The following is a 242,321-nucleotide window of genomic DNA, read 5'->3' on the forward strand; positions in this document are numbered from 1 at the left end:
CATTCTCTCTCTCCTCCAAAACCACATCTAACAAAAGTCCTGCTCCTCCGCCACCCGAAGATATCGTCAAATACCACCCTTTCGATTCTCCCCGCGGATGCAGTTTGGTCTTGGTCATAGTGACTTTAGTTGATGATGGCTTCTTCTATGGCAATGAGGAGATTGGCCGTCGGCCCTGCTGTGAGTAGTCCCTGGTCTGGCCTCTGCGATGGCATCATGAAACCGATTGTCCACCGCAGGAGCTTCGTCAGCTCATCAATGCGCTTTGCTAACCTCTTGATAGTTCACGCGTGCTGCTAGGTTCCCTTCTCGAGCTTTCTCCACCACTCGACCTGTTGGTACGCTTTTCTCCGAATGCTATGCGCAGCTTTAAAATACTGACGAGCTGTCCACAGCCCGAGTTATCACAGGCAATGGTCCTTTGCGAGCCAAGGAGGCCTCTCCTTTCGTGAGCAACAAATACGCCGTCATCGTACGTCTACCCGATCATCCGCGAATCACAGATCTCGTCAATTGACACTTTTCAGGACCACGAGTATGATGCTCTCGTCGTTGGTGCTGGTGGTGCCGGTCTGCGAGCTGCTTTCGGTCTCGCTGAGGCTGGCTTCAACACTGCCTGTATCTCCAAGCTTTTCCCTACTCGATCTCACACCGTCGCCGCCCAGGGTGGTATCAACGCTGCCCTAGGTAACATGCACGAGGATGACTGGCGATGGCACATGTACGATACCGTCAAGGGTTCCGACTGGCTGGGTGACCAGGATGCTATTCACTACATGACCCGAGAGGCCCCCGCTTCCATTATCGAGCTTGAGAACTACGGCTGCCCCTTCTCGCGAACTGACGATGGCAAGATGTGAGTCTGGACTTTGAAATCCGCCCACACAACGGCTACTGACAATTTTATCAGTTACCAGCGAGCTTTCGGTGGTCAATCCAAGGAGTACGGAAAGGGTGGACAGGCTTACCGATGCTGCGCTGCTGCTGACCGAACCGGCCACGCCCTTCTTCACACGCTCTACGGACAGTCCCTCCGACACAAGACTAACTACTTCATCGAGTACTTCGCCCTCGACCTGATTATGCAGGATGGTGAGTGCCGCGGTGTCCTCGCCTACAACCAGGAGGACGGTACCCTGCACCGATTCCTTGCCAATCACACCGTTCTCGCTACTGGTGGTTACGGACGAGCCTACTTCTCTTGCACATCTGCCCACACCTGCACTGGTGACGGCATGGCCATGGTTGCCCGTGCCGGTCTCCCCAACCAGGATCTCGAGTTCGTCCAGTTCCACCCTACCGGTATCTACGGAGCTGGTTGCCTGATCACTGAGGGTTCTCGTGGTGAGGGTGGTTACCTCCTCAACTCTGAGGGTGAGCGATTCATGGAACGATATGCTCCTACCGCTAAGGATCTTGCTTCTCGTGATGTCGTTTCTCGATCTATGACCCTGGAGATCCGTGAGGGACGTGGTGTTGGTGCTGAGAAGGATCACATCTACCTCCAGCTCAGCCATCTCCCCGCTGAAATCCTTGCTGAGCGTCTGCCCGGTATCTCTGAGACCGCCGGTATCTTCGCTGGTGTTGATGTCCGCAAGCAGCCCATTCCCGTTCTTCCTACCGTCCACTACAACATGGGTGGTATTCCTACACGATACACTGGTGAGGTTCTTACCGTGGACGAGAAGGGTGAGGACAAGGTTGTCCCTGGTCTGTACGCTTGTGGTGAGGCCGCTTGTGTGTCTGTCCACGGTGCTAACCGCCTGGGTGCCAACTCTCTTCTCGATCTTGTTGTCTTCGGCCGTGCCGTTTCGCACACCATTCGTGACAAGTTCAACCCCGGTGACGCCCTGAAGCCTGTTGCCGCTGATGCCGCTTCCGACCACATCGAGGTCCTCGACAAGGTCCGAACTGCTGATGGTCCCAAGAGCACCGCTGAGATCCGACTTGCCATGCAGAAGGCTATGCAGACTGATGTCAGCGTTTTCCGAACCCAGGAGAGTTTGGATGAGGGTGTTCGCAAGATGAAGGAGATCGATGCCATGTACAGCCAGGTTGGCATGAAGGATCGCAGCATGATCTGGAACTCTGATCTCGTTGAGACCCTTGAGCTCCGCAACTTGCTCACCTGCGCGTAAGTTTTGACTCTTTCATGACACACTGAAGTAATACTGACACTTTATACAGCATCCAAACTGCCACCTCTGCCGCCAACCGAAAGGAGTCTCGTGGTGCTCACGCCCGCGAGGATTTCCCTGAGCGAGATGACGAGAACTGGATGAAGCACACTCTTTCTTTCCAGAAGGAGCCCCACGGCAAGGTCGACCTGGCATACCGAAAGGTCATCGCCAACACCCTGGACGAGGCCGAGTGCAAGCCCGTGCCACCCTTCAAGCGTGTGTACTAAGCGATTGTGAAGGAAGTACTTGGGAAGGAGTTTTTGTTAGCTTGTTGGGAAACTTGGCATGCATGATTCTACGCAGGGCAGCGTCTCCTTTGTGACAAGATGTGCGGTATATATATCCTTTGGGAAGAGGAGGCGGACATGATAAGCAGCGAGAGAATGGTCTCTGTTGGGTCTTAGGATGAAGACTTGGCAAGGGGCGTGTATTTGTCGACATTTTGTAGTTCAAAAGAAGTTAAGAGACTTAAAAAAGAAGATTTTCTATGTACCTTGTGTGACTGTGTCTACAGCCCATCGTTTTGCTTGGTAAGATATCATGATACATTCGTTCAAGAGCCTAGGTAATTTTGGCTCTCCTGTAACCCATGTTCATCATTAGACCCGTCAAATGTTGGTATAATTCTTGGAGGCTACAAGTTCGACCCAATTTTGAATATCTTAGGGGCACCACACCCAGTTCAATGATCGATAGGCAGAATAGTGCGTTCACATATTTGATGGAGTTGTGTCTGCGGTGACTAGGCCTATGCCATTGTTCTCTCCGTCCAACGTTGAGGTGTTTCTGTTGTTCACGAGGAGTGTAGTCCAGAACAAAGAATCTCAATACAATCATTACATACAAGAGGCAACGTTCATTGAATTTAGTAATTACAGTGAAATTTTGCAATGATCATCTCTATTATAAAATGGCACATTCTTTCGTCGTCGTAGTCTCAAACCTACAGCCCATCTCAACTTCCTAAGCACTAGACTTTGCATCTGAGCAGCCAAACCCAACTCTCGTCCTAAGCTCGTCACCACTGCTCTTCAGGTACGCAGTAGAATCTCATAAAAGTTACGTGACTACAAATATCACCTATCACCGGGCCCGCCCCATCCAACATGTGTCGTCAAGTCATCCGCGTTGCCTCGTGCTGGCTCTGTAACTCTAGACTCGAACCCTTTGGTCGATTCTTCCCTTGCGGCAATGTGATCACTGCAGGGAAAAAGGGCTGCGACATTTTGGATCTGGAGGAAAACGTCGGCCCTGGGGATTTGCTATGTCGTATGTGCCTTAGGATCACTGATGGGGAAAACAAGCTCAACGAGAACCAGAAACTACCTGGATCCCCCAAGATGGCTGGAAGACGTGAGTTGGAAGTGATGGGGTAGAGACTGGACATTGAAAGCTACTGAGACCGAAAACTAGGAACAGGATAAAAAGGATGTAGTGGTGGTAGGGGTATATGCTATGCTTGTGTCTTATGGTGGGTGCTATATGTCTAAATGGTAAAATGCGTGGGAAACGAAACGCAACATGCTAGCTGTCAACCAGCACAACTATCTGTTCGAGACAGAATCTTCGCTAAATAACAATCCTTCTTCCTCATCTCTGGGTATATCCCCCTCATTCCTCGCATGGTTGCTTCGTGATGTGGATGGCTTTGCTTGTGCTCTCTCGTAGTAAGCCACGAAAACTAGGATCAATTGAACGAGACTAAGGGGATAATTGTAAGTCAGAAAGGTGAAACTATGATGTTTTCTTGCTCCCCGAGGTCATAGGAGTAGTACTAGACTTACGCTTTGGTGATGCCGAAACATCCAAGGGCTCGTCTCCCAAGATGTGACTCGTCTGTGGTTGGGGCCGAGCCGGAAACTGGGTGATCCGCAGGACCGAAATAGCCGCTGAGGAGTGACAGGATTGCAAACAGAACGGCTAATGGAAGGTCGATGCAGATTCGTATGGAGGGGCTAAAGCTGTGGTATCTTCTGGTCCAGAGGTGGATAGAGTCCGCAAAGTTCCATATCAGAGCAAGGGTAGCCTAAGTTGTTTCTTCGTTAATAGGTGGCATAGTCATGAGAACAGACAGGTACGTACGACAACCCCGAAGAATATGATAGAGATTGTTCCATCACTAGAACTAGATGCCAATAAAGAGATAATTATAAGAAGAAGAGCGTCAACACAGATGGAGAAGAGGCGAAGGTTGAGTCTGGCATTCTGTATATGATCTTTGGCTGGAAGAGATGATGTATCGTGAGCTGACAACGGTTGTACCTGTTCTCCAGGCCGGTCTAAAGGTTGATCTTGTGATGGTGTTGGGCTTTGTTTAGGAGCAGAATCGAAGTCGTCATACTGTGGTCCAGCCATTGTAAGTGGAATAGCCATCCTGCAGCTACGACTTCACTCGCTCAACAGAGATCCAGTGCCAAGATATGGAAAGAAGAAGATTGATGGGATCAGGCGAGATTACATAAGAGTAGAGCCGTCATCTTTTAATGCTTACCGCCCACAGCATAGTTAATGTTTCGAACGAATCCTGAAGGAAGATGGATATATGTCTAGAGCCAGAGGACCCCTGTTTAGCTACCCGCGTACCCATGCTACGCCGAATGAGGGGCTCATGGAGGCTCAGCTTCCGAGAGTCTCTTTTGGTAGCCAAACTGAACTGACAAGGCAATCCCCTGTCAAGGTTTATAACTATGCCTATTGTCTCTTGACGATGTTGCATTTTGAGGCTGATCCCAAGTAATTGACGGATAATGCGGCGGTAACTAGTGGAATTGTCGGCCCGTTGTCCGTCTACCTATAGAACAAACATCTCTATTTTTAAGTCGTATCCTGTTTATTTTACTTTTCCTCCTTCCTATTCTGCTCTTCGCCTTGTTCTTCATCTTCTGTCTGTGTTTGTGTTATCACGGGCTTTTCTCGTCGAGGATGCCAACCTCCTGTCCAGCCGATCCATCCCTTTTCCCTGGGTCCTCTCGCGACGGCAATCAAGATGGACAACCCAACGAATGCAACTGTTGATGATCACATTAGCAGTTTGCTTGCGAAAGAAGAGACCGCTGAGTTAACTTACTGCTGCATCCGCCGCTTCTCCTCCAGCCTCCACTAGCATATAGTCTGTTTCCCACTGCCGTGCCAGTCAATTGTCCAGCAAACACCAGGGCCATGTAAGCCGTGTTAACTCTATTACGTGCCTTGGGGTTGATGCTGAAGATGGCTGCGCGGTTCGACACTGCTGCTGTCTGCATACCGACATCGATACCGATAGCCTGAATCACAAGGCCGGCAACGGTAAAGTTTCCAGTGAAAGTTCCGACGATAGCTCCAGTCAACGCCAGGACCTGGCCGCCTATCGTCGGGAGTAGAGGTATATAACGATCAATCAACCTCCCAATCAAGGGGATCGACAAGATAGTCGCAAGCGCAGTCAGAGAAAAGAGACCAATCTGTAGGGATGTATAGTCATAGGGTGGAGAAGCGAGTAGAAACGTCAATGTTGTCCAGAACGACGTGAACACAGCTGACAGCGAAAAGGCAATGAGACAAGCCTGTATCAGAACAGGCTCTGTGACCATCATACGAGGAATCGACCAGAGAGCATAGAGATAGTTCAGCCCATCCGGATTGGTAGATGGATAGTCAGGCATGAAGCAGAAGAGCACAACCCCCATGAGGTACTGCAGACCGCAGGCCAACCAGTAAATGTTGCGCCAGCTTGTGAAATTCGCTACAACTCCGGAGAGCAACCTCGCCATCAACAGACCCAGCATGAGTCCTGATGTGACAATAGCGAGAAGAGATGCCTTTCGATGCGCTGGCGCAAAGTCTCCCACTAGGGGAACCATCAGCTGTGGTGTCACTGTGGTAGCACCGCATACAAAAGATAAGGCACGGAAGACGGTAAAGTCATTTGTTACACAGAGTCCTATCCACTACATGATGTCAGCTGCTGAATATGGTAACATGTTGCACAGGGCTTACCATTGTTGCAGTGGCCAGAACAAGAGCGATGATGAACGGGCGTCTTTCGAGAATATCCCCGAGTGGTAGAACAAAAATGAGACCAGCTGCGTAGCCTGACTGCAACAGCGTTGCAACCTGGGACGATTCTTCGTATGAGACATTGAAAGTGGCGGCTATCTTGTTGAGAATTGGCTGGTTGTAGTAGAGGTTTGCAACTGTGATACCCGATGCCTATTTCTGTTAGTTGGCATGAGCTTCAGTAGTTGAGGTGATTTACTTGCCAAGGCGTAGAGACAGCAATGTCTCATAGACAAAGCTGGTGGCGACTCATCGTTCCATCGACAATTCTTTGGTGTCAATACCCTACGAAGTAAACTCGTTTCATACTTTGAAGACTGCAACACGATGTTGCTGGAGCCCGTTACTTCAGTTGACTCGATTGAATTGCGAACCTTGGTGTCCTCGGCTGAATCTTGACTCGGAAATGTTTCCGTGATGCTATCACCAGCGACATTTGGTCTCTCAGGTTGATTCGAGGATGTCATCGTTGTTCAACAGACACGTTAATGAGAGGTGAACAGAAACAAACGGCGATCAACAAATAGTCAACATGCTAAGAAACCCGAAAAAGGCGTCTCTTTGTGGGAGTTATATAAGAGATGATCAACAATGGCAAAAAATTAGCATGATCAATAGTCGTCAAAGTGGATTATTGTCTAACTACATATCCCCAATGGAGTTGCGGAATCGCAAGCACGGAGTTGGCTAGCTATCTAATCAGAAAGCACGCAAGACAACGGACGGGGGGCTACGACATTCTGCTTCTTTTCCTCCTTTTGCCCATGGAAATGGGGGTCAACTAATGTTGTGCTGCTTGGAGAGGTTGACCGGATATAAATGTCCGTAATATCCGCCTCTAAGAGTGTCAGCAGCTTCATTGCAACCCTAGACGTGTAATACAGTTCGGGTTCCGTATGCAGCCATTGAAGACTACAACTCAAATTTAGTTAAGCTCAGATGAGTTGTGACGAAGGGTCTTATCATCATAGACTTTGAAGCCAAAGAATGAAAGAAGTACCCATATATAAGCTATTGTGACGAACTATGGCCAGGTCATTAGAAGTCTGGGATCGTTGTAAAGGCCGAAGGACAGCCTAGAGCTGGAATTGGTATTATTATATTCGAGGTTTGTCTACGAATCGTCTTCGCTCTCATCCCAGATATCACTGATAGTCGGCACATGAAGGCCCAAAGCAGAGAGTCTTTACACAAGGCATATCCCAAATCTAGTCCTTTTCATGAATGGCATCTACTATAACATGGCAAGAATTTAAGATTTAATCGTCCTTTTGACAAAATACATCCTCCCCGTTTCACACCAACTCCATCCACTCCCAGCACCAGTCAACTTTTGTTAGAAAGCATTCCCAAAGTTTACCTCTTCTTGCCCTTGCGCTTGTTAGCCTTGCCCTGCGAAGCGCCAGATGCCTTGGCCTTGGTGAGAGAATCAGTGCTCTTGTCAAGGAGCTCAAAGTCCTCGCCGGCGGAGTCGGTGCTGGGGGTGGGCTGGGGGACATCAGAGTCATCATCCTCAGCGGGGATCTCGATCTCAAGGTCGGTGGGCTTCTTGGAAAGGAAGCGGCCGGCAGTGACGTTGAACAGGAAGATGGGTGCGCGGAAGACTGCGGTGTCCTTGATGGTGGGCTTGGCAAGCTCGTTGGGCTGTCGCATGTTAGTTTAGTCATTTCGATGAGATTGTGATAACTTACATCAAGGAGGAACTCGTGGACCTCGCCCTCCTCATCCTCTCCCTCGAGGTAAACATCACCAAGGGAGTCAACAACAAGGATCTTGCCATTCTCAGCAACGACTCGCTTGCGAGCACCAGTAGGTCCAGCAGCAGGGGTAGGAGTAGCAGTTCCAGAGGAAGCCTGAGCAGCACGGCGCGTCTTCTTAGCAGGACGAGCTCCATCGCGCTTAGCCGCCTTCTCCTGCATACGGCGCTCTCGTCGGTTCTGGGGCAGAGGGGGGGCCTCTTCCTCGTCGCTAGCGGGCGCTGGAGATGCAGCAGGGGCTGGAGCGGGAGCTGCGTCGACGCCAGGGATGTTAAGACCTCCACCCCAAGCGGTGTCGCGGGCGAACTTGATGTAGCGCTCGACAAACTCCTTCTGTCGCTTCCAGCTCATGTACAGAGTGAGGTAGTGAAAACCACCACCTACAACGAGGAAAAGGCCAACGATGACCGTGCCCAGGCCGGGGCGGTATCGGTTGTAGTAGTAATCGGTGCCCTTCCAAAGAGGGAAGCCATTGGAGAGGAAATGGTCGTATCGGTCGCGCTCGGGGCCACGGAGGATGTTGGCGATGAGGGAGAGACGAGCCTGAGCTTCGCCGGCCTTCTTCACAGCAGCCTTGATCTCAGCATTGGTAGGGGGCTTAGTCTTTGTGCCAGCCTTCTTGTCCTTTGCAGCCTTGGATCGCATTGCCTGTCTGACCTTGTCCGGGTGCAGATTTCGGGTCTGCTTGCGATAGGCCTTGGTAATATCATCGAGCGAGGCAGAGGGAGGGACGCCGAGGATGTCGTAGAAGTTGGCAGCAGGATCGGTCTCATACTTTGAGATCTCATCTCGAATGCGAAAGATTTCGCGATCTGGGAGGATGGGAATTAGTGTTAAGACATGAATCAGAGGGGAGCCCAGAGTAAAACAAACATACCTTCTTTGCTCCAGGCGGCTGCCAAGGGGCTGAAGAGGGCGAGAAGCCCAACGGACAAGTACGAGATCTTCATCTTCAACCGTCGATGCGATGAAGAAGAGAGGAAGAAGCGGTACAGCAAAAGGGAAAAGAAAAAAACAAGACAGAGAGGAAGAGATGAGATGAGAGAGGGCAGGGGGCTGTAACGGTTCCTGGGCTAGAGCGTAGCTTAGATCTTCATCCCTACCTACCTCTAGGTACAGTACTTTTTTTTAGTGGAGGGGGGAACCTATTGCAGAAGGCCAGCTGTCCTATACTGACTGCACTGGTCAAACTCACCCAATACAAACGCGAAGGAAAGCGCCTCAATTGAGGAGTGTGGCCAAACACAGGTGATTAGACGAGCTGTGATAACGTATTGCAAATAAATCAATTGTTGCTGCAACCACTGTTTGTGGCTTTTTGGAGGCAACAAGACCCTTTATGTTGCACTATTTGGGGTTGTATAACAGGGGTTCAAGCATGTCTACCCCTTCGGATACATACAATGGGCCTTTTTCAGTTATTGATCCCTATTCAAAGCCACAATATCAACTGCCGGTGTCATACATGTCGACTCGATACTCGGACTTTTGCTGCAAATGACGCTTGAAGAAGTCCCTTTGACGAGCAAGACCATACTTCCCTCCTCCACAGCCATGTCCACCACCAGGAATAAATAGAAACTCATAATTCTTGCCCGCCTTGTTCAAGGCATTTGCCATCTGAAACGTTGAAGATGGATCGACATTATCGTCCAAATCTCCAACAATCAGCATCAAGGGCCCCTTGAGTTTCTTGGCGTGAGTTATGTTAGACGCCTTCTCATACGCCTCATCAACTGGGTATCCCATCCACAGCTCGTTCCACCACAACTTATCCATGCGGTTATCATGACAGCCTGAATCTGCGATGCCGGCCTTGAAGAAATCACTGTGGTGAAGCATCCCTGCTACAGCATTCTGTCCTCCTGCTGAAACGCCCATGATTCCCACTCGAGAGAGGTCCATCCATGGTCGTGAAGATGCCGCAGCTTTCAACCAAGCGATATGGTCTGGAAGTCCAGAATCATCAAGATTCTTATAGCAGATTTCATGGAAGCCTTTGTTGCGCCAGTTTGTGCCCATTCCGTCAATTATCACGACGATGTACCCTTCATCTGCCCATCGCCGTCGATCCGAGAGAGTTGAAAATGCTTTGGGGACCCGAAAGTTATGAGGCCCGGCATAGATCTCATCAAACACGGGATATTTCTTGGTGCTGTCAAAGTCCACGGGTCGAATGATGATTCCGTATACAAGTGTCTTGCCATCACGGCCAGGGGAAGCAAACCTCTCGGGAGAAGACCATCCCTTATCTTCCAGTTCTTTCGACTCAACCTTCTCGAGTGTCATTATCTCTTGTCCAGACTCGCTGTCACGGAGGACCGTTGTAGGTGGACAGTCGACCCTCGACCAAGTGTCTATCAAGTAACGTTTGTCTGGAGAGAGAGACCAAGAGTGAGTTCCATCTCCATCTGTGAGAGTCTTGAAATCTGATCCATCGAAATTGACGCTTACTAGATGTGCGTGATAGGGGTCTTCACTGTCCTTGAGTCCATAGCCTCGCATCCAAATTCGACGACAGTCCTTGTCCACAAACTCTACAAAGTTGACCATCCATGACCCCTCTGTGATCTGGTTCTTGACCGAGCCAGTGACGAGGTCGATCAGATACAGATGATTATATCCGTCACGCTCACTAGCCCAGATGAGTTCGTCAGAATCTCTAAGGAGCTTGAAGTATGACTTCGTATAGTCTACAAACGTGCGGCTCTCCTCTTCTACAAGCGTCCTGACACTTCCGCCGACTTTGATACCAATGACTCTGGTATGTTGATGTCCACGCTCGTTGACATAAAAGAGATATTCCTGAGTGTTACGGTTCCATTCCAGATTGCTTACTTGGTAAGGATTCTTGAACAGCGAATCGTCAGTCGCAACTTCGCTGTGACTCTTGAGGTCAAAGAGCCGAGGTCTGTCGATCCTAACACGGTCGCCGGGCTTGAGGTATGACTTTGTGTGAAGTTTTGGCTCAATCTGGTCTTCTGGAGATGATTCCACCAGACTGATCTTGTGGTCTTGCCCGGAGGTATACTGCCATGCGACTGCATGCTGCTTGTCTGGCGATATGTACAAGTGTCTTTTGTCGTAAGGACTCTTTTCGTTTCCATTCTCAGATAGCTGAAAGGCTTCATCGTTCTCGCTTTTGAACCATACATTGAACTCTTTGATGTAGAGACATGGTCCGTTTTCGGGTTCCGTTGGTTCTTCATCAGTTTCAGAATCTTCGTCGTCGCTGGGCGGGGACGCCTCAAGGATAGAGTCACTGAGATGCTCGATGACAGCGACATGATTCCCCTCGTCAGGTGCTGAATAGACTGCCCTGTATTTTTCGTTCGACACATCTACCAGTCGCCAAACATGGCCCACGTATGTAATCTGTCGTTTGGTTTCGCCGTTCTTGATCGACATATACGGAACAGCTTTTGCTTTCCAATCTATCCAATACATCCTGAGGGTTTTGCCTGTGCGATTCACAAAGTCGACGGTGACTTGAGTGTCACTGTGTGCAGAAATCACTTCTTTTTGGAGCAGGTGATCTGGTTCAGTGGTGAATTGTCCCTCCCATTCTTGAAGCAGATTGTTTGGCCCAAACTGCCACTTTCGATTGCCAAAGCGAAACCGAATACATGATTCGTCTGGGACTGGTTCAAACCAGTTGAAAGAAAGAGAGTATTGGTCAACTTCTTCGTTTGTCTTCTCGCGCAGAGCCTCAGCGAGTTGCTTATGGTCAAACGCTAACTCGCGACTCTTTCCACGGAAATCGACAAAGAGAAACTGGTATTTGCTTGGTGAGATATTCTGCTTATACCAAAATGCGTCGCCGCCCGGTAACCAGCGAGGCGTCACGTTCGTCGCGTCGATGTATTGCTGTGCTAGTTGCTCCATGACTTGATTGATAAGGCTAAAGAACAGAGGTGAAAGTGAGGTTCAAGAGGAGCAAGCAAGAGATGCTGTTGCCTAGACATGGTCATGGTCATCTTTTAGCTGAGGCATGCATGCGTCTGCGGGTAGTCCAGTCCTATTGGGTATCACGCGGCCATGAGCGGAATTCTATACATTTACTAATTATAGGACGACTCTAATCTTGGGCCTCCTTAATATAGGACATCAAGATTTGAGAGAATCCGTACTTGTATGCAGTAACGCCTAGTCAATACTGTCTTCTCCGTGTTACCAAGTCAGTACAAGTTGGTGAGCTAATGGATACTGTTAATCAACAAACTTAGACCTGATCAAGCACGTACATATAACTGAACTTGAACCAGAAGTCATTTTCGGCTTATCTACTCCTTCTATTTATTGTCCATTATATATAAAGAAAGAGGCTTTCCATGTGTTGCAGTAATGAATAATTAGAGATCGTATGTAAGTTATCAGTCACGTGCTAATACCAACAGCGCCCACCAGAAACTAGTGTAAAACCACCACCAAAAAGAAACCATGAAGCGAGAACAACTCAAAATACCAAAACTAAAATGAGAAAAATCACGAAAAAAATAGAAACCTAGCAATTGCACGTTTCGATCGTGCGACCTCCGGGTTATGAGCCCGGCTGGGTCTGTTAGTACAAGTTGTGTGATACAGATTGTGATATAGACATACCGCGCTTCCACTGCGCCAAATTGCTTTCTTGGTGAAAGAGTGTGGGCTTATTTGAACAAATACCTCCACCCAAGTGTGACTCACTGAGCCCCCCCACTGATGTGCTCTTAGAGTCGCCAGTGAGACCACAGTGTTGAAAGATCGAGAATACATAGAATTGCTAATGAGCTGAAGCGAAGGCCAAAGAGCTCATTCGCATCTCATTAAAATGCCATAGTATGGAATGCTAATCCCCATTGCGCAGAGTTGGTTGGATGCCAGTTTCGCCTGGAATATATATCCAACGTTCTCCTCAGCCTCCCACAATGAGCCTCGGCCGACATCAGGATATTCCTCATCTCATACAATTCGGATCGTATCATGCAATAGTGCTATCGAAACATTCGCAACCCAAAATGCGAGTCACCTGAACGAGAGCTTTAGGATGCTGGACCACAAGTATAGAATGCTCTCAGGTGCAGCTTTGCTCTTGAACAAGGAGTCATCAACACAACCGTCAAACCTCAGGTCTATACATGTGAACCAGTCTTTTCCCAGGTCCAGAAACGTTCCCAAAGTTGTTGAGCCCTTTTAAAACACTCGCACTGAACAATGACAGTACACAGACTCACGAGCTCAGTCAGATATCCGGAAGGACTCGTTTCACTGACGACGCGAATAGCGACCTCGGCCATTAGAATTCGAGTTGTATCGTCTAGCCAGGAACGCACGCAATGTGATAAAAGAGCCACTTCAATTGAATAAAGACGTAACTAGCATGCCGTCTTACCGATGCAGCACCGGCATATATTAGACATATATGCCCCAATATGATACAAAGCAACTATACGCTTGATCCCTTAGCAATGCCATTGAGCTTTCGCAATGCCCCCAACCAAGAATTTCACTCTGCAAAGAGATTCGCTTTGAGCCCTTCTTGAGCCCTTATTGAGCCCCTTTGACTCTCTTTGACCACCTTGGAGCCACTTTGAGCTCTTTGGGTCACATTCACACAGCAAACATGGCCCCATCCCCTATTTATTCCTCAGCCTCAACGTAGTCGCTGTCGCTATCGGTGTCGGTCATATCAATGATGTTGTTACCATGGTTGTTGTTGTTGTTATTGTTGTTCAATGGTTGAGGAGAGCCCATCTGTACGTCGTCCTCATCATCAGTATCGTTCTGACTGGCAGAGTCGAAAGCGACACTTCCAGAGGCAATGCTCTTGTTCTTGTAGAAGACCTGGAAGTCCAAGGAGGACCCATCGCTGATGATGCGCAGTTCGTAAGTGATTCGGTGGAATACCTGGCCGGCTTCGTTGGTCCACACTGGTATGGTATCCCATCTGGGAAGTTCGGACGCCTTGATGATACACATAGGTTTGACTGAATCGTCCTTGCGGGTCGGGGGAGCCGAAGCGTCTGAGGTAACGATGTCGATTTGGAGATCATCGTCGGGGCTCGTAAGATCCTGCCAGAAGGATGCACAAACGGGGTCATATGAAGATACAGAGGAACCCTAGAGAAGTTAGAGGTTAACATAAACGGGCCCATTTGACTTACGATCTCAACAAACCACCGTGTCTGCTCGACAGCAAGAAATTCCCGCTGGCCTTCATCCCAAACCTGGTCCTTGGTGTCATGCTCTTTGGCGTCAAAGGGCAAGATGTTCACGAGGGTCCCGTAACTGTGACGAGACACACGTGAGGCGACCGTAACTTTGATTGAACTGGTATGGTTGGTTCTCGCCAGTCCATGAAGGACAGCTCCTCGAAGCACAGCAGTCCAGCTACACATAATTGTCAATCAACGGAATTTCAAGAAGCGCCGAGAAGACCTACGGCTTTTCACCGTCCTGTTGAAGAACGTCTATTCTGTTGCCGACGGCATCCTGAAGGCGTTGATGCAAATAAAGAGATCTTCCAAAGCCACCAACTAGGATGACGAACTAAAAGGTGTTAGGCAGTCTGTCATTGAACGAGATGACGAGCAGACTTACCTTTGGCTTCTTCTTGTATTTGTGCTTGACTGCATCAACCTGCTTCTGAACGAGTTGTTTAACCTGTTGGACCACAGGGTCAAACACTTTCTCGCGGATTTTGGAACTAGCACTAAGTTAGATAGGACGAGGTAGATACAATGAAGACGCCCATGAAAGTCTTGGCGGAAAATTCCAAACATTCCCAGGGTAACATTATGGGGTCATTTTGAGGCACTTACACATCGATGTTGAACTTGGAGGGGAAGAAGTCGGCGTCCACGGGGTTGTCGTACGAGAGTTGTAGGGGCAAGTTTCCGCTGGACTTGCAGAAGGAGGCCTTCAAGCCGCCCTCCCAATCAGACTCCATGATCCTGTGGAATGTCTGCTTGTCAAGACTCTTCTGAGCCTCAAAAGGGATCGTTTCCTTTAGTAGCTTTAGAAATCTCTCGTCGAGAAACATGGCACCACATAGGCCACCTTGTTCGAGGTCAGTCAAACGTGCATCGTACAGCGGCCCAGATGACTTACCATCGCCTTTGACACTCTCACTAATAATGAGAGGATCAAGCTTCTCGATTTTGTAGGTGATGAGGTCCTATTTTGTAAGAAACGTTTCGCAAGGAGAGGAAAGCTAAAACTTACAACAGTCCCTCCTCCTGCATCACAGATGGCGAAATGGTCACCGACCTAAACATGGTTAACTACAGACCAGTGATAAAAGGTCATTTTCAGCTCACTCTGACATTGAAGCGATCGGCGTTCTCCTTGAGACAGGTCAAAGCAGCCGCCTCGGGCTCAGAGATAAAATCCAAAGCTGTATGTCCAGCTTTGGTGATGTTGAGAAGACCGGCGTGTCCCAGAGCCTCGGTCATTCTGGAGCGAACGTAGTATGGCCAGATAGCCGGGAGAGTGACAACAAGGTGAACTGTCGAGACCCTCATCATTCGGCGACCCTCAGCCCTGATAATGTTCTCACGGCAATGACGCCAAAGCTGTCGCAGGTAGTCGCCCAAGATCTGGACTGGAGTCTTGTTAGCCTTCAACATCAGAGCCCGAGCTGTCTTTAGCTGAACAGAGTGTCGGATATGATCTGGGAGATCTTTCTCGTCGACGAGGAGGAGCTTGAACCAGCGAAGGACAGTATCATCCTGTGGAGTTGTCGCGCCCCATTCGGGGTCTTCATCATTCAGGTGATGATAGAAGATCGCCGAGGGGACCTTCTGCTTGTCTCCCTGGGCGAACCTTCGCTTTTTCCAGTTGGTGGTGAACTTGATTTCGTTATTTTCGCCGACTCGACACCACGCAATGCCTGAGTATCTGTATGGAAGACGTTAGAGAGTGTAGATCAGGAGGGGATGGGAGCTTACGTGGTGCCAAAATCGATGCCCAGAACCAAGACTGGGCTCGCTTTTTCGGCAGACATGTTGAAACACTGTAAAGCTATCTACTCGACTTGACTACAGCGCGATGGGATGCCAAGAAGTATCTTCTTGGGGAAGAAAGAAGCCGGGATAGCTGTATGTGCTTCAAAGGGTGGCAGGTCGTAATGTGGTGTTTTGTGGTGAAGAGGGGGATGAGAAAGTGGTTCGGAAAAGAAGCGAGAAAGGCTGAGGGAGGAGTTTTAAAAATCCGTAGCAACAATGACTTCTGAATAACCAGTACAATGAACAATAGCTTGACTTGACCACCCCCCACTGCAGCCCATTGCCAGGGGTTTAAGCTGTAGCCGCAATCCAATGTAACTGTCCTTAATTTGACTTTCTTTAGCATATGTAATAATCAATAGAGTGACAATAGAGACCGTGTTTCCTTTCAGGAATCTTGGAAACTACCCCAATGGTAAGGCATGATGGTAATGTTCCATGGCTCGAGACAGTCATTGTTGGCAAGATCCATATTGGTAAAGCCTCTCGGAAGATCATGAATGTTAAGATGATCATCAGCATTCGAATAAAATGGCCCCGTATCTCAACACTTGTAGGATTGCTCAATATTCGGAGCTGGAGGAGACTGGAGGAGCAGGTTGAATGAGACAAGCTTGGAAGAACCTAGTCTCTTCCATATTGCTGCCAGTCTGCGCATTGTAACTTGAAGAAATATGCAATACAAACATAGTGGGCAAGATTCTTGTCATGGCTCCGTGTGCGCACTTGATTGAGTGATATGAAGTTGGACGTCGTCCAAGCTGATGCTCGGAAGATATATCCACCGGCCACTCTTTAAGTTAAGGAAGCGGCATTTGGCAGCTGAATTGCGGGTCTGATCCGTGCGCAACGCAGCTTCAGCTTTCTCGTTACCCCCACCCCCTCTTAAGAACCTCAACATATCATCAAGTCATTCTCTCAGACTCCAACATCGCGTCTACAAACACAAATCTACAAATGGATCTTCCCATAATAGTCGCGATCGGACCTATCAATCATTTTCGCGCACCTTAAGACTTGAGTCCCGCATGGGCATTTCCCTTCTCGTTTCTCGAGACTGATGTTATTTATGCACACACACACACCCTCACTTTGTCCCACCTCATCTTCCTCACTCATTGTTCTCCACCGCGACCATCTGATGATCACGACCGCTCTCGCTCACGCTGCCAATAGCTTCATGTCTCAAATGTGTCATATTTCTATTTCAAATCATGGTTCTTCGCGTCCGGACCTGCAGAGCGCTGTGCCCATCAGCATCTCAGTTTCGCAAATGATCACGAAGTAAACGACTCCGATTCCGTTCTCATCAATATTCTCAACTTTTCTATCTCTGCACTGGCTTTCTCTGCCATTTCTCTCGTGTTACATCCTCACTTTATTATATACGGCAGACCCAAGGGCGGCTGTGCCAATAAGAGACAATGGGTAAGTACACCGCCAATCTGTCAGATTGCTGGGATAGTCTCAACCAGCAATGCAACCATTTCGCATTTATGGGGTGAGGGCATAACTTGAAAAAAGAATTTATTTGTATTGCTTTCTTTAACGCCTGAAAAAAAATCCCTAAAGAATAACAAGCAAAAAGAGTAACGCTTATAGCAATCCATCAGCCGAAAAACCAAAACACAATCTGCGATATAAAATCATAGAGCTTCTAGGAAAAGAATTAGAGTTTTCTGGTTATATATTTTGAATAATTTACTAGAAGACCACCAGAAATGCCGCCCAGTTGAGCGATGTACTTTATCCCTATCTATCGTGGATTATCGAACCATCAGATGAAAAAAGGTCGGTGTTGTTCTATCCAGTTAGCTTAAACTTTTTATCACATTGACCATACTTACCTAGTCTCTCGTTGTCTCTCTCATTGCTCGATATAACGTGTGAGATTATAGAGCTCCTCCAAGCGTTGTTCATGGAGGTGACAGGTGGTCGGAGCAACTGTTGTGGTTTATTTTGAGTGAACTGAGGCTTTCTAAGCCTTGATGGTAATCTTTGCCACGGGAGTCTCGAGATCGAACGGAAAAGAATTCTTGATAGCATGTTTGTAGTGCCGATAATAGAGAATTAAAGGGGGTGTGATAGATGGATTTCTCTAATAGAGAATGATGTTATTGATGAGGATAAACTGGGAATAGCGTGAAACGCAGGGTCCTATAGTATTAACTTTCTCTTTAATCTATACTGAGGTTTATAGCAGCTACATTTTAACTAAAACAATTAGCAATTATAGTACCTAGAGGGGGGGAAGTCTCGTTGTAAGGTCAATGCCCTTTGCAAGTTTATCCTGCTTTTCATCCATGAGGCGCATTCGATACGCCGGTCTCAATCATGTATCAATCAGTGTTCCTGATTTTCGTAAATGCTCGTGATTTTGAAGCAGAATACCTCATTGATGAAGAGTAGGGTCATTGATCGGACGAGCTCTGTCACACTAAGCGAGGTTCCAAGATTAGCCACCTTCATGCCCATACCCTCCAGCCAGGCAGTCTAAGCAATTGAAACACACAGTGTTTGCCTAGCATGGGGTTGCTGAGATGGCCAGCTGGACCGGGGTCTCTTTTATCACCATGAACAGCCAGGAAGAAGGGTGGTACGAGGGTACCCATTTGCAGACACTGTGCACTTTTCAATGTGATATGCGAGTGCAGGCACCCCAACGGGTCAAGGTGGCATATCCTGTGAAAAGAAGTAGTGAATTCAGATATCCTGAAGTTCAGATAGATGTTGGGGAGTCCGTAAGTATGGATGATCCAAATGATAGAAACTTCAAGAGTCTCAATATAGGCCGACGGGTAATGCTGCGATACTGCAACTGCATGACAACACTCGCATAAGTAACCCTAGAGCACCAGTTAGTTTTTCTGTAGCAAGGACTCAAACTCGGATCCCAGAACCCCCAGAACAGAAGGAATGGGTGGTCAGGCTGGTATCTGGTGCCTTGGACAAGAACTTGTTGTTTGCGAAGTGGTCTGTCGGCTCACAAGTTTGGTCATCCTCACCGTCGCCACATCGAGACATCATATCTATGCGTTAGCAGAGGGAAAACGAGGAGTAAGTCTGTACTTCTCTAGACCCATTGTGGCAGTAGATATCTAACCGATGTCAGTCATCCTATACTGGTATAATTGAGTTAATACTTAGTAAGTAGTTAACTGTAAAGGAGAAAGCATGGCCTTTAGTGCCAGGTCGCCCTGGTTTAATTGACTGTAATGCGTAGGAGGTTCTGGAAGGCATGGTTGCTGATCGTTTTGGTTGAAATGTGGCTGTCATAAACCTCAATACAGGTCGACGAGGGAGTCGGTACTGGCCACAAATAATCTCAGAGTGGATACAGAGCGGCGATATGCTTTTGAGGCTTAATCAAAGCGAGAGACTTCATTTTACAGATGGCGATAGTATAACACGTAATCAACGTTGGGTTCAGCCACAGTTCACTATTATTTCATGCCTTTATGAGTAAAGGGCATAAATTTTGTTAGCTCAGTTGCGGTAGAACATAATCCAGGTGCTGTTTGCACCTTGATAGGAATAGGGTTCCTTTAGACTTCCAACTTGGAGAGAGAAAGTATCGTGAGATTATCGAGTTATGCACTTCCAGTATCATTAGGGAAGAATTCATCACGGTGTGCTGTACTTGGTCCAGATACCTTTACCATCATCAGATTAATACTAAAAAGAAGAGCCTCGCCGCAAGAGACAGCCAGGTATCGCATTGACACAGACACATAGCGTTCTAAGATTCAAAGCAAATGGTGATAGTACTGAGCTCTGGTGTCTACGAGTGCGTTGAAGTCATGGCCTGTTCCTTGAGTGCTTAGTAGTTGGGCTGTCATGATGTTTCTCTGATCAAAAGCACGTGGCATAAAATGATAGCAAATGTAGCTGAATTCAATGTTGATTGTATATTACTATTATTCCATAGATCCATAGGATGCAGTCGCTCGCTTTGACCAAGCCCTAAAGCATATGTGTAGTTGCCCTTCTTATAAAGACAATAAACGACCATTACGTGTAACAGCCTGTTTCATTCTCGAATGCGCCTTAGCGCTGGCTGGCTGGCTGGTTGGCATACCTGAAGCGATGGGGGCTCAGTCAACGGTTGACACCTATCAGTCCAATCTTCACTTGTCGATGCGCTGAGGATTCTTCAGCTCCGTTGATTCGTGTTCCTTGCCTCTTCTAGAAAAGCCAGAGCTTCCATCAGGTAAACGCACCTGAAACCCCAACTCAACGTGGCAAATCCACCAATTCGGCATCGTCAAAGCTATTTCTAGCACTAAGCTTTTAAACTCCAACACCGATCTGTCCAAGCTTCTGTTTCACTTCCAATTCCGCTCAGACCTTACACCCAGATCCGAATCATGAAAACCTCGTTCAAGTCGGGATATCGTAGTGACAATGGTCTTGTACTCATTCTTCATCTGTACTGTGCCGCTGTCCACCATCTTGGGACTCGAGCACGTACCAGGATAGGGACTCGAGATAGCTTCACTATTGAGTCAGGTCTTGTGGAGCATCTCAGATAGACACAGCTGCTCAAAATAAGACGCTGAAGAACCCCAGATCCTAGTGCCCATCATTCTACTCGTTGTAGGTCTTCATATACTCGAGTATCTGCTTCTCCACACTGTCATCAGAAAGCCACCGCAGATGCCAGCTCTCAGATCGGTCCGTCGAAGTTTTAGTACAGACTAGATGTCTACAGAGAAGTTTTGATCGCCGATCGCTATTCAGCAAAGGTCCAATCTCCCCCAGACGAGGATCACCAGTATTTCACAGTGCAGTGTAGTGCATGATCGTCCACCACATGTTTCAGGGTCCTCCAGATACGTCAAGTGACTCGTGACGCCAATACGCTAGATCTGCGAGCACTCATGCCCATCTCTATTCCAGAGTGCAACTCTCTTAAAGTCTCAGTAACATCGTTCAAATCCAAGCTCCATCGTCAACCCTGACCGCCCTTCTCTGGTGTTTATTTGCGCTTCTGGAGCCACAATTCGAACAAAGTCAAGCGCCGTAACGGTTTCCCCTGATGGTGACCCAGCCACATTCTGAGCAGCACCGCGTTCTCATGCAAGACACAGCGCAACATCCTTCAAGTGGTCCAAGCATCAAAAGGAAATGAACGAGCGCCTCTTTTAGTGCTAGAGGCCCCCACGGAGCACGCAAGAGGTTCTTCGTGTTGAAGCCGCTACGATCGCTTGACGGCTGAGGAAAGTCTTGTCTGAGACACTGACGCTGTTTGATACAGCTCGGTCTGTCGCAGAGTTGAAGGGAAGAAGCTTGGAGTCGTGAGAGAGACAATGACAGTGACAAAGAGAGAGACAAAGAGAGAGACAAAGTGGAGGCGACTAACAATTGAAGCTCTTGAATTGAGATGATTCATGAAGAACCCACCATAAAATACGACCAATTGAGCAATTCAATTGGCTCATTGAAACACGGTCAAAAAGACATGGAGAAACATACGAGACGAATCACACCACGCCCATGCATGTCTCCCGCCTCATTGCTTTTCCCACGTGGGCCAACGTCTCATGAAAAGAAAGCAAAGACATCATACAGTAGCATGAGAAACGGGCAAATACAACGTGAACCCCAATTGAGCAAAGATATTCTCGCATTTCCATACCCACAAGTAATTCAAAGTCACCATCCCCACTGCAATTCGAGCTTCCCCTGACTGGCTAAGTAGCTAGCTCTAAGGATTTGCTGACTGTGCTCGAGCATAGACCTTGACTCAAGAACGGTGAAATATAATTAGCGATGAACTAGTCGGATTGACAGGGCAGATTCGCATGTACATACAGTACAGTAAGCTTGAGTGTGAGTGACCTCTCCTCCCGTGCCATCTTCTTACTTTTTACTGCTGGGGATGGGATTGGATTCAAGGGGTAGATCTCAATCAAAGATGATTGCAGCGATGAGGATGAGCTAACAGGGGTTGACCGCTCAGGGGAGATCTGCAGGTACCTGCTCTGCCTAACTCTACTTCACCAAGACATTCACTGTTCAATCCTGAGAAAGGCATCAAGTATTTCGAGGTAGACGGACAATAACTACATCATCAGTCATGCCTTCTCTTCATCTTCTAGAATTTAATTTCATATCTGGTGACATCCCGAGATTAACAGTAAATCATAACGCTACGGCATATTAAATTGCCTTGACGTGCCTCACCGAGTCGATTCATTTCCCACCTACCGAATGCGGAAAGTACTTCTATGTACTTCACCCACCGCCATTTGTGCGCGTTTCTTCAAGTACCCCACAGTATCTCTCACTTACACCCTGTCTTTGATCTGATGTTCCTCATCACCGCAACAACAGAAGCAAAAAGTAACAGGGGACATGATCAACAGTTCGTGACGAGATACAGACGATAGAGTCATTGATGCATTGCATATGGTACTCCATTTCCGGAATCAGTATCAGAGCGAGGCAGCACCAACCAACCAACACAACACTTTTGAATTACGAAGGCGGACAAAACAGTTCTAGAATCATTCTTATTAATGCCCTATCAAGAGTAGCCAGCCATTCCCGGTCTGTCGACAAGACGATGCTGTCGGTGGCTGTTGAGTTTAACCCCAGGCTCAGGCACTTGTAGCGGCCGCGCCGAACCAAGGTAACCACTTCACCACAATCAATAGTCTCAGCCTCAAAAGTACTAACGTTAACATATCACAAGACATCAGCGGGTCAGAATGTGTAGCAGCAATCGTGATATTGTTATTCATCAGAACAAAGCTAAAACTCCATTCATGATATGCCTGACCGTCTTTTTGCGGTTCTTCATTAACAATTTAGCTGACAAAATTCCATCCAAGAGACCTGTCCAAGGTCGTGATGCTTGCAAAGCATGTTTGATATATCCCAAAACGCCATTCTCAGTTCGAGTGGTGAGTTAATACAATACAACGCCGGTTTTTCTTGTCCAGCAGAATATGTCCATAGAACGCCTGTTTCCTTTGCCCTAGGACCTTTTTTCGGTCGATACAGAAGATAGTAACAAAGGAGAAATATTAGAGGCGTCTAGCACCCGTATCCGTTTTGCCCAGTCATAATTCGTAAAAGTACAGGTCAGGTCTTTAAACCTTGACACTTCGCCTTCTCGCGGCTGCTGCCAATCCTTGCCTCAAACGGCTACGTGTGCCATTAGGTGTCATTGGAGATCCGGGTTCAGACATAGGTGACATGGGAGACATTGGTGCTGAAGACATCCTCCTTTGGGCGAACTCGTGATAAGTTGGCGCCTTTTGAAGGATGGGTTTGGGGGCCCTCTCCTCGGAGTCTGTGCCCGGTTCTTCTCGAACCTGCTCCATGGGGAAAGTGGGTGTGAAAAGTGAAAGGTTATCCTTGGATTGACTGGCGAAATGGGTGTTGAGCGAAGGTCGGCTTCGCTTCTTGACCAAGCTTAGTGTACGCTTGAAAACACCGGGCGACTTTGGTGTCTTGGGCCTCTCGGTGGCCTCTTCCTTGACCTCGGGCTCAACTTTGGCGAAGGGGTCAATGCTGAGAAAATCGGGTCGTTGCTTCTCGAGACGAGTTCCCATACTGCTTGTTCGGGGTGGGTGCATGACTGGTCCGGAAGAAGTAGTGCAGAAAGACATTCGTCGGTCGAGAACGGGAAGGGTAACTGGGAGGGTGGTGGTTCTGCGGAGGCGGCTAGGGGGTCGAGATGAAATTGACATTCTTGATGAGGGTCGGGAAGAAGCTTCACTGATGATGCTGGGAGAGACTGATCGGCGAGGGAGATCAATCACTGAAGGCTTTCCAGAAAAGACAACTGAGACGACCTTGGCAGTGTCCTCATGACTTCCCCTTCGAGTTGACTGGGATTCATCGCTGCCAGAGTCGAATTCGGAATCGGAAAAGTCATCGGCGGAAGAAGACGCATCTTCTTCTGAAGAGAGGTAGACATCATGGGGAGTAGAGAAAGGAGCTTGACCCTCGGGGGTAAGCTTGTGTGTCAAGAGGCCATCGAGGCATCTTGAAGCTCGGAGTGAGCTCTTGGCTGGCAGCGCAGGAGCTGCAGAAAGTTGTCGTTGTGAAGGAATCATTGTTGTAGGTGTGTTTTCGGGAGACGAGTCGGCGTCGGCGGAAGGAGAATAAATAGGAGGCTCGACGGATAAAGACTGTATTTGAGATCGGGGCTGTGACTGTGTTTGTACCCGTTGGGCGAGAGCAGTATCAAGTTTTGGTGCATCAAGCTCCCTTTGCGATTGTTGCGTCACTGCTAGAGACATTGTCGATATAGATTACAATTATTGAATTCCCCTTAACAGGCCCTTTGTAAAGAGGGCGGGGTGTAGAGGAAAGGGAGCGGAAGCAAGTTCGTGAACAATGTCGTCAGGTCTTTCGTAGTCAGGTGGTGTTCGACGACGGTCTTGAGAGTGGCTGGTAGCGAAAGTGAGACAATGGTTCCAAGACAGAACAAGACAAAACCAGACAAAAGAGACGAAAACAGAAAGAATTTCTTTGTCTTGTATTGGTATATTGGAGGGGTTCCTTGGAAATCGATAGTTGAGTTGAATGGATATTACAGAGGGAGAATAGTTCCATGAGTTTGGGGAGTAGCATCCATTAATATGAAGACAAGTCCCTGAGAGACTCTTGCAGGTCAAATGGGCAGCAGCACAAGGTTCAGCCCAAGCCAAGGTCCCAGGTCCCTTCCTGATCCACTTGAGCCACATTCTGGTACGAGAATAGCCGTGTGAAAAGGCCCATCTTGTCACACTGTATACATGGGAGAGGCAGGGGCGCTTATGGTGGCAGGGGTATGGGGCATTGGAGCGCAGAGCATGGCAGGGCATGTGGCAGGGTCTCCATCAAAGGATGGATTATTTTCTATGGGGCCTCCTCAGACTTAGGTCCGCCCAGAAAAGTCGTTGAAAAAGAGGCGATAGAATTTGGGAGTTAGGTAGCCAGCCTCATCACCAGCCTGGCTATAGAGTTGACAAAACATCGAGAGTCTTTAATTCAGTAAAACTGAACCCCTTTGAAGACCACGAGACTCTACAGCCACTGTAACCTCCACCACGACTCTCGAGATGAGTCTGGAGCCACCTGAGTGAGCCTTGGCACTGACCTCTGTCTGGTATTGAGTGAGTCTTGTGCCGTCCACGAGCCGTTTCAAATCCCCACGCTACACCAAAAAGGATGAGCAGTGATTGTGATATCGAGGCATTAAACGCCAGGGCTTTTGGGAGACCTGTTCGTTCGCTACGAATCTTTATCAGAGACATCGGCAGCTTCAGATCCCGATTAACATGTTTAAAGTCTCTTGCGTTTGCTGTATGAATGTGACCTACCAGATGACAAACTCCGAATGTTAGAGATCTCAATATTGACGTAAATACGTTCAAGTACAAACATTTCATGTTTCCAGTATGCAGTCACTGTGTTGATGTGTTATGCATGCGATCTTCACCAACCTCGTGGGTTCACTCGTGGTCTTCACCTCTGACTGGTTTATCAGTATGGCGTCGTCACCAGACAACGTGGACATGAATGACCAGCCTCTTCTAGTTCGTCATTTTGGGTCAATCACTCACATAAATCATACTGACTAACTTGAACTCGAGTCACTGTATGTCGAGCTTCTACAGTGAGCCATAGCATTCTGACTTCATGCCCTTTTCATCCCTGCTGCAAGGCTTGCAGTTCTAGTTAAAGACGGACTTGCAAACGTGCATCTGCACCCAAATGCATGATTGGGCATCTTTTGGTCGCTGTAGATGCTACTGTAGGCGAGGCACAGAATGATTGATTAAAAAAAATCCCGAAAAATCCTCGACACCGCTTTCTTTGGACAGAGTGAGAGTCAGAGCCATTCATGATCTGCACAGGTAAAAACCTTGAATGCATTCCCTGTCGAGGCTCTGACTGCAACCTGTTGCCAAAAGAGACTCAAATCTCGGGTGAAAAGAGAGGCCCTGGACTATCAAGAGATGACAGTCCAGGGCCCTTGAATATTTTGTATCAGATTTGTTACCGCCCGTATTTTAGAGACTGGTTGCATTTAGGTCGCCAGGCCATAACCGTGGGTGGTGATGATAACTGATTAAAAATCCGTGGTGTTGCTCAGCTGGTCTTGTCTCTGCGACCTCGTTTTCGCGTATCACCAACTCAGCGTCAAACCACATCCGAAAGCTCCACACCCACAGAGGAATACATCTCGAGACAACTCACTTACAACTCACACAAAGTAGCAGACACTGTAGTTGACATATTGGTCTTGATCTGGTCGATCTTGAGTAATCACGCCTGAATGGGTCTCTACCGCGCCAGCCTGCTCAAGGCATTGTCTAGTGTGATCTCAACCCATTCACGGGATGGCTGTATCCATCAGACTGCATTAGAAGGCATGATGCTGCATACCAAGACGAGGCGATGTCTTTGAGTGTATCCGTACCTATTCTGCCAACTCACCAAGCGGAGACGATGCAACAACATGCAACAATGGAGTGTGTAGTGTGCAGTGTTAACGCAGGCACTGAGGAATTTGAGGCATAGACTACCAAAAGGTATTTCTTGAGTGGCACACTGTTTGTCGTGCCGCGCATTAGTTGTGATGCAGGAACTTGACAACACACGATCAAGATTGGGCAACCTTGTTCCTTCATGAAGCGCCCATTCTCCAGCTCACAACGAGTCTCTTGCTCCAACTGGTCCCGCTAACATCGGTGATCCGCCATGGTATCGTACCAGGAGGACGCATTCTGACCAATCATATCATACAGTTCCGAATACTTCCATACACCCACTTTGATCACTTTTCTTGTATCGCCAGACCGACATTTGCGTCGGGTTCGAGAGCGAGATACGATGAACCACTACCGTTTTTTTTTTCTGCGGCAGAAGAAAAAGTCTTGACTCAAAAATCAATCTAATTAATTAGTGGTCACCTTGTTCTCGGACGTATTCCCATTAAACTTGTCCCTGCTGGGTAAAGTCTCAACTCGCACGATAAATGTGCTCATCTTGTTGAGACCTCATTAGAAGATGATTCACTCTATCAACCTTAAAGCTCCCTTGTCCATCCCTTGACATGGGAATCTATAAGATACAGCCGTCATTCTATTCCCTTTGCGCTTCGCCCTTTGTAGCTTTCAACCGTTAGGTCTCGAACCCCTCGATTCGGAGAACCCCTTGACATCTGAGTCTCAGGTTAGTCGGCAAAGCGCCAAGAGAACAAGGGTCCGATCCAAGGGTTCAGATACTCAACGCTGATACGCTAGAACCGCTGTCGCAGGTTGGTCTGATGCTAGATGATGATGGACACGGAGAATCTTGTTCCAGTATCAAATTCTGCACCTGAGCATTCGACCATGTCGATTTGATAAGGCTAAAGGACATTCTAGCCCGCGAGGATGAACACAGTGAAAGATATTCTGAGCTACATTGACGAAATCGTACTGGTACGGCCGGAAGCGATGTGTATGTAAAACAATGACATTTCCGTCCGAGATGAGGTCAATTTGCTCCGCTCTTGATAGCCTCATATCATTGTATGAGCGCGGTCCTCAGTCGCCAAGGGTCGGCTTTACGAGTCTACTGTCTAAAGTACAGAGGACGACTATCTTTGCTGGCTATGGATGGATGTTGGGTGTACAGCAGGTAGGTAGTCACTGAAAGCGTCCATTCTCGGTCGAGGCGGCTCGTTGGAATGTATTTGTTGGAGTAGTAGTCAAAACCCAGACCGATTGAGAGGTTGTTCCTGTGATCAGCTCCAGCGTTCATAATAATAATAATTGTCTTTGTTATTGACAATGATCTACCCGTGAACCCTTATTTCATTGTTGAAGATTTCCGTTATCAACATGGATTGGCTCAGACTGGATGACGCCATGGGTTGAACTTGCAGAAGCGAAGAGAGCTTTCCCCAGTTCCACATAACTAAGTACGCCACAAACCAGCAGCCACAGTCACTTTCTGTAACGTCACAGTGGAGAGTCACCAGCCACTTCCCGTGAGATCTGGCTAAGTCGGATCAGGTTAGTCTCATCTAGCTACCCGTCCAGAGTCTAAATTTGGGTCTGCTCTAAGCAGCCATGACCTTTTTTAGATCCAAAGCGCGAACTTTATGTGTCTGTCGAGACTTTTGGGTGTAAACTATTTAGAGTGCAAAATTAGTCTGTACTGTGAGTACAAGTCGGCGCAGCCGCGAAAAGGATGCAACTATGGATCTCATGATGATAGTCTCCGCTCCCTTGAGGAGCTGACAAGCAACCAGCCAACTCACGTTACTATGTAAAGCTTAAACATGATGGCTGAGCTGTCGTGTTGCTTCACCCTTGAAAGTCCACGTACTGGGTTCTGGCAAACAGTGTCAACAGGCGAGTGATCTACAGCAATCGAAACATCTTTCATCCACGTTCCAGCTTGCCCGGGCCGAAGGCGAGAATGCCTGTGAAACGGGACGGACGTGCCAAATAAATTCCTCCCTCCGCAACACTAATGAAATACCAAGTGTTTCTGTCGCTCCCTTGCCACGGCCCAGCTATTACGGTCTATCGGCAACATGTCTCAAGTTCACCCACACTATAGACTATATCTGTTTCTCGGATAGTTTCACCCTTGCCTCGTGCATTCTTGACTTGGTTTCATGGGGCGGGCCCCACGTCGATAGCATCCCTCACATATTGCTTTCTTTTCCTACCCCACGATTTCGGCACAGAAGCAATGCTCTCTGGAGCAGAAACATTCCACTGTGTAGGTACGGAAGGATGAGGCATTGACTGACACGCATCTTGTCAAGGATCTAAAGGATGTTCGCGTTTCCGAGTATTTTACTGTACCCGTTGGAGGACGGAGACCCGGATGGTGACCGCCGAGAACCGGGGCTGCCTCTATCCGTGAAGTATATGTCAAAATCGATGCAATGTTGTTTTTTTTAACATCGCGTCATTTATTAATAGACATGAGTTGATGTAAGCCTGGATGACTTTTGAATGAGTAAAAAAAGAATTTGTGGCTGTTGAAGGAATCATACATATGAACAAGGGCATTCTTGGGGGCGGAGAATGATTGTTACTGAGACTACTACATAGTATGATGGGTACCAGGGATCGCGTTCTGCACCTGTTTTCTATTATGCTTTCTGATTCCCCAATAATCGTAATTAATTTAGAGGATCTTGACAGGTTCTTCATAATACCAGGAGGAAGGAAACCCTGTATCATTTCCTCCTCTAAGTCAGGCGGAAATCTAAAGACATAAGCGATAAACTGTTAAACAGTACCTTGCATAGCTTATTGTATTTTCTATGATATGATACGAGAGAAAGAGGGCTTCAAGTAACTATCTCAGGAATATCATCACTTTCTGCCAATAATTGTTGCATCCACAGCCAATTCCTGCAAACTGGGTATGTGGTAGGTACATGCCCCGATACCATTGGCCTGAAGGTTATCTTCCCCTCGATCTTTTATCATTTTGCTTTGAAGATACGATGTATCATTGATAATTGATGTACTCCATAATGTTCATACTCGCTAACCCACCTGTGCATGATTTGTATTATCTGGTGTGAGCGACCTGTTATCTGTAGTCTCAATTTAATAAGTTCAGCATAGTATCCTCCTTTTTTAAGTTCTACCTGGCAATGAGAGAGTCCCTTAACTCTTGTTGCAGGCAAGGTTGGAAATGATAGGGCTGAGATCACCCACACTCTTATTCGTGTCATGATAAGCTCGCCGGTATTTGCAGAACTGTGTTGGTGAGGACGCGAAACAATTCGAGACGATCATGTATAGCTGGCTCTTGCCCATCTCAGTAACAGATTTTAATTGCCATCCCTAGTACTTCTCCGATCAACAACTTTCTTGATTAGCATCTATGCGTCCTCTCCCTCAGCCTCCTTGGATGCGCAACTATCGCAGGAAAGTTCCCAGTATCATCGCCAGTATCCGAAATCTCCCTGAAGGAGAGACACCAACTCTTGAGAGCATCCCGCAAATCGATGAATCCTTGAAGGCAACCGAGCCGTTTTCTCCCTTTTCTTCCCTTATTCGCGACATGCAAGAAACTGAGTTCGAGCGTTGGGGGGTTGTCATATTTCACTCAGTTTGTACAGAAAAATCTCAGACTCGGTGGGAGAGCTCCATCGAGTTCTTCAAGGCAACAGTTGAGGATACACTCAATCATTTGGAACTTGGGCACTCCTCGAGCCGCACCTTGAATGGATTATCAAGGAAGATTGCGAAACTCTCAGTAATGCGTCGAAGGAGCAGGTACGCGATCGGTTTTCTCAGTGGGCTTCCAAGCGGTCTATTGAAAGAGATGGTACTGGATCAGAGTATCTATTAGCAGAACTTCTCCCAAGATACCGATATTGTATCTATGTTGACGAGAAATGTCTCGACACCGTGGACCAATACGCCGCCTGGTCGAGGCGGGCGCTGAAGGTCATGAAAGGGTTGTAGTCTGTGTCGTGCTGGATGGGAAATGCGAACCCGGAGGCCGAGGTAGGAATGGATATCTCTCTATCGAGAGATACACCAAGGAACACACAGGTTGGATTTACACCGGCGTAGAAGGCATTCCCGAGCTCTACAACAGGCTTTTTTATGAAGAGCTGGAGGCACAAGACTTCCCAAGACCGCCTGGGGTAATGCTCAGCAGAGACTTTATTTCCATCGATTAGAAGTTACTGAATTCATCGGTGTTATCGCTAAAGATATCATATACAAGCAAATCTCTCCCAACTGGTACGAGCAATACAGATTTTTGTAAGAGTCAGCGAGAGCTAACATGACAGCTTCAGTGGCAACATCAATAATATGCGTGGAAACACATTACCTCTATAGCACACATTTCCTTTTGAGGCCTCCTCGTTGTATCTCAAGAAGCCAACATCCCCTGGGGATACTCTTACTTATAAGTGCTGGGCGAGGCATTAGGACCAGGCCAAGCTGTCAAGCAAGGGGTGAAATTTAGCACTCACACTACGTAAATAAGACAAATACTCAATTATCTCAATATAAGCTTCTAGTTGATCCAGGATAACAAGCTACATACATCGTGGCCCATGGATTCGGAAGGAATTTCGCATGGATGGTGTGTGCTGAATGGCAAGGGTGGGAAGATAATTTGGGACCTCTGTCCTTGGTAACAAAAAGACTCATATAAACATACTCTAATCTAACCTATATTTATTCAAACTTGGATTAGAGACATCTGGCTCTTCGCTTAACGCCAGCGGTCTTTATGCCTCTGGAGAGTGGATAGGGAACTATTTACATCAGATCGAGGTCTAGAAAAGACGCCATCTTAACAAACTCGATAAGAAACTGAATCTTGCCATATCCCAATATTTCCACAAGCTGATGGTATGTCGAGTTTTGTGGGTTAATAATAAACCCACACTCATTCTCACTTGTTCTGTAATTTCTACGACCGTCAAGCTGTGGCATTATCCAAACACGATGAGACATCACTTTGCCTTCTGGCTCACTGCAGCAGCGGTGTATCTGGCCCCAATCGCATTGGGTCAACAGCTGGGTTTCAGATACCCGTATGAGACTATGACTTTAAGTGAAAGCTGCCTGCGCATATTGAACACAAACGTCACAGAATGTTCGCCCCTATTCCGTAAGTTCCAACTCTCACAAATGCAACCACGTGGCTTACTTTCCTTGCATTGATTTGATATTTGAATTACTTGTTGAAGAAGAACTGGTCGAGAGATTTGTCACCAAAATTGTTACAACAGCTTGATGGAGCTTCGACCAAAGAGCTAAACCGCATGCAACACGGATGTCGATGCTGTGGCGTTCCTCTACAAGGACAAAATTTTCCCACGTAAGTAACCCGTCCAACGTAAGGATACAGCACCGCTAACATACTACTTAGCAACATGCAGAGTAGATTTACTGCTCCTTTCATTCAATATATATTGCTACCGAGATAGGTAAGTAACCCGACGTATCCAACGCTTCTCGTCACTAAGGCCAGGCAAAGCTACAGGGAAATCGTGCGATCTTCAAATCGCGGAATGACGAGTTTATCGCGAATCAGACAAACCACTCGATTGTGAAGACTGCTTGTTGGCGCCTTCGAGAATAGAGCTGGAGGCAGGTATAAGCTACAACGGCGTAGAAGCATCCGAGTTTGAGGACATCACGTCAAGTTAGTGCTACAGGGTAGGGGTACACAACACTATCGACTGAGTGGTGGGTCACAATGGCGAAGAGTGCTTCGGTAACACCTACACCTTGATACAGTATCTAGAAAAGACAACTATCTTGACCAATGTTGAGAGAAGTTTTGTATATCTCAGGTAGATAATAGCCAAGTGCCTTCAAATGGTGTGTTGACTTCGACCTGAGAGTCAGTGAATCCCTAGTGCCAGAATGACAGGGATGTTTAAGCACACATCACCATGCACAATAACGTCATAAATCTGCATGCAGTTTATGAAACCTGTGTATTGAAGCACGATTGACGTACCCGGTAACAAATAAATCGACCAAAGCGTCACAAATCTTGCTTCTATCCTTGGATCTTCATAGCATGTGCTGTAAGTGATGCAACCGCAGAAGGGGAGTACTTTGCACAGTATTCCTCAATCCCCAAGTTGACTTCCATGTACAACGGAGAATGATGTAAGTCCCTTTTTAGCAAGGACGTGGCGATATGTTACTTCTGAAAACATTATGAACCCAGATAAAGATATGGTAATTAAGACATTGAACTTTAATTCTGGAATGAATTGCCGTCGATCACTAGATCCCTAGCCTAAAGCTGAAACACACTGGAATGTCAAACACACATTCTCTGTAAAAGTCTATTCTTCTGGATCTACAGAAACATAGATCTTTCAGTCAACCTAGGACTGCCTCAATCTACCAGCGATTACAAGCAACTTCTCCTTTACAACTGCTAGGGTATTTTGCATAACAACCAATCCCAAGAATTAATCAATCTCAGCTTCCCTTCATCCGCCATAACCTCGTGATGCTCCGTCATCCGTCACTTCAATCCTCTGCCAAGAGCCCAGGTGACAAAGGAAACATTAATAGTATAAGCTTACGGAATAGACCTCTAGGGCCCACAGGGATTAACCGTAACCTGTTGAAGGGCATTCCACTACCACAGTTCTCGACTGCGTCGAGGGGTTCCTCCACTGCTCTGAGGTCGCCATGGATCAGAGCTTCCATTGAACGCACCACCGTCGCCCTCTTGGCCAGGCACGGCCAAAAACACGCCAGCTCCATTACCAACCATGACACTACGTCGAGCATCCCCTCGGTCCCACCCAGACCCTGTGACATCGGCCGCCAGCCCGTAGCTGCTAACCGGTCGGCGAGACGGTGCTGCAGCAGATCTGATCATTGGATCAACTGATACAAAGTTCCATTTTCCAAACTCGTCGCTCTTGGTAAAAACTTCGAGTGTGTGCGTGGGAGCTGCCGAAGAGGGATTGCGAGGAGCGAATGGATTATTAGAGCTGAAGCGTTTGCTGGGTGGTTGGATATTTGACATGGGCCTTCTAGGCATAGGAAGATTCGCTGACTTTGGTGATAGGTTGGATGATGGGAAGGCAAACCCTGGAGTGGATTTCGCAGATGAATTAGACCCAGTGCGTACATGCCCTCCAGCGAATGCAGCATTGGGAGGTGGAAGTCCCTGTAACTGGTCAGGGAAGCTTTCATCATGAACGTAGAGTCGCCTTAGTCTAGGGAACCCGCCGCCAAGGATGGAGCTCGCAAGATATGAGTAATAGCCCATCGTTACACTGGAGAAGGCACCCGCTGAACATGAAGAAACTTCAAACCGCAAAGTCTCGAGCGTTCTTGAAGCCAGTGGACGTGAATTGACCGATGTTGGGAATTGTTCAGAAACGTTGGCCTGAATGGCAAACGTCTTGAGAGACGAGGCCATTGTGAAGATTTCTTGCAAGCTGGCAGGGTGGACGCCTGTATTATTAAGCGTCAGGACCGTCAGAGCTTGCTGTGTCTCTTGCCAGGCAAGATACTCGATAAGGCCCTTTAATGTCACTCCCGGTGTATCCTTCAGCACTAATTCCTTCATAGGTGGTAGCGTAGGAAGACCATCTGATGAGGACAGGACCTCATCCGAGAGACCTGGCGTGTTTGATACCTTGAGCGCTTGCAAGTTGGTGAGACTACCAAGAACAGCCCGAAGTGTCATGGCATCAATAGCGAGGTCGTTTAATTCTAGCACCTCAAGATTCGGCCAGACTTGACCCGAGGCGAGCATGGCCAGGCTTCGCTCGGAACCTCCCATATATGTCATCTTTCGGAGATTAGGACATCGAGCTTGGACTTCGAGGCGGAGGGTCGCGTAATGAGGGTCATCGCAAAACATGCCCTCGGGCAGGTCGACATATCGTAGGTTTGGAAGAACCGCGATGGTCTGGGCAAGCTCAACCTGGGAGGATTCGCGCAACATGTATGGAAGCTTCAAATATTGTACAGACTTTCCAATACGTGTAGGATCATCACGGACAGTACGTCGGAGGAGACGGAGACGAGCTTGAGCAGGATCCTCAGGGACACCATTGCGATCGAAGCGGGAGGTCTTTTTACGTTTCTCGGCAAGCCATTCTTCTAAACGGCAGTAGTGGACTGGATCGATACGAACGCTATGGTATCTAGGAAACAGTTAGCTGCTGAACATCATCGAACCACTATGACACGACCTACAAGATCTTGACCGCGCTGGGCCGCCATGCGCGACAAACTTGAACACAATGAGCTAAATCACGAAGGTCGCATAGCATGCACCTGCTGTCACTCGTGCTTGCGCTACCCTCACAAGTATCATAAGTCTCGTCAAGGGCGTGCGGGCAAACAAAAGTAAAGATGCGCTCGAGCACCTTTGATGGCAGATGAGCAAATAGATATGCTGAGTGCCGAGTTGGGGGGTATAACGGTGGGCGTCCAGCACCAGGAGGACGGAACTCTATAGGAACAATAAAGTCTGAGCTCTGGCCGCCACTACCGGCCTTGTCCTTCTTGTTCCGACGTCGGAAGGGGTTTCGCATCTTGGCGTGCGGTTGTCTGGCTGTAGGGACAGATCGCGAGTGGATAGAGACAGGGAAGATTGGAGGGCCTCACAAAAAAGAAAGAGAGAAAAGTGGTGATATAGAAGAGAAAGAATGAAAGGAAGAAGGAGCAACAACACGCAACAGAAATCGAAGAACAATAGAGGCTCAGGCTCTTTTGAGAGGCTGAACTGAATGGAGACCAGGTCAGCGAGAGGCGAGAGGAAGAGGAGAAAGTGACCGAGGGGACTTTATTAAGATCGAACCCCAACTCCAATTGAATTCTGGGGAACTGAATAATTGCAGGGGGGCACCACCAGGGTACCTGCCTTTTCGGATGCGGATGGAAGCACGTGCGTGCCAATGAATGAGACTCTATATCCGGCATTGAAAATGGGAAAGAACAAAGACCAAGCGATAGCTTAAGCTAGGTAGGTACCTAAGCTTGCAACCCAACCAAAAGGGCAAGAATCAAATATTCTTATTATGCATCTTTCTTCAAGGCTGATGTTTCAGGGGATAAACGCTGTATCCAAACGGCCTGCAGCCTTACCCCGCCAGCCCGCATTCCTCTGCACTTTCAGAGGGTGGCGTTTGTCTCTAAGCGCGTGGCCTCTGCGCTTTGATGCTCTAATGCTGTAGCTGATCAGCACCTCCTTGCTCACTGGCAGATCATCGATCAGCAGGGGGCAGAGAGAGGGACAGAAACAGAAACAGAAACGACCCTGAGCACAGAAAAAAGTCTTGGCTGCCAGGAATGGAATAAAGAGACCTCGTCAATATCAAACTTGTCCTGCGTATCACAGGCCGGCAAACATTACATTGCAACGCAGTGGATGGCTTAAACTTTACCCCCTTTTGCTATGATATGCAGTCAGCGGAAAAGGGGTTGGATCTACAAGTGCCACGGGCGTAAGCGCCTCTGTTTCTAGGTGAGAAACTAAATGAGGACAGGATCCTTCAGTCCGAATCAATTGCCTGACTGCGTTGTATTGTGTTGCCTTGCATGTGTCTCTTTTCTCTGTCTGTGATAGCTGTAGGACTTCTCGCATGTGCAGCCAATGGGTTCCTCTTATAGCAAACATGGGCTCACAACCCATGTCTTTAACTGGGCAAACCAACGCATTCCTTCGGCAGTCATGAATTAAATTGGATCGCTGACTGTTCGTGTTGGCCTTTGCTTTGCTTTTGCTCAATTTAGACCCTGGACATGACGTCAATTGGTCGCGTTTCAACTGGTGATGGTGCGTTGAAGAACTGATGATGCTGGCAGGTCTTGGCTAATGATTGACACAACTCTCCTAGACTGAATAGACACGTTCACTGTTAGACTGTTAAAGACCTGGCTTATTCGGAACTTTTCTGCAATTCGTGTTTTGATACAGATCACCAAATTGAGAATGTGTATCTTCTGGCCAGCATCGATATCCTCAAGCACCTTAGGCTCCCTCCACTAGGGGGCTGTGTCGAGGTAGGTAGCCTTGAGCAAGGCATTGAATCAATCAAAGGTTATAATCTCACCCAAAGTCTCGTGGAATTATTCATAATTCGACCATGAGATCGTTTCATTGCCCGTTTTTTAAACCATGAAGCGCTTTTCACAAATCCCCGCCCGCTCTCTCACTCGTCGATTATTCTCACAATCCATAAGCCAAGCATCTTCACGCTTATACAAACCTCTTAACCCTAGGACATCAGAGATTAGACTCCTCAAAATACCACCAGACCCCTCCTTAGAATTCGAACTTGTCACTGTATCTCTCGACGATGAACCCAAGTATGCGGCACTGTCCTATCTCTGGGGCGACCCCGAAAAATATGGCCAGGTCACTATCAAAGGAAACACTGTCAAAATCCCGGACAACTTAGCTTCAGCCTTTCTCTGCGTCTTAAGCGATGACTCTTTCCGATCACAGTCACACGTCAGATACCTTTGGGCTGATGCGATTTGTATCAACCAGAACGATCTTGATGAGAGATCTCAACAAGTTCAACTCATGCGTCGTATCTTCCAACGCGCACATGTCACGTTTGCCTGGGTCGGCCCAAAAGACTATTCTCTTGCTTTTGAAACTATCAAAACAATCACGAATGAGATATATGAGAATACGCCCAGGGGAAATGCTCCATATAAGACAAACTTCGATCTCGCATGGTTGCGGCGCCATCCTATGCTTTGTGTCGACAGAGGATCCGATTTACCAAACAACCACCTGAATGATCCTTGGTCTGCTGTAGCCGACTTCTTGCAACATCAGTATTGGCAACGAGTTTGGATATTCCAAGAAATTGTTCTCGCAAAACAACTCGTCTTCATCAGTCCAGGAGAAGATAGTCTTTCTTGGTCTATGCTCCGGGATACTCCCCAAAGTATAATTTCTGTTGCCAAAGAAAAGAAGCCCGATTTCCTACCAGACACAGCATGGAAACTTCTCAAAAACCCAATGTCCTGGGGAATGCTCTCATGGTTATTCCTTGCGCAAGCACGCACCAAGATCCCGGATCCAGATGGCTTCAAAGGGTGGGCTGTGTCAACTTTTGCAGCCAATTTACAGGCCACCGATGATCGAGATTATATCTATGGTCTTCTAGGAGTTTCTGGGATACCGATTACTCCTGACTATGGCCCCAAGAACACGACCTCACAAGTCTATACCAAATACATTGCTGGCTGGCTGAAAGCTGCACGCACACAACAAACGGCGCATATCCACAGCCCCCTTGCGTTTTTGTCCCTCGCAGGCACTGGGAAACAGGGTAACTCAGATCTACCAAGCTGGGTTCCTAACTACAAAAAGAGGAGGGAAGCTTCATCACCCTGGTGTTATAGTGCCAGCAATTTTCGCTCAGCCGATGAAGTTGGCCTGACTTCATCTCCCGCTCATCGTGCATGCTACCCCTATGTTACCGAAGAAACACAAAGTCTGTTCAGTTGGGGTAAAGATATGGGACATATTACTTTGCCCACTAACTGCCATTACGATTCTGATCCAGAGATCTTGGCATCGTTCATATCTTTCGCGAGCTCTTTCACCACGCGCAATTTGCAGTATGTTACAGGGATTGCGGCTGCCCAGGCTATTATCAGGCTGATATCCATGGACAAAACCAAAAAGGTCTCTCAGGACCTTGTCGACAATGCTATGAATCTGGCCATGCTGATCACCTATTTCAATATGTCCGAGTCCCAAATTGTCACAAAAACCTGGAGCTCAAATTGGGATCATGACCTTCTCAACATGGCCTTTTCTCCATCAGAACTGGCTCCCTTGAAAGTCAGACTTAATGTTCTTGAAGAACTCAGCTCCTGGAGTCTCGAAAGACGAAGAGAAGCTGTGTCAGGAATCATGCCAATGCTCTATAACTACAGATTCTTCGAGACAAATCAGGGATACTTGGGCGCAGTTGATTTTGATGTTCTTGAAGGAGATAGGCTTGGCGTTCTATGGGGATATAAAGAGCCAGTCGTGCTGAGGCCAGATGCCACGGATCGCTACACATTTGTAGGGCCAGCATATGCAGTGGATGTCGACACTGAGAACACAATTCCAAGCTCACGATCTCAAGGACAATGGTTTGAGTTACGATAAGGTCACAAGGGAGAACGGCACTAAAAGGAACGGACTAAACATTATGCTTATTTGTTCTCGAAGTGTTCATGTCTTATGTACTGTGCCTTCGAAGTACGTCCGTGACCTAATGGAAGCCAATAGCTTGCCTCTTGACCTTGCCAGATGGAATGCATGACAAGCTACCAATGACTTGCTAATATTCATATTGAACACCGCTCGCTACCCGCTTCATCCCGTAGCATGTTTAACGAATCACACCTTAGCGTAAGATTCCCCAGGTGGTACAATATTGAAGTGAGTGATCCATCAATTGGCTCATTCATCTCTCAGGCTCAAGAACTGAGACAATTAATAATTCTATCATACATAACTCAGAAATTGATTACAAGGGTTCTAGATAGATCGTCGTAGCCTGGGGCCGCTCAAAGTCGGCCGAGACTTGTGTCCCAATAACCATGCCCGTCCTTTCAAATGCCCCGTGTTCGCCCTGTAAACTCAAAACCGTGAGAAGCATCGTCAACACCCTCCATCATTACCGCTACCCGTATAAAGACTATTATTCATAGCAGATCTCAGCTTCGAAACCAACCGAGCCGCCCATTTTTCAGAAAAGAGCGAATCTCCAAATTGTTTATATACGTAATGAAGTCGCTGAGGTCAATCCAGATCGAACTCCAACGCGAGAATGGCTCGAATGCTCGCGTAGCATTATGCAGTCGTTACCAAATGAGAATATATCAATATAGGCCGATGTACTCATCCGAATACCTTTGTGCCGATTCGACATAGTCTTAGTATGACATTTAGGCCTTGCGGGATCGAACTGAGCCGTTGGTCTTGGAGCCAGTGGCGGTGGCACCGTTGGACTTCTTGACAGGAGTAGTCTGGACCAGATGAGGGTCGGGGAGAGGAGCCTGAGACATGCGTCGAAGGCTCTGTCGGCCTGTAGGAGCCTTGCCTTGCTTCTTGTATGTGGCGAAGTAGAAGGAGATGAACAGAACGAGGTAAGAGCTGATGGTAATGATACCAGAGAAAGCAGCAAACTCCTCGCCAGAGCACTTTCCAGCGTTAGGCATCCAGGGGAAGTAGGTCGAGGTGAAGTAGGTGTAAGAGGCGAAGTAGATGAAGCCGAGATCAATGACAAACTGGATGATCTGGAGACGGGTAACCCACTCCTTCCACCAAACACGGACACCACGAGCGCTCTGAAAGTAGTACCAGTACATAACGACGTGAACGAGGAGGTTCAGGACGATGGGAACCCAAGAGACGGAGGTGGAACCGATGAGCTGAGTGTAGCAAAGGAAGGCGGTGGCACCATGGTGATAGCAGTGGAGGAAGGCTGGTAAATGTTAGCTTGTCAATGTCGCACTGGGAACAAATACATACTCAGAGGCTTCTTCTTGAGGAAAAGGAAGACGGTATCAAGAAGCTCAAGGTACTTGGTGAGGTAGTTGAGCTGTCGCAATTGTTAGCTGGTAGTGCGTGTAAATCTTTGATGGAAACTTACGTAGTACAGGACCACGAGGGGCTGAGTCCAGCCACCCTCGGAATCGCAGATAGCATGGAAGATGCCACCGCGGACAACGGTTGGAAGAAGCTGCTCAACGAAGAGAGCCAAGAGAGTACCGCTGATCAGAGTCAAGTAGAGGTTGTGGATGAGGAAGAGACCCTTAAGCTTGAAGGGCTCACGGTTGCGCATCCATTCGCGACCACCGAAGATGATGGCATAGTAGATAACGATGAAGATCGATGTCGACTTGAGAGTGGACATGGGAGTCTCGAAAGGCACAAACTTGAAGTCATTGGCGGAGTAGCCGACAACAGCAGTGAACGCCTTGTCAAAGATGGGCCACAAGTGAACGCCAAAGGGCCGGTCGATGGTGGGCAGCGGAAGCTGCTCGTAGAAAGTAGCGGGAGACGCAGACATGATGGGCGAATTGTACGTTGAAACCGACACAATTGTTGACCGCGGGACCGTTTATTAAGTAGGGGATTTGGAGTAGTCGAGTTACGTATTCAACGTGGCTTTTTTCTCTCTCGAACCTAAGACGCGACACGTGAAAGACGAATAAGTAAAGACTGACAAGGAATGACAAGAAGAAGAAGGTTCTCCGGAGAGATGAAAAGGTTTAAAGAAGAAGCCAGGTAAACGGCGATTGTGGGAATGCGTAGAATTAAAAAGGAGATAAAAGGGGAGAAGTAGAGTAGAGTTTTAATTGAGGGAGAGCCAGAGGAGGACGGCGCATCAAAAAGGGGAAATTTCAATCCGCACCGCTACCTTCCCTCAATCGCACTTTTACCGGGCAGATTGGATCTCCGGCTGCCGCGGACGCTGTGGCAGTAAAGTGAAAGTGGCACCTGGCACCGCACTTTCCTTCCATCGAGGTGCCACTAGTACATCTTGTAGGGGGCATCTCGAGAATTCGCCCAATTGCCATGCGTATATCTTATTTCACCAACAGGCCCGCCCCGGGTACCAAGAATTGACCAGGCTCGTGCGCTTTTGGCTACCATTTTCTAATTCCTTTCGAAAAACCATGGCTAGGGGAGGAAAGAAAACACAGGACCTCGATCCTAAATGACAAAAATACTTAGGTAATTTAGTATAAATTTATTAAGTTTAGGGTATATTTACTAAGCCTAGGATGACTTTTGCTAAATTTATTTTGACACCGTACAGTGAGGTTCGCTGTTTCTTACCCCCGAGGGCATGGCACGCCCTCACAAGGAGGATGGAAGCACTCGCACTGCACGCACATGCATGCTACATATGCCCGAGATGAGGCTTCACTCCACACTGCAATTACATGTGAATATGCCGGGTTCTCCGGATGCACCAATGAAACGAGGATGTTTAGAGACTACACGTGATTTATGAAATGCCATAACGACACAATATGCTAACGATGTCCCCTGAGGCTTGTGCCCAACCGTTGCTTATTACACTTGTCTGACTCTGCTGTGCCTGTGCCTGTGAGATCGTGTCCCGAGGCTTACTGGATGCCAAGACTGCGGTGATGACCGAATGGTGTAGCCCGGTTGAAACTCATTGGCCATGTCAAACTCCGGGATAAAAGCCCGTTAGACAATGGGCATTATTAATATCCGTACATCGTATCACGACGACATAATGCCAGGTTGTCAGATGCCATTTGCAAGCTTGATTCGCTCATGGTGAGGCCGGAAAATAATAACAGCTACTCGAAAGCACAAGGCTGGAGGGATTGCGCAACTTGATCTTCACAATGGTCACTTCGGTACCCGACGTAAAATAGTTAGGTTGCTGCGAATCCTTGGTCATTGTAATTTCGAACAAAGGTTATATACAAATATCGGAGATTCCCCCATGTCTGGATCGATCAATACTTCAACGAATCTCAGCACGGCTCATCTGAGCTAAAGTAAAAGCCTATGAGATTCTTGATCAAGGTTTCGCTTAACTGATAGTGATTGCTCAATTCACTTCATCTTCATCTCAAACTCAGAAGTTCGTGTCACTTGTGGCTATGGGTGTGGCGGTGCTGGTGTCTCAAGATGTGGCTACATTGCAGCTGTCAATCAAATGGTGGGTGCCGTAATAATTTCAATGCCAGTCCGACTATTGGCGGTCTTCACGTTCCAATTCCCTGTCACAGAAGACAGCCTTGCCGATAGAGCGCAGGACGTTGTAGTTGACTGAATTGAGCCGAGTTTGAGTTATTTCGGAAGAGTTTTGCTCCAGAATACCAAGCTCTATAGTCCCAGCACGTTTGGCATGAAGCTATCGTCAGTCTCTACTTTATTCAGCTACCATGATCAATTGAACTCCCTTGCGAGGTCCCTGTGGCAATGACGAATGGAAGCTAACTGGAAGTAAGCTCGTTAAAGTACAGTGCATACACTGTCGCTTCCATCGAAAGTCTCACACTACTGTGAACCTGCAGCACAATTCGCACTATAACCCACAACTACGCAATCTGGTCTAGCCTCGCCTTAGTCATCAATCCTCAGCCCATCCTCTCGCCCAAACAACTCTGCAGTCATCACCCGAGCCGGAAAAAGCCAGCCCACTACCTCTACCAATACACGACTTGTCTTCCGACAACAGACATCTCCAGTCTCTGACAATAGACGCCTCTCCTCTCCAACATGTCCGCCTTCATTCGTGTCGCCCGTAGCGTTCGCGCTGCTCCCATTCGACCTGCTGTCCAACCCCTGGTTGCCCGCTCGGCCGTTGCCCACTTCACCACCTCGATTCCCCGACGAAGCGAGCACGCCGAGGAGACCTTTGAGGAGTTCTCTGCCAGGTAGGATCACTCCTAATACCCAATGGCCTGCCGGCTGCTCGGAACATCGGTTTTCTGTGCTGTGGAAAGGTGTCGCAAATCGACTGGGAGGATTGGGGCCTTTTGCGTGGTTGTCTTGCGGTTGTGGGAAAAAGATGCCGCAAAGCCCGCCTAGAGCTCTGTCCCCACGCGATTTCGCCCGAATACTCTCCAATGCAGCCGCACAGGTTTCTTGCGGAACTCAATTGCTAAACTACCACTCTCTGCAGGTTCGAGAAGGAGTTTGATGGTGTTCAAGACGTTTTCGAGCTTCAGGTATGTTTGCCCCACGGGGTAGAGCTCGCTGCTCTCCGGCTGGCTCCCGAAAATGTCGTATGACTTTGGCTTATCACCAAACCACAGCGCAACCTCAACAACGCCTTCGCTTACGATCTCGTCCCTGCCCCCTCGGTGATTGCAGCCGCCCTTAAAGCCGCACGAAGGGTCAACGACTTCGGCACTGCCGTTCGCATCTTCGAAGGTACGAAATCTTGTCAATCAATTTCACCTTTTTGTCGTCCACTCGACCGATGGATCGGCGGCGTCTAAGCTACCCTGCTTGAGTTATGTCAGCGCAAAGACCCCAACTCGATACGGACCGTGCTTGCTGAAAACCATCGACGACTCACAAGGGAATCCCCTAGTCTAGCCACATTGCTAACTGTTGTTCTTTAGGTATCAAGACCAAGGTTGAGAACAAGGGCCAGTACGAGCAGTACCTTGAGGAACTCAAGCCCCTTCGGGAAGAGCTTGGTGTGTTGCTCAAGGAGGAGCTGTACCCTGAGGAAAAGTAGATTGTCCCTTGGTCTCAATATTGTGAGCCCTGTGTATACTGGATGTTGGCCGAAACGGAAGAGAATTTCAGACCCAAGAGGTAGACGGGGGAGTTTGGTTGTGGCAGCCCCAAATCGATTGTGTTATAGCCTTAAGTGCGATTCGGCGACGCTTGCTCTTTGCTAATCTCCTCCAATGTTGGGAGTTTTTTTGTATACCTGAAGTTCGTTGTTCATCCATTTGAGTGACTTATCTTTCCACCTTGACTGAAGCTACGCTACTGGTGGTTTTACGTCAAAGAAGGCTTGATGTACAAATCTCTGCTATAACAAAATTTCGCATGTCAGTACAGTCTTCGGCATTCACAAGAAGCGCAGGTCAAACTTCTATGCATCTCAAATAGATGCTCATTGTATACTGGGATAGAGGCTCTGCATTCCCAACTGCCAGTCCTATACGCCAAATTCCATAATAGCCTTAACATATAAAGGATTGGTATCATCATACTCTCACACATTTGCCTTCTGTAGCTCTTATTGTAAGTGATTCCATCTTCCATTTCCTGCCTGTTGTCCCACGAATGGTTGACCAGAGCCGATAGGGCTCGTCCCTCGACTAGCAGAGAATGCTGCCCGGGGTCGTGGGCTCATTCCACTTGGGACACGAGGGCTGCGAGGCATGCTACCTCCCCGAGTGTTTCGGCCATTTGAAACACTTGCCAGCCTCTGGTTGGCATTATATAGCTCAGCGTCTCGTTGCTGGAGCTGTGCTTGGAGGCCGGCAATTTGTCCCAAGAGTTCTTGGCGTTCCATAGCAACATTCTGTGCGTGAATGGCACGCAAGTTCTCTGATGCCTTTTGCTCCAACTCTTCGTTTTGGATCTTCAATGCTTTGTTCTCATTTGCCAATCTCAAAGCTTGAGCATCGACATCCTGGTACCGACTCTTCATGAAATCCACGTCGTTCAAGGCGCTCGTTCGCCTACTTTCCGAGAGCTGCAGTTGCCCTTTGACCTCGCTCAATGCTTCTTCCCTCTTGGCTGTCTCGGGATTTTGGTTGAGACGCGCAATGACTGATTCGAGTTCGTCAATTCGCTGTTGTTGCTTCTCTTTCTCCTTTTGAGCAACCTTTGCGGCAGCTGCCGCAACACCCTCGGTTCGGAGCCTTTCCCTTTCAGCCACGGTTCGATCTTGAAGAGCAGCACGATTAGAAGACTCAATCTTACTCAAGGTCTTCCGGTGGTCCTTCAATTCTTTGTCGAGTCTGCTGATGTGGCTTTTGAGTTCTACTTCGACTTCGCCTGCCTGCGCAGTTTGTCGCTTGTATTCGTCGATCTAGAACAAATTTAGATACTGCCACATCTCTCGTTTCCATGGTGCTTACCTGCTCCTGGATTGTCTCCAGAGTTCCCAAAGGCACTGAAATCATTGCTTTTCTGTCCCTGCTTTCGCTTCGAGGGGTAGCACTTTCGAGCATCTGGCGGACTGCAATGGGCATAGGAGGATTGTTGGTGTCAGTCGGCGGATCGCGAAGTGGAAGAGTGCGCATTCGTTTAGCATCACCATCGCCTTCATCATTAATCTGAGGGTGATCAGCAATGTGAGCTTCAAGATACAAGTCGATACTTACATGCTTCCGCTTCAAGTCATTTCCATATAAGGCGTCCCCTGTGAAAGGTAGCTGGGTCTGTGTCCCCGGATTCTCGAAGATATCAAGAACGTCATCTGGGATACCTTGAGGCTCCCAATTCAATGTGTCGGTATTTCCATTGAAATAATTTGCAAAAATCTCTGCGACTTCGTGGGGTTCACAGTAACCTCGTTCTGGTTCTTCGAGATACCGGCTTGCACTTACAGTAGATGCGAGAATTGCGTTCTGGGTCTCGAGTAACGTTGCGCCCTGCAAAGTATTATATACATGCTCAATCGAATACGTTGTCACGAGCCGTAGTACTAGCGGCGGCTTCCGAGCAGGATTGTCGCATAACTGCCTGGCGATCAACGAACTTGGATAACGATAGTCATAGCCGATAATGACGTCGAAGCTAAATGGGTCGAAGTCTTCGCTGGTCAAAGCAATACTGATTCTTGCAAACGAAGCAAATTTGGTATGCCGGTTAATGCTTTCTGCCGAGCATTCAACCTTTGCTGCTTCAGCAAGTTTAAAGAGTAGTCGCACCAGTTCCTTGGTCCCAACCACAATCAAAATTTCCTTTTCCTTCCTGTCTAGTGCATCCATCAGTTCAAATAAGAAACTGAATTTGGGATTGGCATCACAACAGTATCTGGCGAGCTCAGAGCTGGGTAGCGTCTCAAGAACACTACCAATGACATCCTGGGGGTAGTCGCAAATCTCGAAGAGCCTTTCGAAAAGATTCTTGATCTTTTTACTGAGCTCTTCACTGGGCTCTTCTTGAGTCTCGCCAGTGAAGCAGCGGCTAAAGGCTTGAATTTCGTCTTTGTGGTCCTCTATTACCTCTCCATAGTAAGAACGCCTGCTCGCCTGCATTGGAAGAGTGACTTTCGTTTGCACGTAAAAGTCGTTCTGCTCTGAAGATTCTGACAGAACATCAGAAACTTGGTCGACGGGAACTTGAGCCATAGTAATAGAGTGCCCTGAACTTTCAGCCTCAGTGGGCACTGAACCATGGTTGGGAAAGTTCAAGGTATGAGTTGACGCAACTGGCTCATTTACTATACTGATGACGGTGGGGGAAATCGTTGCAGGGAGCAGGTTATCTTCCTCATCTTGGCTAATGATAGAATGGGTGAGGGATATGTCTGATTCAGCAAATCTCCTACTGAGCTCTTCTCGCATCCTGGCAACTGCAGAGGTGGAAGGGTCCGCCATAATGGCTGCCGGCGCTATTGAAGACACGGGGGTGTCGGAGTTGGTTCCTATAGCTTGTGCTTTCCAGGGATCCATAGAGTAAACTGGCTGAGACTGAAGTACAGCAGCCTGGCTACTTGCGCTGGCAACAGGAATTGGTTCTTCATCGGCGATTGCTTCATAAGGTGTCCCATCCAGGTTCTCTTCGAGAGAATCGCCAACATGTGTCAACGCCGAGTCCCTGTCGAAATTGATATAGCTTTTTAGCTCATCGACAGCTGAATCCCGTGTTTGTGAACCCGGGCGCTCCATTTTTTGTTTTGAAGTCAATTGAGACTTTTCAAGCCCTTCAGAGTCTCGAATCATCTGTGTAGTGGTTGTGGGAGAAGGTGGTCTCTGGCTGGAGCCTATTCTTTGATCGGAAACAATATTTTTCTCGGGTTCGGGTTTAGAAAGCTGCGACGCCTCAAAACCTTTCTCCTGACTCGCTTGAGTTTTGATTGTGGCTCTTGGGCGAGCAGTCTTGTTGAGAGTCCCAGCTGCGGAAGAGAGAGAGCTCGATATGTCTAAAGAGCCGTACGACCCTTGGGGTTGAGAATAGTATGTTTGGGGCTTCTGTGTCCTTTGTGAACCCGGAGAACTTCGTGGAGATGCAGCTGTCTCCCCTACGACGTGCCGGATGCTTTGGTCACTGGGCAAAGAACTATCAAGATGGATCCCTCCCTCGGATGTTGCAGGGTGAGAGTGGCCTGGTTGACGAGATGGTATGATTTCTGAGCCAGTCGCAGCCGAATCCAGAACAATTTGGGTTGGTGAAGCAAGAGGGGTAACCTCGGCCTTTGATACAAGCGTTGAAGTCCTGCCCGTGATGATGTTCAGGTCGGTGGATAGACTCGAGTCGCCCTGTGAATCTGGAACGATGATATCAATCCACTTGCTTGAGGAGGATAGTGCCTGTGACTGGGAGAGATCTTCTACGCCACTCACGCTATTTGGTTTATCAGGGCGCTGGGGGTTAACGTCGCCCTTTTCGGATTGCAGTCCACGTCTTTCGTTTCGATCACTTTGGGGGTGGTGATGAGTTGGCGCACTCCGCTCCACACCCGGTTCCCGACTACCTAGAGTCTCTTCCTCGAATGGAAGGCGGCTCGAAGAATCAAGGACGTGATCTTGGACCACTCGCTGCCCGTCCCCAGAACCTTGGTTAACCGAGACGCTATCTTGGCCGTATGGGTCCTGATTCACAGGCAAGTCTCGGCTGTTCGAGGAATGGCTAGCTTGAGAGTTGGCAGTTTCAAAACTCTCGTTTTCCGGCGATAAGGTATCTCGAATACCCCCGGTCGAGCCGAGATTATCTCCGTCGAATATCTGATTGTTGGTATCGGCACGGTTCTCAGTATTTTCACCTTCTAAATCGTGGGTCTCTTCGAGATTATGAATGTCCTCAGTCTGGTCGTCCTGGTAAACCGCACCAGTGAACCCTCCAAAATCAGTGGGTGATAGGTTGTCTTCAGGATTTTCGGAATCAGGATACTCCGTCTTCAGATCCACAGGAGCGTTGGCAGACTGAAAAGCCTCCCTCTCTGGTGACCTGACGATGGATTCGCGATTGTGTACCTCTTTCTGGCATACAACCTCTCGAACTTGGCGGTTGCTTCCAGGATTGTCTTCGACCAAAGATGATGATGGATTTTCGGATATTTCAGGACTTCTTGGAACAAAGTCAGGTCTAGCAGCAGGTTGGCTCTCGCGATCTTGATAATCCCAATTTCCGGATAAATCTTGGGAATCTGGGATGGTGTCTTGACTTAGTTGTGATGCAAATGTGACTCGCTGATCATCATCCTCAAGATCCGTAATCCTTTGAGAGCTGTTTTGAGTAGTGACACTTTGATACTCAGCCGGGTCGAAGTTGTCAGGCTTACTCAACAGAACAACAACTCCTTGAGTAGGTGCCCTCGAGAGTTCGAAGGAGCTCACAGATTCGGCGTCAACAGATGAAGCAGAGATGAATGAAGGTACAGGCTCTTCGGACTTGATCCTGAAACTGCGGTTTGGCTGTACGTCTTGCTCGTGAGAATCGAATCGAGATATGTTAGGAGTCGATGCATCAAGTTTTGGCTGTTGTTGTTTGTTGCAATCCACAGGCGTCTCGGATTTACCCTGACGAGGTGTGAGATCTCGAAGCCCTCGTCGATTTCTTGTCTCACGACGTTGAGCTTCACGCTCTGTGCTTTCAAGTTCTCTCTTCTCTTTCTCTTTCTCCCAATCCTCTAGTGCTTCAGCATTGAGGTCCTCGTACTAAGGCATATGTTAGCGTATGTGATCTCGTCTTATTAACTTGACAGGGCGTCAAACCGGAATCCACTCGTTCTCATAAGTCTCACCGTCAGAGTCAGTTTCCCACTCTACAAAACACCGGTGATTAATCTCACCACTTTTGGGGTCTGCTAAGTACTCTTCATCAATGACCCGGCGAATGTTCCACCACTCTTTCTTCTTGCCCAACTTCCTGCGCTTTCTGGCAGGCGACGGTTGGACAAGCTCAGGTTCACTGTTTTGGGCTTGTCCTTTTCTTTTTCTTTTAGATTTGCGCACTGATGAGGTTCTGGGTGTGTTGGTTGTGGGCTGATTCTCTTCTTTGCGCGTTCTCACCATGGGTACGCTGGTATAACGTACGTGGGATGATAGCTATGGAGCCGAACCCGAAAAGCCACAGGAGTGCAGCACACGGGCGTGGCAAATAGATGCAGCACAATAACGAAGCCGCGATAAGATCTATCCAGCGACGATTCCCTGCGGCGACCAGCTTCAGCGGTCAACGCTTGAAATAAGTCGAGGGTTGCGCGCCGCGATATGAGCGAGGCTGCTAAACAGAAGCAGCTTGGGGAGTGCTTTGGGGAACGTCGTCGATCAATTCCCGCTAGAATGCACGTGATGGTCAGGCCAAGGATAGTGTGCTTTCAGGGTGAGAGATCAGGGTCCTAAGGCGAGCTAGTGGATCTTGGGGGCGTGAGGCGCAAGAACAGTGAAAGAAGGCACAGGGGACACAGGTGAAAGACAGGGCGCTTCAGTGGATGGGTGTAGTTACACGAGGTGCAGGTGTTGAGTTGAGGCAAGAAATAGAAACCGAAGAGATTTCAGAGTTCAGAGTTAACTAAAATCAAGTTGTGGCAGAGAAAATGGAGTAAGATAGGTAGATGAATGTGTAAAGTGAGAGTGGCAGGTGCCTTCCTTCTTGCAATTTTTGGTCGTGAAGCTTCTTCAAGGCTTAGAATCCCTTCGGCCGATTCAGTCAAGGTACCTCTAGTACGTAGCCCAAACAATAGGCGCATCTTCTACACCCTGCACAGACAGGCAGGCAAATATCATTCAATTTTGATGAGCGTCGTGTAACGCACACTCCAAAGTGATTCCTCACTTGTGATTCTCCTGTCCTACTAGGGCAGCAAACGAGACAATATTAGACTGGGCATGAGGCGCCACAACTCAAGCATGAAGCCATCAAACTCAACGAGACGTCCGAGACACGGTCCGAACGATTGTGCAGCTTTTCTACGTCAATTACAAGATACAATGAGCTCGGTTTTTGGTATTCCTCACATTTGCTCTACATTAGTTGACCCCAAACAACGCAGCTTTCCTCGGTGTCATGTCGTTGGGACTGAACATAAGCAAGCAGGCATCTATCTTAGGCCTTCAACCGAGGCATCCAAAGATTGTGTGATCTAGGATTCTAGTATACTGGATAACTCTCTTGTTTGCAGCCTTGATGCTTCGAAGCAAATTGAAGTTGGTAAGTTAGGTACGGAGTAGTAGGTTGTTATTTATGATGCACTTGTATTAGTGGTCGAGTTGCGGCTCCTGAACCTGGGGCTTGTGTAAGCGCTAAAGCAAGGCACAGCAAGGTCGCTGCAAGCCTCCACTAAAACCCCCAATCCCCATGAACTTGATCGGGACACCTGAGCAGTAGCGTCACACCTTGTCCAGACTTCCATCAACATACATAGGACAAAAGTGCTACAGTAAAGACTGCTTTTCACGCGAATTCTGGCCCTCGTCTTATCTAGAGACGCTACACGCACTATTCAGACGTATACTATTGTCGTCGAATGAGACAGGTGTCTTCTCTGTTGAGAATCATGTCGGCGCGGTTTTCAGTTCAACCCATAGGCCGCTTTGCTGGTGCAAGTCAGCCTGTCAAAAGACCAAAGGTGCAATCCAATACAGCGAGCCATTCCGTAGCTATCTATCTGGCTTATACTAAACCTTTCACAGGAGTTTGCCTGCTTCTCATACGACGACAACCATGAGTTTCACCTAGACGACTCATCTCTCAAGTACTATTACACACCACAGCTTGGGGCTGACCTTTCCAAAGGATTTGATACATTTCAGAAGTTGGACGATACCGGAGATGATCACCTTGACAGCCTCCTCAAGACTATCGCTGCACACGAGCAAGAAACAGGCAAGAAGATTGATGCCAACGTTGTCACATGGAGAGGCATGATGACAAAGGTTCGACTTTTTTTGCCCATGGATGATCTGACCTCAGTAGGTAGCTAATCTACAAGCATAGATTATGGCAGCACCTTTCGACCAGATGGATGGGTAGGTCTTCACCGGCGGTCTGCTCTCTTTCCCCCGTTGACTTATCGACGAATAGCTTTGAGATGAATGCCACTTTGTATCAAGTAGGTCAAAGATGATATACGCGTCCTTAGGAGCAAAATCACTGACAAGTTGTTTACGCAGGATTGCATGTAAGTCCAAGGAATCCCAGAGATGTTGATGTTGGAAATTGATTTGAAAAGCTTCATCGAAGAGAACAACGCCTACAAGATCGCTTCCAGATCAAATGAGGGAAACAACAAACGAAGAAGAGGGCCGCCATTAGAAGTAATGCAGTTTTGGGGTGTGTTTCTCTATTTCAGATGTACGTTACGGTTGCTCACATCGTAATCTAGGATACAAGTTTGAAACGTTGTCGACTCTGCCAGCACCGTGGGCAGAAATGTCCCGCGACTTCATCGAAAATCGAGAGAACGAAGTCGTCAATAATAAAGCTCAATATTGTTCTGTCGTCCGCACGGGTATCGGTAAATCTGTTCTATGTCTTGGTGGCGAAGTTGATGCCAGTGAGTAAGTCCTTCAGTTCTCCTTTTCTCAACTTACATTTCCACAGTCTGGGATTCCAAGCCTGAAGAAAAGGGCAGCCCCATCAACTGGGTTGAACTCAAGACATCAGCCGAGATTCGCAATCCGGGCGGCATGGAGAACTTCAAACGCAAACTCATGAAGTACTGGATACAGTCATTTCTTCTCGGTGTGCCGCGCATTGTTGTCGGTTTTCGCACACAGGATGGTATTCTGGTCGAGGCAAGGGAGATGGAAACGCATCGTATTCCCGACATGGTCAATGCCGATCCGAATCCCAAATGGAACGCCGATATGTGTGTCAACTTTGCCGCCACTTTCTTAGAGTGTAAGTACTATTAACAGGTATGAATGGGGCCCATTGCTAATCTGCTCCATCAAAAGGGCTAACAGAGAACATAAACGATGAGGGCGTTTGGAGAATAAGACGCGAGCCTCAGTCACCAACGATCGAGCTATTCAAGGTGGAGGAGACAGGTCACGGCGATATCTTGTCTGATGAGTTCAAGAATTGGAGAATCAAGTTGGCTCTTGGGCCTAGCGATGCTTCCTGATAAATCTTGAGCTGGCTTGCGCATGATACAGTCGTTAAGGAAAGATCGTCATTGTCACTTAGATTATTGGATACAGATGCACTATAATCAGATTCTTACTGTGCTCAATTAACAAGTCTAGGCTGTGCCTGCATCTAGTTGTCTACCTGCCAATATCGAAACAGCTGCAATGCAATGAAAGATTAAAACAAGAGTTGCCTCCCTACCATCCATGTTCTTAAATGCAATCCTTACAACGCCTCACGCACCTCGCAGAAAAACAGGAAAACCAAACTAATAGACCAGGTCAATGAGATCATCCGCGACATATCGTTATATCGTGAGCGTCATGCTTGACCGGGGTCGTCAAATGCTGATGAAAAAACCGCTGCCAATAAGTTCCTCAAAGACTCGCTTTTATCTTCCATCTAGAAGGCAGACAATGCAAAATGAGTAGCAAAAGAAACTGCATACGAATCGTACAGCATATAAGGCGCAGTGCCGCCATGTTCTATCGTTCATCTCTGCCAATCACGCATGAGAATCAGACAGCGGGCCAACGGATTCGAAGACCGTCTACCCAACGTGAGTAGAGCACGTCGGATAACTGCTTGCAATGCTCCATGCCGGACCGGGCCTCCTGACCAGGATATTTGCTCTCGGTAGCCAACTTCTCAGGGTCAAAGTTCTTCTCATACATGGTAGGAGTATCAGCATGACGGCGTCGATGACTGCGCAAATGAGGATTGTTTGAGGCCATGACGAGCTTGGTTGGACTCGACGCAGGGGTGGTGTTCTTGACAATCACAGTACCTTGCGGGGTGCCGTCCCCAGGAGTCTTCTGAGCAGGCTGTCGAAGGATCGTTGCGCTAAGCTTGTTGTCTTGAGAGATTGATGATACCATGCTCGTCATAAGGTGATAGGCCCCCTCAGGATCGACTGCGTCCAAGGCTGCGAAAGCATCAGATAACTTGGCCAGCGCTTCTCGCTTCTGCATCGCAGAGGTTTGAGCATGTAGCTCGGCCAGAGAAGGCTCCACAGCTTTGTTGTACAAGCGTCTCCCCAGTACAGCCTCCTTGCCATACGGTTCAACAGGGGATGTGGTAGGACGAGGCAGGTTCTCGTCACGGAAGACATCGTCGGGGGAGACTGGTCGGTTCCCTTGACTCCCGTTTGAACCATCTGAAGGGACTCTTCTGAAAAGACGCATAGTCGATCCTGAATTGCCAAACGACATATCTGGTTGGAGAGGTCTCTTAGGAGCGATAGAACCCCGGGGAGAACCAGGCCGCGTTGATGTTTCTTGAGCTACAGACGGTGCTCGTCGGACCGTTGACTTTCTGACAGTACCCGGGGCGGGAGAAGTTCCTCCAAGAGGGCCATCCTTGACATCCAGCTTCTTCATCGCCTCTTCGGCGTTCCAGATGGATGAGGGTTTCCGGTGCTGCTTGATGGTTGGCCTCTTGGGAGGCGGTGCGACAGACTTTACTGTGTCAAAGACCCATTCCTGCTGCTCATCCTTAGGGGTCATGCTTTGAAGGGTCTCTTGATAGTAAATAGGATGCTTCTGTCTGTTCTGGTTGGCGTCCCACATCTGTCGACGAGCAATAAGTTCCTGTAGAGCCTCCACCTTGCCCGCGTTACGGATGAAACGGTGCCGTAGTAGGTCTTTTGCAGATGGTCGACGGTCATAGTCCTTGGTGAGGCACTGGGCAATGAAGTCCTTGAAATCTTTGCTAAAGTTGCCCTCAAGACGAGGAGCCGGATTTTTCGGGATGTGAAAGAGGACCTTCATGGGGTGGATGTGACACAGTGGGGGTTCGCCGTTGGCCAGCTCCATAGCTGTGATACCCAGAGACCAGATATCGGCCTTGAAGCTGTAGCCGTCTTGCTGAATCACCTCTGGGGCCATCCAGAAAGGTGTTCCGACAAAAGTGTTTCGTTGCGATTTGATGTTGGTCAATTGGGCCGCAACTCCAAAATCGGCGAGCTTGACTTTGCCGGTCTCGGATAAGAGTACATTGGCGGCCTTGATATCTCTGTGAATCTTGCCCTCATTGTGAAGGTATTGGATGCCGAGCAGCAGTTCGCGACAAACAATAGCAATGTGCGTTTCGCTGAAGTTGGCGGGTTTCAGCTATTCCCGGTTAGCAGTTGAGACTTCGTGTCGGAGTATTTTATGGAGAGACATACCAGGTCCAAACAGGATCCGCCGCCAAGATATTCCATGACAATCCATAACTTATGGCCTCGCAAAAAAGAGCCTTTGTATTGAGTAACGTACGAGCTGGCGCAAGTGCTCAGAACAGCGATTTCGGCCTGGATATCTTGGATATCATCATCGTTGGATTCAAGGTCGATCTGTTGACGTTGTGTGTTAACTCGTGTACCAGGCAACCGAAAGGATCAGACTCGGACTTACATGTTTGATAGCGACAGTTTCGCCAGTTGCTTTCTCAATGCCTTTGTATACGACGCCAAAACTGCCACCTAGGATACCATCAGCTAATGCGGAGAGATACTGCCAATATTGATACTTACGGCCAAGTTCCTCGAGGACCTGGTAATGCTCAGCAACGCCTTCGTCAGCCATTGTGAGTTGACGTCATGCACTGTCTCGACGTTACTTAGATTCACGCTGCTCGGGCAGAAGAGACAACGGAATAAACAAAGCTAATGCTGAGATCTGTGATTAACGCAATGCGCAAAGGCCGTCTGCTGAGTGAATCGAACAATATTAACAAGATACAAAAGCGTGTGCGATGAGTTGGAGTCGTCGTTTATTAAAAGTCATGCGGATGAATGTCAAGGTAGACGGATGGTTGTCTGGGAAGCAGACCCTGTCGAAAGCTATAGCCAGATGGAACCCCCGGGCCCTTTGTTTACCTACTTTGAGACGGGAGCTTAGAGGGCAGCTAATCGAGTGGATGGTCCGACACTGGTGTAAGCAATAGATCGAGAATTAAATATTGTTGAAAGCCTGTAAAATCGAATACTGAAAAAAGGCTGGACTCCGTGATTTTCTGGCTCAAAAATATTCCCTCCGCGCTTATATAGCAAATGCAGGTTCGTGGAGTCTCTGCCAAAGAGTCACATACCAGCTGCTTTGTCTCTCATGACTTCTCACTGAGGCACATTGCAGCAGGCCGTGCCACACTCGGTGGGGAGCTATCCTATCCCCCGGTCACTTTTAGCTTGTCATGCCCTGTACGGCTTCCCTGGCACATTGCTTAGCGCCCAGATTGCTTGTTTCTATGGCTGGGTTTTTAGTTAGGACAGAAAAAGGTTACATGACAGAAATTCACGGTGCAGTTGATGACTCCTATAGGTGTGACAGATGCTCATATGTTTATGTCTGCTCGTATCATGTCTGTTGTTTTCTTGCACAGTCTCCAACGCACTAAGGTAAGGTACCAGTTGTGGAGGTTGCAACACAACGGCTCATCCGTCTCAAGGCACAAGAGACTCTGGAACTTAGGACAAGAGGTTGGTAGGCATCCTAGTGCATGTTGCTCTTAACGACTGAGACTGCTGATGTCAATGAATTCTGGATGAGGAAACTGGTCTCAGAAGAAGTATGGGGTAGAGAGACATGGTCACGAGAGTAAAATCCATTATCAATTAGAAGACCTGTCGCATCATTTCATGAATTCTTTTTATATTCATTGATTGCCCCATGTATATGGAGAGCTCTGTATCTGCGGTGATGGGATTCCGTGAGATGGGAAATATCTAAATGTCAAATGCAAATTGTCAATGCCATAAGCGAAGAAAGTGTGTTGACTTTATGGGAGGTTCCTTATCTTCATGCTATATCCCCGTCTCTCATCATAGTCTTGTTTGTTATAAGCTCCCAGGATCTTCATGATATGGATGCAACACGGCGCAACCAGAACAGGGCCCCAGTTAAAGCGAGATGGGGAAATGCACCCACAGCCTCACACCCAGCTCCAAATTTGGAGGATGGCCAATGCACGTTTGCGATCCCCAGCAACGTTGACTTTAGCATCTAGACCGCAGGGTGGAAATGGACCACCCTCTAATGTTTGCCTTGGTACTTGGATCTAAATGCTGCCTACCTATGCGAAAAATGAGGCCACCCTCATGCAGGGCAGCTTGAACCATGGACAGAAGAGTGACACGACAGCTGCACATTGCCTATTTTTCCGACCGACAATAATGTTCAGATGAAAATACGATCCAAAAGAAATATGCATGAGTTCTGTGTGTACCAGGTGGGTATCACAGATCAGCCTTATCGTCCCTAAGTAGGTAGTAGGGAACATGTAACATGAAAAGAACTTTAAGAACAAGACCACAAAAGCCAGGATCCAGCCTTTCTCAAGACAGAAGTGAATATTCCGAAGAAAAGTTTTCTGACTGTCTGATGATTTTCCTCTCTGGTATGCTAACTTCTTTGTGACTCGCCTAGGCAGGTCGATTTCTTCAATCCAACATTGTTTCTGTTGTCTCAGTTGAGTCCAAGGCTCCCCTTGCATTCAAATGGCCAAAGCTTCCGTGGGACAACTGAACCGCCAACCCCCGCCGATCTCGGGTTGCCCTAGCAACGTGGACCTCTCTCAGCTGTGACGCCAGACGCTCGAGCACCGCGGCTGTCCTACCGCTTTTTTGACAGGCGTAGCTTCAAACCGTCGTTACTTTTCAACACGCTTCTTGCGCTCTTTTAATTTTACAAGAGCCTTACTCTCGAGGCCTCTGTATTGCCTTATTGTACATCCCACGATCTGTGGCACTTTATTTCTTATTACTCATTCATTGCCTTACCTTTGCACAACCATATCCGCCATCCTGAGACTTGTTCGTTTTGGGGCCTCGCATATCGTGTTTTTGGTCGTTAAGCCTTGTCCGACAAAATCGTGTTTGATATGCCTGTATCTACAGTCCGATAGATCCTCATTTCGCTTCGTCTCGAATTGTTCGAGTCCAAACCTCCAACTTTGGGCTTTGTCTAGTCTCTGCTTGAAACCATTCGTCAACAATATGGCACCCGCTGCACCACCTCTGCCGACGAGGTTCCCATGTTGGTGTAGAGCTGTATACTCATGGGGAGGAGAGGTTTGTTACCATGCCTCTAAAGCCGCAAACTACGCTAACTTGAGAACAGTCGAAACGAGATCTGGGATTCATTGAGGGAGATCTAATAGAATGTTTGAATGCTGGTGATGGTTCGTGGTGGGTAGGCAGACTATACCGAGATCGACGGACCGTGGGATCGTTCCCTTCCAACTTTGTTGAGCTTCTCCCCTCTCAATTCCGACCAACAACCAAATCTGTTCCGGCTCCTGTACCAAACGCACCACCAAGTACTGCACCGACAAAATCCAGAACGTTTCGAAAGCCATTCGAAGCATACGCCAAGGCTCCTCACTACACCAGTGCGAAACAACCCGAGATCTTCAAAGAGACCCCGAAACCTAAGGAGCGGCAAAACTCTGGTGCTTCATTCGCACCTAGTATTCATGAAACGGAACGAGGTCCATCGCCTGCACCTCCTCAGTCGTATAACCACCGAGGTCCTTCACCTGCGCCACCTCAAGCCCAGGATCACCGAGCTCCTTCGCCCGCACCCTCACCGGCACCTTCTCACCACTATGGCTCACGGGCTCCATCTCCAGCTCCTATGCACAGTTACCACTCGAGGGCTCCTTCACCTGCGCCAATGCAAAGCTACCACCATTCGAGGGCTCCATCACCAGCTCCTCCTCATGGTTACGATGCAAGGGGGCCTTCTCCTGCTCCTCCGATGCACCAAAGTTATGGCTATGCTTCAAGAGGTCCATCTCCCGCGCCATCTTTCCATCGTCAAATAGTCCCTTATCGAGGAGGACAGGATAGAGGTAACTCACCGCCTCCCCCACCACCGCCTCCTCACCGGCAGATGACGAGAGGAGGATCCAACGATCTGCATAGGAGATCTATTGATATCTCCCGTCATGGATCCAATGCCTCTTTCCAGCCCTTCTCGCCCTCTAGGCAAAATTCTAATAATTCCTACCGACCGCCACAGCCACCACAACCAACAATTAGGCATGGATCTAGAGGATCTTTCGATGATAGGTCATATATGCCATATACCCCTGGCAGGAACTCCCCTGTTCCGCCGTCGCCCGCTGGAGGTATGACGCCTTCTCCATTGAGAGAGGCCATGGATGGTGTCATGGAGCAATTGGACGTACTAGGTGGTGGTCTTGGACGGCCTGGCCAAGCTCCTTCACCCGAGCCACCTGCCGATCCTTGGTCTCCAGAATCCTTTGATATGCTATCCCATCGTTCAACTAGGAGGGACCAGGAGCGAAGCAGGCCTAAAACTTCGATGGGAATCGCGCAAGATGAGGGGTATGAAACATATAGCGGCGAATCGTCTCAAGAGGTGTCTTATCAAAGTGGAGGAAGAGAAGACAAACTCAGCAGTTATGTTGATCGCATGGAAAAGCGGTTTCAGCAAATGCATCGTCAGAACTCAAGGACTAGCGAGCCTGATGATGACCAGCCACCTCCTCCGCCCCCTAAAAATATGCCGTACGAGCGGCCGAAATCGTCTATGGGCCGGTCTATTGAGCCTGAGCGAAAGCTACGAGCTCGCAAGTCGGCATATGAGATCGGAAGAGGAGTTGCCCGCACATTAACAACAAAAACCAACTCGACCAATTCGTCGTCAGGCAATCAGAGCAACACCAGCTCATCAACACAAAGCACTTCAAGGACCTTATGGAGCGGGACATCAGCTGGCGCTTTCAGCACTACTAGTGCGGGAAGCCTTGCACGCTCAGGCAAGCGTCAACGTGCACAAAGTGCCCTGGGAGCACGAGACCTTGAGATTGACAGACCGGACTCTCCTTTCACAGGAGTCACCTATCACAGCAGTCATGCAAGTGATTCTCCAGCGCAACAGCGTCCCCAGACCCAAGTCGGCTTCCATGATGATCCTTCGTTGGAATTGGGAGGCTTGGTGCAACCAAAACCACCCAAGAGGAACATCTTCCGCAAAATATTTGACACCGCCAAAACAGGTGTTGCGAGCAGCCGTGGCGGTCTCGTTGCTGGTGGTCTCGGTATGGACTCGCCAAAATCACCCTTTGCTCGTTCAATGCCAGCTGGAGCTTCGCCTATGCCAGGTATGGGTAGCACGTCTACCAATAGAGACGTTGCGACAGAAATGGGACTGAGTCTTGGCGGTGTTGATTGGGTTCAGGTCCGACGTGATGTGAATCGTTCCAATTCGCTCAGTACAATAGAGTTGACTGAGCGCCGCGAGCGATGTCAAATGATGGATCACCCTGCCCTTAATCCTGTCGATGAGCTCTACGAGGGCGTCGAAGGAGATGAAGGGGCTGACGGAGAGCCAGTCCAGGATCCCACCAACTACCAAGGGATTAACTTGTCTCAAGTAGACAAGAACTCCCGATTCATCAGCGGTCTTCCTCCCGCCATAACAGCCATCCAACTTGCCACTACATACGTATGCCGACCCTACAGGAGCGAGGTCCAGCGGCTGCGAGCGATCTTTACGTGGGTCTCCGAGAAGATCTGCTGGGAAGAGGACTTTGAGGGTGAAATCGACACATCACGGGTTATCCAGGCCAAAAGGGCGTGTGCTGAGGAGTATGCTGTCCTAGTGATGGAGATGTGTTCTGCTATCGGTATCCACTGTGAGATCGTTCGAGGCTATCTCAAGTCTCCAGGGGAGGTTTCCGAAATCAACATCATGCCACGACCCAACCATTGGTGGAATGCCGTTCTCGTTGAAAATGAGTGGCGCATGATTGACTGCTGTCTTGCCAGCCCCTCGTATCCTCGGCGGGGTTTATACTCCAATGCCAATAACATGGCCGATCCGTGGTGGTTCTTGACCAGGCCACTGGAGATTTGCTGGACACATATCCCAGAACATCACAGTCAGCAGCACATCGTACCACCTGTCGCACACGAAACATTGCTCAATCTGCCATGTGCTTGTGCGCCCTTCTTCCGCAATGGTTTTGAGATGGTGGACTACAATACTGCATTGACTCGAATCGAAGATCTAGAGATGGTTCATATCAAATTCAGCGTTCCATGCGACGTGGAGATCGCCGCCGAGGTCGAAGTTCGAGGCTATTCGAGAGATTCAGACGGAGATGTTTTTGAAAGCGGCGATATCGTCAAGAAGAGGGCACTGGCTCAAGCTGAATGGTTCAATGGCATCAAGCGATACACTGTCAAAGCTCTACTGCCTGGAGATGAAGGGCAAGGTACCTTGAAGATTTATGCTGGCAAGCGAGGCCTTATGCACAGCATCAAGGATATTCCACACCCCCTTGCCTTTGCATTGCCTATTGTCCACACAGGTGAAAACCCGCCCTATGAGTTTGTCACAAGACATCCAACTCCTCACGCACAGCGGCATGATATCTATGTGGTTCAGCCGCAGTGTCAAAGGCTTGCTCTTAACAATACTTTTGTCTTCGCCATCAGACAGCACCCAAGTTCGCTGGGTGGATCGGCACTTACACCGTCATCTAATCCAGGCGGCACCAGCCCCATACCGTTCGCCCGCCCCAGTTCAGCGCTGAGCATGAATGCGTCCAGTGTTAGCGGCTCGACCCCAAGCTCAGCTACGGGCACTGTGGCTGGGAAGAAGCCTGCCAAGTTGGCGATTCAAACTCCGGGAGGCAAGATCCTCCGTCTTATGAGGAAGGAGGATCGTAAGGGTATTCACGTTGGAGGTCGAAGTCTCTCAGGTAGCGAAACTGCTAGTGATGGTGGAACCTGGGAGACAATAATCAAGTGTTCAGAGAAGGGTGTATGGCGAGGTCTTGTACTCGCAGATCGCACAGCTCGATGGTGTGTCTTTGCTGAATGGGTTTGCATGGGTTGATCATTACATATGTAACGGAGGATTAGCAGTGGGCAGACTTCGTTGGAGTTTCTTCTTATGTTTGGTTGTTTCGTCTTCTAATACCCAAGGAGGAGGATCTTGCATGCCCTGACGCACAGCGGTATGGTTATAGAAGTGCGCATGGGCCTTGGATTTTCTCTGTTTTGGTAGGGATGATCTATTGCATTTGGGTTTGTTCAAAAGTAGCAGACATGTCGGAAACTTATCGCAAGGTGTAAGATAATAGCATGTCACGAGCAACGATTGCAGCACATGATGAATAATTTAACTTATGAGTCTCTATTAATGTCTTCAATAACAAGTGCAAGTAAAGATAACAATAGTCACACTAATAAGATAAAGCTCACAAAAGGAAGTTTTGTTGGTTCCATCGAATAATCGTTAGTTTAACTTGTAGTTCCGCAATTTCCATACCGCCTCGGCCAATCACATTGCTCTGCGACACGACGATAGGATCCTGTCGCACTCGTGCCTTTCCATTGTTTTATGGTTTAAACCTAACACGATCGAATCCGCAGACGCAGCAAACAAGATAATAACGAGCAGGACGAACGAGCCTCGCTAGATTGCGCTATAGATTGTTGTGTTTGACAAGCGAGCCGATACAACCCCGTCCGTGAATGGCAAACGCACCGACAGACCAGGACGGACCATGAAGCGCAATCGCGTTGGTCTGCGCACCGCGACGAAACGACAGATCGAATGCTGAAATCAATACCGAGAAAGCGGAATACAGTGACCTAGGAGAGGCCATGAACTACAGGCCTTTTCATGGCCAGGGCCAGGGCCAGAGCCAACAAGGCTCACAGCAACCGCTGCCAGTGCCCGACATGAATCCGCCTTCATCTTATATGCCCGGCGGTTACCAGCAGTATACGAACCCTCAACATCAGCACCAGCAGCAGTTCTATTCGATGCCTCAACAGCAGGGTCAGCAGCAGCAACAACAGACGTACCTTCAGCAGCAGCAGATAGCGCAGTTCGGCGGCATGCAAACGACTTTTCAGGGATACGATACAACGGGACAAGCGTATGGGGGACACCAGATGCAACCAGCTGCCACGCAATATACACCTCCAGCGAATGTTTGGCAGCAGCAGCAGCAATCCCCGGGGGGGCAGAACATGATGTATCAGCAACAGTATCAACAATCGCATCATCATCAACAGCAACAGCAGCATATGTACCAGCAGCACGTCGCGTCGCCTCAACAACACGTTCAACCGAGAAGGCAGTCTGGTCACGTCCCTTCACCGCAGCAGAGACCTTCTTCGATACCCCAAAATCAAGGATATTCACTCCCCCAGGCGCAGCCACAACGGTCTCAACACCAACAGTATTCGCAGCAGCATACGTCACAGCAACAATACCAGCAGCACGCGCACTATCAGCAGCAACCTCAGGTGACGGCTCCTCAGCCATCACCGCAAACTGCACCAAAGCAGGTAGCCTCGCCGGCTCAGCCACAGGCTCGACAAATAAAACAGAGCCAGAAACCACGCCAGGACCCTTCCAAACAGCAGCAAGAGATAATTCGACAACCTGCGCAGGAACCTATAATAATAGATGTAGATGAGCCCGCATCGGAGATAGTTGCACAGCCAGTCCCGGAACCAACCACGCAACAGCCAGTTGCACAGCAAGAACCGGAGCAGATGGTCTATGTGAATCTGCAAGACATCCAAAAACTGCCATCGCTCCCACCAGTATCCATGGATCAGACACAAGGCGGTCCTACATCTCACACAGGGAAGACAGCGAACTGGGACACGCAGTACGAATCAGGCACTGTCAAGCCTATGGATATTATGCTGAGCAGCCCACAAACTCAGCCTCTTCCGCCTCCTCAGCCAAAAGTCCAGGCATCTCATCACCAACCTATGCAGACACAACCTCAAATGGCCACTCCCCGGGCAAAACCGAGCCCTCTCTCATCCGTGGTAAACTCACCAGCGATTAATGCTCGCTCTCCGAGTATTACCAAGAAATCACCCGCAAGCACGCCAAAAAGTAGGCCCCTTGACACTGTCCATCTTATGGTGGCAGTGGCCGAAGAGTGCTTTGATAAGGCCCGTGGTTCCGTACATGATGTCGCGATGTCACTAAATGCCACGCGGATAGACGAGTACCAGAAACTGATCTCGACAGGCCTGGCGTGTCTAGAGGCGTGTTTGCAAAGTAATAGACTATCTCCGCGTCAAGAAGCAAAGATGCGGTTGAGGTACGCCACGATAGTATTAGAAGAGACAGAGAACCCAATGGAAGCTGAGACGGCTGTCACAAAAGGCATTTCTCTTTGCGAAAAGGTAAGCGACGACCAACTTACCTCCGTACTGCACAGCTGACCGACTCCCACAGAATGGCTTGGCCGATCTCAAATATTGCATGGATTATATCAGGTTGAAGCTCCTGTTTCAGCGAAATCACAAGGCTGCTTTGAATGCAGCTGATCGTCAAATCGCTGACTGTGAAACGTAAGTTCCGTAGCAACTGAAGTCCGGCATCTATTGACTTACTTCACAGCTACAAACACATCCAATGGGTTTATGCTTTCAGACTATTGAAGGCTTCATTTTACATGGAGCTTGGTCAGACAGCTGACGCCAGTGCATTGGAGAACATTCGCTCTATCCAAATTACAGCTAGCTCCCGTGGCGACGATGCCCTGAGTGTGTTTGCATTCATTCTTGAAGGTCTGGCACTTCTCAAGGCTTCCAAAGATGGTAACTTTGAAAAAGTCCAAGCTTGTATTGCTCAAGTAGCGAAGTACCAGTGTGAACCGTCTATTCATATCATGCAACTTGATATACTGACGCTACTCCTGGATCTTGTCTGCACTATCAACCACTCTGGCATGGATTTGATGCATGATAAGCTTAAAATGCTTCAAGATCGCATGGATGCGTGCACCGACTGGCATAACGTCAAGTCTGACTTTCTCATTCCGGTCAAGAAGCAACCTTCTACCGGCCAGACTATTAGTAGTGATACAGCGGGCATCATTCAAAGCGGTGAGGGTGTTCCACAGGATTTTCTTGTCATGTCATTCATGACCAAAGTCGAGTTGAACTCCCTTGTGTGAGCTACCACCCTTAACACATTTTCCCCAACTTAGCTAACATGTCTAGCCTCACTTTGACAGGACTCGTGAATATGCACAAGCCCAACACAAATGGTCCACAAGGTCGACAAAGTCGACAGACAGTCGATTTCTTGAAGGAAGGCGTGCAAGTCCTGGATACTTGTAAGTGGCATTTGCTTAATTGCCCGGGTATTTTATTGATATGTACTAGGGGATAAAGTGACAGCCGGCTTTAGATATGGGCCGTCCATTTCATTACAAGATGCCATTGCGCAGCGTGAGTGGCGGCTGGAAGCTCACTGCTACCTTACCATCTTACTTGGCCTATACGCAGCTAGTCAATGTCGATGGGACCTGGTAAAGCAATACATCGTGAAGCTTCAGGATATTATGATACCGTCCACGCAGGGCATCCTGCGTTTGCTGGCTATCTACCTATCGGGAGTGTTTGACCAGGGCACAGGGGAACTGGATGCTGCTATGAACACCTTCCAAAAGCCTGACTTTGATCTAAACCAGCGTGGAACTGGTGTCAAAGCCGCACATCGCGAGTTAGCCATGCTAGCTGGTTTGAACAGGCTTTGGATTATGCAGCATCCATCACACCGAAACGATCGAGCGACACTTGATCTGATCGAAGAACTAAGGCCGTTGTGCCTGAGCCACCACAATGTCGACCTACGGACTGCTTGGCATAACGTTATGGCTGCTATTAGCACCGATCCACCCCAGCAGCTCAATCAACAAAAGCAGCACATACAGTCTGCCATGGCCGGGTCCAAATCCACTAAAAATTTACTAGGCGCAGCCGTCACACTCGCTATCATGCGCAGCCGCTTATTCGAGAACGTCGTTGGCGATCAAGCTCTGAAAAGTGCCCTAGCAGCAGCCAAGCAGGCTCATCGCAGTGGCAATGTCTTGTGGCAGAGCGTTGCAGACGGTATGCTTGCTCACTCTTATGAAGTACAGGGCAAGGAAGAGGAAGCAGCGCAAGAATGGGCGAGGGCGACAAGAGAAGCCCAAGATGCATTTGCAGGAAGTTTCTGAATGAGAGCATAACCTGGTTAAGTAGAGCTCACAGGACTGGCGTTTATGGCAAGGAGTTCTCCCGCATGTTTTAAAAAGAGAAATTATTTCATGATTGTATATCAGACTCGGGGGGTTCGTGGAGATCTGTACGATACCTGACCATACATGTCTTTGGTCTTAGCTGTTTGTGGGCAGAAAGTGGTAATTAGATACGACACAAAGTCGTGCTTTTTAGCCGTGATAACGGCATCAATCAAGTTCCTGGACTCGATTAAGTCCTGAGCTTATTAGAGGCATCTCCATTCAGCAGACGCATTGTGACTTTTGCAAAGATAGTAGATCACCGACGGAATCCGGGGGGTGGTTGGAAGCCTGGAGGGGGCATAAAACCAGGGGGAGGAGCACCAGCAGCACCGGGGGCTCCTTGAGGAGCAGGGAACCCGGGCGGAGGAGCAACTGGGAAGCCCTGCGCCGGAGACCCAGAGGGTGGCCTGAAACTGCCCGGGTGGAAATCAGCTGGGTTGGTGTATCCAGCCTGTGATTGTGGGGGTCGTGCAGGCAAACCTGAGGGAGCTGGTGGTAAAGGAACGGAGCCTCTTGGAGGGGCTCCGGGGGGCGGAACTCCGGCATTGTATGGCGACGGACCTCGGCCGGGAGGTGCAAACCCACCGGGGATGCCCTGTGGAGGCGCGCCGATGGGGGGCATTCTTCCCATAGCTGAAGGATCGAAACCTGCTGGAGGCGCAGCTGCAACAGGTGGTGGTTGTAGAAACGCCTGGGGCACAGGCTGTGCTTCTGGGACGATGTTCCGTTTCTTCGCTTGGGCAGCGAGCTCACGCTCAGCCTCGTCACCATGTCTCTCTCCCTTTCCGTCCTTCTTGAAAGCATACTGGACCGAAACCTCCTTACTCAAGATGTACTGTCCGTGCAAGTTCGCGATCGCAGCATCACTGCTCTCAAAGTCGGCAAAGCTGATAAAACCAAAACCCTTGCTCGCGCCAGACTCCTCCCTTGCGACCTTTGGCGGGCTGAGTAGTGGACCGAAGCGACTGAAAGTGTCGTAGAGGATCTTCTCGTCAACCATGGGATCGAGGTTTCCGATAAACAGCTCGGCGCCAACCTCTGCGGCACGCTGCTTGTCTGCGCTAGCCTTGTTGACGCGCAAGCTCTTTCCATAAAGTTTGATGCCGTTCATAACATTGGCGGCGTACTCAGCGTCTGTGGGTGTGCGAAACTCAACGAAGCCGAAGCCCTGATGCGTCTGGGTAACACGATCGCGAGGCATGTGGATGTTGTGGATGGGGCCCATCTGAAGCATGATCTCGTATACCATTGCAGATGTTGCGCGCTCGTCGATGTTTCCGATGTAGACCGTCGCCTCCTTGTCTTGTTCCCTAAGAAGTGAGTTAGCTTTGCTGTCGCGTTGCCATGAGATGGGAGAGCTATACCAATGCCTATTTTGCGCCATGATGACAGATTTTGAAGAGACCTTTGTCTCTTACAGTACGAGTGCCTCGACAAATAAAGAGGGCGAGGAATTGGCCAGAAATTGTGCTATCGTGATGGTGGGATGAACAACTACCTAAGCTATCACCTTCACATGGAGCTTTTAGAAATTTTGGCTGATGGTTGGGATGTATGAGGTAGCCTTGTCACGTAAGCCACACAAGGTGCCCAGTGAAAATGTGGCGTCGACCGAGGTTCTTCCGCCCACCACGTCCGCAATTCGGAGGTGGAATTTCCAGCTCCCGAGAGCTCTCCGAAATTTTTGGGAAGACGTCAACGCCAACGCCAGAAGCGACTGCGGTCTATAGATTCTCAGTCTTGAGCTTTGAAACATCCGGTTGAGCCGCATCGTTTTGTTGTGTAACTTTCTCAAAGTCCCTCAACTACACGTTTTCGAATTCAGTCAAGATGTTTGCCCTTTCCGAGGAGTCCAAGGTATGATATAGCTTGGAGAGGTATCTATCTATCACAGCTTAGCTAACGATTAGCACAGGAGCGCATTGCCAAGCTCATTGACGTTTCGCGCGTCGCCATCCACTAGTATGTCGTCGATATTTGGTTTCATTGCTGGGTGGTAACTGATTTGTGCTGCAGTGGCTATCTTCCTCTGATCCTCTATCTGGGTACGAACAAGCTCGACTAACGATGTGCGATCGCAACGGCAGTACTGATTATGTATTCCAGGCTACACCCGAAGCGAGCCCCGACCTTCAGTCATCCGGTATGCATCGATCCATACGAACCGCATACGTAAGCAATGCTAATTGACTCCATTTAGCCTTCTCTCTCCCCTCTCCTAAGCGGGGAGCAGCTCTACAGCTATACAAAACATAATAGTGTACATTATCATGTGGAGATGTTTTTTCAAGGGAGAAAGGGACAACTACCACCAGCATTCATGGCGTTGGGACACGGTGTGGTAGAATTTGACGACGACCGCAGATATGCTTGGTAGGAGGGGTTGACTGACTGTACGAATGAGTGTGAAAGATCACCATGTATCATCTTGCAATGCTATGACGCCCAGAATAAGGGTATACCACTCATAATTGAATCTTGTCACAAAAATACTCTTTCCATGAAATTTGATCGTGTGAGTGAGTTTCGGTTTGATACGGCAGAAGATGCAACAATTGTTCTGGTGACGTCGAAGCCTCGGCCGAGCTTCCGTAGCTTTGAGATCCGCAGAAATATTGCATTGAATAACTATTTCAGCGGCATTCAACTTTTTCCAACCACCACTCTACCTCATGGCGCTCTTCTATGCTCTCTACCCTCGTGAAACGTGACATTCGGCTTATAGAATTATCCAATCTTCCTATATGCCCGACTCAGACCATGCGGGACTCTCTCCCGCGACCATCGAGTCCATCGCCGGTCTCAGCGCTGGTACAGTCGCGACATTGACTGTTCATCCTCTCGACGTCGTCAAGACTCGCATGCAGAGTATGGCTGATTGACTTTTACCCTCCTACCGTAAAATCTCAGTGTCTGACAATTCTATCTAGTCTATCGTAGTGCAGCCCCCGATGCTGTGCGTCCCACAACAGTGTCTATTCTCCGTGCCTTAACATCTACTCCTCACCCTGTCGCCTCTCTCTACCGCGGTCTAACGCCTAATCTTGTCGGAAATGCTTCTAGCTGGGCCTCTTTCTTCTTTTTCAAGTCACGCTTCGAGCGCGCTCTCGCTACGTGGCAGGGTCGGCTTGGAGGACGTCCCTCTGGAGGCGATTACTTCATCGCCAGCGCTTTGGCCGGCGCAGCAACGACTACATTGACCAACCCTATATGGGTCCTCAAAGTACGCATGGTATCCTCTGATCGAGGCTCTCATGGTGCATATCCTTCCATGTTGGCCGGTGCCCGCTCCATTCTTCAGACTGAAGGCATTCGGGGCTTCTACCGTGGCCTAGGCATCTCTCTGATAGGAGTATCACACGGCGCTGTGCAATTTGCAGTATACGAGCCCGCAAAGAAGTGGTACCACGCGCGGCGTCGAGAGAGGCACGGAATCGAAAGGGAGCATATGACCACTGAGGCTACAGTTGGGTTATCGAGTCTGTCCAAATTCGTCGCTGGTGCTGTCACATATCCGTACCAAGTACTCCGGAGTAGACTCCAGAACTACCAAGCTGACGAGCGATTTGGTCGGGGTATCAGAGGCGTCGTTGTAAGAATATGGACCGAGGATGGACTCAGAGGGTTCTATCGTGGTATGGTACCGGGTGTGGTTAGGGTGATGCCCGCAACATGGGTGACGTTCTTGGTGTATGAAAATGTCAAGTACTATCTTCCTCAATGGGCTTGAGGTGTAATCTGACTAGCATGGCGTTGGAGGTTTACGTTATCACGGTTACAATCTAGATACAGATGGCATCTAGAAAAATATAGGAAGTAGAGAGCACAGTTCAAGAGACATACAGCCCAGGGCACTCGTCGCTCTATTGCATAATATGGCAGAGCCCCGTTGATTTAACCCATCCACATTATTGTCGCTGCCTAAGTCGCATTTGCCTTCTTCGCCTCCTCCTCTGCCGCAGCAGCCGCTTCGGCCTCAATCCTACGCATCTCACACACTTCGCACTGATCAGCTGAGACATACTCGGTGAAATACTCATTAGTGGTCTCGCATTTGATACCCTGGTTATACTCTGGACATTCCTGGAGTTGCTCGGAGCCACTTATAGCTCGCTGGCATTGCGTACAGTCGTACTTGGTGCACTTCAGGACACACATTATTATAAGAGGTTGGCAGCTTGAAGATGTGAATTTGCAGCTGATTCCGGACAGTAGCTGTAAGTTTTGTTTTACTTTCTTTCCAAGTTAAGTTCCTATCGTCTGTGGGAGCAATTGCTCTTATACTAAATGCTGGCCGTGATTCAGACATCTTGCTCCCATACACTGACTGTGGTTGTTTCTTTCAATTTGCCTCGCAGGCATGAGATATGACGCAGCGAAACACTACCAAGAATCAGTTTGTCATATTCGGTAGCTTCAACGCCTGGTAAACATGTTTCATCATTCGACCATCTTCTTGTTTTGGATTCGTATAAACTCCTAGTTGTTACCAAAGGCAATAGTTGGTGGTGTTGGCGAACATGGGACACCATCCCCTCACATATATTAGTACTGCCAATCAATTTTACTGTTAACTGAAACTCATTCTTGCTTCTAATTGTCTTGGGTTATGTTGTATATAATAATTACCGAACGGCATCTGTAATGAATTGGGAGAGTGAGATACCTGATGTGCCGTAAGACTCCCCTAAATGCGTATGCGAATGTGATTCATCCTGATCGAACATCACAGCTATGGTGTAAGTCAACCACCCAGAAAACGAGAAATACCACGAATAACCTTACACCTACCATATTATACGTACTACAACCACTACTGTCGCAATCTAGTGTTACAATGCCGCCTCCGGCACCAGTTGAGTTCAAGCATACCCTACATCACGAACTGACGAACTTTGAGTGCCGATGATACAAAACTTATGAGCCATGATAAAATATGACTGAAACACGAAAAAGGCAACGGACTAGCCCACTGTATACAAGTAATTCCGTCTGGAATTCTTCTTAGCTACCTTACCTCTATGTCATGTCCTGATCATCAGCCCATGGACTGATACATCCCAAGTGTAGTCACCAACCATACACACATCACGAACACTTCCTGAAAGCTCATTTCAGATACCCCGGATATCACATCCAATCAAACAGACTCTGTTCCGGTCCCTGAAACTTGCCTATATAGACTCAATGTCAAGATCTCGCCGAAAGTCAATCGAACCCTCGAAATCCCGACATCCAGTCACAGTCACACCACAGATTGCCTGAGCCTTTCCGAGCTTCTCCGCAGCCGAAGACGGCTGCGAAGACATCACGCCAACCGTGGAAACGAGATTCTCTGAGCCAAAGAAACGGGACGAATTTCCATTTCAAACCCCCCCTTCATGGTTTGTTGGAAACCTTTGGCACGGGGAAGCGCATCCTTTCAAACCTGGCCCCAGAGGCCGCAAAATCAGTCGATTCGTACAGGGGCACAGACGAGATACAACGCCTACATCCCCCATCCATTCACTGCTGAGAATACATGGCCGCAAGTGAGAGTACAACGTCGACCTTACTATCTAACCACCGCGAGTCATCAGTCGCAAATCAATGATGCAGACATGACAAAGTGGTATGAGAGGTTATCAAAATCGTTGCTTCGATGCCTGGCCATCCTCGTAAGCCGTGCCCGCTCCAGTAGCCCATTCAATATTGTTTTTGGTAAAGCAGAAGCGTGATTATCATGTTCTGCAGCCAGGGTGACTCTCGTGGGCGTGAGACGCCTGCGTTTAAACAGGCATAGCTCTGATATGACAAGTGAGTGATCGGGTGGCAGTCGAATTCACATGACAAGAACTTTCTTGCGATCTTCCATACAGACAGCACGCGAGTCTCAGGATCTGATGCAGCCCCATATCGCGACAGTATTTTTGGTCAAAACATGGACGATACGGTGTGCGTAAAAAACGCGCAAATCGGAGTTCACTGCGCCGTTCGAGGTGAACGAACAACCATGCAATTCACTGTCGATTTATCTTGACTCTGTCAGTTTTCTGTTACGAATAACCCGCGGCAAATACGACGATAGATGCTGAAACGATCAAGAAGGACCTCTTTTCGCATGGTAGTTTCGCGGTTCTTACCCCAAGAGGCATAAAAGCAGGCATATACTGGCCGCGTGATGCCATGGCCGATTATGACAGGTAATGAATCGAGGGGTCCTCCGTTATCGAGACACTCCATATAGTAAGATTTTCAGGATTGCGTCGTATCGTCTCCTCGTTTATTAGAAGAGAAGGGTGAAGTTGCATCTCGAGAATTCTCCATGTCCGAGAATAACTGTCAAATCCCAGAACACAACTGTCATCGGAGCCTGGGACTAGAACAGGAAGTGATACCGTTCCATAAACGGCAGAGCTTGCGAATTCAGTACGGGACGAGCCGAAGTGCTCGTCGACAGGCCCTTCTCGGTTGATCGCTTGACCCCCCAGATCCCGAATGCTTGGGTTGACAGAACGCTTGCTCTTGTCCCTTGTTATTTCCCGGTCTGTCCGAGATCTGACGCGGCCTTATTTGCTTATGCGTTTTGAAGTGTTCCAAGATATCATCAGCTGGCGACCATCAGTCCCCCGAGGTAGTAGATCAGCCTGTTGGTTGAAGGCATCATGCCAAGACTAGGATCTCTGATTCAACAAGATGGGGGATCGCGACCAGGGCACTTGGAGATCGGGTCCCGGGACCATGTGAATAATGACACATGCATATCGAGTCGTGAGCTTTGCGAAGGCTTGTCCACCTGAGAAAGTGTTGTAGAGGCGAAGGCTGGAACTCAAGTTTCGTGGGGAGGACCCTCTTCTTGGTAAACGCGATGTCACCTCGACACCTGTTCAGACCCTGGTTGGCTCCGCACGACGTCTCCCACAAGCTCCAACCAGAGCCTCCAAGATCGAATCTTGCATGCATGCTAATTACAGCCAGCTGAAAATGTTTACTCATGAAACGTCACGATAGGAGACATGGCATCCCTATCTTTTGGGCGTTTAGCCACGAATGTCGACCACGCACCCTCGGACGGAGAAAAAAAAAGTAATCACAGGCGAGTTTGCAATGACCTTGGCACAAAATGATGACCACGAGGAAAGATCGTACATGCGTGGTCACCCCGAGAAGGGGGAAACAACGACGTTTCCTGTATGGCCTTCTTTGTTGTCTCTGAAAGCAAGTTATAGAGCCTGCACAAAGCCATTTTCGGACCCATTGGCGTTCTGTCCCTTGCGTCGGGGAGTTCTAGCCACAACAAATCAGTATTGAAACCTCCTATCTTGCATCATTTCGATGCAGATTAAGTTGAACCCCGAAACAGATGGAAACAGGAGTAGAAGGTCGGACTCAAACAAGAGGGCACCGATAGATTTCGGGCACTCCCTTCGGAGATTCATACGCGAATAACGGCTCGAGGTGCCTTCGCTGGGGCTTTTCTCGTCGTATATCACAAATCATAGCGACACCCGCCCTGGATGATTCTTGGAGGGATCTAGGGCTCTGGCAAACGGTGGCCTTGTGTTCTGGTTCGCCCGGATAGCGCATGATCCGTGGAAGTAGAAAATGAGTACTCATCAGGGGGCAAGACATGCTGCACATCGCTGTCGTACATACTCGATGTTGTGTTCAGAACATCTTGCTCCTGGCTGTATCCCAGACCACTGGGTCATGTAAGAATATCGCCACTGTATGTGAGGCTAAACTTTCGCCTCGTCGCCTTGCTTTTAGCATTCGCCCTGCTGAACATCATGAAGTTTACAATGGCGAAGTGAGGCTTGAGACTACTTTACGATGTTGTCTTGAACAATTGGCTCTGGTGTTATCGATACCGAGGCGCTGGAGAGACCATCGGGATCGGGAAAGGGCAAAGAGGCGCATAAGCCACGATCTCAGCATATTGGAACTCAGATGCTTTTTTCTCCACTCACCTGTGGCGTCAGTTGAAGTCCCTGACCTCGTTGATCTTGATCGGGCCTTGACACCCCCTCCCAAGAACCCAAAAGAATGCATCGCTGAAATGTGATAAATGATCGACCTCAGCAGGTCGAAGTAGGGTTGAGTAATCTAATAATCTACCAGCGGCTTTAGTCGCGAAGAGGGGTTGGGTTGACTAACCGGGTCCACTCCCCTAGTTGGAGTTGGGCTTCCTCTAACAGGATTGGAGAGTAGAAGAGAAAAGAGACGAGAAGAGAATGCATTGATGCTATTGGTCTCTGGAAATCCTTAGGGGCACTTTAACCAGCACTAGGGGGTATGAGCTCGCTGCATCACGATTCGACTCAGAAGCTTGCATTTGTATGGTGGTGTAGGTTAGGGGGAAAACGCAAAGTTAGGGATTCTTCCGTTTGACGGGATATGCTGTGCGTCAATCGAAGGACATGTCTGGCGTTGACTGCCGTTGAATTGATCGATTGATTGATCGATAGATAGATTGCTTGCGTGATGAGCACGTGTAGTGGCTACACCTCACCACCATCACAAGCGTTTGGTTGGGGGTTTCTTTTTGCGATTCAATTACAGTGGCTGTATATTGAAATGTCGACTCGTCATCTCGTCATGATTGTTTGTGGTATTGCTTGCGATTCTGAGGTGGTAAGCGGCCTATGATCGTCGCTGATCTCCTGCGGGGCATGGGTGATGTTGCTTTGTATGCTGCTCAAACAGGGGAAGAGATGAGATCTCGCAGCAAAAATGACGGGGGCCTGAAGAGATCCATGGCATCGATCCTTGGGTGGTTACCCTAGCTTCCAAGAATGTCTATTAAATTCAGACGCGCTCAGTTCAAACTGAGGCTGCGGCACGACGAGAGCATGAGATGACCAGGATCGTTCACGAATCCGACTCCTCTCAGCTCGTTAAGGAACACCCTAGATGATTTAGCAAGGTACCCGATGGAGTCGTCATCTGCAACTGTGCCCTTAACAAAATCAGATATATCATCTCTCACCTACAGTGAGTGGCGCCCTCTCTGTTGCGCTGCGCCTGACTCGGATTCTCCGCTCAAAGGGTGGGAGGGGGGGGCTCGATGGCCAGCTGATGAGATGAGGAGATGAAGAGATAATGCAGACGTAATACTTTGCGCATCAGGGGAAGTGTGAGTTCCGGCAGATGCAATTTATCATATCTCGCGCATTTTAATCTTTGTGGTGCGTGACAACCAAATGGACGGGCCGCGATGTGCCTGCTGTTGGTTGTTCCAGTCTTACCCAACTTAGCTTGGCAGTCTGAGCTTCTGATGCGATCGATCTTGCTTCTTCTCCCGACAGTCTGGTTTGTGGCAACTGCCTTACAGTAAAGCACCGACCTGTTTTTTCGTCCTCACCTCAGATCATGTTGGAGCAGAGACAAAACATCAGGTGGGGATCACTGACTCTTTCTCTATGTATGTGCGCCGTGCACACTCTGGAAGGGACGAACCGTTGTCCGTAGCTCAAGGCACAGTGCTCATTACTCCGTACTGAGACGCTTTCAGACTCCTCTTAATGGGTCCCCTCTACAGGGGCAGGGGAAGATATCCCATAGGCCCTCCAGAGAATTCGTATAAGACCCATGCATGCCCTTCTGTCAAACAATGTCTGTGTGTCAAAATATCGCCCAAAAGAGAGTTAAAAAAAAAACGTAAATCCCGTCCCGGCCCGGAAGGCGCGGGTTTGACTTAAGTTGTTGCGCGCTCAGACTTAGAGAGTCCATCTGGCTGGAAAGACATCTGCCGAACAATCATGATTTTGCTTGCTTTTTTGTCGCCATACATTCCATATCTTCGATAGTTCCATGTCTTATATCTGCAACACAATTTGATCGCGCGATTCGAACCAGAATAATTGGTACTAAGTCCGTTTAGCTCTCAAGGCTCATGCAAGTGATACATGAGGGGTCTGATTCCGCGAACGATGAAGAACCATATCTCGAGGAGCTAATCACTAGGAATGAGTCTCTCCTGAGACAAGAGGCCCGTTGCAAGAACCAAGGCCGCGGATCACGATCCGAGTAATAGATGCGAATCATCTGTCCCTATGATCCAATCGATAGCTTACACTTTTACTGTGCCGCAGGATAGAGTTCAAGCCTATTCAAGGAATGGTCTAAGTATTGAAAAATTATCCAGTCGGAATATCTAATCAAAAATGACGTTGGTGTTTTGGGGAATCTCCTTCTACCAAGGGCTTGGGACAGGTGTGCAACACCAAGAGGCAGCCTATCCAATCTACCGAGGCGCCCTGGGATGTCATTGTCAGCTACAGACGACACTTCAGCCAGTCCATTGCAGCAGGCCTTGTCCTTGTCTTTGTTTCTACTGCACAGGCAACTTGTTGACCATGTGTACTCCGTATGGACGAGGCGCAAAACCGTGCGCGCCCGCCACAGCCCAATTGAATTCATCCCACGCTGTGCCGTTTCAGTACATATTCTGTGACAAGCATAGTTGGCAGTAATCCATTCGTGCTGAAAACGTTGACCGACAAATTTCAGCTCATCCTATCTGGTCACCGTGTAGGTGAGCAACCATTTCACGCATCATATTCCCTCATTCAACGGTAGGTTAGTAGTCAGTTGTTCTCGCTACTTTGGCCATTTCTGATTCATGCCTAAAAAGCAAAAGCACGCGCGGGAACGGCCTCAACGGCCCCAGATTTAGCCGCCCGTTTCCCTAATCAAGGCTCTTCCCGCGGGCGCCCCAAAAAGGGTCGGTTTCGAGCTTCATCTCTTACAAAATTATGGGTTTAAGTGCCAGATCGAGCCGGCTTCACCGACGGCGTGATGCTGATTAGGGGTGATGCTTGCGAATTTTGGCGATCAAACATGACAACCTAAACTCCAGGCTCCAGGGCCAGGTAGGGAAACAAAGATCTGCCAGATGTGAAGACAGGATCAGATAATGCAGGGCCCAGAGGATATCGCTGCTACTGTTACAACGCGCGGGTGTCCAGCTCGCAAGCTGATACTCTTCGAGGAACCAGCGTTACAACGCGTCTCTTTGGGCAGATACGACGTGGTATTGATTTACTTCGCCCGAGGATCTCATCAAGGCTAATCTCTGGACCCAGTCCTGTGGGTCGCTGGAGTCTCTTTACGGTGAGGACAGCTCGTATCAGGAGCAGGCGGTGTCTATGAAAGACTAAGACCATTTCGAGGGCTGTAAGGGATTGTTGTTAAATGAGGCGGGTACGTAGTCAGTCTCTCAATCATCTGTGGATAACAAGTGATAAATCAACCAAGGCTGATTCCAGCCACAGCATGGATTGCGGTGTCGGTCTGGGTGTACTCCGTAAACCCTGACTTAAGACCAGGAATAAGGAGTCAGAGCTTGCTCTCCGGTAAGGCGATGATAGGGGTTCATGGAGATCACAATGCAATGCCTATGGCGTATATGATGGGCCAGCAGGGGGGAACAATCAACACCTCTTTGCCCAAGTGTCGCAAATAAGGTTCATGACCGATTATAGCGCTTTCATTATGACTATCAAATACACTCTCGCCTAGCATGCGCTACTGACTACGGGCCAAGCGGTAATCAAGCCGGTTCCCTTGGTCTGAAACTCCCACGTAAATCTCCCTTGCAGAATCTCTCGAAACCAGATCCTGCGCCGTTACAAAGATCGCAACCCTCAGTTACCACCTCCCTTACCTGATTGCGATGATACAGACTGTGGCATTCATACCCTACAACAGGTTTTCATGGTCAGCGTCATGGTGGGGATGCCCAGCATTTCTGCTACATCCTGCAAGGTACCGCTGCGACCTTGGCCCTTGGGAAGCTGGGTGAGCGACCCGATTGCCATCCCAGCCCAAGCTCGAATCGATCACCTGGGAGCCCGCTCCATCGCCAACCTGGCCAATTGCCGCGGGGTTACATTGGCGCGGTGCCTATCTTGGAATTGCTGACCGAGGATCTGAGATTCGCCAGAAATGACAGGTCGCAAGAATCCAGCTGCTTGGACTGAAGCAAGCAGGGGCTGTTGCAGGATCATTGCATAACTCTTGTTGTAGGGTCGCAACAGGGCGAAAGAGTAAGGCAATTTGCATTTTTGTTAGCTAGGTAATGACGAAAATGAGGGGGATTGCGTAGTTTAGGATAGTCACTGGGGGTTTGACTGATTTTCTAAGAATACTCGGTTCCTACTCTCCTAGTGTAGCCGATGAGCCCTATTATTGTGGTTTCCCAACTCACAATACGCACTGACGTTGGTGTGCCAAACCAACAGCTGCAACGTCCAGGATGTTGGACAGCCTCTGCAGCCTTAGCAAGTGCCCTAATTAATTGAGCTCCCCTTAGGCTGAGTCCGTGTGACTCTCCCGTTTCCCCCGCGCTTCTTTGGCACGCCGTTTCCTAATTTTGCCCTTCTCGGTAATCCGTAGCTTCAGTCTATCAATCATACTAAAACCCGATTTTTTATTAGCTCGAGGAACAGTAACGTAACAGGAACTGGGTAGTAACTATTACTCGCCAGTGCCAGATCCTGAACTTCAGAGTCCTAATATCTGCTGGCAGTGCCTACTCTTCTCCGCAGCTCGATAAATATGCCAGTGACAGGCTTTCAGCACCTGACTGTCTTTGACTGGTGATCCCGGTGACGCACTCAAGCATTGGTTTGAGTCTGAAGTTGCTCAGAGCCATGTTAAAGATCGCCATGGCTAGACGCCGCTTGGCCAGGGACCCCTGTTAGCGGGACCCGACACCACGGTGGGATGTGTTGCGCAATGACCTCCTTGAGTCTCCAATTGAGAGATCTTACTAAATATACCCCTATCGTGGAAACAACTGGCAAGCCAGCGGCAGTCCCCGACAGCTGGTAGCAACTAAAGGCCGAGCCGCCGTCCCGCTGTCAAGGCTCGCGAGCAAAGAGAGCTAAGAACAACGCTGTGGGCAAATAATGCACCCTGCTCTTACACAGAGAGGACCACCACAACAGTCTCGCAGCGACCAAAACAGCAATACAATCGTAGCGCACTGCGCACCAAGCGCATAAAGCCCTGTGAGGAATAAGCTACGGCTCCCTCTGTTCCGGGAGCAACCGCAAGCTGTGATGCACCAATTGTGAGCCTCGAATATCTCCCGATCTGCCGTATCAAGCTTCCGCCTGTGCTCCGATCTTCCGGTCTCCCAGTACCGAACAATCGGGGCCACAGGATCCCGAAGCCGAAAACTTCCCGGGCTTACCCTCTCCATCATCAACTTCAGGCCAAGCTTCTGCTATCAGTTGTTCATCTCTTACTCTTGAATGATCACGCAGGATTTGCGGTAATGTAGTATTCTGCTTACCCAGAAATAAACATCAAGGTCAGGGAATAAAGCACGGAGCATCTGCAGGCTGGTTCTTCGGCGTTTGTGCGTGCTCATACAAACATTTTCGGCGCTGTTTGAAGTCTACATTGTAGAGCATTGCCCTGAGCTGTTAACTGATTTGATTACGGAAATGAAAGCGTCAGCTACAGAAGTTTCCACGCTGTCATTTTTTGAACAATCCACACCAACCTTTGTTGACACAGAGCTAGAAGAGCTATGCGATAAAAGAGAAGATGGGAGAAGAGGGGGAACGAAACAGAAACAGTGAACAAGGATTATGGTATAACGCAATCCCCAATTAACCCACTCCTGTCTTTGTTAGCTCGCAAAAGTTACTGGAGTCATCCTTGGTAACCTTAGCCGTGTTTCTGGCCTGACACTTGCTGTTCAAGTCAGACACACGAGTTATGGGCTTGACTGCACCCTCAAACGTTCCGATGTGGTGGGTCGCTCCCTTGTCAAGACTTTGGTTTACTTCCACACCATGGCCAGCGCAGGCCGTCAAATCATAAACATCAACATTTCAGCCTGGTGGCTTCTGAGGCTATTCTCGATCTTTGACATGTCAGTTTTCTCATCACTGCCTACGTGCGATTACACTGGCAAGCCTGATACAATCGCTCGAATCAAAGTATCGAACAGCCTGTGGAACGACTTAAAGCCTTGAGCAGAGCGTTTTGACATGAGCGGCTTGCCACTCGGTGAAGTTTCTGCAGTAGTATCAATTCATGCTCTGTATGTGTTACGTTCCTGCATTCAAGTAGATGGCTGAACATTAGTGCCAGATCTCGAGAACCGCAGGGCCAAGGCTTCAAAGGTATCGGATTAGCATCACTCCTGCATGCATAGGCACACCATGACTCGAAGAGAAAACAGGGCTTGGGGGTTGTAAGAGGAAGAAAGGGGATAGAAGATTCTAAACTGGGCTGAGATGAGCGTTTGCGAAAAGTTGGAACCTGATAACTGATGAAGCTCAACGAAAGGATCCTGTTCATTATGCACATCCCAAATGTGCATTGTACATACTTGAAGGGCTTGGTGAGGCTCGGTCGTTGGAAAGAGCAAGGGTCCAAACGCTGCAAGAATTGCATGCAGACTTTACCTGTTTCTCGCAGCCAGCTGCAGGTGTATTTATTGCATGCTATTGAGTTTCATGCAAACATGGTGGGTGTGGTTGTCCCTAGATCTTGGCAGCAAGGGTCTTTTCATGGGGCGTGATCCCGCAACGAAACGTTGAGTTGCGGGTGAAGGGTTTCTATTGGTCAGACCGTCCTCTTCTCAATCCCAGGCGTCTTCGATGATGATTTCGCAGAGGATTGGAGCGTATCGTGGATGAAGTATGGATAGGACTTCGTCAATCTGTTCGCTGAACCGCCTGTCCTTGAACAAGATGGATACCCGCATTCTGGACTGTGCTGGCCCGTCTTGTCATCTGAGATGAAATTCATGGTCCCGCTTCGTCAGTCCTGGATTGTCAGGGCTGAAATATTTTCGGTCTTTTCCTTATCCCTCCTTTATGCTCACATGAGCCATGACCGGTCATTTCCATCATGGTTAAGTGGATGACAGCCCTCATTGCTTCATCAAAGACCAAACATCTTCACAAAAAACAGGAAGCTGGGCCATATACCAGTAAGAATTAGGAAGTAAAAGCTCCCCAGTTGTTTACAGTAATGGCTATAGTTCCAAAATAAAAATAAAAATAATCATTGTGGCTTCGCCAAATTTCGTCAAATTCACACCTCTCTTGACAAGGATTTACTCCTTGAAGCCAACAAGAGTATGGCATTAAGAGAGCCCGATGACTTGTCTAGAACTTGTAGATCGAATGATTGTAGATTTCGATATCCACTGTAACGATAACGGGGATAACGCGGCGTCTGCAGAGTGAGAATTGAGAAAAGTCGGTTCGGGGTGGGTTCGCCGGCCGGTCTCTGGTGCGGAGGACGGCCCCCGCCGTGTATTGCCGGCCCCATGGTCCCCAGAACTGCCCTGAACTGGAGTCCATAGAGACCCCTGGCAGAGATGACCCCTGTCTGGCACCCAGCGTGTCCTCTGTCGTTCTCTCGCTGTCTGCCTTGTGGGCTTTCAAATGCAATTCCGCACTTGAACAGTCTTTAGCGAGAGTAAGAAATCTCGAAAGACGCGCTTTGTTTTTATGTTTTGACCCGGCTCAGTCTTGATCATGAAAGTTGAGAGAGAGCCATCATGGTCAGAGTTGAGTCTAAGACGATCTGCCGTGTTCAGTCCACATAAAACAACCAATCAGCAAAAGGATCTCCGATGTTCCCAAAGCTCTGGGAGCACCTCGAAGCCATTGGCCAGGATCATGATGCGCCCAAAGGCAAGCCTCAATAAGCATGAACCTGGGCGGTGCGGCTTGTCGCCGGACAGCCGCGCTCTTGTTTGAGCAAACGTCTATTCTAATGATAGAACCTCGAGGGCCAGGATAAGAAGGTCAGAATTTGCAGGTTGTGCAAGGACCGGGTATCGGGAATTGCCAGCGAATATTGGTCTCGAATTGCGTTGCAACATATGCCTGGGCAGCAATCAGTCCTAGGTAGTTAGCGCATCGGAGGCAATATTGACGCTGCCGATGTGATATGTCAATCGACTATTAGAACTTGTTGAAGGGCTCGCGGTAGTCAGAGAGGGACGGCGCCTGTGTAGCGCAGTGTTATTGCCCCTGCTGTGTTGTAACTGTTCCTGACTCCTGACCATCCCCTCGTAAAACATCCTTGCCTGAACCCTAGTTGGTTTCAACTTTCAAAGGCTCTTCCTCTCAAGCTTCCCCAGATATGGCAATTGTAACTATCTGGATATCGTCACCACTTTACTCCCTTATGGCAGTGATCAAACAAGCAGCCAACTAGCAAAGGTTGAACGTATTACTAGAAGTTAAGTACAAAGGAACCGTGTCTATTGCACTTCATTGCCTATCGCCTATTCAAAAACCACAAACTAGATTGGATTCATCTACAACAAGGCTACCAAGTCGTCGAAATAGCGACTACACATGACCTGTTGTGCTGCCCCGCCGTCATGGCAGACTGAATGGCTCACGATGTTGGAGCCTACCAACTTTTGTCTTGTTGCGAAAGCAACGATCCCTAGTCAAGGTGAAGGTAACAACCCCCCACGATTGGCCTGTGGTGCCGTGCCTCACTCAAGCGCAGCTTACTGGGGTTTGAGCGTCCATATTGGGAGACCATGATAACCCGATGGCTCAGTTCTGCGCTACTTTTTCCCCTTCTACAGTTGCTTTGCGAGATTCTTCAGCCCTTTGAGAGTCCAAGGCCGGAAAATCGAGATTTTGATGCAGCGAGATCCAAGTCCATCAATGGTCCATTCAGGAGTCGTGGTGAAATGATGTATCATATTCCATTCCGTGACCTCAGAGGGTGGCTTTATCTCGAAATAGATACTGGCCATAACACCCCCCCTCCAATGGTCTTGCGAGAAGGACAGGGGTGTCCACTTAGACTTGATGTGTTTTCTCATCGGCCGAGAAAACAACACCGTTCCGTTAAGGGACACCGTTATGAGCTAATAAGGATGACCATTCATAACTGTCATGTCATGATTGTGTCCCGTGATTTGGTTAATGCTGAGAGGCTGAGAAGCTTTGACCAGGCATTACCAGCATGTCGGGGTTCAGCAGTAATGGATGTTAAAAGCTGTTTCGTGCCTCCGAGATTCTCGTTTGGCTACCTTACAGTACCGAAGGCCAGGAGGGGGAGAATTAAGGCTGGTGTACCTCCCCGATCGCTGCTGTGAAACTCAGATTATCGTGATCAAGCAGAACTGTAGTACAGCATGTGGGGTCCTTGGTTTGTCCTAGGCCTGTGATTGTTGGTGATACTTGTGTTTTCTTTACCAACAAGATGAGATGGACAACGGGGCCGGTGCCAACCCAAACTTGGGCTACGCGATGGCATTTCAAAACCGTCTAGGGTGAAGGTCAATGCGAAAGGGTACAATCTTTCCGTCTGCACGTGCTCGTTGATAATGGAAAACCCCCGCGACTGAGGCATTACGTAGCGCATTAATAAGTGAACTGGCGGGCACATGTTGAATGTTTCGAGGTGCTTTTTCGATTGGCTCGCATCATGGTGAGTGAGAAACGACCTTCCGCAGTTGTGATTGAACAAAAGAAAGAAGCATTATCCCGGCTTGTACACAATGAATGCGTGCAAACGCAACACAACAACCCTGGACGCACGGCCTTTCAGCTCCAGATTCGCTACTGGTCCTGAAATCACAGGAATCAAGCGAGCATCTGCACCCTGGTAAACTTGAGAGAAGCATTCACACAATTGTCTGCCCCTTGGGTTAGAAATCTCCTGTACTGAGTATTTTGTAGACGTCGAATAAGATACCAAAGTGTGGATGCATATGTAATCATCCAGATTACAGTTGGCCTGTGCTGCTCCCTGTATTTTATGGAAAAGAGTGTGCACTGCTGCCGGGTATTGCCCGGACATGAAATAGGAGAATAACTGCCGTGCATGCAGTTTCCTAGAGGGCTTTTTATAAATAAAGCATACCTCGAACGGGGGCTCGTAGACTACGGAAGACGGGACTCAACACCCCCAGAGTGAAGGATTAGCGGGGGAAAAGGGTATTCTGTCTTGTAACATAGGTATCGGCCTTTTTTTTGGCATACGTTTATGATGCTGAACTGGGTCATGAGTCCCCATGAAGGGGTTAACAGCGGCTGTCCCGGGATTTGGGGCCTCCGTTTGATTGCCGGCGCCTGACCTGGCTTAGGTAGGTCAGAGAACGAGTGATGAGAACAGACGTTAGTAACAACAACCGTCAGCTTCCTCTAACCATGGCAGTTAACAACTCCCTACACCTCCTCATATCCATAGGTAGCAAACCGTAGGGTAGTGGAGTATCGCGTAAGAAGTGACAACCACGTAGCCTTCACCACAAGATTAATAATGAACTAAAGCGTCGCCGTAGAACTTATTAGAGTAAGGAAAGAGAGGACATTACCGCTGATAACGAGCCAGTTGTGTGTATCCAGGTCCCACAACTCAAGCTCATCTCAACAGTCAACAATCATGTCCTGTTTGGACCCAATTGTCTTACAACGGCTTACCCTAGCCCCAAGCCGATGAAGTGCTAACATTAGTCTGGCGGAGCCAAAGCTGCTACGAACGTTTGACCGTTGTTGTGTTCGCATTTGTCTCCAGGAACCATCTATGCCAACTGATCCAGCGCCACTACTGTACGTGCCCAGAAGAGGCGCTTCACATGCCGTCCTGCCTTGATACTCTCTAAAGAGTAGAGGAGGCGACGCCTGATGACGATGATGGAATCGACCGAATGGCAATTCATCATCATCATCATCATCGAGAGGTGGTTTTGCGGCGTAGGCATGTATGATATACGCAAGGGACTCGATGTTGGCCAGCCTTACCATAACCAGCTGCAGCAGTACGTGTTGATGTCTCTTTCCACGCCCGGAACAACTCCGCATAGCACAAAATTGCACACCTCACCTGACTGGAGTTTCTGGGATGTAGGACAGAGCTCAACGGCTGAGAGATTGCAAAACGGTCCCGAGTAAACCCTCAATTTACCGCTTCACGATGAGCAACGGGATTAATGGGCCCGCAGTGCCAGTTCAAATCAGCAGGCCCTGTTGGCAGCGGAAGCCGCCGTCACATTGTGCACCTGAAAGAAGAACACAGCTCGAAGACACGGAGCCGCCTTGCGGATCCTGTAATATGAACCTGGAGTGGATGCAACTCGAAAACCATGACCGTTTCCTGAACGTTGTACTCGACGGTTGATCAGATTTGACTGCATCATAGCTCAACTATGGAGTAGCGAGCAAACCATCACAGCTGCTAACCGTCAGAGTCAACATCACCAGAATAGTTGGACTGAAGAATCTCACAAGCTCTGTCACTGCTCTAAGCAGATCCCAAAATCCATCAGCAAAAGTAACTGATGTCTGCCGATGCCAGCAACCGGCTCCAGCAGCCGGGTATCGCGCTGAAGCTCAAACACTACACCGGCGGCGTCCGGCTGGGCGAGGCCTTGATGGAGAGGATGAAAAATTCGAGATTATGTCCCGGGGCTCAGGGATATCCCTTGGAGTAATTCAGTCATGGTTGTTCCTGAACACACGCCCGTGGACACCCCTCCACCCCTTGTCCCAACTTCAAGCCCTCCCCCAGGAGCGGCGTCCTTTTTAGCGCAAAAAGACCCTTGTCAAGATCCCGCATCCCAATGCCACACCCACGTCTTTAAACTTGACCTCAAGTCTTGAAGATGAAGAAGACGACTTTGTTATACAGACTTTGGAGCTGGGAGAGTTGAACATCAATTGCGACATCTGACTTGGAGCATGACTTGAGATCGTTCTCAAGTAAAGACTCTAAGGGGAGAACATCAAACGCTCAGGACCAATCCCTATTTTACTTCCATCAAACTGGCGGCCGCCCAAATCGATGGAGCCAAGTGAGATCGATTAGCATTGAGAAAAGAGAGAGATCAACTCAGCTCTCCCATAGAAATTCCCGGGGGTCTGTCTCCCCTTGCTGTTGCTCACACTAATGTCTCAACTGTGGCTTTGAACCTGGCTGGTTCAGATATCAAAGTGATAGAGACAACTGCTTGGGGTCCAGTCTAGATAGAGGAGCTAGACATGGATTAGTTTTGTCCATCTCCCAAAAGCAAGCTCTTGTTCCTCACCCCTCCGTTTGATCATCTTTTTGACCCAGAAACCCCATCCTCACTCTGGTTTTACGGCGCCCTGACTAGATCGACCACCCACCCCCAGCCCTTGCCCATGCCTGGTACCCGCGCGTGGGGAGGGGTTTGAAGTTCTCACTCTACGACGCAGGCCAGCTTATGACGAGACCCGGTCTACCTTCTGTTACAATCCCAGGGCCTGGCCACATAGAGTGCTAGACTTGGTAGACCCGCCTTGGAGAGGATCTCCGACCTTTACCGTTCTATTGGCTCTAAGATTCTTTGACCCTTGTCGCACATCAACTTATCTTCTGAAGCCAGAGGATATATACTTGGGCCTTTCCTCTGAATTTCTCTACCATCTAGTCAAGTCTGCCTCACAAAGAACCATACCTAGCACCTGACATCTTTATACAATCGCTTCTTTCTACATCATATTCATCCTTCTATTATAGTTCAGGTCCCTCTTGTTGCCTTCATACACTCTGCTCCGGCCCTTCTTGATCATCTCAACCAACACCAAGTCTTTCTTGACTTGCTTCGTTTGAATCAGTCCAAGCAACAGAAACTATCAGTCTTGCTTTGAGAGCAGGGCTGATCTGAACTGGCAAATGGCCCTTACAGCTCAATCCTCAGACGCTCCCAACTGGGGGCGCTGGTCGCAACAACTTCCTGGCGACTATACCATGATGGAATCTCCACACATGATTCCTTTTGACTCTCGAGCCACCACTACTGGCCCTCTCCAACGACCTGTCATGACACCTTACATGGTTCAGCCACCTTACAGTTCAGGTCCGGTGAACAGCCTCACGGCACCTCACTACCAGGTTCCCAATCCCTACCAATTTGGAGGATACCAAGGCCCGCCTACGCCTCCCCACCACTCAACGCCTTTCAAAATAGAATACAATGATCGCCGGCCTATGGGACATGATAACGACCACGGTCGAATTCCCTCTTATTCTCGGGAGATGAAGTACACGTATGCCGAACAAGCACCTTCCCCGGCACGGAGCGACTCGCAAGCCTCGACTGTCAGATCCTCGTGCACCAACCCATCTATGGGCTCAAAGACTATCACCTCCAACGAAACTCTCAACCCTGGTGATCAGATCAACTTCGAAACAGAAGTGGATGAGCTGATGAAAGCCATCCAACGCAAGGCAGACCTACAAGCCGATACAGTGCAGCAGCCACTCACTCCTGGAATGTCTCCTGTCTCTGAGGCAAGCTTTGAAAGTCAAGGAACACCAGGCCCTATGGACAGCAAGACATCTCGAAAGAGATATCGCTGTGATGGCCCCAATTGCCAGAAGAGTTTCACCCAAAAGACCCATCTCGACATTCATCGCAGGACACACACTGGCATCAAGCCATACGTGAGTGAAAACATCCACGGCTGATTGCGCTCAACTAACACCTTTAGAACTGTGACTTTCCTGGCTGCGACCTGACCTTCTCTCAACTTGGCAACCTCAAGACTCACAGACGTCGTCACACTGGCGAACGCCCCTTTGCTTGCGACAAGTGTGATCGCCACTTTGCTCAACGCGGCAACCTTCGAGCCCACCTACAGACTCACCAAGGCCTTAAGCCCTTTGTTTGCATTCTCGACGATTGTAACAAGACATTCTCACAACTTGGAAACATGAAGGTATGTGTAAAGAGCCCCCAAAATAGACGATATTCTAATCCGTTGGCAGACGCACCAAAACAACTTCCACAAGAAGACACTCAAGAAGCTTACAATGAAGTTCGCCAAAATCATCGCCTCGGGTGAGGAGGTCACCGAAGCCGATCGCGAGCTTTTTGAGTACTTCGCCACGCACTACAAGAACAGCAACAAAGGGATCAAGGGTCGAGGAAAAGCCCGCACGGTTGCTGACCGTAAGACCAAGTCGTCCCAGTCTCCTCCTGCCAACACCATGACAGCTGTACCCCAATATCCCCTTCCTCAAATTGCCTCAACACCAGTGACTCCTCACGGACTCCCTGTATCGGGCAGCCTCGCTTCCTACAGTGTGACTCGAGGCCACCCCGCTCCCATCAACCACATGTCTCGCCAGACTCACAATGGTGGCTATGAGGTTTATGACATGCATGGTCATCACCACATCCAGCCACCGAACAACAACAGCATGCTTTATGAGACCGGTAGCACGCGCGAGATGGGCTACCATGGACGCATGTACTGAGAGCTCATGGTTGGTATCATGAGACAGAGATACCGCACAACTTGGATATGACTCGGGAGCGTCACGCATTTCATTTCACCAAATTTACAACAGTACTACCATACGGGAGGCATACCAGCGGTTCAATTTTCGATTAAAAAAAGCAGAATTTACAGAAGCGCGTGTTTCAAAAGGAGTTGAAAAATTGGACTCTTCTGGAGGCCATAACGAAGCGGTTGATTTTCTTTGGGTGGTTGTCTCAACACAATGATGCAGGGGATTCACCCTTACCTTTCTCTTTTTGCTATTTTGATACCAATTGCATCAAGCCTTGCGCAAGCCTCTCCGGTTTCCTTCATTTAAGGACAGCTTAGCTCATCATTCTATTAATTGGCGGTCTTTGTAAGAGGATGTAAGGGAGCGGGTGGCTTGGTTCATGATTTACGGCGGTCTAGGAAAAGGCGGTTTCATCTGCCAGAGAGGTCTAGTCTTTTTTTCTTGTTTCTTTCGCCTCATCAGTTCTTCGTTTTTGCTTTATGGTTGTCGATACGCGAGTGTACGCACTGGCTTCAATTGCTTTTTGGAGTTGTATGAAAGGACATACCCTTGGTTATTAGACCATTTTACGAGGGTTGTTAAACTGAATTTCGAGTTATTAGACTCAAGATTAGATGGCAGCATCTGAAATAATGAAATGGGAGCAAAAAAAGGTCGAAAGTAGCCACAGGGGGGCGAAATCGAGACATCGGCGCCAAGATAGTAGATAATTTGAATTTAACAGACATATTCTCAGAAGAACTTTCGGGAGCCTTTCACTATGATCAAAGACACAACTATTGATAGGGAAAACAAACAAAAAAACCAGTGCAGGACATCACTGCTGAGATAGAGATGCCTGCTGGCATCTAGCATCGTAGGCTCAAATGATTACCGCGTCTTTCTGGACCTTTCCAGCCCGAAACAAAATAACCTTCTAACCATAACCATCTCAATGCCAGCCATGAAATTAGCAAGGAAAACAATGCATGGCAAAGACGATTGCTTTGGAAATCTGCCACCCAAGCATTGTAGGGGCACATGATAGCATAATTCTCCAAAGGACTCTCTAGTCTAAGTCACTGGCTACTGATCAAGAAGGCGGGGGATTACAAGTAAAGCCAAGACACGGATGACCCAGATTAGGAACCTTGGGGGCTGTAATGCTGCCCAAGTCATCAGAGAGAAATTGACAAAGCTGAGCCGAGCTGTAAGGCCTCGATGGAGGATGATGATCCTGGTGCCGAGATCGAGTTGTCAGGGGGTCAGATGGAGATGAGTGATGAGAGCCCAGGTACAGTATGGATAATGATGCTCGCTTACAGTTGAGGGTTGTCCATATGAGAAGAGGCACTGCTCACTGTTGGGGGGGCGGGGGGGAGATGTCCATCAGGAACAGAACATCCGTACCTAAGTGAGGCGACGTATGACTACGCATATTGGCAGCATGCAAGAGATATTGTAGGGGCTGATATGAAAGGTGAAGATGCCATGTGAATTCATGTGATGATGATACATATGCCGTTTGCTATTGAAACGAGTTGCAAGTCATACCTGAAGTTTCTCGGTTTCTTCGGACTACTGCCTACGTCCAAAAGACTTCGAACTTCTGCAGAAAACAACAAATGGTTTATCCATAGCTCACAATTACAGTAACGCTCGCTCTACATAGCATGCGTACAAAATGCAGACTGATGTAGATTAGGGCTGCATACCTCTCTTTCTGGCTTTGATCGACAAGGCCCCCTCCCCTAAAATTCACCGCCCCGCCTCTACTCTCTTCTCTCCCTCTCCCCTGGATGGCCAGCTTCTTCCAAAGAGCCTAGCAAACGCACATGAAAATGGATCAACTCTCGTGCATACGCACATGAAGCCTCATTTCGTACCTCTGCATCTCAACCATGTGGCAGAGCACTTTGGGTGGGATCTTCCCTTCACCGCCGTAGATAACGTTGCAATGGCACGGCCCGTCGTGTCACTGTCCGCCATTCCATTTTCCCTCCCAGTTTTAAAGAAATGAGGCTTTTGCTGGTCTCAACTCTCAAGGGCTGTAGATGCAAGGCATGCAAGCCAAAGTGGGTTTTCCTTTTTCGCCTCCACAAAGCCGTTGATGCTGCTTGTGCACACAATGCATGTTCCTTGTAATGTGTATGTGGTTTAAGATGCAAGATGGGTTTCTGCTGGGACTAAGATCGATGCGCCTAGACCAGAGACTGGAGTCGTTGGTTCTAAAGGCCGTTGCAGGGCTGGCTGAGACGGGGAGTGCAGGCGCAGATACACGCGCAAGCGACGAGTGTGATCCATTCATTGTCCACATAAGACGGTCGTTTCATCGGAGTGGCAAGATATACAGGTAAGACGAGGCGGGAGACAACAAAGGCAAGACAGTGAGACCAAAAGGAGCAAGTAACCAACATTCGCGTATCAGTCCCGCCATGTCGAAACGTGAAGTCAGCCCGAGACTCGCCTGTTGTGGACTTGGCTGCGCATGCGCTCGATGCATACCATGTCCATGCCCTTGCCTGTTTCTCAACAATTCGATATGCAAGGGAGTTGTGTTTTCTGTACGCATACGTAGGAATGCGTGGATTTGTATGTTTATATGTGCATGCATGTAGAAATTCTTCAATAAAAGCCGTACCGGTACTGCACTGACCGACTTGCGGTGATATTTTGAGGCCTAAAGCGGACGAAGAGTGCAGCGATCTAACCTCCATGTAGCGTTGAGACAAACAAGATATTGTCACCGGTCTGGATCTCATAGGCCTCCTCACCTTCGAGCTCCCAGTCGGCATCATTGATCAGAACCAGGATGCCTGGTCGACTGATTGCCACCCCTATTAGCGACAAAGACACGCAAATGAGGTAGGAGATGAATTGAAGTGTTGTTCAAACCAACACGGCCGTGGCCATGGTCGAGGGGAGTGTGTATAGCGATACGAAGACATGAACGGAGATAGAGAGCATTGTAGCCAAGACGTACAGGTGGTTGTCTAGAACAAAAAGATCTTTGCGAGAATCATCCATGACGTTCTGACATAGATGGCCGATCAGATACGCAATATCAACGGGTTTCCCGTCCGGGTCTGCCGCGGGAATGGCCAGAGCATGCTGCCTCTTGTTGGAGAAGAGCATCTCCAGGCCGCCACTGCAGTGCCACAATGTTAGCCCAGCGAACAGAATGGCCAGGAAAAAGCAAAGGGATCGAAGAAAGTGCAGAGAAGAGACTCGCTGGAAGCGAGGATCCAGGCACAAGCGTGGTTCAGGTGGACACTCCCGCCAGGAGAAAATTTGATGGCGCAGAAGGGGGTGGGCTCGAGTCTGAGTCTGATTCTGAGTCAAGACCGTGCAAGCGGGAGCTGATAGATCATATAATACATGCAAGATGAAAATCTGGGAGCAGCGACTTACGAGAACTCGACGTCGATGTTGAGCTTGGGGCCCGATGTCGACTCGGCCATTGTGACAGAGATGTACAAGTTGAAGTCAAGTGACGATCTGGGAGCGTGATCCTGATGCTACTGCTGTCAACTGATCGTGACTTTGCTTTTGCAGTAGTGGGTAAAAGGTGGTCCCGAGGTAGTGGTTGGCAGTAGTGAAACTGTGTCTAAGGTATCCAAGAGGCGTGGTGTAAGAGGCTGACGATATATTAGCCTTCTACAATGATAACGCTAGATACTCAATTCGGCAGAGAAAACAAGATGAGTGAACTTACGGAGATAATCGTGTCGCGACGAAGAATGCTGCCACCGGTGTCTCTGTAACAATAAGCCCGTGACTTTTGGTAGAAGCATTTGACATTAATTTGCTTTTCTTGTGTTGGTGTTTGAAGCCACCTGCAAGCGTAAATCGGATGACATAAGCAACACCGTCCAAAAATCTCAGAAGGACGTCTCTACAGCCAATCAGAAGTCAAGAAGCACACACTTTTCAGACTCATCCTTACAACCTCTAAAAATAACGACTTCAGTCAGAGACGACGAAAGGCGAGATAGGGACAACAATGGGCTCAAGACCCGTCTCCATCGAATATCTCTCCTCGGGCGCCAACCGGCAGACCGCTGTTGCAGACTGGAGTCAATGTGGGATTTTGGCTTTTGGAGCCGATATTAACATTGCGTTATGGCGACCTTTGGTTAGTATTCGAGCCACCTTGCTGCTTTAATGTCAATATACCCTGATTTGCGCTTCTTTCTGGCAGACCATCTAGGTGTCTTGATACTAACATATGTGAAGTCGGAATCTCCCCAGGGAGTCACAAAGCTGCTCAATGGGCACAAGAGCACTGTCAAGGCCTTGACGTTTCTCTCCGAAGGAGACCAGGACGAAAACTCGTTTCTCGTTTCTGGCTCAGACGACAAGACCGTGATCATCTGGAAAGCATCTCGCAACAGGGATGAATTCAAGCCCATCCATACCTCAACGGAGCACACTGCTGCCATCAACTGTATCGCTGCCTTGAGGATTAAGGGGGCCCAGAAATGGATTATCGCAACTGGAAGTGCAGATGCCTCCATAAAAATATGGAACCTCGAGAATGATCAGTTCACTCTACTCCAAAGCGTCAAGACAACACCCAAATACTTCCCCATGTGCCTATCACTCAGCTACGCTGGAGATGAAGACGATGTTTTGGTGCTGGCATCCGCTGGTACAAGAGATATAGTGCAGATTTTCACAGCTGAAGTTAAGTCAGAAAACGTTCAGTTCAATGTGCAAGCCACTTTGACAGGACATGAGGGTTGGATACGGAGCTTGAGCTTCGCCAAAGAGACATGTGCCCCTGACAGTGATCTGTTACTCGCCTCAGCGAGCCAGGATAAATACATCCGTATCTGGAGATTCCACCAGGGGAGGGAGCTGCCCGCTGCTGCTGCCAGTGGTTCAGACACTTCCAGTGACGCATACCTCCCCGGAAAGTCACCCTCCAACAAGGCACATCGTCTTCAGTCCGCCGGCAAGGACTTCTCTGTTACTTTCGAAGCACTTCTTTTGGGCCACGAGGACTGGATATACAGTGCACGCTGGCAACGACAGGACAACGAAAAGCTACAGCTGCTCTCGACATCGGCCGATAACTCGCTCGCCATCTGGGAAGCTGACTCTGGCTCTGGAATCTGGGTCAGCATGGCAAGACTTGGTGAGATTAGCAGAGAGAAGGGTGCAACAACAGCAACTGGAAGCACAGGCGGATTTTGGACTGGCTTGTGGTCTCCTGATGGTAAATCAGTAGCCTGCCTCGGCCGTACTGGTAGCTGGAGACGATGGGAATATGTCCCCGCGGAAGACTTTTGGCAGCCATGTGTTGCTATTTCTGGGCATACCAGAGCTGTCACAGGTATAACGTGGGCCAAGAATGGTGAGTATCTCTTGTCAACAAGCTCTGACCAAACCACACGACTGCATACACGCTGGGACAGACCAGGAAATGAGACATGGCATGAAATGTCCCGGCCTCAGATTCACGGCTATGATCTCAACTGTATTGACTCTGTGGGAACTTCTCAATTCGTCTCAGGGGCAGATGAGAAACTCATGCGTGTCTTTAGCGAACCCAAAGCTGTTGCCTCGATGCTCAACCGTCTTGCAGGCATCGGTGGTGGTATGGATGTTCAGAACATGCCAGATGCCGCCAACATGCCAGTCCTGGGACTATCTAACAAGGCAATTGATGCCGTGGAAGACGACCAAGAAATTCAGCCCATCGACGACCGGGATCGTGAGGCCATGGATCCAGCCTCGATAGTCAAAAAGTCGCATTTGGAGATCGATCACCCTCCTTTTGAGGAGACACTCTCAAGACATACCCTGTGGCCGGAAACCGAGAAGCTGTATGGACACGGCTACGAAATTTCTTGTCTCGCAGCTAGCCACGATGGCACTCTCGTCGCCAGTGCATGCAAAGCCAGCTCAACCAACCACGCCGTAATTCGACTATTCGAAACAAATCGTTGGACTGAGCTCAGGCCGCCTCTGGCCGCACACTCTCTAACAGCCACCCGCCTTCGATTCTCCTCTGACGACCAGTTCCTCCTGAGTGTAGGACGCGATCGCCAATGGGCGGTCTTTGAACGCGCGCCTGAGGATGAAGCTGCGTACAAGCTGCTGCAGATCAATCCCAAGGGTCACACACGTATGGTACTTGACGCAGCGTGGGCGCCTGCGTCGTCTGAGGCGTCAGTATTCGCAACTGCTGGCCGTGACAAGCAAGTGCGCATTTGGGCCGCCAAGCCAAACGAAGATGGAAAGCTTCAGTTCTCTCAGACAGCCTCCATCCCGACTGCATCCCCTGTGACATCGGTCGATTTTGTCCCTCAGGTTATTGACGGTAGATTTATCTTGGCAGTTGGCACAGAGCTTGGCCGACTAAGTCTGTGCCTGATCAAGGAGGATGGAACTGATGTCATTGAGAAGCCCGCATGTGAGGAGTGAGTGCTTGTAAACCACCGATATAAAAGAACCAACTGCTAACATCACCTCTAGTTACTGTTTGCCCAAGGCTATTCACCAGCTTGCTTGGCGTCCTGTCGTACGAGAGGGGGCTGAGAGGCCATTTGAAGTGGCAGTTGCAGGAGAGGATAGTTCACTCAGAGTATATGCCTTCAGCCAGGCGTATCTTCAGGTGTCTGCAGACCCATAGAACCAAAAGTTATGATTACGAGTTACTAGAAATTTCCTTCACACCGAGGGCAGAGGTTTGCTCATCTTTGTACAGACCGAGCAGTGGGATCAACAGTAGGATTGTTGAGTAAAAGTGTATTATCATTACAGCCATCTATTGGCTAAAGTTTTGTAGATCCATATCCATTATATCGTATAGCAGATGAAACTCGAGCCATCTCTCACGGACCTTGGCCAAAGACCGACTCTTACGACTCATTCATGCAGAGCCTCCTCATGACGAAGCCATTTATGTGCCAATGTCCAGCATGTATGCATTTCCAGAATTTTCGCGTGAGCAATCCAGTGCTGGATTTTATAGTTCTCTCACAACCGTTTCGACAGTCTCCTTGGTAACATCTACGACGCTTGCAGTTGTCCCGGACAGCGCGCTCGCAGACATATCTTTAACAGCTTCCTGCACCACCTCGGCAACATCAATGTGCTCTCCGTTGATATAGTACCAGGCGCGACCGACGAGGAAAGAAATGTGATGCGGGAGGTAAAGACAGGCGGCGATGAAGGTCAAGCTGAAGAGCAGAAAAACAATAGAGCCTAGGGCGGTGAATTAGTCTTCAGAAGACGACAACTTGAAACGTATGGGATTGCGGATAACATACTGAAGAAGAACTTCTCCCAGGGCGTGAACATGTACACACTGAAAGTGACCTCCAGCTGGTATTGCTTGAGGCTCAACCACTTGCGAAATGATCCAAGAACGGCCATTGTGTCGAGTTGAAGGGTCAAAATACGTGTTTGAATCGCAGATATCGGTAGCCGTCGTCGTAGAATTGCCGTGTGCTGAAATGAATGACTTGAAGTGATAGGTTCAGGGGAAAAGGTTGAAGCAATGGAGAATACAGGATCAGGATAAGGATAAGGATCAGGGAAAGGCCGGCCCTCCTTTATCTGGGCTCCTTGTGCCTTTATCGTACCGACGCTCCCGAAAATTGGGTACCGGAGGCACCGCAGGGAAGTGCTAAGGCTTCGATGTATTGAAACTTACAGGGGGTGCGGGTCTTCTAATTTACTGAATCACCATCTCGCTGTGGCTGCTGATGCGCACGCGACTGGCTCGTGGCTGTGGCTGTGACTGTGGCTCCCTCGTGGCACAGGAAGCCCAAATCAGCATCGACCACAGTGCTTAATCTTCATCTTATAACCTGAATTACGACTCTAGTTCACGGCCTTGCCACAAAGCATCTCATGTTCTTGTTGAATGTCTGCATTCAATGGCATCGTAATGACGCCGCTCAAACTCCTCCGAACCATCCGCTACAGCACTCCCCCAGCACTTCCAATACGGACCTTTCACAATACATCTATCTTCCTGGCGAAAGCTCTCCCTCCTCGGCCGAAGCCCCCGCCTGAATCTGAGATCGAAGAGTCCTATGTCAAAGGCAGCGGTCCTGGTGGACAAAAGATTGTACGCATACTCTTTTTCTAGCTCCCCAGCTATTGATCACGGTCCTCGGAAGTTCTTTCAGCTTACACAGTTGTTACACTAGAATAAAACCAATTCCGCAGTTCAGCTGAAACACATACCCACTGGCATCGTCGTCAAGTCTCAGGCAACCCGTTCGAGAGACCAGAACCGGAAGCATGCCCGTGAATTACTCGCGCAACGTGTTGATGAACTTCGCAACGGGGATCAGAGTCGATCGGCTATTGTCGGCAAGGTAAAGCAAAAGAAAGCTGCAAGTGCTTCGAAAAAGAGTCGTAGGAAGTACAAGAAACTCGAGGAAGAGAGGGCCGCTACGGCTGCTGAAGTTGAAGCGCAGTCAGACACAACTCCCGCTTCTGCAGAGGGACGTGATCCAACCACAGACGACGCAAACAATTACCAGACTTCTCAACCCCTAGACACCACAAGTAAAGCGCCGTAATGAATGCTCTCCGGAAGCACTTGTGAGAATTAATTACGATACCATGTATGTGGACATACTTAATGTACGTAAGGGACCAGACATCATGTCATCACCTCGTTTCATTTCAAAAAATTCTAAGCGGAAAGTAAAAAAGTATTTGTATGTCAACCTCGGCTTCTACCCCTAGGCACGCATTACACGCGCAACTACAACAAAGGGGCCATCACATCTCTTCGTAAGCGCAACGCCCACCCTTCTGACCATGTCAAAAACTTTTCGTAAATATGAGAGTCGACTTTGACGTTTGCCAACCACCCAAAGCTTAGCGTCTGTCGCCACCTCCATGATCTTGTCGTCGTTGCGCGAGTGGGAGGATTTGGTGTTGTCGGTCGGGTAGCTTAGTAAGTTAGCAAGAAGCCTCTCAGTCACCAGGATCTTGACATACCTTAGAAGCACTTGCGGTGAACGATTGAGGGACCGCTCTCGTCGTACTCCTGCTTGGAGATCCACATTTGCTGGAAAGTGGACAGGGAAGCAAGAATGGAACCACCGATCCAGACGGAGTACTTTCGCTCGGGAGGAGCAATGATCTTGACCTTCATCGAAGAAGGAGCAAGAGCAGTGATCTCCTTCTGCATACGGTCGGAGAGACCAGGGTACATGGTGGTACCACCAGACTGAATCAAGGTTAGAACAATTCGGACAGCTCATTCTCACGAAACTTACCATGACAATGTTACCGTAGAGATCCTTTCGGACATCGACATCACACTTCATGATCGAGTTGAAGGTGGTGACGTGGATACCACCGCTCTCAAGACCAAGGACAGAAGGCTGGAAGAGAGCCTCAGGAGCACGGAATCGCTCGTTACCAATAGTAATGACCTGACCATCGGGAAGCTCGTAGGACTTCTCCAGGCTGGAGCTCTGGGCGGCAGTCTGGATCTCCTGCTCGAAGTCGAGAGCGACGTAGCAAAGCTTCTCCTTGATGTCACGGACGATTTCTCGCTCGGCGGTGGTGGAGAAAGTGTAACCGCGCTCAGCAAGAATCTTCATGAGGTAGTCGGTAAGATCACGACCAGCCATGTCGACACGGGCAATGGCGTGGGGGAGGGCGAAACCCTCATAAATGGGGACAACGTGAGTAACACCATCACCAGAGTCCAGAACGATACCAGTGGTACGACCGGAGGCGTACAGAGACAGAACGGCCTGGATAGAGACGTAGAAAGCTGGGGCGTTAAATGTCTCGAAGACAATCTGGGTCATCTTCTCACGGTTGGACTTGGGGTTGATGGGAGCCTCGGTGAGCAGGACGGGGTGCTCCTCGGGGGCGACACGCAGTTCGTTGTAGAAGGTGTGATGCCAAATCTTCTCCATGTCGTCCCAGTTGGTGACAACACCGTGCTCAATGGGGTATCGCAGAGTGAGGATACCACGCTTGGACTGAGCCTCATCACCAACATAAGAGTCCTTCTGACCCATACCAATCATGATACTGAGAACTTGTCAGTGGCCGGCCCCAGGAAGGCAGCAGAATTGCCGCTGTAGCTACAACTTACCCATGATGACGGGGGCGACCGACAATGGAAGCTGTTTACAACGTTAGATTTGGGTTTCTGATTAACTTGCGCCCAGGACATGCGATATCAATTCTTTGGGCGCAGAGGCTAGAAAGTGGGGTACTCACGGAAAACAGCTCGGGGAGCATCATCACCGGCGAAACCGGCCTTGCACATACCCGAACTGATATCAAGTTAGCTATCATGGACATGCTGAGATCGCTCAGCACCAATTCAAAGACCAAGCACTCCCAAGCATCAATGTCGAGGCCGGTGTCGGGCATCGGACGATGCGGTGGCAGATCTGGTCCAGGAGCAGAGAGGCGGGGAGAGATTGTCCAGAGGTCGGTGAGACAGGCGGGGGAGCTTACCCATTGTCGATGACGAGAGCAGCAACTTCTTCTATAAAGCGAAATGCAAGTCAGCATGAGTCTGGAGATGATCTTCGCGATGCTCAAAACGGATTGTTTGGATCCGACGATGCAGCGACGCGGTATGATGCGACGTACCCTCCATGGCTGTGGATTACGGTGTGTGTATGGAAAGCTGTCCAGAAACGGGATTAGCGGCCAAGAATCAAAGAAGAAAAGACGAAGAGCTATTAAAGAAGAGAGGCGAAAGACGTAGTAATCAGTAGGTGGAAGAGCAAGCTTACAGGAAAAGAAACGTTGAATGGAGAAGGAGACGGAGGTCGGGGGTTAGAAGAGTTGAAGAGAAGTAGTTTGGAATGGAATGGGAGAGGGAAAGAGACGGAGGCGGGAGAATGGGGGAGGGGGAAAGGAGACAAGTATCGCCGGGCGACGCTGTCACAAGAAAGTTGTGGGCGGGCCCCGAATTGCTGAGGTGGACACTTTGGGGACAAGGGGGGGGGGGGGCGACCTGAAGAGACCACCTACCAGAATTGGGTAGGGAAACTGAGCAGACGAGGCACAGTCTAGAGCAGGAGCGAGAGCTGCACTCTTGCTAGGGGGGAAATAGAGGCGGGGCAACCAGAAAAACAGGTCTTTCCAAGCTGCTTGCCGCTTTACTGATTGGTTCGTGGTGGTCGTAGTGCAGAGAAGGATGCCCTGAGAGCAACTTTGTCCCAGTGGTTGCAGAGCAGCGGTCGCAGTGGAATGGTTATAGCGGTGGCTGAGGTGGAGAGCTTACCTACAACAGTAAAAGAGGTTCGTGATCGCCAATTCCTTGGAGAATTGATATCGAGGCAAGTGATCGTGATTCAAGCTCAGAATATCTAGTGATTCCTTCGGATCAGGTTGTGATTTTCTGTCAAGTTCTAGAACATTTGCAAGCAGCTCCCGACTGAGTAAAACGGGCCGCTTCACCGTCCTGACTTTATCCTTTCTATACAAGGTGACGTCGTAAGCAGAACTTCATCCACCGCCACGCGAGCTGGCGAAGACGTCAGCTAGGGAACTTTCTAATGCTGCAGCCTCTGAGGCTTCCTTTTATTTCTCTTGGCGAAGTATGTGAACGTTTCAGCTGAGGACTCGTTCTTCAGAGTGGCATTCTACTAGACATCATTGACTTGCAAATAACATGCCAGCCTAGTAGGTATCCTAGGCATCTTTGTATCATCAAGAAGGTCTACGCAAATAGCTCCTGTTCAAGTCAGCCCCAGCCACACATAGCTCAGAGATGCTGTCCAATCTTCATTCCAGGGTGAGGCCCATCCATAAAAGGAATGTCTACGGATCTCATCATCCAGAACGACCAACAACCATCCCAAGACTTCCAAAGACTTGGGTTTTGTAACTGAAAAGGGGCTGTTATCTCCATGCCAAATCTCCAGATGCTCCGCAGATTGGAACCGGTACCCAGCTTCCAGGTCCCGAGTTCCACTCCATAATTAGCACAAGTGGCTAATCGAGCAATGTACATCCTCGTTCAGGGCAGAGTTACTCGGAGAGCTTTTGTATCGAAGAAGTTTCTTGCTGACCAACCATACCAAATACGCGTTGGGGCCTGTTTCGTTTACTGAAGAGACAGCACTCACCCGTTCATTCCGACTGGTCTGCCCTGGGTGGGTAGGGATTTGTGGTTGGCAGCGAGAACCTCCTCGATATCACGCAGCTGTATCATCTGCTTCACTATAGAGACTTCTTCGACAAATCAGGATGTGCTGCTGAACGTTACTATGTATTGAGAGACAAGTTTATGTTCCATCGAGTCCCATATCTTGTTCGCCATCGTGAGTGTGGTTCATATTAGCAGCCTAATTTCAACACCGCTTCATGAGCACCCCTGAACCACGAGGCTGTCAAATATTGGCTTCACAATCAACAGATCTCCTAAACTCTGAATTAGACCCCTGTATCTCGCCCCTGCCCAGCCCAGCCGGGGAAACCCACCAGCGGGAGCAGTCGGCCAGTAGCCAGGCTGTGAGAATGAATGCCTTCGCTTACTTACCTACGAACAGCGGGATCTCCGGCGCCTCTCGAAGATGCGAAATGCGTCCACTGACTAGGCTCCATTAGTTCGAACATGGGAATTTAGACTTCAGTATTATGGTAGCCTTGCGGCCAGGCTCCTGCAAGTGTCATGCAACGCAATACACGCGCGTTCAACCAGCCACAGTGCCTTCTGGTCAATCATGCTGTTTGGTGTGGTATCTTACACAGAATCCTTCCTTAGCCTTTTTCGCTCTCGCTTTAAGCTCATTCTCCCGTCTCGGCCACAAAAGCAGCGATGAGGGGCAACCTTGCAAGGTGGGGCAGCTTTGCTGAGCTGGAGGGGAGCTATGATGAAATATATCTCTGCCACGTAGAACTGCTGTCAGTTGAATTGCGGTGTCTATCCCCAGCAGAAGCTTGGTACTACTATGCTCTTTGACTCAAACGCTTGTACAAGTCATCATAAGGCACTGATTGGGCTGCAATGTATCCTTATCGAACTGCCAGAAAACAATTGGTCGGTTGATGGAGAATTGGTGTTCTTTGTATCTGTCTTGAGCTAGACCGTTTCTGGACTAGAGTCTTCTTGAAGATTCCAGAAATGGGCAAATTCTAATCGATATGCTTGGTAAAGTTGAAATTTGAAAGCAAATATCAAAAGATTGATGTTTTTTGTTCTTACTCCTTCAACAAACTCAGCTCAAGCAACATATCAAGAAACACACTAAAAAATAAGGAGACATGGATGACAAGCGGCTTAACGAACTCCTCAAATGGAGTATTGAGCAATCAGATGCCACCAGAAATGACCCTGAAGCCCCAGCTCCCACCACACAACTCACACCAGAACTCATGGCATCGCTCATGGGCGGTCCCTCTGACGCCGACCTTATGAGGGCCTCTATGGACATAATCACATCGGACGATGCTGAGCAGGTCTCCCTTGACGACAAACTCATTGCCTTTGACAACTTTGAGCAACTTATTGAGGGGCTCGACAATGCAAACAATATCGCAAATCTCAGCCTGTGGACCCCACTACTCGACCAGCTCAAGCATGACGAGCGAGAGATGCGCAAGATGGCAGCCTGGTGTGTGGGAACCGCTGTACAGAACAACGAGCGCACCCAGGAGCGTTTGCTCGCTATGGGAGGGCTTCCGCTACTTGTAAACCTAGCGACCCAGGAGGATGAGCATAACGATGTTCGTCGCAAGGCTGTATATGCGCTGAGCTCAGCGGTGCGCAATTACCAACCAGCGATGGACCTCTTTGCCGATGAGTTGACCAAGAGGGGTCACAAGACTGACAAGGTCGATGCCACAAGCATGGAGGCTGTCGACGAGGTGGTCAACGGATTACGCGAGAAGATCGGCAAGGCTTGAGAAACTTTGGTGGGATCAACCATCAAAACATAACGAACGGTTGCATTGGGACGGAGTTGGGGCGTTGGACTGAAGCACAGGGCGTGGGCAAGAGAGATGAAGATCCCGGAGGGTACTAAAATAGAATGGTATAGGCAATCTGCCCTGAATTTTAAATATTCATTTATGATACATTCGTCTTAGTACATGAATCTATGCTACATGTCAGCTACTTAGAGTTGACATTTGTTTCCAACGCCTTGCAACGACACCTTCCGTAATTTAGTGCCTAGCCTTGCCATAGAAGGGAAGGCCGAGTGCCTCCAAAAGAAGACGGCCTTGCCTATCTGATGTACCAGTTGTCTTGATGAATATATCACATCCAGGCATCAGTCGTGCAGGATACATCTACTCATGATTAGCTCACCCTTGTCTTGATTAGTGTATAAGCACTCACGTCGTAGTTGAACTCGATTTCAGGAAAGTATGCCATCCAGTCGGGCTTCATACCGAACGCCAGGTTGCCTGCACTATCGCCAGTAGTAGCATCAATACCAGGCCAGTCCTTGATCTTAGGCAAGACCAGAGTAATGAGCTTATCAAGGAAGTCGTAAGCTTGAGCACCTTTCAGCGTCACTTTGCAGCCAGTCTTGTCGCCCTTCCTGACACCCCACTGAACAACGCCATGCTTGACTCTTGTGACCTCAGGGAAGGCACCAGAGATGGCTTGGATAACAGCACGGCACACGTGCAGGTACTCCTTGTTCTGGGCACCCATGGGAGCGAATGAGTTGATAGTGATAGCCTCGATATCAGGTACGTTGTGCCATTCAATTGGGCGCTCCACTAAGCCTAGCCTTGAAGAGCCACCACCTCGAGGTCCTCGGCGAGGTCGATTCTTGTGGTAAGGCGAAGACTCGTCCCATTCCCTCAAGTTACCCTTGTTGGAAACAGGAACTTCTGAACCTGGCGGGGTATGCTGATATGTCATGGCGATCAGATCTGGCGCAATCGTGCTTTCGTATGTGTGCTTTAATCGAGGGAAGCTGAAAGGACCGGGAACGAAGTCTCGAGCAGTCGGATCGGAGGACTTGGGCACCTGGACGGGGTGTAGAGGACCACGGTAGTATTTGGGAGGATGGTATTGGTATCTATAGCAAGTCAATCAACTCGAGCTCAGTCAAAGGGAGCAATTGGGCTACGGACCTATTGCCGGGAAGTTTTTTGCCCGTCTCTGCAGCTTTCTCTCTAGAATTGAAGGCCTGGATAGCCGCTTCGTCGGGAGAACCTGTCGCAAAAGACGAAGCATTGTCAAGATCTGCGAGAGCGGAGGACTTCTTTGTCTCGGTCGAGACAAAGCGCTGCACACAAACGGAACCTGTCCTCAGAGGCAGATGCCTCCGTCCCAATGAGCTCGCCATGCGAGCTCCTTCTCGTAACGTGGTCATCATGGGCTCGTAGATTGGAATTCCTCGTCGTCGAAAAGATGTGTGGTCGTCGCGTGGATTTGGAAATTTCCATCTAAGCGGCTAGCGGCTGGCTGCGCCACATGAGGTATCTATCTGAAATTGTGGCTGTGCTCTTACACCGTACATCGTTTGAGGAATGCCTGGGTAAACTAAGTAAATTCATGTTTATTTAAGACTTGTGATAAATCTCATTACTGAATCCAAACCTGCTCCTTTTGATTCCCCTTCTCCTGTTACCGAAAGCGTCATATCAATACTTATTTCAAGATCTGTGGCCAGAGTTGCAACCTTACGGATTTCATTGTCAACATATTCTCTATTAATTCTCATTTTCCTACATACCTAAGTATGTTTTGAAGTAAAAGAAGATCGTCCTATACAAATTACCTTACTCTGAATACGTAAGCTTGGTAATTGAGCCTGCCCTCTTTGAGCTAGCTTTTATTATCTGATCGCTCAATCCTGAGCATCTCACCACTTCCGAAGCACTCCGATCACCCCTCCAATTACCCAGATCTAAAAACCAGGTCTAGTATTAGTAGTCCAAGAGAGCATAATTACGATGCCACCAATAGTCTTGTTCATGAGTAAATGGACGATATCGCTTTGCCCGAGTCCTTTTCCTTTTTCCACCAACGTTTATCGGTCTCGGACTATGCAACAGTCCGACAACGTACTTCAGTATTTCAGGTAGATGCCTCAAAATATGGAGCGGAGTCAGCGGACCCGAAAAGCTGGACGCGGGATGTCCGTGGTCCCGTCGACCCGGTTTATCTCCGTCCTTCTCGAGAGCAAGGACCGATCTGGCGACCGAGTTCAGATACAGGTAGGAGGCTTTCCCAACGAACCAGGTTTTCAACGGGCGGCCCGAAAACATCAACAACCATACGTTGTCGGACAAACATGGGGTACTTAACATCCGACACAGTGGTCGATCTAACTGCTGGAGTAGATGTTCAGAGGAGCGGTCTGATAATCTTTAAGACCTATACGTCACGATCAAAGATTTACAGGCATTGTCAGGCAATGCCTAGATCAGGCTCCCCGGGCTACCATGAACTCGTCTGGTTGTGGTTAATAATACGCAGCACCAGACCGAAGAGCCTTCAGTTTCCTAGGGGGACCTTCAGTTCATTTGGCGCAGGGACTAATTGCATACGTATTCAGATACGAATGAGAGATCCAATTTCGATTGAATGCGTCTACCTAGGTATTTAGCTGTGCCTGACATACTCACACGCCTGCATAATCCGCTTTTTCTTAGGTCACCAGTTCTGTTGTGCCTATAGCCCTGATGTGAGTGCATCATCTCAGCCTAAAGTCTATAGAGCCAGACGGACGATTATAGAAGGGCTGACGGTGTGACGAAGTGCAGTAAGATGACGATCATGGTGACGATGGCAATGCAAAGCCACCGAATGATACAGAGTATCTCCTTTTTGGAGCTGTTACAAAATGTGTTTTGGTGGAACTGTTGTGTTACAAGAGTTCTGGCTGAGTTTAGCTGAGGTAGAATCGAGTGGGTTAGGTGATTAGAGAATAAGATTATAGAACCTACTACACATGTACAATGATGCTGCGGCCAAAATACCTAGGGTCTATCAGGAGAAGGGAAGCTGATGCACAGACGAGTGTTCCATCACACATGATAACACGTGTGTATGTTAGAGCTGAGTTGGCCAGGCTTCAGTAATTTGTAAATCACTTGACTTTTTCATAACCTATTTGCCAACTTCCTCGTTGGCTTAGCTCGCCCTGCAAGGCCGCCGTTTTTGTCCTTGTTATTGCGCGGAAATTGGCTAGGATCGGCTCCATGGATTACCGGCCTGGAATGGAAAAACAGAAAGGATATCAGCGCCGTTGAACCGGTCACACTAGCCAATGAAGTGTAATGTTGAACTGTACCTAGTTGTTCGAGGCAATTGAATAATAGCTACAAACCCTTTTGCCCACTTTTTGGTTCCATAGACAAAAGGCAAGGAAGAAAAAGTAAACCTCCTTACTAAGTACCTTACCGACGGGAGTGACAGGATTGACAGGGCACAGGGGTCCTACAACTGTTACCTTAACCCTTACCTCAGAGGCTGTCCCACCCCCGCCACTATCAACCTAGGTGCCTATCCTTCTATTTTAGTACGATAACCTTCAGGTCACCCCCTCTAGCCCCTCAACAAGCGCTCCCGTGGGCTGTTTGGCCATTGAGACTTGCGCTCCGATGCCCGACTTACCTTGCTGATCACTCAGTCTCGGCCTTTTTTTTTCAAGTACACAGGTCCCTCCAACTGAAGGATGTATTTCAGCTTCCTCGCTTTTTCTCTTGCTCCTACTAGCTGAAAACTCCTCTCTCTTCTTGAAGCTTGAAACACTTGCTTTGAGTTTTCTTCCTCCATCAATTTCTTCTCTTGTCGAACACTTGAAAGCCGTAAACCGAACAATTCCATCTCACCCATCGCGCGTCGCACTCGAGCCACTTCCCGACCCTTCCCAAACAACGGATGCGCCCCCGATGATGAAGACTTGTGGCTTGTTTCTCCCTCGTTGAACCTGACGAGTCCCTCTCTTACTTTTGATCGACATATCCGTCTCTCCCTTGCTATTCAAACACCATGAAGGAGTTTCCAAGAAAGTTTCTCAGCAAGCGCGAAAAGAATGGCCGGCGATCCAAGTCGGCTACACCAGCGCCAGTTGTCCCAACGGTTCCTGACAGCACTAGCAACAAAAACAAGGTACGTTATTGCCTGGATGGGAATTCTTTGATGGGTGATCTATGGAACTGCATCCAGCAACGAGCTTGTTATAGTCCAAGATGAAGTATTCTGACACACAACTATCCAGCCTCGACCACTCTCCGCTGGGGCTTTCATGGCCTTGTTCAAAAACGACAGCACAAAACAAGGAGCAAAAGCAGAAGCAGAGAAAGAGAAGGATACCGCACAAGTACGACTCGAATCACAGCATGAAGGATCGTGTCATTAACTTTGCCTCCTATTAGATCGAGGACATTTTACGCCGACTAGACGAGCTCAACATAACCAATGTCACCGCCGACCATGTCACCGACATCATGGCAACCAAGTTTGCAGACCACGACCCCAATAAGACAGTTGAGTTTATCGATATGGAGCAAAAGGCTGCAGCGGGTATCATTATTCCATATGATCCCAGCGTGGATATGGTGGGTGCCGAAAACCGTGGCAATGTGACTTGCTATCTTGATGCACTTCTGTTCTCAATGTTCGCCAAAATCGATGCTTTCGAGTGTATGCTCAAGAATGATTTTCCAGAAGAAGACAATCGCAACAAACTTGTCAATCTTTTGCGGATGTGGGTTAATATGTTGAGGACGGGGAAATTAGTGCATACGGATATGGTGAGTGGCATAGGCACGATCTCAGTGATGTTCAAACTAACATTGAACAGACCAAGTTAATACAGGACGCTCTGGCTGACTGTGGATGGTCGGATGCACGGATGCTTGAACAACAAGACACTTCGGAGGCCTTTGCTTTCATAACAGAAACTTTACAGCTGCCTCTACTTTCACTGCAAGTCGATCTCTTCCACCAAGGCAAGAAGGACAAGGACGACCACAAGGTTGTTTACGAGCGTCTCCTGAATCTGGCTGTACCGCCAGATCCTGAGGAGAAGGGTCTGAAATTAGAAGACTGCCTCGAAGAATACTTCAACGCCCAGGTAGACGTTAAGCGAGATAGCGAAGACGGGAAGAAGCTCGGGGTAGAAGAGAAGAGTCGAAGTGAGACACCAACACTCAAGCATAGGGATACAATTCGCATCATCACTGAAGAACGTGGCGAAGCATCAACACCAACATCCCCTTTGGTAAATACACCGTTGGAGATAACGCCAACTTCGGAAAAGGGGGTTCCTCTTCTGCTAGCAGATCCCAATGTCAAGGACGGGAGCACTCCTGATGATGAAGCAGAGGGAGAGGTCACGACTGTGGAAATAGTGAAGAACAAGCCAAGCATGCGAACGAGGTCTACCAGCGTTATCCAGCGCGTAGTGTTGGATGAAGACGGTCGCCCCTCTACCCCAGACAATGTCACAATGCTTCAAAAGGCTATGAGGAAAGGCTCGACAGTTGTGAAAGCAGTTACTATTCCAGCCTGGCAGTTTTTTCGTCTAATTCGTAAGTTTGCGCCACCTCGTTGAGCCCAGTATGAATATTAACATATAGTTCAGCTTGGCATGCGCTTTCAAGCAGTGAGCCCAGAAATAATACGGAGGTCGCATTGAACTTTGAGCAAAGGCCTGTTGTTGGCATCTGTCTCAAGCGTTACGCCATGACTGAGTCCGGCCAGCCGAAACGTCACAATACCTTTATCGACATTCCCGATAGTCTGAGACTACCCCATTTCATGCTAGCCGATGAACCCAAGGCCGAGGAAGATATGAACGTTCTAAACACGGACTATAAGCTCGTCCTACAGTCCGTCATCTGCCACCGGGGCGACTCGCTACAAAGTGGCCATTATGTTTCGTTCGCCCGGGTGGCCCCTAAGTTATTGAAAGACAATAGACGGCATAATTTCGACCCACCACCGGATTACGAGGAAGCACAATGGGTTAAATTCGATGACCTCCAGATCGAAAACCGAGTCAGTTATGTGGAAGATATCAGGTCAGCATTGAAGGAGGAAATGCCTTATCTTCTGTTCTATCAGGTTATGCCGATGGTCGAAGTCTCGCCTCCATCTGTGGACGAGACAGAGACAGAACCGCCCTCCTACAATGATTCGAAAATCAGCATTGAATTGCCTCCTACTCCTTCACGAAGCAACCGATTGGGTAGTCTGGAGGAAGGCTATTTTGATAGTACACCGACCTTGGAAAACTCACAACTTTTGTCTAGTAAACCACCAAGTATTCGCCTCTCTATGGAGGGCGAAAGACCACGGAGAAGCGAAGATATCGATCGCAACCCGGGATCTTTAGCTGGAGACTCGCGGCGTCCCAGCGCTATTTGGACCGATTCGACCATACATACCCCCAACTCCCACTCTCCAGCTGTCACGCCCAACGAAGAATCGACAGCATCTAGATTATCACGCGCGGCATCTAGATTCACATTGGTTAACAGAAGTCGGCCCAGTAGCCAGAATGGAGAAAATCGCATTAGTTTCTCGATGAGTAGATTGGGCGGTCTCATGCGGCCTAGCAAAGAGCCTTTGACGGAGCCCAAAGATGAAGCCAATGGCATTGGCATGTCTTCTGCCAACTCCACGGGTGTCTTGACGGCAGAGATATCTAAAGAGTCGAAGGAATCAAAGGATGCCGTGGATGGAACAGAGCAACTCGCCGAACCAGAGCCCGAACATCACCATCGTCACCATGGTCATAAACATGGACATAAGAGGGTCAAGTCCAAAGACAAAGTAAAGAATAAGAGCGGCGACCAACCTGAACGAGAATGTACAGTGATGTAGCAGTCATCCTGTTATGTCATCCCGATAACCACGTTACGAGAGAGAGAATGCAATCAGATTATACTTCACATACTTACGACCGTTCTGATGTTTGGACATGCATAGCTATAGGAGTCTCGATTTACAAGGAGGAACTGGCACGGGATTAAACAGATGAACAGGGATGGGGTGACGCAGCGACTTTGTTGTTAGTATGACGTTGGACAGCAGGTTACGCAGAGATGGTTTTGTGATGTTGGTGCCCTATGAAGACCTCCTTTTTTTTCCCGTATTGGTTTTGCGAAAGAAAAAAGTGAACAGAACTTTGGTAATTAGCAAGGCGTTTTTGGGCGGTTGTGACAATTTGTTGTCGCAAGGCTAATTTTCGAAGTTTGGGGGGTACTTCGAACATGATACACGCATATGAGATAATGAGCACAAGAATCGGAGGTGATACCGCACGCTAATGGCAAGAAAAGACTTCATCATTTAATTTCAGAGCCTCAAAATGCTTTCAGGTGACAAATATCCCGTGATAACGTCTACCATTTGTGCTGAAGGACATTGTGCGAAAAGCAGTCAAACAAATCCATGACCATTCCTTGCATATAACCCATGAGAAGGCGAAAGACGTAGCTTCAAGTTTGTCTATTTCCTTGTACACATATACATGAGCAGGGAGGCCATCTCTTCGTAGCTTGCCCTGATATTCACCAGCTCATCCAGACCCATCAACACGTCGAACTAAAACAACCGCAGCCGCCATGAGCGCCGAGATGAGGAGTTCGTTCAAAACTATTTAAAAACAAGAACAGTGCGATGACTGACTGTTCGTCCCTCCGTAATGTGCGTTGCAGGAAATTCATACGCATGACCAGGACGATGCAAGTCCACGACAATAATATACACAGATACTCAACTTCCAAGCACATAGGGGTTGGATCGGGGCCTAGTGCTGGCCAGGCCACCTCCCTCGGGCTGGGAAGTCATGATATCACCAGAGACGAAAAGGACGACTAATAAGACATCGAGTGTGGTGAGAAGGGTTTGGGGTGAGGTCGAAACTTCGTCCTGGCCTGCTCACAGCTGAGCGATCATTAAGATATATCACTCATTTGAGCGGGGAGTGCCGCGTCGTCGCGGATTTTAGAGGAGTTTAAGCTCGGAGCTTAAAAGGGAATGTTAGGGGGAGGCTGGGAGCCAAGAGACTCCTGTTGTTCTTGGAGCTCCTCAGGGGCTGCCTCAATTGAGACACCCAACCCAATCTTGGCTTGATGCTAGAGTGATTGTCAGTACATGGTCGAATGGATGGGAATTAGGGCACAAACCGTGAAGTGATCAATGTCAGCAGCAAATGTCATCATAACGGGTGGTGCAACACGCTTTTCCAGAACGCAGCTAAGCTTGCCCTTGGAGTCCACCTGAGCCCGGAAAGTAGACATGCGGAAATCGTACTTGGCACCAATAGTGGTGACGCCCTCCTTCTGAAGGCCACCACCCATGAGACCACCTGCAGACGGAACGAGGCCGAGGCTCAAATCAACACCGGCCTGAACCTTGTCCGAGAGTCGTCGCCAGTAGGAGGTGTTGAGGGTGCCCATAGCAGCCTGGAGCTGAGCTGTAGCGATCCAGTCTGCGGACTTGTAACGGGCAGCATAAGAGACAGCGCACTCGGGGCCTTGGGTAAGGGCAGGTCGCTGCCAGAGAGTTTCAAGACCTAGGGCGAGTTTAGGAGTAACAGACTGGAGGTAGCTTCCGATATAGATGCCAGTCACACCACCCTCAAGGTAAGAAGGGTTCAGCATCTTGAGGGATGCGCTGAAATCGTTGCCAGTATACTCGTGTTCGAACTGCGCCATATCCTGACCACCGGGAGAAATGGAGATCTGAGACTTGGATACAAACTTGTCGGACCATCTCCAGTTGAATCGACCAGAGAGAGAACCCTCGTTATCCAGATTACCTTGGCAGAAGACCTGTTGATGAATCAGCGACCTACTATGCAGAAATACCGTGGCTCATGGTATTTACCTTGCCTGTTCCGTACATCGCAGCAAATGTGTAGGGGTTAATGCGCTCTCCCATGGCGAATTGGTGGGAAACCTGGAAGAGAGGAGCCATGCTAAAGATCTTTGTGAGATCGGCACGCATTCCGGTGAACATGTAATTGTTGAGGAAGACATCGCGCTGAACTTCCTTGGCAAGACTCTCGATAGTTCCTGGGTTGGAAAGGCCTAATTTGGCCCTTCGCTCGTTAAACGAGTTGAGGGCATCTCCTAAAACGCTAGCGATGGGATTGGAAAGCAGGGCCGTCTTGACGGGATCCAATGCGGCTGCGGAGGCCATTGTGACTGAGGTGCGCCGAAGCGAGGACGGGAAGAGGTCGGAAGAGGTGCGAACAAAGAGATAGTGGACAGCGACGGTGGACGATCAGCCAGCCGGAGCGAAATTCGGTGATGCGAAATTAGTGAAGTAGAAGGAGTTGTTAAAATACCCTCGAAAGCGATTGAATGCCGAGGCCTCTGAACGCCAGGATCGTGATGACGAGCGCAGTTGGATGGAGATGGAGAATAATTTTCATCTGGCTTGGACAGCTCTTGGGTGGGGAGCACGAGCCACCTATGATGCCGAGTCGGCTGTGGCGTCTCCAACTGTCCATCCCGAGAGATTGTGGCTAGTACAACCTAACGCCCAAGGATAAGGTACCCTACAGCTGGAGGGGGATAAATCAAAGTAAAGTACCTACAGAAGCATCCCAGTTGTTCACTGTGTATCAGGTAGGCTTCGCCAGAAGCGGAGTTATCGTTATTCTGGTAGTGCAATGTACTGTATACTTTCCGGCGGGTTTATATCTCAGGGATTTAGGGTTCGCCTTGCATTCTTTACAACGCATATCTGAGATATGACGTCCCCTCCTTGTGGGTATAGATACTTCGGAGAGTACCTGCACCTGATCTCCAGCTCCCTCCCTGTGGCATAACTACTATTCTTCAACACCAACCGATTGCTACTTTCTGCTCCTCGTTCCCAATGTTCACTTAGGTGTTCTCTATCGTGTTCACTTCAAACGCGAAATTTCCTTCTGATCAACCCAAGGCTCCATCGTAGTAGCATCAGACGACCGGCCTGTTCGCTTTTAAATATTGACCCCGCCGGCAAAGACCGGCTTCTGCCACTAATTGTTTCTTGAGGCTCACCCTTGTTGAAGATCCATCACACTCAACGATCGAGGCTCTTGAGGGCTTCGCCAAAAACAAGGCGCGGCAGTCCTCCTTTTGTCGCTCTACCGCGAATAGAACTGTGTTTATTTGAACCCAACGAAAGCCTGAACTGTCTCTATACTCCCAAATTACCGCCAACTGTCCGTTTTGGCTGAGCCTCAGAGTCTTCGGTTTCTCGAATTCGTCTTTTCTCTCAAAAATCTTGCCACACAAGCATCGTGTATAGGCATCGCCGACGAGAGACAAGATGGATACTCTTTTGTATGTTGCTATCCTTTCTCATCTCTTCTCTTCACCTCGTTCCTCCCCGTGTCTAGATACCTAGGTAATTTCGTCGTCTTTCAACTGCAAGTCGGTACCCTCTTCATTCCTAGTTCACGGAACCCTGTGATTTGGAGTGTCGCTTTATGTCGATCCCCGTCTTTCTTCGAACCTTGGCCAAAGACAGATGTCTTTTTCGTTATTTATTAAGCGATGAAGCTGATGTTGACAGAACCGCCGAGATTGCGGCCAATGCCCCTCGGTACCGTCGCAAGAGCTCTACATTTATTGATGCCATTCATGATATTCCTCATGGTCAAGACTTGGCCCCGGCTCAACTATACAGCACCATGTCTGGCCGATTGTTTCACTCTGGCCGCATCGCAATTGTCATGGTTGGACCACCTGCACGTGGGAAAACGTAGGTTTAATGATTCTGTGCCTGGTCCAAGTTAACAACCTTCCAGACATATATGCGTTTCCATGGCACGTTATTTGGGGTGGCTTGGTGTGAAGTCTCGTATCTTTCATCTCGGCGACTACCGTCGAGCAACTGTTGGCCCCGATGGATCTATTCCCGATGATTATTTCTTCCCGAACGCATCGCCTGCATCTGTCATTCTGCGCCAGAAAATCCTGAAGAAATGTCGTGAAGACATATACTCCTGGCTGAATCACGACAACGGCCAGGTCGCCATTTACGATGCCGTAAACCCTACTGCTAATGGACGGCGTTCGCTAGCCAAGGAATTTGCGAAGCACGATGTTCAAGTAAGTCACCACCCATCTTGTCGGGTCTCAGCAATCGCTGACGCAGCAGACTCTTTTCATCGAGTCCTTTGTCGATGATGAACGCATCCTTCGTGAGAATGCAAGAAATGTCAAGATCTCGTCCCCAGACGTGAGTACATACCATCTGCCTGATCCAATTATGACCAATGCTGAATGTTGACTGCAGTTCGCTGGTATGGAACCTGATGAAGCCGCTAAGCTATACCTTCAGAGAATTGAGATGAAGATTCCCGTATTTGAAACCATGAATGAGAAGGAATTGAACTACATCAAGATGATAAATGCCGGGGAAAAGTTCTTCTACAACAACGTCAGCTTCAATTATCTTGCTCACCGAATCGTCTTCTACCTCACCAACCTGCACATCAAATCACGGAAAACCTTCTTTGCCCGGGCTGGTACTACGGCAGAAGAAGACTCGTACAAGGCCGATGCCCCTCTGTCTCAAGAAGGGAGAGATTATGCCCAAAAAATGTCCGAGGCTCTTTTGAAGCATCGAGAGCAGGAACGTCTGACAAACATCGAAGAAGGGGGTCCAGATGTGCCTCTACCGCCACTCACCGTTTGGACATCGACTCGTATGCGTACGGTGCAAACTTCTGACGTCCTAAAGGAGAAAGGCTACAAGGTCCGTCAGCGAACACAACTCAGTCAAATCAACCCAGGCGTTTGCGAGAAGATGTCGGAGCGTATGATTCGCCAGATCTACCCCGATGAGGTCGAAAAGCACGAATTAGACCCTTACCACCACCGATATCCGCGTGCAGAGGTATGCTTCAACTACGGGTGGGTGAAATAAGCCATCTTCTCAATGCTAATTATCGATAGTCATACCATGATCTGGCTGTTCGCCTGGAGCCCATCATTCTCGAACTCGAGCGAGAACAGCACGACCTTCTTATTATTGCCCACGAATCGGTGCTTCGAGTTCTCTACGCTTATTTAATGCACTGCTCTACCACTGACATCCCAGTCATCAATTTTCCACGCGACGAGATCATCGAGATCATCCCAGCAGCATACCAGAATGAGGCTAAACGTATACATATTCCTGGCCTGGATCCCCAGATCGTACCTGGATCACCTCAAGATATCAAAATTCCGGTTCCTAGCAGCGGAGTTGTGAGCGCTCAACTGTCCCCTATCCCGAGTGGCATTGGGACTCCTGCTGAGCATGTCGAACGACCTCCTGAGAAGGTTATCAACACTGCCAAGGATATGGTTGCTGACAAAGTCAACGATGAAGACTAGTCTTTTAAATCTTGCCGCCTGGACGAGTTCACATGTTTGGCTAAGAGATACCGACTGCTTCTTGCCTGTTGTCTTCTCAGCAAGTAACACTCCCACGTCACCATCAGTGTGGCGCCTCGGGGCCCAACATACTGATCACGATGTGTTTAATGATCAGGCACTTGGTGTTGACAAGTTATGTTTGATAGGCATGTTTGCTTGCTTCTTTCAACATGCAGCTCGGTTTATCAGCTCAAGTCGATGAAAGAGGCCCTAACTTCACAATTCTTTCATTTCTCGGCTCAAAGGGAGGCTAAGAAATCTATGTAGCATTGATCGGCACCATGAGTCCTTTGCTTCGTCGCGGTTATGGGTTGTTGCTATAGAATGCTATGTCGCTAGCTATACGTAACGTGAGACGAGCTCATCATAAGAGACGGATATTCATATCCTAGCATGTAGGGTAGCCTCAACTACACCAATGTGACATGGCAAGCCTCGGGACTTTATTTGTCAGATCGGACATATTCTCGTCGGAAGTTTACCTCACTACCTAAGCACGTCGACAGTATTACCAGCCTGTAGCAGCCAAAGTCTGTCCTGATACCCGCACAGCCGTGGGCTAGGGCCAAATGAACCAATTTAAGAAAAAGCTCTAATTCTATTGCTTGCAACGGTTGCATCGTGTTAATACCTCAGACACTCCTGAATAGCTAAAAACTAATAGAGGTCTTCGTACGCCAGCTGAACATGACCAAAACACTGCGTCAATTCAGGCGTGGTTCGATATCCCAGGCTTGATACTTCATCCAAACATGTTGCGTTGGCAGGACTCACCTCAGAGCAGTCCAGGTTAGGGCACATGCTCATGCTATGTTACATACATACACATTCAAGTCAAATAAGGATAAAATCTCAAGGATTACGGTCGTGCAAATACAACGCTGTGGTCTCCCGATGCCTTGTACCTGGAGAATGGCCAGGGTTTGGATCAAGAAGATGCACGTCGCTGGATAGGGAAGCGTGTGCACAGGGGTCTGGGGGGCCGTGAGCTGTTACCGTAGGACTGATGAGATGAGTGTGCCCTTTGGCTGGTTGAGTTATCTTTCTTGGGGGGTACATATGCTTACGGACGGCCATGTGATGAGTATTGCTTCATGACTGGTAATCAATCAATAGACCATTTATTACAGCAGCAGATATGCACATTGATCTCCAACCAGAGTCATCATATCCTCATCATTCGTCTATGTAGTATAGAATAAAGAAGCCCTGGCAGATATAAAAATGCGAGAGACTTCTCCTTTATATTTGTCAGATCATGGGTACATACTCTATAAGAAAACTTTAGAACCGGGGAACCTGGGTAAAGCCCCGGTTTGCAGTCACATATGACAAGCAGCATCACTGCCTGCATTCGAACATATACTAGGGCCATACTGCACACCATGTCAACCGCGCATTACCGAGCAATGGAAGCCTCTGGCAATGAAATAAAATAACGCTTGCCAACTCCAGCCACGCTCTACAATTTGCCCCGGTGGCGATATAACAGTAACGCCTGTATGTGAGTGAGACCGGCGATAAACATCCAATAGGCTTACGGGAGACTTCATACATGGCGAAATATATCCGGGACGGAGTATTGAGTTTGCTTCGTAGGCAGTAATTTGACGACAGAAACCATGGGCTGGCGTAGGAGAAGGATATGTCAGCACGAGAAGGACTCAACGATGCTTTGAACGGGGCAGCATGAATTCATTCTTCCAGGATATCTTAAGGAGGTCTCGGGCTCTTTAGATACTGTCATAGACTAACAGAGTATCTAACGAGTCTGTACCGCATGCTGTCCAATAGTACTTTGATATGCTCACCGGCTCGACGATGGGGGTAGCTCTCCGCTCATCAGTTCAAGCTTCCAAGTGCTTCACTTCTTGCAAGGGGAAAGTCAGCTTGGTGATATTCTCTGATGGAAGTCAAATTACAGTCCTCAATTTGTTGTTGTGATGACCATATAACCCAGCCTCATCATGCTGTTCATATGCTCAAGCGTCAAGGTCCATTTGAGATTGCATGGCTCTAGCTTTGAGGAATAGAATTGCAGTTTAGGGGTTTGTTTTCAAGCTTTGATAACTCCTCGGCTTCTAGACAGCATGGGACAAAACATGCTGAGGATGCTTTGTGTGAAACAACGATATACCATTTTGGCCATATGTCTACTGCCATACATTGGCAAGAAGACCTATGAGAACCTAAAATACATCGAGGATACAACCAACATAAAGCGGCCTTTTTGGACAACGATTTACACTAGACATGTAACGGTACTATAGCTTCGACGCGCCGGTGCAAAACGTACGACAGACGAGACGGCGACTGCCAGTAAGGCTGAACGGCAGCTCAGGTGAATCAAAAGGGTAATTACCATCTCACTTGCAAGGCTTACATAAGGGTAGGGTGTCACGGATCTCTACCTGGTTTGTGCCGTGGATCACCAAAGCCGCTGGTGAACCCTGGCTGAGTTGTGCGAGGGGGCGTTGGGGAAACTTGGTATAACAACTGGCTCGAATGACTGAACACGTACGGATTATACTGAAATATGTTGACTGACACTAACAAGCTCGTGAACCACACTGCTAATACCGTGTTATTATCGACGAGAGTCAGCCAAAAGGGGGTTCGGAGTTAAGTCATTAAGTTTTAACTCGACGATGCCAGTCTCTTTGACAAGTCAAGCAAAACGTCCAGAAAAAAGGCATGAGTTCGATTATGAGCGCTAACAGTGAGGCTGAAAACTGGGCTGATATAGCAACACCCCATACAAACGTTCGATATCATCCTGACAGCTGGCATGGCTCCCGAACATCCAGCGACGATGCCCATATTTGGGTGCGTTGTGTGCTGTCTGAAAATCCAACATATGCGAAGACAGCCCCTTGCTGCCGTTGTCTCGAATATCTATATTTTAACCCTCAATGTTCATGTAAATTTGGGACACTGCTGGTCATAGTTAGCTGAACAGTAACCTCACTACCAGCTGACAATTTACCAGCAATGGTTTGGTTTCTATTTTGAACTCTGTACTTTGCCGTCACGGTCCGTAGCCGTCTCATCGTTGATTTTGCCAATCGGCCTCGATCGACGACGTTCAAATTGACGGCAACCATCCTAGTCGTCCTGTCCAATTTTAAGATCCACTCATCCGCATGTCAGGTGACATAGAATTGGAGATATCACGACTTCGATATCCAATGTTTGGAACCAAAAGGCACCTCCAAAGTCATGCTGACATATTTAGTGGCGTTGCTTTCTCGTTGGCTGTGAAACCGTACATATATCAAGACATTGGAGATTGAAAACCCCTCATTGATTCATTTCCCGGTGTCACCGCGGTCAGCCCAATTTGACGATACGTTTTGTCCCCTTATGATATTACGGAGAGTCCCTACTTGGCAAGGTGAATCGTGGCGGGCCTTTAGGAATATTTGCCGAGTTCCAGTCTATCAATTGAGCCGCAAGCGTGTTTGTTGACCTCCATTTGGCGACTTGGAGAATCAGCTATACTAAGTAACGATGCTTCATTGGTTTCAGACTCCAATGGTTGGTTCCAGGTCGTCAAAACAACTTGTGAGGACCTCAACTTTGCTCTGATGACTTTGATGATTGGCCATAGTGATCAGGGACCCCTTTTCCCCCTTCATGTTGATCAGATGCACCTTGCACTTTTCACAAACCTAAACTTGGCCATGGCCATTAGCGTTGTATATGAGGGGTCTCATGACCGACTGCATTCCGCAGTCCTCCACCCACCTAGCATGATTGCCCACCACCTGGGAAACATGCCTCGCCAGGTTCCGCGACTGCCAGGAGCCTCTGAGTGGTCCAGAGCCGCCATCGGTTCTGTGGTCAGCATGCTCTAAGTGGAGACGTCCCCAGGGGCTTTTGATGGATCACTAGGGCATTTGTTAGTGTTCGAGTCCTTTGGAGGCTATTTGATGAGCGTCATCAAGATCATGGTCTCGTGGTGAGGTGCTAGCCATCCATGTGCCGTGGCCGCATCGGCTTTTGGCGTGACCTTGCCTGTCATTCCAAAACGGTAAATCCACCCGTCCGTTCGTCTGTGCAAGATCTATCTTCCGTTTCGACACCGCATGGCTTGGTTGTTGTTTTTAAACTGAACCCGCGGGCATAAAGCACTTCGGCACTGTATCCGTACGGTTGGTCTTTGCAGAATGACGTCCTCAGCATGACGTCTGACCCAATGATTGGCCTGAAGCAGATCACCGTTGGCGTTGACACTTAAGTAACCCTGTATCCACATTGACCACCATTCAATCAAGCCTCGACACCACCAATCGCCGCCCAGCCATCCTACCATCCAACCACTGGCGCTGACGACTTCATAGCTCATGAGAAACGGGAATTGTCTGTTGCGGTTGCACTGGGACGAACAGATCCGAAGGCAAGCTGATGTCCATGCTGTGGATCTATTCGAGGGTACTATCCCCAAACTATCCAAGTCAGGCCTCAGCTCTTTCGAAAAGCCAATATCCATCAGGATTACGGTGGCTCCTGTGGACGAACCGTTAGGGCACAACAACAGCAACCTTTAACTACTGCTTCATTGGATATCTGTCGAGATTCCAAAGTTTCAGACGTCAGAGATCCACCCAGCCTCACCGTGCCACGGCCCCGCAGGAGCATGTGCTCAGTGTAAGAAAGCGTCCATCGTCATCTCGACTTTCTACATACATGAGGTGGGAACCAACCGTGAAAGAAAACCCGGTGGATTCGGGCCAATGCTAGGGGAGTTGCAGGGGCTGTTAGCTGTCTCTCTGGTCTGTCCGACAACCCCCTTGTCGCTAACGTTGCTTTTTGATCGATAGATTGAAGGCTGGTAACATTCCCCGGGGCATCTAAAGATCTAGCGACGATAATCCTTGGACAATTGTTGCCAGGTACGGAATATGGGAATGTAGTTGTACTTGCACTCTGGCTCGATAAACAGACATGCTTTGGTGAGTAGATATCTCAAAACAATTGCTAGGTTGTCTTGTTAGCTTCGTCGTGCGCGGATAAAAGATCTCGAGTCGAGGAGATTGAGATGAGGCGGGACGGAAGAGGCAATTTGCTGTACTCCGTACGTTGAGTGAGGTGAGGTGACATGACATCTGCTGGTTGTTGGCGAATTGAACTTCAGTTGGGACAGACCACTTTGGAAATCATGTGAACTAAAACACTCCCTGGGCGATCGGTTCTAGTCAACCCGACTTTGACTTTTCAATTTCACACGGGGTTCCGCGAGTATTTCTAAACCTATTGTTAGGCTGTAGTATTATATCAATCACTGCATCGTGTGTTGAAGACAGCACCCCTTGTAGGTATCTTCAGGACATCAGGTGCCAGTTAATGATCAATGCTTTATTACATTGCCGAGCCCACGAGGGGACCTACTAACCTACCTACAAACCTATCCGTAGTTGTGCAGTACATGCTACTATTCGTATTGCTTGTATCCGTTTATTATCGTTGATGTCCTGGCTGCTGTATTCAGGTTGGGACTTTTTTTCTTCTTCTTCAATTTCTTGAGGTATACTGGATCTTACATGATGGCTACCAATAGGATATTATGGTTTGTAATATTCTCAAAAAAATGATTTGAGCTTGTGTTGTCCTTCGTGAAGGATGCACATATCCCCTTTGGCACGAAAAGAAACCCGATCATTTTGTTCAGTACAATCTGAACCTGTTCCGTACTCCATGGTCAAAGTAGGTACATTGCAGATATATGGAGAATCGGCTGCATTTGGTTGTCAGGGTAGAAAGGAGCGAAAAATGTATAATAAAAATACAACGCCATTTACTGAAGATCATGGCCCTAACGTGAAGGTGCTCTGCTTGTGCACCTTAGGCACCTTACCTACTATTCAAGCATACATCAGCACCATCCCACTGAGTCCCTGTCTGATTGGTACAGACTACTGTGTAGGTACCTTACCCTGCGGCACCTCATCGAGCTTACCCAACTCTGCAAGTCTGGTGCTCAGTGGGCTAGAGCCAGGTTCATTGATGCAAGACAAGGGAGACTCTCGCCTGCCGGGCTTTAGCGCCTGGGTACCTGGCCTTCCTCCCAATTATGCCTCCAGACCAGTCTCAAGATGGGCACATGAGCAAGCCCAAGACTGCGGGTCTTCCTTGAATGGGAGTCAGGTTGCTCACAAGACATTCATGTTTTTCTTCTTCGTGCCAATTGAACCCAGCTCGACGCCTAGCAGGTGGTATTGATTCCCAAATAGCACCAAATTTGTAATCCAAGATGGCTATCTTAATTCAGCACAACTGTACTTGCCCAATCCTTTGTGCTGCTGGAGCCATTCGCTGGTGACTACTTTCCCCAAAAGTCAATGCTATAGGTACTAAGCTTCCCATGTTGAAAGTCTGCCTAGGTATTCAATTAACCTGCAGTTACGGATACCAAATGGTGATACGGAGTACTCCCTTAGTACCTTATTCTCCCATTTCGCTCCCAACCTAAGGTACCTACATGCAATCCCACACAACATCCGTATTCCTCACGACTCAAGGCCCCATGTCCCGAATAGCTTGTATCTTTCGCTTCTCGTGTCTGGAAACTGCAGTGTATCAAGAGACATCCATGTCTGCCTGGTAATGAGACGAATGACAGAACCTATGCATATTGCTGTCGCTCTCTGCTCCAGCTTTGTTGGTTGACCCCTCACACACCAACAGTGCCCCCTCTTTCCCAAACCACTTCAATACACGTCTTGCAACCATCTTAGGCTAACGACAGACCTAAATCTTAAACTCTAGAGGTTTTTGTTGACCTTTGCCTCTATCCTTACCCATGGCCATGCCGTCACTCTGTGTCGATTAAGCAGAAAACGCCCCGCAAGTCCCCGGAGTTACTTCTTCAACAACCACCTCGAGCTGCAGCAGTATGTACAGGTGCCTAAGTCAAAGAGTACCATTCGAGACACTGATTTTTGAGTGTCATCTTAGGTTCCTACCCGTCGTTCGCCTAGGTCGGGTCCACTCAAGCTCTCCCAGTCAGGTTCCGCAACATTAGACTAGGTCCTCGCGCCCAAGCCCCATTCAGAACAGCTCCTCAGCCCAGCAGAGCTCAGCACCATCGCAGCAAAGCTCAGTTCAGTCCTGCCCAGCTCAGCTCATTTCACTGGACGTCAAGCATTCCTCCTCTGCCATCATATTCCATTATTCTCAATTATCGCCCTTGGCATACTTTGGGGGCTTTCAGACTTCATACTGGCTTGACAATTTCCGTTCTGGGCCACATCGCAAGCCGCATCCGCGCTACGTCTGTCCGCTCGAGCCGCTTCTCAATCTAATTCTTCGCTCCCGCCGCTGCCTTCTGTTGCTGTAGTGCACTCATCCGTTCGTCGACGCTTTCTGCAAACCCTCGTCAAATTCGACAATCCAGAAACAAGAGCCTCATCGGGTCTACACTGTCTCATACTATAGTTCGCCGCATTTCAAGTTGACTTGCTTCTTGCCTGGCCCTGCCACAGTACCTAGCCGCTGCACCACCACATACGCCGCCAAAAGCACAGTACTGCACCGCACCTGATTACACTCACATGAACACAAGCAACCACCCTGCCTCGTGTCAAGTCAATCTGATTACGTCTTTCCCTTCTCCAACAAACATCAGAGGCCCTTGTCACTTTGTTCCTTATTAGTCGAAAATCTGACGCATCTCACGATCGGTCAGTGCTAGCAGCCGTAACTAGATCTCGAGGTCACCAACTCCACGATTCTAACTGTGCATCATCGTCATTACTGCCCGTGTTGATTGCATTACGGACTACAGTAAGTACATATCTTTCACGTGAACTACATCACTGGCCCTTCTATTCCTCATGCACCTATTCACTTTCCTTTTGCTGTCTTATACTCCCTCAACATTTGGCTTGCAACAGCTTTTCGTCGTATTATCCTTGACCTCTGGCTGCATTCTGTCAATGGGCTGTCACGAGTGTGTTCCATCTAGCCAGCACCCCGCCCCGACCCGCCTTGCGCCAGCCTCCATGCCCGCACTCCCCTAGCACCAAGTACACGCCTGGCTATCCATCACTTTGTGTTCAGCGCTTTTTCAAGGTCGCCAAAGCAAAGTGCTTGACTTTCAAGCTTGGAAGCGTGACGTTTGGTCTTCATTCAATCAAGGTCAATGTGACTGCAGAAGCTCCTTCACCACTTGACCCTTGCATAAGCCTCAGCAGCCAGTGCAGAAACAGGTGACAACAGAGAAGAGGGAAAAAAAATTCAATCCAAAACCTACCCAAACAAATCCATGCCACTGAATGCATGCGTAGGTAGCATAGCGCATCCTGCCGCACGCATGCACGCAGATTCCTCATCTCAACCTCCTCGCTGTTCTTCCCACTCTGCCTTGCTTCAAAACTTATCAATTCGGGCTTGTACCCACGCGCTCAGTCAGCGAAAAGTTGTCTTTGGGACTGGAAAAGAGAGACCCGACCCAACACGGCCTGTCCGTCCCTCACCTGCGTCGCCACCTAAGGCTCTACCTCTCCATTAGTACTTGATCTATGTTTAGGCCCTGTCCCCCGGCGTCCTTTTTCCCTCGTTACCAACAGCTTTTTATACCCCGTCTCTTGCCCACTTTCTCGCGCCCACCGTTCCCTTTCCTCCCCTCCCTTCCCCTCTGCCCCGCCCCCCCTCCAGCCTGTCCCGTGCCACCAAAAACACCACCGATTCTCCCCCTCGGTTTTCTCTTTGTTTCCCCAGATACCCTTGGCCTTGCCAATTCTTTGCGCATCGTCCCTGTCACTGTCTCCAGCTCACATACGGTCAATAGTCTATTCCGACAGTCGGCAGACGTTTTACCAGCCCCAAATCCACCGGCTGCCCAACTTTGAGTGCAGAATTAACCTCACGAGTCGCCCCTCTGCGCCCGTGCCGATACCCTGTTCGACCGAGACATTACTCGTCCATCGTCATCCAAGTGTTCTGTACTCGTCTCGCGCAAATACAGACCTTTGTTAAGAAATCATCATCGGCCGAGCTTCTGCTTGCGATTCAGCTTCTTTCAATCAAGTCACCAACATTGGCCCTCCCTTTTTGCCCATCACGGCTCCCACTACACAAAGCATCCCTCTTGCATTGAACCGCCCCGGCGACTTTGCCCACTTTGCCTGCATTTTTGCTTCGAATAGGACATACGCATCCAAACAATGTCGGCTCATCGGCCAAACGCCTTCAACAGCCTCCGGATGGGAGGTTAGTATACCAACCCCTGCCATTGGGCCTGAATCTTGTGCCTGGTTTGATAGATGACCGCTCAACTGACACAATTGCAGAGGTGATCCGCGAGAAGGTCCAAGATGGAGTGACTGGAGAAACTCGGGATCTGCAATACACGCAATGCAAGATTGTTGGAAATGGCTCCTTCGGTGTTGTTTTCCAGACCAAGCTGTCCCCTTCCGGAGAGGATGCTGCTATTAAACGAGTCCTTCAGGACAAGCGGTTCAAGGTACTAGGCACCAACCCAGCTTGTCCGGGCCATTTACTAATTGTTTCCTCCAATCCAGAACCGTGAGCTCCAGATCATGCGCATTGTCCGCCACCCCAACATTGTTCAGTTGAAGGCTTTCTATTATTCCAATGGTGAACGTGTATGGGATCTTGCTCATCCAGTTACGTCGCCCAATCCGCTAATTCCCTCATAGAAAGATGAGGTTTATTTGAACCTCGTCCAAGAGTTCGTGCCCGAGACCGTCTACCGAGCCTCTCGATTTTTCAACAAGATGAAAACTACTATGCCCATCCTGGAGGTCAAGTTGTACATCTACCAGTTATTCAGAGCCTTGGCATATATTCACTCTCAGGGCATCTGTCACCGAGACATCAAACCTCAGAACCTTCTCCTGGATCCCAACAGCGGCATCCTTAAGCTTTGCGATTTCGGAAGTGCGAAAATTTTGGTCCCTAATGAGCCCAACGTTTCGTACATCTGCTCCCGGTACTACCGTGCACCTGAACTTATCTTTGGTGCGACAAATTATACCACAAAGATCGGTAAGATTTCTGTACGAATACTAATCATACCTCCTTGCTAACTGGCCTAGATGTGTGGTCTACTGGCTGTGTGATGGCTGAATTGATGCTTGGTCAACCTCTCTTCCCTGGCGAGTCGGGCATTGATCAGCTCGTCGAAATAATCAAGGTCCTGGGCACTCCTACTCGAGAACAAATTCGAACCATGAACCCCAATTATATGGAGCACAAGTTCCCCCAGATCAAGCCTCATCCATTTAACAAGGTCTTCCGAAAGGCGGATGCCAATGCTATTGACCTCATCGCCCGCCTCCTTGAGTACACCCCAACCGAGCGACAGTCAGCCATCGATGCTATGGTTCACCCTTTCTTTGACGAACTTCGGGACCCCAATACAAAGCTTCCTGATTCGCGACACGGCACTGGCCAGCTTCGTGAACTCCCTGCGCTTTTCGATTTCACACGTCATGGTATGATGAGAATCCACAGACACCTTCATCAGCAAGATAGCTAACAATGATCCAGAACTCTCAATCGCCCCCAGCCTGAACCAAAAGCTTGTTCCAGCACACATCCGACCCGTGCTAGCATCTCAAGGCCTTGATATCGACCACTTCACACCCTTGACGGAGCAGGAGATGATGGCGAAACTGGATTGAGCCGGCCTCGCGTCGAGGCGAAGGGTAGTTTGCATTTGCTTACACCCTTCTCAGGCTCTCCGCGGCTGTGGAAGAGTCCTGCCTCGTCCACTCCCAGTACCGAGCTGAGTAAAAGTGGTTGGGAGCGATGGCCCAGGCTAAGGCCGGGTCAGATGGCGGGCAGGCGCTACATGGTCCTGAAGCTAATAGCGTCGGTCTTTGATACAAGGCACGGTGTATAGGCGTCGAGGGCCAGATGAGAAGGCATGTGTGTTCTGGTGAGCGTTGGAGTCTTTCCCGGCAGGGAGGGGATTGGGCGTTGTGCGTGCCCTTATATGAACCCGCTCTCAGTTTTGCCTTAAGGCTAGTCACGACGAGGGATAACCCCATTGATGCATATCACAGGGAATTACGTTTTTAGACCACGTTTCGATGCATGAGGATGATCGGTGCTCTTTTTTTATTGTATGCGTCTCAAGGGAGGAACCCAATTATTCGGCTATGGTTGGCTTTGCGAATGGCGATGATGACATTTGTTGAATTCTTCTTTTGGTACCGCGTTATGCCTTTGCCATGGTTGCCCAGAGGGTTCCGATCCTGGGATTGGTTGGAGACGCCTGAGTGGTTGAAAAGGGTTGGTCTGGTATGGCCTACGGTGAACATAACCCGGCAACCGATATTGTCCTCAACGCTGCAACGAATTTATCAATTGAAGCTGGCCATGGACGGCCCTGTGGCATTTTACTCTCGCTTTCCCGCCGACGTGGAGGAGTTTGGCATTATTTGGTCTAGTCGTCAATGGTCCAAGACGATATAAAGAATAAGGGACTGCTTATGAATCACAAATAAAAGGCAGAAGAATGAATGACGTGACGCATTGAAGCACGTGGGGAGCTCTGAATTGACGTCTCTGGAAAGCACACAGCTTTTATGTATAGACTTCAATTGCGCAAGTTGATAAAATCCACGTTTTTTGGTTTCTACTTGGTACTCTTCGAGGATCATTTTACTTGAGTGATCACCGATGTCTAGAAATTAAAAGTTGAGTATTCAGTCTATTATATTATGTCAAGCTCAAAATCAAGTGGAAGCCCGTAAATTGGCCGCATGCTTTGTAGCCTCGCAATACCGCCAAAGGAAAGGTCTCATATGATCCGTTTATTTGATGATTCTGAATCATAGCTGTGTTGGGAACGCAAGCAGACTTATGTCAGTGGTTACATAGTCCTGCCTCAGGCACTCACACTAAGCTCAGGTGTTAGCGTGTTAGCCTCGCGGTACATTTCGCTTCGTCCGACAATGCTCCAATCCCACGCTAGTTCATGCACCTCAGGGCAGCTTCCAATATCACTCTACTTAATTCCGTCCCTAGTGGATGTCCCCCCAAACTTTTAGCAGTGACGCAGCCTCGCATTCGATCTCACAAACTTTACTTATCATCACTACGAGCCACCATTGAGATTCGACAAGCAGCTACGTTTTCAAATACGAGAAGCGCATCATGGCCGACTACGATCGACGACCAGGCGGCTACCGCAAGCGAAGATATCGAGGTGTGTTGCACTGAGCTCAGCCCGATGCAAGCTACGCGAAGCTGTCGCGTTCCCTTCATTTCACCTGCTAATAATCTGTTATGTAGATGACGACGACCATTACGATCGCCGAAATCAGAGAAGACGGGTTGACTCGGCACCTCTTCCTGTGCGCGTCCGACGGCAGCTTCTGAGCATCGCAGACTCTCCTTTGCGCAGATGGGCTGAAGAAGTTCAATCCATTGCACATATGGTGGCCGAAAATCATGACGACGAAAATCTTCGCAAGACATTTCTCGACTTGGTGACGCAACTTCTGCTCGAGCAGCCTCTCAAGACGCCCTTCGTTGCCGCCGTTGTTCACATCATCAATACCCTGAAGCCTGAGTTCGTTGATGAGATCCTCGCTCGCGTTGGGCAAATGACAGCAGACAAGATCGCTCAGGGCGAATGGCGTGATGTAAAGTTGCTTCTTAAGTTTCTGGCTTGTCTGCAGTCTTTGATGGAAGGGGATGGCCTCTTTCCCATTCTAGAGGAGCTATTCAGTCGAGCTGCGGACCTCCAAACAGCCAGTTCGGACGACGTGAGTTGAATGATGTGGCAATCTGAATCTGTTTACTGACTTATGACAGACTATTGGTACCGAAATTGTCAAGATAATTCTCCTTACCATCCCTTACATCATGGTGTCCGCCCCTGGACAATTTCAGCAAAAGGCTGCGGAGTTGATGGAGAAGACAGACATTATTGCTTCCGAACCTCATGCCCTCCAGGTACTTGTTGATCCTTATCACCCCGAGGGCAAAGAAGAGAGTCCTGGCACGTCTCTTAGTGTTTGTATGCTGCTCCAACAGCAGCTCCAGTCTGAAGCAGCCAAGAACTGGGAACTATCATGCTTGCCACGACCTTGGGAGATGCCACTGGAGGATATCGAGGCTCAAGACAAACTCTCGAATGCGCCTAAACACGCGCTTCCCGCTATCGCCATTCCCGCAACTGTTATTGCCGGGCCCCGACCTCTATTTCCAGAGATATACTTTTCAGTCTACTCTCAACAGGATATCCCTTCTGTCCCAGCTGTGACCGACATCGCTGCATCCCTTATTCGCGATGGCCTTCTTGACACGATCAACATACTGGACTTCAACCGTAATGTGACGGCTCGCTACTTGATGGACCTGGATTGCTATTTCGCCGACGGCACTTTTGTTAAGCGTGCCACTCCTTTTGATGAATTGAAGAACTTTCCCGATGGTAAAAACACATGGAAGCCAGAGGATGTTGCTGTCGATACAGTGTTCTCGCAGTTGTTCCAACTGCCCACGCCCGAGCGAAAGCTTGTGTACTACCATTCAGTCCTCACTGAGGCCTGCAAGTTGGCACCAGCCGCTATTGCCCCTAGTCTTGGTAGGGCTATAAGATATCTCTACCGGAACAGCCCTCAAATGGATCTGGAGCTGAGCTATCGGTTCATGGATTGGTTTTCCCACCATCTCAGTAATTTTGGCTTCACCTGGAAGTGGGCCGAATGGGTCGATGATGCGCAACTGCCAAATGCCCATCCCAGCAAGTGGTTCTTGAAGGGTGCCCTGGATAAGGAGGTGAGACTGAGTTTTGCCCAGAGAATTCAGAAGACCCTCCCTGAACCCTACCTACCCTTGGTAGGCCCTGAGAAAGAGAAAGATGTTCCCGACTTCAAGTTTCAGAATCCTGGTATGTATCGAGTTCTATTGCCCCGTGCAGCTTACTGACATGCTCCAGAAACGCCGTTCTCCAAGGAGGGCCAGGAAATCGCCAGTCTCCTGAGACGGAAAGCACCAGATGAGGAGTTTCAGCCTCTTTTCGACAGCATTCGAACCCAAGCTTCAGAGCAATCATTGGACCCTATTGTTGCTAGCACAGATGTCTTTATGACCGCCGTCTGCTGGGTTGGTTCCAAGTCGTTAAGCCACGTCCTTGCCTGTATCGAGCGAACCAAGGGCCGATTACTTGAAGCTGGTAATTCCTCCGATGCGGCGCGCGCCCAAATTATCTCTGCCGTCATGAGTTACTGGCACGCACACCCTGGTGTTGCTCTCTCAATCATCGAAAAACTTGTCAACTACTCCATCCTGACCCCTTTTACCGTGGTAGACTGGGCTCTTGTGGCTAGCACGCCAGCCAACGGCACTGATGGTGGTGATAGTCTCACTGAACCTCACTTCTTTGAGCTAGTCTTTAACACGATTTTCAAAGTCACGCGTCGCAGCCGTGATGTTGTCGCTGCACCCGAAACCGATGAGGAGACACGCATCAAGGAGATAAAATCGACTCAGGATCTTTTCCGCGCCATGAATGATGCTCTTGTTAGCTGGGCTGGTGGAAGCAAGGATGAGCTGATGGAGGGAGGTGACGGATCAAGCGATCGCGAAGCCATGATCCGACGATGGGGACAACGATGGCTGCGTGTCTTTAAGAGGATGGGTGCCATCGAGGAGGCCTTTGTTCTCGAGGTGAGCAAGAATTTGGGTAAAGACAAGATGGCTACGGATGGAGTAGAAAATTAGACGACCGAACTGCAAAGTTTCGAACACGGAGCGATAGATATACGTGTACTAAAATGGAGCTTACTCGGAGTGTCATTTCTGAAACTACAGGGTACGGAATTCAGGTAATTCACATGATTTCAAAGGATATGTTATCTTACGACAGAACATTGCTAGGTTATGTACTGCAGGTATTATGAACGTTTTTATGTGACCTGGTGTATCTCATCCACATGGATAAGTGGATTGGTAGCATTAATACATAATTCGTGACTTGAGTTTGGTTTACAATATTGCCCATTCTAAGCTCACTCATGAGTGAGTATCCGCAAGTGGTGATTGAGCTCTGGCTTGCACCATCCCCAAAATATTGCTGCTTGCATGACCATTGAATACTGGTCTCGTCCTAGTTAACCGACGCTGCGCCATTGCTGAGGGTATCTCCTTTTGAAACAAAATATAGGGCTGATGCAGAAAGTTTGATTCAGCCGAGAAGTGTCGTCTGATATGATTAAACAAGCAGGTTTCGTTTGATGCGCCGGGGTAACACGATTTCGTTGACCATAAGCTGTTCGGCGGCCTGGGACTTCTCACCTAGCTTTTTGAGCTTGTCCATTAGGTGACTATGATCAAAATGTCAGTTTATCGATGTTATCTGACACGGGATGGGCGCGTCTTCGGAATCCATCTACAATGGACCTAAAATTGTGTCTGCTCGCAAGAACAGGAGTCTTGGTTGGAGACGACTCTGGTGTTCGTGGCTGAAGAGAGGGTGCAACAGGGCTGTTCGCAAGTGTTGGAGTTGAGGCTGCAGTAGCAACTTGGTCTATAGGCGGGCTTTGCCTTTGCTGGGTAATGCAAGGGGGGTGTAACTCAACGACAATCAGAAAGGGCGGGAAATACGCATACTTTACAGGCAAGTGACCGCGAGTGGCTTCGGTCCTGGCGAGGTTTACACGATCCATCTGCTGTTCGTGCTCGTTAAAATGGCGTCTGATACGGTCTCGGCAGTTTTGAATATCACCGCCACGGACCACATATCCACAATCCTCTTCTTCACAAACCCATGTCTCGCCAGGGCCACGTGGTACGGTTGTAGGGATGTTGTCTGCTCTTAGATAAATCTTGACAGGGCCTTCAGATGTTTCTTGAGCATCTTCATCCTCGGACAGACTCATGTGACTGGTATTACCCATAGTCTCTTCCTCACCAGAAAAGTAGTGGGATCGCTTCGGCTCTGACCCCTCATCCTCAGAGTAACTATCAACTTCAGAGTGAGGCCGCTTTCTAGAAGTGGTTGCCAGACGAAGACCGGACTTAATACCAGATGGACGACCTGGTCGCATAAGGCTCTTACCTGCAGGCGAAGAGCGGAGAGGAGTTGAAGGCCCTTCATCGTGGTTCCTAGAGGCGGCTCTAGCTTGCGAGGGGGGTGTTGTTTTGCTTGGGTTGTTCTTGTTAGATGGCTGACGTCGTTTAACGTAGAACGGAAAATCTGATAGTTTAATGGTGACAGGGTTGAAAGGCGTTTGGGCGAGCTCTTGTAGCCATGAATAGAATTCGCCATCATACTTATCCTTGTTAAGAACCTGTAAGAGAGCATGCGCATTGTAATGGAGAACTTCCGTGATAGGCACCCTATACGATGGCCTTATATCCCCTTTGTAGGTGGGGAAACTGAAGTTTGACCAGAATCGCTGAGTCACAGCTGGGATGCTCAGATGTCCGTTCCTGGAGTTGCTGATCTCTACGCGAATCCACTCAAGGGCATCAAGAACGCTCCGGAAAGCATCGTCCTTGGCATCCACCGTACTAGGTGCCTGGCTCATACGGACGCTTGATACACTAGCTGAGGAATGAACGCTGCCCGGCCTTGTTGACCCATCTCTCGAAATCTGTGTAGAGCTGAACAGGTCCACAGCAGTGTTTTCGGGCCTGTGAGTAGCAGACCGCGACCTTGAGTATCGTCGTCGGGGAGGACTGTCCTCAGGCTCAATGATATCTGGGGTTGCGTCGCGAGCTGTCGACGGGGCCGAAGAAACATTGCGAGTTCGGGAGGTCAATATCTGTGAGACAGGGGTGTTGCTGGCCTCAACAGAGGGGGATCTCTGGGGCTGCGGAGGGTTGTTCATTCTTTCAAGCTCCTTGTTGTATAGATCCTGAAAAGATTGATAAGATTCAGTTGTCCGGACGACAAAGGATCTTGTACTCACTTGATGTCTGTTTATCAACCATTTGAAGAAAGGGGTCACGAACCACTCGACCTCGCTCTGGTCCTGGATGCATTGAGCAATGAGAAACGAAGCATGGTCATCACATCTTGTAATCACTTCCTCGAGTGTTGAACCATCTCCTATACTGGCAGCATACTTGAATAGAGAGTCAGGATCGTTGTATAGCGAGGGACCGCGATACATACCTCATGAAATACCTGGTAGAGTTCCTTCAGCGCATCTTTTTTGCTCTTCTTCGCCTTCTTGGGTTTCTTATCTCTGTAAATTGCCATCAATCTATAGTAGAGCCGTATAGCCTCCTGCATTTTTCTGTATATGGGGAGGTATGCTGGCGCAGGGTTTAATTCGAACCATCCACAAGCACCCAGCATCCATATGACTGGAGAACCGCTTTCAGATTCTCCGATAGAGAATTGGCCGCATTTTCTGACTTCGAAAGGTGTCAAAGAACGCACTTTCATTATGACTGTGATGCACAGTTAGATCTCATTACATCATAATTATGGGTGCAAGAACCAACGGCGTGCTCTCTGCGACTGCTCCTCAATATGGAGCAATCCTCGGATGATGTAGGGGCCGCGAGTAGCGACATCGAGGGCGTTTTCAAGGGTGTGACCATCTTTGTTGAGAACGACGGCATCATTGATCTCGAAGGTTGTATCTGAGTCCACACCACCGGGGTCAAACCGCAGCACCGATTTCTCCTGCTTCCATGATCTTTGGCTCTCATCTTCTGTATCGACACTAGACGTAGACGCCCGGCGGGGGCGCCCGACCATGTTTGCAATGTTCAAGCCTCGAGAGCGCTCATCGAAATGGGGCGTTAAGACGTTGGCAGGTCGTTGATTTGAGAACGCACGAGTAAATCGGCCTCGGTAGGCAGGGGGTTAGAGATGTTGATGAATTTCAACTTGTATTGAAAGTACCGGTCAATGGAGTAGCGAGAAGTGGTTTGTTCGTAGCAAGAATGGGAGGTGTTGGTGATGTGAAAGTGGTGCAGAAGGACTGCGAATACAATAAATGTGCAGTTGATGAGAGCTAACTTAGCATTCAATCGGCAGGCCTACACAGAAACGCGGTCGCGCTTCAAATGGCAAGATGGCGGGGCAGATCACTGACAGCCCACTAAAGTTACAGGGGTTATTGTTTTCTGAAGGGCCTGCACGAGGTAGGCGAGGGAACGTAAGAAAAGCTTAGACCTGTATCCAATTAGACAAAAATACTAGTGACACTTGACATGACCTCTCCATGCCGTTCGGCTTGTTATTTTTGACACCCTGACTTGAGCCTCCAAGTTTTCTTACTCCCTGGGGCAAGCCTAGGGGAGCAAGAAAACTCAAGAATTGAAACAGGGTAATAAAATGGACTTATTAAGACTCCCCTACACCACGGCTAGATTACCTAAATATTATTATCATTTTGGGTCAAGGTCCTGAGTTTTCTTTCCTCTGGTAGGCAAGGGGAGGTGTTCTTGGGTGTCCCACTAGAACGCGTTGGCTAAAGTGCCTTTGCTCCAATCAAGGATTGCCGATAATAGCTCGTCAGGTTCTAGAGCTGAAATAATTACTCGAGCAGTACGTGTATTCCTGTTTCGTATTACAGGTAGTAGGTGAGCCTGGAACTTCCAAACGTTTACATAGGATTTAAGGCAGTTACAAATCTTAATTGCTCCACGAACTCACAAATCGCTTGTATCCGTACAATTGTGCTTAGAGCATGCTCCAAGCTTCTCCTGTTTCTATTGTTCGCATAGGCATTTAACATGACTTATTGTAGCCTAGACTACTTTTAATTGTTCCTGGTAATTTTTAAGCGGGGACTACTACTGATAAGACTTTTTTTTTCCTGCGCCGAAGACAATGAATCGAGCTCTGGGGTCAAAGTAAGTGAGTGGTGCGTTTGGTGGCGGGCGCTGGATCTTCTTAACAAGCTCCACCGCGGCCTCAAGTTCAACACTTTCCATTCCTCCCTCCTCTCCTGTTTTCTCCTCTTGGCCATATCTAGTCCTTTGGAGAGCTTATGCGACTTCCCCGAAAGACATTGAAGATGGCAGCGGACCAGGTCCGAGAAGGCGTCTTTGGTAGGTGAATTGCTGACTCTGTTCCATTGCGAACTTTGCTCTCTCTTTATCATTGTATTAACATGATCGCTTTTAGCCATCAACAAGCCTTGCGGCCAAAGCTCGGCGCAAGTCATTCGCGAATGCCAGCAAGCATTCAATCCCTCTAGCTTTTTCAAGCCATTGATCGATTCCGAGGTCGCAAAGCGCATTAGCGAATCCGGCAAAGAGTTCGCCCGTCGCAAGCTCATCAAGAAAGCCTCGCAGGTCAAGATTGGCCATGGAGGAACTTTGGATCCCCTTGCTACAGGTGTTCTCATCCTGGGCATTGGATCCGCCACCAAGTCTCTTCCCCAGTTTCTGGAATGCACTAAGACGTACGAGACCATTGTTGTATTTGGCGCCGCGACCGATACCTACGATCGAGTAGGTCGCATTCTGACCAAGCGGCCATATGAGCATATCACTCGCGAGAAAGTTGAGAAGGAGCTCGAAACGTTCAGGGGCCGTCAGATGCAGATCCCGCCCCTATACTCTGCGTTGAAGATGAACGGGAAGCCTCTGTATGAGTATGCGCGTGAAGGCAAGCCCATCCCACGACAGATCGAGGGTCGAGAAGTCGAGGTTAAGGACATTGAGCTGGTGGAATGGTACGAGCCTGGGAAGCACAATCACCGATGGCCAACCGAGGAAGCTGAGGCTGCAGAGCGCAACCTGGCGGAGCAGGTCTGGAGGGTTAAGAAGCAACAGGAGACCAACAAGAAGTTGAGCCCAGAGGAGAAGCAACAGGACGATAAAGCGATAGCGGCGCACGAATCGTTCAAGCGCAGCTTTGAGGAGCGCCAAGACGCGCTTATCAAAGATGCACCTTCGAAGCGATCGCGAAAATCCAAAGAGCCTCCCATGATGTCTGGCGCTCTTGGACAGCTACCACAACCGACATACTCTAATAAGGGGTCAAACCTGGTTCCAGAGTCGCCTGATACAAGCACACCTCCCCCGTGGAGCGACCAAGGACCTCCCGCCGTGAAGGTGCGGTTGACTGTAACATCTGGATTTTATGTCAGGAGCTTCTGCCATGATCTAGGGGCTAAGCTGGATTCAGCTGCCCTGATGGCAGAGCTTGCTCGAACACGCCAGAGCGACTTCGAAGTCGGGAATGACAACTGTCTCGAATATGAGGATCTGGCCAAGGGTGAAGAGGTTTGGGGGCCTCAAGTTGCTCGTATGCTCGAGAGTTGGAGCAAGAACAAGCCACAACCACCCGCTGGTGACAAGTCGAATAAGAAGAAAAATGAGTCGAAGGGCAATGGCTCACCTAAATGGAAACACGACAAGCAACAAAGTCCCAACAAGGGAGAAAAGCGAAGACGATCGAATTCTCCAAACGAGACAGAATCACCGCCTCGAAAGGCGATAGCTCTTGAGTCCCAGGAGGACTCCAAGCCCGTGAAGGAACCCAAATCAGAGACGCCAAAGTCCGAAACCGCAATTAGGTCTGAGGATGAGAAGTCATGGAACGGCATTGAGGACTGAGCCGTGGGATGTTGCTCGTTGCAAGAAGTACATATAGCCAGGCCAACTGATGGCATGAGGTGATGTTTCTGAGTTAAATGGCAAAGCCTATAAAAGAGTGGCTAGACTAGAATATTTCTAAAGCGTCATATGTTATGCCAGGCGTTCCGCGTTTTGCGAGCTACGAAGAATATATCTTTATTATGTGTCAAGACCAGCCTTAAATGCACCGCTTTGTCAAGGATCGCTCGGGTTCCAACAGTGTCCTCATTCCCCAACTTTCAGACGATCCGAGCAGACCCATCAAGTGCTTTACATGTTATCCTAGATGTTCCTATGTGCAATTTGGTGCCAGAACTCCTTACAGTATCTTATTTAGGACGCACGGAGCTTGCCCACACACATTCTATCAGTCTAAGCAGAGTAGTTGCGAGTTGGGAAATTATGCACATAATGCATATAAATCCGCAGCGTATGGAAGCAACTGTATTCTCATTTATGAACTAAGATGCCGTATCTTTCGGGCTCATTGCGCTTTCAAATATTTGACTATATCAAATCTATATGCTTGAACACCATTTTCATGATTATATGCTGTCAGCACCTTACTGTTGGCTGCTCTCTCCTGTCACCACAACCATCTCTTCTTTTGCGCCGTGTATATCTTCGACCCTGATACCACTGCCATCACACATGCTGCGAAAAATACCGCCTCTTTTCCACAGTTCCATCGGTGTATCCAGCTCAGCGATACGCCCTGCATCCATGACACAGATACGATCGTAGCCGATGATGGTTCGCAGGCGATGAGCGATGCACAGAAGCGTTTTGCCGCGGAACCCAACTGCCATAGTAGCCTGGATCTTATCGTCTGTCTCCATATCCACCGAGGAAGTGGCTTCGTCGCAAACGATGATCTGGGCGCCTCGGACAAGAGCTCGTGCGAGTGCCATGAGCTGCCTTTGGCCGAGCGAGAAGTTGAGGCCATCTTCCTCGACAGGGGTGTCGAGATGTATACGTGAGGGATCGTTTGTACGGCGTGCTTCTTCGGGCGATGCAGCGTTGGCAGGAACAAGATCCGCTTGGCGCAGAGCAGACCAGAGTGCGAGATCAGTGTGTTCATGGAAAGGATCGAGGTTGCTGCGGACAGTCCCTCTGAAGAGAGTGGGATCTTGTGGGATGATCGCGAGCCGGGATCGGAGATCGTGAAGTCCAAGGGTGGAAATATCGAGACCATCGATGGTAATCTTACCACCAGAGATCTCAACCAGACGGAACAAAGTGCTCATGATAGAACTCTTTCCAGCACCAGTACGCCCAACGATACCAATGCGCTCGCCGCCCTTGACATGCATCGTCAATCCTGAAAGGACAAGTGGGAGACCAGCACGATATCGCATCTCGACATTATCGAAGACAATTTCACCCTTCTCGGGCCACGTTTTCCGAACTTCGACGGTATGTGAAGGAGCCTCCTCCTCAAGTTCAGTACCATAGTAGTAAAGTCTCTCAACAGCATTCATAGCATTCTCGACTTCGGCAAGTTGACGCACAGAAAATTGCATCATGCCAACAATCGAGAGGATGTAACTCAGAACAAGGCCACCAGTGGAAGGATTGATCGAGAAACGGGACGTAACAACAAGGATGGCTGTCACAAAGACAAGGAGTACGCCGATAAGATCGATTCGCATTGAGAGCCAACGCTGATTAGCGAAGGTAATGTAGTAAGCGCCGTTCATGTTGTCGATAGATTCACGTAGTTCGTTAACGAAGCGATCCTGTAGCCCATAGGCTCGAATCGACGCGACACCTGTGAGGCCCTCGCCGAACTTGGCAAAGACGTGCGATCTGAGGACGGATTCGAAACGCTTGACTTCTCGTGCCGAAGCACGGTAGTACATCGCTGCTGTGACAAATGCAATGTACAGAGGGACCAAGGCGATCACGAAGTAATAGTAGAACGCAATGATGAGGATGAATACTGATGTGACCATACCCATGGTCAACAGGAACATGCGAAGTGCGTCCGAAAGATTGTTGTCCATAACATCAACGTCCCGTGAAAAGCGGTTCGTGATACGTCCAAGTGGTGTCGTATCAAAGAAGGACATGGGTGCACGAAGGACGCGAGTTACAGCGATTCTAAGCATGACCTTACTCGATTTCGTTCCCAGAATGGACAGGACCACAGAGAAGGCGAACATGAGGAGAGCCTGCAAAACACCAAGTGCTGCGTAGATAGCGATGTAGACACCCGTAGAGAGATTGAACTTGTTTGAAGTCCAATATGATAACCACAGGCTTGTCACGATATTGGCTCCCTGAGAGACAATAAGGAGGAATAGCACCAACGGAGCGTTCAATATGGAACCAGATGCCCTGACGTAGGCAGCGTAGACAGACCACGAGACACTCGAACTAGCCTTTTCTTCTTGGGTCATCAGGGCAGCTCCCTTCTTCTTCTTCTTCTTTTTCTCGTCCGCCGTGGGTTGCTCGCCATCGTCGGGTTTCGTGGCCTCTTCTCGTTTTTCCTCAACCGCAGTTGTCTCCATAAGAGACTGGAACCCTTTATGGTCCTTCATAAGTTTCTCGAACGTATCAACGGCTTGGATCTTGCCGTTCTCCATCCAAATGATGCGATCACAGCGACTGAGTACCCAGAGCTGGTGGGTGGCCAGGATGCGACACTTATCCTTGAGAAGGCCAAGAATGGCATTATCGAAGATATGACGGCCAACATGAGCGTCAACAGCGCTAAGGGGATCGTCCATAAGAACGATATCGGCGTCGAAGTAGATAGCTCGGGCGATATTGAGACGCTGCTTCTGACCTCCAGAGATGGTAATACCACGTTCACCGATTTCCGTCATATCGCCGTTGGGAAGCATATCGAGATCTGCCTGGAGCGCGCAGCTAGAAAGTATGTTAGCGACAATTGAAGCGAGACGATGGAGGGAACTTACGCTTGAATGACTTCTTTGTACCAATTCTTGTCCATATCTTTACCAAATATGATGTTGTTCTTGAGAGTGGTGTTCTGAATCCAAGCATATTGAGGACAGAAAGCTCTGGATGCGCCGAAAGTAACGTGGCCATCAGTCTTCCTCATGTCACCAGCAAGTGCAGACAGTAGAGAACTCTTCCCACTACCGACTGATCCGATGACAGCAACAAGCTCGTTCCTCTTTACACCAAAGCTGAGATCTTGAAGCTTGAAAGGCTCTCGCTCCTCGACCAAAGTGCTTGTGTCATCACCTGAAGGTTCGTGCTGAGAAGTTTGAGCCTGGATCTGCTTCTTGTCCTTCTCGCTCTTCTCGGAATCTTCCTTGTGCGACTTCTCCCAAGTAAAAGAGGCGGCTTCCAGTCGGATCGCATCATCACCTGTGGTGTCAATTGTCATATCTTCGACCATCTCTTCCTGAAGCAGAAACTCTTGAATTCGCTGAACAGAGCCCCACGCATCAATTACTTGACCCAGAACCATTGGCAACAAATTCAGAGGAATTCTGAGACCGTTAAACAAAGCCAGCGAGGAGAAAACCTCGGCAGCCGTAAGACCGCTATGCGTGAGGGAGTAGCAGATGAAGGACAGCATGGAGGCGAAGATGGGGAGTGACATGCTGACGGCATTGAGTGCGTTTCGAATAGCAAGCAAGATCTGAATGGCGTGGATTTCTTTATTTCTGAAATCACCGAGACGTTCGAGGAAAGCCTTCTCCCATCCAAAAAACTTGACAAAGCGGACTGACTGCAAGATTTCCTGGGTGAGAGACACACGTTGATCGGTAATTTGATTGATCGCTCGTCGCCGGTGAAACAAACTTCGAATAGCCTTCGTCAAGAACGGCATTCCAATAACAAGCAAACCGTAACCAGCCAGGGCGCTGTATGTGATATTGACGAGCAAGAGTGCTAGAGTGAGGAGACATAAAATAGGAGACGTCCATACCATATGGAAGAGAGCAGATGCCTGATCGACACGATACGTGTCAACACTCTGCAGAGCAGTGATACGGCCGTTTCCCCAGCCTGTTCCATCTGACGCATCCGGCTTCGCCTTTTTGGCTTTCTTGGCCTTCTTCTTGTCTTCAGCATCGTCTTTTGCACCAGGTGCGTTGCTCTGTAAAGCACCCTCGGCTTTGGCGCGGCCTGAAATGACCAGCGACTTTTCATAGATAAGTCCAATCAAAACTCCTCTGCTCTGACCACCAACTGTCATGCCTCGGTAGATGTAGTGGTTCGTTCCCAAACTCTGGGTGATTTGCATCAGTGTGATGCCAAAGGCCAGCCCGATACCCTTACCAAGATGGGGCGGAGGCCCACCAGTCTTGTTCGCTACATAGGCATCGGCAGCAAATTGAATTAGATATCGAAGGGTGAATGGACTTATGACCTGAATGATGCTGGTGTAGAGGGCACATGCGCCTCCCGTCCAAAATTCCCCCTTAAAAGTCTCGTGCATAGCCCAGAATAGGGGGTGCTTGTCACCTCTTTCAACTCGTTTCTGGAACGATGCTTTCATTTGCAGAGTCAGTGGTTCCACGGCTCTGTCCGGATTGACAGACCAGATGTCATTCTCTTCCAGGGGTCTTCGGTAGCCAGCCTATTGATATGATCGAGTCAGCAAAAGCGTTATAAGACGGGCCGCACCGCATATCAGAAATTGGTGGCTTGCAGATCTACAGTATAACCAGCGAGATAGAATTTGAGAAAGTGTTAAAACTCACATGCATCAACGGTCCCATCCATTGGAATGTTAACTTGCTTAGGAAACCAGCATCATGTTCCCTACTCTGCATTGGCTTTTCAGGAACCGGAGGTGGCGAGCCCCAGCGGAGAGGATTCAATTTCTTATGCCATGGCTTCTTCTGTTGCGCTTGAGTTCCTGATGTTGTCGGTGTAACTACTGAAGCTTCAGTTGCGCCAGTCTTGATTTCCTCGAGATCTGCAAGCCTTGATTCATGTTTCTCAGTGATTTCATCAATTTTCTCGCTTCTTTCGACGTCTTTTTCTCCAAACTCCCTTATCTTGTCCTCATCTGAGTCGCTGGACTTTTCGAAATTTGTTGGGGAGAGAGAAGCTGCCTGGTTATCAGAGGGCTGAAGCTCCCTGCCCACAGGATCAGGCATATTTGCGTTGAATCAATGTCGTATATCCCGTGAATGTTGAAACAGATATGAGTCGTGGAATAGCTCTGAGGCTCGCGGCTAAGGCCTATATCTAACAATACCCAGATACAGTCTCACAAGCAATGTCAACTTTGTATAAGGTCGTCGTGAGACCAATGACACTATGAGGAGTGAAAAGGCGACGGAATTGAACCGGAAACAATATACTTTCGTCTCTAAGATCGCGATACAACCTCGTAATGGGTTGCCAAGAAACAAGGCCGATCGATGGACGGCCCACAGGTAGATCTCGGCGTGATAAAATGAGAAAAGACACAAGAGACAGATGGGAATTTAAGACGAAGGGGAAGGGAATAAAGGCGAATTAGAAAAGTAATAGAATCTCGTCAAAATGACAGTAGGAAAAAGAATCCGTCTACAGGGGGTGTGGGTGGGTTGGGTGTGGCTGCATCGCCTGTATGGTCAATGAAGAGAGTAGACAAAAGACCCAATGGATTACAAAGCACTGTAAAATCAGCCTCTTATTAGAGACCTTTTGAACCGACGCTCAACAGATTCGGATTACGGCAATAATCCTGGGTGCCTGCCACGCGGAGATAGCGCCAAGGGGGGCCGGTGCCTGTTGCGTGAAGGATGGAGTCGTTGCAGTTTCGATGACGGCTATGAGAGGCTCATGATGAAATAACAAGCAATGGGTCACCGGATTGACTCAGGCAACTCCGTAAATGGTGCTTGTCACAACAGAGAAGACACAAAGTGACTGGATGGAAACAGAGACCTGGGCTGAAAGTGGCTCGGTTCGTCGAGAATAACATCATGATGGGTACTCTTCGGCTCGGCCTCTCGCTCTGGAACTCGTTCAGTGTCCGCGTATACTAGGTAGGTGAGCTCTGACCAGCAAAACACCCTTTTAGGATCTTCGAACGAAAACGAAGTGCCTCTCATTAGCCAGTTGTTGCCAAGGGGCGTGGGCGTGGGTGTGGAGATCCCGCATGGAACCACCTCCCCCACTACCCGAGTTTGCACTAGAAGCCATTGCTCGAACTCGAGACACCATACATCTGCGTTTTATAGATTTCAGAACGTGACATTGTGCCAAGTTACCCAAGTTGGTAACTGTTGCAGGGAGATGTTGTCAGTTGAGCCCGTTTAGGGGGGCGTAACAGGCAGCGTACAAGTCAAGGCTGTCCAGCACTGACGGTTGAGCAAGTCGAACGCTACGGAGTACAAGCTGAATATTCGACATTGGCGATTGCATGGTAAACACGTTGCGACTGTACCCAAAACCATGGCTGGAATCTAGACCAGCTCTTTCGAGACGAGTTGATGACCGACTTAGGACCAGAGTCTGAGGAGTCTGGCAGTCACTCAGCATAACCTCTTCGTCATGCCATGCACAGCATAACGGCCCTCTGGTCTGGTGACCTCGAATCCGAGGTATGGTAGCTCAGCATTGGCCTTGTCCTGCTTCCATGACGAAACCTATCTCTCCGTGCCAAAAAGACCTTACCGCTTCCCCGCCCATGCAGTCTTTAGTAGCCGGACTACTGCATTGCATCGTGTAAGCGAGGAGGAACACTAAGATCCGATAGACTTGTCGTCGAATGGCGTTCTTGAGTGAAAGCCCGGCTCCGATTCGGCGGACTCAATATGTGTAGGACGGAGTTAGTCGGCAGGGACTTAAGCACCACATTGGCGCTTACATAACACATGAGCTTCAATGTCGGCCCCGCAATTGAAAGCCGTCCCGATGGATTTGGAGAATTTCAGCAAAGTCTGGATGCAATGAGACTGCATAACTGCAAGGCTGAATTGAGCTTTCGTCATCCAATACCCAATTCCGATATTCCGCAAAGATTGAGCTGACGACTTCCGGTGAATAAGCATATTCATCCGCGCGGGAGCTGAATGAAGCAAACCCTTCACACCCTTCACCGCAAGCTCACCTAAGCACCTAAATCGAGGGTTATGGCTGTCGACGACATTCCCTCCGTTGCTCTGCCCGGCAATATCCTGGGCCCGGTCACCAAATTTGCGCCGGGGCCCGGTACACATGTTTACGGAGGCAATGTAGTTTCTTCTCTGCTTGGCCGAGTCACCGTGACACCCCCGACAAAGACTCCCGGCCCTCAAAAGCGTCTCAACAAGATCACTGCACCTACGACAGAGGAGCTGGCTACTGTCTCCGTTGCCCGCCATGGCCACAAGCGCGAAATATTGCCCGACGTCGAGAATATTGTCCTTGCACGAGTCCTGCGCCTTATGCCAAAGCAAGCGATTGTGGTTATTCAGCAAGTTGGCGACACAGTATTGCAGACAGAGTGGCAGGGTGTGATCAGAGTGCAAGATGTAAGGGCCACAGAAAAGGATAAGGTTAAAATTTACGAGTCTTTTAAGCCTGGCGACATTGTCCGCGCGCAAGTGGTGAGTTTCCCCTTTGCTTGGTATAGGGTGGTGTTGTTGACATTTTTGTGCCAGATATCCCTCGGAGACCAGGCCAACTACTACCTATCGACGGCTTCGAACGAACTGGGCGTTGTTATGGCTACGAGTGAGGCGGGTAATGATATGGTCCCTATCAGTTGGAAAGAATACAGAGATCCCGAAACAGGAATTTGCGAGCCTCGAAAGGTTGCAAAGCCAAGCTGAGCTTGCAGTTTTGTTTGAGAGCTGTCCTGATACAATAAGGACACCCGACGTCGCTTGTCTCGGAATAATCTGGTTAGGAGACCTATCAGCCGCGGAACAAGTGCACCTGCAAACTCTGTATTCTACAGGGAACAAGGCACGTTTTCATCACTATAGCCACCGGATTCCATTCATACAATGGCTTTCTGTTATCATCTCATGGCGCGAGGCTTCTCGCATAAATGCCAATTCGTCTGGCTGGGCTCTTCGCTCAAATTCGATAAAAGAGACGGGGCTTGGGATAGTCGAAGAAGTGTTACTACAACGACAAGAATTGAGCCCAGGAAGGCCGGGCGAGAAATGAGTTGGGTCTGCCCCAGAATCAACATAACAACATAATTTAAAGCTCATACCACCCGAGAAGCGTATTCCCAGAGTTATTGCATGGAATGTAACATGATCAGACATAGTGACGTGACTTGACCCTGTTTATTCATTCCAACAGCAATTTGATGCGAGATTGAGTCACGAAATATCGTTTGTTGTTCTTTAGCGCTTGACTGCCTATGTCTTTGCTAGTAGTGGAACAAATGACTACCCAAACAAGGCAGATTGAGAAATCAACAGCCTGGTCTTGGTGCATGAAGGAATCAACGTAAATAACATCGATTCCCAAGGTCTCGGTTTGCTACTGTAACATGCGTGGATACACAAGAAACGCCATTTGTTTCGTAATCTAAAATACATACCCTGCCACGACTGGACCCTGATCACCAAGACACGCGCCACTGGAATCGCCTGCTCAGCCGCCCAAGCGCCTCCCCGCCCCTCAAGCTATCGAGTGTCCAAGGCGCCAAAGCCACTGCCCGCATTCGGTTCAGCGACAAAAATAGGGACACTTGGGCTGACTATCCCTGTATCCATTGGAATGTTTCTTTTTGAAACAACACCCACGACTTTTATATTTATCCCTTGGTGGCCATAATTGCTTCGCTGGCATATTCTCAGTGATTGTACGGTTTATCGCATCTACAAACCTATCCTAGCATCCGCCCTGCATCGTGAGTAACCGCCGACGGCTCACATACAACATCATATATGCGCCGGCCATGTCAACGACAATGGTCATGACAATGGCAGCGCCCACTCTCTCTGCCGATTCTACGCCGTGCTGCCCGGGCTGTGGCTATTCATTACCTCTCGATCACAGCCAAGTTCAACTACTTGAGGCCCAGGCCCGTATCGAGGATCTCGAAAACCAAGTCCGTCTTCTTAATGAGAAGGCCACTGCCGCCGTCGATCGCTGGGCCGATTACGAGGATGAACTTGCCAATTTGCGCGCTCAGCTACCCTCATCGCCAACTCAGAAGCAACTCCCTGCGACGCCTACAAACCCTCGCATGTCATTCCTACAAAGTGGCACCAGCCGGCTATCATCTTTCCTCTCCCCGCGCAAGTCACACGAACTTCCCCATATCGACACCAACCCCTCCCGGCCTTCCAACCAGCGTTCCATAAGCAGCCAATCGCACCGTTCACAACAGTTGCAACCCCCGCCATCTCCATCAGCCGAAGATCTTCTGGAGGCGCTCAATCGAGAACAATGCTTGCGCAAGGAAGCCGAAGGCAAGGTTGCAGCTACCAGCCAGGAGGTTGAGGAGCTTAGCGCTGCCCTCTTCGAGCAGGCAAATGAAATGGTCGCCGAGGAGAGACGTGCACGGGCAAAGTTAGAACAGCGCGTGGATGAGCTGGAGCGACGAGATCAAGAGAAACGGAGACGTCTCGATAAACTAGAAGGGGCCATGACGAGGATCGAGAGAGTGAGATTACTATTGGCAGAGGCGGAAGAGGATGTCGAGTCAAGCAAAAAGACTGTCAAAGAGATTGAGGCGCTAGAAAGACAGCAGGAAGAGGAAGAACGAAAAGAAAAGGAGCAATCAAAGGCAAAGCAACCCGAGTCCGACAGCCGTGATTCGGTTTACAGCGTACCTGTTGATGAGCATCCGGAAAGACGGTCTCTGGAAGAGCACAGTAACAAAGAACAGTTGAACGATAATAACTGAGGAGAAAGGGCGACAACGACCTCCCAAGCTTAGATTGTTTATGCCCCTCGGTTAGTCAAGGCGCAGGCAGGGCACGATTCAAGGATGAAATAACTTATTAATGCATAATGAAGAACGATACATCTTGTGGAACCAACAGCCATTGAGTATGGAGTCGGCTAAAGCGCAATACCAGGAATGGGGTTTTATGTGGTACGCGGCGAAGAACGCAATAGAGTGTACGATGATGAGCATATGATAGTATGAACGGCCTACCTTTGACATACGACATACGGCGTAATATGAGTACAGTCTGTTCATAATATGGCGTTTCTTGCCTAACTTACCCTCTCTACCTGCAAGATAGGGGAGTGATTTGTCACAAACTTAAAAGCTATGTTATGTTGGCAACTACTGATTTTGATTGCAATGTGTCTAACTTCGCTCAGTCGTGAGAGCAAATTTGTATACGTAGGTGTTTAACGAGGAGATTAACGTATTCTCATAAAAGAAAACATCGCACTTGTTCAACGTTTCTCTTTCGTAACGGAAGTTCCAGACTACCTCAATTGGTGTACCGTCACCCATTAAATTCGTGGTTGTCTCCCAAGTTTGGTTGTCGTTAGTCACAGAAAGACAGGCGGAAATGAAGATATCATGTTGAAGAGGACTATGTACTAAGAAAGCCAGAATATAATTCTGGAGTATGGATCAAAACCGTTAACTCCCCAAGCTATCCAAACATATACTAGAACTTTGGTGGTCTGGTAGCGGCCGTGGTTAGGGCTTAAAGCTACACCATTGCCTACAGCCAAGCTGAACTATTGCATCGTCGACAATAGCCCAAAATTCTACTCAAAACACCCATGTACACATTACCGAGGATCATTACACCTATATCCTCTTATGACTCAGTATCGAATTATCCACAAGCCATATCCCAACGAGAAAAATGCCACTCTCTTGACGCCGCTGTTGTAAAATGATTCAAAGGTGATGCCCCTCATGTAACACCAAATGTTTTCTCTGGTAACAAGGACGCTTAAGCATGATGTCGCTCGTATGTAAAGTTTGCCATGATAGAAGTCGCTTGATACCGGTTTAGATTCGGTTGTGCGCGCCAGGAGAGCCACTGCCATAGGATGAGCGCCTGGCGGTCGAGGCAGGCATATGTGGAGGTGGCAGACTCGAAGGATCGTCAGCGAGAAGATCTTCGAGGAACGCACTAGGGGCGCGTTGGCTTGGTGGTCGATTGAGATTGAGGGTCGAGTTACTGATATCCCTTCGGCCTTGGAATGAAGGTGAATCTGGAGGACTTGGATTCAAGGTATGTCGTGAAGGAGTGCCAAAGTGACCGCGTGAATCAGGGCGTAAGTTGGTCATGCTGATGTTATTCTCATGTTGGCCACCGGGAGAGCTCGTGCCAGCCGCATAAAAACCAGACGGCAAAAATGCAGAGCCACGATTGCCAGCCCCGTTGCCTGATGCTGCGGCAGTTGGAGAGAAAAACAGATTGGAGGCACTAGGAGTTGACGATAGAACAGGTCCACGAGTGGTTCGTCGCACGCCACGACCAGCAGAGAGAGACATTGTCGATCCGGTATCAGTATATTTGTAGAAGGGTGCAGGGGGCGCAGGAAAGCCAGTCTTTGCGTTCTCGCTATGTTGGGCTTTGGCTGCTCGCTCAACAGACCGATGGAGGAGGATGCCAACGATAAGACGCCAGAGTAGGATGGCGAGCCCAAGAGCGCCAAGGATAGCACCAACTGCAATAAACACGGTACCGTCAGGGGCACTCGAGTGCCGCATGAAAGGAGCGTTGTTAGTAGGAGGAACCGAAGGAGCTGGATAAGTCGGGATTGGCTTGTATCTTGTCAAGGTAGGCATAGCTTCTTCCGTGCCAGAAGAAGCGATGGATGTGATCGTGGACTGAATGTCTTTGGTTTTGGTTGGACCCTCTCCTGTCGCAGTACTAGCCTGATCCTCTTCCTCAGTAGACTTGGCGTCATCTTTCGCAGTAGACTTGGGCTCTTCTTTTTCCTCCGTTTTGGAAGACTGCTCGTCTTTCGTTGACGCAGGCTTCGCATTGTCTTTCGTCTCAGTACTAGCTGGCTCAGCGGCTGTATTGGTGGGTTTATTGGCATCGCTATTCTTCGAATCGGTCGCCTCAGGAACAGCAGATGGATCATTATTCTTGGGGTCATCCTTGGTATCTTGAGCCATAGCCAGGCCACCGTACACTGAAATGGAGGCAAACACCGAGACCAAAAGGTCAGGTCTCGGTAGGTAGTTGATTGGTCTCATGCTGAAGTAGTTGTTTCAATCGGCTATCTCTCAGAATAGTTGTCCAAACAAATTACGTCCTCGGAATCGATATTAAGTATTGTTGGAAAAAGATCTCTCGTGAGATAGGCGTTAGGAACCACGGAACAATCGTGTGAGACTCTGTTTTGCGATCGACCCAGGGCGGGTGAGATAAATTGCGTATATCGAGGGTGGTTAGGAATGTCAAAAGGGGAGGTCGAGCGTTGATTTAGCAGATGTGTGCTCCCGTTATGAAATAGCGCATAGAAAAACAGGCGTGTTTCTTCGAGAACCCGGAAGTAGGAGGCGACTTATTGCTCGATAGTCATGTGTACGTCCGAAGGGATATGCCGCGTCTATTGTCCTGGCAAGGGGGCGAGCGGAGTGAAGACGGCAAGCGAGAGATGGGTAATTAGTGAAGTTATCTGTGCCGGTCACCTGCAACTCGAACGAAGGAATACAACAAGGACTAAGAAAGAAATAAAGAATGTAATAACTGCATAGGCGAGCGAATGAGTGTGCGTAACCAAGCGAGTGGGCGAGACGCACTACCAAAAATCGCGTTAGCAATTGTATGATAGAGTGAAGATCGAGTTGAAGCGATGGGACGGGGAAGGGACTGAAAAGACGGGGTCGCACAACAGAGACAGAAGCGGGCAGGGACTGGGGCTTGCTGCACCTTCCTAATGCCTGCCTGTCAATGCGTGGGCCAGGTGTTTGCGAAGGGCAGGCCAGTAAAAAGGAGAATGGTGCACCTGATGTTTAAGATCGAATAGGTCTAGACCAGGTGTTATTGGGAAGATCTTATTCGCCCATGTTCGATAGCGTCTGTCTGAAAAACATTAGCAACACTGCAAATATCAGGAGAGCTGTGGCCTATTAATACCTAGAGGCTAATGCGGCAATTGTTTTGAATGTGCAGCGGCTATCAACACTCTGGATTCATTCGGTGAAACTTGACAGACACGGCTCGCCGCCACACAGGTATGGTGGTCAGCCTTGAATCCTCAGCGGCTGGCTGTTTTGGCCCACGAACCTCGATGGCTTTTGGTGTTGTGCCTGAGAGCCTCGTCTAATAATGGTTGCCCCATGGAAAGCGTGGTGTGTACAGTCAAGTTAATACATGATAGGTAGGTACCCAGCATCTGTTGTTGTCCGGCTATGAACGTAACAGGCACCATTGGTTGTCAATATCATGCTACATTTGACAAGTACTTAGTTGCATACCCGGATCCGCGACGGCTGGGTCTTGTTCAAGTGGCTTCCTGTCGTTACACTTCTTGATGCATTATCTTGCAGATAGAGATGCTGTATCCGAACCGTTGGACACCGTTGAAACGGCATGCAAAGTAAAATGCTTAGCTGAATAGAGTTTCGCCTTGATCAATATCATATGCGCCACATCACTATATTCCAGTCCCTTACATATGCCCTGACCCTAAATATCTATCAGGTAAGAAGCGAAACTGGAGCTTACAGCTTACAAGACCTTGTGTTAGTAGGTACATGCCCTATGGTGATACTTGTCACTATCCGCAGCTCAACTCCATTGTTTTCAGGGTCCTGCGTGAGCGGAGCGAGCATCGCACCGACCAGCGGGGTAATCAATGAGACATGGCTCTCTACGACGGGGATCTTTTGCGTCTCCGCGAGTGGATTCTTGTGTTTTGCAGTTTATGACACCCAGCCACGCGAAATGTCTCCACGACCACGACCCACTTCACCAAGTCGCACTTCCAGACAGAGATGCATCACGTGATCCCAATCGGCGCTAAAGCAAGGCCGGTCCCGTCCACGCGTGAGCCTCGTCATTGTCAGCCTCCAGTCCCGAGCACCTATCGTCAACACGATCATTCGTTAACGATCAGCGATACTGCAACATCAGACAACTGCACTACAGGAACCAAACCTTTCGCAACGCACATAATCTTTAGCTATGGAGGAAGAGCGTCTTTGGAAGTTTCGACGGCCCGAGTGGCTCAACACGGTCTGGGCCCGAAATGCTGGTGTCTACAGTGCCGGAGCTATTGTACGTTGAATCTATAAAATTATCCCCTGCTTGAGAATTCGGCGTTCTTCGTTGCATGGCTCTTTCAACGCATCATGCGCCACTTCATGTGCTCGTCCTGTCAATAGTTTGGTACTTACCACCTGGTGCGCTTTAGTTCTCCATCGCCTTTTACATCATGCTCGATTCCGCAGTCTGGTCAAAGTCATCACGCAACGGCTCCGATATCCATGTCAAGTTTGTTGACTGGCTGCCCTTTATTTTCTCCAGCTTGGGCATGCTTATCATCAATTCGGTCGAAAAGCAACGCCTAAGCGCCGATTCCTTCAGCTACAGCGGAAATGGGGTAGCGTGGAAGGCTCGCGTGGTTCTGTTCTTGGGTTTTGCTGCTCTCGCTGGTGGAATGGCCGGTGGTGTCACCGTCTTTGTTCTCAAGTTCGTTGTGCCCAGCGTCGCTATGCCTGCTCTGGGTATGGGGATTGAGAATGTGCTCAGTAACGCTCTTGTTGGCGTTAGGTAAGAAGAATATTGTCCAAGGAAATCGAATGTTTTCACTAATTCCGCACAGCTCTGTCGTCCTTTGGATCAGCCAGAACATGGAAGACGAATACTCCTACAACCTCTCCCTGTAGGAGCACCGCAAAGCGACCAGAATAAACTCTCGAATTCGGGTGATGCCAGGGGCGTATTGATGGGCTAGGCTGCATTCTTGGAGATAAAGACAAGCTGTACGATAAAGAGACAGAGCTTACGGCACATTACACCAATGGCACATGGTCGCCCTACTGATGTTCCGCATACAGGAGCACATGACAAATAGTACTGGCGACAACATACCTGAACGCAACTCGACTATCATCGGTACATGTCGAGTGTATACCTTTTTCTGAAATAAGAATGGTTTAGATTTAACGTTTGCAAGGACGGAGTGAGGGTGGCTATTACACCTTGAATGCAATCCCCCCTTTTGAGCTTGGAGGCAGCGGGCTGTCCAAAAGCATGAGACTCGATGAATGTGAAGATATACCTAGGTACCTAGTGGAAGTGAGGAGCTTATTGATTGCCTATTAGTACTTAGTAGATTAAGGTAGGTAATTGTGCGAGTGACACTGAGCTCTTCACATGCTTATTGGAGGTAGGCACAAGTGTTTGTGCAACTGCCCTGACCAGATGGGCTGAAGAGAAGAAAAGGATGGAGTAAGCCTAACATGAAGCAGCTAAGATGACTAGACGAAGACACCCCGGGACACCCCACAGAAAGTCAACAGAAGGTGACATAACATCTGCCTTTACATAACCAATTTTTGGTCGCCTTCAACTTCTTGGGTAGTTACACTTCTTTCATATCACAACGACCAACGAGCTTGAAGGTTTCGCGATGGCAGATCGAACACGGACAACAACGAATGGCACGGGGGTTCCCCGCTCTCGAAACGGCGCCTCTTCAGCAGGCGTTCGTCGTAATCTATTCCAAAGCCAGTTGACCCGGCGACCTACCGCTGGATCGACTTCTACGTCTGCCGAAACACTGCATTCAGACGTCGATATTTTATCTGATACATCTGAGATTGTAGTTCGTGATAAGCACGGAGAAATTGAGCTCGGGGACCCTCCGACACCGATAATGGAAGACGAGGATGAGTTGCCCCTAGACCATAGACAAGAGTGTGAGAGTAAGACATGCGCAGGACTAGAGATCTACCCATGCTAAAATGCGACTAGAGGAAAGACAACGTCTGGCAGAAGCAGTTAAACATCACCAGATGCATCGTCATGCGATGACGGAACAACCTGAAGGTGCGACGTGTCTTGTCTTTGTCATTCTCATCTTACTAACGTCGCATCAGAACTTCTTGAAGCTGTGAGAGCAAGTCTACGAGCCAAAGTGGCAGCCCTTGCCGAAGACAATTGGATGTTTGAACCAGAAGAACAACCCCGTGGTTAGCCCAGTCTTTTATTTACCTTCCAACGCCTGCTGTCTATGTTTTTCTCAAGACAATATGGTATATCAGCATCCAAGCCCACAGTTCAAATTATCTAGTCCAGACCTTCCGCTGCGGGGGCATCTTGCCGTTGCGTAACCTGCTTACGCTTTGGCTTTTCTGGTTGGCCACCACCACCAAAGAAACCGCTCATCATATCCATAAGAGGGTTGCTTTGTCGAGGCTTGGACAGGCCGAAGTACATCTCTCCAACCATCTCAAGCGCCTCGGCCCATGATCCCGCCTCGTTGATTTGTGTGGCATACTTGGACACCAAAGCACGGTAGAGTTCGGGTGTGCCGCGTTGGATAGCAAGAAGGAGAAAGCCAAGAAAGTTGAGTAGAGGCAGGCTTGGAAAGATGCGGATGTCACCAGCGGAGCTCGACACGTCTTGGACACCAAGGTTCGGGTTATCGTTGGAGAGGGAGCTGGTGAAGAGGCGGTAGCAGGTATTGGCAGCACGAACATTGCCAACGAGGAGATATGGGAGAACTGCGCGGCCGGCGAAGAGAGCCGCTTGGTGAGGCTCGCTCTCCTTGTACCAATTATATTCCATCTTTGTCAGAATCTCGGGCGAGTCCTTGGTTCCTAATATCAAATGTTTCTCGGCCTCGTATGTATCGTGCTCCTCGGCATATAGTGAGCCGGCGACATGGTGAAGCTCAGGATCTCCAGCTGGATATTCACCAAATTTTGCTGACCAACTTTCCCCAATAATGTCAGTATGCTCGTTCGCGATAGCTCGTCAAGACAACGATGTAGCACTTACGCTATGATTTCACCGATAAACTTCTTCCTCGTAGGCTCGCCAGCCTCGAATAGCCGCAGACAAGTCAATAGTCTACCCTTGGCGGTAGCATCAGGCTTGAGTTCTGCCTGCTTGTAGACGTCGACCAGCATAGCACACAGGTCTCCTCCGCTGCCACCCTGCCCCGCGCGCAGCAAGGCTTGGGATACATTGGAGAGAATATCGATCGCGGCAGGCCAGTTGGAGGTCTTGATATAACGAGATGCCGCGACACGGGTCTGCTGTTGAGCTTCGTAATAATCGCCCTCTTCGATCTTGGCCTGTAGCCGGGCAACTATGCGGTCAACCTTGCTGGCCATGGTAGGCGTTTGTAGGGTGAGTGACTTGAGGAGCGGTTTGCGGATTGGTAGCGATGTAGCCAGAAGAAATACACTATGTAGTGACGTAGAATACCTAACGATATTGAGGCGAGGTGTTGCAGCTCAGGTGGGCAACTGTTGGTGGAGGGGTTCAGGTTGGCCATGCCCAGTACGTACCCGAAGCTTCAAGCTGGGGCTCCGTCAGAAACAGTGGTCCACAAGAATGGCCCACTTTGGTAATAGCTCAGGCTCGAGAGAAGCCCCTCCCTGGACCGACTTCTCTCTCCTTACCTTGACGTGAGAATCACACGAACCTCGCTCTTAGGACCCAAACTCTACCCCCTGGGCCAGCTTCATACAGTCATAGGTTGTACCACTGTAGGATATATCGTCTACTGGAATTGTATCAACTTCCCAGACGTGGACAGCGTAAGTACCAGCTGGCCTTTGCCCTCTTGGTGCCGTGTCAACATCCAGTACCGGTACACCAAAGCTTGGGCTGTTGTGCTGTCCCTTATCCATCCTGCGTATAGCAACTGATTAGATCATATACCGAACTTGCATGTAAAACATGGTACTTCGAGCTTCGATCCATAATATGATTACCTATGTTGGGCCGAAGTCAACGTCGTGGCGGAAGAGAGTTAAAACCAATGCAGTAAGGTTCGTTTCTGCCCCACAAAGCGATCTTAAGCAAGTCATGGGCGGATCCTATCGGCCCCGACTGATATAAGAAGCTCGCAATCGCCTGTTTGCTCCGTCTCAACTCTCCAACATCGGTAGGCAGATAGCAATTTGTCGTTACACAGGATGCAGCTCAGCATCCATTCCCTACATAGGCTACCAACTCTCGCATCCATTAACAAAGAAGCGTGATTAGTTTAGTGGTAAAATCCTCCTCTCCCATGGGAGGGTCCCGAGTTCGATTCTCGGATCACGCATTATCTTTTGCATCTTGCACGTTTACATCTTCTTTGACCCTTGACCAATGTGATTCAGGGCAGTAGTGCTTAATTTATTGCTGTACATTATCGAAATGTTAGTGGTTTAATGGTGTTGTTGTGTTCTATCTTCTGATATAGGTTTACTGGCTGAAGACTAGCAAGTATAAAGGATGAAATAGAGTGTTTGCTTTAGTTACTTATATTTAATATCCTGTCCAAAGACTCCGTTCTGTATAGCCTGTCAATTTTCTAACAACTTGCCAGTATATCAATGGGCAAGGATATGTATACAATGCATATATATATACGGAGGTACCTACTCTGTAGTTATGGATGTTTTGACTTTCCATTAGTTCCCTCCGGGGCTTCTACCCGAACCGATAGCAGTCCGGCGTCTCCCCGCCGGAACCCCATCTCCCGCACGCTGTTACATGGACATCAACATGCCGAAGCCGGCCTTAATAATACCTGTTCATTCATTGTTGCTAGGCTTAAGTCCGCCATTTATAAAGAGCCCAAGGCCTCGATCTCTTGGTTTCTGTCTTCATTTGTTTTGATCTCAAGTGTTTTCCCAATCACGTCATACGCAGTAGATACTATGGCCTCATCTACCCTCCAGCGTAAGCAGATCATCTCAAGTCCGTTAAGGCATTACCCTAACAACTCTTGTAGGTCTCGTACGCTTTGTACCGAGATCTAGTCCTTCCAAGATCCTTATCGGTCAGCCAGCAGACAAGGATATTGATGTTGGTGCTGCCTTACGCCAGGGTCAAGAGGTTGCTGTCAGTGTTTGGTCAGGTTCATCAGTCCTGTCCCCAGGATCCTCTACTGGTACTACCGAAACCATTGACCGCATTCTGTCCCCTCTTGCCCAAAATGAGATCGGTACTGTTCGGTGTGTCGGTTTGAATGTATGTCAAGCTACTTCCGAAAATCGCAGGATCTAACTCGCCATTAGTACAGAAAGCATGCTGCCGAATGTGGACTTGATCCCCCAGCAATCCCGGTCATCTTCATGTAAGTCTGGCTGATCAGTAACATAAGACAAGACTTTGAGTTGACCTGTAGATAGGAAACCAGCGACAACGATTGTGGATCCTTGGCCAGCTCGTGGAATCATTCCCAAGCTGAGCCAGGTGGACGAGTCTGGCGATTACGAGGCAGAATTGGCTGTGGTAATTGGTAAGACAGCTAAGAACGTCAGCGAGGCCGAAGCTTTGGACTACGTTCTTGGATACACTGCCGCCAACGATGTTTCCAGCCGTACTCAACAGCTAAACCAGTCTCAATGGTCTTTCTCAAAGAGCTTTGATGGGGCTTGTCCATTAGGTAAGTTGATCTAAAGTTATGGTTGATTGAACTAACAATTCCCTATATAGGCCCAACACTGGTTCTCAAATCTCTTATTACAGATCCTACCAAGCTTCACATGCGAGGGTTGAAGAACGGCGAAGTGTATCAGGAGAGCGGCATTGAGTGAGTAGCACCATACATAGTTATACAATCTCTCCACTGACTTCACTCAGCGACCTCATCTTTTCTATCCCTAAAATTATCAGCTGGCTGTCCCAAGGCACTACACTTCCCCCGGGAACTGTCATTGTCACTGGCACCCCCGCAGGTGTTGGGATGGGCCGAACCCCCAAGGATGCGCTCCGGCACGGCGACGAATTTGCGGTTGAGATTCTGCCTCATATTGGAACCCTCACCAACATTTTTGAGAATGAGAAGAGTAGCTTCATGACCAAGTTGTAAACACGCAGCAGGCCAGATAATTGTACGTATGATGGCTCTGGGTAATCTTTGGTTCAATGAATGGAATCCAAATATGAGTTCATGAAGGATGAGTCGTGGGAATCACTGAACTGGTTAAAAAAACAAATAATGGCAACTGGCTTAATCAAGAATAGCCAAGACATGTCAGCATGAGAACCACGTAATTTGCTGTCTCACCACTCCGATTCTGTCTCCTTTGTAAGCTACTCTCATTTATCCAATGTTGTGCCTAACCTGGAGAATTCGTCTGACTGTTTGCAAACTCAACACCACAACTATTCTCCTGTAACCATTCTAATCAGTCACCTTCCATCAAGAATATTGGAACAATGACGGCTCATGTTACTGTACCTCAGACGATGAAAGCATTAAGACTGGTTGAGGTGAAGTTATCTACCCAGATCTCGTGCTTTTGCACTCGTTGACGTCTTTAGTTTCATAAAAACTACACCCTTCTCCATGATGTTCCAGTTCCCAAGCCAAAGCCCAATGAAGTTCTCATCCGTGTAGCAACCGCTGGCTTCTGTCACACCGATCTCATGGTATATCATGGCATAACCCAGGTATCATTACCTTTCATCGGCTCTCATGAACCAGCCGGAACAATAGTCGCTCTTGGCTCTGATGTACCTGGGATATGGCATATAGGGGATCGTGTGGGAGTTACAAACTTTATGGATCCTTGCCAGGGTTGTAATGGATGCAAATGGGCTATGCAGAGTCTTGGATCGCTCGATCCACGTTTCTGTGATAATAGGACTATGTGTGGCATCGTTCGTCGTGATGGAGCCTTTGCCGAATACATGGTTTCCTGGCATGGTGCTGTGGTGTCCTTGCCTGAGAGCATAGGCTTTGAGCAGGCGGCCCCTTTGATGTGTGCCGGGGTGTGTTTCCCAGATTTGAAAGTGTTTCTATTGCCCGTGCTCTACTGACAACCAATCTCAGGCAAATGTATGGCACGCCATTAACCAGGCCGATACAACAAAGGGCGAGACCATTAGCATCATCGGTATAGGTGGCCTTGGGATTTTGGGATTCAATTTGCAAAGGCTCGAGGCTATAGGGTGATAGCTATTGACAGCCATGAGGTTGGTCTGAAGCTCGCTTCTGGAGTTCCCTCTCACCTCCAGCCGGATCTCGTACTCAAGCTTGATGACCCAGAAACTATTCAGAAGATCTCCGACTTTACCGACGGAATTGGTCTCAAAGCTACCATTGTATGCACTAGCGATGATGCTGCCAGTGACTGGGCCGCTCAGCGGTTGCAACCAAGAGGAATATTAGTCGCTGCTGGCTTTCCTGAGCATGGTCTCAAATTCGACCCCATGAATCTCATCTTGAGAGAGATTTTTGTCAAGGGAACAGTCCATGGTAGCATGAGTGAGACTAGAGAGATGATGGAATTTGTAGTTCAGCACGGAATACGCAGTCATTTGACTTTGCTCACGATGGAGGAGGCAGAAGATATCGCGGCCAAGTCAGAAGCTCACGCTTTCATTGGCCGCCCTGTCGTCAAGATTGGAATGCACTGAATGAATTTGGCCTGGGATGTTTGTCAATTCCTCTGCTGGTCGATTGCCGCTGCAGAGGCATAAGAAATGCTCTATTCTCAAGAATATCCGCCTCCCTACGCATAGCATAAGACAACCGTATAGTTCCGAGCCTATGGAATACCCAGTTTGGTATCTCCACAGTGATCTTCTTAAATCACTGGCTGGGCGGTACATTTAAATCATTAGTTTTGTTATTGAGGAGTTTTCTGACTCCCGCTGCGAACCCGTTACGAGAATATCAACATGGGTTTCTAACAAGACATATTCCATGTACATTGAACACAATGTCTCTTGGCCGAATAGCAAGGCTCACATAGCTTGGGCCCTTCCTGTATCACAAACATGTTTGTCCAAAATGTCTCCCTTCAGTATTCAGCTCTGATTCACAAGTTCCAGGCATTACCTGATGGTCGCCGTCCCTTCTCGTATAACCACTTGCTGTTCAGCCCGACACTTGTTCGCTTGCCCCCAGCGGAACCAGGGGAAGTAGGATCTGAGAAGAGGTTGGAAGAAGAGCTAGCCGCAAATGGGCTCGTTGATCCAAAAGAAGACCTTCTTCCATTGCCGAAACTGTTGACGCTCTTCTGGAAAAGAGGGCTGCCCAACGGTGAGCCAGCCATTCCCTGTACGAGAGGACTTCCTCGCCCAGAAAGAGGTGAGCTGCTATAGCTTCCTCGGCTTCCAACAGAGCCACCTATGGAAGGTGTGCGTGAGTATCGAGGAGGTGTGCTGAACTTCGCATCGGGGGTCGGGGCGGTTGAGGAGGGGTCAAGGCCCAGCAGCTTGCGCTGAGCAGGTGTCAGAGGGATATCGGAGAGATCATCTTTCGGTCGAATCAAGGGCAGACACGCGATGCCAATGTTGATGAATGGTACGAGGTTGAGAACGAACCATGCCCAGCTCAAGTATGTCCTAAAAGAGCTAGGAACACTAAAGATTAGAGTTAACGACTGGTCGGTCGCAAAAGGCGTTCGCGAAAACTCACACTTCAGAACCAATGTTGAGCTTAGCTAAGAGCTGCAAACAGCAGAATCCTAGCAGCGCAATGACATTATAGGCGATCTGGCGCACATTCTTCTCGGAGAAGGTCGTCGCATTACGACGCCTGGCGATCTCGTCGAGTCGTGGGTGACGCCAAGTACCTGGGCTGTCGGTTACTGGAGGACCGCCAATGGTAGTCGTTTTGACGGGAGTGGCCATGTTGGGTGCCTGGAGTTTAAACGACGTGGACTGCTGTCGACAATAGTGATTTTGAATTTGGTTCTGTTTGTTTGCATGTCCTTCAGTCTCTTGAACGCTGTGCAAGACTGGCCAGTTCTCTGCGATGCCTTGGACCTTTAAAAAAGAGACTATCCCGTCGGCAATATCCCTGTTGGTTAGTATGTATGTCGTCCTGGCCGAAGCCGTAGTGAGCTTGGTTGCTCTCTTTGGTATGATATTTGTTGATGTAAAGAGATGAGGGAGTACAATCCCCTGCTAGAAAACACAATGCTAGGCCGCTGCTACAGCTTATTAGTTCGGGTCGTTGCAGCGCGACCAGCACGGACCATGCTTAAGATAGAATAACGCCACAATATTGCTCAAGCCACATCACTTTCAGCCTCCTTGCTCCACCGAACACCTCCCTACCTACCTGACCCATGGAAAGTACGGAGTCCCTAGTCGTGAATCAGGTACGACGGGCTCCTGTGGTAATGTACCGTGACGCGCTCAGCAACTTCCCGGCTCGTGGGCGTCTCTGCTGCCCCAGGCAAACTAACGCAAGACAAGGAAAAGGCTGAGGAGAGGAACTGGCAACTCCCCTTCTTACTTCCATTCCCATCTCCATTTCTTCCCAACCTCAAGTATCAACAAACTCCATAACCTTGACTCGTTCTATTTTATTCAAAAACACCACTACTGACGCTATCATCACCGTCGCATTCGCAACCCGCAAACAATCTGCGCGCAATCTGGTCTTCGGCACAGTCATCATCAATCAATCCCCACCTCCATCTCCCTGCCAAGCATTGATAGTCTAGCCGAATTGTCCTTTCGCGATGCGCCGTTGATCAATCCAGACGATTTGAACTTGAACCTCTATTTCTCGCGACCCCTTGCGAATACCCTCGTTTTTGTTAAAAGCCACAACCACCTACAATGGCGTCTCCTGCCTCTCTTGCCGCGACGTCGGAGGTTGATCCTCCCAGCTCACCCGGCCAGCCCGAAGCCAAGTCCTTTGTCTCACGAGCCATGACCGAGGACGACGATACTCAGATGGCCAATGCCACTCCAGATCCTCAAGAAAAATCGTCGCGCGGTAAAACGAAATCATCACAAAGTAAGGACACCGCGAATCAACCGACGATCGGCAAGATACGCCATCTAAAGAAGGAAGATGGCGAGCCTCTTTGGAGAGAAGACATTCAATACGACTTCCTCAAGGCCGTGTTCGACAACGAGCAATGTGTTTTTACCAACTCATATGAGCCCAAACGACTCCAGCGCCAATGCTTTGCCGACCTGTATATCGATACAATGTCCCGCAGCTCAAAGACTAGCAAGGTGCTTCGCGATAAACTGCTAAGTGACAGAGAAGCCGCAAAAGGAATGGCTATGGTGTGTCTTCTTGTCAACATGGGCCGAATGAATACCACTCTGAATTGTAAGGTCGATCTTCTCACCCTTGAAACCACCCCTAACGTTTCCAGTCTTTCCTGAGATGAGAGCTCAGCTCCGTACATACCATGCCATCCCATCGCTTCAAGCTCGCCAGGATCCTCATGCCTACAAGCAGCTTCAGGATGCACCTCGTCTTAAGTCTATTCTAAAAGGTGGTGCAGAAGATCGAGAGGAGCCCAACTCTCTCGACAAAATTAAGCAGTTGGATACTCCTCGCACAAATCCCGTCAATCTTATCTTTGTCATGTGCAACACAGCTCAGAAAATCGCCGAGCTTCACTTTCCTCGCCATCGAGAACTCCACGACCTGATCATGAGGACTGAATACACGAGCAAGTCGAGAGCGAATGCATTCCTCTGGCTTATGTGGTTCTATCTTGAATCTGATTTTACGGAAGAAGGCTGCGAGGAGAACCCCTTCGGGCCTGGAGTCGACTACGGGCTGGATGTTGCAAACCAGGGCGTACCTGAGCTCGTGGAGATGACCCCAGAAGAGAAAGCAAAAGAGAACGTAGACACCGAAGAAGAGATTGAGTTTGGACGCTCCAAACAGAAGATGAGGGCGAAGATTCTTGAAATGGACCAGGCTCTCCTCAATGAAAGAGACAACAAGCGAAGCAAAATGCGACCATCTTTCGCTGACGAGGGTCCAGCCATCCTCCCCCGCATCAGGCCCTCCAAACATGAGTCTGATATGGATAGTACACGATCAACACCTCCGCCTAGAGGGCTTGGTCGCGGTCTTGCCTCGAATCGCAGAGGTGCACCCCTCAAGTATCAGATCTTCGAGGGTTCATCTCCGGCACATACTGTCAATGAGGGTGTTGTTGCAAGAAAGCCCCGCCCACCAACAGCCCATCAACTCGCTGTTGAGCGAAATAGGAGCCAAAGGGTTGAGTATATTCTTGACCGTGGTCTTCGCCGCCAACACCATAAGAGCCGAAAACTCAGGCGACAAGATGGTGCCGTTTTCAGAGCCTATCAAAGGCTACAGGTCCAAGAAGATCCTTTCGAAGACAGTGATGATGAAACCTCAACTCCTCGGAACCTAACATATGGAGATAAGACTCCAGGGCCATTCAGAGAGAAGGGCGTGGGCGGTCTTTGTCTTCTTACACAGGAGAAGGATGACTTTGGCGAAGAAGTTAGTGCCTACGCCGGGGCTTTGAAACGGGCGACAAGACGCCTAGCTCGTTGGGGGCCACGATCATCGGAACTTGGTGTCATTGCTCCAGTCAAGCGACCCAGACCAAAGAAACCGGAAGAGGACGATGCAGATCTTGATCTGGATGACGAAATGGATAAACAGAATGGCGATGCTAACGGTGATGTTACACTTGGGGATGTCACAGTGGGAGACATGACGGCCGGCGACATTACCATGGGAGACGTCACAATGGACGATGCCGAGATTGAAGATCAGACAGTCCTTCACGACGACGAAGAGGTGGATGATGCCGATAGAACAGAGGTCATGGGAGATTCAGACGTGGATTAGAAACCAACAGGAAGAAGACGGCATGTGTAATTCTACTTGGAAGGCATGAAGGAATGTTTAGCGATTTACAGAAGCTATCGCGGCGGGGTTGGGATTGGGATTGGGATTGGAGTTGGTTTTCTTTTCTATTTCTCCCCCAGTTTTAAGGTGTAATTGTACGGCGTTGAAAGAACCACGCATACACAGGGGTTGCGGTGAGGAACAATGGGGAAAAGCAGTGCTATTTTCTCTGATGGTTTGCAAAGATAGCCAATAGATTTATATATTTGACGAGGCTCGGGATATTTATAATCGCGAATACAAATACGAAAACGAGGCTATGAGCTAGCAGACAGATTTCACATGGTTAGAAAATTGCGGTCGGAAACGCGATGCGGAACGGTCAAGATGTTGATGGGCTAATTCCGGGGCCGGGCGGCTCCAGGGTCCAGCTCCGAACGGCTTATTAAGTTAATTTCCGGGACTCAACAGAAATTGTGGACTAATAGCCCCCTTCTTCACGCGATTGATTTGCGACGACTTGTTCCTTTCAACTTGTTCAACTTGGTCGGTCAACACAATGGCAAAGAACAAGTCAAAGTCAAAGTCCTCTGCGACGGCCGCGTCGCAGGGCAGCGGTCTCAACAAGCTCCTCCTGGTTCTCGGTCTCCTCACAGCTCTCCTGAGCTCTGTCGTCTACTTTGTCGAGCAGAACCTGAACCAGTTCTACATCTTCGACCTCGATCACCTCGACGATCTATCTAAGCGAGCCATCGCTAAGCACGGAGAGGACACCCGATCGGTTGTGCAGTACATCGTCACGGAGCTTAACGAGAAGGTTCCCGAGCATATCAATCTCAAGGAGGAATGGGTCTTTAACAACGCTGGTGGTGCTATGGGTGCCATGTACATCATCCACGCCAGTGTTACCGAGTACCTCATCATCTTTGGTATGTTTGTCTGCTGCAATTGCGTATCAATCGCTAACATTCTGTCAAACAGGCACTGCCATCGGTACCGAGGGTCACACTGGTCGCCACACCGCCGACGACTACTTCCACATCCTTTCTGGAACTCAGCTGGCTTACGTCCCTGGCGAGTACAAGGCCGAGGTGTATCCCGCCGGCAGCATCCACCACCTTCGCCGCGGCGATGTCAAGCAATACAAGATGCCCGAGGGCTGCTTCGCGCTCGAGTACGCTCGAGGCTGGATCCCTCCCATGCTCTTCTTTGGCTTTGCCGACGGCCTGTCCAGCACCCTCGACTTCCCTACCCTCTGGGATACCACTCGCATCACTGGTCGCGAGATGATCAACAACTTGCTCAAGGGCAAGCTGTAAGGAAATGCTTAGGTCCCGTGGAAACGGATGACCTTCAGATCATAGGGAATCGGTGTTTACCAATCCGGGAGCTTAAAAGAAATGCAATAGACTTGGGTATTCAAAAAGGGCTTTTGTCACGGCTGTATCATTAGACTTTTCTATCTACTCGGAAAGATACCAGTTAGATTGGATTCATGTGAGGGTCCTAAAATCGTTTCAGACATCATTCTCGATTATGCGACCAACAGTGCTGTGCAAGTGTCTGCATGATGAGTGCAAAACTCATCACTCACTCTTGATCATCTTTCATAATGACATCAATGTATGATTATACGTACCCCAGAAACAGAAGCTTCATCGGCGGATGGTGGGTTGGGAAGATCGACTGGCTGATGCCTGGCCTTCCAAAAATCCCTTGCACGACCTAAAGAACGTTGGAGAGAAGACCTTCGCGATGTTCAGAGTTTCAAGTCGTTGAATAGGTTGCTGGATTTGGGACCATAGGTAGCCATGGGTAAAACAAGATTGTCGGCTAAGTCGTTCAGGCTCGCCTATTGTTTGGTACTATCAAAAGAAGACACCCGTTTTGAGTAGAGTGTTTGACTTCTTTGTCACATGGTATCTGGCTGTGGACTGCGATATGGCCATTGAAGGCTTGGCAACAAAGTGGCGGAGTCTGGTGGCCCGTTATCCGTTGCTGTATTGCTGTTTGGGCGTACAAACTCTTCTTCTTCGTTATTCACCATATGAAGTCGCTTTCTGGGCCATTGAAGAGTCCGTCGATCGGTAACCCCATCCAGTTCATCGTGCCATCCTCAGGTAGAATAGTCTGCGTCAACAGAACTCCGAGGCAGGAAGTGATCACTTGAATCATTGCCAATAATTTCCACAACATGTTGGCTTTGTACAGATACATAGATGTACACTTGATGCCACATCTCACCTTGTCTTGACTTGGAATTATAGCCCAAGAACAGCCTTCTGGTTGACTCTATGAGTCCGGGACTTGCTGTGCGGTAATGCGAATTGTGTACTTGCTGTTTGTCCCTAAGTTCAAATTCTGCGATGGCATTAAGACTATATCTAACGTCAGACTTATCGGTTACCACCGAAAAAGAAGAGGAACAGAAAACACCTTACGGCTAGACTCCGACACAGAGATCATGTCGTTGATGCAAAACGACATGTCAATTTTTTGATGGTCAAAACGTAAGATCCCTGAAGAAGCGTCAACAGCCTTCGAAGCATGAAGTATTGGGTAAATCAGACCTCTTTGGGCACAAACAGGTCGAGAAAACGGTAGGCAGCCACCGTGTGCTGGAAGCTTGAAACCACTGATTTCATGGGATCATTCTTCAAGGAGCATACCAGGGACCATACAAAAGAGATGTGCCATCTAGTACATCCACTTCTGACTACTGAATCTGGCATTATTCAGAAGTATGGGGCTCGTGATACTTGCCATAATTCGAGAGTGATGTACCTGCGACGAAGCTGCCAGGACCAACCGCTGTTGTGTTATCACATAATCAGGCTGTCGATGCATCAATTATCCGATGATATCCGCTTTAGCATATTTTCTATATCACAACTGCCATATTGAGGAAATTACACTTGTTAAACAAAGTTCTACTCCAGGCTGTCTCTCTAATCATGTTGTCAGAAGCGGCGACTTGGCAATCAGAAAGTTCTGTATGGGTGAGTTTACTGATGCTGTCCAATCGAATTGCTGCGGGTGATTGCTCGTTGAAAGAAGCTTAAATTAAGCTGCTTTCAAGGATTATCGCAGTGCGGGGCGGTTAGGCGGGAATAGGAAGGTGGCAGTCTACAGAACAGAGAGCTGGGGATGGTCTTGTGTGGTGGTCTGGTAGATAATACGGTAGATGTCCTTGGGGACCGGCAAGCAAATGACATTGTATACGGAGTATGTCCAGGTATATCTTGATCCAACGATACAAGCCTAGGTACAATGGTCCTTCGAGCCTTTGAGGAAGGTTCTGTCACCACCTGGTAGCATGAAGCCAAAAAGGACCATCGACTAGTAAATCATTTGGGTATAAGTCGTAGTACAGTACTATGCCCTGGACCAATTTTCGTATCCCATTGGTACGAGCCCTTATCATGGCCGACCACACAACCTTAAACCGACTGCAACACGGGAATCCAATGCCATCCCTTACTTATCTATTCCCCATTTATCATGCCCAGACTTACAAAAGTTCTTAACGTTCCATGGATCTTCTTATGCCAAGATCGAGTATCAACCACCAGCACCTAGCCCCCCCAGTGTCTGTCTTGGCATCCTCGTTATCACGGGACGGCTGCAGACTGGCTAATCAGGAACATTTTGACTGCCTCAGATGCATACTGAGTTTAGCTCCGTAACCTCTGTGTCGCATTGTCGGAGTCATATCCTAACTTGGATCCCACAGATAAGGACTATACGGTTTGCCAAGTCGAAGTCATCAACACGTCGATACTCTGGTCCTTAACAAAAAAATTCTCACGACCCGAGGTGAAGGTCGCAAAACTCTTTGTGAGTACATTGATGCAATATCACATCTGTAGAGCTTCAAAATGTTAGCCTGTGTCCATACCTAGGTGGCGTTCTCAAGTCTCACACAGACCGTACCGCCCAGATGCAGAAATAAATTTCCCGAACATTGGCTTGCATTGGCAAGCTAAAGAACGCTACTAAGAACTTTTTTGTCCTTGCCAAGTAAATGTAAGACTAGTATACTGCAAAAGTTCAACCTCATCCTAACATGGAGCGTTTAGATTGTACATACAGTGGTAGTTACTCTGTATAAGATGCCCAACCAACAGTATGCACATCGCTTCCTTGATGACCGTAAAATCCTGTATCGACTATCAAACTGCATGAGATATCTTGGCAGGATGAGAAGGAATCCACCCTTGTCGTGAGGCTCCTGGTATCAAGCCTTTTATAGTAGGTAGCAATTACCACCTTCTTCTTTCTCTGTATCCTTGCAGTTGATACGTCCTCCTGACTTTCAAAATGCATATCTCGCGTTTTCTCGTCAGATCTGGCGTCTTGGCTTTGTCCAATTGCCCCCCTCTGGCTTCTTATTCGATGCCGATCGTACTCGGTGCTATCCGGTGTACAAGGTCCATTATGGTAGCATTGTCCGACACCCCAAAAGATATAAAACGTCTCTCCCCGTGACAGAATTCTCTGGCTCGTATCTGGCAGAGTGCTGTGGTATTGACCTCTATCTTGTCTCATTTCTGCGGACCCAAAGATCCACACACTTACAACCATGGCGCCTGCAGGAGACAGTCTCGCCGAGCCCATAACTGTGGCCGGTCTCCGAGCTGAGGTCCTTGACGAGAAGCGAGCTTCTATCTCTGCCGAGAAGAGAGCCTCTATCGTCACCGACCCTCGTCCAGCCACTGCAGATGCGGGAGCTGTTGCCCCCGCTGGTAGTGTCACACCAGATGGCCAGTTTCCGACTGCTGAGGAATTAGGCACTTTGCGCCGAGTCCCAAACAAGATTCCCATGAAGCTGTTCAGTATTGCTTTTGTGGAGTTGTGCGAGCGCTTCTCTTATTATGGTTGTACCGTTGTTTGTAAGTTCTCACTCAGCCTCGATAACATAAGTTCAGTCATACTAACTCAGAAAGTCACCAATTTCATTCAGCATAAGCTCCCCGATGGCTCTACCACTGGAGCTGACCCAAAACAGCCTGGTGCTCTCGATATGGGACAGCGCGCCTCGACCGGAATCACCACCTTCAACCAGTTCTGGCAATACTTTATGCCCCTTCTCGGTGCCTATATTGCTGACCAGTATTGGGGCCGTTATAAAACCATCAGCTGGGCTCTCGGAATTGACATCATTGGGCACATTATATTGATAATGTCCGCAATCCCCCCTGTCATTTCTAACCAAGGTGGCGCCCTAGGCGCCATGATCATTGCTATCATTGTCATCGGTTTCGGTACTGGCGGTTTCAAACCTAACGTCAATCCTCTTATTGTTGAGCAGCTTGGCGAGCAGTATATGCATGTGAAGACTCTCAAGTCAGGGGAGCGTGTCATTGTCGACCCTGCTGTGACAATCGAAAGGGTGTATCTGTGAGTATTCCCAACACAACAAACACTTCAAAACTAACGCCAAAAGCTGGTTTTATTTCTGTATAAACGTAGGGGCTTTGGTAGGCCAGGTGACTGTGAGTATTTTACGTTCTTTATCCCAAAACTGAGGCTGTTAAAGCGTGGTGTTGAGGCGAGGTGTTGAGACTTGGTGTTGAAGTTCAAGATTTTGCATATCACAACTGATGCTAACGCACGACGCAGATGGTATTTGCGGAGAAGGAAATAGGTTTCTGGCTATCTTATACACTGCCAACGTTCATGCTCTGTCTGTGTCCGCTTGTAATGTGGTTGAACCGCAACAAGTATGAGCGAAGGCCTCCTGGCGGCTCTGTCCTGGGACAGGCACTTAAGACTTGGTTTCTCGCCCAGAAGGGTTGCTGGAGCATCAATCCAGTTGCTACATGGAGAAATCTTCATAGAGATGACTTTTGGGAGAAAGTTAAGCCCTCAAACTTCAGCCATGAGACCCGTCCCAAGTGGATGACTTTTGACGACGCCTGGGTCGATGAGCTCAGCCGAGGATTCAACGCTTGCGCTGTATTCTGCTGGTATCCCATCTTCTGGCTTTGCTACAATCAGAGTATGTTTCCTTCCTCACCCCCTGCTGTATACCAGATTGCTCTGAACTCTTACATACACAATCAAGTCGAAAGATTACACGCAAAGCACAACTGAACTAACAGTTACTAGTCAACAATAACCTCATCTCCCAGGCGGCTGTGATGCAGCGCCATGGCGTCCCTAACGACATTCTTTCGAATCTCAATCCTTTCGCTCTTTTGATCTTTATCCCGCTTAATGATTTCTTCATTTACCCTGCCCTCAGAAAAGCTGGTTTCCGCTTCACCCCTATCAAGAAGATCACGGCCGGTTTCTTCACCGGAGCTGCTGCCATGATCTGGGCTGCAGTTGTCCAACACTACATCTACCAGAAGTCCGAGTGTGGCATGTATGCTTCAGGTGACGACTGTGCAGAAGCCCCCATCAACGTCTGGGCTCAAACTGGCAGTTATGTTCTCATTGCTCTCTCTGAAGTGTTCGCTTCTATTACTTCTCTTGAGTATGCCTTCTCAAAGGCTCCCAAGAACATGCGGTCCATGGTCCAGGCCGTGGCTCTTTTCATGACAGCTTTCTCAGCTGCCCTTGGTCAGGCTCTTGTTGGTCTTGCAGCCGATCCTCTTCTTGTCTGGAACTACGGCGTCGTCGCAATCCTCGCCGTAATTGCCGGGACATGCTTCTGGCTACAATTTAAAGACCTCGATATTCATGAGGATGATCTCAATGCCCTCCCTGAGGGTCATGCTGGTGCAACTGCTGATGAGGAGGCTCCGTTGGGGAGCAAGCGAGTTGATGAGTAAGACCAGACAGAGGGGAACCCGCAGATGCTGTATTACATTAGTTTGAGGTATTTTTCATGTTATCAAGGCTATAGTATACATCCATGAATCAACTTGGTATTGGTTTCTTGTAATGTGTCGCAGTAACTGCTGAGTACCAGCTCTGTTTACAACGTGAGGTGTGAGATATCCCCGCTTGTACTAGTCTAAGGAACGGCAGAGAACTTAGGATTGAATCCTAAGTAATGAAAACTTTTAGGTAAGTTTAGTACATTTTGGAAGAGTCATGGTAAATTAGGTAGAATCTTTGACCAATTGGCTGTTAATATTGATGGACAGTCTTGAATCTTCTGACTACCTGAGGCTTCTCTGCAAGTGTGAAGCTCATGCCATCCAATACTTCACTCTTTATTCTGCCAAAAGAAAGACCCAATTCAACATTATGCCACATCAATAGCTGGCATGAAGTTCAGAGAACAGGTGGTGCTCAGAGTCATGTTACTAATCTTCATTATGGACAAGTCACCGTAGACCTAGCCTCCAAGTAACCTATTGCTGGTAGTATCTATCCCCTGTTTTGGATTAGACCCTTAGTGAGCTCTTCGATATACTAAACAACTTTTCTAGCAAGAGTCAAGGTCATACAACCCAAATGCCCAATACCCTGCACCAGGGCGTCCACAATTGAAACATTGGCTCAATTGTTTCGTCTCCTTCAGCCATTCAACAAAGAGTTTTTGTGAAGTCGGCATCCAGTGTTGGCTTTGAGCCAAAGGTAGGGCACGGTGGAGTCCTACTTCTCCAAGGTCTGGGAGTTCAGGTGTCAATGTGCGAAGATCACATGAAAACTGCTTTTGCACAGGGTTAGCAGATGGCATGATTCCCAAGAACAATACCATGACCTGTTCTGCGGTAGTTGTGACCATATTGTTGTCAGGTGTTACTTCGAAAAGGGATAAAACCCGGAAGTTTGGTTCGACATCACGGCATATTGCTTGCTAATGCCTTGATCTTTTGTTCTCAGGTAGTTCATTGTAGTCTCTCTGAGCTTGTCGTTCGTGATGCCTGACGCGTTCTTGGATGCCAATATAGGATTTATATGCAACACTTGAACCGACATATACTCATTTCACTTGATCGGTGTCAGCATTCATTGCAATATCAACGTATACACCCCATAGTCGAAAGCTACTATCAACGAGGGGAAGGTAGAGAAGATCTGTAGGCAGGAGTTCCTCAAGGCTAAGTATGGTTTTCACCACATCAGGGACATTTCTCGGGAATGCGTTCGTGAGATCTTAGACTTCAAGTCTTTGGAATACTTCAATGACTACTTGAGTCATTGCTCGATCCGCGAAAGTGATTCCGGCTTGTAGGTCTTGCTGGTCTGCGAAAGCTTTGGGGTTGGTTGTGACACTGGTGCATTTATTGTTGAATTTTTAAACATTAGCAGCATTGATTGCAATTTGGCCATTAGGCATGAATGGACTCAGGTCCTTTGGAGGCTTTTGCTTGCTGATCCTGAGTCGAGTGACCCAGTCGATGTTGTCTTCCTCCTCCTTACCCTCATCGGGATCCACACCTTGTTCTGTTGCAGTATCACTTAAGTCAATGATTTCCTCAATTATCTGGTTGAGATCAACCACTGAATCCACTTCTTGTTCATTGGCCTTGCTACTCTTGTCTTTGAGGTTCTCTTGAGCTGCCGATAACCCAGTGACATTGTCTGAGCGCTCTTGTCGGGGTCGCCTTCTCGGTGGAAGTGGTCTAGCGTTGTTTCTTGACATATTGGTCTTATGTTGATTGTTCAGACGGATATGAAACGTGAATAAATGCAATAGAGAATGAACTTTTCGTCGGCACAATGCAGTAGCGTATTCCAAGTTTCGATATGAGCTGTGCCACAAGTGCGTTTCCTGTTTCGTGTTTCGTGTGCCCCAACCTCATACTAGTTAATCTGCATTTACTCACCGCGGAAATGACTGACCTTGGTGGCCGAAACGAACCAAGGTGAATATAACCATGGAATCACTATAGTTTATATCGAAGCTCCGTGGCACTGCCGCCTTTAAGGGACGTTGAATCAGTGTGTCTAGCGTGTTACACAAGAGCTCATCATGGTCAACTGGTCCCACGTTTATTTTATTGTTCTTCTCGAACATCACTCGACAATAGAAATCATTTCGACAATAGAAATCATTTCAACAATAGAAATCATTTCAACAATAGCAAGCGCTCGCTCAACTTGGTTTTAATTACGATAATTCTGAAACAGAAAAACTTGAACGTAACCATCTGCTCTCACATCCTATGGATTCCGTCTCGTGAACATTCAAACAAGAACTCTTCAAAGCATCTCGGTAAGTCTACAACCCTATTAACTCATACGAGTCTTTGACTAACGGTTGGACTCAGGAAACACTTATCATCATATCCGAAGAACGAGCTGCCAACCGTGCGGCCAACGCCACTATTTTTGGAGCGGGAGAACTCTCCGAGCAGGAAAGATACAGCTTCCATGACCTCCTGCACGAGTGGTGCAATGCTCGACCTCTTTCTGGAATAAACGCCCAGGCCATCACGGATCCAATGCGAGAGTCTTTCTTTGAAAAGGTATTCTTTGCCTGGGACTCGGATGACAGCATGATCATGATGCCTGTCTTGAGCGCCAAGAAACTTCAAGAAACGTCTGTAGCCACCGGGTACTTCACCGAGAATTTACCAGTCACGCCAGCAAAACGGAAGCGAGGACAAAATTTCCAGACAAATCCTCAACGAATGGCAAATTGCCCAGCCTACATGAGTGTCAAGTTTGAGCCCAACTCGGAGGGCAAAGACTTTAAGATTTCCTGGAAAGATGAGGGCGGCTCGACCGTCAGTTCGGAGTTTGTCCGATTCAATACTGGAATGTCCAAGGATGAAGCTGTTGAGCTGGCGATCACAAACTGGGACAAGCATGAGAGGACCCGGGTTCATAAGTACAACACTGAACTTATCATCGCGCTTGCGCGCATGAGAATTGTCCGGTTTGCACGTGATGGAACTGCAAACCCTCTCTATATTCCTCAAGACCTCCGGGTTAACAATCGCACTATCAAATGCAACCTCATCAGCGACGAGTTCGACGCCTTCAAGGACATGATCGTTGCTGTCTCTGAACGACTGAACAAGAAGAAGATCGGCCGTCCCTACCTTACCATTAATTGAAAAGGAAGAGTCATGTCGTATACTTCCAACTTCTCACGTGGCAACTACCGTCTCTGACCCATCGGGCTTTGAAGACTGCATCGTTTGACTACCTCTTCCCGCAAGAAGAGGTACTTTACGGAGTACTCTTGCTATGCCCTCTTACGTTTTCCCCTGGCATTATAGAAGCTTCATTATCCTCTAACATGCCTACTATCGGTTTCTTCAAGTCCTTTCCTATTCTTCAATGAACGGGCCGTCCCTGGGGTATTCACGTTCTTGGACTCGAAAAGCTCAAGGGCAGGCCATTCATCTGCATCGGTCTTTTAAAGATAGCGACCTGCTGCCTGAAACACCTGCATCTGCCAAGATCGTGAGAAAGGGGGGGAGGAGGGAATAGTTTATTTGCGTGTCTAGAAGACGCTAATGTGAAAGGATTATATCGGCTCTAGTCTTGGGAGGCGCCTTCATCGACCTCGTCAGATGTTTTATCCCTTTTTTTCCTGGTTTGGAGGAGAGCACAAGCCCTCTTCTCCGTGCGGCGCATTATGGAAATGGTATACTCGCGGTCTACACCACATATTGCGCTGATATCCCCATACAGCTCCATCCACTCCTCATCTTCTTTCTTGGTTGGCTTGCGAGCGCAGGCCGGGCATTTAGATGCTGCCTTCCAGCCTTTCCCTCCAACGAGGTGGCTATCAATCGGACTAGGTACACGACATGTTCCATAGACATCGTCGTGCCCCTTCTCTACCCACTTGCGATGACCCGCCGCCGTCTGCCCATATTTCGGGCTATTGTTATCGCTGCCGTGAGTTCTTAGATGCAGGTAAACCTGCGCATCGCATATCCTGACCCCAAAAATGAAATTTGCGCATATTTGCAGGAGTTCTTGGCTCTTCGCATGCTGGAGGATTCCCACATACATCAGGGTTGCCCCAGCCAACCCAAGACCTCGTGCATCCTTGCGTCAGTAATGAGATCGGGGCAGTTCTCCTTGTGCTTATATCAACGGAGCCAACAGGCAGCGCAACGTCTCGCTTCGAAAAAGCCTTTCCATCTCTTTTCATCTGGCAGATTGGTGAATGGGCGGCCACATTTAAAACTTGGTCCTCTTGGTTTTTCCCATTCAACCATCCTTGATAAATGATCCTATTGCAAGGTAACCAATGTTGATTTTGGGCTAAGGGTAGGGCCCTGTTCAGACCGATGTCACTGAAGTCAGGAAGATCTTGGATTCCATTCCTGCTTTCGTTAAAGAGATTCAGCTGATTGGGGTATGCCCGTGCCACTGTTGAGAGGTATATCATAAGCACTTGCTCAGCGAGAATTGTTGCAAGCGCGTTGCCACGGATCACTTCAAATAGTGAGACTATTCGGAAGTGTGGAGTGACATAGTCTTTGCAGGCTACACTATAATGGTGACACTTAACATCTCTTGGCAGGTACTTATAATTTCTCAATGAGAACCTTTGGTGAAAGGCGACACAACCGGAGATCCCAAGGTACCCTTTGTACCCCAGACTGGAACCAACATAAACACCCTCGACCAGGTATGTGCCGTTCTTGAGTACAACATCGAGGTAGAAACCCCGGAAACAAAAGCTTTCATCGACAATTGGAAGGTCAAGAAGATCAATTGGTTGGAGATTGGATCTTCCCAGGATGCTCTTCACGACGTCTGCCATAAAGGGAATGACTGAAGGCACACCAGGGTATTAGAAGTAACTAAGAAAAAGCTCTCCTAATTTAATACAAAATTTACCTAAGTTCATCCTCAATTTCTACAAGTACTTCATTCTTTAGGGTCGTGGTCCCGGAATTTTGCGAGACTGGGACAAAAAGCCCCGAACTACTCTTGTGAAAGAGGCTGTGATAAGGTTGAGAGGTTAAAAGAGGCTTCACTATGCCTCGCAGAACTACCTATCTCCCACAATCAACCAAACCAGGGGGAACAGCTGTTCATACTTACTGAGGATATCGAGCAACGAGAGCGATAACGGGAGACCAGGGATGAGTACAATTAATATAATAAAAGTTGTTAGCTAACCGCCTAGCAAAACCCAGCCTTTTTTATCCGGCAGTTCGACAGTCCACGTTAGATACCTGTCAAATACATCGCACAACTCGGTGGAATTTTCGGCGGCCTATTGGTAAGTTGCTTGAAAGATATAATTACCGACTACAGGATCCTGATTCTTTGTCTATAAATTCTATGATTCTATATCCCTGTTTATTTCCTGGATTATGGGATTACTATAATCACCTAACTCTCAACTCTTGGTAGACACTTCTTAAGCAATTAATAGCGATGGTAAAATAAATATTTGTACTTAAGATGACAGATTCTATTAGTACTTCTAGCACGGTATCACCGATATATGTTTTCTGTTAAAGTTGTTAGTCCTTATCCTCCCGGGCCCCCCGAAAAGGTGCAAATAAGCCCAGCAATATGATCACCATATGCTCCTGTTCAAACTTCTAGGCCCTGAGAGAGCGATCAAACGATTCCCCCGGGCCATCAGTGGTCGCTGAAAAAGGAGAGAAATTCGAACAAGAACGTGACAATATCAATAAACAAAACGTATATCACCCAGTTGATCCCGACGAGATTATCGAAGAAAATATGGAACTTGAATAAAGGATATCAAAATAAACTTAATAAATTGTATCCTAAATTTAGCAAAAATATCATAAACTTATGCTAGTTTACCTAAAGTCTTTTTGTCATTTAGGATCAAGGTCCTGAGTTTTCTTTCCTCCCCTAGCCTGATTCAAAAAGAACAGTAGTCTCCTTATCGTGGATAGCCAGCAAGGATCAATATCCCTGATATTCGAAATATGTTTCGAAATATGTCGGTGGCAAAGAGTATTGCAACATTCACTGCAGTAATCTTCTCGCCTAAGCAATATCATAGAGGCTCGATTAGCCTTCAACGACCGAGGGCACTTATGATCAAGCCTTGAATGTCTTTTAAGCTTCTGGATATCCGGCTCGACTCCGCGGCCTTGACAGGAAATACTGTACCAAGTTGTGTATCTTATCAGTTGCAGTTGAGGCATGTGATATCCCAGCGTCCGAGCACCTAGGGTCATGATTTAGAGCAGATAGAACAATTCTTTGGGTTGATCTCTGCCATACTTGCTCAATATGCACAGAATGGAGCTCGCTGTTGGTTATTCTTTAATTCACAAAAAGCTGGCTCTCATTGTCTCGTTGTTGAAGATCTTCGTTTGATCTTGGACCTAGAGTCCTGATAGATAAGGAGAGGCATAACAGATAAACACCCTGACCACCCTCTCCTGCATTGCCCCTAATCATGCTAGATAACGGAGAGTTCATCCCCTTGTCACCCCGGATTTCTCCCCCACGCGGCGTGCAACTCGACCGCTGTGGCGATAATCTTGGCGAGTCTTTGATTCCGGGGTAGTTACTGTAGCAATTCTCGTCCTTGTGTGATTCTTGCCATATGATCTGAACTTCACCAAGAAAGCATAGAAGAACCACGTATGATGGCCATCTATCAAGCAAGTCTCTCGAGAACAAACATAACCCCACGCGATCTTACATGGGAGCCACGTTCAACGGTACGGAGGGCGGATACGCGGGGGTGGTAAATGGTGTTGCGATGATATACTGTTAAACCTTGTTATGACAAACCAGCATCTTGATGTAAGGGCCCAGATAAACCTAGTGGTGTTATGCATGACGAGGTGGCCGTTTATTAATCCATTAGTCCTGGCTCTAAGATAATCGTATATAAGAAGCAGCTGAGTTCCCCATTTCATTTCAGCCCCATTGAGGCAGCCATCCGTCTTCCAGGCTCACTTTGTATACTATATTCTATCGACACGCACTCTTTTGCCAGCTCGTTGTTGGGTGTGTCTTACTTAAGAACAGTCAGACATTTGAGCCAAGCACCAGTCATTTAGATTGATGGTGGCCTTCAAGCAAGAGGTAACGAACCAGTCTGCTGGTATCGGATCTCGGTCTCGCGGAGCTTGCACGAGCATCATCTACAAATGACTGCCACCTTTCAACACACATCACAGGCTAAAGACATAACAAATCGAGGGCAAAGGTAATTCGTTACTTTTATTTCATCCATTGACAAGTCATAATAAAATCGTTTAGTTTCCTGGACCAAACCTACGCCAGTAGAGACGCCTCTCCAAAAACACAACTCCTGCCGAAATGCAATGCCGCGTCGCCAGGTCTGCTCCGTTCCGTAATCGCCTCAGCACTGGGCTTCTAGTCTCCGATGGACTAACTCTTCTTTTTTAACCCCTTTCCTGCTTTTGATGTCGTATTTTAGCCAAGATCCAGACGCCATGGGTTTCCATTATGCTAACCACTCTTCCTCGTCCCGCTTGCGACCTTTTATGACAAGGCCGTCGTCATTATCGTCGTCGCTATCATCGTCACCGTCGTGGATTCTCAGTTGCTCGACATGGTTTGCTGTATTGTGCACCTCCTCATCGTCACTCGCATCATCATCCAGCATCCATGTGAGACCATTTGCTTCCTCTTCTATGGGGAACATCTCACGTGCGTATTCTTCGATACCTCGAGGGCCTTCCCACAACTCCAAGGCTTCACTTGGGCAGCTGACTTCGACCTTGGGGTCACCAAAGTAAGGTGGTTGCTTTCGAGGATCTTTCTGATTCGGGTCGAACAGTTTCTCAAGACCGACGAGCTGTTCCCGGTAGCCTTCAGGGATTCGAACCTTGATTTCAATGGGGCCTCTCACATAGCGCACAGGACGGCCGACTCCTTTAGAGAAGAGTCGGCACACCTCCTTGGGTGTCAAGTATTCGTATGCAAGTGCAATGCGCTCTCCGTTCCATTTGCTTGGTCCATCCTTGAAGATCTGCAGGACCGCGGGACCAACATCATGCTCGGCATCTAACCAGGGTAGCTTGGCGTCGGGATGGAAAGGTGCTTGCCATTTGAACGAGCCGTCCTTTTGCAGATCCATGCAGAAAAGGGGATACTGAAGGGAGGTGAAATTGTTGTTGTAGATGCCAGTGTACACAAAAGTGGCTGGTATTCTGAGTTTGCGCACATATTGCTCAACCTCATGCTTGGCAGCCCAGAGGGGTAATGAGGGCCATTCGGGGTTGTAAGCACCATGATCGGGCATGGACGAGTACACGTAGTGTTGAATTCCCGCGCGCTTAGCGGCGTCGGCTAGGGCCTTTCCGATTTGAATCTCATCGCCGTAAAAAGTTGTATTTATGAAGGCGAGTTGTGCGCCGCGGAACAGACTTGCGATCAAGTCGTAGTTGACGCCGACACCGGCCAGCGGGCCGTGCTTGGTAACATCACGGTTTGCTTCAGAGGGCTGATGTCTTGTGTAGAGCTCGCCAACAAATACGGTAACATTGGGATTCCCCGAAACTTCAGCAGCGACGACACCGTCGAGATTTCTCAACTGAGCGCGCACATGGTAACCAACGGCTGTGGCGACGCGGATGAAAGACGCAGCCTGTCGCCCGCTGGCGTTGATGACAGCGATGGTCTTGTCTGGGTTTGACATGAGCCTCTTATAAGGACGGAAAGTTAAAGAATTGTTCCTTGAATTTGCGAGCGGAGAAGAATCGGAATAAGAAGATCTGGAGTGCTTGTGCTGCTTGTAAAAAACAGCAGGTTGAGCCTGAGCCTGGACCTGGTCGCCGGGTATTCGAATGGGGATGCTGGCGGTCATGGACCCGTTTAGTTGAGCGGGCATGCTATAGCAGTGCGCTGATGCACTCTCTGTGTGAGTGGGAAGAAAAAGAAAATATCACGTCGCTATCGGAACTTGACTCGAGGGCTGTAGCCACCGGCCACGGAGCGGAGACAGGAAGACCTTTATTAGCCGGGTCGGAACAGAGCCAGAGCCGGTATTAAGTCGGGGGTGGCCCACGGGATGCCGGCTTGGGAGGCAAAACAGGATATGACCACCAAGTGAAAGGCAAAGTTGAAAGGTACAGGCGACGGTCTGTACGTAAAAACTCAAGTGTGGTGGTGGATCAGAGGGTGAGCCCAATGCGGGTGCGGAAGCCAAACCACCAGCAGACAGCAGGGTGTTTATTGGCGGTGGTCTGCTCGAAGCTGAGGACGGAGAAGTAGGAGATCGTGAGGAAAGTCGAGAAGAGAGAGAAGAGGGGGAGGAAAATATAGAGAAACCTAGACAGGACACAACAAAGCGACTGTCGACTAGTAAACTCGAAACCCCAGTAAAAGAAATAAAAAAGAGGTCACGATGCTCCGTCGCGGCGTTTGCGCCAGGCCAGGCTTGCGCTCAGCGTGCAGTGCAGTGTGTGCGCCCCAGTTCCTAGGTGGATTTAAATAGGTAAGGAAATGGTAATCCAACAAACAACCCTGACCCAATGTGCGATTGTGGGTGAAGGTGGAATTGGAAAAGGTTCTAGCGTGGTGCTTTCAGGGTCCTGTAAGCGACGACGCAGCTTCAAAAGGGTTCGAAGAGAGCCGAGAACTCAGATGATGAAGTCAAATTGAGATGGGTTGAGTTGAGAGGATGATTCGACTTGCAGCTGTAACAAGGGGTTTCCGTTGCACCGGTCAAGGTCGATCTCCTGCAGGAGATATATGGTCAAGTCGTCGTTCACGAATAGACACGAGAGCTGGGCTCTGCACAAGTATAAGATAGGTCGGCTGCTGTGAGCGACTTCGGTCGGTGTGTGTAAGTAAGGCAGCGTAGCAAATCCAAGCAGGAGCAGAACCTATACCTATGTAAGGTATTCAAATGTAGGTATGGATGGTAAGGTAAGGTATGGTACGGTATGGGTGGTGTCGGTTTATGGCGTGCGGTTGCAGGTTGATAGCGAGGGGGTGTATGCGACATCACAACCAAGGTGTAGAGATAGCGCCGAGTCCTTGAAACTAACCTCACACTCACACTCAGTCGGTGGGTACAGGTATGGGTATCACTGAATGAAGCCACACACAAAGGCCCTCGTGGGTACGATCTGGGGCCGACTCCAAAAATATGATGGCGTCGATGAAGTCCAAAAAGGTTGTAGCTAGAGAGGGCCAAGACAAAAGCTGCAAGTAGCTCGAAAAGAATGAAGGGATCGAGAACAACCTTGACGATGAATGAGGGGTCTAAGCTAAGCTGACCACTTATTAACTTGTACAGGAAAATCTACCCTCAACTTTTATTTAAGTATTAGTTCAAGCTTGGCAGCAAGTGTGTATAAGCTACAGTTCAGTTTGTCTGCGTGACGATTAACCCCGTACCATAAGGCAGCGAATGAAATTGTGCGCCTGTCTAAGGTTCCTTATCATTCATCCTGCGGGTATTTAACTTTTGTCTCATTCAAGGACGGTTCCTGATTTGGCGGGGTATCGCAATAACAACAACACTCAAGAGCTTACACAAATAGGGTGTCAGGGCTGACTATGCGTACAGAAGCGCAGTAGAACAGGATGGAAAGAATGGGGAAATGGGGAACAAGATTCAAGATTGCGGGTTGGAAACTGGGGATGGATGCTCGCCAACTTGGCTTGTTCGATAATAGAAAGCTAGAGGAAGCAGGAGGATAGAGGGGGAGCGCCAGGCGATAACAAAGACCGGATTCATCGTCACAATGGGAATTAAAAGTGACCAGAAGTTCCATAACCACACCCGGACCCGGCAAGCAGAAACCGACTCGACCGACTGATAAGAGAATTGAAAAGAAACGCCATCTTTAATTCAACGTCACTACAGAAGTACCCTGCAATATCCAGGTACCTCTGTGGACGGTTCGACCCAAGCCAAGACACAGGTATCATGACATGACGGGAGTACATTAACAGTTGCCCTTTTTGTCCATTAGGATTTCGGTCAGCAAGTCACCTGTCTCGCCTTGCCTCTCCTCTAACCTTGTTGAACCTAGACGGAACCACTCCGAATTCTTCTTATCAGTACTTCTACCAAGTACCTCTCCGGATGAAACGGGTTTAACTCTTGACCGTCCTTTTAAATGAAGAGATTTTCCTCCCTTACTCAGGACAGGGCAAGATACGAAAGATAAAGAGACCTGATGTTGCCTTTTCGACCCCAGGTGACGCCTACAGGCGCCCCTGCACCAGGGCTGCACTCCCATCCATGGTAGTTGGACGCAGTTATTCGGTGGGCCATTTACAGACGTCAAAACAGACCACCCAAGTACAAGTTACCTTACCCTCATGACGATGGAAATAATGGTTTCCGGGAATTCAGAGGCGTTACGTTAACTCACCACCCAATATGAAAGCTGGAGCCAATGCCGGACGCGCACGGCAACAGGGTCACCAAGGGGAGGAAAAATTCAAATCGGCCGGCTACGCCTTGAAAAAGCTTCTGGAGCCGTCAAGGTGGATAGAGGATCGGCCAAGATGGTCAATCTTGGACCAATCGGGGCAAAATTTGATTGCTCGTGGTATGAGCCTCCTTGTTTCCAGGCTATCGCTATCAATCTTACACCACGAGCTGACCTCTCGAGAGCCTGCTGGATGTCGTTAGAAGGCGAAGGTTTGGACGCAATGCCACCGAAACTCGTGTTCCCATTTGCCCCTCCGGCAATGCCATCGAGGGCCTCATTTCACTCACATCTGGCTGTGAATAAGCTCATCTTCCTTTCGGTCTCCCACTTCGTAAATGTTAAAAACTCCAAACAAGACCCTCTCGTGGACCAAACCCAGCACAGATTGAAAGTCCGGGGGTGGCCAATCACACCAAGAATAGTTCAAGCTTGTCTCTGAATCGGCGATCCACGGCGCTGGGCTTATCGCCCAGAACTCACTGATGTATTGATATCTCCAGGTCGGTGTCTCGGAGTCAACTGACATGGAAGCTTGTTTAGCGCCCCATGTTTGTATCAGCCATGAAGTCAGCCTACCGTCGGATAGGTGTAGGTTAATATTTCCCTGCATAATAAGTGAGTAGGGGACTCGACTCGACTCGTGACCGGCCGATCTGGGTAACATCTTGGCAGCTCTTGCATATCTGTCGTCGAGTTGAAATGTCATTTTAACCATGAAGGTGTCGGTGTCCAACAAGGAGGAATTCCAGTTCCAGGTCCAGGTCCAACAACCAAACCAGACAAATGCAGTGCCACCCATGTCATGACAAGAGAGACAATTTGACAGACGACGGGGATGCTCCAGGTTCCAGATTGCGGAATCGGCCATACCCCAACACCATCATTCGCCAATAGGCGCCGGTCCTCATTCCCATTACATAGCTTTTACTCGATTCCATCTACAACGTTGTTGTCGGGACATATAGATAGAGAATTAGAGTAATTTGCTTTCTCCTTTTCGGTTCATGTTAGCCTGATGAATGCATCACAAGACCACGGCTGGTCCGTCCCTTAATATTGACCTGGTCTAGTACCTGTTTTGCTAAATCAACCCCTCATCACCCAACAGTACGGCGCAGATTAAGCAGACAAGTCCATCACGAAATTGACCTCTCCATTTTTGGCCTCTGCGGCGCAGTGATTCCCCCACGATTGGCACGTATGGCGCGATACTACCTCCTCCACACTATCATGAATCCAACATCAGGTCGGAGAGGGGAGCTGATGTCTCATGTACCTCATCACTCCTCACTCCTCACTCCTCACTCCTCCTCATTTGATGATGGTGACTGCGTTGCAGCCGAGGCATACTAGCATAAGTTGGTAGAAGAGGAGGATGGTCTAGCTAATGCTCTCTGTCTAGGCACGGAATACACCAGGCAGTTAGTTATAGGTTGACGCGCGAGCTGAAGTATCGAGCTCGCATATTGGACAGGTCACTTCTGGCACTTTCAGCTTGTCACCGACAGGCCGAACTTTGATAGGGCAGGCGCTTATTAGTTATCAGTCCCAGCAATATTATCCGTAAATGGCAGTTGTTTTTCACTTCGGAATACACCTATCTAATCTATCGACTTACAAACGTTCCCTCAATTTCTCAACCTCTTCTCTAACCTTCTTCCACCTTCACAATCATGAACGATCAACCCACAATGTCACCAGCCATTGCCAAGCCCGTTAAGATCACTCTGAGGCTCTGCCCGTGATCGACCTTATTAGAGTATTAAGCAATCTAAGCGGGCAGCCGGTCGTACCAACCAGCAGAGGAACAGTACACCGGTGCTACTGAGAGGCCAGCAAACGATCCATGACTTGACCTGCCTGCCCTCTACGAACGAAACAGATCTTCGCATCCCCGTGGGAGCGAACCGGCTAGGAACGCACGCTCCCGCTACTAGATTGAGGTTCGGGTTCAGGTCCATGATCCAGGTCTTGGTCTCTTTCTTCTTTGGAACTGGATACCCCAGTTGGCCGGCGGCCAGACATTTGGTGGTATTCAACCCCGAAAAAGACAAGACCAGGGCAGAAAGCTGCCCACGATAGAAGTGGAGGTGGTTGAAGAAGTGCCGAAGTAGCGTTCAAATTAGGTAAAAGTATCCAGGCAGTACCACGACTCTCCAGTCAAAATTTTTCAACCCGAATCCATTTCTCATCAACTTGACAACACGTCTAACATCAAGCTGCCTATTTGTTCGTGCAACTGATAGCGGCGTCGCGGGATGGCAAAGAAGCCCTTGTTGGTCACCAGACTCGCAAACGAAATGAAATGAAACGAAACGAAACGATCTTCTGCTACATATGCTATGCTTTTCGAGAGCTCTCCATCGTGGCGGATAACTTCCCCTAGTGTGCGGTACTGTCATGGTTATCATTGCTAAGGCAGAAGCATGAACGATATTGGATGCGTGAAGACTTTTTCCGAGTTCCTTGGGATATTTTTACTTTATTCAATACAAATATCACTGATGTTATTCATTGCGAACCAGTCTAGAAGACAGTCGAAACAGTCCACGGCTGGGACTTCACGCCGCCAACAATGATTGACGTTACTCTTGTGCGACTTTGATTTGCATGAGTACCTTTTGGTCCTCCAAGGGTTGGTTAATTGGCTCAGGGGTGGTTTGCCGGTCACCTGCTCAATACACGGCGTATGGATCCCGGGAGTCATGCTCTAGAACCGTGATTTTGTTCTAGAAGGTTAAATTGCGAATTGGAGGTCTATCAAACACAGTCACACGACCTGATCAATCAATATTACTTGCAATATTCGACTGCACTGTAAGCCGAAATTCTCGAACGTACAGTATACTTCGGCCGGAGTTCCGTGCTGTTTATATGGTGTTGTGTAAGCTTATGTTGTGTCGACGGATGTGATCCCGACGCCGCAAACTGATATGACCATCTCCGCGGAGCATACGGCGCCACTAATTTTATCAACCAATTCCCCGGATCGACGTCATATATCCCTGTAATCACCATGATCCTATTGATTGGGTTCAGCTGTTATCATATCGTTTATTGACTTGCTTATCGGTGGGTGTTTCGAGACGAACACGTCAGCCATTTCGCAATATTGGTGATACTGTCACAATGATGATCTTGTGCCGACTGTTCAATCACCAAATACTGCGGCAATATTGCGTGTTGGCAAAAAGAAGAAACAAAGGTCAAGCCTGAGAAGCCTGAATCCTCTCCCACTTCGATGAGCTTCATCCAAATCATCAACATCTAGATGCTGTGCGGGGATTGCTAGCTAGTCCCCCGGATCTCGTTTCCCCAGAAAGCGGACCTAGCTCGGAATGTTGTGTATGTATTGCATGGCCCGATGGTCGTAACAGTTCGTGAGGGCCACACCACCCTTTCGTTTGTTGAAGTGGTGGCATACCCGGAGGACGATCTGTCAGGCGTTATCAGCATCCTCATCTAACTATCTGACTCGGCAAGTTATCAACGAGATACGATAAGCTGTTGTAATCAAAACTTAGTTTCAGATTGCCAATATGACCAATTCTAGTATAACATCAACTACACTTCTAAAGATGTTGCTTGATCGTCCTCAAGTGGATTCAGGATGATCTGGAATCCATATTCCTGAACTCATGATATCCATTTGTTCCAATGGTGGTGCCCTCTCTATCCACGTCTGACCAGTGTCTTCGTTGCGTCCAGCATCATGACTGTGAGCCAGCGATATGTCGAGGTAACGCTACCGAGATTGTTAGTTTGCCAAATACACAGCTTTCGAGATAACGGCCACGACGCAACTTACCCAGTCCATGTTGCTAGCTGCAGTATCCATCCAAGCCGGATCAAACTGAAGACCTTCTGTCCCCATATTCGTAAAGTTCATGCTAGTTCCTGCATCTCCTGCCAGATTGAGATCCAGGGGTGTCTGGTCTGATGCAGATCCCGTTGATGAGCCTATCCTTGTAAGCATATCTCTTATCTATCATATTTCTTGGGATGTCTTACCCAACCCCAGACTCGAGAGCAGTACCGGGTCACCTCCGATCGACCCCAGTGTGCTAGGGTCTACAGATGGAGCCCCAAGCGAAGAGTATTCGTTATCACCACTGACACTGGGACCAGCTTGTTCAAGGGCACTTGCTGGCTCTTCAACTGAAGCTCCGAGCTTGGCCAACATTGTAGCCAGTGTATCTGCTGTTTTCTTGACTTCCACTGCGTCTCGTGACACATCTGCCCAGATGAGCCAAGACCTCTTGATCATACAAATTAACTCATCTTTAGTTGGCGTTGGTGCAGTCTGCGACATCCAGTCATAGTCACTTCCAACCTCTGAGTAATTTTCATTCTTGATGACCAGGTAAAGCACCATTGCGGCCATGAGAAAGTCATGAACCGCGAGGGACGAGACAAACCAACCATGCTGGCTCAATACGTGTCCTGGCTTGCAAGCTTCCCAGATAATGTGTTGGTAATTGAGCAGCGACAAAGCACCCTCCAGACATTGCCTGCGTGAGTAATCATGCTCACGCTGCGGAATTGCCTCTGCGAGATACCGACGATGCAATACAATACGGCATTTGTTGTATAGGGCTGTCAACCCGAAACGTTGGATGAGCAGAACTGGCGGATCACCAACACACTCATCTAGTGGGCGTACCATCATGAAAGATGGGACACTCTTCCAGGTTTCGTGCAGCAAGTTGTCGAGCTTGGCGACCTCAGCATAACTTGGTGGTGTCAGAGCATGAGCTTGTCTCGCAATCTGTCCAAACACCCGAAGAATCTGTGTCTTATGGATTGGATATGTCATGGAGGTCCAGTCTGTAGGTGGTCGACTAAGCGGCAATTCCGTCGAATCTTCGTCAAAGTCATGGTCGTCTAGATTTCGTGGTACTGCAGTATCAGTTTCTATGCCTTGTAACATACTTGGGAGGCCCATGTGGAAAGAAACCAGAAGTTCGACCTGAATGGCCATGTTCCACATGCGCCTGCGCATCTCGCCCTCATAAGGCGAGATGTTCGCCAGCTTACTTGGGTCTCTATGAAGACCCATCTTGAGCATCAGACGGATGCACACGCCTGAGAGTACGTAGCAGTTCATTTGAGCTGCACGGTTAAAGAGGAAAGATGACTCAACGTAGAGCAAGAACGCTGGGAGTGTCGCCGAGGATGGTTGCGTGTATTTGCCCCAGACGAGAGCCCATCCAGCACAAGCCTTGTAGTGACGGATCCTGTCCTGAGCTGGGAGAGGAGAGTCACCCTCGAGCTCACTTGAGTTGATAAACTTATTGAAAAATACGCCAAGGCTGAGCATCATGAATAATTGCGCTATCCAATGCAATGATGCTTCGTTTGGGTCTTGCCAGAACTTAGAATACTGCCTGGTGAAAACTGGCCGGTGAACAATATCTGGCAATTGTTAGTAAAAGCATTGGGTGTTTAGCGGGACATACTAACGTTGCGAAGGACTCATCGACGCAAAGTAACGCGAAAGAAGTCTATCTGCGACCTTTCTCTCCGGTAGGCGACTAAGCAGCTCCTCTCGGTTCCTTGGTCCAGCTCTTGTGTTCAACATGACTTCTGTGGGATCAATCTCATCGTCTAGGATTTGATCCTCCCCCGCTTCTTCAGGCTGCTCAAAGTAGTCTTTCAAGTCCTCAATCTACTCACTGTTAGCCCCAGCTCCTTGTGGTCATCGCAGACTCCTATATGAATACGTACATCTTCCAGCATTGCCATACAATGCGTCGCGCCAACGTAGGTTGCCCCTTTCTTGCTGTGTACGACATGGCCTTGGACGTCCGGTCCTGTTGCAGTACCATTCGCCAATCCTGCGCCGGCTCCGGTACTTGCTTGGGTTCCTGGGGCTGCACCTTCAGAGTCCATCATATCCCGCACCATGCCCTCGAGACGCTTCAAACGTGCGGACATGCCTTTGGCGGGCCGTTTCCGTTCAGGTTTTGGGGCATAAGTACACTGAGATGCGCGCCCCTTTTTGGAGCATTGCCCACATGGTTGCTCTCTATCACATTTTAACTTTGAGTTGCGACATGGCGCACATGAAAGAAGAACGCGTGAGCGCTTCTGGCGGGCTTCAGATGTTGATGACTGATCATTATCATTTGGGCTAGAATCCATCTCCGTCAGATAATGCGCTGTCGTGAAAACTTTCTGAAGGTTGAGGAACGATTCAATTGTCAGCAGTACTAGACAATGTGTAGTATTGACTTTATGTAAGTCGTTTTTTGACGGTATGACACGGAGATTCGAGTGTGACTGCGTATCTTAAGATGAATGTCAGATGCCAATAGTAAGGTGCTGATAAACACCCAATCACATGTCACCAAAGGATTCATGGCCACTTATATCCGGGGTATACTGTACTACTTCAACAACGATCGTTGGGCTAGGGGAGTTACATACTAAAGTAAACCGACTTTAAAACACAAGAGGCACAGCCAGATGAACGCCAGACATCCAATTGAATATGTTGTAGCTTGTCATTCCATTACGGACGAGGGTAAATACCCGTTGGATTTTGTACCTAGCTACCCTAGAACATCGCATAACAACCCTTTCAAATAGTGACCAGGCTCAACGTCATTAGTGCTGGCCAGAACCAAGCTATGCGATGCGTCGTAAACTCGTAAATGCAAATCCCCCATTCCCAAACAACAAAAAGAATACCTAGGAGTCAGGCGCACCTGGCAACCTCTCTATCACGTACTTGGCCCTTGCCACACTCATGATTGGCACACCAGGAATCTTTCGTAGCCGTTGCTTGAGCGCCTTATCGTTTGTCCCCACGATATAGATTCTGGATTTCTGCACCCTGTCGACTAAGCAATCGTCTGCATAGGTGCCCTTGTGGTCGCATTCAAGCCGGGTCCATCGTTCGTCTCTTGCAACTCTTAGGGCCAGGCGATACTTAGGTCCGAGCTTCTCAAGTTCGCTCATCTAGGAGTGGAAACAGCTATTAGTCACGGTCCAAAGGGTTCAAACTTGGAGCTGGGGACTTACCACACAAGAAGTGATGATAGGGTTACACTTCGCATAGAGACAATCCATCATGGAGTCGAGAAGAGAGAGCTTTCGCTGAACCGAGTGACTGAGAAAGTTGGTATCCACGAGGACGTTGTAGGGAGGAACGAGAGCTGTGTTGTGTTGAAAGAACATGTTGCTGGGCATCTGAGGCGCTTCTCGAATAAGCTCGCCGTTGATGGTCTTCTTTTCCTTCTCCTTTTGAGCGAGCTCAGCCTTGAGTTTGTTTTCCTTTAGTCTGGCATCGCGACGACCAATAACTCGCTTCACCTGTTGCGTATTGTGGTCAGCATTTGAGGTGCTTCATGTTTGCGCGCCCCATCTTCATCGTCGTGGATATCTTGAAATTTGGGCAACTTTTGCGATGCTTATCGATAAGGATGCATACCTCTGCGAATTTGCGAGTCTTTTTCTGAACACCCATGGCTGCTTGATACTGTGTGAAGCTTGAGAATTGAAGTCGCTGCTATTTTCGTGGATTTTCAGTGGTATTCCTGTCGTGGATCGTCCAGAAGCTGTGGATTCAAGATACTGTTGGTGATATATTTGCTGTTTGATAGACTCAAAAAAGTTATCGCAGTGACAAGATTTTGCCATAGAAAGTAGAAAGCGGTGGCATGAGTGGGGCGCTACCGTGGCTCCAGGTTCTGCGCACGGATCACTTACTCGACGCGTCTGTCTTCTCTCAGTCGCGTAAAGTGATTGACATACCATTTCAGGCTTCAGTTGTAGGATCGACGATTTTACCACAACAGCATACCCAAAATGTCTTCCAAAAAACCCGAAGAACGTGGCGAGTCGTCGAACTCTGCCTCAAAGGCGGCTCTCAAAGCTTCTTCTAATGGGACCACAAATTATGAGCTTCCCTGGTATGCCATTCATGCTCCTTGAAGAATTGCTCACTCATTGTTCCTAGGGTGGAAAAGTATCGACCAGTGTTCCTCGACGATGTCGTCGGAAACACAGAAACGATCGAAAGACTCAAGATTATTGCTAGAGAGGGCAACATGCCCCATGTAATCATCTCGGGTATGCCTGGTATTGGAAAGACCACCAGTGTTCTATGTCTGGCCCGGCAGCTCTTAGGTGAATCGTACAAGGAAGCGGTCTTGGAGCTCAATGCCAGTGACGAGCGAGGTACTTGGATCCTCCCATGCGATAAAAATCTCACTGACACATCCAGGTATTGATGTTGTTCGAAACAGGATCAAGGGCTTCGCCCAAAAGAAGGTCACTCTGCCTGCGGGGCGCCACAAACTGGTCATTCTCGATGAAGCCGACAGCATGACTTCGGGTGCTCAGCAAGCCCTCAGACGAACTATGGAGATCTACTCCAACACTACACGATTTGCTTTCGCCTGCAACCAGTCCAACAAGATCATCGAACCCCTCCAATCACGATGTGCCATCCTACGATACGCCAAGTTAACCGACGCTCAAGTCGTAAAGCGACTCATGCAAATCATTGAGGCGGAAAAGGTTGAATACAGTGATGATGGACTTGCAGCCTTGGTTTTCAGCGCCGAGGGAGATATGCGACAAGCTATCAACAACCTTCAATCTACTTTTGCCGGCTTTGGATTCGTCTCAGGAGACAATGTCTTCAAGGTTGTTGACTCGCCTCACCCAATCAAGGTGCAGGCGATGCTGAAGGCTTGCTATGAGGGTAATGTTGATTCCGCACTGGAAACACTCCGAGAACTTTGGGATCTAGGTTACTCAAGCCACGACATTATTAGCACTATGTTCAAGGTTACGAAGACTATCCCTACGTTGAGCGAACATGCAAAGCTGGAGTTTATCAAAGAGATAGGCTTTACACATATGAAGGTCCTCGAAGGTGTGCAAACACTACTCCAACTCAGCGGATGCGTCGTTCGGCTATGCAAAATCAACATGGATCCTAAGCGATTTCGGGTATAGAATATGAAGATGAATCTAGACATGGGTGCATCATTGGCGTTGGAGTTGGTATTCGACTGAGAAAGCGAAGGAAAGATGCTAAAGTAATGTGATTTACACAGACGACTCGATGGTCATCTCTAATGTGACATATGTACGCCATTATACCCTAAGCAGTTGCAGTCAAGACTTTTCAATGAGATTGAGATCATAGGGACTCTGTTTCCGCGCCAGAGGCGATCACTTGCCATCACCTTTGATGAATTCTTCCTCATAGCGTTCCCATTTCGCCCTGTCGCCCATCAACCGCCGCTGCATTCTCACTCGGTGCTCGTATGCTCTGAGCCGTGAGTCTGCCTCGATCATGGCTCCAGGTACCATGCCACACATTTGTAAATACCTTGAAAGGTCAGTACCAGGATGGATCAGCTGTGAGAGTGAGCCCTACACTTTGAATTGAATCGTCATGGATCGATACAACGGCGACCAGATATACCCGGCAGCACCCAACACTGCGGCACCTATTCCCCACTTGACTGCACCTGCAACACCTCCTCTGGCAGCCTCCCAAGCAGCATCATTGGCTTCCTCGCTCTGCATAGCATCGTGAGCACGCATGATGATGGTTTGATCTTGTCTTTGTGATGTTGATGCCTCAAGGCCCAGTGTCCAGAACTCAGTATTTTAGAGGGCTCCAGAGCCAATTGATGAGTGAATACAATAAAAAGTTTTACAGCAATATCAGACGATATGTTCGTGAGCTTGGAGATCCCGAAGCCCGGTCACTTCCGCTTCTATGACACACGCTTCATCAAGTGTGGCGCGAGCTCCTACTAGCCACACCTAGGGCCTTCAATCTCGGCGGAACGTCGGCCCCGATCTGGTGCCCCGCTAGAGCGGATTGTTCATTTATTGGAATTTTTTCCAAGCTGTTACCTTCTCTCCTTCCACACTCTTCCAAAGACAAAGAACGAAGATGACACGCAAGCAATAACCATGAGTCCCTGGTTGCCTGGCTTTGCAAAGTCCCATGTTTCTTCTCTTTCTACATAAGACGTCTGCTGAACCTTCACTTGTTTTCTTTTTCTTCCTCGTGCAGATAAAGTACTCTTAACTCAGCTATCGTTGACCTGCTACTACTACCGTCGCCGCATTGAGCAAAGTTGCCCATAATGGCTGACAATGTGATGGCTGCCTACTGGGCCCTGCCACCCGTTTCTCGGTACGTTGCATGTTCATCTGTGGTCTCGATAGCACTCGCTAACCATGTCACAGGAATCTGATTACTGCTACAGTGTTGACCTCCATTGGTTGCATCGTCGGGCTACTCCCAGCCACGCGTCTGATATATCACCCGTCCTATCTTTGGACGTTTCCGCCTCAAATCTGGCGACTCGTAACATGTTTCTTCGTCGAAATGCAGCCGATCAACTTGCTCTTCAACTCGTTTTTTCTGTATCGCTATAGCGTGCAGCTGGAGATGGGAAACCCACGTTTCCCACGCAAGGTCGATCTTGTGTTCTACATATTATTTGTCTGCACCGTAATTCTGGTAAGCCTGCGCCTACATACCCGTGCATTGCTACTCTCCCATGTATTCCTTTCAAAACCCCCCTCATATATCTGCCCGGATAGTGCTTTGCCTCTTCAGCTATCACGGTTCCTGGAAATGAGGAAGATCACCCCTGCTCCTCGGATCACCCATCATTCGCATTTCCGGGTTGGTCTGCGGTGCAGGCATGGTGGGATGTCTATATGGATGGCTCGTGTGATCCTCAATTCACTCGAGTGGTTTTTTAGCTCCCTACATTTTTATATCATAGCAATAAAACATCAAATATCCCAAACACGCACCCGTATGTCATGTGCCTGTACTGAGGTTAACGACGTCGCTAGATGATCGACTACCTCGCCGGACTTACGAGCTTCTTGTACATGAACGGCCTCATTCTTGCCATGGTTTACACTACTACTCAAGACCAACGTGGCCAAAAAACACAGTATCTCGTTCTTACCATCCCCGCCCAGGCTCTGCCAATCTGCATGATCGTTGTCACCGCGCTCATGGCAGGACCACAGAAGGCATTGGCCGAAATTGAGGGTCTACTCGCCGCCCATCTGTTCGATTTTCTCACAAGAATCTGGCCTGAGTTCGGGAACGGTCCTAGACTTTTGAGAACCCCTGCCTGGCTTGAGCGTCTTGTGCAGACACCAAGAATCACTGCCAGAGGTTTCGGTACCGCCGTCCGACCTGGTAATTCACCATCTTCTGGACGTAGCACTGGTGTCAACACAGGTCCTTTGCCAGATTCGTGGCGGTCTCGTGGCCCAGGCCAGCGACTGGGCTGAAACACACTCGTCTACAACGGCCACTCGCAGTGTACGCATGAAAATAAAAGAATGTTTCTCGCTATGAACTCCTGAGCCCCACCATTTGTACCATATCGATCTAGGGCGTACCGTGCCAGGATATATTAACCAAGTAACTCCAGGCTTAAACCAATTGACATTTCCGTAAAACCACTATCCCTATCTGTCGTTGAGCAGTGGCATGAATACATAGGATATCTCAACCATAAACGCGACTATTTCCACTCAGCATAGGCGACTTATTTGCCTCTCTCCTCTTTAGATATTCGTCACTGAATCCCACAGGAATCTCATTTGCGAGGATAGTACCCCCGCCTAAAGGTCGATCCTGGAACCGAGGATCAAGGACAGCCAGAGGCTTGGAGATTCTCATTTCGCGACAGGGGTCAGGGTCGGCAGAGATCGGGGTCGCAGATACCAAGTTGACCTCTGGAGGGTTTTGCTTTCGGGGAATAACAAGTTTATGAAGGGAGGGAAATGCCAGAGAAGGAAGCCTTGGTCTTGGCGCTTGAGAGGCTATAGGCGCTGGAACCGAAGCGACAAGTGGCTCAAGAAGGTCTTTCTGGCGAGCAGGCGATGGATTCCTACTGGCATTCTGTGAAATTGTGCTGTTCGAAATGGCGTCACTAATACTCCCCCGGTTAAGCCCAAAGTCGTCGGTGGCCTTAAGATAGGTTTGAAGGGCATAAGAGTCGGGAGCACTGGCTTTGCGGGTGTGTGTGGCAATGTGTGGTTCGGGAAGTTTGCTAACTACCCGCGGAATGTATGCAGGATGTGTTGGTAGTGCACTGTTGGGACCGTTACTTTTTGAATATGGCACGTAGTGATAGTTGACATTTCCCAACCCATCTTCTTCATCGCGCTCAAGTCCATCATAGTACTGTGCATTGGACATTGTGCGTATGTGTCCTCCTGCACGTGGAGGATCGTGTATAGGTGGCAGTGGTTGCTTCCTACCGTCGTGGAAGTAAGACGATTTTTGAATGCCATACATTGAACGGTCGTTCATGGAGGTATCTGGCGGTGGTGATGAGATCTTGATTGCTGTCCCTCGACGATTCCGGCTTCGTCGACAGTACATGAAGAGGAGCCAAGCAAGGCCAGCAGCACCCAGACCACACCCCACTGCGATGCCGACGATTGTGCCAGTGGTCATAGAGCCAACGGCAGCACCTCCGTCACCGGGAAGAGTCTTGTTGGTGCTAGGATCGGTAATGTTAACGAGTGATGAGGCAAAGATGGTCCCACTAAGACCAATTATATCACCCCTCTCTGGCTCCTGTATACAACCTGCCTTCAGAGCTACCAAAACTAAGAACCTGTTAGTGATCTGCTAAGATTGGAAGTGAAGCTGAGACAAACAATTGGCGAGGAATTTTTGGTTCGATGTTGATTGCAGGCAGCTAAGGCACTCTTTGTAGCTGGAGCTTTCGATGATAGAATTCTCGGCCTTGCAATATCCGAACTGATTATCACTTGTTCTTTGAAGTAAGGATGTTTTCAAGGCATCCTCAAGCGATCCACATGAGCTCTCAATGTTACAGGGCGAGTTGATTGTCCCAGTCTTCGCAGCATCGGGATAGGAATAGAGGCAAACGTCAAATGCGTATCGTACATTATCTATGCCACGGAGTGTCAGCTGGGTGTACGTGGCTTGGAAGCTTTTTTCACTTATGACTTACAAAGGAACCAAAAAACGTCACTTTCTTCTCTCCATATATCCTCACTCTTCTGGAGACAATTTAGGCAGTTCTTGAATCTGATGCCATTTCCAGTTTCTGTGTACTCTCCGTCTTCGCATACTATATCTGAAGAATTCGTTCTCGCAGCACTGGCGTCGTTGAGAGTTGAGTTAGAGCCATCGGAGCAGAGGGCCGCGCACTCAGAGTTGGGCGTTGCTTGAAGAGCAATGGTGGCAGGTGAGAGCAGCGCCACGATACTGAAGCTCCAGCGAGTGATATGCATGTCGAAAGCGTGGGTGTTTCGGTTGGAGGGAAGTTATGCTAGGACCGTCACAGTGGTCATGAGTCGCTCAAGGGCAACAGCCAAGCATGACAGGCGTCAGATTGGTGCTAACACAATATCCAATGCTTATGTCGACGTTGATGTGCAATTCCCAGTCTTGATCAATCTTGGAATAAAAGAAAACGATAAGCTTCTTGGTGGAAGATTGGATGTAGTATCAGAAACACCGCTGATCAAGACATGTGGGTGTCAAGACGATTTTATCGAGATAGAACCGAAATCTTTAGACACCACCTGGTAGGAAGGCTTGCAGGGGTCTCATAAGCAAGCACAGTATTATTAAACTCCTAGTTTCCTACTCTGGAGGAGATCTTTGTAATGATTTCAGATATCATTGTTTCATAGGGCAGATAGTCGCCTGTCCACGACAAAGTCCAAAAATAGAATGCCCAACAGCCAAAATGATCGCCGACAGCCAATAGGCTCCAGTAGTTCGAAGTCCAAATGCTTGGCGCCTTGCTCTACCAATCAGAAATCATGCGGAGACTTCTCAAGCGGCTGCAGACCTTTAATTGAGCCAGGGTTGGGAGGCTCTTGGTAGGCTGGCAAGCAACCCATGGCGCGTTGAATGGATTTGTAGACGCCGGCCCTATGTGCGGCCAGTAGTCTCTAGCCGATGCTTAAGAGGGCCATGCAATCGTTCGTTAAGCTTGTAGGCTGCGGGGCAAGCACAAGCACATGCATTACAGATTACCAGTTTGTGAGAGAAGGGTTATTTCAGCTTGAAGCTACAGTCCAAACGCCTGGGTTATGGGTCCCATAATCAGTGATTCTAGCTAACCTGAACTATTAGTGAAGATGTGCGTGTCCACTGCTGCCGTGTTCCGCGTTAGTTATCTTAATCTTGAGTAATATTAGATTAGTGGGAATTAAGCGCTTAATTGCCGCGCACGCGCTGGAGACTCGTTCTAATATCAGCATTTCCTTGCTCGCGTGGCTCAAATTAGTACCACTAACCATCTACAGTACCTAGTGTCGCTTGCTGACAATGTGATGTGACTGTGATAGAGGCTGCATGACATTCAGTGTGTGGGTGTGGATATCTACAACATCCGCGATTGGTTGGAGAAAACAGGCGGCTGCATGAAGGACTGAAATATCAGTTTCTCCTTCTCTAAATGTGTGACTTTGAGCTCTGCGGTAAAGTCAGAGGAAACATTATGAGGAGTTCTGGGTAAGTAGGTAGGTGTATGACCCCGCCGTCTTATATAATATGCCGGTGCCCCGGAATTTAAGAGAATGTACCTTTCCTGTCGAAAATTGCGAGACTGTAACCAGCATCTATACACAACATTTCAACTTTTCCTCGAGTGCTGATTACCGAGCGTTGTTACTCGCATAATGGCTACACCGCAAGGATGTTACTGGTATGGATCCAATTCGAGCCAACGACTGAATCTCCACAACGGGTTTGTGTGGTTGCTCGAGTTTGTTGCTCACTTCTCTTCCCCTCCAGCTCATATCTATGTACGTATGTAAAATATTGACAAAACCCAGTCTAGTACATATTGGTATGTTTGAGATGTTTGGTGAAGGTTGCGGTTGTGTGCTTTTGGACGTTGTACCTAGAAGATTAACTTTACAGTTATTCGGGGAGAAGCGGCAGTAGCTGTGTTCCCCACTGTGGCATGGGAAACATGCTTCATCCCACACTTATGATGAATTCCTCAATCCAGTACAATTATGGAAAACTGTGTTGAATTATCAAAACCGAGCACTACCGAGAGAGCTACTATCGCCAGCCCAAGACAAATAGGCAAGAAAGGGGGTGCCTTTTCATGCTGCACGCGACTTTGCTTCAGCTATGGGGAATCATACCCTACACAATAGGTACTAGGGTAAGGTAGTTTCACGTCGAACACACTGCCTCGTTTTCAACAAACTTCTTGTCCCATTTCAACGCCTCTCTTAAACAATGATTTCTTCCATCTGCATCCGTATCAATTGAGAGTATGATGTGAGGGGGACGCGTTGTCAAACAAAATATTATATGAGGTGAACGATTCCCGCTGCTCCGAAAGAAACATAAGAATATTAGTAGGATTATGAAGAAACAGTCGAAGTCAGCTTAACAAAGACATATGTGTTTCAGATTAGGCTCTTGATCGAGATATGAATGGCCTCAATCGCAAGCGCTGGCACATCCTAGCCTCCATTCGTGCCTCACCGTTCTGGCCTGATCACATGGGCTAGGTCTTGTGCATGTTCTCTGGCTTGGAGACCAGTAGGGACTTTGGGGACAACCAACACTCAGTTATTTCACTTGTCAAGCTGAAAATCCTACCTGGGAGATGCATGAGGACCCAGCAGCATCAATGCCATATCTTCCCTTATTGGGCAAATCGACCCCGTAAGTCCGCAGCCAGCGAATAAAACGCTGGCATTTCGCGCCTTGAACCGAAATACCGGAAACCAATGAGCTCCGAGACACCTGTTAGCACATGGTTGGCGTGTTGTCGCGAGAATGAAGAAACTGGACACGATGCCATATCTGAAGCAAGGAACCTTGAGAAGATCTGAATGTGCCAGGTATCGCCAGCTCGAAACGAAACAGAAAGTATAAATCCCATGTCTTTACAAGGCACAGAGTTTATGTCTCGTTATTTAAGATTTTTCATTTCCAACTATTCGATGCACGCAGTATGTCAAACCACATGTGTACTGGACGTTATCTTGTGGTGTCTATAACGTGGGTTGATTTCACAATGTTGAAGTGGTCTTTGGACTGTAGCTCAGAATGTACGAGATTTCGAAACAATAACTCGGCACTGAAGCTCGCTGACCGCTGTTAAAAGATGTACCAATAAGTCATATGCCAAAGTATCTACTCCGTACTTTGTGAGCATCTCGATATTGAAGGTGGCCAACTAAAACGTCATGGTTGAGATGAGTGTGGGGAATACAGGGGAGAAAACGGGCTGTCAACATGTATGCACTTTGTAAGCGTGGGAGCAGTAACTAAGACTTGGGCTCGCGTGAGGACGAGAGGAAAGATGGCATCGGCTTGCACTTGAACCTGACATCCGTGGAGGATATTGTCCCTGTCGTAGTCACAAGCGTCTATTCGGCTACAACTCTCGCCTGATTTATTCGTAAGGCGCTTGGGTGGGCTCGAAGAAGCCCTGTTTGCGGTGTGCGGGAAACCTCCCTGGACAAGGCTTATGATGGAGTCGTCACAGCTGCTCTCAGTGGCCAGTTCTAGTGGAAGAAAACGTTGAAGCTAGGATCGTCACGAACAGGGATACCGGAAGAGGAGCCTGGAGGGTTCTTGATCCATGTCGTGGTCAATCCAAGGCGTCTAATGAATGGTTCTGATTGGAAGCGAGTCAACATAGACGCACCCGACCTTTCCCTTCCAGCTTTAGCAGCCAGTTATACCCTTGCTTCCCATTTTCCTGCCGTTTATCCATCATCGCATCACTTCAAGCTGATAACCACAAGTTGTCAACCAACAACCCAACACTACGTACTTAATATTAGTTCTACCAATAACGAATACAGGGGCATACCAGCCTCCAGTCTCATATATCGCTTTGGCCCCCGCGGTCTATGCTTAACTGGGTGTCCTCCGCTTTTAGTGTCGTGAGATCGTTTTCGCATCTTCTCTTTTTCCCATTCACCTTCTCCGACCCGATCGCCTCTGATGTTTTGTTATTGATTTGAACCGTGTGTTTGAGCCTTATTGTTTTTATACTTTGTTTACTGTTGCAGAGGAAGTTGAGCTCGTTGGAGTCTCCCTTTCGATCACCACAAGCGTCGCCAGGCCGAGGCGTGTTGCAGCTGCGGGGTTCGATCAATTGTCGCAGATATGAGAATCGGTTGCCTGCAATTTGCGCCCCAGGTGGGAGACGTCGACAACAACCTGAATCGTGCGGATGCCGTTTTGTCAAGGGCAAATCCTGACGATCTGGATGTCTTGGTTCTGCCCGAGCTGGCTTTCTCTGGTAATTTCCCTCAAGGATGAAGATGTTGATCAAAGACTTCCAGCTGTTCTTAGCCAACTCCTTCTTCTCTTACCCCTCTATTAAGAAGCATATTGAAACATTAGACGCTAATACTTTGAGAAGGGTATAACTTCAAGTCGCTGCAAGATATCACTCCCTTTCTCGAACCTTCAGGTTCCGGCATAACATCTCTTTGGGCAAGGACAATCGCTCTCAAGTATAACTGCACCGTCACTGTTGGTTACCCCGAGAAAGTCGATGTCTCACCGAAGTGGCCAACGGGCCCAGAATACTACAACTCGACCATTGTTGTCAATGGTGATGGCGAAACAATAGCCAACTACCGAAAAAACTTTCTGTACCACACCGATGAGACATGGGCCTTGGAAGGAGGCCGGGGATTTTATGACGGATTTATTCCTGGACTGGGTAACACATCCATAGGCATCTGTAAGTACACCTCAGCCTCTCGACATAGTCTTTACTAACGTCTTTCTTCAAAGGCATGGACCTCAAGTACGTGGCAAAAGACTCAATGTCGTAGACGAATTACTGACTTTCGTGATAGCCCATACAAGTATGAAGCACCGTGGCACGCTTTTGAGTTCGCACATCATATTCTTGAAGTCGAGTCAAATCTGGTGATTGTTTCTATGGCTTGGATGACTCGAGACGACCCTCGACGGTTTACACGCATGCCAAACGAACCGGACATGGAAACACTGACTTACTGGGTTACTCGATTGGAACCCCTCATTCGTGCTGAGTCTCAAGAAGAGATTATAGTCATTTTCTGTAATCGTTGTGGCAACGAAGAAGAAGTTCTCTACGCCGGGACAAGCGCAGTGATCGGTATACATGATGGGGAGGTCAAGGTTTACGGCCTCTTGGGGCGCGGAGAAAAGGAACTCTTGGTCGTCGACACCAACAACTCGCCATACGCAAAACTTGTGTATCGGCCAGATGCCAGGGGTTCCGGTATGGAGGCACCTGGTCACCTCGAGCAATCAGGTGGACCGGAGGAAAACATGAAAAACGGGCCAGCTCACAAGTCGAACAAGCCCACCGAGGACCAGCAAAGCAATCCCAACAACAGGTCATCTAATGGGAAGGAAACATCTCAAACCCTTACCGCGTCCCTTCCACCACCCCCGCAATTTCCAGATGATTTTGTTCACGATCGTCCACGGGCCTCATCGAAAAAGCGATACCCGCCAGCAATTACTATTCCAAGAGAGCCCGATCTGGTCAAAAGCAACTCAGCGAGGTCGCCAGGAACAGATAGTCTCAACATTCCAACGCCGTCAGCCCCTAGCCCAACTCCTATGGCAATCAGGCCTCGACTGATTATTCCCGAATCACCTCCGATTCTCCCACACCAGTACCCTCCAGATCACCCCATCAGCGCTGCATCGCTAAGATCAGAGAGATCAATTCGTTCTATGAAGTCCGAACAGTCTGAGGCTTCTACGAGAACCATTCGCACAAATCCTCGACCTCCTGAAGAAAGCACTCCCTACCCAGACAGTGGCGCCCCCTTGAGTGGCTACCCAGAAAACTTCTTCTCTTCCGAGAAATTGATATATGGAGGCGACGTCACGATCCACAGCGCTGGACCATTCAGCCCAGACACCCCGTTTGAGGATATTTCCCCTGTCTCACCGGAGCAGTTTTATTGGTCCCGTAATGATAATTTCATGCGAACTCCCTTAGGGGTCGGGGGGTGGACGCCTGGGACACCTATTGGGAGGAGGCCTGAACCATTCCCTTGGCCAGCTATCACTGGGAATGCGCACACCCCTAACCGCAGTACTGTCAGAGATCGAGCAAAGGAGAATGCGACCCCCATAGACCCTCGCCATCTCCAGTCGCAGTCCCCTCAATCTAACTCATCATCAAATCGGACAACCAGAACCAGTAAATCAGCACACTCGGCATCCGTCAACTCTAAAGGAGTAGCACAACCAACGGAAACAGAAGACAGGTCTTTGGCACGACCATCGTCTCCGAAATCTCGCAATGCTAGCCGCTCGAGAATGCATGAAAGGTCTGGATCATCTCTAGGTGATAGGGGAACCAATGCAGCTATCTCATTACACCTGGAGGGCATATCGTTCCGAGCTGAATCAGCGAGTAGAACGCGGGCAGGCTCTGCAGCAGGTACTCCTGTTGGTGAGCGCGTTCAGTCTCCTCCCTCCAGAACTGGCAGTCGTCCCAGAATGACAGACACACCCGACCCTCAACGTGAAAAACACATGATTCGCATCGCTGCCAGTCCCAGCATCCTCGAGGACGAGCATAGGAACCACTACCAGTCCTTGTCCTCAGCAGCACATCACCAGCGTAGCAACTCATTCGCTATGAATAGGGCTCGTGCTGCTGACAACGATCGGGCTGGTACACCCGAGTCGAAGATCAACAAGGTTCGCCCTGCTTCACGCGCAGCTAGTCGAGGACGAACACCTGGACCGAAAGTTTCACCCACCAATGGAACCACCAATGCTATATTTCCAACCACTGAACGAGCATCATCAGCAGATTCCACGCGAAATGATAGACTGCACCGTCGAATTCACAGACATGCATCTGGTAGTCGACAGACTGATAGGACTTCGTCTGCCCAGACCGGGCGGCGTCGATCTAGTGATGCTGTCCCTGTTGAGTTTGAACGTGTTGAAGCAATTCTTTGTCCCAACTGCCCTGTTCATGGTCGAAGGTCGACTGCTGATGGAACCGTGAATGGTGGCAATCCTTTACCACCGCCTCATTCGCCTCCAAAGTCGTCTCCTGCACAGAGACCAGCTTCCAGTGCTGGTACCCCACAGTATCTGGAACCAGAGCCAGCAGCACCTCGACGAGCATCTTCAGGCGATGCGAGCCAGCTTCAACTAGAAAATCCTTTAGACAACATGGCTCAAAGTGCACCCCCGCAGAACGAAGCAGCCGAAGCCAGTGACTGTGGATCATTTGCTGAAACTCTTCAGACTATTTCTACCCCGGGGCGCTCGCCTGCTACGCCCTCTTTCAATCCTTCTACGCCCAAAGCGATGGTTCTCATGACGAATGGATTAGAAGTTGAGCCACTTCTCAGTAACAGTTTGGATGGCCCCGAGAAAACACCAACGACCCGTTGCGCCGAAACGGACGCTCTGGGATTGGTGGATGTTACCGCCAACTCTGTCGCGTAGAGCGATGCTTGTACATCAGTTGCATTGGCGAGAACGTCATTATTACACAGGCTGCTATGCCACCAACTAGCATTTCGGTTTTATTCTTGGTATTTTGCAGGGGAATTTATGTGATAGTCAATGAGCAATTTGGAGTTTGGTGCTGCCTTCACGAGTAGCTGGAAGCTTGATACCTTTGTGGTATTGCTAGGAACCTATCATCCCGTGGTTAATAGGTTGTGGGATATGACGACCTTTGTCCCCCCGAAAGCTAAGGTTGAGCCTGTTGTTGGCTTGGCTATTGCTGCTACGTATAACCTCATTCAATCACATTCGGTTTCTTTATGAGATATGTAGCGTTGGTGCATGGACGATGATGCCACGGTATGAGTTCGCGTCCGAGTGTCATGTAGATGTCCGTTGTTTTCAATCGAAGAGACACAACTGACACTAAATATAAGAATTTGTAATGCTCAAAAGCCTGCTTATAATCAAAATTTTGTGAGATTGTCAATGAACCGCACCGGGTTGCATATCCATAGAGGCGGAATCCGGGCCACTGACAAGATGGAAAAGCTGAAGAACATATTGTGGAATTCCTATATGGTAAACCTACAGGTGATTCCCCCGATCAGGTATGTACGTCTATGTACGCGAGGTTCCCTTCATTGGATCTCTCTGGTTGGGATAGAGGTGCTTGCATAATTACAAGAAGAGAAAAGCCCACGGATACCATGAGCATGTTGGCAACAATTGGGGCTATTGATGCCGTATGGCTGTGTACACCAGGAACTGTTGATAGGCCTAGCCCCGGGAGACCTCCGCTAGACTCGGTAGCCCGTCCGGACAAGGGTATACTGACCGGTGATTGATTCTCTTGCCGCTGGCGCTAGCGTGAAAGTCCAGGGTCTCTGCATCAGCCCCCTGTTAGAGGCTGGGTGGTGTAGGTGATATCAATTCTTAGTGGTCGGACCCCTCATTAATGTCCCTCTCATCAACACCAAAGGCTACAATGCACACCACGTTCCTTCACCAGTGACCAATCCCAATCGTTTCTTGCTTTGATATATTGTGATATAGAGTGCCGCTGTACCGCGGATCTTCCAATGGTGTTTTCCGCCCCCAGGCATTCCTTATGCCAATCACTATCGCGTGCGACAAGAGATACTGGGGCATTAAGAACTGGCGGCTGCACTCTACTACCACCGCACTGTTGAAACTCATCACTCTCATCATTCAGATTGTCACACTACTAACCACAGCTGGGTTATCGAATGTTCTGATATTTCCCAGCCGCCGTGTATGTGCCGCTGCAGCATCTCCTACCGTTTTCACACGTTGGTCCCAGGCACAGCCGTTTGTCACATCAGATGAGCGGTTCAGTTCTGTCTCATCTTTGTTATAAGAGCACCACGATCGCCTCTCGCTCTTTCGCCCCCAATATCCAGGCGTTTCAAAAATTGCAGAATTGATTCACCTGTGTCGGACCCCATTCATGTAACACAAGAGATTCTTAATTTCTGACCAGTCCCCCCGCTTTGGTCGAGTCAATCTCAAATCTGCAGCCCACGAGCTGGCCAAGTTCTACAGCCTTATTCTCCTACGATGAAAACTTCAACTTTGGTATCAGCCTGGGGCACACTCAGTTCTGTCGCCGCCATCTTGGTAGCGGAGAACTCACCATGCGGGACTCTGTGTGGCAATGTCCTCGATGCCACTACCACTGACGATATCGTTTGCCAGGAAGACGATTACAAGAGTGGCGCGGGGATTGTTTATCAGCAATGCGTGGCATGTGAGCTCGGAAGTGATTATCACACAAAAAACAACGAAACCGACCAGCAATGGTTGTTATGTAAGCTTATCTGTGTACATATTTCCCCCAGTGGCTAACACGACTTGATCGTATTTAGACAATGTACGCTATGCGGTCTCATATTGTTTGTTTGGTGTTCCTGGTAACAATAAAGTTATCAATACTCCTTGCTTAACCTCGTATGTTAGCTCATCCTTTATGATCGCCTTCTATCAATTTGAAGCTCACAATATGAACAGAAAAGCTTGTGGACCGTTCCGCCAAGCCGTTGAATACAAGAATCTATCTTCAGACATTCAAAGCTACGATTATTGCGATACCTGGCCTGTTCAAGACACGCCTGACTTCGATGGATGTACAGATTGCCTAAGGGCGGGCGACAACCATTACTTAGCTAACTGTGAGCATCTGCCATACGTCTGTGGTTGGTCAAACGCTGATGAATAATAGTTTTTACTCTACTTCAAGCTGGATGCGAGCAAAAACCACAACCTGGAGTTACAGTATCTGTTGATGGCGGCCTCTTCTCCCAGGACATTGTCAACATCACTGAGCCCACACCTGTAGCTTCTGTGAATCCGGATTGGCTTGACCAAGGCCCTATCAGTCTCGGTGCTAAGGTCGGCATCACTGCCGGAGGTGTGGTATTTCTATTGTTTGTCCTTGGATTTTGTATCATCTGGCGCGGTAAGAGACGGAGACGGGCCTTTTTGCGACAGCTCGAAACCCGACCCCGTACCAAGGGTAGTTGGCCTAAGAAGGGTTGGCCTACACCATTGCACATCTCTAACGACAACGACATGCGAGAGACACCCTTAAGCCAAAAGCCATTCAGAAGTTGGGACGAATCTCCCGTCAGCGCTCGATCCGAAAAGACATTCCCAAGATATGTCTCCCCTTACGGCTCCCAGTTCGGCAGTCCTGTCAGTGCCACGGAGCTGCAGCTAGCCCAATGGCCGGTGATGAACCCAAACCAACAAGCATATCCGCTGATGCCTAACCAGGCATCCAATCCCCATCCATATCCTGAGATGTTCCCTTCTATGTACAAGCCTGACCCGAGTCCCTCAGGATCACAAATTGGTGTAGCTCTTGGTGGTGATGATTCGTCGCTCAACACTCCCCAATCAAAGGGTAAAGATAAAGACGAGTCATACGAGATGTATCCTGTGGATGGACGGTCTCATGGTGCCATTGGAATTTACCAACCCGAGCATCTCGAGGGATTATATTCACAACCCGATTACTTCGCTCATGGAGATGTGCACCAGAGCCAGATATACCAAGGTCAAGGGCATGAATACCAGGACACTTATGATGACGATTTCAGGGGGAGGAGGCCATAATACTTGAAGAAAGAATTGATTCACCCACATTAACTGCGTTCTTTGCCATTGGACGCTTGGAGTTTGATAGCATGGATACCAATTTCATTTTGCCAGTTTTTTTTTTGATACCAACAGCTATCCAATCATGATCGTAGTCTCTACCTAGATATTGAGAAGTATACTCTTGTCGTTGCCCATTGTATAACATGGTAAGGCACCTACCTAAGTTGATAGTAGTCACATGGTAGTTCCCCCGTGTTGAAGGTTCATGAAAAGCTGGTGTGGCGTCGACTGTGGCTCTAAAGGGTAAGGTAGAGAGACGATGTAGCCACATCGGGATTAGTGTGAAATTACCGCCACACGCCGGTCGCAGCTTCCTTCAGTCCCCACAATGAAATCCGACCAGAGAAAAAAAAATTTGGAAGCTTCCAACAACACCGGGCAAGACACTGAGGAAACCAACGACTCGCACCTTCCGTTTCTTCCCTCCTGTCGCAAAGAAGCACCTGCCGCGCTTCACCCGGTATATCACACAACTTCAAAAAGGGAAACTATAATCCGTTCAAAATGTCCAAGGAGGTCGCGGTCGTCAAGAAGACGACAACAGAGGAGGAGGAGTACACCATCAAGCCCCAGGCGACCACTCCTTCTCTCGACACCAGCCAGTGGCCTCTGCTACTCAAGAACTACGACAAGCGTGAGTTTCCTGATACAATTCGATGATTAAAGCGCGTTTTTGATACTTTCCGGTGGCCTGCCGAGCCTCAATTGATCACTTATTTGAGATTCAGAAGACTAACTGATAATCTTCAAAACTTGCAGTTCTTGTCCGAACAGGCCACTTCACTCCCATCCCCAATGGCTGCTCTCCCCTGAAGCGCGATCTTAAGCAATACATCAGCTCTGGTGTCATCAATCTCGATAAGCCCTCTAACCCTTCTTCACACGAGGTCGTCGCTTGGGTCAAGCGCATTCTACGGTACGAAAATTTTCCAACCAAGAGTATCGCGTCAAAGTGCGCGTCCAAGTCGAGCTATCTGCTAACGATGTTGCCTATAGATGCGAAAAGACTGGACACAGTGGTACCCTCGATCCCAAGGTCACTGGTTGCTTGATCGTTTGCATTGACCGTGCCACTCGTCTTGTCAAGTCCCAGCAGGGTGCCGGAAAGGAGTATGTGGCTGTCATCCGCCTTCACGACAAGCTGCCCGGTGGCCAGGCCCAGTTCGCCCGCGCTCTCGAGACTCTTACCGGTGCGCTCTTCCAGCGACCCCCTTTGATCTCTGCCGTCAAGCGTCAGCTCCGTATCCGAACTATTCACGAGAGCAAGCTTATCGAGTTCGACAACGACCGACACCTCGGTGTCTTCTGGGTCAGCTGCGAGGCCGGTACTTATATCCGAACCCTCTGTGTCCACTTGGGTCTCCTTCTCGGTGTCGGTGGCCACATGCAGGAGCTTCGACGTGTCCGCAGTGGTGCCATGGATGAGTCCAAGGGCCTGGTCACTCTCCACGATGTTCTCGACGCCCAGTGGCAAATGGATAACACCCGCGACGAGTCTTACCTTCGCAAGGTTATCTCTCCTCTTGAGACTCTCCTGACTTCTTACAAGCGACTTGTTGTCAAGGACAGTGCTGTTAACGCTGTCTGCTATGGTGCCAAGCTCATGCTTCCCGGTCTTCTTCGATACGGTAAGTCCTCAAGCGATAATTCGTGTCGCAACTTGCTAATTCATTGACAGAGTCTGCCATTGAGCATCACGAGGAGGTCGTTCTTATGACCACCAAGGGTGAAGCCATTGCTTTAGGTATCGCTCAGATGTCCACTGTCGAGATGTCCACCTGCGACCACGGTGTCGTTGCCAAGGTCAAGCGCTGCATCATGGAGCGCGACCTCTACCCCCGCCGCTGGGGCCTCGGCCCTGTTGCTCTTGAGAAGAAGAAGCTCAAGGCTGACGGCAAACTCGACAAGTACGGCCGCCCTAACGATGCCACTCCTGCCAAGTGGAGCTCCGAATACAAGGATTTCAGCACCAGCGATGCCTCTGCCGCCGCCGCCGCCGCCGCTGCTCCTGCCAAGGCCTCCGAGGCTGAGGATACTCCCATGGAGGAGGCTGCCACTCCCTCTTCACCTGCTGCTGATGACAGCAAGGACAAGAAGCGCAAGAAGCACGATGGCGAAACTGCTGAAGAGAAGGCTGAGCGCAAACGAAGAAAGGCAGAGAAAAAGGCGGCCAAGGCTGCTAAGAAGGCTGCCAAGGGCGAGGCTATGGACAGCGACAGCGACTAATGGAATACAGGCCAAGTTTGGGTATGGGCCGAAACCTGAAGGCAGATCTTGATACCCGAGATGTAGGTTCTGCTGGCAAGGAGAGGTCTGTTTGCTGTACCATATTCTTGTTCTCGTGCCGTTTTTGGCTGCTTGAAAATGTTTTTGGGGTTATCATGGCGTTTTTGGTTCGAAAATCCTGGTAGGAGTAGATGCAAGGCACTCAATGCAAAGCACGATAAAACTACTGCATGGCTCTGTGGGAACCGTCTGTCTAGTATCTGTGAATGTATGAGGTTTAATCATGTCTATCTGCCGTAGTTTATGCTTGTGACCGCTGTGTGTAAGGACTGATGCGTGGTTGGGGTACACTGACCATGACATATAATGTAGCGGTCACGTAGGACGGTGGCTCTTGGTGTTACGGTATTGTTGAAATCCGATCTGAGGTCCCATCGTCATGAAACGTCCGTCAAGTCTGGGCAATGCATGTGTTGTCGAGGCTACTGTAAGTATGATGACACATTTTTCTGGGCACGAAATAACTGAGAGCATAAGGTACGGGTAGTCTAGTTGAGTCAGGGTTCCACAGGAGGAACATTGGAAAGTCCCTGATACGTACGGTCGAGTAACAATCCAACCGTTGTCGTATTAGTCGCATATCAAAAAGGAACCAGTCTTGGCCAAACAGAACATTGGGCCTGGGTGGAAACATTGGACGAATCAGGCTCCAGCAACGCATCTCGAGTAACAGCTGTCCCTGTTTCATAGTTGAGGGAGTGGACTTCCACCGCAGCGACCTATTCGCTAAGCAGAGGATTCAAGTCGCTGCAACTCTGTTAGCCAGCGCATGGCACAGCATGATGGCGAGGGATATCCCGGCTTGGGCGTTTACTTGGACTGGCTGAATTTTTGGTCCCTTCCTTTGCCTGCTCCTATTAAGATCAGGGATGGGCTTAAGATTAGACTGTTGTCAAGAGAGCGTCTAGTTGGCCGTTTCTGTCCTGCATGAGAGTGTATTGGCGTGATAGCAAAGAGGGTCACGTAGTAAGTGGTGGAAGTAGGTCCCATGGCTTGGCCTGTGGCTGTAAGAGTAGAAGTATAAAGTGAGGAAAACTCGGAGGTTAGTTGTGCGTTTGCTCGTCTAAGGTTCTGATATCAAAAGTTTCTTGTCCCGGAGATCAGTTAGAGTTGCTCATACATGAAAAATTACCTCCAACAAGACCCGTCATTGAATCAGAAGCCTATCTACACTTTTGCAGGCGTATTCGACTCAAGCCTTCTTCTGCAAAGTCTGTTTTCCCTTGGGATATAAATACTTGCCAAGTTCTCATCTGGGTCAAGGATTCACAACTCAACGTCAGAGCGTGTTGATCACTTAGCCTTCAGCTTTACTCGGACCCAGTGATCGACTATACATGACATAGAGATTGACTGATACCGAGATTGAGGCTCAGCTGAACGATTTATATGCTGCACCGCCGGCGTCCCAGAAAGGGTTGAGTTCAGAAGATATGCCCGTCATGTCCGCTTCATCGAGTCCCTGTGGACTGATCATCTTCTTCATTCTCTCATTCTCTCTTTTCGACACTGCATCAGCCCTACCAACGAACACATCGTCTCCTGTTCTTCGACCATTCATATTGCCACCACCAAAGCAGCACTTGAGTCGAAGACATAAAGGTCGCGGAAGGTCTTTCTCTCCACGACTAGATATCAACTTCCCCGACCCATGCCTTGTTCAAGACCAAGACGACCACTGGGTGTCTTTTGCAACAAGCGGTGGTGGCTACCACATCCAGGTCGCCGTAGCAGATGATCTCATGGGCGAGTGGACTCATCTCCAGCAAGATGCCCTCCCTGGAGACGGATGGACGAGTGGCAGAAATTATTGGGCCCCTGACGTGCGGAAGCTGGAGGATGACTCGTACATAATGTACTTTTCTGGAGAACTTCCAGAAGGTGGACATTGCATTGGAGTTGCACGATCCAACAACAGCACCGGTCCATATACAATGGATCCTGAACCATTCGCCTGCCCACGTGACGAAGGCGGCGCAATCGACCCGGCGGGTTTCTTTGACGAGTCTACAAAGAAACGATATGTCGTCTATAAAGTCGACGGCAACGCTCTCAACGACGGCTCGGGAACTCCCATCCGACTCCAAGAGGTCTCGACAAAGGACGGCTCCACACCGATCGGCAAACCTGTGGACATCCTGGACCGGATCGTCTCCGAGGATGGGCCCCTGGTTGAGGCTCCGAGTCTGGTACGGACAGAACAGGGCAAGTATCTGCTCTTCTTCAGTAGCCACATTTACACAGGCGATGCCTATGATCTCAAATATGCCATAAGTGACCGGGTCGAGGGCCCTTACAGGCGGGGGAAAGCTCCATTTCTCAAGACACCAACTCTAGGCCTGAAAGGTCCTGGTGGAGGCACAAGTTCGGAAAATGGACAGTTCATGGTGTTTCATGCGTGGTGCGGCAAGGGCAAGAGATGCATGTATGCCATTGGATATGGCCTTGAATACGACTAGAATGAGAAAAGAACCGGCATCGACAAGGAGATATTCGGCAGTTTTGGTGTTTATGGGACGGTTTTTTTTTTGGTTAAGCTTATAGACTAGATTTCATTTTGATTCATTTCATATGTGCTTTTCTTTGCAGTCGTTTCCAGGCACTTTCGCAGGTGTGATGTGATGTGATGATGATGAATGAACTTGGTGATGACGGTTACAGTCCAGAGCCAGCCTTGATTAAGCGCTGGGGCTGCTTGGGCCCCTAAAGATACCTAATAACCGCCCTGAACTACACTGCCGCTTCCCTTGTCTCTGATTCGCTGCTTGTGAAAGCCATCTTCTGGCACTTCCAGGCACGAACCAATGAGGCCACAGAAAATCTTCCGTAAACAGGCTCTGTCTGGTTCGTCTCAGTTCACTACCTTTTCTATGTGTCTCATACATACAACTTAAGCGCCCGTAGCCATTTTCACCACCCAACTACCTAACCCTCAATCCTTGTTCGCTGCTTGGACCGCCTCGATACCGCCTGGGGAATAGTTGTTTCCTATCACAAGCATGGATCGATGCGGCACAGACAAGTTGGCGGCACTTCTCAGCCGAGAATTGGGTGATTGGGAGCCATAGCGCGGCAACCAGACCCCCTTTTCGGTTGCGTTCAATCCTTGGCCAACTCCAGCTGAGTCTTGCAAGGTGCAATATAGGGCAGAGTATGCATCTTAGTGCGGTGAAGTGTGGTGCATGGCGTTGCATCTGCAGCTCTCGATCGAGTGATGGAGAACGACACCCACGTTCTCGTTTTCTCTTCACACTATCCATAGGGAATTTAAGTAAGTATACTAGCTAAGGTAATTAATATGCAGAAGGGCTGCAGCTCGCTTCTTCTGTTTGCCCTCTATTCTCAAGAATCCTCGCCTTAGATTTCCACTTCTCGTTCCTTTCTGCTCCTCGCTCGTTCACTCATTCTAATTCCTACTTGTGTTGTATTGGGATGCCCTTATATTTAACGACGGATACCAACATGCTGTAACAAGGGTATCTGGTATACCAACCCACCGTATTCAATTTCTTTAATACCGTTTCTTCTCTTTCAAATCGAGCTGTTTCACAGCTGGCCTGGCCTCAGATCGACCTCGATACCCATCATAGTATTCTTGTCGCTTATCGAAACAGCGACCTTCTTTTTGAAACATTAAACACCACAGCGGACCTCCATGATGTTCTTCTTCTCTATTGTCCCTTTCTTTGTGTTCTGGATGCCGGTCTCGGCTCTACAAGTCACACCCAACTCTCCCTGTTCCCAGTTCTGCCTTGACCAGTCAGATCCCAATTCCTACGAAACCCGTGGCAACGAGATCGTCTGCGATGACGATGACTTCAAGAGGAAGACAGCAGGCCAGAAGTTCCAAAGATGTCTGGCTTGTTTGCAGGACAGTGCTTTCAAGCAGGGCGACGAAAGTGACCAAGATTGGTTCTTGTGTAAGTCATGCTGAGGACTCAACTGTTCAACATCATCTGACTTTTGCGCCATTAGACAATATGCGTTACTCTTTCGACTACTGTATCTTTGGCTACCCAAATGCAACCGGCATCAGTTCCGGCCCCTGTGTCACATCTGAAGCTTGTGGCCCCATTGGGAATGCTCTGAAGAAGGGCATCACCGAACCCAACGATAGAGAACAGTATGATTACTGTGACACTGATGACAAAGCCATGCTCGGCGACGCAGTTGATAAATGCCAGGCATGTGTCAAGGCAGATAGCTCGCAGACAATCATATCGAATTGTGAGCCGTTCCTTAACCCAGCTGCTTGATTCATCTAACCATCTCTTTGTGTAGTCCTAGTTGCCCTCAATGCTGGATGCCAACAGCGTCCCAAACCAGGAACCCCTATAGGACTCAATGACACTGTTTTCAGCGAGGGGAGCATCTCGGTTGTAGATCCCTCTGCCTCAGTTGCACCAGGAGATAACCATGACCTTCCCAACACCTCAATTGCTGCCATCGCTGTTGGTGCTGCCGCTTTCCTTCTCATTTCTGCAGGCTGTATCTTCATGCAACATCGGAAACGCAAAAAGCATTCTGTACGCGACAGACGCTCTTCTCTCTCGTTCCGTTGCCAGACACATGTTACACCAAGGACTCCCGGCTTCCACGACCTCCCCCCTTATATGGATGAAGAACGAAACTTGTCAAAGACTGCACTTTGGAACCCACGTAGTGCAGTGAGAAATCTGAACGATGCCCACAAACTCGGCATTGTCACTACCGCTATCCCGCACCCGCCTCCGACAAAAGCTCCTCTACACACACCCTATCGCGAGGATGCGTCTCCAGCAGAGAGCGTATCAAGCTGTACAAACGCTCCCCTGTTGTCACACTCAGCTGGGCCACAATGTAGTACACCGGGTATCACATCCCCGCTGTTTAGCCCCGGTTTCTCTATCACAACGCCCCGTTCAGCTACATTCCCACGTGAATGCCACGATAGCAACAATCCTTGGGTGCAACAACCAAGTAATGGTTCGGGCAAAGGCTTTCTGAGGAAAAAGCAGTCCAGAGATTCACAAGCTCCCAGCGAAACACGGAATATTCGGATTGTCTTTGATCCACCACCCAAAAAGGCCAGACGATCGTGAGCTCATGTACTGGTGCTTATTTACGTTGATCATTTCTGAGCGGAGGAGTTTCATGGGTAAACAGACACGGTACTTGTGGATATGGCTTTAGTGGCGAGGCGCTGTAATAAGAGATCAGTCAAAAGGCAGCGAATGCGTGATGTGACTTGAAATGAAATGAAATGAAATGCAGACGTGTGTATTTATTTGCTTGGCCATTTCTCCTTATAATGCAATGCCTTTCCCAACCAGCTCTAAATCATGCCATCACCTCATATCGACACAGGTACCTGGAGCAACCGTCAAGACACAAGTGTTGCAACTCCCTTCTATCCAACCACAGGAGTATATACTTTGTATGATACCGCCGTCCTCATCATCAGCAGTCTTGGCTTTTTTATGTACAATTTCTCATATATCTTGATCCCAGGGTGTCGAGCCTCTGCTGATCAGTTCACTCTGCATTCTCTCATTCTGGTCTTTGAACCAAGTCGCTCCCTCTTCCATCTCCTCCCTCATAGCACGGAGTTCGTCGATTAGGGTTTGCGCATCGCTCATGACTCGTTTATGCGAGCTGAGTTTGGTCTGGTCATCCTGAGCTAGCTCACCATCGTCGTCAGTGGCTCGCTTTCTCTTGTTTGTCGCAGAACTATCAGATTCGGTGGTATCGACGGTGCCGTGCGACCCAGATAATCGATGGCGTTCCTCAGAATGACCAAGGCTACTTATAGAGGCCCGGCGCTTGAAACCAGTGCTAGGCGGGCCCATACTGCCCGTTGACTGCTTCTTGCCATACTGCATCTCGTTCGCCAGCCTTTCAGGGAGAGCAGTTCCATCAGGCATCTGCACAATCCCCATAGCCTTGAGTCGCCAGCGTTCGGATACTCTGCTGACACGATTACTGGGCTCTGGACTTTCGGCATTTCGAGAAACAACAGGAGGCAGCGAGCGTCTGAAAGTGGCCGATTGATCACCAAACTGTTGCCGAAGAGCTCTGGTCTTTGAACCACTTCTTGCGAGAGATGAGCTCGATTGTTTGCTGGAAATGGAGCTGGTGGCGGATGGCGCTCTACGCACAATCCTGGCCACAGCTTCCTGCTCGTTGTTGATTCCAGATAGAACACCGGAAGCAAGCAGTGCGTCCTCTTCTGCTGCTTGGCGACGTTTACTTGGCTTCTTGTGTTTAAGTAGATCCTTCAGCTCCTCTGGTCGATTCAACTCGGCGACTTCAGCCTGCTCTCGGGCAGCTTGGCGAGCAGCTTCTCGTTGAGCCTTGGCTTGCGCTACACGCTGTGCTTCATAGTAGGCTCTCATCTGCTCTCGACCGCTACGACGAAGCTGGCTCAAGCGGCGATCACGCGCAATCTCTTTCCAGCGATAGAAGTACCTGACTGATAAGCTGTAGATGCGAAACTTTTGTGCTTCTGCCAGTGCTTGCTCTTCTTCCTCCTTTTGTCTCCTGGCTTCTTCTTCCTTGACGTATTTTCGATACACGCCTTGTAGTATATTATCCAACATAAATGCTTGAAATTCGTCCATGAGTCCGTCATCGCCAGTTACGAACCATCTGGTAAAGTCACCCAAGAGGTCACGGGGTGGCGGTGGTGGTCCAGGAGGGCGGATGGGCTCCTTTGCTATTTGTGCAGCTGTTGGGGTTGTTGAGAGTTGGGAGCCACCACCATTTGATGCAGGATGGGACAAAGATGAGGTTCCAACCGAAGGGAACGAGAATTGAGGCGTTGATGTGGTTGAGGGTTGTGTGTCAAAAAAGCTCGTTGCTGGCTGGCCTTGTTCTCCAGTTAACGTAGTTGTTTTGCCCAGGTTCAAAGCTGCTGGGGGGATCGTCGCTTGTGATGTGGCACTGCTGTCGCTCGGTGTAGATGATTTTTGAGGTTGTGTTACGGTAGTAAAGGGACTTGAGGACAGTTGAGGCGTTGGTGGAAATATGTTGATGCTAGGTTGCTTCGCGGGTTGTGTTGAAGTGATGGTGGGAGCATGGAGCTGTGGCTTGTCCGCTACTATCACTTTACTAGAAGTGTTCTCTGTCGAGGCGACCGCCGTAGGGGCTGGCAGTGAGGTGAAGGTCGTTCCTGATGTCGCCTCTTTCTCCCTGTAGGCAGAACCCTGACCGAATGGACTGCTCTGTGCCTGCTCAGCAGAAGTGGTTGGTGGCTTGAAAGAAGAGGCAAACGGGTTCAGTACTGGCCTGTTTCCATTTCCAGGTCGAGGTGGCTGCTCGGGAGTAGGTGCTGGCAGATGAGAAACATTGCCGGCGGAGGATGGCGTAAGTGCAGATGTTGTGTGTGCGAAGGGGTTGACCGCAGGCGGCTTGGCTGTCGAAGCCAAGCCAGATACGAATGGGGGTTTCTGGAATGGTGTTTGTTGTGAACCAGAAGCACTAATCGAGGCCGTTCCGTTGATTGTAGTCCCTAAGCGAATACAAACGTCAGAACCAGTGGTTTAGGCGTGTCTTTGCCAGATTTCCAGTGGTTCGTCTCGAGCCAATGTGTTGTCCTTAGTAAATCTCAAGAACTGTGGCCTGTCGAGTCTCCGGCTGAATGCGATTTCCTATTCGCCTGCAAAGGAAAGGTCTTTACACGTAATCGAACATGCAGAAAACCATGGGATGCAGAATCTTTGGCGCAAATTAAACAGTAGGAATGGGGTCTTACCTGAGTTGCCATTGATGGGCTTATTGTCCCCTCCAGGTTCACTAGGCTTGCCAAATGATGTAAATGGGTTTGGCGTTGTAGCTTTGGGTCCAGTGGGGATTGTTGTTTTGTTGGGAGTAGGTTTTGTTTCTGGAACAAAAAGGCTTTCTTGGGATGAACCGTTAACTGCAACCTTGGAAGGATTTGCGCTTTGATAGGTTGTTTGATGTATCAGCTCTGGTAGTGATTTTGAGCCACGTTTCTTTTCCACAAGAGAGTAAGAGAATTGGTGTTGAAGGCGAAGGTGAGGTAAAGAACCACGACTGTCCAGTTTCGCGTATTGGCGACTGGCATCGGATGGGTCCTCATCGCATTGGCCAAATTCGATATTGTGAAGCTCCGCAAATTCAACAGCTTGCTCGATGGTATCGAAACGAAGAAACTTGTTCAAAACAGCAGCAGTAACGTCCTTGGACGTCTCCCTAGGCCGAGCGAGACCTCTATTGATGGCGGCCAAGATAGCGCGACGAAGCCTGGGAAAGTGGCATTCTGCGAAGCAGGCCATTGTGTATGAAACCTTGGGATCCTCAACTATTCTGAAATATGATTGATATGCCGCTGATGCAGCTAATGACGGCGCATCCTTCAGAGGTCCGTGAAAGTCTTGGGTATTTTGAAGAGCCTCAACGAGTAGGACGGCCGTACGAACCTCATTGGAGTCCTTCCAAAGGGCTGGTTTCCATTGGCGCTGCAACGTTTCTATAATGTTTGAATCGTAGGCATGGAAGATGAGGTAGTATGCCCGGAATTCCGGCTCGTTCTCACATCTTATGCCCTGATCGTTGCAATCATCGTAAGCGTCGCGGAGAGACAAGAGGGCTTTCCCAAGCTGTTCTAATTCCTGCTGCTCTACGAAGTCCTCGGGTGTTTTGCCGTCTCGAGTGAGAAGGTGAAGTGCCGTAACATGGAATCGCGCGATGTTCTCCAAAACATAGACCTGAATCTTCATTTCGTCGGGGGTGAGTGACGAGAAAAAGGTGAAATCTCTGCGGATCGCGCGTGTTCTGTCCCATAAAAACCCATGCAAGACTGGTAGGTTGCCGTCGTCACGTAAGAGGTCGTCAATTAAATAGTCCAATGTCCTTTTGAGGGCCGGCACGGATCGAACGTCCATGGGCAACGGCGCTTCTTGACCAGCGGCGGAGCGAGCGAGCTTCTTGACCATGCGACGTGTATTCGCGTATGTAGTCTTGGGATTCTTTTCGGGCTGATGAATGTCCATTTCATTAATTCGAGTGATCTTCTCGTACTCAGGGCACATATCCTCGCAGATGCCTTTGAAGTCAATAGCATCCTGAAGAGTTTTGCGCTTATCTGGGTCATCGATCAGTCCGGCCTTCGTCAGAGATGCGCGCGCCTTATTGCGGTAGGTTTCGTATTTCTCGCGGAACTTTGTCACTTCAGCCTTGTTCTTGGGATTCCCAGGTTGTGAAGGCCACTGGGGAGGGTGAATGCCATCTTTACGCAGTTGCTCGTATACCCTTTTCGCTTGCGGATCGTCGGAATGATAGGTATCGGGGATAGGCTCATCGTCGGAGTTGGCGCTTGATGATGAAGTTGGTCGCGACTCGATACGCGTCGCCGCAAAAGGAGTTGATCCATTGCTCCGCGTGTTTTGTCCTGCTTGTTTCCTGGAAAAGGTGGCAGTATTGGAAAGGTTTTTCTTTGGATCGGTGTTCTTCTTCTTTTCGTCGCTTTTCCGGTTCTTGTTCCTGCCACCTCCGTCACTCAGATTGGCATCCTTGTTTTTGAACTGTTTATTGGCCTTGCGCTTTGCTTCATTGTCGCTCTGGTCGCCAAATGCTGATGATCGCTTGGTCCGCTTCGTCTTTGACGAGTCGCCTGTACTATCAATTCCGAATGCGCTGCCTTTGTTCTCAGAGTTCGTCGCAAAAGGATTGAACGCTGGAGACGGACTCCGCGTTGGCTGGCCGAAAGTCGAAAACATCTGATTTGATGATGCAACAAGCGTCGCACTCATCTAGGAAATCGTCTGGACATGAGGATGAGTTAAAGCCCTCTCTATGAGTGGTGTGACGTGAATGTTTTAACAAGCTGCGGTTGAGTGATGGAGGTGGAATTGATCCATTGAGCTAGTTCCTATTCTGGAGAGCTACGGTTTGCTTGTTGCACTGAACCCACTCTCACGTGATAACAAAGGTACATGGAAGTTCGTACCATAGTAGAACGTAAATCCAGTCGAGTATCCCATCTCCACACCAATCTGCGAACACATGTCTCATTGAAATCCCTTTACTCCTGAAACTCCGTTCTTCTATTCCAGTCCAAAAATTTCAAATCTGGTTGATCTCCCATGTGCCAAATTCTCAATTATTTTATCCTGCCGCGGATTCGAGCAGGCCCCAATCCTTTTCGAATCTCTTCCAATTGCTCGAGGCCTGTTTGAGCCTTAGTCTTCTTATTTGTCCTCTTTCCAGGTTTTGTGAAGTTTCCAAGGAAATCATCCATGATGTTATCAAAGTCGCCACGAACAGGGCCTTGAACAGTAGACATTGTTGAAACAGCAGACATCGACTGCATGTCATCCTCCATATCCTCGTTGTATCGCTCCTCGATTTTGTCAAACCTTGCGTCCAAGAGGGTCATCTGTTCAGTTCGTACTAAAGATGAAGATGTCATTGAATAGCTCGAGGTATCCGTCAGGGCTCCCTTTCTCTTCTTGCGTCGGCCTCCGTGAGTAGTTGTCGTCCAATTAGATTGCATCTCAGACTGTGATGGAGCAACGGGGGCCTTGCCGCCTTTTTGCTCCTTCTTGAATTGCTTGAAATCCTCAAGCCAATCTTGAGAGGGCCCCTCCTCGGGTTGCTCTGTAGGTACGAGTTGAGGGATGCTGTCATCTTTGTACTCTTTGTTTGGCTTGGCTGTCGCATCTGATTCCCAGCCGTCATCCTCGTCAAAATCTGCACCGTCAAACTCATAATCTTCTAGTTCGCGACCATCCTTAGCAAGCTCCTTGAAAATATCGTCGTCACCATCGTCAACATATGCATCATCTTCCAGGGCTTCAAGGACTTCTCGAAGACGAGGATCCATATCGGGTTGAAATCCTTTGATAGAATCAGGAATATCCTGTTGGGCCTCGTAGGTCACCCTTGTAAGATTCTTGGATGGAAGAATTTCGTCATCGAGAATGTCGCCTGCGTTCTGCTCTATGTCCAGCTTCTTGAGTGCATCCTCAAGTGATTGCTTCTGCTTTCCTTTGCCTTTGTTTGCAGTAGCTGTCGACTCCACAAAAACAACCTCTCCGCCACCAGTGTTGAGATCGCGCAGATGTTGCATGTAATCGTATTCAGAATCATCAAAGTAAACACCATAACTAGCTGCCTCGCCCTCGTTCGCGCGGATATCTTCGGCCTCATAGCCTAGCTCAGAAGCCAGATCATCGAGATCCTTCGATTTGGATGAACCCTTCTTGGTCTGGGTAGGGTTGAGCACCATCGCAGGTGCATTCTCGTCGTGGATGAGAGGATCATTTTGTGGTCGGTGCACTAGGGTAAAGTGCTGGGCAGACTTTTTGTCGCTGCACGATCTGTATCAGTATACTATGGTTTCATAACTACCATGGAGTACTTACATCCACTTTCGAGGCATCTTGGCGGTTTGAAGCAACAAGAATTTAGTTGTTAGGTGGGCGTGGATGTTAGGCTTAGACAACACTCATCCGGGTACAAAAATCTAGCGGGGTGGGAAAAAATCCTTATCATATACTTCACAGTTATCCCAGGCCCTCTAGGATCATTCGCACAGTATCAAACCCCCATCCATCGTGGAAGCCTACAGTGCGGAAATAGTAATTTAAACACCGTGACGGACCCCGAAAAATCCATTTGCCCCTCCAAGAACAGTCATTATTCAGCGGGGCACAGAGTTGATCAGTAGACAGCCCTCTCAGATCAGTCCAACTCAGTTTTTACACAAAATCAACAAAACCTCGAGAGGTATTGCGACTTGGAGCAGCGGTTCCTTGTATATTAACTGCCGAAGCACACCAACCGAATACTACACTCTACATCGACGTCAAAATGGTTCTGGCAAAGTCCAAGAACTCGGTCGGTTTGGGCAACGCCCTCATGAACGATCGCTTCGGTAAAGGCAAGGGGACCGACAGGAAGCGAACTTCTGCCATCACCAGAACAAACCACGCCACAGGCGAACAATATCTTGTCAACGAGAAGAAGGATGCTGCTTGGGTCAAGATGCGCTCCGTTACGGAGCAAGGCGATCTGGATGAGTTCCTGGCCACCGCCGAGTTGGCTGGTACCGATTTCACAGCCGAAAAGACCAACAATGTCAAGATTATCCATACAGACCAAAAGAACCCATACCTTCTTTCAGCACATGAGGAGAGAGATGTCCTTGGAAAGCACAAGCAGCATAAAGGTCGTTTGACTGTCCCCCGAAGGCCCAAGTGGGATTCTACAACAACACCTGAAGAACTGGACGCACGAGAGCGAGAGAGCTTCCTTAACTGGAGGCGTGGCTTGGCAGAGCTACAAGAGAATAACGATCTTCTTATGACACCTTTTGAGCGAAACCTAGAGGTTTGGCGACAACTCTGGCGAGTTATTGAACGATCGGATCTTATTGTCCAGATCGTCGATGCCAGAAACCCTCTCCTATTCCGTTCTGAAGATCTTGAGTCATATGTCAAGGCTGTTGATCCCAAGAAAGAGAACCTTCTTCTCATCAACAAGGCAGATATGATGACACCCAAACAGAGAAAGGCTTGGGCAAGGCATCTGAAGGAGGCTGGCATTGCATATCGCTTTTTCTCCGCCGAGCTGGCCAAGGCAGAGAACGAGGCCAGGGAACTCGACGATTCAGAAGATGAGTCGCCCGCTGGGTCTTCGTCAGAATCTGAGCAGGAGGAACAAGGCGAGGGTAGCGACCAAAAAGAACAAGAAGGAGCTCCTTTGACTCAAGACTCTCTGCAACAGAGCCAAACTAATAAAGAGGCAAACGGGGCAGAGGAAACCGACGACATTGATACACAGATTCTTACAGTTCAAGAGCTGGAAGACATCTTCCTGAAACATTCTCCGGCAGACGCAGGTGAGATATACCAAGAAAACCAAACTCGATAAACAATCCAGCTAATGCATTAACAGGCTCGGATCACAAGCTGCAGGTTGGCTTAGTTGGTTACCCCAACGTTGGTAAATCTTCTACTATCAATGCTCTCATTGGTGCAAAGAAAGTTTCAGTCTCCTCAACTCCAGGAAAGACCAAGCACTTCCAGACCATTCACCTCAGCGAACGTGTCATCCTCTGCGATTGTCCTGGTCTTGTCTTCCCCAACTTCGCCACCACCAAGGCTGATCTTGTTTGTAACGGTGTTCTCCCCATCGACCAGCTTCGCGAGTTCCAGGGACCTGTGGGCCTCGTCACTCAGCGAATCCCTCAGCCTTTCCTCGAGGCAATATATGGTATTCATATCCGCACCCGAGCCATAGAGGAAGGTGGCACAGGAATTCCTACGGCTGCTGAGCTGCTCCGTGCATATGCCCGTGCCCGTGGTTTCCAGACCCAGGGTCTTGGTCAGCCTGATGAGTCCCGCGCTGCTCGATATATCCTCAAGGACTATGTAAATGGCAAGCTGCTATTCGTTTCACCGCCTCCTGGAATTGATGATGCGGCCGACTTCAACCGAGGGCTCTATGATGAGGAGCACCTTCCTGAGAAACGACGAGCTGCCCTAAGTGCTGCTATGGATCAGCTCTCAGTCATCGACCCAGCCAGCAGCGAACCTTTCCTTGCTATGGACGACGATGCTGTTGACCTTGCCTCTACCGTCGATGTCCCCCTACCTGCAGGCCCAAAGTCCAAAAAAATCGACAAGGGCTTCTTCGGTCCTTCTAGCTCTCAGGGTCACGTCAGCCGACCTTTCAACTACCAGTATTCGGAGCAGGGCAAGGAAGATCCTCTGGCGGGTAAACACCTGTCAGGCCGCAAAGCGCGTACAGCGGTCGCTCTCGAGAATGGCCTTGACCCCAAGGAGATCCAGATGACATCAAGCAAGAAGCACTTTAAGGGTAACCCTAAGGGTGGAAAGGGCAAACGTCGCGCTGCCCGCAGAGCAGGAGACGATGATGATTGAGCTAAAGCGATGAGAGGAGAGAAAACGGGAACTGAAAATCGGATACACTGGCATTGAAGGGGAACAAAAGGTGGGCTTCGGAAACCGGGTGCATTGGGTCTGGCAGAAAAGGATCTTGTTATGGGTAGGGTTTAGGTCAAGCTATGATACTACGCATGTTTTGACCATAACGGTCAGTTATGGAATCGAAATGAACTTTTGCTTTTTAGAATTGGAATCATTGATTATTAAATTACGGCTCAGCATCAGTGATTACCAAAATTTGCCTGGATGGTTTGATTGATATTTCACGTTTCTTCTTACTCACATATCTAAATAAGTACTACGCTAAGATCTCATAACAAATAGGAAATATGGGTATTGACTGTCTACACTGTCCGCAGTTCGTCCAAGGAAAGACCTATTCATCGAAACAAAAGGAAAAATTCAAATGCTAAGTCCATGTATGATGAGTCCCAGTGGTTCCCCAACTCCACAAAGCAAAAGTTTGCCCCCATGATAGTCGTTGTGCGTGTTCAATGCTAAGGTTCATAGGTTCGTGGTCAAGTGCAAGTATGTTAACACAAGAGTAGAGGCTTCGTTGCTCGTGCTGTTATACCAGCTTCATCTGACACTTCCCCGTGACTCTCGGCCTCCTCTCGATTCTCGACCGCCTTTCGATTCCCGACGGTCCTCAGTTTTGAGGAATAGTCGCTTTGTGCCACCAATTCTACCGAGCTCACCAAACTGGCTGCTCGTTGATGGCAGTCGACTTCGCTCGCCGCTAGCGATTCTGACCTTTTCCTTGACACTTGCGACCCATGCTTTGTTCTCCTCACTCATCTCAACTTTCTTGCCTGTAGGCCCCGCAAGTCCAAGGAAAGAGCTCTCGTCTTCATTCCAATCAAGGTGAGAGTTGGACCGCGACCGGTTGAACACTTCTGAGGAATCCTCCTCACCAAGGGCAGGGCCAAAGGCGTACGTTTTGGTATTCAGTTTAGGTGCTTCGCTACCCACGGCACCAACGCTCCGTCGCGTCTTACGGACAGACAATGGGGACATAGGGGATAACTCAACCGCAGATTGAGGTCGCCCATTTGGACTTGACCCCATATTAGACCTTGATGCCCCAGGAGATTCTGGAAGAACCTCAACTTTGGCGTTGGCTGTAGCAGATCGGCGTTTGTGGTGGCTAGCATACTCCTTGAGATATTCGCCTAGATCTGCCCAGCCGCCACCCACACGAACCATGACACGTTCCCCCTGTTCGCCAACACAGCGAATGAACAGTTTGATTGGAGCCTCGCCGGACGAACGAGAAAGATGGTAGACCTTGATCTCATGGTGGCCACGGTTTCGTACCCTCGTGTTCTTGGCAGGCGAAAGGGTGAACGAGGGCGTACCAGCACGGGATGAAAGATTCGAAGCGCTTCTTCGGAAAGGCTCGATGGAAGGCCTCTTTCTGATGCGTGGCAGCTGCACATCCGGGGGGTTCAGGTTGACTCTCGAAGAGGAGTCATTAGTTAGCTTGATCTTGGCGGGTATCGAGTCAATGATCTGACTGATTTGTTGTTGCAGGTGTTGATCGCCAACGCTACTGCGGCGGTCGAAAGTAGTGGGGTACTCGGCGATTGAAAATGAATCGTCAAAGTCTTCGTTGAACGAATCCTCAATTCGCATATTGGACATATCTAGATCATCGATGTTCCGATCTGGTAATAGAGGGCTATCCAGAGGTGCCAAAGAGGATTCCCGTGAATTCATAGGCAACATGGGCGGAGTACTGGGAGGGCTTGCCTGAGTGTACTCTGCTTCACGAATTCGGGTCCGAGGAATGTCAGGAGAAGCGGATACCTCAGGTGGATCACTAGATATGCCGCCGAAATAGCTCGACGAAGGCTGAGTGACAGTAAGAGTGCGGGATGGGTCAATCTTCTGCCTTGGAAGAGGAAGGGGTCGAAGCGGCGGTAATTCAGGAGAGATATCTCGATCGAAGTGGTGTGTGAAGCTGTGGTCAGGTGTTTCAGGGTACTGAGTTGACAGTATCGAGGAGTTAAAGTCTTGTTCGATGCTTGGCCTTGGTAATTGTGACTGGACTGGCATTACGTCTCTGGTACCGTCAAAAGTGTGGTTCTCGTCATCGTATGGTTCGTCGACTTCTTCGATGGGGAGAAAGGAAGGGCTCTCGGGCTCACTCTCTGATGACGGATCTCTCCTATACCACTCTGGGACAACTGTCTCCGACTCCGAAACGCCAGAAGGCACCCTAGCTTTCGTGGGTTCCATAGCTGAGTTGTCGGAGCTAGTGACTGCCACCTTCTTGGGCGGTAGAAGCAACGGGATGGGCACAACAGCAGCCCCAGCATTGGCAGAGCTCTCATCATCGTTATCAGATTCATCGTCAGTCAAACTGTCAACGAGTGTAGTAGACTTGTCAGATGCATTGCTGTTTTTCACTGGTGAAGGAGAGCGGGGAGGTCCCGATGGTTCAGGGGGGGCAGTCCTTTCAGTGTGTCTGATCTTCCTCTCACAGACCACAGCCCATTCACCGTAGCTCGACTCTACAGCTTCCATGCGATCCAACCAATCACTGGGGAGCGTGTCAGGTAGTCCTTCCAAGCAGTCTAGCATATAATCAAGCGACCGACCCGGACGAACAATGAGTTCGCCGAGATGCGCCTTCATCACATCAAATGTATTCCTCGTAAGCGCGGGATCTTGCAAAGGAGTGTTGTCGTCTTTCTTGGGTGTGTCTTTTGTGGGGATAGAAATGGCCTTAAAAGCAGATTTAAGTGCAACTTCAGCGTCCTCAAGGGCAAGTAGAACCGTTGGTATGCGACGCAGAGCACAAAGTCGTAGGTTCCAGGTGTGTAGTAAACGATTCAGCTTATCCAAGACGGGCAGCGCCTTCAGAACAATCGCTGTGATCACTGCAGTGTGGTCCTCCATGCGATTATAGCTGGAACGCGATAACTGACCAGCTCCCGTGAATTCAGCAAGTGGTGTACCTGGTCTGGATAAGGGGAGGATATGATGGTTGAGGACATGGACTTTGATGTCTTCGAGATCAAGGTCTGACAAATCACGCTGAATTTGAGCCAGCCTCTGCTCATGTTTCGACACATCTCGAGCAAGCAAACTCCCCATCCACTGATCCTCGTCGTCCCCTGGGACGGTAAGTTGCATTGATTTTCGTTTGCGCTCTTCATCGCTGGGCATCAGAAATCCAGCAGGCCCCGGTTCTGAGGGCCACGGCCAAGACTGAAGTTCCTCAAACCATCCCCAGATTGTGTATGACGCAAGAGCGGTGCGATTTATGAAATCTCGCTCCTTAGAAGAGGCATTATCCAAGGACGTGCGAAGGGCGCCAGTGGCCGTGTTCAGCGCATCGACGACAGTAGCAGGACCGAGATTCACAATAATATCTTCAGTAAGTTTGTTCTTCGGAGCCGGCGAAGTGGCGGCGGCATCGCGCGCCTGCTTGGCGACTTGGGCGTTGAGATCGGTCATGGTTATTATCCAGCAGACAGACAGGCTCGAATCGGGTGGATGGATCGTAGAATCATGATCTGTCTAGGAACCTGGGGACATGTCGATGGGGCGGGGATGAGTGGAGGTTTTGATGCCCATATCGAAGAAGATACGTCAGAAATTGTGTCGTCAGATAGGTCGCTGTCAGGTCGGAAAAGTCCTTGTGGTGTTTGCTAGTGAATGCGATCAGGTGGAGCTTCTTTGTTCAAAGGCTGCAAGGTTTCATGCAGGTTGGAAGACCGCTTAATTACGAATTCAAGAAGTGAAGCTGTGTGTGGCACAGAGTCGCGCAACTGACAAAGCTCTTGGGCTTAAGGGAAAGGGAAAAAAGCAAGCTGAAAGTGGGTCCGAAGAGGTAAGGAGCGACAAAGAGGGCCTTTGGAAGGCCACTCTGGGAGGTGAAAGGGAGTTGTAAGGGAACGAAGCAATCGCCGATGGGAGATGGCGGTCAAAGAGTTGCGCAAAGAAGAGTTGAGTTTGACGTGGTTTGGGTTGACGTGTGAGGTTCTTGTGTGGGCCACGGTCGCGTTGCGTCTCGTTGCGGAGGCCTGTAATAAATGAGGTTTACACTGAATTGGCGGCAAGGATGGGGCTTGTGCAAGTAGCTTGTCGTATTTAGCGCCCTGGTCAAATGAATCCAAAACCAATGGTTCGTCACCCACGATTCGTGACCATGGATAGGAAAGAAAAAGAAAATCGGTTCGATCGGCCGGATGCCCTGTGCGCAATGTAGTGAAATAGAAACGCAGCTCAAACAGAGTATCGTCGATTTGGCGTCGTTGGAACTTTGCAAGAGCTAGGCTGTTGGTTGGCACGATGGAATGGCCGGATCTGGTCAAGATTCTTGTTTAGAGATACTGGTAAGAGTTCGAGTATCGAGTGAACAAAAGAGTGCAAACAGTATGCACAGAGAAAAAAGCAATAGATATAATAAAAGTGTTGGTGGATCAATTTTGGTGACGTTGGACGATGAGCTTCGGAGCTGCGGCCACTTTGCTTCAAGGGAGGGATATCATTCAATGGAAAGAGAGCACACTCAGGGAAGATGAAGCGGCAAAGAAAGGTACAACGACAATTGACGGATCAGGTATAATGCAAAGATGCCAAGAATACAAAGAATAATAACCATAGTCGCAAGATCTAGTCAAGGAAAAGAAGATATGTTGAAGTGATGATGGTTGAGAGGCCTACGTTGTAAGGGAGAGAAAATGAGCTCGGGACCCTCACTATAGAATACATAGAGTGCTACGCACCTAGTGTTTTCCCTCCAGGTACCAACCTGACGGATGCTAGAGACATCCATCCATGTCTTGCATTCAAGTAGGTAGGTACTATTACGTGCCAGCATTACCTAGTTACAGCTGCTAAAGTAGTAAGTACCTAGAGGTAATCAAAGAGAAAAGCCCTTCTTCTCGCCTGGGTTCGGTTACGCCCCATATTCGCCTCCCTTTCCTCCACTCTCTAATATGAGGCCAAGACCTGGCTAGGTAACGACCTTGACCACCTCGTACATAACGTAGACGGAAAGGAGATCTTCTTTATTCCATCGCAGGCTGGCCCATCAACCGTCAACGGTGATATTATTAGCTCGATTGCCCTGTACGACCAAGACAAGGCATCGAATTAGATCGATTTGGCCCTTGTCAGTCTTCAATATCTTGAACCATCTTATCCGCAGCTTCTGTGCCTGTAATCACTAAACACCATCGTGAGCATGTCTACACATCACCAAGACAGAAAAAAGGGGTGGTTTGAATAGGCAGAGACATCCGAAGTTAGCTACTCATTCCTCTAAAAGCATTTTTTTCCATCTCTCTCATCTGCTCATGTCTTGCCTATCTATCAGTCATGATCACAAGACCCCCGTCTCGTTTGTACCTATCTGCCCCTGTTAACCGTCACCCTGTCAGCCATCATGATGCTAGTTTTCAATGTCAACAAATAGATTGCGCCATACCCAATCGACCTCCAATTCATGACCTGCCGAGTTAAATTACATACTCCATGCCAAATTCTCGCTTCATGTAGTCGACACCCTATAATAACAACGCACTGCGAGGTCCATCGGTTCAACCTTGCTATTTCTTGTTCTCCATAGTCAATGTGCTCCCCTGCATGTATTGGTCATATTGAGCTGAGTAGTCAGGATAACGGAACTACATGCTTTCGTTAACATTAAGTACAACACAAAAGTTTTCCTACTATTGAGGGCATGCAGAGGTCCATAACTAACTAAAATAGAACTACAGATACTATAACAGATGTCACATCAGGTACTCATGATTCAACTTGGATTTCGTTACCATTCAACTACAAAACACATCTTCAGGTTGACAAGAAAACAACCAGCAACAACAAGTTTGAGCCCCTGGAGGCGTCCCTTTCCTGTCTGTAGGTGATATCAAACGCCAAAATCAATGTCTTCATCAACAGTCGTGCCAAGCGTTGCTTTTTGATGTCCTTAAAAACATTAAATCATATCCGCCGTCCCTCAAAACATAATGCGCCTCCTGGAGCAACAATCCTAACGCCTTGTCTCGAATTCAGACACATACAACAGGTAACGCAAAAATGAAACAAATGCAAGGCTCCATCCAAAAAGATCATTGTCCAGAATTGCGTTGCAATACTGAAGTTGAGGCGTCTAGAAACTATGCCGGGGCAGGAATCTCGCGGTTCTCGGTTTGCCGGGCTGCGTCGACCTCGGCATTGATAGCCCAGGTCAGCGCTTGTTCTGCCGACATAGTAGGCTCCTCAACGCCCAATACCCCAGCGATCAAATTATCGTCTTGATTGTTCACGCCCTCAGGGGGAAATTGCAGCCACTGGTCAACGTCAAAATCGGTTCCGGCCACAGCATTCCAGTCAAACTCGTCGTGGCCTTGCATGAAATCGAGATCCATATTGTCAACATCCAGTTGAATTTCCTCTGATCCAGCACTGACGCTCGGTGTCAAGCCAGCGGCAGGAGACTCCATCTCCGTCTGGGGTGGTGAGTTTGTGGGCATCTCCAAAGCTGCAGCGTTGACAGTATTTGGCGGCATCATAGTTGGTGCTGCCACAGGCCGAGGCTCCTTCGGCTTCTCATTAAATAGCGACTCGGAAGCAGTCATGTATGGCGCATTCTCAGGGGGTGGTGTTTGAGCGCTGAACTCGATTGGTACCCGTTTCATCATGGCTAGAGTTGAAGGTGCAACGCTGGAGTTGATATCAATCGCAGCCTTTCGCAGAGCAGCATCAAGGAACCCGGTTGCGTAATCTGCAGCAGCATAAACCTCTCGGAGCTTCTCCATAACCCGCATACATTGGCGGAATCCTCGTGTGGCACGCTCCCGGGCCTGGGGCGTGGGATTCTTCATCTCGAGGAGGTGAATGATCATTGCAGGAAGAATAACAGTGACACCAGTCGTTGGCAAGAATCGCTCTAATCGGTATTGGTGAAGCTCCGTAGCCATTCGGGTAATATGCATCGCAGCATCGCGAACACGTAGTCGAGACATATCTTGTACTTGTCGGGATGTTGTTGGGGCCTGGAGAGGTGACGATGGCAGGAACTGGGGTCGGTGCAGAGCCGATATGGTAGTGTAGTATACCATGTGCAGGAGGGTCCTCTGAACAGCAATCGTTGATCGTCCGTCCTTGACATCCAAAGGTGTTAGAGTGCGGTACTGGCAGCAGGCTGGTAGCGACTCAGCCCATGCCATAAGTTCGTGATCCACCTCGGTAACGCTCTCAACGTTATCTAATTGCTTATTAGGGAAAAGCATCATAGTGCTGTTAGTAGTATTTTCGGGCTTCATCTTATCCCGGATCAAAACTGAATATTGAGCCTTCAGCATGCGGCTAATGCATACGCACAGCTGAGCTTTGGCAATGCACATGATAGCCAGCTCTCGCTGCATGTCGAGATTGCGAACCAATGCACAGCTAGCTGGGATAACGGTATTGTTCTCGGGGAGGACCTCAATCTCAAAGTCACTCTCCTCGAGCATGGGCACATCGAAATCTTCGTCCTTAATACGCGTAGGCCGTCTCATGCCGAGAGCGATGAGGCGATCTCGCATGAAGCAAGACCACCATATTCGCTTCCAGAGCTTTTGTTTTGCTGGGGCCATGCTGGTGGACCCGGGGTTTCGATGAAGGCCGATAGTGTGTGCCAGTGAGATGGCCACACCCATCCAGTGCCATGTGTCTTTCTGGTCATCTGGCGTCTCATACCAATACGTCATCAAAAGCAAAGCTTGTACGAGGACAAGGCGATCTGACTCGTAATCGAAGTCGTACAGTAACTATTGGCGGATTAGTTTGGCAAGTTCCACGTGGTCGGAGACCTTACTCACCCTTGTCTTTTGAAAGAAGGACTTGCGAGCTGCTTTTCGAGTGGTGTAACCACCCTCACGAAGGTACTTCATGTCTACGAAGGCTGACGCTGCGAACATCACAGCCTGGTAGAGGAAAAGACTTGTCTGACCATTCTTTCCATCACGACTGTTGATGATGCCGAGAAAGTTGTTCAGGTCCATAAGCGGCATATATGGGTGCACGTATTCGACATAAGCCTGAAGGAGTGCGTTTTGCAGTGGCAGGGTGGGCACCGATAGTGCGCCCTTGATCTTGAGATAATCGACATCTTCAGGCGCGATCTTATTTGGCAGAGGTCGTAAGAATGCAGGGAACTGAGGAGCCGGGGTGTCCTTCTCTTCGAGAGATCCGAGCAATTGAGTGGTACGCAAGTTATCGAAGAACGCAGGGTCCGGGATGATGCTACCCCATGACGACCGGTGTGCGTTAGATTCTATTGACTGAATCTTATTGAGTGAGCTGGAATCTCGGCGGTAGCCAGAGCGTTGATCTGGGTCTCGTGGTCAGCAATAGTTCGTTCGGTTCCCGCGCATTCCATCATCAACCGTCGTTAAATTTCCATGTGATCGGGCATGTAAGCACTGTGGAGTACATGAAGAAAGCGGGCCAGGGGCGGCTGAAAATGCGGAGAACGGAGTTGTTCCCCAAAAAAGAAAGCCACTAGCCAATCGAGAGGGCTGGCTACGGCGCACAAAATGAGGGTTGAGGTTGGAAGTGGAAAGTAGCGCAAAAACTTACATATCATGTGAGGCACATGGCTATCAAGGGCGGAACTGTTCAGAAAAGTACTGGGTGCGTCAATGCTGCTAGTCGAAATGGCTGAGCCGCTGCTGGGACGTCGAAGGTCGGCTGTGCTCATGCCCACAGTCGCACTCTTGCTGGCACCTGTAGGATTCCCGTTGCTGGCCGTTGTTTTGCAACGCAACTGAGCTTCTGTGGAGACGGACTGGCCCGCTGTGCTGGCCGTATAAAGATTCTTCCTGCGGCGGCGGTTAGCAACGTAATTTTTTTCTCTGGGGCGTTTTGCGTGACATGACGTTTTCGAATGAGCTCCATTCGTACCGGCAGCCGGTTCAAGGGGCCGGAATGGAGTCGATCGGAACACGATGCCCGGAAAACGTTGGGATAACTTACTTTCGCCTACGGCTTTCTTGGACAACGCACTGCTCATATGTCAGTCATGCTCTCAAATCCAGGGCGGGGATTGACTGTTTTGTCCAGAAACCAATAGTTAGTAACTAGAAGCGTACCTCAACATTGTCCCAGCGACAGTTTCCACAAGGGGCTCCTTCGACTACGTCGCATCGGACTTTTCGTGCCCGGCAGGACACGCAAGCACGGGCAGCGCGTCGCTTTGTGATCTTTTCCGGTTGCTCCGAGTCGCCAGATGGTGAGGCTCTCTTCTTGTTGTTCTTTTCGTTGGAAGCCTTTACTGAGGTTGCCGTTGGCGATGGCGGGGCTGCCGAGCCCTGTGAAGCTTCTGTTTGCATGGCTATAGTTGTTGTGATGTTTGATCTCGTACAGACTCAGTATTTGTCGATTGACAACTCCAGTTATGGTGATTACTGGTATGGACTTGTGACTGAAAGCCCGATGAGTGCGTAATGCTGTTTGAAGATCCTCGATGTGGCGGTACTAAGTCTTGCAAAAATTAAAATGGTGAGAGAAGGCAGTGGTCGTCGTTGTGATGAATCATTGAAATGTTCGATTTGGCCAGATACAAGCGGTAGAGTGGAGAGTTCAGATTAGTTTCAGTCGTTTGTCGTCGAGATTCAAAATGTCTATCGTGGCTCGGTTGTTGTCTTTTGTTTACCCCGAGACTGGTGGGAAGTAAGGTAGACGAGGCTGGAAGAGTGATGACAGGGACAGGCTGAGGCTCAAATGTCGACCTCAATCTGAATTAGAGCGAATGCCTAATCCCCATCAGAGTGAGATGATCTGGGATGCTTCACGATCAAAGAGGAACAGAGGCACAGAGGATCACCAACAGGTCTGGTGCAAATAGAAGTTTGAAGCCAAGGGGATGGAAATCCGGGGGATGGTTGGTGGGGGGTGCGGAAGGTTATTATATTCTCGTCACTAGTCTGGCAGAGCCATGTTAGTCACGGAGGGGACAAGAAGCAGTTTGATCGATGAGAGCAAGCACAAGCACCAAGGTAGCCAAGTGGAGGAGGGCGTGTACGAGGCATTTGAGGGTCTTTGGGCGAGGGTGTCGATGGCGTTTGAGCGTCCAGGACAGGGCTCATCGAGGGTGGGCCTAACGAGTCCACAAGAAGAACCTGGATGATGGGTAATTTAGCGCTGGCTGTTCCTACTGTAAGCGGAGAGCTACTCCCAAGCTGGCAAAGCCCTCTAGCAGGGGGCAAGTCTGGAGGTGGCACCCTTCGCCGTCACATTGGGGTGCGCGTGGATGTGGGGATTTATCGGCGACGATACAACGGCAGAGCTACACATTACCAAAGGATAAGAAAATAAAAGTGAAAATCAACGTCAGTGTGTTGGATTTGCGTTTGTGCGATAAGCCAAGGGAACGAGATGTAACCACGCAATCGTGAGCTACGAGGATTTCATGTAGATTGTCAACTTCTTACATATAGCCAAGCATTTCATATCTGGGCATTGACGAAATCTTGTCATCTGTCTGGGCACTTATCACTTGACCTTTTGTTAGCAGCTAGTGAACTTGGACTTGGAATTGCGTTCATCCTTGACAATGCCCTACCATCGTTATTAGCATGCCAGTCTAACAAAGGAGGTTGCTCTGGGAGTTTTGATAGTGGAAGGAAAGCTTCAATTAATTAGGAGACGTCTGGTTCATGTATAATTCTTTGTCCAGCGGAATCTATCCCTTGTGTATGGTGTTTTCTTCCCCTCCTTTCATTTTCACTCTAATCAGCCACCAAGGCGTCGAGACCACTACTTGGCGTTTGCGGGACCAGATGCAAGTCTCTTTCTTGAGCCATGCTCTCTTGGTCCGGGGTTAGCGTTTAAAATCTTGCCGGGTATGGACGGACACGACTGGCGAGACCTGCACCTCGCGATTGATGAATCCTGCCATTATCCATCCTCAACTACGTTTGGAAGCCTATCAAAAGCGATCCTGCTTCTCTTGATATGTACCATGCGCTGGATCAGCCGGGTACTTAGCTCAAGATTGAACGTCCACAACACCTCCCACCTCATGAGATGCCGGCTCCACGCAAGCACGGGCGCTGCAACACCGGCATTGGAGAGGCTGACAACTCTAAAGCTGGCGACAATACATACACATTAGATGAGCAGCTAATACGAATGTCGAAGAGATCGCCAGTATAGCTCTTTGCGTTACCTTGTATTGGGTTTCTCTAGATCCAGCAATAATTCGAGATCCGAGGATATGGTAAGGTGATGTTGACGACATTTAGTCACGTCGAATGTTCTTATTATGCGCCAAGCAAACGAAACAAGCAATTCAATTGACCCATTTCTCAAGCCACCGTAAGTTTTTTGTGGTATTCTGACTCGAAAGGCGTTCAGTTGCCTCATCACGTATTAATAAAACTTCTCCAAACTTTACCCCGACTTGGAGAGATATGTAAATACGGCAGTCGGCAGTACCCACATGCTGTCCCTCATCTTCATGATGTGACTGTCTTTTTCCCCGTTCTCCCCACAATGAGTCTCGAGATACAGGCCACGTAAGTAAGCCAATAGGTACCGCAGGTCCAATGTTTCCAGATGCTGATTCCACATTTTGGACGAGCTAAGTTAGTCCAATAGCTCTCCCTGAGAAACAATTGACCAGAACTGACCTGAGCTGCCGTCCCCAGTATCCGTGCTAACTGCCCAATGTGTCGCTCCCGATTCCAACAGCGTTCCTCTCCCCACAGTTTGTCAGTGCAGTGTGGAGAAGCCAATCACCGATAGTCCTTGACCATCCTAATCGAGTCAGCCGCTCCAGTGTCCACAGGGGTGGGCGTGAGCTTCGGAATCGGAAAGGTCGAATCGAATCGGCTCAGACATCACGAGGCGCTGCAAACGCAGAAATGCGGCCTGTTATAGAACAAGAAATTGACCAAACCTACAGTACGGCGACATCGATACTGTGCATCGCATCGATTCAACATTCGAACAAGGGTTGTTCTCTTCGTCATCCTTCCATTGCAGTCTTCGATGGAATCAGCCCTCAGCCCTCTCAACGTCGGACTTCAACCCGTGCGGAGGAGGGTACCCCAGAGTTACCAGGGTCTTCATGGTTCACGAACAGCATGCCGTAGTCCTTGCCAAGTCCTCTTCTTTTGGAGCTGGCCCACTTCCGGACCTCAATTATCCGCTCTCAAAAGCCTTACCCTAGGGTCATCATGAAGTTTATCAAAGCTTTTCCCTATAGATCCACCTTTTTGGAATTGCTACTTTATAAATACGTCCTCAGATCTGGTAGCAGTACGCAGCGAGATGCGAGAGACTACTTATTCAACTGACATGAAGTCAAAAACTATGACGCTCTTGTTAAACCCAAGAATATCATGGTGCTTGTCCCTTTGGTCCGGTACGGCAGGGATGAATCTGGGCATTGTCTGAACCAATCAATTCGTGCTGACACCAATTACGTCAGACAAATTGGCCAATTACGGAGAATAGTCGGCAACGTTCGGCTATCCAAAAGCAACCAATATCCTTGACGGGTAGCTCTGTTGACGAATCACGAGGCTGTGAAATCTCTGTCGAAAGTACATTTCCACTTGCATGGAAGGAATGGCATGCCAATACGTCTGAGGGTGTGAACGTGAGCATCCACGGAAGACCAACACCGCTACGGGTTCTTAACGACGCAAGTTGACGGGTTGCTCCGGGTCACTGAAGCTTAATATCTGAATGAGTTCTTCTTGTTCTATCAGGCATGCAATAGTCGGTGTAGGAGCAAGATAACAAACCCGCTCAATATACTCCGTACGCATTAGTTTTTGTGAGTTGAATTTGAACTTCTCACATCTTTCATAGTCATGCTTCATCATATACACATATATAAAAAGAAAGAAAAAAGCAAGTACAACTTCCATCCCTCAACAAATTTAACCGATGCTGCAGGTTTATGTCTTCTTGCAGATTTGCATGGATTACGATGGCCAGCAAGGTGATCTATCTAAAATTAAAGACGGCTGATGATGGAAGACACGGAACGAAAATTCCTCACTACACCACCTCGCCTCATCTGATTCTTACACTCCTTTGCCCACACCTTGACTGCAGTATGTTTCTCTTCACCGTTTCGTCAAGGTCATGTGGGTATACATATTGTGCTCTGTGGGTACGGAGTATTAGCTATTGAATCTCATTCTTGTGACCGCCTCGGATTCCAAGGTGAACATCCAGTTTGGGAACAAGCTAGTAAAGGTGAGACGTCGGGGGATCTCCACATCATCGCGATGCAAATCAATCACCGAAGGTCAAGTCAGTCGCCCGCCTGAAGCGGAGTTCAACCCGCAGTGGGTCCCCTTCCGGCCCCGGTGCCTCCGGCGCTGAGATCACCTCCCCCATCGGCCACAACCCGAGCCCACTGGTTACCACTACGGAGGGCTACTGTAAGCCTAAGCTCGAAGGGGGGCGGGAAAAGACATCCGGCTAACCCTGCCTGGTCAAGTTGAGCCCCTCGAGGTTTGAGCCATAAAGGCAGGGGAGATCAAACTCCAATGAGAGCAGGCATTTTCCGCTTTTTTATTCTTCAGCAGGTTATTTACATATGCTTCTCCATGGGGTGCAAGTGGGCCATGAGCCTCGTTGTGCATCGTGTCGTCTCGTGCCGGTCAAAGCCATCTTGGTGCAGATGCAGATGCAGCCCAGCCCAGCCCAGACAGGGGCTCTTTTTTTTTTGTGACATGACCGGCCCTGATGGTTGAGCTCTGGACTAGGTTTGATAGATGATTTTCACCCTCACCCTGAATATCGGTATTTCTCCGTAGGACTTTAGCATTTTTACCCTCCGCATTATTCCAGGAATCTGTACGGAGTAGTAAACGAGCCGGGGTGGTGGTGTGGCCGATCTCCCGCCCTGGACATGTTCCGCAAACCAAAGGTTGACGATCATGCCACGATTCGCTGTATTCACTACGCACAGATGTATGATGAGCGAAGGACGTCGAATTCAGGTCCGAGATCAACAATGACTGACAGCTTTGTCTAAGCACATCACTTCTGACCGATGACTGTAGGGAATTAACGTCGGTCGGTCTCGTAGAATTCTCGGGACCCTCGGGCATTCTCTTGACACTCCCCAACAACTCGTCCATATTTGAGAAGTGATTTACCACAATCCACGTCAAATGTCGTGTTTGTCAATGAAAAAAATCCCCACTACGGAGCTTTTCTCTCGGGCGGTTCATGCGTGATACGAACCAGGAACAGGCTGCTCGATCGAAGCTGAGAGTTGGTCTGGTCATCGATTGTACCATCTAGACGTCAATAGTTGGTGTTTCAACCTGCCATGTGTCCCTGAGTACAAGAGGCATAAAATCAAGACAGCAACATAATTTCCTTGACAAATAGTTTAGCGCACCTTTCAGTATGATAGTTTGTGTAAAAAGAAAACATCTCAACTGCACCCATCCGCCAACCTTCCGCGCCCTCCGCCGTTATTATCGAAAGCTGGAGCCCGGGTCCGAGACCGACTCCACATACAACGATCCCCAAGGAACCCGAGGCGCGCCCACCACCGCAAATACAATACCGTTGAAGAAGAAATCGCTACATGATATCAACACGGCTTTGCTCAAATACAAAACCCCTCCACCAACAGTCTCCGTTGCCCAATGGCACAGGGTACGTTTTCTATGACAGAAATATGTCTCATCTTTTGCCCTATGCCCTCTGCCGCAGCCACGCGCCGTCGCACTGCATATGTAGACTCCCCCTGCTCGGCTTTGGCAAACGCCATCCCCGAACCTCCAGGCGAGCTTTGGCTCGGCTACCGACGTCCTGAAGCGGCTGCGGCTATCAACCGGCCTTGACGTCCTCCCATCTTACGACTTGACTTAGGTTGTGCGAGGGACAAAAACCACCTACCCCCAACAAGTTGTAACCCTCCTTCACATTCACCTGCCTGTTTGTTACGATCGCGATCCTGCCGCATTTCTCTGGGTTCAAGTGGTGCCCTTGACTTGCCTCAACTCTCCCTACAGGCACCAATGCCTCGCTTTGGACATTCAACAGCCTCAGTTTCTATTTATGCTCTCGGACATCAATTTGCGGCGGCCTAACAATCAATCTCCCCAGCGTTTCAACATAGGTAGCTTGACAAACCAACAAAAACAACCGGCCTGAGCGATCGCACTTCGCAAGCAAAGTTTCGAAGATCTTCTTGTATCTTGTATCGTCATTCATTCCTCAACTTAACAACACCAAGTTGGACCGAAACCACCCAAATACCCATTGGCAATCCAGGACATGACAACCATCTTGCAGCATAATTACTGGCCACCCCCTTGCGCCTGCAGCCAGACATCAGGGGCCTGGGCCTTGATCGACGCGAACAGCGCGGAGGGGCATTGAAATCACTTAACACAATCTTGCCAGAACTTGGTCCTTCACGCTGAGACAAGCAAAGCATGCCCAGGCTTTTGGGCATGTCGTGGTGCTTCACGGAATGAATGGGGTTTTAGCACCTTTCATAGGTTGCTTTCTAGCGCCGGTTCCCAAAGTCTCAGAACAGTCAACCCCATTTTGAGGATATATCCATAGCATTTTGTGGCCAACCAACACCTCACCTCGCAATACTTCATGGCTAGTTGAATCCTTTGATACAACAATCTCATCACGGTCAGCACGTCAAATGTCACGATAGAAAAGGGCAACAACACAAGGCACAGCAATGCTTGTTTCAAGTATCTCTTTGGCTGGTATGTAAAGTCTTCTTCCGTCTCTTTTTTAACCTCGCCTCTATTCCCATCCTGTCTGGTCCATGCCAGATGTAAACAAAATTAATAGCCGTTAACACGTCAAGCAGATTATGGAAAACAAAAAAGCCTCATCACGGAGGCTCGCTCAGCAGAGTACTAGGGGCCACCGACTATAGCGCGTGGCATAACATGACATAACAAGAGTAACCCACAGCTGATCTTTGGCATTGAAGTCTGCAAGCAGCTCAGTGGGTATACCCAAGTCACTCAAATACCGCAATCATTTGCAAGTGCAATCCCGACGACGAGCACTTCATGGTCGAGATGTACATCTTGGCCTATCCCAACCCCTCAAATGACAATGCTTGCAAATCATGCACAAGTGTGCACATGATTACAGATGCGTCTTAGCATCAGCAAAGCAGAGGGGGTTATAGATGCGCTGCTTGATGTATGTGGTCAGGGCAACATCACCCCACTCCTCCCACTCGGCCCATTGGGACTCAGGAAGCTCAGAGACACCACCACGTCGAGCAGCCTTCATGACCTCACGAGCGACAATGACACTAGCATCACGGACACGCTCAATGCGGGGGTATATGAGGCCCTTATGAACCTCATCGGCATTTAGGGAACCGGCCAGAGCAGCGGCAGAGGTGTAAACCATCTCGTCGGTAACACGAGAAGCCTTGGCCAGGATTGCACCGAGACCCAGACCAGGGAAAATGTAAACATTGTTACCTTGGTTGGGGTGGTAGACCGTGTGGTGAGTTTCGTCACCAAACTTGGCCTTGACGGGGTTGAAGGGAGAGCCAGAAGCGAAGAGGACAGTGCCCTCGGTCCACTCAATAGCCTGCTCAAAGGTGCACTCAGCCTTTGTGAGAGGGTTGCTGAGAGGGAAGAGAATAGGACGGCGCTCAAGACCACCCTCCTGAACAGAGTGCTTGAGAGCTCGGACAACAGGCTCGGTGAAGACGCCGAAGGTCGCAGTCAGACCAACCAGGGCACTGGGCTTGACATACTCGATGACTTCCTCAAGAGTACGGTACTGCTGACCATTGTTGTCAGTTCGCGCGAAGTACTTCTTGTGCTCAGCCAGGCGATCACCACGGTCTTTAGTAACAAGACCCTTGGTATCGACGAGCCAGAACTTGTCGCGGGCAGCAGCCTCGCTCAATCCACGGCGTGTATAGTACTCAACGAGCTGTTTCGCAACACCGACACCAGCAGAACCAGCGCCCATAAAGACAAGTCGCTGTTCCTCGATAGGAACACCAGACTGCTCAACAGCACCAATGTATCCACCCAACACGACGGCACCAGTTCCCTGGATATCGTCGTTCTATCAAGATCATGTCAGTGCCGAACTTTCATCAGATTCATCGGTTCACTTACGAAGCATCGATATTGGTTTCGGTAACGGTCGAGATAACCAAAGGCCTTCTCACTGTCGAAGTCCTCGAATTGGACAACCATGCTGGGGAAAACCTCACGGGCAGCTTCCATGAACTCATCCATGAAAGCCTGCTGCTCAGGGTATGAAGGTCGCTTTTGTCGCAGACCCAGGTAGAAGGGGTCCTTCAGGTTCTCCTCGTTGTTGGTACCGCAGTCAAGGACAATGGGAAGGGTCTTGGAGGGGTGGATACCAGCAGCGCCGGTGTAAAGAGCAAGCTTTCCGATCTGGTGTTCCTGGTTAGGAGTATTTCAAGTGTGGTTTTGCGATCGACTTACAGAGATGCCGACACCGTTGATACCGAGATCACCCAGACCAAGAATGCGAGAGCCATCGGTGACGACACAAATCTCAGGATCCTGGCAAGGCCAGTTTCGGAGCATAGCACGAATGGACTTTCGCTGCTTGATAGAGATGTACAGAGCCTCAGGGCGAGTGTAAATGCTAGAGTATTGCAAGCAGACATCACCGATTGTGGGGGTATAGACGAGGGGCATGAGCTCGCGGATGTTGTCGATGAGGAGACGATAGAAAAGGTCGGTATTTTGGTCCTTGAGAGTGGACAGGTAAAGGTACTTGTCGATAGGTGTCTGGCGAGTCTGAATCATCTTCATGGCTCGGGCGCACTGGGTCTCGAAGCTCTCCATGGTGTGGGGGAGGAGACCAGTGAGGTTCTTGGAAGCGCGTTCCTCGGGTGTGAAGGCAAGTCCTGCACAGAGAATTGTTAGCATGCTTGAAGTATCACAGCCGGCGAAGAAGGAATTCGTCACGAGCGACAGACACCTTCCATGACTACAAGTGGTAGCAAGGCCACTGGCGCCATAGTGGTGACAACAAGTGTTGTTGCAATTGACTAGGTGGAATGGGACGGCTTACCCTTGTTCCAGAGAGGTTCTCGGACAATCTGGTAGCCGGCAGCATTGGACTCGTCGACATATTCAGGTGTTCGGTCCTGCTTGACCTCGGCATAGTGGTCTTGGACGTAGCCACGGTGTTGATCAAGGGCGGCCATCTTGATTTGCTGTTCGATCTTGGAAAGGTCGACGGGGGACATTGGATTGGAATCTGTAAGTCTTCGTCTGGAAAGACATGGGGAGGTTAGATATAGTTATAGGCAACGGGGAGGAGGGGTCGGGGGACGGGAGGGGGGTACACACGGGGATGATGTTGTTGATGATCTAGAGCGAGGTGTGGCAATTTCAGAGCTGGCGGTACTATGAGGAGACGAAGACGCCATGGACATAGACAATGAGAGATGGGGTGATGAGAACGGAAAGAAGGATGAATAGGAGAGCCTGGGGATTGAGGGTCGAGGGCGGCGATTATTAGTAGTCGCCGTGAGAACAGCGGCTGGGGGAACAACAGTAGACGAGCGGGTGGAAGCACGGGTCAATGTAGACGATGTCGCGGAGCGCAAGGGGCCACTAGCGAAGAAAAGTCGGTTTAAGACGTTTTGGGCGGAACCGGGTCCCGAAGGCGAGGCCACTGTCATGGTCGAGAGCGTTTGGCCCATGTTTGGGTTTGGGTATGGCAATGGTACCGTACCTCAGATGAGAAACTCGCAGAGATACCAGAGTATGGGGGAGAGGGAACAGGGGTAAGCTCGGGGAACGGGGGTGCGTCTTGTTGGGTGGTGTAGGGCAGGCAGGCAGGACAGGACAGAGCAGAGAAATCAGTGAATGAATCAAGGGATTGTGATGCAACAAATGTTGCGGCCGACGCTTATCTGATGCTGTGAGGTGTGTAAGAATGAGATTGTGAGTGCGTTTATGCAAATACTGCGGCTTGGCGTGTCTTGACCTCGTAGGAAGGGGATATTAACTGCAACAGGCGCAGCACCAGCCAATTTTTTGCGAAACCAAACCCAAATTTTTGGGGAGGTTGAGGAGAGGACGACAAGCGATGACAATGACGGAGCAAGACGGATGGCAACCTATGGACGGACAAAAAGCGGTTTCACTTTTTTCTCCAGAAATACGCCCTGGTCACCTTGAGAGTGGACTGTTAGCCATGTAATTCGGTACCGGTACACTACTAGGGCGCCAACGAAAAGTCTACGGCGCGACCGAGTAAACGTAGCAGATCCTTGCAGCTTTTCATTCGATGAGGAGGATAGGGAGGGGATGAGGTAACCTCTGGGATACGGGAGACATGATGGGGATAGATCGTGGGTGTGAGAAATAACATGGGCGTATAGCCAGTAACATCCCTCTCACAGTTCGAATTCCTAATGAGAACTCGAACTGAACTGGATGAATTGAGCTCGACTTGAGGTCAACCGATCAACTGCAGCACACAAACCCGAGCTGTTATGGATGGGGATAACCGCATGGGGGAATTTTCTTCTTGGGCATTGGGGCTGAAAGGTGAGTAGAGGGTGGGACCAGTGGAAGCACTAGCTGGGATCCCGCGTGGAACGCAGGAGGATTGGGGATATTCATGTATCGGGGGGACTAGCGGGTGACTTGTGGAAAGATGTATCTTTCACCTAGTCCTCTTTGGCTGTGACAGAAATCTGGCTGATACGTACTTTGGCTGGGGAGATGGAACTGAGACGAGGACCCTGGCTGCGGAAGCTACAGGTCGAGCTTCTGTCTTCTTTCCTCTTGAGGCAGGACTCTAACTCGCCAAATACTGGGGGAGCTTGGTAACTGTTTCGGTATTAGAAAGAGTCCCGACATGACTTGTTCAAACTTACCTCTATCTTTCCGTGTCTATGAGTCACTTGACTTTTGAGTTACGTTCTCTGCTCGGTGGCTTTGACTGTGGAGTGCGTAGCAGAGCCCGTGTGCCCCTATGGACGTGCGGGTGAATGTCCGCTTCACGATGCGTTACGCTGGGATGTGAGGTGTTGTCGAGTCCTTAGACGATCAGTGATATGGCCACTTTCAAGAGCATTCCACATGCGCATCTCGGTCAAAAGAAGCCAGATCCAGACGCTCGGCGAAACAGTCCATACAGTCAATCTCTCCTGGGTTATAGGTCGATTTACCTTGGTGAGGCTCAGTAAGGACACCGGCCGGTGTAGGTATGTGTAAATAGGCGCAGAAACCACTTGACGATGGTCCAAATGGGGTGATGGTGGGGGTCAAGTCGTGTTGTCAAGAATCATAGGCGCTGGGATTCGCCGAATAACAAGATATCCGATATTGACAATTGACAATTGAGTAAATACTGTATTGACCAGAGAGGAGATGTGGGATAATTTCCAGGACTTCGAGGTTGATTATTTCACTTGCCTGTCTGTGATGCAATAGCCCTAAACCGAGTCACCCTATCTATTGCCTACAGATAAAAATCTACCGCCGGTCGTATCTTGATTCAATCGGCGCCGGTATCTCTACTGATGTTCTCACAAGCCAGGGTACAGGCCGACGACTGCCGTGCTCAGTCATAGAACGATGAGGAAAATAACCTTTGGCAGAGTCACGACGAGCATTTGAGGACGGAAAACAGAGGCACAGCAAAGGACAACGGCGCCGACTACGGGGGCTAACTTAAGTGGTTCCACATCGTTGTCTAAGCCCTGGTTAGAACCTAGAACACGCAAAGGAAAAAATGTCAGACGTGATTGACAAGATGAGATTCAAGGGAGAGGGATCATGAAAAACATGAGACTGGCAGGGCTTTACTTCTACGGCTGTCATCAGAGGGAAAGGTACGGGTACTCTCAGTGGACGGCAATTTCTGTGTTAATGTGGATAAATGGATAATCAGGGACACGAAGAAAGTATTGAGCCTCAAAGCTCAAGTTTAAAGAGATTGCAATAACCAAAACAAGAAAGAGGCCAAAGGATCCCTGTGTTGTTTTTAACCGAATAATAGCCCATGCTTGGATTTGCATCGATCTTTTGACTGACCTTGATATGGACGCAACGTCTCGCTTTACAACCCGATGTCGTGCTTTCGGAACAAGGTCTCGGTTCGCAATCATCAAACTCGGCGCACAAGGCCCCGGCGAGGGCCCCACCGGACACCCGATATTATCCACTCTTGGAGGCCCCTCTCTGGAGCTCCTCCGGTTGACGGGGCGTTTGTGGACGCTACGTCTGTTAATGAGGTTGTGATTGGACCTTGGAGACTGAATTTGCAAGTTCTGCAAGCCTGAAAGAATTTGATATTTGTGTTCTATGTGTTTTCACTTGTCCTGCTAATAAGTGGCACTTCATTTTGCAGCTTGAAGCGTAAAGCGCCTTACTCAGTCTGTCTATCCAGGGTAAACTCTTACGCGTCCACTGATCTGACTACTTGTAACATAATGCAATTTACATTAGGCGCCGTTACGCTGTTGTGGTATGTAAGCGGGGATTTTTTATGTTTTTCCTCTCTCTTCTACAACTTTGTAGATTTGGACTTGTCGTTTCTATAAATTTCATCCGCGAGAACGCAGTATCGAAGTGTTTCTATGTTGCTATAAACAGCAGAATAAGAATCCACGCCAATTTTCTAGCCCGCTTTAAAGTTGCAATAGGTATGTTTTCGAGCTTGGTGCTAAAGTTGCGGAGACTTATGGGGCATTATCTCAATCTGGTAAACGTAGGGTAGCAATTCACAACAGGGACATCTACCCTGCCATAGTTATGTACATTGAGAATCTTGTCATTCCAGTTTCGAATGTTTCTCCTGTTGCTCATAAGCAAAGCAGTACAGGCAGGTCTCTAGATATGTACAAATCATACCACTCGTCAACGGCCCGACCCTTTGAGGCCGAGAAAGGGGTACGGAGTTGGGAGGAGGATATCATGCAGCCATGTAAAATGCGAAGAGAAACCCCAGTAATCGGGACGATATTGTCCCTTGCTGGGTTCAGGGTCTGACAATTGTTGATACATCTCTCTATGAACTGACTTGTCTCAATGTTCGTATCATTAACAGCACAGACTCTAGGGTCTGATTCCGCTCTTTACTGTGTGCTGCAGTTATCAGTAAGAAGCAATGCCGTTGGAAAGAAGTGCGACTGATCCACGCACACTAGGCCTGCATGTGCTGCCGGTTTGCTTGCTTTTGCTGAGATTGGATCGATTGCCATCATCTTGCGTCTCCCCCATGCTTATTAGGCACACGGTGAGTTGCATTATTATTATCATTTTGCGTCGTACGTAAGATACGGTCAGCAAAGTCCATGTGCCTGCAGCGCCATGGCCACAACAGATACCTATCTTTGGATGCTTACCAACGCATCTCGTAAATGGGGTTCTCACAGGCCGACTCACCGAAATACACTCTTGCCTGAAATTGACGGGAAATGAGTGTCTAGCAGTGTGTGCTCAGAGCGCTGCCGTTTCCCCAACGGTTTGCTGTAGGAGAAGTGACATTACGTATCAGATACACTCTACAATCCTAGAAACTTACTGCCATCAGCCATTTAGTGAAAATTTGTTCCAAAGAGGCAATAGCTCATGCGCATCCCTCATCCTCTGCCCAGGTACCTATCAAGTTTGGTTGATTCCTCCTGATGGTGATACCTGATTTCTCCTCAGACCCCAAATCACAAATCATTTCAACAAACCTCCTTGGGCTCAGTTACTGTTTCATTTGCTATTCCGCATGCACGTCTTGGGCTCCGCCTCCCTGGGTCAGACGAAAACTAGGGAATGTCTCCCGACTTTCAATAACTCAGTTTCTATCAAAAGTCTTCCGACTTTGCCCGAGTGGATGCCCTCACTAGCGCCCATCCAGCCCAGAAGCAATCCCGCGGGTCAGGCAGGAAGCGCTGAACCACCCCGGCCTCAGGCCGTCTTCCCGAAATGTGATCCACTGGCTCCCCAGGCTGCAGGAGACCTGTCCGGGAAGGCATCGCAGAGCCTAATTTCATGCATTTATCAGAGTTCGGCGGGTACTTTGCTGATGTACATGTGGATAGTGGAGATCGACAAATGGATCCAGCGGGGAAGGTGCGAGACAGGGGCATGCTCGGGTACGCCTAACCTCTAGAGGTTCAAGGTCTCGCGCGTCTCACCACGGAATCTCCAGGAAGGCGACCCCACTTCTCTCTCACCATGCCTGACCTTTTTTTTTTCTTCTTCCCTTCACCTGAGTTCCACTCGGTCCCTGGCTAAAATTGAGTTAGGTCAATTGATTCCAAGGGGTTTTCTCTTTTGGTCTGGAAGCATTGGTAATCATTGAGTTACCATTGCTGTGCCAAAACTGTCAACAGTTTCTCAACAGTATTCGCTACTACAACTCGTGACTTTCTTTCCCAACTCAATTTGAGTCATTCAGCTCACACAAAATGAGACGATTGATAGAAGGTTAGCCTTGAATCATCCAGACAGCCCGCCTATTGGGTGCCATGCCGTCACCCCGCATTCGTCTATCCTCTCCAGGATCTTGTTGACTTTGTCTAGGTTGGGGCTTTGTCAAAACGTCAACAAAATTTATGTTACTGAACTGAAACTCAATAACTCCCCAGCACAATAAGCATCCATGCATGTGATGACACATATAATCACAAGTCCAAGCCACGGCACATGTTGTCTGTGTTCTCGGACGAGGTTCGGCCTCTAAAGGATCGTGACTTTATGTTCATCCGGACGTTATTGATGTTACCCTGGAGTATTTCGGCACTAGTAGACTAGCAAGCATTCACCTTTGATGTTCACGGGCAACCCTCCGCAATGCCGAATTACCTGCTATGCTTTCCTAGCATACCTGTTTCGCGGGATATATGTCGGTATCACGGTATCTAGACCGTTGTGGCATATCAAATCAGCTCCTCGATGGATAAAGATCGACAAACTAAATTCATGGGTAGCAACTAATGGCTAGTCTTGCCGAAATGCAGATGTTCAATAGAAAGCCAATTTATTATTGCGGCTTTGAGCATCTTCAACGTCAATAAGCTCAACAATAGCTGGAAGTGAGCCACTGGTACCAGAGATATCAACCACATCATACTAGCAAGTGTTTGGCCCTGGTTTACTTCGGCCTAAATATGTCATTTTTCTGTTGGGAGCCACAGCCCCTGTTGATATGCCTGGTGTTTGAAGAGCAGCAGCCTATTGGTTTCATATGCTCCGAAATCATAGATCGGCTTGCCTCGGCCAAGCTGAGAATTGTCCTCGTCTGACTTAGCTGTACAGTGTAGGAGGCCATCCAAGCAAGCAAAAGAAAATTCCCGTACCCGCATCAGGG

At 48.9% G+C, this 242,321-nt stretch overlaps 75 protein-coding genes and 2 non-coding genes across 77 annotated transcripts; 40 read left to right on the forward strand and 37 right to left on the reverse strand.

Annotated features, from left to right (window-relative positions):
- Nucleotides 1-135: 135 nt before the first annotated feature.
- FPRO_04331 (putative succinate dehydrogenase (ubiquinone) flavoprotein precursor, mitochondrial) lies at nt 136-2,407 on the forward strand (the record flags this gene model as incomplete). Its single annotated transcript, XM_031229830.1, has 6 exons — nt 136-180; nt 284-338; nt 396-472; nt 528-856; nt 911-2,134; nt 2,188-2,407. 6 exons carry the CDS (start codon nt 136-138, stop codon nt 2,405-2,407), a joined length of 1,950 nt encoding a protein of 649 aa, XP_031080027.1.
- Nucleotides 2,408-3,286: 879 nt separating this feature from the next.
- FPRO_04332 (uncharacterized protein) lies at nt 3,287-3,604 on the forward strand (the record flags this gene model as incomplete). Its single annotated transcript, XM_031229831.1, has 2 exons — nt 3,287-3,533; nt 3,594-3,604. 2 exons carry the CDS (start codon nt 3,287-3,289, stop codon nt 3,602-3,604), a joined length of 258 nt encoding a protein of 85 aa, XP_031080028.1.
- A 120-nt stretch (nt 3,605-3,724) lies between these two features.
- FPRO_04333 (uncharacterized protein) lies at nt 3,725-4,535 on the reverse strand (the record flags this gene model as incomplete). The annotated part of the gene is made up of 3 exons (XM_031229832.1): nt 3,725-3,881; nt 3,965-4,206; nt 4,263-4,535. 3 exons carry the CDS (start codon nt 4,533-4,535, stop codon nt 3,725-3,727), a joined length of 672 nt encoding a protein of 223 aa, XP_031080029.1.
- Nucleotides 4,536-5,015: 480 nt separating this feature from the next.
- On the reverse strand, nt 5,016-6,682 carry FPRO_04334 (uncharacterized protein; the record flags this gene model as incomplete). The annotated part of the gene is made up of 4 exons (XM_031229833.1): nt 5,016-5,188; nt 5,248-6,106; nt 6,156-6,368; nt 6,419-6,682. 4 exons carry the CDS (start codon nt 6,680-6,682, stop codon nt 5,016-5,018), a joined length of 1,509 nt encoding a protein of 502 aa, XP_031080030.1.
- Nucleotides 6,683-7,571: 889 nt separating this feature from the next.
- Nucleotides 7,572-8,922, reverse strand: FPRO_04335 (uncharacterized protein; the record flags this gene model as incomplete). Its single annotated transcript, XM_031229834.1, has 3 exons — nt 7,572-7,859; nt 7,907-8,784; nt 8,850-8,922. 3 exons carry the CDS (start codon nt 8,920-8,922, stop codon nt 7,572-7,574), a joined length of 1,239 nt encoding a protein of 412 aa, XP_031080031.1.
- Nucleotides 8,923-9,418: 496 nt separating this feature from the next.
- FPRO_04336 (uncharacterized protein) lies at nt 9,419-11,857 on the reverse strand (the record flags this gene model as incomplete). Its single annotated transcript, XM_031229835.1, has 1 exon — nt 9,419-11,857. The coding sequence occupies one exon, from the start codon at nt 11,855-11,857 to the stop codon at nt 9,419-9,421; it is 2,439 nt and encodes an 812-aa protein (XP_031080032.1).
- Nucleotides 11,858-12,477: 620 nt separating this feature from the next.
- tRNA lies at nt 12,478-12,599 on the reverse strand. Its single transcript has 2 exons — nt 12,564-12,599; nt 12,478-12,520 (listed from the first exon to the last, which is right to left on the reverse strand). It is a non-coding gene; the product is annotated as a tRNA-Ile (tRNA).
- Nucleotides 12,600-13,591: 992 nt separating this feature from the next.
- On the reverse strand, nt 13,592-15,956 carry FPRO_04337 (uncharacterized protein; the record flags this gene model as incomplete). Its single annotated transcript, XM_031229836.1, has 9 exons — nt 13,592-14,071; nt 14,116-14,341; nt 14,394-14,500; nt 14,552-14,657; nt 14,773-15,010; nt 15,062-15,128; nt 15,176-15,220; nt 15,271-15,850; nt 15,901-15,956. 9 exons carry the CDS (start codon nt 15,954-15,956, stop codon nt 13,592-13,594), a joined length of 1,905 nt encoding a protein of 634 aa, XP_031080033.1.
- Nucleotides 15,957-18,873: 2,917 nt separating this feature from the next.
- FPRO_04338 (uncharacterized protein) lies at nt 18,874-19,423 on the forward strand (the record flags this gene model as incomplete). Its single annotated transcript, XM_031229837.1, has 3 exons — nt 18,874-19,014; nt 19,070-19,103; nt 19,248-19,423. 3 exons carry the CDS (start codon nt 18,874-18,876, stop codon nt 19,421-19,423), a joined length of 351 nt encoding a protein of 116 aa, XP_031080034.1.
- A 3,631-nt stretch (nt 19,424-23,054) lies between these two features.
- FPRO_04339 (uncharacterized protein) lies at nt 23,055-24,212 on the reverse strand (the record flags this gene model as incomplete). Its single annotated transcript, XM_031229838.1, has 1 exon — nt 23,055-24,212. The coding sequence occupies one exon, from the start codon at nt 24,210-24,212 to the stop codon at nt 23,055-23,057; it is 1,158 nt and encodes a 385-aa protein (XP_031080035.1).
- Nucleotides 24,213-33,057: 8,845 nt separating this feature from the next.
- On the reverse strand, nt 33,058-34,978 carry FPRO_04340 (uncharacterized protein; the record flags this gene model as incomplete). Its single annotated transcript, XM_031229840.1, has 2 exons — nt 33,058-34,585; nt 34,638-34,978. The coding sequence occupies 2 exons, from the start codon at nt 34,976-34,978 to the stop codon at nt 33,058-33,060; spliced, it is 1,869 nt and encodes a 622-aa protein (XP_031080036.1).
- A 1,586-nt stretch (nt 34,979-36,564) lies between these two features.
- On the forward strand, nt 36,565-38,568 carry FPRO_04341 (uncharacterized protein; the record flags this gene model as incomplete). Its single annotated transcript, XM_031229841.1, has 1 exon — nt 36,565-38,568. One exon carries the CDS (start codon nt 36,565-36,567, stop codon nt 38,566-38,568), a length of 2,004 nt encoding a protein of 667 aa, XP_031080037.1.
- Nucleotides 38,569-39,353: 785 nt separating this feature from the next.
- Nucleotides 39,354-40,480, reverse strand: FPRO_04342 (putative fatty acid elongase (FEN1); the record flags this gene model as incomplete). The annotated part of the gene is made up of 3 exons (XM_031229842.1): nt 39,354-39,892; nt 39,940-40,009; nt 40,061-40,480. 3 exons carry the CDS (start codon nt 40,478-40,480, stop codon nt 39,354-39,356), a joined length of 1,029 nt encoding a protein of 342 aa, XP_031080038.1.
- A 2,201-nt stretch (nt 40,481-42,681) lies between these two features.
- On the forward strand, nt 42,682-43,651 carry FPRO_04343 (putative cytochrome-c oxidase chain VI precursor; the record flags this gene model as incomplete). Its single annotated transcript, XM_031229843.1, has 4 exons — nt 42,682-42,839; nt 43,088-43,133; nt 43,221-43,338; nt 43,533-43,651. 4 exons carry the CDS (start codon nt 42,682-42,684, stop codon nt 43,649-43,651), a joined length of 441 nt encoding a protein of 146 aa, XP_031080039.1.
- Nucleotides 43,652-44,164: 513 nt separating this feature from the next.
- FPRO_04344 (uncharacterized protein) lies at nt 44,165-49,118 on the reverse strand (the record flags this gene model as incomplete). The annotated part of the gene is made up of 4 exons (XM_031229844.1): nt 44,165-44,965; nt 45,015-45,212; nt 45,261-48,761; nt 48,819-49,118. The coding sequence occupies 4 exons, from the start codon at nt 49,116-49,118 to the stop codon at nt 44,165-44,167; spliced, it is 4,800 nt and encodes a 1,599-aa protein (XP_031080040.1).
- A 1,484-nt stretch (nt 49,119-50,602) lies between these two features.
- On the forward strand, nt 50,603-52,174 carry FPRO_04345 (uncharacterized protein; the record flags this gene model as incomplete). Its single annotated transcript, XM_031229845.1, has 9 exons — nt 50,603-50,674; nt 50,739-50,981; nt 51,043-51,074; nt 51,130-51,157; nt 51,219-51,226; nt 51,278-51,378; nt 51,431-51,601; nt 51,649-51,948; nt 52,005-52,174. 9 exons carry the CDS (start codon nt 50,603-50,605, stop codon nt 52,172-52,174), a joined length of 1,125 nt encoding a protein of 374 aa, XP_031080041.1.
- Nucleotides 52,175-52,697: 523 nt separating this feature from the next.
- FPRO_04346 (uncharacterized protein) lies at nt 52,698-54,746 on the reverse strand (the record flags this gene model as incomplete). The annotated part of the gene is made up of 4 exons (XM_031229846.1): nt 52,698-54,290; nt 54,347-54,514; nt 54,576-54,643; nt 54,695-54,746. 4 exons carry the CDS (start codon nt 54,744-54,746, stop codon nt 52,698-52,700), a joined length of 1,881 nt encoding a protein of 626 aa, XP_031080042.1.
- A 2,408-nt stretch (nt 54,747-57,154) lies between these two features.
- On the forward strand, nt 57,155-61,031 carry FPRO_04347 (putative SH3-domain protein Cyk3; the record flags this gene model as incomplete). Its single annotated transcript, XM_031229847.1, has 2 exons — nt 57,155-57,229; nt 57,279-61,031. The coding sequence occupies 2 exons, from the start codon at nt 57,155-57,157 to the stop codon at nt 61,029-61,031; spliced, it is 3,828 nt and encodes a 1,275-aa protein (XP_031080043.1).
- A 773-nt stretch (nt 61,032-61,804) lies between these two features.
- Nucleotides 61,805-65,181, forward strand: FPRO_04348 (uncharacterized protein; the record flags this gene model as incomplete). The annotated part of the gene is made up of 5 exons (XM_031229848.1): nt 61,805-63,358; nt 63,411-63,526; nt 63,576-64,130; nt 64,181-64,296; nt 64,346-65,181. 5 exons carry the CDS (start codon nt 61,805-61,807, stop codon nt 65,179-65,181), a joined length of 3,177 nt encoding a protein of 1,058 aa, XP_031080044.1.
- Nucleotides 65,182-65,503: 322 nt separating this feature from the next.
- Nucleotides 65,504-66,631, reverse strand: FPRO_04349 (putative spliceosome-associated protein SAP-49; the record flags this gene model as incomplete). Its single annotated transcript, XM_031229849.1, has 2 exons — nt 65,504-66,557; nt 66,612-66,631. 2 exons carry the CDS (start codon nt 66,629-66,631, stop codon nt 65,504-65,506), a joined length of 1,074 nt encoding a protein of 357 aa, XP_031080045.1.
- Nucleotides 66,632-67,077: 446 nt separating this feature from the next.
- On the forward strand, nt 67,078-67,469 carry FPRO_04350 (putative TOM complex component Tom7; the record flags this gene model as incomplete). The annotated part of the gene is made up of 5 exons (XM_031229851.1): nt 67,078-67,104; nt 67,163-67,209; nt 67,264-67,292; nt 67,354-67,390; nt 67,448-67,469. The coding sequence occupies 5 exons, from the start codon at nt 67,078-67,080 to the stop codon at nt 67,467-67,469; spliced, it is 162 nt and encodes a 53-aa protein (XP_031080046.1).
- A 522-nt stretch (nt 67,470-67,991) lies between these two features.
- FPRO_04351 (putative FAD carrier protein FLX1) lies at nt 67,992-68,977 on the forward strand (the record flags this gene model as incomplete). Its single annotated transcript, XM_031229852.1, has 2 exons — nt 67,992-68,115; nt 68,178-68,977. 2 exons carry the CDS (start codon nt 67,992-67,994, stop codon nt 68,975-68,977), a joined length of 924 nt encoding a protein of 307 aa, XP_031080047.1.
- Nucleotides 68,978-69,168: 191 nt separating this feature from the next.
- On the reverse strand, nt 69,169-69,556 carry FPRO_04352 (uncharacterized protein; the record flags this gene model as incomplete). The annotated part of the gene is made up of 2 exons (XM_031229853.1): nt 69,169-69,360; nt 69,383-69,556. The coding sequence occupies 2 exons, from the start codon at nt 69,554-69,556 to the stop codon at nt 69,169-69,171; spliced, it is 366 nt and encodes a 121-aa protein (XP_031080048.1).
- Nucleotides 69,557-76,144: 6,588 nt separating this feature from the next.
- Nucleotides 76,145-76,388, forward strand: FPRO_04353 (uncharacterized protein; the record flags this gene model as incomplete). The annotated part of the gene is made up of 2 exons (XM_031229854.1): nt 76,145-76,261; nt 76,314-76,388. The coding sequence occupies 2 exons, from the start codon at nt 76,145-76,147 to the stop codon at nt 76,386-76,388; spliced, it is 192 nt and encodes a 63-aa protein (XP_031080049.1).
- A 9,487-nt stretch (nt 76,389-85,875) lies between these two features.
- On the forward strand, nt 85,876-87,462 carry FPRO_04354 (uncharacterized protein; the record flags this gene model as incomplete). The annotated part of the gene is made up of 3 exons (XM_031229855.1): nt 85,876-86,646; nt 86,694-86,921; nt 86,971-87,462. The coding sequence occupies 3 exons, from the start codon at nt 85,876-85,878 to the stop codon at nt 87,460-87,462; spliced, it is 1,491 nt and encodes a 496-aa protein (XP_031080050.1).
- A 2,721-nt stretch (nt 87,463-90,183) lies between these two features.
- Nucleotides 90,184-90,938, reverse strand: FPRO_04355 (uncharacterized protein; the record flags this gene model as incomplete). Its single annotated transcript, XM_031229856.1, has 3 exons — nt 90,184-90,301; nt 90,461-90,625; nt 90,889-90,938. The coding sequence occupies 3 exons, from the start codon at nt 90,936-90,938 to the stop codon at nt 90,184-90,186; spliced, it is 333 nt and encodes a 110-aa protein (XP_031080051.1).
- Nucleotides 90,939-91,480: 542 nt separating this feature from the next.
- On the forward strand, nt 91,481-94,117 carry FPRO_04356 (uncharacterized protein; the record flags this gene model as incomplete). The annotated part of the gene is made up of 3 exons (XM_031229857.1): nt 91,481-91,612; nt 91,714-93,905; nt 93,961-94,117. 3 exons carry the CDS (start codon nt 91,481-91,483, stop codon nt 94,115-94,117), a joined length of 2,481 nt encoding a protein of 826 aa, XP_031080052.1.
- Nucleotides 94,118-94,453: 336 nt separating this feature from the next.
- On the reverse strand, nt 94,454-94,863 carry FPRO_04357 (uncharacterized protein; the record flags this gene model as incomplete). Its single annotated transcript, XM_031229858.1, has 2 exons — nt 94,454-94,692; nt 94,758-94,863. The coding sequence occupies 2 exons, from the start codon at nt 94,861-94,863 to the stop codon at nt 94,454-94,456; spliced, it is 345 nt and encodes a 114-aa protein (XP_031080053.1).
- Nucleotides 94,864-95,380: 517 nt separating this feature from the next.
- On the forward strand, nt 95,381-96,023 carry FPRO_04358 (related to polypeptide chain release factors; the record flags this gene model as incomplete). Its single annotated transcript, XM_031229859.1, has 2 exons — nt 95,381-95,563; nt 95,646-96,023. The coding sequence occupies 2 exons, from the start codon at nt 95,381-95,383 to the stop codon at nt 96,021-96,023; spliced, it is 561 nt and encodes a 186-aa protein (XP_031080054.1).
- Nucleotides 96,024-96,451: 428 nt separating this feature from the next.
- Nucleotides 96,452-98,083, reverse strand: FPRO_04359 (Actin; the record flags this gene model as incomplete). Its single annotated transcript, XM_031229860.1, has 6 exons — nt 96,452-96,682; nt 96,732-97,503; nt 97,568-97,598; nt 97,696-97,751; nt 97,939-97,969; nt 98,077-98,083. The coding sequence occupies 6 exons, from the start codon at nt 98,081-98,083 to the stop codon at nt 96,452-96,454; spliced, it is 1,128 nt and encodes a 375-aa protein (XP_031080055.1).
- Nucleotides 98,084-100,701: 2,618 nt separating this feature from the next.
- On the forward strand, nt 100,702-101,343 carry FPRO_04360 (putative FES1-Hsp70 nucleotide exchange factor; the record flags this gene model as incomplete). Its single annotated transcript, XM_031229862.1, has 1 exon — nt 100,702-101,343. The coding sequence occupies one exon, from the start codon at nt 100,702-100,704 to the stop codon at nt 101,341-101,343; it is 642 nt and encodes a 213-aa protein (XP_031080056.1).
- A 261-nt stretch (nt 101,344-101,604) lies between these two features.
- Nucleotides 101,605-102,770, reverse strand: FPRO_04361 (uncharacterized protein; the record flags this gene model as incomplete). The annotated part of the gene is made up of 3 exons (XM_031229863.1): nt 101,605-101,730; nt 101,780-102,473; nt 102,529-102,770. The coding sequence occupies 3 exons, from the start codon at nt 102,768-102,770 to the stop codon at nt 101,605-101,607; spliced, it is 1,062 nt and encodes a 353-aa protein (XP_031080057.1).
- A 2,627-nt stretch (nt 102,771-105,397) lies between these two features.
- FPRO_04362 (uncharacterized protein) lies at nt 105,398-108,238 on the forward strand (the record flags this gene model as incomplete). The annotated part of the gene is made up of 5 exons (XM_031229864.1): nt 105,398-105,517; nt 105,627-105,728; nt 105,784-106,161; nt 106,212-106,941; nt 106,995-108,238. The coding sequence occupies 5 exons, from the start codon at nt 105,398-105,400 to the stop codon at nt 108,236-108,238; spliced, it is 2,574 nt and encodes an 857-aa protein (XP_031080058.1).
- A 1,148-nt stretch (nt 108,239-109,386) lies between these two features.
- Nucleotides 109,387-110,563, reverse strand: FPRO_04363 (putative mitochondrial import receptor MOM38; the record flags this gene model as incomplete). Its single annotated transcript, XM_031229865.1, has 3 exons — nt 109,387-109,494; nt 109,546-110,193; nt 110,249-110,563. The coding sequence occupies 3 exons, from the start codon at nt 110,561-110,563 to the stop codon at nt 109,387-109,389; spliced, it is 1,071 nt and encodes a 356-aa protein (XP_031080059.1).
- A 1,122-nt stretch (nt 110,564-111,685) lies between these two features.
- On the forward strand, nt 111,686-113,742 carry FPRO_04364 (uncharacterized protein; the record flags this gene model as incomplete). Its single annotated transcript, XM_031229866.1, has 6 exons — nt 111,686-111,699; nt 111,932-112,120; nt 112,167-112,470; nt 112,520-112,600; nt 112,658-113,260; nt 113,320-113,742. 6 exons carry the CDS (start codon nt 111,686-111,688, stop codon nt 113,740-113,742), a joined length of 1,614 nt encoding a protein of 537 aa, XP_031080060.1.
- Nucleotides 113,743-122,951: 9,209 nt separating this feature from the next.
- Nucleotides 122,952-124,433, forward strand: FPRO_04365 (putative glycogen synthase kinase 3 alpha; the record flags this gene model as incomplete). The annotated part of the gene is made up of 6 exons (XM_031229867.1): nt 122,952-122,997; nt 123,078-123,250; nt 123,309-123,392; nt 123,447-123,795; nt 123,846-124,244; nt 124,300-124,433. The coding sequence occupies 6 exons, from the start codon at nt 122,952-122,954 to the stop codon at nt 124,431-124,433; spliced, it is 1,185 nt and encodes a 394-aa protein (XP_031080061.1).
- Nucleotides 124,434-124,854: 421 nt separating this feature from the next.
- Nucleotides 124,855-125,229, forward strand: FPRO_04366 (uncharacterized protein; the record flags this gene model as incomplete). The annotated part of the gene is made up of 1 exon (XM_031229868.1): nt 124,855-125,229. One exon carries the CDS (start codon nt 124,855-124,857, stop codon nt 125,227-125,229), a length of 375 nt encoding a protein of 124 aa, XP_031080062.1.
- Nucleotides 125,230-125,913: 684 nt separating this feature from the next.
- Nucleotides 125,914-128,490, forward strand: FPRO_04367 (uncharacterized protein; the record flags this gene model as incomplete). Its single annotated transcript, XM_031229869.1, has 4 exons — nt 125,914-125,965; nt 126,052-126,527; nt 126,577-127,657; nt 127,706-128,490. The coding sequence occupies 4 exons, from the start codon at nt 125,914-125,916 to the stop codon at nt 128,488-128,490; spliced, it is 2,394 nt and encodes a 797-aa protein (XP_031080063.1).
- Nucleotides 128,491-128,980: 490 nt separating this feature from the next.
- On the reverse strand, nt 128,981-131,482 carry FPRO_04368 (uncharacterized protein; the record flags this gene model as incomplete). Its single annotated transcript, XM_031229870.1, has 5 exons — nt 128,981-129,092; nt 129,379-130,628; nt 130,683-130,838; nt 130,889-131,169; nt 131,224-131,482. The coding sequence occupies 5 exons, from the start codon at nt 131,480-131,482 to the stop codon at nt 128,981-128,983; spliced, it is 2,058 nt and encodes a 685-aa protein (XP_031080064.1).
- Nucleotides 131,483-132,749: 1,267 nt separating this feature from the next.
- Nucleotides 132,750-134,298, forward strand: FPRO_04369 (uncharacterized protein; the record flags this gene model as incomplete). Its single annotated transcript, XM_031229871.1, has 2 exons — nt 132,750-132,783; nt 132,860-134,298. 2 exons carry the CDS (start codon nt 132,750-132,752, stop codon nt 134,296-134,298), a joined length of 1,473 nt encoding a protein of 490 aa, XP_031080065.1.
- Nucleotides 134,299-134,882: 584 nt separating this feature from the next.
- On the reverse strand, nt 134,883-139,409 carry FPRO_04370 (putative ATP-binding cassette transporter protein YOR1; the record flags this gene model as incomplete). Its single annotated transcript, XM_031229873.1, has 3 exons — nt 134,883-137,193; nt 137,244-138,883; nt 139,008-139,409. 3 exons carry the CDS (start codon nt 139,407-139,409, stop codon nt 134,883-134,885), a joined length of 4,353 nt encoding a protein of 1,450 aa, XP_031080066.1.
- A 1,968-nt stretch (nt 139,410-141,377) lies between these two features.
- FPRO_04371 (putative CSL4-core component of the 3`-5` exosome) lies at nt 141,378-142,058 on the forward strand (the record flags this gene model as incomplete). The annotated part of the gene is made up of 2 exons (XM_031229874.1): nt 141,378-141,833; nt 141,888-142,058. 2 exons carry the CDS (start codon nt 141,378-141,380, stop codon nt 142,056-142,058), a joined length of 627 nt encoding a protein of 208 aa, XP_031080067.1.
- Nucleotides 142,059-143,146: 1,088 nt separating this feature from the next.
- Nucleotides 143,147-144,100, forward strand: FPRO_04372 (uncharacterized protein; the record flags this gene model as incomplete). Its single annotated transcript, XM_031229875.1, has 1 exon — nt 143,147-144,100. The coding sequence occupies one exon, from the start codon at nt 143,147-143,149 to the stop codon at nt 144,098-144,100; it is 954 nt and encodes a 317-aa protein (XP_031080068.1).
- Nucleotides 144,101-145,180: 1,080 nt separating this feature from the next.
- FPRO_04373 (uncharacterized protein) lies at nt 145,181-146,383 on the reverse strand (the record flags this gene model as incomplete). The annotated part of the gene is made up of 1 exon (XM_031229876.1): nt 145,181-146,383. The coding sequence occupies one exon, from the start codon at nt 146,381-146,383 to the stop codon at nt 145,181-145,183; it is 1,203 nt and encodes a 400-aa protein (XP_031080069.1).
- Nucleotides 146,384-148,319: 1,936 nt separating this feature from the next.
- On the forward strand, nt 148,320-149,023 carry FPRO_04374 (putative VPS68 Protein involved in vacuolar protein sorting; the record flags this gene model as incomplete). The annotated part of the gene is made up of 3 exons (XM_031229877.1): nt 148,320-148,412; nt 148,549-148,907; nt 148,960-149,023. The coding sequence occupies 3 exons, from the start codon at nt 148,320-148,322 to the stop codon at nt 149,021-149,023; spliced, it is 516 nt and encodes a 171-aa protein (XP_031080070.1).
- A 746-nt stretch (nt 149,024-149,769) lies between these two features.
- On the forward strand, nt 149,770-150,336 carry FPRO_04375 (uncharacterized protein; the record flags this gene model as incomplete). Its single annotated transcript, XM_031229878.1, has 3 exons — nt 149,770-150,064; nt 150,114-150,188; nt 150,239-150,336. 3 exons carry the CDS (start codon nt 149,770-149,772, stop codon nt 150,334-150,336), a joined length of 468 nt encoding a protein of 155 aa, XP_031080071.1.
- A 92-nt stretch (nt 150,337-150,428) lies between these two features.
- FPRO_04376 (uncharacterized protein) lies at nt 150,429-151,480 on the reverse strand (the record flags this gene model as incomplete). The annotated part of the gene is made up of 2 exons (XM_031229879.1): nt 150,429-151,077; nt 151,143-151,480. The coding sequence occupies 2 exons, from the start codon at nt 151,478-151,480 to the stop codon at nt 150,429-150,431; spliced, it is 987 nt and encodes a 328-aa protein (XP_031080072.1).
- An 870-nt stretch (nt 151,481-152,350) lies between these two features.
- tRNA lies at nt 152,351-152,421 on the forward strand. The gene has a single exon. It is a non-coding gene; the product is annotated as a tRNA-Gly (tRNA).
- Nucleotides 152,422-153,022: 601 nt separating this feature from the next.
- Nucleotides 153,023-154,179, forward strand: FPRO_04377 (uncharacterized protein; the record flags this gene model as incomplete). The annotated part of the gene is made up of 6 exons (XM_031229880.1): nt 153,023-153,044; nt 153,097-153,335; nt 153,383-153,441; nt 153,497-153,753; nt 153,804-153,900; nt 153,951-154,179. The coding sequence occupies 6 exons, from the start codon at nt 153,023-153,025 to the stop codon at nt 154,177-154,179; spliced, it is 903 nt and encodes a 300-aa protein (XP_031080073.1).
- Nucleotides 154,180-154,529: 350 nt separating this feature from the next.
- Nucleotides 154,530-155,931, forward strand: FPRO_04378 (uncharacterized protein; the record flags this gene model as incomplete). Its single annotated transcript, XM_031229881.1, has 5 exons — nt 154,530-154,583; nt 154,635-155,084; nt 155,146-155,209; nt 155,272-155,711; nt 155,815-155,931. The coding sequence occupies 5 exons, from the start codon at nt 154,530-154,532 to the stop codon at nt 155,929-155,931; spliced, it is 1,125 nt and encodes a 374-aa protein (XP_031080074.1).
- Nucleotides 155,932-156,136: 205 nt separating this feature from the next.
- On the reverse strand, nt 156,137-156,953 carry FPRO_04379 (uncharacterized protein; the record flags this gene model as incomplete). The annotated part of the gene is made up of 2 exons (XM_031229882.1): nt 156,137-156,683; nt 156,739-156,953. 2 exons carry the CDS (start codon nt 156,951-156,953, stop codon nt 156,137-156,139), a joined length of 762 nt encoding a protein of 253 aa, XP_031080075.1.
- Nucleotides 156,954-157,892: 939 nt separating this feature from the next.
- Nucleotides 157,893-159,912, forward strand: FPRO_04380 (uncharacterized protein; the record flags this gene model as incomplete). The annotated part of the gene is made up of 2 exons (XM_031229884.1): nt 157,893-158,397; nt 158,444-159,912. 2 exons carry the CDS (start codon nt 157,893-157,895, stop codon nt 159,910-159,912), a joined length of 1,974 nt encoding a protein of 657 aa, XP_031080076.1.
- Nucleotides 159,913-160,471: 559 nt separating this feature from the next.
- Nucleotides 160,472-161,231, forward strand: FPRO_04381 (putative C-8 sterol isomerase erg-1; the record flags this gene model as incomplete). Its single annotated transcript, XM_031229885.1, has 2 exons — nt 160,472-160,841; nt 160,894-161,231. 2 exons carry the CDS (start codon nt 160,472-160,474, stop codon nt 161,229-161,231), a joined length of 708 nt encoding a protein of 235 aa, XP_031080077.1.
- Nucleotides 161,232-164,494: 3,263 nt separating this feature from the next.
- On the forward strand, nt 164,495-166,691 carry FPRO_04382 (uncharacterized protein; the record flags this gene model as incomplete). Its single annotated transcript, XM_031229886.1, has 5 exons — nt 164,495-164,804; nt 164,859-165,312; nt 165,359-165,407; nt 165,535-165,913; nt 166,024-166,691. 5 exons carry the CDS (start codon nt 164,495-164,497, stop codon nt 166,689-166,691), a joined length of 1,860 nt encoding a protein of 619 aa, XP_031080078.1.
- Nucleotides 166,692-167,293: 602 nt separating this feature from the next.
- Nucleotides 167,294-167,596, reverse strand: FPRO_04383 (uncharacterized protein; the record flags this gene model as incomplete). Its single annotated transcript, XM_031229887.1, has 1 exon — nt 167,294-167,596. One exon carries the CDS (start codon nt 167,594-167,596, stop codon nt 167,294-167,296), a length of 303 nt encoding a protein of 100 aa, XP_031080079.1.
- A 513-nt stretch (nt 167,597-168,109) lies between these two features.
- FPRO_04384 (uncharacterized protein) lies at nt 168,110-168,457 on the reverse strand (the record flags this gene model as incomplete). The annotated part of the gene is made up of 1 exon (XM_031229888.1): nt 168,110-168,457. The coding sequence occupies one exon, from the start codon at nt 168,455-168,457 to the stop codon at nt 168,110-168,112; it is 348 nt and encodes a 115-aa protein (XP_031080080.1).
- A 191-nt stretch (nt 168,458-168,648) lies between these two features.
- On the forward strand, nt 168,649-169,877 carry FPRO_04385 (uncharacterized protein; the record flags this gene model as incomplete). The annotated part of the gene is made up of 3 exons (XM_031229889.1): nt 168,649-168,680; nt 169,012-169,030; nt 169,086-169,877. 3 exons carry the CDS (start codon nt 168,649-168,651, stop codon nt 169,875-169,877), a joined length of 843 nt encoding a protein of 280 aa, XP_031080081.1.
- Nucleotides 169,878-170,304: 427 nt separating this feature from the next.
- FPRO_04386 (uncharacterized protein) lies at nt 170,305-171,547 on the reverse strand (the record flags this gene model as incomplete). The annotated part of the gene is made up of 2 exons (XM_031229890.1): nt 170,305-170,694; nt 170,786-171,547. The coding sequence occupies 2 exons, from the start codon at nt 171,545-171,547 to the stop codon at nt 170,305-170,307; spliced, it is 1,152 nt and encodes a 383-aa protein (XP_031080082.1).
- Nucleotides 171,548-174,202: 2,655 nt separating this feature from the next.
- FPRO_04387 (putative nitrogen metabolic regulation protein nmr) lies at nt 174,203-175,591 on the reverse strand (the record flags this gene model as incomplete). Its single annotated transcript, XM_031229891.1, has 1 exon — nt 174,203-175,591. The coding sequence occupies one exon, from the start codon at nt 175,589-175,591 to the stop codon at nt 174,203-174,205; it is 1,389 nt and encodes a 462-aa protein (XP_031080083.1).
- A 2,846-nt stretch (nt 175,592-178,437) lies between these two features.
- Nucleotides 178,438-178,953, reverse strand: FPRO_04388 (uncharacterized protein; the record flags this gene model as incomplete). The annotated part of the gene is made up of 1 exon (XM_031229892.1): nt 178,438-178,953. The coding sequence occupies one exon, from the start codon at nt 178,951-178,953 to the stop codon at nt 178,438-178,440; it is 516 nt and encodes a 171-aa protein (XP_031080084.1).
- A 2,796-nt stretch (nt 178,954-181,749) lies between these two features.
- FPRO_04389 (uncharacterized protein) lies at nt 181,750-184,091 on the reverse strand (the record flags this gene model as incomplete). Its single annotated transcript, XM_031229893.1, has 5 exons — nt 181,750-181,899; nt 181,963-182,114; nt 182,166-183,569; nt 183,618-183,822; nt 183,882-184,091. The coding sequence occupies 5 exons, from the start codon at nt 184,089-184,091 to the stop codon at nt 181,750-181,752; spliced, it is 2,121 nt and encodes a 706-aa protein (XP_031080085.1).
- Nucleotides 184,092-184,847: 756 nt separating this feature from the next.
- Nucleotides 184,848-185,625, reverse strand: FPRO_04390 (putative FCF1 involved in the pre-rRNA processing steps of 40S ribosomal subunit biogenesis; the record flags this gene model as incomplete). Its single annotated transcript, XM_031229895.1, has 3 exons — nt 184,848-185,117; nt 185,181-185,471; nt 185,590-185,625. The coding sequence occupies 3 exons, from the start codon at nt 185,623-185,625 to the stop codon at nt 184,848-184,850; spliced, it is 597 nt and encodes a 198-aa protein (XP_031080086.1).
- A 341-nt stretch (nt 185,626-185,966) lies between these two features.
- Nucleotides 185,967-187,124, forward strand: FPRO_04391 (putative replication factor c (40 kDa subunit); the record flags this gene model as incomplete). The annotated part of the gene is made up of 3 exons (XM_031229896.1): nt 185,967-186,070; nt 186,118-186,338; nt 186,385-187,124. The coding sequence occupies 3 exons, from the start codon at nt 185,967-185,969 to the stop codon at nt 187,122-187,124; spliced, it is 1,065 nt and encodes a 354-aa protein (XP_031080087.1).
- A 219-nt stretch (nt 187,125-187,343) lies between these two features.
- On the reverse strand, nt 187,344-187,721 carry FPRO_04392 (uncharacterized protein; the record flags this gene model as incomplete). The annotated part of the gene is made up of 2 exons (XM_031229897.1): nt 187,344-187,503; nt 187,552-187,721. 2 exons carry the CDS (start codon nt 187,719-187,721, stop codon nt 187,344-187,346), a joined length of 330 nt encoding a protein of 109 aa, XP_031080088.1.
- A 554-nt stretch (nt 187,722-188,275) lies between these two features.
- FPRO_04393 (uncharacterized protein) lies at nt 188,276-189,452 on the forward strand (the record flags this gene model as incomplete). The annotated part of the gene is made up of 3 exons (XM_031229898.1): nt 188,276-188,325; nt 188,379-188,655; nt 189,000-189,452. 3 exons carry the CDS (start codon nt 188,276-188,278, stop codon nt 189,450-189,452), a joined length of 780 nt encoding a protein of 259 aa, XP_031080089.1.
- A 220-nt stretch (nt 189,453-189,672) lies between these two features.
- Nucleotides 189,673-191,438, reverse strand: FPRO_04394 (uncharacterized protein; the record flags this gene model as incomplete). The annotated part of the gene is made up of 3 exons (XM_031229899.1): nt 189,673-190,784; nt 190,836-191,093; nt 191,156-191,438. 3 exons carry the CDS (start codon nt 191,436-191,438, stop codon nt 189,673-189,675), a joined length of 1,653 nt encoding a protein of 550 aa, XP_031080090.1.
- Nucleotides 191,439-195,306: 3,868 nt separating this feature from the next.
- Nucleotides 195,307-198,630, forward strand: FPRO_04395 (uncharacterized protein; the record flags this gene model as incomplete). The annotated part of the gene is made up of 4 exons (XM_031229900.1): nt 195,307-195,442; nt 195,566-195,892; nt 195,946-195,958; nt 196,011-198,630. The coding sequence occupies 4 exons, from the start codon at nt 195,307-195,309 to the stop codon at nt 198,628-198,630; spliced, it is 3,096 nt and encodes a 1,031-aa protein (XP_031080091.1).
- Nucleotides 198,631-200,214: 1,584 nt separating this feature from the next.
- Nucleotides 200,215-201,771, forward strand: FPRO_04396 (uncharacterized protein; the record flags this gene model as incomplete). Its single annotated transcript, XM_031229901.1, has 4 exons — nt 200,215-200,464; nt 200,523-200,604; nt 200,665-200,825; nt 200,876-201,771. The coding sequence occupies 4 exons, from the start codon at nt 200,215-200,217 to the stop codon at nt 201,769-201,771; spliced, it is 1,389 nt and encodes a 462-aa protein (XP_031080092.1).
- A 549-nt stretch (nt 201,772-202,320) lies between these two features.
- Nucleotides 202,321-204,042, forward strand: FPRO_04397 (putative centromere/microtubule binding protein cbf5; the record flags this gene model as incomplete). Its single annotated transcript, XM_031229902.1, has 4 exons — nt 202,321-202,450; nt 202,576-202,732; nt 202,813-203,444; nt 203,495-204,042. 4 exons carry the CDS (start codon nt 202,321-202,323, stop codon nt 204,040-204,042), a joined length of 1,467 nt encoding a protein of 488 aa, XP_031080093.1.
- A 1,502-nt stretch (nt 204,043-205,544) lies between these two features.
- On the forward strand, nt 205,545-206,561 carry FPRO_04398 (uncharacterized protein; the record flags this gene model as incomplete). Its single annotated transcript, XM_031229903.1, has 1 exon — nt 205,545-206,561. The coding sequence occupies one exon, from the start codon at nt 205,545-205,547 to the stop codon at nt 206,559-206,561; it is 1,017 nt and encodes a 338-aa protein (XP_031080094.1).
- A 1,199-nt stretch (nt 206,562-207,760) lies between these two features.
- On the forward strand, nt 207,761-209,183 carry FPRO_04399 (uncharacterized protein; the record flags this gene model as incomplete). Its single annotated transcript, XM_031229904.1, has 3 exons — nt 207,761-208,022; nt 208,078-208,329; nt 208,384-209,183. The coding sequence occupies 3 exons, from the start codon at nt 207,761-207,763 to the stop codon at nt 209,181-209,183; spliced, it is 1,314 nt and encodes a 437-aa protein (XP_031080095.1).
- Nucleotides 209,184-209,573: 390 nt separating this feature from the next.
- FPRO_04400 (uncharacterized protein) lies at nt 209,574-213,854 on the reverse strand (the record flags this gene model as incomplete). The annotated part of the gene is made up of 2 exons (XM_031229906.1): nt 209,574-211,591; nt 211,835-213,854. The coding sequence occupies 2 exons, from the start codon at nt 213,852-213,854 to the stop codon at nt 209,574-209,576; spliced, it is 4,038 nt and encodes a 1,345-aa protein (XP_031080096.1).
- A 350-nt stretch (nt 213,855-214,204) lies between these two features.
- FPRO_04401 (uncharacterized protein) lies at nt 214,205-215,485 on the reverse strand (the record flags this gene model as incomplete). Its single annotated transcript, XM_031229907.1, has 2 exons — nt 214,205-215,414; nt 215,469-215,485. 2 exons carry the CDS (start codon nt 215,483-215,485, stop codon nt 214,205-214,207), a joined length of 1,227 nt encoding a protein of 408 aa, XP_031080097.1.
- Nucleotides 215,486-215,916: 431 nt separating this feature from the next.
- On the forward strand, nt 215,917-217,991 carry FPRO_04402 (uncharacterized protein; the record flags this gene model as incomplete). The annotated part of the gene is made up of 2 exons (XM_031229908.1): nt 215,917-216,946; nt 217,003-217,991. 2 exons carry the CDS (start codon nt 215,917-215,919, stop codon nt 217,989-217,991), a joined length of 2,019 nt encoding a protein of 672 aa, XP_031080098.1.
- A 603-nt stretch (nt 217,992-218,594) lies between these two features.
- FPRO_04403 (uncharacterized protein) lies at nt 218,595-221,480 on the reverse strand (the record flags this gene model as incomplete). The annotated part of the gene is made up of 1 exon (XM_031229909.1): nt 218,595-221,480. The coding sequence occupies one exon, from the start codon at nt 221,478-221,480 to the stop codon at nt 218,595-218,597; it is 2,886 nt and encodes a 961-aa protein (XP_031080099.1).
- Nucleotides 221,481-224,152: 2,672 nt separating this feature from the next.
- On the reverse strand, nt 224,153-227,353 carry FPRO_04404 (putative cutinase transcription factor 1 beta; the record flags this gene model as incomplete). Its single annotated transcript, XM_031229910.1, has 5 exons — nt 224,153-225,790; nt 225,842-226,353; nt 226,602-226,843; nt 226,998-227,026; nt 227,114-227,353. 5 exons carry the CDS (start codon nt 227,351-227,353, stop codon nt 224,153-224,155), a joined length of 2,661 nt encoding a protein of 886 aa, XP_031080100.1.
- Nucleotides 227,354-234,128: 6,775 nt separating this feature from the next.
- FPRO_04405 (uncharacterized protein) lies at nt 234,129-236,700 on the reverse strand (the record flags this gene model as incomplete). The annotated part of the gene is made up of 5 exons (XM_031229911.1): nt 234,129-235,076; nt 235,130-235,414; nt 235,466-235,896; nt 236,064-236,266; nt 236,345-236,700. 5 exons carry the CDS (start codon nt 236,698-236,700, stop codon nt 234,129-234,131), a joined length of 2,223 nt encoding a protein of 740 aa, XP_031080101.1.
- Between the last annotated feature and the right edge of the window lie 5,621 nt (nt 236,701-242,321).

Source organism: Fusarium proliferatum, assembly GCF_900067095.1.
Source record: "Fusarium proliferatum ET1 genome assembly, contig: FPRO_scaffold004, whole genome shotgun sequence".
Lineage (NCBI taxonomy): Eukaryota > Fungi > Ascomycota > Sordariomycetes > Hypocreales > Nectriaceae > Fusarium > Fusarium proliferatum.